Source organism: Hemiscyllium ocellatum, chromosome 23, assembly GCF_020745735.1.
Source record: "Hemiscyllium ocellatum isolate sHemOce1 chromosome 23, sHemOce1.pat.X.cur, whole genome shotgun sequence".
Taxonomy (NCBI): Eukaryota; Metazoa; Chordata; class Chondrichthyes; order Orectolobiformes; family Hemiscylliidae; genus Hemiscyllium; species Hemiscyllium ocellatum.
Window position 1 is genome coordinate 7895646 of NC_083423.1, and position 288358 is coordinate 8184003.

Below are 288358 nucleotides of genomic sequence, written 5' to 3' on the forward strand. Positions count from 1 at the left end.
AGAGATATCTAACGAGTCAGATTGGTAACTGAACTGCGATGGGTGGAGGCGGGATTAAAGTGAAGTATAGTATACTCCTCCAGACTCACTCATGACATTTCCAAAGTAGTCACAAGAGATAGGACTCACTATGTATCAGAAAGTGCTGGAGAAATTCCATAGGTTTGGCTGTACCTATGGAGAGAGAAATAGAGTAAAAGAGTAAACATTTCAAGTCCAGTATGACTTAAGAAGTCTTTTTTATATTCACTCATGGATCATGGGCATGTTTGGCTGGACCAGTCCCTAGTTGCCCCTTGAGAAGGTGGGGGTGAGCTGCCTTCTTGAACTACTGCATTCCACCCGCTGTGGGGTGACCCACAATGCCCTTAGGGAGGGAATTCCAGGATTTTGACCCAGTGACACGGTAAGTCTCAAAACATTAATTCTGTTTCTCTCTGTTTTTATTTCAGACTTCCAGCATCCACGGTATTATAGATGGGTTCAGTATGTCTCTCAGGTCAACTTCCCAAAGTGGCCCGTCAACCCAGTTCAGTATTGAAAGAATTGTCATTTTTCAGATGATGAATTAAATGCAGCCCTGTCTACCTCTATGGGAAGCTCAGCTAGACATTGATGGTGATGTAGAGGGAAGAGAGGGGAGAGATAGCCCTGCATCTTGGCTGTCCTTCCTCCCTCAACCAACCACGACAAAGGGAAAACAAAATCATTCAGCTCACTTCAATCTGTAGTTTCTTGCAACCCACTTCATTTTATGTGGAAAGTTTGCAGTAATGGCAAGGAGCTATGTAAATTCACACCTTGCTGAATATTAAAATGCTATGAGCCTCTCCTCGTAAAAAAAGATTAAAACAAATTGAAGTTTTTTAAGGCAGGGGTAGATGGATTATTGATGACCAAAGAGACGAAAGGCTAACAGATGGATCAGGAATGTAGAGTTGAGGCTCAAATCAGATCAGTCATGATCTTACTTAATGGTAGGAAGGCTGGAAGGGCAGAGTGGCCTTCTCTTATGGCTTGTTCATGTGTAGGGAAATGTGCTTAGTCAAAAAGAAAGAGGAGGCCTATGGAAGGATTAGGAAACTAAAAACTGACAGGGTTCCTGAAGAACACAAAGACAGCAGGAATTAAACTCAAACAAGGAATTAGGAGGGTTAAAAGGGCCCATGAAATATCCAGGGAAAGCTGCATTCAGGAAAATTCGAAGGTGTTTGAAATGTACATGAGGAACAAGAGGGTAGCTAGGGAAAGGGTAGATCCAGTTAAGGATAAAGGAGGGAATTTATGCATGGAGCTGGAGGAAGCGGGTGAAATCATTAATCAATACTCAGCATTGGCATTCACACAGAGAAGGACATGGTGGATGGTGAATCTAGAGAGGTATGTTGATATTCTGGGGCATATTGACATTAAAAAAAAGGAGGTGCTGGGTGTTTTGAAAAGAGATGTCCCCAGGACCAATTGGGATCCATCCAGAATGCCAAGGGAAGCAGGTGAAGAAACTGCTGTGGTCTTGTACGACATCTTTTTATCTTCCTTAGTCTCAGAAGAGGGTCCAAAGGACTGGAGAGTAGCCAATACTGTTTCTTTTTTAAAGATGGTAAGAATAATCTGGGAAATTAAAGGCCAGTGAGTCTTAAATCAGTGATTGGGAAATAATTAGAGGAGATTGTTAGGAATAGGAGTTACTCCCATTTGTGGGGGGACGATTGTGTCTCACAAACGTGCTTGTGGTTTTTGAGGAAGTGGCAAAGGTGACTGAGGGCAGGGGAGTGGATGGTGTCTGTATGGACTTTAAGGAGGTTAAAAGTGTGTTGCTGGAAAAGCGCAGCAGTTCAGGCAGCATCAAAGGAACAGGAGAATCGACGTTTCGGGCATAAGCCCTTCTTCAGGAATGAGGAGGGTGTGCCAAGCAGGCTAAGATAAAAGGTAGGGAGGAGAGACTTGGGGTCGGGCGTTGGGAACACGATAGCTGGAAGGAGGTTAAGGTGAGGGTGATAGGCCGGAGAGGGGATGGGGGCGGAGAGGTCGGGAAGAAGATTGCAGGTCAAGAAGGCGGTGCTGAGTCTGAGGGTTGGGACTGAGAAAAGGTGGGGGTAGGGGAAATGCGAAAGCTGGAGAAATCTGCATTCATCCCTTGTGGTTGGAGGGTTCCGAGGCGGGAGATGAGGTGCTCTTCCTCCAGGCATCTTTAACAAGACTTTGACAATGTCCCGCATGACAGGCTGATACAATGGGTGAAGTCACATGGGATCTGTGGTGAGTTGGTAAGTTAGATATCGAACTAGCTTAGTCACAGAAGACAGAGGGTAGCAGTGGAAGGGTGTTTTTCAGATTGGAGATCTATAACCAGGGGGCTGGGGTGGGGGTGGGGTTCACCCTGTCCATAAAAAATTCAGAGGAAAATGTGGGTGACCTGGTTAGTAACTTTGCGGATGACACAAAGATTGGGGGCTCTGCAGATAGAAAGGAGGATTGTCAGAGGATACAGCAGGACATAGATAGGCTGGGAACTTGGGTGGAGAAATGGCAAATGGAGTTTAATCTGGACAAATGTGAGGTGATACAGTTTGGAAGATCTAATGCAGGAGTGAAGTGTACAGTAAATGGCAGAACCCTTCGTAGCATCAACATTCAGAGGGATCTGGGTGTACAGATCCATAGTTCTTTAAAAGTGACAACACAAGCGGATAAGGTGGTCAAGAAGGTATATAGCATGCATGCCTTCATCAGACAGGGCACAGAGTATAAAAATTGGCAAGTTGTGTTGTAGCTGTATCGAACTTTAGTGAGGCCACATTTGGAATATTGTGTACAGTCCTGGTTGCCACTCTACCTGAAGAATGTGGAGACTTTGGAGAGAGTATAGAAACAGTTTAACAGAATATTCCCTGGTTTGGAGGGCATTAGCTGTGAGGAGAGATTGGACAAACTTGGTTTGTTTCATTTGAATGTCAATGGATAAAGGGTGACCTGATAGAAGCTTACTAAATTATGAGAGGCGTGGCTAGAATGAATAGTCAGACTCTCTGTTCCAGGTTAGAAATGTCAATTACGAAGGTGCATAGGTTTAAGGTAAAAGTGGGTGGGTCTAAAGGAGATTTGAGAGGCAGTTTTGTTTTCACACAGAGGGTGGTAGTGCCTGGAATGCACAGCCAGAGGAAGTGGTGGAGATGGTGGTAGCTATAATAGCAAAATTTAAGAGGCATCTTGACAGATATATGAATGGACAGGGGATATAGGGATACGGACAGTTTAGAGGCAAAAGGTATTTAGAAAGGCATTGTGTGTCAGCATGGTCTTGGTGGGCTGGAGAGCCTATTGCTTTCCTGTTTTGTTATTTGTTCTTAGTAATGGTTCTCTCAGATGGTTGTGGGTTCACACTCCAGTCTAGAAACCTGATCACAGCAATCCAGACAGACACTGAAGTGCAGTGTTGACCGCTACACTGTCAGCATTACCGCCTTTCATAAAAACATGCAGAGCAGGAGTAGGCCCTTCAGCCCTTCAAGCCTGTTCTGTCATTCAATATGAGCATGGCTGGCCAGTTTCCTATTCCCACTTTCTCCCCATACCCTTTAATCCCTTTATGCTTATGAACTCGGATGAGACATGGCTGTTTGTGAGATCTTGCTGTGCATAAATTGGCTACTGATTTTCCTACATGGCAACACTACCCCTTCACCATGGCTCCATTCAAGATGTCCTCAGTTGGTTAGAAAGTGCTTTGCGGTGTCCTGAGATGACAAAAGACATGATATAAACATAAGCATCCTTTTCTCCTGCTTTCAATCACACAGTGGCTCAGTGGTTAACACTGTTGCTTCACCGCACAAGGAACCCAGCCTCGGCTGACTGTCTGTGTGGAGTTTGCACATTCTCCCTGTGTCTCTGTAGGTTGCCTCCCACTGTCCAAAGATGTGGAGGTCAGGGGGATGGGCCAGGATAATTTGCCACATACTGTTCAGGGATGTGTAGCTAGATTAGCCATGGGGAGTACAGGGATGCTCTTCGGACAGTCAGCATGGATTCAATGGGCCAAATTGCCTGCCCTCACATTGTAGGGACTCTAAGGTATTCAATGTTCAGGAACTCTCTGTCCTTTACACAAATACATGTAACTGTATTGTGGAACACAAATAGCAGAGAGTCAAGCAAAATTAATTCCTACAGATGACGTAGTTGATGTTCATTGTACTGATCTTATTTTCTCTACAGTGATAAAGAGTCTATGGGCAAGTTTAAGAAAGGTATCCATATGGAACTATCCATGATAAATATATATGTATATAAACCTATCACTTGTGTTTTTTCACACTCTGCCTTCCTGATTGCAATGGGTTACAAAATATCAAAACGTAACACAACTGTGGAGAATGGAGCATGTTCCTGAAAAATGAAAGAAAAATCAATTCAAGACATTATAGAGCAAGTCAAGCTCATGAATATGTACCACAAGGAATAAAGATCATTACAGTATGCCTCATCATGACAGTATTCAAACCATCATATCAATATTACACAAACGTGTGCTATTTATATTGCTCATGTTTTACAGCTTTTAAAGTTCAATGGATAGATTTTTAATAGGACCTTGATACAAATTCACTTTATTAGCCATACACATTTCTATCAACCTTTGATGTCAACTTGGATAAAGAACTGAATTATTAATAGTTGAGAGGATTGTTTATCTTGGAAGTATCATTTTTGACATGTATCCAAAATATTAAAAATATGATTAGGAGTGAGTATATCAAGCATTATGGCAATATGATTAAAATGATCAGAGTGGCAGAACAGAAAGGAAAGGCACAATTCTTATGAAGATAATTTAGGAATAAAATCAACCTTCCTAAACTGGCCTCAGCCTACAGAAGGATAAAAGAAATATCTTAGTTTTTTAATTCATTTAGGAGTTGTGGGGATCATTTGCCAGGCCAATATTTATTGCCCATCCCTAATTGTTAAGAGTCAACCATATTATTAGTGAGACTGGAGTTACAATTAGGCCAGACCAGGTCAGGATGACAGATTTCTTTCCTTAAAAGGCATTAATGAACTCAATGAGTTTTTTCAACAATCAGTGTCTTCATTAGACTCTTAATTCCAGACTTTTTTAAAAATTGAGTTTAAATTCCACTGTCTGCCATTACAGGATTCAATCCCAGGTTCCACAATATTACCTGGGTCTTGGAATTAATAGACTAGCGATAATATCACTCGGCCATTAACTCCCCATTCCCTTTGCAATTACAATTTGATGTTATTAAACATCGTGCAATCATCATTAAAATTTAGAAATATCATTTGCTTAAAGATGAAATGTTTTATAAAACATCATTTTTCTCCAAAGTGCTTTGTTTCTAGTCTCTTTTATCTGAAGAAGGATCCCTGCACCCGGAAAATGTTGTCTTTGTTTCTTTCTCCATGGATGTGGTTAGACCTGCTGAGCTTTTCCAGCAGCCTCTGTGTTTGTTTCAGTGCCACACTTTATCACCTCTGACTCTCCAACATCTGCAGTCCCCTCTTTCTCCGACAATCAGTTCTGCTATAACACAGTACTTCCATTTTCATGCAACCCCGTGTTATAAGAAAATAGTGTAACAGCAGCACCATTTAAACTAATGGGGCCAGAATCACGTTATAAGCAATACACATTTTAAGACTTTCTGCTATAGAAACAGTGTCTCCAATTCATCAATCATGTTATAGTGAATTTGCATTAACAAGTCGTGCATTATAGCATAATGACCTGAATTTAGTTTAAAACCGTGTTTATCTTGTTATGCGAGAACAAACCAACAGTCTTCCAAGTCCACCAAGCTGTATGTCACTAGTGTTACAGTGCTTCAATTCAACCATCTATCTGAACTAATTATCTTTCAAACCAATCTTTGATTTGCCTCCAGTATGTCGATCCTGAGCGACAGACACGGGATGTGATTCCCTAGGTACGTCTTATTTGAAACCAAAATATTTCCTGATTTCAAGTCCACACGGATACTTCACTTGGTCACAGAGAACATCTGACATAATTGTGCCACCTGAGTTTAATGCCATTGTACGTTTGGCTAAAGGCTCAAAGTAGAGTAAAAAAGAAAAGACGTAGAAATGTAATCTACAAAATGGCAAAGGCATGTTGGAAAGATATCCTAAAATTGAAAGATATCTTAAAAGTCTTCCTGAATATTGAGCAAAAGAAGATGCTAAAATGAATGAAATAAAATCAAACGGTTCCAAAAAATAAGCACTGACTGAAATTTAAAAAAAGTTACAAGTTTAAAGGCTTACTGTTTTGGGGGACAATGACATTGGATTGATAGTCCATTAGCCCACCCCTAATACATAATTCAAATTTCAGCACAGCAACTGGGTCATTTAAATCCAATCAATTAAATTAGAAGCTCACTTCAGCAATTGGAATGAGTAGAGTATTTATAGGATGAATGAACTGAATGAGTTGAACTTCTTCTTCATTTATAATTGTTGATCTCGTGTACCCAAATTTCTGATGATAATACTGTTGGATTACCTTTACTTCCTTTCTTCAAATTTTCTGACAGAGCATTTATGAATCATTGATCACTCAAGCTTTTAAGCTCTGGTTTATTAATGTGCCTTTGGGAAGGAAGTCTATCATCCTTTCCATTTCTAGGACTTGAGGTGATTCCAGTTCCACAGCAGAATGGTTGCCTTGCCTTCCTGATGAAGGGCTCAAAACGTCGATCCTCCTGCTTCTCAAATGCTACCTGACCGGCTGTGCTTTTCCAGTACCACACTCTTCATCTACTTTGCTGAGCTGAATGACCAACAAGCCATTCAATTGCATTCGAAGAGATTGTTCACCAGCACATTCTCAGGGATAATTAGAGATGAGCAATACATTTTGGCCAAGCTACAGGTGTCCACATTCCTGAGAATGAATCATAAAGAAATATAATCTTTTTTTCACTCCCTGCTGGGAAGAGAGACAGAACAGTTCAGTAAATGCCTCCCTTTTTGTGTAAACCTCCTATTGGCTGATTGTCTCACAGAATAAGGTCCTCGTCCTGTGCACTTAGCAGGGGCTTTGGTTCGCTCAGTTGGCTGGACGGCCAGTGTATGATACAGAGTGATGCCAACAGCCTGGGTTCAATTTCTGCACCAGTTGAGGTAATCACAACCTTCTCAACCTCTTCCCCTTCTACCTGAGATGTGGTGACCCTCATGTTAAACCCCCACCAGCTATCTCACTTTCACCAATGAGAGATCTTTGTAGGAGTATGGTGACATTACCATGACATTATTTTGAAATTGTGTCCTGTATCCTTGCTCGTCCTAAGTCCCATTCACTTATCACCTCAATCCTAGCTCCCCTACATTAGCTGACTGCCAAGAATATCCTTGATGCTGAGATTCTCATTCTTGCTTTCCAGTCCTTCCGTGGTCTAGTCCTTCCCTACCTCAGTAAAGCAGTTTAAGAGGATCATGCAGGAGTTTGGAGAGAGAGCAGGAGACAGAGTCAGCAAGAGAGTAAGTTTTCCATATTTGGTAACGGAAACAAACCTTCAAAGTTTTCCCTAATCAATTGAGGGGGATACAAGTTCCTTCCCTGTAGGAAAATGCCAAGCCCCCAGTCAACTCTCGTACAAGTGAAAGAATCCCCAGACATTTCCCCCAAAACCTTGCACTGAAATAGAATGAATTGAAAGTGTGAATAAACAAAAAGAAAATGTTTGAGTTAATATTATTATATATTTAAGAATACATTTACTTAAACATTTGGTTATTGGTTTATCATGCATTAAAAGTGTAATATATGGTATAGTTGTGTTACAATCACCGTTGACAGCAATAACTTTTAACATGAGAAATGAATTTCCCTGCAGCAAGTGATGGAAATCATTGAACAATGAAATTTCACATTTAATCAAATTTGAAACCAGCTTAAATGATCAATGATTTATAAATGCTCTGTCAGAAAATTTGAAGAAAGGAAGTAAAGTTAATCCAACAGTATTATCATCAGAAAACTGGGTACTCAAGATCAACAATTGTAAACAATAGGAAGACAATTCAACTCATTCAGTTCATTCATCCTATTAATCCCCAAGGTTTCCCATTGCAGCATTTAATTACTTTTTTTAAGACTCCCTACAGTGTGGAATAGGCCCTTCAGCCCAACCAGTCCACACCGACCCTCCGAAGAGTAACCCACCCAGACCCATTTCCCTCTGACTAATGCACCTAACACTATGGACAATTTAGCGTGGCCAATTCACCTGACCTTCACATCTTTGGACTGTGGGAGGAAACCCACGCAGACATGGGGAGAATGTGCAAACTCCACACAGTCACCCGAGACTGGAATCGAACCTGGGACCTCAGAGATTTTGTCCCTCCACCAATTCTACATAGAGATTCATTCTATGTTTTGTTGACTGGTGCATTATGAACCCAGCTAATGTTATTTCTGGACTGGTTAGATCCCAGACTGAAATCTGCCTTGATAGATCATATCTTGTTTTATATTTTAGTTTTGAAAAGTTGGTCTTTCATTCAGACACAAACATACCAACACTGCAGATTTGGGTTTAACAATAAATCTAAGTTTTTATTAATGCAAAAGGATTGAAGATGAAGTTGAATACAACAAACTATTTTCATATATTGCAAATTTTAACGCTACAAACCACACAGTAAAATACTATCCCATTAATCCCCAAAACTCTCTTTTATAGTACCTTCACCATAGGGAATTCCCTTCTCTATCCTACATAGTGTTTGATTTAGCTGTGATTTCAATTCCCAGTCATGAACCTGATTGCCTCTTCCTTGATTCATCACATAACTCAGCCTAGACTTTCTCAGCTTCATCCAATCATCACAGAGTTTTAAACGAACACTTCTGGTTTGGAACTTTTAGACTGAACTCCTTAGACTGAGGTAATACATTTCATAAGATTCCTATACTTCCTCCCTTTCTTTTGGAGCAACTGTTTTGCATTTCCAGTTTTGTGAAAACTGCTGCAAAACTGACCAACTATGACTCAAAAACCTTTATTTCTGAAGCTATGGATGTTTGCCCCCTAATTTTAAAAGACCAATCCCTGAAGTTCTGAACTGAACCTTTTGCAATTATTGCCAGCAAAACCAAATTAAGAAGGCTGATAAAAAGGGGCAGGGGAATATTAGACTGAGGAGCAACAGGAGGTAGTTGCTCTTCACCAGGAACCTAATTCATCTGGTCTGGTTGTCATTTCAGCTTCACTTTCTTGTCTGCCCACCATGATCCTTGACTCCCTCGTTTATCAAAAATCCATCTATCTCAGCCTTGAATAAACTCATTGACCCAGCTTCCAGTATTTACTGACAAAGGGAATTGTACAGATGAACAAGCCTCAGAAAACAAAATCTTTTCATCCCCATCCAGCAAAGGGTTGACATCGTCTTGATAAGCAAATGGACTCCTTCTGTGCCCCATCATCCTGTCGAACTTGAGTAAGACATATTTAGGAAAATATCAATAACCTGTTTTAGACAGTGAGTAACCAAGTAGAGGAATAATCTAAGGGACAATTAAGTGTTATGATAATGGAACTATTGGTTTTCCTCAGCAGCTCACTTAAGATAGACCAAATACGGGAGCTCATTTGCTCATGTTTTGTGACCTTGTGGAAGTAATTGTTGTGAAAGTTATTGCAAATCAATAGCTTTTTATAAATAAGCAAATACATCAGATCAATTTGTCCGTCAATGATGCGATGCAGTGTTTAGTATTTTTTTATAGCAACACCAACTGGAATGAGTAAAATATAAACCACAATCTCGATTCTCTCTAATTGATCTGTAATTTTCCCACTGAAAACTTTTCATTAATTCCTGAGCACATCCCTGATACCAATTTGAGGTAAACTGCCACAATAAGTAAATATTCCCTGCAATGCTTTTTTGTTAATGTTTAGTTTTAGTATTAAGTGGCTGAATGACTCACAAAGACTGCACATGACATCAACATAAAAGAGACTTCAGAGATTGAAATGTTGTTATCATCAGAAAAATATAAAAGTGGACACAGTCATCCTACTGCAGTGTAGATGCATTTAGCCTTTGAATGTCTCTTTAGGGACATTAAGTCCAGGACATAAACGGTGTTTGCTTTTAACGATTTGAAGGGATTCCATTTTTTTGCTGTAAGTTACAACACTGATTTTGTACAATTTCCAATATAAACATTACCAACATGTTTTTGAGAGCTGCTGGATTTTACTCAAAGTAAATTACGGATACCCGTCCCTGCTTTGTCAGAAACAAAGCACAGTATTCCTTCCTATCCCAGCATCAATGTTGGATCTACCATGCATCAGCTTTTCTAGATTGCCTTTTCTTTGGGCCAAGGCAGCCAAGTGCAAACACAATCAAGATGTTGAAAATGAAGAAAAATTTAGCTCGAGAAAATACTGTAAAGAGAAATTCTCTCCGATGGCTGAAACAAACAAATTTGAAGTGATCGAGAAAAGAATTAGGTGACAAGGAGTTAGAATTTGGAATGCGCTGTTAAAGTGCTGGATCCAGTCTCAATAGTGGATGTCAGACAGTTTAAAAAAATCCCGAATATCCCCTTGAAGGAGAACAAACATCACAGGAATATGGGGAAATAAGTAGAAGAATGGGAATATTTGGATTTTGCTCCAAACCAGCTACAAGGAATAGATTGTGGTATTTGGGATCGCTGTCAGCAAACCTCTACTTTTTAAAAATATTATTAATTTTACATTATTGTCTTTGATTCAGGCCTCATTGGTTTATACTGGTAGAGAAACAACCACGAGTCAGTCTTCATGAGAAGCTCTTGCAATAACAAGATGTCATTTCAATGCAGCTATATAGAACTTTAGTTACGTCACATTTGGAATATCACACACAGTTCTGGTTGCTACATTACCAGAAGGATGTGGAGGCTTTGGACAGGGTACAGAAATAGAGGAATGACTTAGTCCTGACAAAGGGCTCTTGTCTGAAACATCGACTTTCCTGCTCTTGACCTGCTATGCTTTTCCAGCACCACTCTAATCTTGTCTCTAATCTCCATCATCTGCAGTACCCACTTCCGCCTAGGGATACAGAAATAGTTTACCAGGATGTTGCCTTGTTTGCAAACTCTTAGCTATGTGGAGAGGTTGGACAAATGTGGGTTGTTTTCACTTGAATATTGAAGAATGAGGGTCAATCTGATAGAAATTTACAAGATTATGAGAGGTATGGATAGAATGGATAGTTGGAGTCTTTTTTTTCCCCAGGTTACAAATGTCAGTTACTAGAGGCCATAGGTTTAATGTAAAAGGGGGTAAATTTAAAGGAGATGTGAGAGGCAAGTATTTTATACAGAGGATGGTAAGTGCCTGGAATGTGCTGCCAGAGGAGATGGTGGAGGCAGATACAATAGCAACATTTAAAAGGCAACTTGACAGAATAGGATTCTGGGTAATCCAAAATGGAGAACAGGAAAAATTTCTGGCTGTAACAGGTTGCTTCTTTTCTGAGGTATTTTAAGTGTCGGAGGTGATTTCCTCAAATTCCAGGTGCAGCAATTACTGTCTTATATGCTGTTGCATTGTTTCGGAATTTTGGAGAGAAAAAAAAGTCAAAACAACAGCACTTTTAAATGGGAGAGGAACAGACAAAGGCCACACATGGTCTGTGCAGGAGACAGAGAAAGGAACCCACACTGCGAACTGACACATAGTGAACCTGCACAGTTACTGCCTTTGCTGTTTGAATTCATGTATTGCTGGACATCGGAGTGTGTCTCGGAAAATTAATAAACAGTGAAATTCAAAACAAATCCTGGAGGAGCCTGTTTGGGAGAGGTCGCAGCACAGAAACAGTTAAGTGAATATTTTTAAGTGTAGCCTTACTGTAAGAGTGCAGCAGTGAGTAGAGTGGGTTCTTTCTTTATATGTTTTATTGAGATACGTCTCTTGATTAAACTTAAAGATATAAGCCATAAGTGTTGTTTGCCTGGAGCAGTGTTTTGTACAGGAATAAGACATTGCTATTTTCTGTGTCTGTAGATTTAAAGAAGCAAAAATGTTCTTTATTAGAGTGATAGGCTCCTCTTGTCAGATGTGGGAGTTTAGGAGAGTTTACTTGTTACTGTGGATTATATCTGCAATAAATGCCACGGGTTGCAAATCCTATCAGATTGAATGGATCTGTTGGAGAGGTAGTTAGAGGCAATGAGGAAGTTACAAGAGCAAGGGGATGTGATGGATATCAGTTATAGGAAGGGATAAAAGTCACAGATATAGTCAGATAGATAGGTTAACTCCAGGAAAGATAAGAGAGGTAGGCAGGTAGTGCAGGAGTCTTCTGTAGTTATCCCCATTTCAAACAAGTATGCTGTTTTGGAAAATGTAGGGGGTGATGGATTTTCACGGGAATGTAGCACAAACAGCCAAGTTTCTGGTATCGAGACTGACTCTAATGCAATGAGGGGTATGTCAGGATCCAAGAGATTGATTGTGTTAGGGGACTCTCTAGGCCGAGGCACAGACAGACGTTTCTGTGGCCAGCAGCTAAAAAGTAGAATGGTGTGTTGCCTCCCTGGTGTCAGGATCAAGGATGTCTCAGTGAGGGTTCAGAATGTTCTCAAGGGGGAGAGGAACCAGCATGAGGTCATTGTACACATTGGAACCAATGACATAGGAAAGCAAAAGGAGGAGATTCTGAAGGGAGAATGTAAAGAGTTAGGCAGGAATTTAAAAAGGAGATCCACGAGAGTAGTAATATGTGGATTACTCCCGGTGCTGTGAGTTAGTGAGGGTAGGAATCAGAGGATAGAGCAGATGAATACATGACTGAGGAGCTGGTGTATGGGAGAAGGATTCACATTTTTGGATCATTGGAATCTCTTCTGGGGTAGAAGTGACCTGTACAAGAAGGACGGTTTGCACCCAGAAGGGGACTAATATACTGGTAGAGAGATTTGCTACGGCTGCTCAGGAGGATTTAAACTAGTAAGGAGGGGAGGTGGGACCAAGCAAGATAGTGAGGAAAGAGATCGATCTGAGACTGGCACAGTTGGGAAAGTGAATGAGTCAAACAGTCAGGGCAGGCAGGGACAATGTAGGACTGATAAATTAAACTGCATTTATTTCAATGCAAGGGGCCTAACAGGGAAAGCAGATGAACTCAGGGCATGGTTTGGAACATGGAACTGGGATATCACAGCAATTCCTGATACATGGCTCAGGGATGGACAGGACTTGCAGCTCAATGTTTCTGTATACAAATGCTACAGGAATGATAGAAAGGGGGCAAGATAGGAGGGGGAGTGGCGATTTTGATAAAGGGAACATTACAGCTGTGCTAAGGGAGGTTATTCCTGGAAATACATCCAGGGAAGTTATTTAAGTGGAACTGAGAAATAAGAAAGGGATGATCACCTTATTGGGATTTTATTATAGACCCCCAAATAAATTGAGAAACAAATTTGGAAGGAGATCTCAGTTATCTAGAAGAATTATGGTAGGGGATATGGTAGGGAATTAGGGTAGGAGATCTCAGTTATCTAGTGTGGTTATGGTAGGGGATTTTAACTTTCCAAACATAAACTGGGATTGCCATAGTGTTAAGGGTTTAGATGGAGAGGAATTTGTTAAGTGTGTATAAGACAATCTTTTGATTCAATATGTGGATGTCCCTGTTAGTGCAAAACTTGACCTACTCTTGGGAAATAAGGCAGGGCAGGTGACTGAGGTGTCAGTGGGGGAGCACTTTGGGGCCAGTGACCATAATTCTATTAGTTTTAAAATAGTGATGGAAAAGGATAGACCAATCTAACAGTTGGAGTTCCAAATTGGAGGAAGGCTAATCTTGATGGTATTAGGCAAGAACTTTCAAAAGCCGATTGGGGGCAAATGTTTGCAGGCAAAGGGACGGCTGGAAAATCAGAAGCCTTCAGAAATGAGATAACGCAAGTCCATCGACAGTATATTCCAGTTAGGGTGAAAGGAAAGACTGGTAGGTGTAGGGAATGCTGGATGACTAAAGAAATTGAGAAAAAGAAGGAAGCATGTGTCAGGTATAGACACGCTAAATCGAATTAATTCTTAGAAGAGTATAAAGGCAGTAGGAATATACTTAAGAGGGAAATCAGGAGGGCAAAAAGGGGACATGAGATAGCTTTGGCAAATAGAGTTAAGGAGAATCCAAAGGGTTTTTATACATTAATTAAAGAACAAAAGGGTAACTAGGGAGAGAATAGAGCCCCTCAAAGATCAGCAAGACTGCCTTTGTGTGGAACCGCAGGAGATGGGGGAGATACTAAATGAATATTTTGCATTAGTGTAAACTGTGGAAAAGGACACGGAAGATATCGACTGTAGGGAAATAGATGGTGACATCTTGAAAAATGTCCATATTACAGAGGAGGAAGTGCTGGATGTCTTGAAACACATAAAGGTGGATAAATCCCCAGGACCTGACCTGGTGTACCCTAGAACTCTGTGGGAAGCTGGGGAATTGATTGCTGGGCCTCTTGCTGAGATATTTGTATCATCGATAGTCACAGATGAGGTGCCAGAAGACTAGAGTTTGGCTAATGTGGTGCCACTGTTTAAGAAGGGCGGTAAGGACTAGCCAGGGAACTATAGACAAATGAGTCTGACGTCGGTGGTGGGCAAATTTTTGGAGGGAATCCTGAGGGACAGAATATACATGTATTTAGAAAGGCAAGGACTGATTCGGGATAGTCAACATGGCTTTGTGTGCGGGAAATCATGGCTCACAAAATTGATTGAGTTTTTTGAAGTAGTAACAAAGAGGATTGATGAAGGCAGAGTGATAGACGTGATCTATATGGACTTCAGTAAGATGTTTGACAAGGTTCCCCATGTGAGGCTGGTTAGGAAGGCTAGATCTCAGGGAATACAGGGAGAATGAGCCATTTGGATACAGAACTGGCCCAAAGGTGGAAAACAGAGGGTGGTGGTGGAGGGTTGTTTTTCACACTGGAGGCCGGTGACCAGTGGAGTGCCACAAGAATCGGTGCTGGGTCCACTGATTTTTCATCATTTATATAAATGATTTGGATGTAAGCATAAGAGGTATAGTTAGTAAGTTGCAGATGACACCAAAACCGGAGGTGTAGTGGACAGCAAATAAGGTTCTCTCAGATTACAACGAGCTCTGATTACAATCAGATGGGCTAACAGGCTGAGAAGTGGCGGATGGAGTTTAGTTTAGATAAATGAGAGGTGTTGTATTTTGGGAAAGCAAATCTTAGCAGGACTTACACACTTAATGGTAAAAGGTCCTAAGGAGTGCAGCTGAACAAAGAGACCTTGTACTGCAGGTTCATAGTTCCTTGAAAGTGGAGTCACAGGTAGATAGGATAGTGAAGGTGGCATTTGGTATGCTTTCCTTTATTGTTCATAGTATTGAGTACAGGAGTTGGGAGGTCATGTTGTGGCTGCACAGGACATTGGTTAGGCCACTTTTGGAACATTGCATGCAATTCTGGTCTCCTTCCTATCGGAAGGATGTTGTGAAACTTGAAAAGGTTCAGCAAAGATTTACAAGGATGTTGCCAGGGTTGGAGGATTTGAGCTAGAAGGAGAGGTTGAATAGGCTCGGGCTGTTTTACCTGTAGCATTGGAGGCTGATGGTGACCTTATAGAGGTTTACAAAATCATGAAGGGCATTGATAGGATAAATAGACAAAGTCTCTTCCCTGGGGTGGGGGAGTCCAGACTAAAGGGCATAGGTTTAGGGTGAGAGGGGAAAGATATAAAAGGGACCTAAGGAACAACGTTTTCACACAGAGGGTGGTATGTGTATAGAATGAGCTGCCAGAGGAAATGGTGGAGCCTGATATAATTACAACATTTAAAAGACATCTGGATGGGTATATGAATAGGAAGGGTTTGGAGGGATAAGGGCTGGGTACTGGCAGGTGGAACTAGATTGGGTTGGGATATCTGATTGGCATGATCGAGTTGGATCAAAGGGGGTATCTCTGTGCTGTACATCTCTTTGATTCTAATAGATAGGGAATAGAGGGATACAAAGAAGATAGAGGCAAAAAAAGATTTTTAGAAAGGCATTATGTGTTTGCACAGACTTGGTGGACCAAAGGTGGACCGTTCTGTTCTTTGTCCTTTACTGTAGTATAGCAATTAGATGCAAGTTAAATTTGTTCATTGGGAACTGTGATACAGTGGTAGTGTCCGTACCTCTGAGTCAAAAGTCCTGGGTTTAACTTTCACCTTCTCCAGACATATCTAAATAGGTTGTTTAAAAATATCTACATTAGTTCATGAAACATTGTCACTCAGGCTATGAGGAGGGCTGTGGATGTGGGTGTTCATGGCAAGAAAACATACGATGCTCAGCCTTTTGCCCACTCACACTAATAATGTCATCAGAGCGCACAGACCTTAACACAGCCTCGAACATTTGAATTATTACCACACACTCCATCAATGGACCAAGTTTCCCCCTTCTGTTCTCACGCATTTTATTATTCTACAATCCCATATTTCTGTAGTCCTAGTCAGAACCTGTACTCTGTTCTAAGGTCTGACTACTCTCAGTCCTTGAACTGTACTTCGAACCTATCCTGTATGAGGGACTACATTCCACCTGATCTCCTCCGCCCCCACCCCCACCCACCCCCACCCCCACCCCCACCCCCCAATTTCCAAACTCCATTTACTCCCTCAGTTATTGTCATGCTGCTGGGAAACCTTTGCAGCTCAGCACCTCTGCTCCTCATTTCTCAATTGAAACAAATGTTTGTACCAAGATTATAAGCCTTGCCCTGGAGAGCTGTTTCTAGCCGGTGTGCTCTGTATGCATGCATTTATGCAAGACATCCATTTTGTTGTAGCTATGCCTGTTACTAGATAATTCAACGCTGCCCATATCTCATCAGAATTGTGTGTCCAGATCTCAATCGATTCCTGTTTCGGTGGGTATGACTTTGCCAGGTGCACCACATATGTGCAGAATTTACACAGAAACCCACAATATCAGACAAATGATTCATACACATGGAAACTGTTGCTTTTCACACAAAGCAAATTATGTCATTCATGGTTAAATTTAAGATCAAATATTTTTTGGAATCAGTCAAAAGAGGGTCAGGCCAATGAACATCCACAAAGTGAATGAGTTAAGTTAAATCTGATTGTGAATGGCACTTTGAATATAAACTGTAAAGGGTGATTCCTTGGTTCAGGTCTGTAAGTTTTAATGTAATTAGCGAAGAACTAAATGCAGTGAACAGATAGAGGAGGCATTGAATTCAAAAAAGGTCATTTGGCCAATTTTGTCTGTCTTAGCCCTTTGCTGGATCAATGAACATATTCATTCTAATTCTCCAGTCTCCCCAAAGCCTTGTATCCAATTTTCCTTACAAGGAAAAACCAATCCATCAACACAGAGAAAAATTACATTGAGTTAGATCAACCATGTTCCAGTTATGTCAGTTCAACAGGCTGATCAGCCTACTTATGCTTCTATTTCCTATATACCTACATCTTTGCTTGAAACATTAGCTGTGGCAACAATACTTTAACAATGTGCTGAGTGAAAAGAGTTTTCTTGATGCCTGTCCTCATTATTTTAGTGAACTAGCTAAATTGGTATGATCCAACTTCGTACATGCCTTTTCATACTTTCAATCACATGGTTCATTTAACCAGGGATCTTTAGTGCAGATTAAGGAGAAAGCAAGTATAAAATTAACAAAGAAAAAAAATTGGGAAATCTTTTCTACCAGATTTGTGGAATTCACTCTCAGTTACAGTGGTTAATGCTACATAGATGAATGGCTGTGTAAAAGGAGCTATAAGATTGTTAGATACAGAATGACGATAAATAAAAAGGTAAGTTAACAACGTTACATGCAGTGTTACATCACAGCCTGTTGGCCATTTGTTTATCCAACATGCTTTCTTTGGACGTTACCATCAAAATGTGTTTGACTTAATACATTGAAAAATTCTGTTGTATTTCACAACAGCCCAACTTCTGACTTATCTGTGTCTCTCCCATTCCAAAGTTGCATGCTCTGGCAGGAACTGTCCTATAACAGGAGAGAGAGAGAAAGAAAGAGAAAGAGAACAGCAGGTCAGGCAGCATCCAAGGAGCAGCCCTTCCAGATGAAGGGCTTACACCTGAAATGTTGATTCTCCTGTTCCTCTAATGTTGCGTGACCAGCTGTGCTTTTCCAGGGCCACACTTTTCAACGCTAACTCTCCAGCATCTGCAGTCCTCACTTTCTCCTGATGTTCGCAAATGCACACCCACAACTGTATTCAGATAAAGAAGTGCTATCTTTGAGGGAGAGAGTGGTGGGCTATTATTTGGGCTGGCTGCAGACCAATGTTGAACACTTGGTACAAGGAGAGCATGTGGTGCTTTTTCAGCCTGAGACTGTAATAAACATGAGGAGCAGGAGTAGTCTACATGAGCTGCACCATCATTCAATAAGAGCATAGCTGGTCTAATTACCCTACATTCCCAATCTTCCTGGAAGAATCCTAATCCACATATTTAAAGAGTTATCTGTGTTTTGCTTCTCACCCAGTGTTGGAATTGTATCAGGCAGACTTTAGATACCAAACAGGGGAAGAAAATGTCCTCTACCATTTTCAGCTGCAGGTTTTTTCAAGCGTGAAGCAGGCAGCTAACAGCTGAAAATAACCCTTGATATCTCTGTGGTTAAAGCAGCTTGCTCTATTAATCATTTAAAGGTTAGGTCCTGATTGATGAGGGAACTGTAGAAGAGTAACTTATTATGAAATCTATTTCATTATCTCAAAAACATACAGTTACTAAGAAAACAAGACAAAATAGAAATCAGTTTACAGACAATTAAATATAGCATTGATGAAGACAATATTGTACAACTAATGTGGTGGTGTGGAGTCTGTGTTAAAAAAAGCTATGCAGGGAGCTGGATTGGACTGTTAAAGGAGCTACCTACATAAAAATGACCATACTTAGCAGTTTAGAGAATTGTACTGAGATATTCTGTGAAAATTGTGCTGCAAATGAAAGTTCTTTAATTTTAATATTAACCCAAATATAGTTATGTTTCAAAATCAAAATGTGAACTGAATAAATGCTTTGCATGGTCATTCTGAGACACTCTCTGATATCCCATTACAGGTGCTCCCCAATTTAAAAACTTCTGAACACTCATATGTACGAACAAAATCTCATTAATATTAATTTTAAAGGTCCAACAAGCAAACATTTTCTTGTACATATGAGCAGCTATTTTATATCCTATTGTACTCTGACTTGCTCACAAATCAAACACATTTAAGAACGGAACCCATTCAAAAGCCGGAAACTGCCTGTATTATAGGATGGGTTTGTTAGCAAAATTGCTTCATTAGTAAAATAATTTTTGTGGTAGTTTCTAAGATTAACACAACTGAGAGTGCATTGGAAGACTGAAGTCACGGCTCCCACACTGCTTAGGGAGATGGCTCAGTCACCCATGACTGAATTCATTAGCTCATTGATGTCATAGATAGGAGAACAATGTACATGATCCTAAGGACAGAAAAAAATTAATCACTAAATTATAGGTTTTGTGACGGCATGGTAGGGCTCCTACCTTGAAGTCAGGGTTCACCACCAGTCTGCCCTGGAAGTAGGTCATAAAATCACTTAACAGATTGATTAAAAATAACTAGGTCCCTATCCTCGACTTTGGTAGGAAAGAATTACAAATGATATGATTAAATTTTAGTTCAGTCCATTTATAGTTTTGGATGTAATACTCAATTAAACTTGCAGTCTTAACTTGTAATGAGATAACAATCATAGCACATACAATTGCTCAAATTCATTGAAAATGCATATTTGCATCTCAGTTTTAAAGTTATAAAATATTAATTTCAATGAGGGATTGACGGAAAAAATGAAAGCTTAACACTATCTCATTTGTTTCAATTTTTATTAAGACATCTTGCAACATAAAAAGGGTGATGTTAAAACCAAAATATAGCTCTGAATAAAGGTTTTATTTATTTACATGAAAACGTATATACAGAATACGCTCTTCAACTTGTTGGGCCAGTCACTTCATTGTGCAGACAAGCAGAAAACAAATCAAGGAACATAGCGAAACAGCATTTCAAACAAGAAAATTCAAATTAGTTTGCACGCTAAAAGAATATCTGCTTTGAGCTCAGTACCAATTGTAAGGAAGCAAGATATGCAAATTCAGGACTCTAAATTTTCTATTCCAACTTATTTCAATACTTACGTTAATAAGCCCAGCATTGCAACAACGTTGGTTAGAAAATTCAGACTTCCATCCCAGAAGCAACAACAGAATAGTATTCAAGGAATGCATCACAAGGATTTTACTAATTAGTTCCTTCCCTCAAAATGCATTCACTTCAGTTAAAAAAAAACTTATATTTGTAGGTGATACATAAATAAGACGGTTGTTCAAAACAAACACCGTTTCTCAGTGATGAACAGTATCACTTTCAGTTACAATCTCCAAGTGATAAATATTTTGATGACCCAATAGCATTGTTCAAGCCAAAACCATTTTTTTGGCATAAAAGAACATTGAACAACCCAGTACTTCCTGGTGAATTTCTGAGGTATGAAAAAGTACGGAGGCTGCAACTGATCATATAGCCTGTAATCTACCCAAGATAATTTAACAGAAAGTTGTCAGCAACATGTGTCCTAATACACAGCATACATGCATTGAAAGGGGTGGGAGAAGGGCTGCCTGTTAACTATTCAGGTCAAAAATCAAACAACACCCAGTCCAACTCTGGCATTTCCACATCATTGTAACTACTTATTTGGTCACTGCTAATTTGAAGACCCTAGCGCACGGCACTAACTGCACAAATAATCAAGATAAAATGTATTAGTTTTAATCTAAGCTTAAAGAGTGATTGGACAATTTAAACATGAATTTGCATCTTTATATTAAAACTGTTCCCTCATACAAATGCTGCATATTTTGTTTTGCACACCTCGATTGCCTTTGAGACCTTTATTGTTCCGTGCCAAAAAAACATAGCTAACCTGACATAAAACCACATTACTAACAATTGGCATTGTTTCAGAAAAGACTCTATCACACCACTACAACTGCATGTTGCAGTTCGAGTAATGACTTACATCTCAGTTTACTAAGTTTCTTGTTTTTACATCTATGCATTGATAATTTTTGTAATCATCAAATTGCAAAAATAGCCAGTGTTTGTGCTTACTTGTGAATAGTTAAATTTTTGTGCCCTTGGTTCTGTCAGTTGGTTTCGTTAGAAAGAGAACATTAATACTTCCCATTTACAAATAATCTTAAATTCCAACCAGCTGAATATACACATTAGTAATAAAAGGTGTCTTAGAAAACACAAATGAGCCCATTCATAGCTTAGAAACTGGGCCTGAAAGAGTAACTGTAGTAATTCTTTGGTGTTTTATTTGTTTTTTTTAGAAAAAGATAGTATCCACTATACTGGTATACAAGGAATCACTACTGAAAAGTACACAACATTTTCTATAATATATCACAATCTTTTGACAAGTTTTTGAAACAGATTTACTGAAAGTACAATCAACTAAATGTAATAGCATCAAAATAGGTCAGTTTTTTTTTCTGGGTTTCTTAGCTGTACAAACATTAGATTCTGGCAAAGAAACTAATGTATTTTAATGAACTAAACAATCTTCAGAAAACATATACATGATACTTAAAGGCTGTAACGTCAATAGCGCAGGGTTAATTCTTCAAAATATATACAAAATTTATAAACAATGAATTGTTTAACAAAGCAATATATTGTCCTTCAGAAATTAAGCAGCAACAGCAATATTTATTACAGTTTTATTAAGCATAACATGCAAGATAACCAATTACAATGCACAGCTCCACATATTACCTCAGTGTCATCTGCACATCATTCTACTGATCTGGGAAAAAACACTGATATATGTACTCTGTTTAAAAAATACAACAACAGAACACCATATACACATTAAAATGGAATGTGCAATTCTCCTACCCCAAATACAGAAGTAAGATAAACAAAATGCAATAATTGCTCTGCAGCAACATGTACATCAAAACCTTTAATACCAATGGGGTGAAATTCAACTTTGGTAGGGCATAAATTGGGTAGTATTTGATTGGACAGCCATAATACACTTGCCTACTTACTCTTTCCATTTGATGTAATGGAAAACTCGTGATCCACTGCCACCCATTTCATGTTCTCACTGAAGTTGAATTTAATCAAATCTTCCGAGTCTTCCAAGTGTTCCAAATATTCCTGAATATAGCTTGCATAGTGGTGTTGACTTTAACCTCGTGAAACTCCAGCTAATTAATTTGCTGATAGTAATTGACGTAATGATTTCGGATATTTTCCTATTCTGATATAGAAAAACATTGTGGCAGAATGCTATCACTGAGCTGAATGACAACAGAGGAAAGTCAGACATTACACTTTATATTAGTAAGGAATAAAGTCATTTGATTTTTATCCTGTTTCAATTTACAGTAACAATACTCTTTCTTAGTATCGGTTTTGTTAAATACAGATAAAAATCACTTTGCCAGCTTTTTAACCGTGTTTACACCTTCAATATAGTGAATAGGGCCCATTTCACATAATTCCCGAGGAATCCAACATCACATCTCCAGACAATCTTACTAATGTCATTCTAATACAGGCACAAGGTTTGCTGAGGCACTTCTATAGGCAAATAGCAGTCCCAATAGATGTGATACCAGCAGGCAACAGAGAGCTTTACAGCTATGAAATTGCTTATGGTCTTAATAAAATTATTGTACACACTGAGACAAGGAATATATTAAAGTACAAAGTTCCATTGCTACTGACTCCTTAATAATAGCTCCCTTCTGTACAGCTGTTTCATGTATTTTCAATGTGAATTCTTCCGTAAGAAAATGTACATTTTAAAATTAAATATTGCAAAGACTGCAGTTTGATAGCTATAGAGATCATTGCTAAAGTTTGTTTCAATGTTATTAAGAATCAAGCTGAATAGTTTAAAGCCTTTTCTCCATATTTTGCCTTGAATTTTTTTAAACAAAGCAAACTTAAAAAGCATGTTCACTTCCAAACATTTTTGTTTCTGTACATTCAGACAAAGTAATCGGGGTAAGCATCATCTGTACTCAAAGCCATATCTAGGCGTGACTGGTTTACTGAACACTAAGACACCAACTTTTTATTAGTGTAGGATAATAAAATTTGTCAGAGATTGCAAAAATGAGTTCATTATAAAAGTAAAGTACTGTTTAATAAACGTAAATTTTTATATGTGGGAAACAACAAAGAACTGATCTCACGCTATTTTAATTATAATATTATGTTTTAGAAATAGAAAACATATTTGTCACTCAAAGCTCCTCACAAAAGATTTTATTATAAGTGAATAAAATGACTGGTTACTAGTACTCCCCACATATGCTTTTATTTTTATATTTTAATATCCAGAAAGACAGTAATAAGGAAGTTTAACATTAGATTTTCAAAATTGTACTTCTAAAGAATTCACACAGAAAATGCATGTGTAATGTGATTTTACTACATAAAAAGTGTCTGGTACCACGAAACAGAATTTAATGTTTAAAGATTCGGTTTTTCATTCTTTTGTTCCTCACTTTGTTGTCCTCTTGAACTTTTTAACCCAAAGATTTGTTTCCACGTCACTGAAAGGGAAGCAATAGGTCACACTGAATTTCTGCAATTTATGGCAAGTCTGCATGAGACACACTGGAACATGGGGCCACCTCTCTCCAGTCTGCCAATTAATATCTTCAAATCAACCATATAGTTGCTCACTTTAAAATGAACTAGTAAGGTTCCTGCACTGATTTACACAGAAACACCAAATGCATCTTTGAATGCACACAATTATGTGTACATTGTAAATGGCATACATAGAGAATTGGATGAGCAGATTACCTAAAATATCTAGTAACATTGACTCTTAATTAACTTTTATGACAGCAAATATCTTTGATTAGAAAGAATTATGGTTCAACATTGCACACTTCAATAATCTGCCACTGCTGCACTTAGGTAAGAGGTGTCAAGTGCCTTCAATATTAAATGGTGGAGAAATTTGAAGTCTAGAATTTCTTTTTAAAATTGAGTTCTTATGGAACTGCAAAAGTGTAGTTTGCACAATAGCTGTCATTGTTAAAAAAAAATCCTTTTTAATTTTTTTTGTATGAGAAAAAGATTTGGAAAACAGATTGCTGGAAGAAAAATAATGTCTGAACATTCGATGCATAAAATGCATCACAATTTAATTATAATAAATTATGAATTAGTCTACAGAGTAAATACGTTCCAAACATTTCAGATTCGCTGCACTCTAAATGGCAACTCTCAGTATGAAGCATGGATATATTGTGACAATATCTTCAGGAGCTTAATAACATTTAATGTGCAGATGAAATGATCAAATCTAGATACTCTGGAAAGCACATTTTTAAATTGGGGTTTTTAGTCCATTAAAGGATGATGTAAAATTGTAGCTGTCTTGCATCAATTTTGATATTCTACTGTGCTATGTTGACTCACTAGATTATGATGCATGTTGGTACGAAATAGTTAGGTGTAAGAAAATATGACAATGCTCTTCACAAAGCTTGTTTCAGTTCCCAAAAAAGTCCCATCATTAGCAAGTATGATCTCTCTAATAAGTAGCTTTAAAATAAACATTGCTGTAAATTGTCCAGAACCTGTGGTGTTCCACCAAAATATGATTCAAAAATTCAATCAAATGATTTAATTCATCCCAAATGTCTACCACAAAACAGATTTTCTCTTTTAGATGTAGGAGTTGAAAGTAATTTTGTGAAATTTGTTTGACAGCATATATTTTTAAAAAATCACTGCAGTGTCATTTGAAAACAACTCAACACCTGTACATTGCAGTGTAGTCACTTAAAAAGTTGTCAGTATTCAACTTTCAAACAGTTGAAATGAGAATGGTAGATCACAATGTCCTCCTCAAACCCGGCTTTCCTTCCTTTATGTAAAATCATGTACAACTTTTCAATTTTCTTTGGGATAATTTATATTGTGCCAGTATTGGAACCTCATCATTTTAAGATAATATTCATTCAAAGCATTCCTGCAGGGAAGTGTTACACTCAATTCTGGTTTATAATATTCTGTTCCAGCTAATTGAAGATAGTGCTGATCTATTTAAACTTCAGGGAGCCTGAACTGAAGTATTTTTTTGGGCTGCAAATGGCCACAGGTTTAAAGAAATCTGCACAATAATGGGCAGCACAATTACTTTGTCATGCTGTCTTGTTCCCAATTCTAAATTAAACAGCACAGTATCACGGTAGTTAAACATTCTCCTTATAATTCATGATAACATTCAAAAATCAACTGGCAAAATATAAAACACAACCAAATCAAAATGAACTGGAGTATTGTATGGAAAGATTGTTCAACTGACAAGCACAGCACATTGATGGACTGTTGTCAGAAGTATATTCAGTACCTCCAGGCCCAGGCTTGTTTATTCTCTGTTGATTCCAATGTGAACGTGCTATCAATCTTAAGATAATCAGGGCTTCAAGCATGAAGATTCAGCAAATCTCAAAAGCCTTTTAAATGACAAATCTTCACATTTATAGCTGCTGTTATCATTTTGTAATCCTTATTTACATTTCTCTTTTCCATCCAAATCTGAAGTAGTCCACATGTGATTGTGTTTTCATGACTTGCCCATCAGTGTTTGATTCTGTTCAAATATGCGTAGCATCCATCTTGACGTAAAAGGGGCCCTTTTGCAGCTATATTAACAACTTACTTCATTTTGATCATATCACTCAATGTGAGCAGCAAATAAAGACTCACTAAGTTTACTTCACAGCATTTCCCTAGCTGGCAAGTTATCAGACGAATATCTGTCCATTGCGTCAAAGCTGAACACCTTGGTCCAGTGCTCATTTTGGAACAATTCTGGGCAAAATATGTTAAAATGAATCACGACAAATTAAGTCAGTTAGCATACTGTGCATAGAAAGCAATTTTCACTCTTTCAATGTGATGACATAATTTGATAGCAGGGCCGAGTTTAAGCTCCATACATTCCTGGACTGTTGGCAGTGTCAACAGTAGTAGTGCTTGGCCATCAATGTCCTGTGGGATAGATAAAAATAAATAAATACTTCAATAATCCTCTGAAGGAAGAATATTGAAGCTGGTAAACAGCAAAACAATTCATCAGCCAAGCCTTTTGCTGTAAACTTACAATAAATTTTATTCTTAATCCATTTTATTTACACTTGGAAATATTGGCCAACATCTCTAACCAACCAGGAAATATATTCTGCATCATGAACAGAACCCCCACACTGAAAAATAACATATTGAACTTCCCTCCTGGATTCTATCCAGCGAATAAGAATTTTAGTTCTGAAAAAGGCATAGTAATCCCTATTTGATTGTATTTGCATTGGTTAATGTGATATTTTAGTCATCATGCTGCTGTCATATAAAATAACTAGATTAACTTACCTTGCTTTATCTGATAGTACAGCACATATGATTACAGCCAGAGAATCAATGTATATTTATTTTGGCTCGCTCTTACATTTTTGAAAGTAAGTTTATGCTGGTTCTGTGAACACCGCATTGTCATACTTGAAAAACAGAACATGATGTGCTACTAAACAAACATAGAGACTTCCTAAAATCACCTCTCTGCCAGAAACAGAGGATGGGGTGATGCAAGCTTAGGTTTCTGGTTACTATAACAAGAACAGAAGGGAAATTATTGATGCACGACACTTCTGGGAACTAGATTTTATTGATTTACACATATTGTAAAGATGTTTCAGATCAAGAGTTAGTTAAACAAGATCAACATTTAAATCAAGTGAATGCATCGAAAAAATATGTGGTAAGTGCTTTATTAGCGCTATTCAGCTTGCTGTCCAATGTTAAAAGAAAACACATGTTCTGTCATTAACAGGAATAGAAAACCTCTCAATGTTAGAATGTTAAAGCCTATTAAACCTTGTTAATGATCCATCGTTAACTGATGCCATTTTAAATTGTAAGACAGGTAAACCACCATTTAATGCATCTTTTAATGAAAAAAACGTTTTAAGTATCAGCATCATAGAATGATAACAATTTGGTGCTCAGGGAGGCTATTCTGCCCATTGAGTCTATGCCAGTGATTCAGGCTAATCCCACTTTCCAGTTCTTGGTCCATAGCTGGTTACATCATTTCAAGTCCATATTTGAATACTTTGAATGCAATAAAAATGACTCCCACTAACATGTTTTCAGCTAGTGAATTCCACACTCACCATAGTTTGGGTGACCCAAAAAAATCTCTTAACTCCCTCATATCATTATTCTAAACCTATGCCCCCTGGTTACTGACTGTCGTGTTAGGGGATGGAGATACTTTCTTCACTTATCATAATACTGTTCACATCAATAAAATGTTCCCCCAGCCTTCACTACTCCAAATATCTCCAGCTTATCTAATGTTTCCTTGTCTCCAGACTGAATTCCATTTGCTATTTTCTTCCAATTTGATCAGTCCATTAATATAGTACTGCAATCAAATCTTCCTTTCTCATTATCAACTAAAAATATCATTTTAGTATCTTTTCCAAATTTCTTAATCACATATTTAAATTTATTGATACACGACAATAAAAAGCAAGGGACGTCATACTGAGCCTTGTAGACTCCCACTGAAATCAACCTCCAGTAAAACACTTATTGACCATTGCCCTTTACTTCCCGTCACAGAATTTTGGATTTAGACATGTACTTTTCCTTGGGTCCCATGAATTTTTACTTTTTTGACCAGGTAGATATTTGGGTATATGTCAAAACGCTTGCTAAAATTCATGGAGGTGACAAATGTGCTTCATCAACCAGGAGAAAGTGAGGACTGCAGATGCTGGAGATCAGAGCTGAAAATGTGTTGTTGGAAAAGCGCAGCAGGTCAGGCAGCATCCAAGGAGCAGGAGAATCGACGTTTTGGGCATGAAGGGCTCACGCCCGAAACGTCGATTCTCCTGCTCCTTGGATGCTGCCTGACCTGCTGCGCTTTTCCAATAACACATTTTCAGCTCTAATCTTCATCAACCCTCCATGTTACCTCACAAAATTCAGTGAAGTGAATTAAACATGACCTGCCTAGTAAATCCATGCTGGTCTTCCTTGATTAATCCATGCGATAGGATTTGGTTTAGAGTTCTGAACTGGTGATTGATGCAATCCCTCAGATTGTTTTTTCAATATTTTCACCATTGCCTAAAAATGGATATAGAGTCATAGAGATGTACAGCACGAAACAGACCCTTTGGCCCAACTCATCCATTTCAACAGATATCCTAAATTAATCTAGTCCCATTTGCCAGCACTTGGCCCATATCCCTCTAAACTCTTCCTATTCATATACCCATCCAGATGCCTTTTAAATGTCGTAATTGTACCAGCCTCCACCACCTCCTCTGGCAGCTCATTCCATGAACACATCAGGTTGTGCGTGTAAAAGTTGTCCCTTAGGTTCCTTTTACAAGAGTTGTTGCAGTTTCAGTATACAACTCCAATTATACATACATTTATGACATTCGTTGGATATCTGAAAATTAACTGTGGCACTTCCTCATGATTGCAGTTTCCCCCCAGAATTTATTGCAATTTACTTCTCAAAGTACTCAATGACAGTACCAATATTCAGGAGAGATGCTTCTACTATGCCAACGTACCACTGAACTTGCCACTGAAGATGCAATAACTGAGGGTTTTCACCCAGTCAGAATGCACAGTAGACAATTATGAAAGTGTGGTATAACTCATGTGCTGGGCTCCTTTAAACTATCAACATCACTTGCCGATGTCATGTGTCAAGTTCATCAACAGCAACTTAAACTTGCCTTCTCTACTGTCCTTCAAGTTTCAGGTTTTCTCTCAGCAATTCTCACTCAGCATTACAAGTGCTGCATAGTGAGAATACAATTTTTTTATTTCTTTTTCCAAAAAATGGGAGATTAAATCTGCTTTCAACAGAAGTACAAAGGATGCTACTTAGTGGAATAATGTATATAAAGTATATTCCTGTTCCTCTTTAGATACTCATATATGAAAATTATGACCAACGTTTGCTGGGTTCCATTTGATCTGTGCCACTCATCACAAAGCAATTTTAAATACAGGTAAATTCGTGGATGGAGACTTATTCATAGTCCTAACAACTTGTACTGATCACATTCTATTGATAAGAACGAAAATCATTTGATAGTGTAGAAGTACAGTGCTTTAACACGGAGTTAATAAAGCTCTGTATTAAAGCTCTCCCCCATGAACATTGTGAAGGTCTCTTGTAATGACCATTAGAACTTTAATTTATTTTTATTTGGTCTGTCCAAACAGCATAACTGTTGATAAAATCCATTTTGTTTCTAACAATGGTGAACAGAGCAGGAATATTTTTTAAAAAATGTATTCATGACATGTGGGCATCACTGGCTAGACTAGCATTTTTGTCCATCGCTAATTGCCTGGAGGGCAGTTAAGAGTGAACCACATTGCAGTGGAGCTGGAGTCACAGGTAGGCAAGACCACATAAGGATGGCAGATTCCTTTTGCCTAAAACACACTAGTGAGCCAGATGGGTCTTTAATAATAATTGACAATGGATACATGGTTTCCAATAGACGAGCTCTCTGATTATTCCTGATTCCATGACTTTCCACGGTCAGTTTCAAATCCACATCCTCAGAACATTACCTTGGGGCTTTGGATTATTAGTTCAAGGACAGTGCCAGTAAGCTACTGGCTCTTTCTGACCAGTTATTTAATTCTGATTTTTGAGTGATTTTGAGTGAGTAATGGTTTGATCAACAAATCTGAGAGCAATAATTATATTTATACTTTAACTGTCATTTGCAGAAACAGATTCTGCCTGTTATTTTACTAAATAGCTTTAATGATGTTGGAACACTGCAAATGTAAATAGTCTCTTTACACCTAATGATCACATTTCAGAATGAAGTTTTCAGTGGATTAAATGATCATCCAGGCTATATTAACTTTCACAGTTACAACATGTTTATGACAGATTTACTCAGAGAAATCAAGGACTGTGGTAAACAATAACAGCTTTCTAAAAACGTCACACCTGGCACATCCTTGGAAAACAAATCTTTAGATGGACTCTTTCAGGTTGATTTTAATTTCGGAAGACGCAGGTGTAACAGATTAAAGGCAGATGATGGAGATATAAAGTTAAAATCACACAACACAGGTTACAGTCCAACAGGTTTAATTGGAAGCACACTAGCTTTTAGAGAGATGCTCCTTCATCAGGTGATAGTGGAGGGCTCGATCGTAACACAGAATTTATAGCAAAATATTTGCAGTGTGATGTAACTGAAATTATACATTGAAAAATTGATTGTCTGTTAAGCCTTTCATCTGTTAGAATACAGTGATAGTTTTTTTTGTGGGGTGAATTTGTACTTGCAGAGATACATTGCACTTTGCGCAAAAACTGCATACATTCATGTAGAACTCTGAGCTCAAAAACTGCATGCATTTATGCAAAACTCTGTTATCTCACTTTTTAGGTTAGAATCAAACTAAATATCAGGTCATAGGCAGAGAACACAGGGGGCTAACACCTTCAACATATTGTCTAGCTATCACCATGTTAACAGCTAATCCGAGAATGCAACTTAAAAAAAAAAGTTTTGTGATTTACACATGAAAGAAGTGAAACTATCATTGCATTCTAACAGATGAAAGGCTTAACAGACAATCAATTTTTCAATGTATAATTTCAGTTACATCACACTGCAAGTTTTTGCTATAAATTCTGTATTATGATCGAGCCCTCCACTATCACCTGATGAAGGAGCATCGTTCCGAAAGCTAGTGTGCTTCCAATTAAACCTGTTGGACTATAACCTGGTGTTGTGAGATTTTTAAACTTTGTACACCCCAGTTCAACACCGGCATCTCCAAATGATGGAGATATAGGAATTGTTAGACAAACAAGCCAAGGTCTGTCTAGTTCACTCTCTGCCTTTCTGGTAATTGTACTGTACAGAGATATTAAAACTATTGGCTAATGATAACAATCAATCAGAAGTCTAAAATGGATCTAGAAAGGCAGTGAATAACTGTTGGAACTGTAATTACCATTTTCTCTTATGCATGCCACTCATTTACCACATCATGACTCAAATTACAGACATCCTAAAATGTTATCTTATGACAGAATCACTCAAATTAGAATTAGATAACATTTCCATCGAACTATTTCCACCATCTCCCATGAGATGTGTACCATATATTGACCATTTGGCCACTGAAATACTGGGCTGACATTTCCTGGTATTGGTCAGGAAAATAGGATAAAGCCATATCAATGGCTTCTTGACACATTCCCAATGGGATGTTTTCCCAGGGTAGATGGGTAGTGGATCCAATTACTATGAGGAAGACCCCAATTAGGTCCAATTTTACAGAATTTCTGGGATGTGGAGTGACTCTTCCTCATGTTGCTGATGCTACAGGCTGAGAGAAAGCCACAGGGGCTGGAGGCTGCATGCTCCAAATGGGGCTATGGGTAGGTACTAACAATTGTGCTAAAGACTTGTGTTCTAGAATTTGCAGCTCCCAAACCAAGCTATACCAGTACACCTACAACACTGGCATCTACAAACAATGTAGAAAATTGCCTAGGTTTGTCCTGTACACAAAAAGCAGCTCAAATCCAATCCAGTCAATTACCATCCCATCAGTCTACTCTCCATCATCAGTAAAGTGATGGACAGTATCATCAACAGGGCTGTCAAGCAGCACCTGCTCAGTAGCGCCCAGTTTGATTTCGCCAAGGCCTCTTTGTCTTGGTCTCACTACAGCCTTGATCTCAGCGTGATCAAAAAGAACAGAATTTCCGAGGTGAGGTGCGAATGACATTCCTTGATACCAAGGCTGAATTTGACTCAGCGTGGCATCAAGGAGTCCTAGCAAAACTCAAATCAAATAGAATAGAAGGCCAAATGCTCTGCTGGTTGGAAGCATACCTGATGCATAGGAAAATGGTTGTGGTTGTTGAAGGTCAGTCATTGCAGCTCCAGGCCATCCCTGCAAGAGTCCCTGAGAATAGCGTTGATGGTGCATCCATGTTCAGCTGCTTCATCAATGACCTTCCTTCTGTAGTAGGTCAGAAGTGGGGATGTTTGCCAATGGTTGCCCAATGTTCTGACTCTTCAGAAATCAAATCAGTCCATGTTCAAATGTTACATGATCTGGATAATATCCAGGCTAGGGCTCACAAGTAGCAAGTAGCATTTGTGCCACACAAATGCCAGGCAGTGACCATTTCAAGTAAAAGACAAACTAATCACTGTCTCTTGACATTCAATGGTATTACTATCACTGAATATCCAGCAAACAACATCCAGTCATACCATTGACCAGAAGCTCAATTGTTCACACGATATGAATATAGTGGCTACAAAGGTACGTTATTGGCCAGGAATCCTGCAGTGAGTAATTTACCTTCCGACTCCTCAAATCCTGAACACGATCTCCAAAGCACAAGTCAGGAGTGTGATAGAATATACCCAACTTGTCTGGACCGGTGTAACTCCCATGACACTCAGAAGTTTGACATCATTCAAAGACAAAGAAGCCTAAATGATTGGTACCACATCATAAGCATCCATTCCCTCCACTACCCATGCTCAGTAGCAGCAGTCTGTATTACCTACAAAAGGCATTGCGAAAATTCACCAAGAATCCTCAGATAGCACCTTCCAAACCCTTGCCTGGTTCCATCTTGGAGTTGAAAAATGTGACACTGGAAAAGCACAGCAGGTCAGGCAGCAGAAGAGTTGATGTTTTGAGCTTAAGCTCTTCATCAGGCCCAACCCTAGCCCATCATTCCTGATGAAGGATTTATGTCTGAAATGTCGATTCTCCTGCCCCTCAGATACTGCCTGACCTGCTATGCGTTTCCAGCACCACACATTTTGACTGACTCTCCAGCATTTGCATTCCTCACTTTCTCCATCTAGAAGGACAAGGGCAGCAGATACATGGAGACACCATCAACTGCAGGTTTGCCTCCAGGTCACTCACCACTTGGCTTGGAAATATATCACCATTCCTTCAGTGTCACTGGGTCAAAATTCTGGACTCTCCTCCCTAAGAAGGTAGTGGGTCTAGCTACAGCATAATGGACTCCACCAGTTCAAGAAGGCAACTCACCACTACCTTCTCAACAACAACTAGGGATGGCCAATAAATGCTGGCCTAGCCAGCAATACCCGTGCCCCATGAACAAATTTTAAAAAGATGGCAAATTAACAGGGTGCCTGCTGGAAGCTTGTACTATTGGTACTACTACTGATAAGTTCAGGGCCAGGACTCTAATTTAGGCCCAAGGCTCATGGGAAGATCCAGCCTATTACTTCTGCAGGTTAGGTACAAACTTATTTTGCTTAAAGTGCAGGACGTACAATTAGTCGGGAGGAGACTGGTCAATAATTTTCAAAGCTTAAAAAAACTGACTAGCTGACTATCTTCTTTCTTTATTGAAGCCTTCCAACAGCACTCTCCTGCATTCAATTTGACTAATGCCCCCTATCTTGGCCTTCATTGTTCTGGCTTATTATTTCAATCCATAACTAATAAGATCAAAGAGTAAATTGTTGGTCCCATTGCTCAGTATCATCCCAAATGCCCTGTTAACCTTGTCCTCTTCAATATCAGCTCTAACAGCCAACAGTTTGTGGTGCAAAGATTATGAGTTGAAGAGCAAGGAAATAAGTCTAACAAGAAAAATGTTGCAAGACTTCCCATGCCAGAACATTCTCTGTCACTATAATATTGGCTTATGTTTTTAAAGCAAGCAATTCTAGCTACATCACTACCCAACAATATAGAACAAGACAAAACAAAAACACAGAATGTTTCGCTAAAATGCAGTTAATTAATTCTCGAAGTAATTCCAGAGTAAAGGGTGCATTACACACTATTTTCAACCTGGTACAGTTACCAACTGTAGAACATATTAGTAGTTGTTTGACTATGTTTTCATTACACTATTGCCCTTTACAGATGCTTGTTTTTGCTTCATGTTTTTTAAATACAAATTATAACAAAAATGTACGTCTTTTTCTACACTTGCACTGATTTCATTAAAGTTTAGATTAAAAGTTGTCATTAACTAAATAACTAAAAACATTTCCACAAAAGCATTGAGCAACAAATGCTGACTGAAGAAACAGTGCTTATCAAATATACAAGCTATTTCATTTTAATAGTTTTGAAAGAAAATTTATAGTAACTTCATTCCTGACAAACAAACAAAAAGTCCTCAAATAGTACACCCAAAAATCAAAATTCAAGAGACTGTTGTGGTTGTGTTCGCCGAGCTGGAAGTTTTTGCTGCAAACATTTCGTTCCCTGGCTAGGGAACATCATCAGTGCTATTGGAGCCTCCTGTGAAGCGCTGCTTTGATGTTTCTTCCGGTATTTATAGTGGTTTGTTCTTGCCGCTTCCGGGTGTCAGTTTCAGCTGTAGTAGTTTGTATGTGGGGTCCAGGTCGATGTGTCTGTTGATGGATGTTCTTGCCGCTTCTGGGTGTCAGTTTCAGCTGTAGTGGTTTGTATATGGGATCCAGGTCCATGTGTCTGTTAATGGAGTTTGTGGATGAATGCCATGCCTCTAGGAATTCCCTGGCTGTTCTCTGTCTGGCTTGTCCTATGATGGTAGTGTTTTCCCAGTCAAATTCATGTTGCTGGTTGTCTGAGTGTATGGCTACTAGGGATAGCTGGTCGTGTCGTTTTGTGGCTAGCTGATGTTCATGGATGCGGATTGTTAGCTGTCTTCCTGTTTGTCCTATATAGTGTTTTGTGCAGTCCTTGCATGGTATTTTGTAAACTACGTTAGTTTGGCTCGTGCTGGCTATTGGGTCCTTTGTTCTAGTGAGTTGTTGTCTGAGTGTGGAAGTTGGCTTGTGTGCTGTTATGAGTCCTAAGGGTCGCAGTAGTCTGGCTGTCAGTTCTGAGACGCTCCTGACGTATGGTAGTGTGGCTAGTCCTTTTGGTTGTGGCATGTCCTCGTTCCGTGGTCTATCTCTTAGGCATCTGGTGATAAAGTTGCGTGGGTATCCGTTTTTGGCGAATACCTTGTATAGGTGTTCCTCTTCCTCTTTTCGCAGTTCTGGTGTACTGCAGTGTGTTGTGGCTCTTTTGAATAGTGTCCTGATGCAGCTTCGTTTGTGTGTGTTGGGGTGGTTACTTTCATAGTTTAGGACTTGGTCTGTGTGTGTTGGTTTCCTGTGTACCCTTGTGGTGAATTCTCCGTTGGGTGTTCTCTCTACTAACACGTCTAGGAATGGGAGTTGGCTATCCATTTCCTCTTCTCTAGACTACAGACTTTATTCAAGAGACTGTACAACTAAGTGAAAACTGTAATGAATCTAAAAACATATCACATGCACAGGGGATTACCAAATAGACAGAGAAATTACTTTATTTACTTTGAGTGTGTAATTTAAATTAGTAACTGTTTAATGAAGCATAACTACACATGGCTCTTTTCCCCAAATCAGTTGAGAAACTGTCATACATGAAAAAAGTGTACTGGTTAGTAGGAAACCTCAGAGTGGAATAAAACACAATGATGTGCTGTGCCTTAACCATGACAATGACATACTTGTAAATGATAACCACCTGAAAATTCCTCTACATTTATTAGAGCCACAACTCAAAACCAGAGTAACAAAGTGATTAGCCTTTATATTGTTCAGCATGGAAATATCACTAATCTACAAGCCTGAGCAGGATTTTTAAATAAATATATTAAGTCCTATTGAGACTCTCTCTCAATGAATTCAAGTACGAATGATGCAGTTCATGCTAAATCCAAGAAATATATGTCAGCTTCTCGAAGAAATGTGAAAATTGTCTGAGAAGGGTGTGTAATTGGTGAGAAAATATTTATTATTTACAAAAAACATTCTTGCATGGTAAAAATAATTCACAGAAGTTTACATGTTAAGTGAATGTAAAATGATTAAACACAATTATCCACTGATTATAATCTCTTAATTTCCAAGGAGGAAAAATGTTCTTTCCATTATTAGCAGAAATCATTTTGGTCTGTGAAATTATTATGTACAGGTCATTGTGTGTGATTTGTACTGTAAGTTTAAAGCCAAGCAAAGCATTCTCTGGTGATTTAAATCATTTTTCTCCAGCATTTTCCAGGGAGTAAATGCACATTTTATATTCTGGCTTTAAAAAAAAAATCCATATCTCAAAGCTATCATGACACTGCACATCACTAGCCATGAATTTCCAACATAAAATATCGGTATGTGATTTCATGGTGTAGCTTTCTCTTGCACAGTATGAACACAAGTGAGAATACAGTTTCCACTTTGGGTGTAATTATTAATCCAGACTCAAATTGTTTAATTTTGATAAGGGTTTTTCTCCCCCAACTATCAGGTGTAACTGACTTACAAATTGCTAAACCACCATTAACCGACACAATCAGGCATCATTTTGAAATGTAATTATCAAAAAATTAATTTTTGAGGGTGGAAACTTGATGTGATTTGATTTTTCACAACTGAAAATGGGTTTTACAACAAAAATTAAGTAATTTAACCAAAACAGAAATTGCTGGAGAAGCTCAGCAGGATTGGCATCATCTACAAAAGGTAAAGCACAGCTAATGTTTCGAATCCAATGACCCCGGAGGAGTTTAAAGGAGGGTCACTGGACTCAAAATGTTAACTCTGCCTCTTGCCGCAGCTGCCAGAACTGCTGAGTTTTTCCAGCAATTTTTCTTTGTTTCAGATCTTCAGCATCCACACAGTTCTTTGCTTTAAGCATCTTCACAAGGCTGTCTAGTCTACTACATGAGTAACTTGACTTTAAGTAACTATAAAATTACCGACTTGCCACGTATATTAGCCGGTTTGCTACCTACAGTAGCAGGATTTCTTTAGTAAATTAAGAAAAGGAACTTTGAAAACATACATAATAAAGTATCCTTGCACTTAAAAGAACAGGTTTAAGTTTTTGAGTGCTTTCAAAGGAGTGTACTACTATAGCTTAAGGGGAAAAGTTGTGAAATTGCCCTAAATGTTTTAGCTGTATGGTAATATCTGACATTCAGTTGACTTAAAAGCTCAGAGAGTAAAAATATATAGTCCGTTACATGCCTCCCTCCTTAATGATGCACCATTTTAAATGTGTTTTATTGCTGTATGTGTACATCACATTTGAAAATTTAAAGAAAACTAGAATAATTTAGCCTCCCCTATTCCTTATGTAAGAATTAAACAAATTATTGTAAATTTCCTCTCAAATTCTTAAACTATTTCAGCGAGATCAATAATGTTCTTGATAATGTGTCAGGTAGTGCACTTCTTTCCAATAAAGTGAACAACTTCACATTAAATGGTTGAATTAATAAGCTCCATTGAATTAAACGCATATTTTGAGACTTAAATGTCTTTACAAAAGCTAAAGGATTATGGTCAATGTATTTTAGTTCTTCCTTGCAACCATGATGAACACAGACTTCAAAATGTTGAAGATCTTATAATAATGGTGGCCAATGTTTGCACATGTATTAGGATTGCCTTCAGCTTTTCAATGCTGATTAGTATTCTGCTGACCAGACTACCTTTGTCTGTTTTCACAGCAAATCCGTTGAGGATACAGATATTGTGCTGAAGTTAGGCACAAATTTCCAATAAAACTCTCACTCCCAGAAATCTCATGATTTTCCATTTAGTTCTAGACACAGAGCTTCCAATCAGAGCCATCACAGAGTCATACAGCTGTACAGCATGGAAACAGACTCTTCAGTCCAAACCATCCATGCCTACCAGATTTGTCAGCACTTGGCCCATATCACTCTAACCCCTTTCTATTCATATACCCATCTAGATGCCTGTTAAGTGTTTTAAATTGTACCAGCCTCCACCACTTCCTCTGGCAGTTTGTTCTATACCACCCTCTGCCCCTCAGGTCCCTTTTAAATCCTTCCCCTCTCACCTTAAATCTGTGCAGACTAATTTTGGACTCCCCTAACACGGATAAAAAAAGACTTTGGCTATTGATCCTATCTATGTCCCTCATAATTTTATAAACTTCTATAAAGATCATCCCTCAGCCTCTAATGCTCCAGGGAAAACAGCTCTAGCCTTTTCAGCTGCTCCCTATAGCTCAACCCTCCAATCCTGGCAACATCTTGCAAATCTTTTCTGAACCCTTTCAAGTTTCACAACATCTCTTCTACAGCAAGGAGATCAGAATTGAATGCAGTATTCTAAAAGTGGCCTAACCAATGTCCTGTACAGCCACAACATGACATCCTAACTCCTATACTCAATGCACTGACTAATGAAGACAAGTGTGCCAAATGCCGCCTTCACCACCCTGTTGACGTACCACTCCACTTTCAAAGGAACTATGCATCTGTTTCCCTAGGTGTCTCTGTTCGGTAATATTCCCAGTCCTTACCATTAACTACGCATGTCTTGCCCTGATTTGCCTTACCAAGATGCAATCTCACATTTATCTAAGTTAAACTCCATCTGCCACTCCTTTGCCCATTGGCCCTACTAATCAAGATCTCTTTGTAATCTTTCTTCACTATCCATTACACCGCCAATTTTGAAGACAACTGCAAACTTACTAACCATACCTCCTATATTCACATCCAAATTATTTATGTAAATGATGAAAAGATCCAGCACCAATCCATCATTTGCTGTTCTTGGCAAGACTTACCTAAGACACATCATAGGGAGTGGGCAAGTTATCATAAATTATTTGAATTGACTCTTAGCAAGATTTTTAAGCAAGCCAGCTAATGCTTGAATAAGTCTTATATTACATGTTCTTCCCAGATGTTAAAATACTTAATTATTATATCATCTAAATAATACAGTTAGGTATTTTAGCTACAACTTGATTCATAAGTCTTTGGATTGTAGCTGGAATATTCACTTCAACCTGATCAGCATTTCTTGATGATGAATACAACAGGTGGATACTTCTGAATATTTTATCTTCCATCTTATATAAGGATAAGTAATGGTTGTCATTAACATAGCAGTCAGAAAGGGAATAGGGAAATCCTTGGGATTACATCTGTGGTAAGCAAGATACTGGAAAGGATTCTGAGAGATAGGATTTATGACTATTTTGGAAAAACATAGGTTGATTAAAGATAGTCAGCATGGCTTTGAGAGGGGTAGGTCATGCCTCACAAGCCTTATTGAGTTCTTTGAGGATGTGATGAGACAAGTTGACGAAGGTCAAGCAATGAATGTGGTGTATATGGATTTCAGTAAGGCGTTTCTCCACAGTAGACGCATTCAGAAAGTTAGGAGGTATGCAATACAGGGAAATTTGGCTATTTGGATACAGATTTGGCTGGCCGAAAGAAGACATTGAGTAATAATGGATGGAAGGTATTCCACCTGAAGGTTGGTGACCAGTGGTGTTCTGCAGGGATCTGTTTTTGGGTCTCTGCTCTTTGTAGTTTTTATAAATGATTTTGATGAAGAAGTGGAAGGGTGGGTTAGTAAGTTTCCAATGATACAAAGGTTGGTAGTGTTACAGATAGTGCTGGGGACTGTTGCAGGCTACAACAAGACATTAACAGGATGCAGAACTGGGCTGAGAAGTGGCAGATGGAGTTCAACCAGAATAAATGTGAAGTGATTTATTTTGAAGGTCAAATTTGACTGCTGAATATAGGGTTAGAATTCTTGGCTGTGTGGAGGAACAGCAGAATCTTGGGGCCCATGTACATAGATCCCTCAAAGTTACCACCCAAGTTGATAGGTCTGTTAAGAAGGGTTATGGTGTTTTGGCTTTCATTAACAGGGGGATTGAGTTTAAGAACCATGAAGTTTCGTTGCAACTCTATAAAATTTGGTTAGACCACACTTGGAATATTGTGTCCAGTTCTGGTTGCTTCATTCTAGGAAGGATGTAGATGCTTTAGAAAGAGTGCAGAGGAGATTTACCAGGATGCTGCCTGGATTTGATGGCTTGTCTTATGAAGAAAGGTTGAGTGAGCTAGGGTTTTTCACATTGGAGAGAAGGAAGAGAGAGAAGTGACTTGATAGAGATGTACAAGGTAATGAGAGGTGGAGATAACCAGAGATTTCTCCCCAGGGCACAAATGGTTGTCATGGTGGGGGGGTAACAATTTTAAGGTGATTGGAGGAAGGTATAGGGGAGATGTCAGAGGTAGAGAATGGTGGGTGCGTGGAATTTAGATTAGACTTACAGTGTGGAAACAGGCCCTTCGGCCCAACAAGTCCACACCGACCCGCCGAAGCGCAACCCACCCATACCCCTACATTTACCCCTTACCTAACACTATGGGCAATTTAGCTTGGCCAATTCACCTGACCCACACATCTTTGTGACTGTGGGAGGAAACCAGAGCACCCGGAGGAAACCCACGCAGACACGGGGAGAACGTGCAAACTCCACACAGTCAGTCGCCTGAGTCGGGAATTGAACCCGGGTCTACAGGCGCTGTGAGGCAGCAGTGCTAACCACTGTGCCACCGTGCCGCCCCAGAATGCACTGCCAGCGTTGGCAGTAAAGTCAGAGACATTAAGGACATTTAAGCGACTGCTGGACAAGCATATGGATGGCAGTAAATTGGGGGGTGTGTAAGTTAGGTTGATCTTAGACTAAGATAAATGCTCAGCACAACATCGTGGGCTGAAGGGCCTATACTGTGCGGTACTATTCTATGTTCTACAAGTTTTTTTTACCGTTACAAGAGAAACTGCTCAAGAATCTGGAACGGGTTAAGTGACAAAAGATCCATTTCTGCTGATTCTATCCTTCAATTTAAAACACAAATGCTCTGATCTCAGAGATAGTTCATGCATGGATTATAAACAACAGCTCTAATGCAGAATTTTCTATTTGGCAATATTGGCAAATATTAATCAAAGTATTTTCTTTTTAAGAGGTATGCTATAATATGGAATCTTACAATATCTATAATATGAAATCCTGGAGAAGTGAGAAGTGAACAAAAACATCTCAACATTGGGAACAGCTAGCTGCACTTTTCCAACACAGATTGCCTTGCAGTTTAGTGTGATGCCAGGCAGTTTACCATGTTGGTCAGTGATTATTATTCTGTTGTACACAGCACATTTCTGCTCAATCTCACACCCATGCCATGGACCGGCTTACTCAGGAAACACATAGCCACTTGCTTGCAGCTTACGCAATGTCACGGAGTCTAAGAGGATTGCCAGTGAAGTCAAGAGAGACACCCGTCAATCAGTCAGAGGGACCTGAGGGGTTTGGACACAGTCATGCAGCTGTTCTGATGGTCTGGGTCAGGAGCATTGCCTCATGGTTGAGATGAGGAGAACGTTGGGCACCCCCATTACTCTCTTGTCAGTTCTTTTCCTTTGGATGATGAGAAAGGGAGGAATATAGTGAGGTGAAAATGGGTTGCACAGCCATTCATGCTGAAGCAGGTAAAGGAAAAGAGGTAAGGTGTCTTGAGCCATTAAATAAGCAGGCAGAGGCCATGTAGGTTTTGTAATGTGAGGGATAAAGTGGGTGAGAGGGACTGAGGCAAGATGTTGTAGGCATTAGTACGATTGGTAGAGCAAGAGCCTTGGTGGGAGGTAGTAGGAGAAGTGAAGTAGGTTTGAATTAGTAGAGTGAATATGGTGACACAACCTGGTGGAGCAGAGACGTTCACTGACTTTCTTCCTACCTTGCTGGGCTTTCTTCCAGATGGCTGAGATTGTAATGAGCTTCGGCCAGACTGACTTCTTCTGGTGGTGTGGCCTCCTCTGGCAGTCCTGGGGCAAGAGGACGTCTTTCCTCTACAAAACCCAAACCCCTCTTGTCCCAATTTCTTTTTGGTTTCCATATCTGGGGCAAACGGCATAAACCATGCAGGGTGACTCTGGACTGATAGTGCTTGACTGGATGTATAATGACCTTCTAAAAAGAGGCATCCATGCCAGGCCTCCTCAGATGTCTCAGACGTGGCTAATACTTCTGGCAATGGACTGTGGGCTAACAAGGGCATCACAGGGGCTTGGTAGGTTGTCAATTAGATGAGTTGGGAAAATCGCATTAGAAAAGCACTAGACCTGACAGAAAATATCCCTCTATATGACAATTGATGATACTGATATTGAGTCAACATACAATGAAATTAAGCTCTAGGTATCAAAACGTTGAACCACATGGTTTTAGTTATGTTGAATGCTGAAAGCAAAATTGCTTTTAATACACTTTTTAGAAACAAGTTTGCATGGGGCACTAAATATCACACAAGCATACTTCATTTGTTTTGGGACAGGTAGAAGGATGGAACATATTATTCCTGTAAAATATTACCATGAAAATCAGAAAAAATGCAGCACAAATCAGAAAGTATAGCAATATTATCCCGAATGTCAAAATTGCAGGCATCACAAACAAAAAAAAACTAACTATTGTTTCTTGATTCGCATTCATAAAAGTTTTCATTTCCTCATGTTATTTTCTATGACAAATTATTTAATAAATACAATAATTTTGCACTAATTTCCTTAGTGTCTTGAATTGTGAAAAGTATCCATTTGTAAAATTACCTGGTCCTGAAATATTTTTGCAAGAGGTGCACAGTCTGTGGACTTAATAAATCTGACAACTTCAGCCACTGACCATTCCAATGGATTACTCTCTAGCACAAGTTTATCTTCTTCGTTTTGTCTAATTTCCTATAGTGGATACAAAACAAATTAATTAATTATCACACTAAAATTAAAAAAAAAATAAGCTAATGGGAGGCTGACAGCATCCGCAGGACTATACATCCTTGGAATGCTTGAATTATTCATCTCAAGAGGGGGGGAGACATTTTAAATAATGCTGTGTTGTATACACCCTTTTCAATGATCATATTTGTATGCAATCTGTTACAGCAAGGAGGTAAGTGACAAAGAATAGTTTGAAGGATTGATACAATGGAAGTAATGAGCAGTTTCATTTATAATAAGTTAACTAGATAATCAATTGAAATATTTCCCTTTCTCAGGCGTTCCTAAAATAATGTGAATTCAGTGATTTTTATATTTGATCACCTGAGAAGAAACAATTTGTTCCTGTCTTTTAAATTACTAAATTTTTAGTTCACATCTTTATCTGAGCTCTACACTATCACCGTCTTCCTCAACCTCTCCACTGTCTTTTAAAGTGTCAGATTGCTTGACGTTTTCTTAATTCATTCATGGGACATGGGTGTTATTGGCTAGGCTGGCATTTATTAACCATTGTGAATTGCCGTCAAAAAGGTAATGGAGAACTGGCTTATGGAGTCATACAGCATGGAAACATATCCTTCAGCCCACTTCCAGGGCCCCACCATTAACTGTGTAATTCCTGTCCTAGTTTCCCTTATCAATTCTTGAATTGTTATAATCTATTTACTAACAAAGGAGGAGTTCCAGGATTTGTACCCAGCAACATTAAAGGAACAACAAAGTCTTTGCAAGTTAGGATGTTGAGTGCCTTGGAGAGGATTTTGCAGGTAGTTCGGTCTTGATGTTTTATATCATATGGCCTGGGTTTGGCAAGTGTGATCTAAGGAGCCCTGGTGAAATTTTGCAGTATGTCCTGTAGATGGTATACATTACTGCTACTGAGTGCCAGTGGTGAAGGGACTTATTGTTTGTGGATGTGGAGTCAAATAAGCATGTTTCTTTGACCTAGATGGTGTCAAGCTTCTTGCATTGTCACAACGCTAGTCCTTTTTGTTTCTAAAAGCTGTTCCTTAGGTCAAGGAGACTCTGTCCTTGATTTTTTTTTCAGCGGGGTAATAAACTGTGCCAGGCTCTTATCAGTCTGGTTTGATACAGAGATGACAGGGATTTTGAGCGGCCTTTTGTTCTTTTAGTAAACAGATGAGACTTCAGGCCAAACTGACATGTTTTGGAAGTGACCTGTATAATTAAAGGGGAGCGGTCAGCTCTCTAGCTGAGCTGAGCAGTTTTAGTTCAGTCTTGAAATGGTTAGAAGTTCAACAGGGAGCTGTGTGGAAAATCTCTCTCTCTTTTCTGCCCCTCAACTTCAAGCTGTGAGCATATGTTCCATTTACACTGGTTTTTAAAGGGAGTTTGCTTATTGGGACTGTTATGTATATTTGGAACAGCATTATTAAGTCTAGTTGGATAGGTTGAGTTCTGTCAGGTTCTTTATTGGAGTTTCATTCTGTAATTTTGTGAATAAACCTATGTCTGTTTTAAAATCTAGTAGTCAACCTAGCTATTTTACTCTGGGTAATTTTCACTGTACACTTACCAAAACAAATTGCAAAGTTATGGACTAGGGCTGCCAGCATAAGAATATTTTGAGTGGTCTGATTTAGTCCATAAGAGCATGTTATTGGAGTTGAATTCATCCGGCAAGCCAGGATTCAGGTGGTGAGTTGCTCACTCAGGTTTCCAAACCTCAGTCCTGTCCTTGTGATCACAGTATTTATAAAGTAGTCCAGTTCAGCTTCTGGTTAATGGTAACACCCTTTATGCTGATTGTGGGGGATTCAGCAATAATAAGGCCATTGAATGTCAATAGGCAATGGTAAGATTCTCTATTGTTGAGGATGATCATTGCCTTGCAATTGTGTGAAATGAGTGTTACTTGTTATTTGTCAGTCCAAACTTGAATATTGTCAAGATCTTGCTGCATTTAGGCATGGATGCCTTCAATATCTGAAGAATCACATATGGTGTTAAACACTGTACAATCATCAACACTCCACTTCTGAACTTATGATGGAGGGAATGTCACTTATGAAACAGATGCAAGTGGTTGGGCATACGACACTTCTACATTGATGTCCAGGAACCAATATGAATGATCTCAAACAATCACAACTATCTTCCTTTGTGCTGGGAAGGACACCAACAGGCTTTCAGTTTTTTTCCCCAATTCCATTAACACTAGCTTTGGAAGGACTCCTTGATATCACACTTGGTCAAATGTGCCACATCTGGCCTTCATGACAAATGTAGTCACTCTCATTTCACCTATGGAGTTCAGCTTTTTTGTCCATGTTTGAATCAAGGCTGTAATGTGGTCAGGAGCTAGGTGGCCATGATAGAACCCAAAGTGAGATTCACTGAACAGGTTATAACAAAGTAAATGCTGCTTGAGAGCATTATTAGTGACCCCTTCCATCACTTTACTGATGATAGGATTAGAATGATGGGGCAGAAATTGCCTGGTTTGGATTTATCCTCTATTTGGACAGACCTGGGCACTTTCCACATTGATGGGTACAGTATTGTTGAAGCATGGGAAAAGCTTAGTTAGGAATGTTGCAAGCTCGACAGCAGATTATCAGGACTTTTGCAGTACCCACTGCCTTCCGCCATTTTTTGAATCAATGTGGATTGATTCAAACTGGCAGACAACTGGCATCTCTGATGCTGGAGAACTCCACAGGAGACCATGATGGATCATCCACTCAACAAATCTGGCTGAATATTGTTGCAAATGCTTCAAGTCTCATCTTTCTGCACGGATGTTCTGGGCGTCCCTAGCCAGAATGGGATATTTGTGGAGCCTGGACTGGATGTAGCAGGACTGCAAACTTAGATCTGATCCATTGGCTGTGAACTGCCCATGACTTGCTGCTTATGCTGATGGTCACACAGGTATTCCTGCATTATAGCTTCACCAGACTGATATCATATTCTTAGGTATGCCTGATGCTGCATGCCCTCCTGCATTCTTCATTGAAACAGGGTTGATCATTGATTTGATGGTGCTGACAGAGGGGGAGATATGCTTGGTCATGAGGTTGCAGGTAGTGTTTGAATATAATTCTGCTGCTGGCACACAGCATCTCATGTATGCCCAGCCTTGAGTTTCTAGATCTGTCTGAAATCTATCCCATTCAGCACAGTGGTAGTGTCACACAGCACAATGGAGAACATCTACACAAGTGCTATGAAGTGGTCACTCCCACTTATACTATTACAACTGATATATTGGTGAGGATGACAATGTTTCTTCATCTTGTCAATTTCCTCAATACCTACTGCAGTTCCAGACAAGTAGCAATGTCTTTTAGGACTTGACGATCTTAGTAAGCAGTATGCTACTAAGTAATTGTTGGTGGTGGACATTGAAATCTTCTACTGAGAGTACATTATACACCTTCACCACCTTCAGTAACCTTCTCCAAATGGTGTTCAGCTTGGAGCATTGCTGATTTTTAAGCTGAGGGCAGCTGTACATGGTAACCATATGGAGGTTTCCTTGCCCATACTTGAATTGATATGAGGCATTATGAAGTCTGCAGTCAATGTTGAGGACTCTCAGGGCAAATCCCTCCTGACTGCATATCACTGAGCTGCCACTTTTGGGAGTCTATCCTCCTTGAGGAACATGATATGCTCAAGGATAGCAGTGGCAGTGTCTGGGATGTTGTCTATAAGCAAACATTTCACGAATATGACTACATCAGGCTGACTAGTCAGCGAGAAGCTGGGTTTGCAACTGTCATTTACAATCTCGAGGTTGATTCAGATGGTCTGTCCAATTTCGTTCATTTGAGACTTTTTACAGTTTGATACAAATGAGTGGCTTGCTAGGTCTTGTCAGAGGCAGTTAATGGTCGGCTGCATTAGTATCAGTCTGGAGTCAAATGTAGGTCAGAACAGGACAACAGATTTCATTCCCTCAAGGATATTCATGAACCAGATGGATTTTTTTACAACAATCAACAGTGATTTCATGGGCATTATCTTTTTAATTCCAGATTTTTAAGAAATCCAAATTTGCTCATTTGCCATGATGGAATTCAAATCTATATCCCTTGTGCACTACTTGGGTCTCTGGGTTATTATTCCATTGACAATACCACTGCCCTGTTGACTCGCAAGTGAAATTCAGTACCATTTAAGCAAACATTTCCTCTAAAAAAAAATCAGGAAGATTGATATTATTTTGTTTGACTTTGCCTCACTTTCCTGTCCCCAACAAATTCTGCCATTTATTCTCCAGCGACTGACTACATCCCTCACATTTGGTAAATGTACAGAGCTGGCTCATTCTTCTTGTAATCTGGGGGCCATATTTAAGTCCTAGGTAAACTTACAACTGCACATCCATACTAAGATCAGCCTCCCTCTCCTCATTTAAGAAGCTCCTTAAACTCATCTCTTCACTTAAACCTTTGGTTATAATCCTTAAGAACACCTTACGTGGCTCAATGTCAAATTTGTCCAATAACATTTCTGTGAAGCACCTTAGGATTTTTACAATGTTACAAATACTGTATAAATACAGGTTGTTATTTTATTAGAAATAGATTCAACATGAAAATATTAAGTAACTACAGTTCACTGAACACATGGTGTAATTTACCTTCGGTGCTGAACATTTGAGTGAATCATATTTGTCATCCTCTGAAAGTGACAATGTCCGCACCCTTCTCTTTAGCTTTGCCCTGTCTACTTTGTGAGGCCGGGGTAGTTCTGATGTTGATCTCAATCGCCGTAATCGTTTTGGTTTGACATCAGGCAATTCAGAAGATGTATCCGTTTGATCATCGCGCTGCTCAGAGCTTGTTCCGTCACTTCCAGTTTCATCTTCTATCATATCTTGTCCATCTTCCTTCTCCTCTCCATTTTCCTGGAGTTATTTTCGGATAAATACAAAATGTGAACATGAAATTAATTAGATATTTTTGCCAAGGTTTAGAATAGTCGTTATTCATTGCCTTCAAACTTAAACCTAGCCTAAGGTACAATAAAAATAGACGTATTCATGTATATAATCCATTAAAGCATTTGTTCTAACCTTATATGCCCCCACAACCCTCTCCTCCTGCATCTCATTCCTGTAAATATTAACATGGTCTCTGACTTAATTTTCAAGCCTGACAATGTGCAAAATGTTTCTCTTGCTCTCTGCCCTTTGACAAAGTCCCTCATGGTACACGAATACAAAAGATGAACTGGCAAGATGGATACAGAACTGGCTTAGTCATAGGAGATAGAGGGTAGTGGTGGAAAGATGCTTTTAGGAATGGAGAGTTGAGACTAGTGTGGTTCCACAAGGTTCAATAATGGGACCTCTGCTGTTTGTGATCTAAATAAATGGTTTGGAAGAAAATGTGGCTGGTCAAACTAGTTAAGTTTGGGGAACGATACAAAGATTGGTGAGTTGTGGATAGTGAGGAGGATTGTCAGAGGATACGGCAGGTTATACATCAATTGGAGGCTTGGGCAGGAAAATGGCAAGTGGCGTTTAATCCAGACAAATGTGAGGTGATGTATTTTGGAAGGTCAAGTACAGGTGAAAATTATACAGTGAATGGCCGAGGAATCTGGGTGTGCAGGTCCACAGATCATTGAAGGTGGCAGTCAGGCAGATAAAGTAGTAAAAGATATCTAGGGCATGCTTGCCTTCATTATAATTGTACAAATATAAGTATAAAAGAAAACAAACCACAATTTTACACACCAAGCAAGTGCTAAATCATGCCAATTCTTTGTGCTCAGATAAAAGCGAAATACTTCTGATGCTGGAAATCTAAAACAGAAAATACTGAAGAAATTCAGCACATTTAGCAGCATCTGTGGAAGCAGCAACAAAGTTAACATTTCAAATCAAATATGACTCTTCTTCAGAATGTTCAGTTCTACAACTTTGAAGAGGAACAGTTTCAATTCTCCAGCATTTTCTGTATTTATTTGAGGGTCGTGCAGTTACCGCATTTATTCCTGATGAAGGGCTTTAGCCTGAAACATCGATTTTCCTGCTCCTGACCTGCTGTGCTTTTCCAGCACCATGCTAATCTAGACTCTAGTTTCCAGCATCTGCAGTCCTTGTTTTTACCACATTCAGTCAGCTACCTGCAATTGTCTTTATAAATAAAATGTAGCTGATACCTGTGGAGCACAATCCACTGACGTGGATGAGCGCTTTTTCTTTTGGACAAAACACGACCTACGCTTTTTCCTGCGTTTAGCGGGTTTTTTGTTGTTGTTTTCTAAGGGGTTATATCCAACAGGAGGCCTGATGATTTTCTTCTTTTTTCCATAGTAATAAGCTAGGACAAAAATGCATCAAAATCAACATGAACATGCGAACAATGAACAATGAACAAAAGTAGGCCACTTGGCTTTAAGTTTGCTCCACCATTCAATATGATTTGATTTTAACTTCAACCCTACATTTCTGTAAATCACTGATAATCTTTCAGTCTCTTGATAATCAAGAATGTATCCATCTCTGCCTTAAAAACACTTAAAGATCCCTCATCCGCTGTTTTTTGAGGAAGGGAATTCCAAAAGGCTGACAGCCCTTACAGTATAAATGTTTCCTAATTTCTAATGGGCAACCCCTTATTTTTAAACTGCAACCCCTAGTTCTGGCTTCTCCCACAGGAAACATCCTTTCAACATCCACCCTCAGGATTTTGTATATTTCAACTAAGGCACTTCTGACGTTTCTGCACTCTGAAGGATACAGGCCCAGCCTATCCGGCCTTTCCTCATAAGACAATCCACTCATTCAGCTATTAGTCTATGGACCTTCTCTGAACTGAAGCAAAACCTCCCTGCAATTCAATTGCCCTCACAATAAAATATTACATTAGCTTTCCTGATTACTCCCTGTACTTGCTTACTAATCTTCTGCAATTCATGCATTATGATACCCAGATTACTCCACACCATACAGCTCTGAAACATCTCAGCGTTTAGATCATATGTTCTTTTTTATTCTATCAACTAGACAATTTTCCACTTTCCATATTGTACTCCATTTGACAGATCATTGCCCACTCACAACTTTATCTATTTGTAGGTTCCTTATGTCCTTTTCACAACTCACTTTCCTACCTATGTTTGCCTCATCTGCAAATTAGCTTCTATACCTTTGGTCCCTTCATCCAAACCATTTATATAGATTGTAAAGAGTAGAGGCATCAGCACTGACTTCTATAATACACCCTCATGAAATCCTGCCAACCATTTATTCCCACTCTCTGCTTTGTGTCAGCCAGCCAATCTTGTATCCATGCCAACATATTACCCGTTACATCATGACATTTTAGTTTCTGCAATAACCTTTGCTCTGGAAATCTAAGTACAATACATCCATGGGTTCCTCTTTATCTACAGTACAAGTTACTTCTTCAAAGAACTCTAATAACTAATTAAATATGATTTCCATTTGATAAAGCTATGTTGACTCTGCCTGATCAAGATTACCCTTACCTTATCCAAGTGTTCTGCCATAATGGGATTAATAATTGCTTCCAAATGCACACAAACTCATCATTGTCCATTAGTAATAAATATGAAGGTCAAATAATTCATTCCTATGATGTTAGATAAGCTTTAACTGAAGACATTGACTTTTTAGTTTAATTGTGAAAAACATTGGTCAGGTCAGTGATGAATTGGTGATCTCATTAATATTGATGTGTCACTTTAAAAACTTGACAAATTGATTTAAATGACCATTCATATGATTATATCCGTTAAAACTTTATGCTAGTTTATACCTACCTCCTCATTATGTTATGTTTAGAATATTTTTTGAACATTTATCCTGAAGATACATTTCTTAAATATCCAAGCTACTCGTTAAAATGAAAAACATATTGGTTCCAATCCTTTACTTGTACAGGAACTGATAAATATAGCACCAACAGATGTAAAAAATAGTTAGGTAGTATCCCAATACTAATCCAAAGCAGCTGTATTAAAAGCACAAGAGTTGAGCAACTCAGAAGCTGAAAAAGCAAATTGTTCCCAAATCACTCTTAACAGTTCTCTGTAATCAATCCCAAGATGTACAGAACACCCTGTTCTGATTGCCTCTCCTTCGTTCAAATTCTTGCCTTATTTCAAAGTCCTGGATGAGAGAAAGAACTCTGTGGCCCAAGTGGATACAAATTACATTTTAATAAGACTGAAAGCTTGTCTTAACATTCTGTAGATAGCATTACAGGAATTGTAAAATAATATTTTACAAGGGCAGCAAAGGCTTTATCTTTTTGATTTGGGCATTGGTAGATTCAAAACAAATAATACTTTGCTTATATACTTATGTACTGTACTTATATAGCTATGCCAACGCACAAATAAGCTGTTTACTAATAACAGAATTTGACTTAACAGCTTACTATTTCCAGCTCATGAATTTAAGACTGCTAGTTTGCCTAGTTATAATACTTACTGTATTTCGTTTTTGTGTGAACAGAGCAGTTCTCAGGACATTTCTCAGTAACCATGAGCGGTCCAAACAAGTTTGGGCAGCATTCTAGCTTCATGCAAGTCCTTCTGCAGAAATCTGCAACCCGATCTGCTGTCCTTACAATTTTCATAATTGCCCTGTATGTTTTCCCTTTGTACCTTAGAATAAAATGATAAAAACAATCCAATTGAAACAATTTAATAAGTACTTAAAAAGTACAGCTGAAGTTAGACTATTTTGCTCCGCTCATTTTATTTATTAGATAATTGCTTAAATTGTTTAAAAACAGGCACCACGTGAATCTGAAGTTGACAACCCACATTCTAGTTTTAACTGTGCAACCAGAAATAGTTATTTTTGGACCTTTTCTTGAAAATTGAGTTTAAGGATAAATCAGAAAATTTAAGGTCTGTTATGATTAGTACAATTTGAACTCCAGTCGCTGACTAAATTTATTCAATGGGCTGCTAAGACACATAGATCTATGGTTCCACACATGCAGTTTGCGTCTGTATAGAATTAGAATACCTCAATCAAAACAGCAATAGGGATGCTACAATTGTCTTAGCAAGGAAAGAGTGAATCAGAGTCTTTCCTTCCAATGGCTGTCCAGCAATCCTATCATTAACAGTTAATAGAAAAATGCCTATTTCGTTAGACAATGAAAAATACAGTTGAAGACTTTGCCTCAAATTGCTTTTTTTACTTGAAAGATTAAAGCAAAGCTTCTGTGATAATAGACTAATAACAATGTTAAAATAATCCTCTAAATAAAATATCACCAGCAAAATATCACCTTTAGAAGAAAAACATTTACTATAAATAAAATTCAGGATTTTCCATTCATGTTCATATAGGAATAAATTGATAGATTTCTTAATCTTGCACCATGCTATTCTTTGCAATCATTTCTTTTCATTTAAGGATAATATTTTTATTCCAAATTTTGATATCTTGTATTCAAAATCCTCTTCATGAACGAACAGTATTCAGCAGTTTTACATTTTACATGACTTTGAATTATAATGATTTATCATTATAATCATTATCAAAATATTCAAGACAAAAGTACATTTGCTACACATGTACATTAGAACTCAGTTGACTGAACACCATAACATGCTTCAATAAATGTGAACAATGCATTCAACTGCAAGAGCAACAGTCCTTTGTCAGTCTAAAAAGTACTAAAGAAACTCATACCAACAAGCTGAAAGCTAAAGAAGGAATTTATATCAATAATGCAGCAAATTGGTCTGTAGTAAAGGAATTTTAATGTTTGTTGCTGAGATTATAGGTGGCAACAATATGGACTTATAGAGAACTTTCAATAAAGAGAATTTGTTCACAGGACTTCACGAATGTGCATGGTAAAATTGGATGCTGATTCACGTGAAGAGATATTGAGAGGGATGGTCAAAATCTTGGTCAATGTGCATTTTAAGGAGGACTGTAAAAGAGAGGAAGAGATGGATGGTGAGGCTTTCAGTAACCACGTCCTTGTCTGAAATCAGGACTTTTAATTGGGCACAGAGTACCGGGCAGTAAGGGATCAAAGTATCACCCGTGGAATGGCTTGTGAAGCAGTGTGATGCCAACAGTATGGGTTCAATTCCAATCACTGGCAGAGGATACCATGAAGAACTCTCCTTCTCGAACTCTCCCCTTGCCTGAGATAAAATTGCCATCAGTCGTTCCTCTTTAATGAGAGAGCAGCCCAATGGTCTGGCAACTTGGTCAGTGACAAAGTTGACAGGGTTTTCTCGGTGACATTTGCAGGGATAGTAAAACTGTTCCATCTCCATTTAATTCCTGAACCACAACTAAATTAGGTTCAGGAATAAAGTGTATCAAATTGACTCATTAAAGAGCCTAATCGACAGGCAGGACTTCCATATCATTCCTGATGAAGGGCTTTTGCCCGAAACGTAGATTTTCCTGCTCCTCGGATGCTGCCTGACCTGCTGGGTTCTTTCAACCCTACTCTAATCTTGACTCTAATCTCCAGCACTGCTGTACCCACTTTTGCCTAGGGCTTCCATATCAGTCTCTTTCACTCCGACTTAACTGGGAGGGTTGGGGGAGGGGGGGGGATGCTTTGGCCATAGGACCACCACCATGATGAAATGGGCCCACCTGCAGTATTTCCCACCAAGTGCTGGATTAAATTCAGCACAACGTTTCAGCATTGATACTTAATATCTATTTATTGCCTTTCAGCATAAGAAATTCTATATATGTGGAAATTGTTGATCACTATCTGGCTTTAAGGAACAACGTGACTGTTTCAGAGATCCATGCCATAAAGCAAACACCTCTGGCAGGAAACTAGTCAATATTCAAAATGCATGCTGAAGAAAAGGATATGCTGAGAGCTTTGTGGAACAGTGTGTCACAAAGCTGGTTTCTTTTTTCTAAAAGCTGTTCCTTTTCTCAAGAATACGGTGTCCTTGGATTTTTTTCAGAGGGGTAATAAACCGCTATCAGTGCCAGTTAGTTTGGTTTGGTACAGAGAATAAAGGGTATTGAAAGGCTTTTTTGTTTATGTGTAGACAGATGAGACTTCAGGCCACAGTGGTCATGTTTCGGAAGTGACCTGTGTAATGAAGGGGGAGTGGTCAGCTCTCTAGCTGAGCAGTTTAGTTCAGTCCAGAACAAGTTGGGAGGTTTAGCAGTGGACGTGTGAACAGGTTCTCTCTCTTTCTGCCCTTCTAACTTCAACCTGTAAGCACCTGTTCCATTAATTATATTGTTTTTCAAGAGTGTTTGCTTATTGGGACTGTTGTGTATATTCGGAACAGCAGAATTAGATCTAGTTTGGATGGACTGAGTTCTGTAGGGGTTCTTTATTCTGTTCTTTGTACTTCATTGTGAAATTTTGTGAATAAATTTCTGCCTGTTTTAAAATCTAAAAGTCAACCTAGCTCGCTTACTCCAAATAATTTTCACTGTACACTTACTGAAACAAATTGCAAAGTTATGGTCTGGGTTGCTTGCTCGGGAATGTTTTGAGTGTTATGGACTAGGCCAGACCAAGACAAAGTGGGTAGGGACCATATAAAGAATGCTACATTCACTTGAAAGCTAAAATAAATTACCTTTTTAAAAAATGATCTATTTATGTCCTTTAGCTGTTTTTATTTCTACTCACTTAATTTAATCACGACAACTTAACTTGATTAGTCATTGTATTTATTGCATCAAAACAAAAAAGCTCAACTATTCTATGTTTCTAGTCTTTTACATGCTAATTATGCTTTTACTTATGAAAAAAGCTTTCAAAGTAATTGCCTTCAGCAGTTCAACATGAATATTAACATACTCTACACAAATAGAAAATCAGTTGTTTTAATTTTTCTTTTATGAGCAAGCCAAAAGCTTATAGTTTCAAACAGGTAGCACTTAAAAGTATAAAACCTTGTATTGTACTTTGTATGCTTTTGGCAGCTAATTCTACATTCACATTGTAGTCAGAACAAATAAAATAAGAGCATTTTCTGTGATCAAACATCATATTATAAAACTTAATAATGCAAAGTATAAACTCTATAAATTTCCAACAATACATCTCGATATAAAACAAATCTGATTAAAGAATATATATGAACATTAACCTTAATGAGGTGCTAATGCAGTCTCGAGAGTTGTTTTACCAAAATCGGTCAACTATTTTAAGAAAAAAATGCTAATTATACAGAAATTATGCTTTTTCAGTGAATTTCACAAGTAAAAGCCCAAAATTAGGGGTGGGGAACCTGCAGCCTTAAGGCCTCATGCAACCTTCTAGGCCATTGTGTGTGGCCTTTTGAATGAATACAAATTTTGCAGAACAAATCTTTTATTTTTTGTTAATTTATTTTTACCTTTATTATTTTTATTTTAATCTTAAAATGAATCTATTTAAAATACCAGAGAGTAAACGAAAATTCAACAAAATAATCCTCACAAACTGACCGCCACAATTAAACAATTGGTAAGTCATAAGGGCTATTTCGACACCTGCTACGCTCATGATTTAGTTATAATGCGACTCTAGAAGTACATAGTAGTTAGATTTTTACAAAATAATGTGAATTTTGAAGAATGTATAATTGAAGTTTCTTGGATGCGGCCTTATTAGATTACAACTAACACAATGTGGCCTTCCAACATGAAAAGGTTCCCCACCTCTGCCCAAAACCCTTGACTATAGTTCACCACTCATTAACACATCAACAGTAATTACGTTAACATCCACCAACTAACACCTGTGATAGGGTTAGGGTTAGAATAAATGATCACAATTAACATTAAATGGTAATTATTTCTCTCCACGGATGCTGCCTGACCTGCTGAATACTTCCAACACTTTCTACCTTTATTCAAGATTTTCAGCAACCCTGTTCCTTTAGACAAATGCAAGAGGACTGTAAATACCTTTTGTAATAACTCAGCAATTTCAAAGACACAGTTTCATTGAATTTATATATCAGGGATGCAGCCTATTTTTCAGTGTAACTGCCAGGGATGTCTGATTGTCCCTTCTTCCATTGCCTACTGACATTCCACATTCAGTGTCAATGTATTGTATATTTTTAAAAATATTATTTGTATGCACTGTGTGTGTTTTAAAGAACTAGCTTCAACTAATATTCGCGTATTTTCCTATTGTATAAAGTTAAATGCACTTCTTGAAGATTACTTGTGATTAAAAGGCAACTCGTAACTTGCTATTTTTATCATTTCACAGCATGCGCACTGACAGTTCCAATACAATACTCAATAACTATAAAGCAACTGCGTAAGAGTACAGAACACCTGTTCCACAATGTGTGTATCATACTTCTGTAACAGGAAGTACTCAGGAAACTGCTGCTTTCTTCTTTCAGTTGAAAGAATTAAGCTGATAAACATCAAAAATTGTGATTTATTAAGGTGCATAACAGTACGTGTGGTTGACTGAAAAACAAGCGTGTTATCTTTTGCAATTCACAGCTTGTACATAGTATGAGTTATTTGCTCAATATTATTCAGTAACTTACTTATTCTGAAACCAACTAGTCACATCTTCATGTAAGCAAGGATCCACTTACTTGGCTTTCAGTGTCTCTTCCTGACAGTTCCATTCTGGGTCATCTTCAAGCTGCAACTCCCGTAGCACACGGCCTGGTTTGTAGGCTGCATTAATCAATAGAGTAAGAACCTATTTTAAAGGCAACAAAAAGTACAAAGATCAATTCTAATGCTAATGATCTTAAAACTTAAAATCAAATTATCAAGGTTTTATTTTGTCTGAATATTTCAATTATGTGAGAAATTGATTACTTGAAATTCTTCTTTTATGCATCTGGTGACAATGCTAAAAGATTGGCTTTCTACAAGACACTTTAATGAGGCTTCTCTTAGCAGGTCATATCCTAAGTCCTGCTTGATGTTAATGGTCTAGAAGTCAGGAACAGCAACTTGTACTAGTTCAGAACTCTTCTCAACATTCATTTGGATGAGTTCAAAGTATCAAATAATAAATTAAATTGAAATAATTAAGTTGAAAAGACAGACTGTATTAGCTTAAATAGATTTGTAACATACAGAATTACATCCATAGTAAATTATGACCTTAGTGCACTCATGGTTTTTCATGTTTCAGGAGTGTCTTTGAATTTTTTTTTAAACCAAATGTGGTTGCTCCTGTAAATAATGTTGCACAAAGTTCCAAAATGTGACATATTTGCCAAATGGAGATTCTTCCTTAATTTTCTTTTTGTGCATGCTGTTTATAAAATTGAAACTAACAATAGCATGTTTTGTAAACAAGAAGGTATTAAAAAACATTATGATTTTTTAAATAGTTGCATCTCAAGGCAATTAATTCATTCATTTTTGACCAACCTTTGGTGACTGGCTAATAACTCAAATATCCAGGAGGAAAATTATTAATTTTGAATTACAATCAATTTAATAGAATTTCAGACCCAAAGTTCAATGAATTTCGTTGCCAGTTCAAAAGAACAGTAATTCTCTTGCTCCCTCTCAAGGCTGAATTTTCAAATGTCTGTGGAATCAAAACAACCTGTGGGTGTGATTCGAAAACTGCAGTCCTGGAGGTTGTTTTGCAATCATGATGCCTCTGAGATTGTGCCAAATTTTCAAGGAGCAGGTGGAGAGAGGGAACACAAAACCTGCTTGTCACCATATTACTGGCCAATACACTATGAGTTATGATAGAGACCATTCACCCCATCAAATTCATGTTTGATTTCCTTTGAGTAATCCAGTCAATCCCATTAACATGGTCTATTCACACAGTCTGGAAAATTCATTTAAGGTGCTAAACAAGCATCTGAAAAGGTACATGCAGTTTGGAACACGAGTTACAATTTTTATTTTGGTGAACCTGAATAACCTGGTGCATGTTAGCGGTCAGCTGTTGGGTTAATTGCAGGAAGGTTTGAAATGTAATTTGTGTGTGTTAAAAATGGAAATTTGATGGGCCAACTGGCATCAGGTCCAGTGCTATAATTTGAATTTGTTCAAATAGCCACTTTACTTTGCTTCCACTTCCTGGCCTTGTTATGAGTCGCCTGCTCTATTCAGCAAGGTAGCAGTAACCTCCATCACGGTAGCTCTCTGCCTTAGGTACTGATGGCAGGCAGGCAGCTCCTCCCTCCTGAAAGCTCCTGGGCATTTCTATTTGAATGATGGGCTCACCTCCTGGCCAATTAGATCACTTGCATTTAAAAATTACATAGCAAGAGGTCATGGCTGAACAAAAGGGATAGAACCTGGATTCCTTCCAAGTGGCAGGTTCCTTCTCATGCATAAGCTTTCCTTTTTTATTCCTCTTCATTCTATCTATACTACTCGGGCTTTAATTGTAATTCATGGTCTTTCATTGCCAAGCGTACTAATTTACTACAGTTAACATTAGAGTTATTACACGTGTTTAATTTGGAGGGTAGAATTTCAATAAGTCATGAAGTTCTAAATTTGGAACCAATGGACATTTTGGCTTTCTCTAGAAAATATTAGCCCTCAATTTTGAAGTATTCTTGTTAGTTAAGTAACTGGTTTTCATGTTTTGATCCAGCCTACCTCCTTCAGAACAAGCACACATTTTCCAGGTCCAACTGATTGAGGAAGTTCTGCTATTCGTCCTTTGTTGAGATATGGACCTGAGAAACAGCGATGATTGAAATATATTTTGGAACAGCAGTACTTGCCATTGGTAGTACCTACATAAAGAAAGAAAATAAACTTTTCCATGATTTGGGTTTTGTTATGATTAGCTATATTAAAATTGAAGAGACCTAACCATAACACAAACCTGTAATGTAAGACAAAAGAAGTAAACAATAAAATAAATGAAAGCTAGTGTTTACAATCTAAATAAAGATACACTTATCTTTGTTTGAAAACGTGCAAATATACAACTGATCAACAGAGAAAAGCAAAAATAAAAGTCCTGATTTTGATTTGGGAATGGAATATGACCGAGTGTAGAGAACAGCTGCAGTAAACTGTCTTGGGCTCAAACTAATTTGGCCCAAACGACATCAACTTCCAGGCCTCTTCAGAGGGGAGATTTAATTTACTGTCTAAAACTGGCAGACTGGCAGCTGGCTAGCAGGCAGGAGCTCTTCCTGCTTCACAAAGTGGGCGGCACGGTGGCACTGCTGCCTCACAGCGCCTGAAGACCCGGGTTCAATTCCCGACTCAGGCGACTGACTGTGTGGAGTTTGCACATTCTCCCCGTGTCTGCGTGGGTTTCCTCCGGGTGCTCCGGTTTCCTCCCACAGTCCAAAGATGTGCGGGTCAGGTGAATTGGCCATGCTAAATTGCCCGTAGTGTTAGGTAAGGGGTAAATATAAGGGTATGGGTATGGGTGGGTTGCGCTTCAGCGGGTCGGTGTGGACTTGTTGGGCCGAAGGGCCTGTTTCCACACTGTAAGTAATCTAATCTAAAGTGCCTGCGCTTCCCCGGTCCCCAACGCCTTATTTTCACTATGGACATCCAGTCCCTGTACACCTCCATCCCCCATCACGAAGGACTCAAAGCCCTCCGCTTCTTCCTTTCCCGCCGCACCAACCAGTACCCTTCCACTGACACCCTCCTTCGACTGACTGAACTGGTCCTCACCCTGAATAACTTCTCTTTTCAATCCTCCCACTTCCTCTAAACCAAAGGAGTTGCCATGGGCACCCGCATGGGCCCCAGCTATGCCTGCCTCTTCGTAGGATATGTGGAATAGTCCATCTTCCGCAACTACACTGGCACCACCCCCCACCTTTTCCTCCGCTACATTGATGACTGTATCGGCGCTGCCTCGTGCTCCCACGAGGAGGTTGAACAGTTCATCAACTTTACTAACACCTTCCATCCCGACCTGAAATTCACCTGGACTGTCTCAGACTCCTCCCTCCCCTTCCTATACCTTTCCATTTCTATCTCGGGCGACCGACTCAACACAGACATCTATTATAAACCGACTGACTCCCACAGCTACCTGGACTACACCTCCTCCCACCCTGCCCTCTGTAAAAACGCCATCCCATATTCCCAATTCCTTCGTCTCTGCCGCATCTGCTCCCAGGTGGACCAATTCCAACACCGCACAGCCCAGATGGCCTCCTTCTTCAAGGACCGCAGATTCCCCCCAGACGTGATCGACGATGCCCTCCACCGCATCTCCTCCACTTCCCGCTCCTCCGCCCTTGAGCCCCGCTCCTCCAACCGCCACCAAGACAGAACCCCACTGGTTCTCACCTACCACCCCACCAACCTCCGCATACAACGTATCATCCGCCGCCATTTCCGCCACCTCCAAACGGACCCCACCACCAAGGATATATTTCCCTCCCCTCCCCTATCAGCGTTCCGCAAGGACCACTCCCTTCGTGACTCCCTAGTCAGATCCACACCCCCCACCAACCCAACCTCCACCCCCGGCACCTTCCCCTGCAACCGCAGGAAATGTAAAACTTGCGCCCACACCTCCACACTCACTTCCCTCCAAGGCCCCAAGGGATCCTTCCATATCCGCCACAAGTTCACCTGTACCTCCACACACATCATCTATTGCATCCGCTGCACCCGATGTGGCCTCCTCTATATTGGTGAGACAGGCCGCTTACTTGCGGAACGCTTCAGAGAACACCTCAGGGACGCCCGAACCAACCAACCCAATCACCCCGTGGCTCAACACTTCAACTCTCCCTCCCACTCCACCGAGGACATGCAGGTCCTTGGACTCCTCCACCGGCAGAACACAACAACACGAAAGCTGGAGGAGGAGCGCCTCATCTTCCGCCTGGGAACCCTCCAACCACAAGGTATGAATTCAGATTTCTCCAGTTTCCTCATTTCCCCTCCCCCCACCTTGTCTCAGTCGGTTCCCTCAACTCAGCACCCTCCTAACCTGCAATCCTCTTCCTGACCTCTCCACCCCCACCCCACTCCGGCCTATCACCCTCACCTTGACCTCCTTCCACCTATCCCACCTCCATCGCCCCTCCCCCTAGTCCCTCCTCCCTACCTTTTATCTTAGCCTGCTTGGCTCTCTCTCTTATTCCTGATGAAGGGCTTATGCTCGAAACATCGAATTCTCTATTCCTGAGATGCTGCCTGGCCTGCTGTGCTTTGACCAGCAACACATTTGCAGCTGTGATCTCCAGCATCTGCAGACCTCATTTTTTACACTAAAAAAAAAATTGACTTGCTTCAGCCTCTTCCACTCAACCCCTCTTTAGGGGCTGTATATGAAAACCATAACTGACTCTCCTATGCAAGTGCTCTATGAGAGTAAAGTCAAGCACAATGCCAACATCAGAGCCCAACCTGCAGCTTTGAAGGACCTGGCAGTACCAAAGGGTGCCTGTCTCACACTTATGAGGATCATGTAAACATCTTAGACAGTGGAATTATTGCTGGTGAGAACAATGCATTATTTTTATTGCCTGTCCTCTGGCTTACAACTGGTAACTGCGTTAGGATTGCATAATCAGTTTGACGAGCAACACAGCTAGGGACATATAAACACTCAAGAGTTAATACTGGAGGTAGTCTCAATCTAACCTACCTAGCAAGCAATTCGTCATAGAAGATCATTATTGAATTCCTACAGCATGGAAACAGGACTTTTGGGCCAATACGTCCACGCTGACCCTCTGGTGAGTAACCCACCCAGACCCATTCGCCTATTACTCTACATTTTTTTAATCTCTAACTAATACACCTACCTGAACATTAGGGCAATTTAGAATGGCCAATCCACCTAACCTGCACATCTTTGGACTGGGGGAGGAAACCGGAGACCTGGAGGAAACTCACGCAGACGCACACAGAATGAACAAACTCCACACAGACAATCACCTGAGAATGGAATCGAAGCCAGGTCCCTGGCGCTGTGAGACATCAGTGCTAACCACTGAGCCACCATGCCGCTCAATTGAAAGGATGAAATTGGCAATTTAACTTATAGTACACCAATGATCCCGGCCTAGCATAATTGCATTTAAGATGACCTGATAAGATAATATTTTTCAGTCTTTTTCAGTAAGTTCACATTTACTTTTAACAAATTTGTAATCATATTTGATTTTCCTACCAACTGCTTTACTTTGAAATTTCTGGGGTTGCCTTATTATAGTCAACTTTTTTATCTCTAGATTGTTGAACATGAACTTTCCTAATTTGTCCTCAGTTGTAAGCTTACAGCATTGGTGTGGATATTTCATTGTTGGGGTGTAATTGAGACCTGCCCTATCTGTTAGGAATGAGATCAGGCAGAATGTAAAACTGATGTTTGACCTGAAACTGCCCAGTTCCCACTGGACAAGTTAGATTAAAATTAGCCCTTTAATCACTCCAACCAACTTCGATTCTTATGCAATCAGACCACTGGATGTTATTTATTCAAATCCTTTAATTAGTAACTTACCAGCTTCTGTTGTGATCGGGCAAGACTCATGAGGGACCGGTTCCACAGGTATGGCATGAAGTCTGTCATTAAAAACAAAACAAGTAAAGTTCAGAACTGCAAGTTTGGAAGTATTGCTACAGCCCAAGAATAAAACAAGTTATACTGTTTATTAGCGTTGAAAATGTGTTGCTGAAAAAGCGCAGCAGGTCAGACAGCATCCAGGGAACAGGGGATTCGATGTTTCTGGCATAAGCCTTTCTTTCTTCATTCCTGAAGAAGGGCTTATGCCCGAAACATCGAATCTCCTGTTCCCTGGATGCTGCCTGACCTGCTGCGCTTTTTCAGCAACACATTTTCAGCTCTGATCTCCAGCATCTGCAGACCTCACTTTCTCCAATCCTGTTTATTAGATCAGACTAGATATTGTGCGGTGACTTACTGAGCATATTGATCTAATGCAATCGGTTTCCTACTGGGTGGGTTAGCCTAAAATTACAATATATTCCTCAACCAAATGATATCTAAAGATGTTGTGTTTGTTCCAAAAATTTAGTACAAGCTTAAAATTCAAATCTAACATAAAATCTACAAATGTGGCATGTCAGAATCCAAAATGTACAACACATCGCAATCATGAAACTACCCAAACTCAACTCAGACTTTTACTCAAACTATCCAAAAACTAATCTCTCTATCACAAACCTTTACATACAGCTTATTCTTAACTGAGTTGCTATACACTGAGTGAATTGTTACACTGGCAAATTCTGCCAGTCTGAACCAAATAGTAATTGCTTTTGATTAATTCAATAAACTGAGTTATTTTCTTGGTATTGAACGGTCATCTTTATATTTCCAAATTTAAGTTCATTACAGATCAATCAGCCAAATGGTTGCTTAGGGATAGTGTGGTGTTGCACAGCTTGATGGCCTTCTCATGGAGTTCTTCTCAAATAATTGTTGGGGAAGCATAAAACAGCTTCCTTATTATATTATGAGGACATCAGAAAGCAAGACTCCTCAGCAGTTTATTATTTTTGGTAGTTGTTTTCATTACAGATCTACGAGTATACTTCTTGCAATTTCTTTTAATCCAGGGATTTGGAGGATTATTATGTTGAAAATTTATACAGATTTACATCAGTTATGACTTCCAAAAATACTGCCTTTAAACCCTGCTTTTTCAAAAAATCTTTTTCTTAAGATTGTCTTTCTAAATTTTAACACTTATGCATTCTAAAAAAAAAACTGGGACATTTGGCACTGCTCATATAGCTAGACTGGGCAGTAAAAGATAAATAGATTCCTCTATTCTTCACTACAGTGCTAACTGCTTTCTATAGTCTTTAGCCTTTCTATTTTGTAATGTTTTCTTTCACCTCAGTAAATCAATTTCTTTATTCCTCCCATGAGCCAAAGCATCTCTCTAATATTCACTTAATTTACATGTGAACCTAAACGAGGATTGCCACTGGTAATTTGAACCATCAGTCTAACTTAATGCACGTTCTCACCTGATGTACACAGTTTCCAAACTAGTTCTCAAAAGGCCATAAGATATTAGAGTAGAAACAGGCCATGCAGCTTTTGAGTCTGCTCGACCATTCAATCTAATAGTCCTGAACTCTACTTTCCTGCCTTTCCTCCCCGATCCCTCAATTCCCTTATTGATTTGAAATCTGTCTCTCACCCCTCACCATACTTAATCACCCAGCCTTAAAAGTTTTATGCGGTGAAGAATTCCACAGATTCACTGCCCTCAGAAGAAATTCTTAATCTCAGTTTTAAACGTGCAAGCCCTTATTCTGAAAATATGCCCTCTGATCCTCTAGTCTCCCACAAGGAGAAATAACCTTTTTAGGGCAAAAGTGAGTACTGCAGATGCTGGAGATTAGAGTCAAGAGTGTGGTGCAGGAAAAGCACAGCAAGTCAGGCAACGTCCAAAGAGCAGGAAAAGCAATGTTTCGGGCAAAAGCCCTTCATCAGGAATGAGGCTGGGAGACTCGGGGGTAGAGAGATAAATAGGAGTAGGACGGGGTTGGAGGGAAGGTAGCTGAGTGCGCAACAGGTGGGTGGAGGTGGGTGTAATGGTGATAGGTCGGAGGGGAGGGTGGTGCAGATAAGTGGGAAGAAAGATGGATAGTTGGGACAGGTTATGAGGACCATACTGAGTTGGAAGGTTGGAGGGGGGCGGGGGGGGGGGGGGGGGGGGGGGCGGGGAAGAGGGAGGAAGGAGAAATGAGGAAACTGGTGAAATCCGCATTGATGCCGTGGGGTTCGAGGGTCCAGAGGTGGAAGATGAGATGGTCTTCCTCCAGCTATCGGGTGGTACGGGAGCGGCAATAGAGGCGGCCCAGGACCTCACCAACTTTTCTGTCATCAGAAAACCTGGCTATAGTATATTCACTTTCCTCAATCAAGTAATTAATATATTATATAATTATGGCTCCAGCACTGATCCCTGTGGCATCCTACTTGTTACAGCTTCCCATCTTGAAGATGACCACCTTTTGCCAACTCTCGGTCTTCAATTAATTAGACAATGCTTTATCTCTGCTAATATACTACTTGATCACCTTGGGCTCTTATGTTATTAATCAGCCTAAAGTGTGGCATCCTGACAGATATACAAGTAGTCAGGGAATAGGGAATACTGCGGAGAAGCAAACGGGTTTTAAGTTTAAAAAGGCGTCACATGTTGGAGCGGGCCTGATGGGCCAAAGGGCCTGTTCGTGTGCTGTACTGTTCTTTGCAGGAAATGTCTTCTGAAAATTCAAATATGTTATTTCCACCGCTTCCCCTTTATCTGTCCTGCTTGCTATCTCCTCAATGAAATTCTGGGCCAATGGGCTGAGAAGTGGCAGATGGAGTTTAATTCAGATAACTGTGGGGTGCTGCATTTTGGGAAAGCAAATCTTAGCAGGACTTATACACTTATTGGTAAGGCCCTATGGAGTGTTGCTGAACAAAGAGACCTTAGAGTGCAGGTACATAGTTGCTTGAAAGTGGAGTCACAGGTAGATAGGATAATGAAGGCAGCGTTTGGTATGCTTTCCTTTATTGGTCAGAGTATTGAGTACAGGAGTTGGGAGGTCATGTTGTGGTTGTAAAGGACATTGGTTAGGCCACTGTTGGAATATTGCATGCAATTCTGGTCTCCTTCCTATCGGAAAGATGTTGTGAAACTTGAAAGGGTTCAGAAAAGATTTAGAAGGATGTTGCCAGGGTTGGAGGATCTGAGCTTCAGGGAGAAGCTGAACAGGCTAGGGCTGTTTTCCTTGGAGCGTCGGAGGCTGAGGACTTACCTTATAGAGGTTTACAAAATTATGAGGGGCACGGATAGGATAAATAGGCAAAGTCTTTTCCCTGGGGTCAGGGAGTCCAGAACTAGAGGGCATAGGTTTAGGGTGAAAGGGGAAAGATATAAAAGAGACCTAAGGGGCAACTTTTTCCTGCAGAGGGTGGTATGTGTATGGAATGAGCTGCCAGAGGATGTGGTGGAGGCTGATCCAAATGCCTCTTAAATGTTGCAATTGTATGGGTATATGAATGGGAAGGGTTTGGAGAGATATGGGCCGGGTGCTGGCAGGTGGGACTAGATTGGGTTGGGATATCTGGTCGGCATGGACAGGTTGGACCGAAGGGTCTGTTTCCATGCTGTACATCTCTATGACTCTATGATTTCCTCTTCATGTCTGACTCTGCTTGATCATAGTTTGCATTTGTAAATGTTCATTATATCCATGATAATTGACTCTAACATTTTCTCAATAGCAGATGATTAGCTAATTAATCTATAGCTACCTGTTTATGACTCCTTCCACTTTTAAATAAGACCTTATGTTGGCAGTTTTCCAACCTTCTGGGACTTTTCCAGAATCTAAGGATGCCTGGAAAATAAGTACTGGTAACTGCCCCCCTTTGTTTGGGGGGGGGGGGGGGAAGAGTGGGGCTCCATTTTCCCCATTCTATGGGCAACTGATGGTACAGGTGGGGGATTATAGGGTGGCTACACCTTGTCTCACCTCTTCACATAAACCCTACCCTGTGAGAATACAAGGAAAAAGACCAAGCTTCCTATTTTGGGATCCTGCGAAGAAAAGATATCGATCAATTATCCTCAGGACCCAAAAAGCTGCCAACTCTTTTGGTGAGCTGAGATGTCACTGTCAAGGCCAGTGTTCGGTTAAGAAACTCTCCATTGTTCACTAGTCAGATCCTATCATATTGATTAGCACTCGTTACAGCAAGCTTTCTTGGTGTCGGTGTGGCAAGATGGTTGACACCCAGCACATCAACACCACACAGTCAAAAAAAAAGGAAAATCTTGGCCAAGGTATCAACAGAACTGATAACGAGAATTTGCCTTTTAGAAAAAACATTGCAGCAAAACATATGACCTGAAATAATTATCTTTCAGACAGTACAAGAGATTTTTGAGAACATGTGGCAATGTTAAAAATGTATGATTTTGAAATAAATTAGATTACACATTAGTGTACCTGGTACCGTTCCAATTAGTCAATGATTATAAAAAAACACTACAAAGCTATCAGACATTTAAATAAAGCAGCAATTTCAATCGCCGGTCGAAATCACCAATTACAAACATGATACAGTTGACAGTGAAGCTTTGTACAGCAACAGACTTCTGATTAGGGCAACAAAGATATTAAAGTCCACTTGATTACAATTCAATTCTTAACTTACTGTTTTTCTGGTTGGACTATTGCAATTTTCTTCTGCTTTGGACCTGTCAATTAATAGAAAGAAAGATCATCCACCGTATATAGACTCAATTCATTGAGTTGCAATATGTTTTACACAACCCACACACAAAACAAGTGATCTACTTCTGGAGAAAAGGAGAAGGACAGTTTGCTTTGAAAGTTCATGTGGGTGAAACTGATCTTCAAGAATAGGGTTACATGGATAGTAATGAAAGAGCAGTTCCATTCATACCCCACCTGTACTGTTTTCCTGCCATGGACATTAACATCCATATGATAGATATTCCATTCTCACAACAAAAGGAATCATACAAATATCATCATCATTAGTCTATATAAGGATGCTTCCTGACATTAGACAATGACAATATCGAGGTCTATTATTTGATTAATTTTATTCACCCTCACTGTCCCTGTGTTGTCAGATTGTTGCCAAATATCCAGACCTGGAAGAGCTGTAATATCGTTGGATTAAATTTCAGAAAGTTTAAAGTCATAGGCCTAGATTTCACTAAGTACAATTGGAAGCCTATTAGAAACGGGAGGCGGGTTTTAATTCTGGCACTATTTAGACTCCACTTACAATACTGTGAACTGGTTTAAAGGAAGTCCTATGGCTGCCTCAGAACATCATCTGGAGTTGACTGGCCTGATTGCAATGATAGCAAGTCCCAGCAATGAAGATCCTAGTTAGCTTTTTCACCTAATGTAGGAACCTAGAGTACCAAACTCTTGACTCGTGCTACTACCTCAATAATGAAAATCCAGACACTGTTCTTCAACTTCTTCAGAAAATCCATTACCTTATCACAGACTTCATGGGCATTTCTCATTTCAGGCTAAATCAGACCGTTCCTAACTCTAAGCAAGAAGCTGTTGACATAAGTTTTTAATTTAATATCTTTGTCATTGCAAAGACTAGGTTATTTTATCCCCATCACACAACAAAATTCATTTTTATCTGTGACTCTTTTGTCTTTCTCCATTGTATAATGTATTACATGCCCCAAGTAGAAAAATCTAGAATTATTCTTATTCTTATGCAGGTCTTGGAAGTTGAAAGCATTTCCAGAATTAACCCCTCTATGTGAAACAAGAACTTTGTTTAGTGGCCTATATTTGGAGACACTGAAAAAAAAATTTTCTTCTCCAAAAATTGGCTGTGCACCTAATTTAAAATGAATTAAAGCATAACTACTAATTGCAGTCTTTGCAAATTAAACACTGCGGTCACTTGTTTTGTCTGTCTGGGCAGTATTTAAAAGGAGGCGAGATGGGTCTCATCTTTCAGCTGGAAAGCTAGCAAGAGCATCATCTTAATTCTTTGCCAAAAGGCATACCAAATCAAGAACCCGAAAAGCAGGAACAGCACCCAACCAGCAGCTGTCAGTTCTTGACCGCCTGGCAGTGCCACAGGGAAGTGGGCAGCTGTTACGGTATTACAAGACGCAGGATTTCTCATGGATCCCGATGCAGGTATTGCTGGGGCAGGAAAGGAACTGGTTGTCCTCAGTCGGCCCGCTTCTGACAATCTTTTGATTATTAAATTTAAATCACGAGGTATCCTGACTGAAATTTATCTGGTTACGGTGGCTCAGTGGTTAGCACTACTGCCTCACAGCACCACGGCCATGGGTTCGATTCCCGCCTCAGGTGACTGTGCAAACTCCACACAGACATTCTCCCCGTGTCTGCGTGGGTTTCCTCCAGGTGGTCCGGTTTTCTCCCACAATCCAAAGATGTGCAGGTCAGGTGAACTGGCCATACTAAATTGCCCATAGTGTTAGGTGCATTAGTCAAGGGTAAATACAGGGTAGGGGAAATGGATCTGGGTGAGTTATTCTTCGGAGAGTCAGTGTGGACTTGTTGGGCCGAAGGGCCTGTTTCCATACTGTAGAGAATCTAATTTAATTAACTTTGCATCAATATTTACACAAAATGAAAAGAAAGGATGAAGAGTGTCTGAAAGACTGACAAGTTAAGTCTTATGAATTTGATGTTACCTTAACAGTATATATTTTCTTGATAGTACTTACAGACTGCACGATATGGCGGGGTCAAAGGGTATCCATTTGCTTCACACCAACCGACTGGAAAAATATCCATTGAGTCGACATCAACAATGTATTCGGGGACAGATCTCTTACAGTCTAGAATAAAGTGGATATACATTAAAAATGTAGCTGCTTAAAAAAAACTACCTGCTGTTATATTATCCTTTGATTAAAAACTTTATTTCATACTATAAAAATATTAGCAGTATTTTTGCTTTTGACATTCACTAATTAAGAGTCTGAGTATGCCTTGAAAAATGTTAGAAACGCTAAGTGAAAAGCCAGTTACATTTAAGTAAATCAGATGATGGAAAGCATTTGTTATCAACTGATATTTTATCGACTGACTTGCAACAGTCCCTCTTCAAAAAAAGAGTGATATTTTCAGGCATCTCCAGTGACAAAGCATAAAATCAAAAGGACGAATGAAAAACGCCAGTCCAAAATCTTTCATTATTTTCTCTTCTGATTTATGCTTGATCTGGAGAAAATGCAACAAGTTATTCCTTTGTACTTTTTGATTATGCTTGTTCCAGCGTGCTTTGGAACTAGAACATTACAGAAGCCTACTGCATAGAAACAGGTTAATTGGACTTTTAGTACTATACTGCAATTTTATCAGAGAACAATCACACAGACCTACTGATTTTTTCATACTTTTCACATTCTCCTTCTTAAATGAATTTAACGTTGAATTTTAACAAGAATTTGTGGACTTTGCTTCAAGAACAGTTAACAGCAGAGAATTCCACATTCTGACCAGCTTGTTAAAGGTGTTTCTTTCAAACATGTATATTTACAATCAATTTAACACAAACTGATCTGCTTCAAATAAATTCAATTTCATTCAATTTGGTAAATTTGGAAATTCCAGTTGAGCACATTGCTTGGTTCGCTAAAAAGCACATACATGAATAAATAACAACGTAGAAGGAAAGAAATAGGAGCTTGGAGAAAATAAAAGAAAATTACAAGAACTGTTTCTGTTTTGCTGAGATGTAGCACCCTCTTTTCTACCCTTGAACAAAATTCACATCCATTCCATTCTTTGATGGAGGTTGCAACACCATCTAAATGTCCCTGTACCTGTCCTGGTAGGAACTGCATCTGTTTCACAGTAGCTGCTTCATTTTGTAACTCTGAACTACATGCTTGGAGATCCACAAACATTCATAACCTACCACGAAGACTTTGAGTAGTTTTGGATCATGCGCAAAGAGCTAGGCTGTTACTGCAACCTATGTTCTATTGTCTTACTTAAGACAAATAGAGCCACGGAGACTTGCCAAAGTCAACTTAGACCGTAAGACATAGGAATGGAAGTAAGGCCATTCAGCCCATCGAGTCCACTCCGCTATTTAATCATGGCTGATGGGCATTTCAACTCCACTTACCCATACTCTCCCCGTAGCCCTTAATTCCTTACGAGATCAAGAATTTATCAATCTCTGCCTGGAAGACACCCAAAGTCCTGGCCTCCACTGGGCTCCGTGGCAATGAACTCCACAGACCCGCCACTCTCAGGTTGAAGAAAGGTCTCCTCATTTCCATTCTAAATTGACCCCTTCTAATTCTAAGGCTGTGCCCATGGGTCCTAGTCTCCTCGCCTAACGGAAACAACTTCCCAGCGTCCATCCTTTCTAAGCTATGCAATATCTTGTAAATATCTATTAGATCGCCCCTCAACCTTCTAAACTCTAATGAATACAATCCCACAATCCTCAGCCGTTCATCGTATGTTAGGCCTACCATTCCAGGGATCATCGTGTGAATCTCCACTGGACACACTCCAGTGCAAGTATGTCCTTCTCGAGGTGTGGGACCCAAAATTAGACACAGTATTCTAAATGGGGCCTAACTAGAGCTTTATAAAGTCTCAGAAGCACATCACTGCTTTTATATTCCAACCCTCTTGAGATAAATGAAAACATTACATTTGCTTTCTTAGTCACGGACTCAACCTGTGTTAACCTTTAGAGAATCTTGGATTAGGATTCCTTTATACTTTGGCCTTATGAATTTTCTCACCGGTTAAAAAAATAGTCCATGTCTGTATTCTTTTTTCCAACGTGCAAGACCTCGCATTTGTTCATGCTGAATTTCATCAGCCATTTCCTGGACCACTCTCCTAAACTGTCTAAATCTTCGTACTATTTGCCTGTCCACCTAACTTCGTATCGTCGGCAAACTTCACTAGTATACCCCCAGTCCCTTCATCCAGATCATTTATATTTAAAGTGAACAGCTATGGCCCCAACACTGAACCCTGCGGGACATCACTTGTCACTGGCTGCCATTCTGAAAAACAACCTTGTATCCCAATTCTCTGCCTTTTGTCAGACAGTCAATTCTCAATTCATGCCAGTAGCTCACCTCAAACACCATATGCCCTCACCTTACTCAGCAGCCTCCTGTGAGGCACCTTATCAAAGGCCTTTTGGAAGTCTAGATAGAGAACATCCACTGGGTTTTCCTGGTCTAACCTACTTGTTACCTCTTCAAAGAATTCTAACAGGTTTGTCAGGTACAACCTCCCCTTACTAAATCTATGCTGCCTTCTTCTAATCCAACCCCGCACTGCCAAGAATTTAGAAACCTCATTCTTAATGATGGATTCTAGAATTTTACCAACAACCGAGGTTAGGCTGATTGACCTATAACTTTCCACCTTATGACTTGATCCCTTCTTGAACAAGGGAGTTACAGCAATGATTTTCCCTGACTCCAGAGACTTTTGAAAGATCACAATCAACGCCTCTGCTATTTCCTCAGCCACCTCCCTCAGAACTCTAGGATGTAGCCCATTGGGGCCAGGAGATTTATCAATTTTTAGACCATTTAGCTTTTCTAGCACCTTCTCTTTTGTAATGACTACTATACTCAACTCTGCCCCCTGACTCTCCTTAATTGTTGGGATATTAGTCCTGATTTCCACTGTGAACATTGACACAAAGTATTTTATTAAGTTCTTCAACTATTTCCTTCTCTCCCAGCACTAGCCTTGCTGCATCAATTTGGAGTGACCCAACGTCTACTTTTGCCTCTCATTTGTTTTTTATGTATTGAAAGAAACTTTTACGAGAATTTCTCATATTACTGGCTAGCCTACCTTCATATTTGATCCTCTCCTTCCTTATTTCACTCTTTGTTATCCTTGGTTTGTTTTTGTAGTCTTCCCAATCTTCTGATTTCCCAGTGCTCTTGGCCACTTTATCGGCTCTCTCTTCTTCTTTGATACATTTCCTGACTTCCTTTGTCAGCTATGGCTGTCTAATCCCTCCCCCTCCCCACCATGGATAATCTTTATTTTCTTTAGGATGAACCTCTGTACTGTGTCTTCAATTACACCCAGAAACTCCTATGCCATTTTTGCTGTCCTGTCTTCCTCGCTAGGCTCTGCTTCCAGTCGATTTTTGTCAGTTCTTCTCACATGCCCCTGTAATTACCTTTACTTAAACTGTAGCACCATTATATCAGATTTTAACTTCTCCCTTTCAAACTGTAGACTGAACTCTACCATATTGTAATCACTGCCTCCGAAGTGTTCCCTTACTTTACGATCTTTTATAAAGTTTGGCTCATTACATCACTTGTACATCTAATAAATGTATCACAGTAAGCATAATTTGCATCTCACACTAAAAAAAATTGATTTTAATAGAACTTTATACTGAAACATGACAGGAATTACAGAAGAAAACGGTGTCATTTTAAAAGGATTTGAAATTTACAATAAATTGAAGTGTAATGGACATGGTCTTGAAACTTATTGGAACTGTGCAGAAAGTTACTGTTGGAGAATCATAACTAATTCTGGCCAGAAATAAAAGTTAAACCAGCTGTGCTGAATGGGTTTGGTCTGAAATTTAGTTTAGTGAGAAATGGCTGAATTCACATTTATTTTTAAAAACAAACCAAAAAAAGGGTAATGACTCAGTTTTCACTTGGATGCTGATTTCCATGAGCAAGATGCAGTTTTAGTTTTCATAGTCTAAGATCCAATGAGAGTTGACTGATTTTGAATTACTGGGCTTGATTGCTGTAATTCTCAAATAAGCAGTTGAGCAGTCAAAGTCTGCCAGTATTATGAGATAGCTATTAGAGCAAAAATCATCACACTTTTTGTTCAGGTTAAATATGAAGTTTCCTTGTCAGAAGGATGTTGTGTTTGAGCAGATGTTTAAATTCGTTTTCCACTGATTTAATGTCAGGAAAAATGTTTACAATATTTATTCACCTCCAGCAATAATAATCACTAAGTGTTAAAGAGTTAAATCCATCCCAGTTACCAAGGCATTAAAAATAAAATCTGTAAATAGTAAGGGAATGCCAACATGACTCTTGCTCATGATATGCAAGTTGAATTTCATTCACATGTCCATCAATATAAATGTTTATGCAATGTGCTCTGAAGATTTATTTTGCTTTATGCTAAAGCATGACATTTTTAAAGTTAAATATGCACTTACATCAAAATTTCTGAAATGGCATTGTACTGGAATCAGAATTGTACAGTACTGAAGAGGGTTTCTGGTCTACTATGGATACACTGTCTACCTTAGTTCTACACTTAATCAACAATATAAAAAGCTATCACAAATATTTCTTGGTATACAGTCCATTAAGGAACAGTTTTTTTGTTTCTGAATTTGTTAAGTAGCTGCATTATAAATACTTCATGGACGTTTAAAAGGCTGGGACATGAATATTGAAAGTTAGTTGACATTTCAACAAGAGAGGAAGCTTACATAAGATGGTGCCTTATTAATGAAGAACGGCATTAATATAACTAAGGTCATCTCTTTCACTATTGTAAAGGTCATGAGGTAGACTCAGATACAAATAAAAAAAATGGGAGTTTTTATAGTTCGCCTACTAGTAATTACACTGTAGGCTGCGATATACAGTAAAAAAAGAAGCTTGTAAGAAAGTTACAATTATAATCTTATGCGACATATTGGCGAGATTACATCTGGATTCCAATTTTGTTCCCCTTATTTAAGAGAGGATATAACTGTATTAGCAGCACTACAGCAAAGGTTCACTGAGTTGTTTCGTACAATGAAAGGGATACATCAGAACTAGGAGCATGAATAGGCAGTTCAACCCATCTAGTCTACACTAGTATTCAATACAATCAGTGTTGATCTCATTTTGGCCTGAACTCCACTTTCCTGCCCACTTCCCATAACCCTTCAACCCATTACTAATTAAAAATTGGTTTATCTCCTCCTTAAATTACTCAATCCACTGTACTCCAGGGTAGGAAGTTCCATAACTGCCCAACCTTTGAGCGAAGTAGTTCCTCCTCATCTCAGTTTTAGGATAAGGGGCATCAGATGGAAAACAATGATCTCTCTCATGAGATTGCCCACAAGAGGAAACATCATCTCGATATCCACTTTAACATTTCCTTTCAATTCCACTCCGGATTTAACTCTTAAATGTTTAATAATTATTATATCTGTCAGTGAACTTTGTCAAATCAGGGTTGCTTCATTTGGAAAGCTTGGTCACATTGAGCCTGTATCCATTGAAGGTGATCTTATTGAAGTATATAAGACCCTGAGAGAACTAGACAGAGTAGATAGCGAAAGGATGTTTCCCTTCATGGGAAATATGTGGGAGAGACTAACTTGAGGACAGAGTTTAAAAAAAAGATTCTCAATTAATGACCAATCAAAACTGCTTCCTGCCACAGCTGGAATTAACTCCGCTCCAGATCGACCGAAGCGAACACGAGTACTGCAGATACTGACGATCAGAGTCAAGATTAGAGTGGTGCTGGGAGTGGTACTGGAAAAGCACAGTTGTTCTTTTCCAGCACCACTCCACTCCAGATTGGCCTGTTAATAGGCAGCCTCTAAGACCTATCAGCTGGGGATGCCACAGTGCCTGATCAAGGATGTGGGCATTCATCAGGGAGGTGCCTGAGAACCAAGCCCCTGTCCTCGCTCCTGGCCCCTCTCCCTGTGACTCCCAAGCCCAGAAACACCGCCTTCCACTCGTGAGTGTGAACATCTCACTAACTTTTGAGCAAGCGAGATCCTTAAAAATATACAGAAGGTTTTAAACACCAGGAGAAGGGAAGCTGACAATGTAGCCAAATACATTTTGATCTTGAAGATCTAAAAACTGCATAGCACAAAAGTTAAGAAACATCAGTGAAGGAATTAATTAGGTAATTATTAGCTACATCTTATTACATATTATATAAAACTACCAGAGAACGATGACAGAATAAAATCTTGCATAACAATATATGCCATTGATTTAAACAATTAAATGCCGGTCCAACTTACAGGATCTCATACTAAAGTACCCACATGTACTCTCAAGCATTCTGGAAAAAGTTAAATGAACCTCTGTAAAACCTAGTTTTCATGATGATTAAATGCTTCTTTCAAATGTTGATTTATAATCATTATCTTTAATAATAACTATTTGTCACTACCAAATTTAATCCTGTAATTTATTTTAAAATCACTATTACAGTAAACTAAGCTGACATTACACTTCCAATGTATTATACACACATAAACCTGAACATTTACTGGATCTAGTGACAGTTAGAAAGTTATGTTGTAGAGTGTCAACTCGTTTGCAAATGTTATTTGATAATTACAGGTTGCCTGACTGGAAGTCAGCTGGTTGACTGCTTTGGTTTTCAGGTAAGGCAGCAGTACACTGAGGCCAGCCACAGGACTAGTTAGGCAAACCTTGATTATTTTGTGCGATGTACATTCTTTGCTTCAAATCGAGTTCTCAGACTTCAAATAACCTCACTTCCCATCTGCCTACTCTTTTCCTAGCTCCCCGCCCCCCTTTCCATTCCTTTGATCAACCCTTCCTTCCAGCTACCAACCAGATTCGTTTTTCCCATCAACCAACCAGGTCGTACCCTCCATCTGCGTTCACCTATCGCTACCTAACCTACCCACTTTATCTGCAGCTTCCCTTACACCCACCCTCAGTCCTGAAGAAGGATTACAGCCAAAATGTTGACTTCTCCATGTCCTGATGCTGCCTGGCTTTCTAAGTTCTTATAGTCTCCTGTTCGTCTACCTCAAATTAAATGCAGCAGGTATCGGAAATGTAGATGGAGACAATTTCCCAGGTATTAATTGTATACATAAATATTGTTCAGGATTTTTACTGTATCACCTAATTGATCATTTTATATTTTTGTAATGCTTATCAATATTCAGTCAGATAATGCCTTAGATTAACTGTATGAATACTTATTGAATTGAAAGCATGAATTCTATCTGCAGACTTCATCAATAACATTAATCTTCTGTGGAGGGTTTTGGAGCGGAATGTATGAAATGAAAGACCATTTGAATCTATTTTGTATTATTTCTATGTTTTTGGCAATCCAAGCTAAAACAAAAATTACTATGTATCTTTTCTATCATTTCTACAATGAAAACAAATTCAGAATCATTCTTTCACATATTAAAAATGGAAAGACATTCCCAATAATAAATGCAGGAGCTATTTTGCCAGGTTTTCTCTGTAGTTGAAAAGGATTTCACATTGATTGACAGCATTAGTATCCCAACATCCAATGTCCAGATTTTGTAGTGACCGTAATTTATTTCAAGGTATTGTTTTCTAATTGTGACTGGAACTTGGCACTTGTTTGAGAAAGGAAATAGTTCTCATTTAATCAGTGTATGATGTAATCTCTATGAGGTATACAAGATCTGAGATTTTAGGAGATCACTTATCCATCTGGAAGATATATGTACTAGCCACAATGATTTACAACATATGAGAAATTGTCAATGTATTTGAAGTTATGGCAAGATGTTTCATTTGAGAAGATAATGAAACATGAATTGTATAAAATGTGTGTGTAATAATAGACATTAAAGGATGGCTCAAGCCATTAACCTCATTATTGGAACACAAAATAAATCATAAGATCAATAACATGCTGTAAACCGCAAGACTAAAGATCAAGTGGATTATAAACAGTTTTCTGATTAGATTAGAGACTTCTCAGGAGCAGCAGATTCCAAAGACCAACAGGTCTGTTATTTGTCCATAATTACTGTGATGCAAGATCTGAACTGATCATTAATGATGAATTGCAAGATGGTAGCACATTAAGAAATTGAGACAGTGTTGTCATACAGAAGAGAAGATTGGGTCCACACCTGTGTGGAAGCCAAGACATCCATGTTCCACCAATTGAATAATTCCCACTCTTTGTTCCACAGCATCTCTCACATTAACCCACTGTTAGCATCATCCACTGCACACCACTTCTAACTAATGGCTGAGACAACTTTTCCCTTTTACTTTGCAGATATCATTGGTATATCCACAACCTCTGGGATGAAGCAACCATCTTTACCCAAAACCACATCTTCAGCTCTGAGAAAGAGTACTCCAAGGCTTCAGAGGATGCATCAGTAAGCCTGTATCCTGCAACAACCCAACAGCGCAGATACTGATACGTACACTGGGCGATTAGATTTGGAATGTTGGGTTCACAAAACTGTGGGCAGCTACCCAAGGAAGAAAAGCCCCAAACTGCTCACAATGGGAGGCCAGCCAGAGACCAGACACCTGCTCAGCCCCAGACAGGAGAGGATCCTGTGGTGTCGGCAATCAGGGGCTTTGTCCACTGGCACAGAGAAGAGCAGGAAAAGCAAGCAGAAATACAAGTCGTAATGGTCTTCCAAGCAGAAAGGCCACAGTAGTGCAGCTACACTGTAGAAACCTAGCTGCTTGCCAGGTTGCCTCCAAGGACAGTCATTTCATTCTATTGGCATGCAGGTCAGTGCCAGTGATCACATCCGTTCACATTCTATACGTTTCACTACAACTGTATTTCTACTCCACAAAATCAGTTGCCAGGCATTCTGAAATTCAGGGGCATTTCATCCATGTTGTGATATAGTGGGCAATCATGTTTTTGCTGCTCTTTAATGAATCACTGGAAACTGGTCATTTTGGTTGCCTTTGAGTGATCTCAGTCTTCTGTCATGATACAAGATTAGAATACACAATACTACACAATCTTTCCATAAAGAGGCTACACTAACTAGATTTTGCTCAGAAATCTTCGCTTGATTTAGGGTTTGATTTAGACTATTTGCAAAAAAACACACATTGCACTTTGGTCATATTCTGATAGTCAAAGGAGCCATTCCTACCAATGCTTCTTAAGATCAGGCCAATGGCTGGTCCCTGTCCTTATGGTGCGACTGGTCTTACGCATCATCTTCAGGTCAATTTCTTCTCATTCCACTCTTGCATCAGTTTCTCAATATCACCAAAGTGCAATCATTTGGTGAATATTACAACTTTTAGCTTGAAACAAGCTTCATTCCTAATTTGCTTTGTTGGAAAACGGATTTTGCTTTGGAATTTGCTATCTGCATTCTGCCTTATTTTGGCACATCTCAAATTCCTGTGCAACTTCGTAACACAGCCAATATTGCCTGCTTGATCCCTTGTCCCAAGTTACAAGATACTGGTCAGTTAAGCATGAATTTGTGGAATGTGAAATTGACAATATTGCTAATGCAATTATAGAATATTATGGCTGAAAAGGGGAAGGAGGTTGACCTACACTGAGTAAATGATTTTTGGGACCCAAAAACCCATCTTATCTGCTGGATTGTCTTGTATGCAGTGTCGATGGTGATGCATGATTCTGTCTGCACACTGCTTCATGATCTGTTATGCGAGCATTAACTCAGTTATTTTAAGTTTTCTGCAAGTCAACTATCATTATACAGCTGAAGCTTTATTCTCTGTAAAATTCTGCATAAAAATGCCTCAGGAGCTCTGACAGAAATCTTATTGAAATTAGTTGTGTGTAATACTCAAAATTAGAACATTTCACAATAGTTTTCGCCTTACAGCGTTTTAGAAAGAATCTCAAATTAGTGTGAACTCTCAAAGTGGTCAGCAGGCAGTAATCTGAAAGAGTTTTTTTTACTAAAAGTATATGCAGCATTAAAATAACAAATACTTTTAAGCTATTAAAACAGTAACTGATTCCCTATTACTCCTTATAACAATAAATAAAAACAGTAAACAACACAAACTTCCTTTTATTCCCCTTACCATACGCTTGATTTAGATATGCCTGAACGAGACCTCCTTCTCACAGAAGAAAGCAAAACACCAATGTCTTCATGACAGTTTCAAATTCAAACTCACAACAGGCTTGTCTTTTTTTAAAATATACAATTGAAAAGGAGAGATGAAGTTAAGCAGAAGAACTGCTTCTTCACCTGTTCTACGAAGGTTGACATGACTGAGAAGTTCTAATAATTCACTTGTTTCTAAGTAACATTATCGCTTAAATTCTATTAATTCTATTGATTTTTGTTCATCGTTCTTGGGACGTGGGTGCCACTGGCTAGTCCAACACTTAAGTCATGCCCCAACTGTCCTGTAGAAAATGATGATGAGCTGTCTTCTTGAATCACTATTGTATTTGGGATGAAGGGACAACTATAAGTTGTTAGGGAAGATGTACCAGGATTTTAGGACTTGAGGCATAATCAATACTGGAGACAGCTTGTGCTGCTGGGAATCATTCCCAAGATCCCTGCTCGATCAAATTGACAAAAGCAAAGCTGCTGTGAAGATGCGAGGTACTCCTGTGTTTGGATGAGATCTAAAAACTCAAATGTCCATAGTAACATAGGAAACCGGAGCAGCAATAGGGCATCTGGATTTAAAATCTTTGCCATTCAACTACATCACAGCCAATGTTCTAACTTTTCTAAGAGCATCTGCTCATGCAGTTTGCCACACAGATATGGAATACAGAACAGTACAGCACAGTACAGTACAGGCTCTTTGGCCTTCGATGTTGTGCCAACCTTTTATCCTACTCAAAGTTCAAACTAACCTGCATGCTGTTTATTTTACTATCAACCACGTATTTATCCAAAAGTTACTTAAATGTCCCTAATGTTTCTGACTCTACTACCACTGCTGGCAGTGCATTCCACAAAACCACCAAAACCAGCAATTTACTGAATCACAATGACTTTGAAAATGAGTGGTTCAACTTTAATGAACTGTTCAATGGCTTTGGTCTTTGCATTGTATGCTGAGCACTATTCATGTCCTATATACTTACTGTTGACGTTAAACTTACTGGACTGTAGCTTACTAATTGAGGATTGCATTTTTTTAAAAATGCAGCTTGGAACCATCAAAAGCTCTGGATTGTCCCTATCTAATACCATCACCAAAACATGTTCAGAAAATTGACCTGAAGTTGAAATTGAATTGATATCAACAAAAATCAATTGAATACAAAAGCAAAGCTGAAAAAGACTAGAATGCAGTACCACAATCTTACCTTAAATGTTTGTTTCCTGAACATGCTTGTTATTGTGGACGAGTATGACTTACGTGATTAAAGAATCTGCAACTAAATTTACTGTCTTCACTGGCTGACGTGAACAATGATACACCAATCGAAACATTTTGAAATAGTTTATTTTTCAAAATAATAAATCAGTGCACGAATCTTGGCTTTCATACTATTGGAAATACATTTTACACTAGTGGATTAGGAGGAAAACTGGAAAATACTGAAATGTTTGGACACTTTCTGGATTAAAAGTTAAAAATTAACAAGTTAAGTATCTGCTCCACAACCACCTGATGAAGAAGCTGCACTTAGAAAGCTACTGCCTTAGAAATACACCTGTTGGACTATAACCTGGTGTTGTGTGATTTTTAAGTTTGTCCATCCCAGTCCAACACAGCACCTCCAAATCTGGATTAAAAAATGTTTTTAACAGGAGTTTGAAGGGAACCGTGTGGCTTTTTGGAAATTAGGACAACGGTTTAATGTGACTGGTTACACAAAGTCAAATAACTTTGGAAAAGGATTGTGACAAAGCTTTTGTTGAGATAGTTTATCTGAAGTTTATAGCCTTTGATTACTGAAAAACCTGACTTTGGAAGAGACAATGGTGGGGATGCTGAGCTCATGGTTGCCCAGCAACCCTTTCTGGGTTTGGTTTTCGATTTCACAAACCTCAGAGGTCTAAAAGGTGGAGGAAATAAAATGTCCAAAGCAGCATTATAGCTTTAAGATTTTCTATCCACCTCTCTTGGTTGAAGTACCTCAGAACCTGATAACGTTTCCACACTTCAGTATTTCGATTACCTTGGAAACCCTGAAAAGCTGAACGTGACCACCTAACCATGGATTGAATCCAACATGATTTCCAGCTGAAGTGAAGCCCTGCTTGAAAGATATTCCATTTGTCTACGAGTGTCAGCAGTCCGATTTTGTCAACAAGAGACCTGGTGGACTGAGAGTAGTCTTCAGACCACAGGCCAATAGGAGTGTTTTCCTTTCACGTTTTTAAAAATATCATATAATTTGTTTGTTTTGGATGATAAAGAGAAATAGTTCCAATGCTATATTTTAGAAACAAGGGGCGAGACTGGTAGACAAAAATAATGGTAAGCAACAGTTTATGATAAACTTACCATTTCAAATGCAAAGTGTACAGAAGCCTAGTGAAAGTGTATTTTAGTAATGGAGAAACACTTAGCATTTTTCATGATTGAATCAAATCCTTTGTAGAAGGATGTGACATGTGGAGTAACAGTGCCTTTGTGACCAGTGTTCTCCTCATACTCATAACAATTTATCAAATACAGCATGTCATTGGACAAAGCTACAGATATTTTAACAAGTCTATTTTCCAATCATCTTACCTTCAAGGTGAAGCCACATTAATCGACCTTTTACTTTTGTGATTGAAGCAACGCATATTTCTGCCAGGTTACTAAGGGAGACAGCCTCCAACTTCATATTTTTGGTGAAGCCTCGACTGAGCGAAGTCTGACAAAAGAACAGAAAAGGTAAAAACAATGACCGCAGATGCTGGAAACCAGATTCTGGATTAGTGGTGCTGGAAGAGCACAGCAGTTCAGGCAGCATCCGAGGAGCAGTGAAATCGACGTTTTGGACAAAAGCCCTTCATCAGGAATAAAGGCAGAGAGCCTGAAGTGTGGAGAGATAAACTAGAGGAGGGTGGGGGTGGGGAGAAAGTAGCATAGAGTACAATAGGTGAGTGGGGGAAGAGGATGAAGGTGATAGGTCAGGGAGGAGAGGGTGGAGTGGATAGGTGGAAAAGGAGATGGGCAGGTAGGACAAGTCATGGGGACAGTGCTGAGCTGAAAGTTTGGAACTAGGGTGAGGTGGGGGAAGGGGAAATGAGGAAACTGTTGAAGTCCACATTGATGCCCTGGGGTTGAAGTGTTCTGAGGCGAAAGATGAGGCATTCTTCCTCCAGACATCTGGTGGTGAGGGAGCGGCAGTGAAGGAGGCTCAGGACCTCCATGTCCTTGGCATAGTGGGAGGGGGAGTTGAAAATGTTGGGCCACAGGGGGGAGTGGTTGATTGGTGCGGGTGTCCTGGAGATGTTCCCTAACGCACTCTGCTAGGAGGTGTCTAGTCTCCCCAATGTAGAGGAGACCGCATCGGGAGCAACGGATGCAATAAATAATATTAGTGGATGTGCAGGTAAAGCTTTGACGGATGTGGAAGGTTCCTTTAGGGCCTTGGATAGAAGTGAGGGAAGAGGTGTGGGCACAGGTTTTACAGTTCCTGCGGTGGCATGGGAAAGTGCCAGGATGAGAGAGTGGGTTGTAGGGGGGCGTGGACCTGACCAGGTAGTCACGGAGGGAATGGTCTTTGCAGAAGGCGGAAAGAGATGGGGAGGGAAATATATTCCTGGTGGTGGGGTCTTTTCGGAGGTGGCGGAAATGTCGGCGGATGATTTGGTTTATGCGAAGGTTTGTAGGGTGGAAGGTGAGCACCAGGGGTGTTCTGCCCTTGTTACGGTTGGAGGACTGGGATCTGAGGGCAGAGGTGCGGGATGTGGACGATATGCGTTGGCGGGCATTTTTAACCACGAGGGAAGGGAAATTGCGGTCTCTAAAGAAGGAGGCCATCTGATGTGTTCTATGGTAAACTGGTCCTCCTGGGAGCAGATACGGCAGAGGCGGAGGAATTGGGAATACGGCTTGGCATTTTTGCAAGAGGTAGGGTGGGAAGAGGTGTAATCCAGGTAGCTGTGGGAGTTGGTGAGTTTGTAAAAAATGTCAGTATCAAGGTGGTCGCCATTAATGGAGATGGAAAGGTCCAGGAAGGGAGTCCCTCTCCCACTGCAAGTCCCAGGTCATTTCCTCTGACCTGAAGCTCTTCAACCATGTCATGAAACAAACTCGCTACCACAGCCACATTTGCTTCCTCAGTGCCTGCCTCCGTAACCAACTCATCCCACTGAGACTCCAGACCACCTTTAAACCAGCAGAGTTCAAACCCGAACAGGACAAACAGTACAAGCTACAGATTCAAAAACACCAGCAACGGTTCTCCTTCAAGATCGTCCGCTCCACGCTCGCAGCAATGCGCCAGCACCTAAACCTCTCTACAGTCACCCCTGCCTCAGCTGAGGGCCACACTCTCTCAGAATTGCAAAGGACCCACTCTGTACTACATCCTCAGGAGAATTCATACTCTCAACAAACAGTATTTCAATTCCATCTCAAAAATCAAAAACTGTAAGTACAACAAATTTTAATCTACCCACCTCCATAACCAGTGCTCCTCAAGCATTCCAGCAGATCCCCCTGGCCTCGGAAACTACTCAGACGCCATTAGCCATGCAGCCGATGCAGCTGCCACCCCCATGCTGATTGATGACATCACTTCCGCCCCATCATGGCCACTCCCACAACCACTTCTGCCCCTCAATTCCTCATGCATCACACATGACATCACTTCCGCCCCTCACATCATCGCTGATGCCACACGCTCAGTGACTTCTGTCACCCCTAATGCCCATGGTCACCACTACTTTCGCCCCCACCAGCGCCACTCACCTGCATTCTGCTGACAGGCCCCCCCCCACAGACCCAACTTTGTCACTATTCCCACCCCCCAGAACCCCGAGGGGAACACTAACCCCGATCATGACTCCACCCCCCTTCCCCCCACCACCACACCCACTCCAGTTACAGGTTCCACTCCCACATCCAGCTCCACACCCATACCAGATCCCAGTTCCCAGCCCTGCTGAGTTTTCACCATCCCTCCAGACCTCCCCCTCACTGAGGACAAACAATCAGTCCTCTGCAAAGGACTCACCTTCATCTCCCTCCGTCCACACATCAATGAATTTAATACAAGCCGTGACGCTAAACAATTCTTCCGTCGCCTCCATCTCCGAGTTTACTTTCACAATCCAGCTTCCCGCCCACCTTCCGAGGACCCCTTCGCTCACCTCCAACAGACTGTATCCACCTGGACACCCCGCGCTGGCCTATTACCTGCCCTTGACCTCTTCATTTCCATTGCCGCCGGGACATTAACCGACTCAACCTGTTTACACGCCTCCCTCACTCCAACCTCTCGCCCTCACAACGCACAGCCCTCCAATCCCTCTGCTCCAATCCCAACCTCACCATCAAGCCAGAGGATAAAGGGGGCGCAATGGTAGTCTGGCGCACTGGCCTCTACACCGCTGAAGCCAAACGCCAACTCGAGGACACCTCTTCCTACTGCCCCCTCGACCATGACTCCACCCCCCATCACCAAACCATCATCTCCCAGACCATACAGAACCTCATCACCTCAGGAGATCTCCCACCCACAGCTTCCAACCTCATAGTCCGGGAACCCCGCACTGCCCGGTTCTACCTCCTTCCCAAGATCCACAAGCATGACCACCCTGGCCGACCTATTGTCTCAGCATGCTCCTGCCCCACTGAACTCATCTCTATCTACCTCGACATTGTCCTATCCCCCCAGAGTCCAGCAACTCCTCACATACATTCAAGACATCACCCACGCCCTCCACTTCCTCCAACACTTCCGATTCCCCGGCCCCCAACGCCTCATCTTCACCATGGATATTCAATCCCTCTACACCTCCATCCGCCATGACCAGGGCCTCCAAGCCCTCTGTTTTTCCCTCTCCAGACATCCCCAACAGTACCCTTCCACCGACACTCTCATTCGTTTGGCCGAACTGGTCCTCACCCTTAACAATTTCTCCTTCAAATCCTCCCACTTACTCCAGACCAAAGGGGTAGCCATGGGCACACGTATGGGCCCCAGATATGCCTGTCTCTTTGTTGGCTACATAGAACAGTTGATCTTCCGTAATTACACCGGCACCATTCTGCACTCTTCCTCCGCTACATTGATGACTGCATTGGCGCCACCTCGTGCTCCCGCGAGGAGGTTGAGCAATTCATCAACTTCACCAACACATTCCACCCTGATCTTAAATTTACCTGGACCATCTCTGACACCTCCCTCCCCTTCCTGGACCTCTCCATCTTCATTAATGACGACCACCTTGACACTGACATTTTTTTTTACAAACCCACCGACTCCCACAGCTACCTGGATTACACCTCTTCCCACCCTACCTCTTGCAAAAATGCCAAGCTGTATTCCCAATTCCTCCGCCTCCGCCGTATCTGCTCCCAGGAGGACCAGTTCCACCACAGAACACACCAGATGACCTCCTTCTTTAGAGACCGCAATTTCCCTTCCCACGTAATTAAAGATGCCCTCCAACGAATCTCGTCCACATCCCGCACATCCGCCCTCAGACTCCAGCCCTCCAACTGTAACAAGGACAGACGCGCCTGGTGCTCACCATCCACCCTACCAATCTTCGCACAAACCAAATCATCCGCCGACATTTCCGCCACCTCCAAAAAGACCCCACCATCAAGGATATATTTCCCTCCCCACCCCTTTCCGCCTTCCGCAAAGACCGTTCCCTCCGTGATTACCTGGTCAGGTCCACGCCCCCCTACAACCCATCCTCCCATCCTGGCACCTTCCCCTGCCACTGCAGGAACTGTAAAACCTGCGCCAACACCTCTTCCCCCACCTCTATCCAAGGCCCTAAAGGAGCCTTCCACATCCATCAAAATTTTACCTGCACATCCCCTAATATCATTTATTCTATCCGTTGCACCCGATGTGGTCTCCTCTACATTGGAGAGACTGGGCGCCTCCTAGCAGAGCGCTTTAGGGAACATCTCCAGGACACCCACACCAATCATGCACACCGCCCCGTGGCTCAATATTTCAACTCCCCCTCCCACTCTGCCGAGGACATGGAGGTCCTGGGCCTCCTTCACCGCCGCTCCCTCACCACCAGACGCCTGGAGGAAGAATGCCTCGTCTTTCGCCTCGGAACACTTCAACCCCAGGGCATCAATGTGGTCTTCAACAGTTTCCTCATTTCCCCTTCCTCCACCTCAACCTAGTTCCAAACTTCCAACTCAGTACTGTCCCCATGACTTGTCCGGACTTGTCCTACCTGCCTATCTCCTTTTCCACCTATCCACTCCATCCTCTCCTCCCTGACCTATCACCTTCATCCCCTCCCCCACCCACCTATTGTACTCTATGCTACTTTCTCCCCACCCCACCCTCCTCTAGCTTATCTCTCCACATTTCAGGCTCTCTGCCTTTATTCCTGATGAAGGGCTTTTGCCCAAAACGTCGATTTCGCTGCTCCTTGGATCTTGCCTGAACTGCTGTGCTCTTCCCGCACCACTAATCCAGAAAAAGAACAGAAAACACTATTCAAGGACATTTTGCACTATTAGGAGATATTTTCCCTCGAATGCATACAGACTAGACCAAGACAATTCCAGAGATGAAAGTCAGAGCAGAAACTTTGCAATTCCAGCTTGCCACTTGTTCCTCTCATCCTCACCAATGTCTCGTCTCACTCTATGGGCAGTACCTGCATGCACCTCCCATTCACCAGGACCTCCAGCTATATGTTGGAAATGCAGCGTTCCAATTTCCTGCTGCCTGACATACCTGAGACAATTGACAGAACACATGAAAAGGCAGCTCAGCACAGCCAGCATCTGACCAAGTAGATGGCTGAGCTTCAAAAAATGGCACTACTAAAATCATGGAAGTTTCTGGCATGATGAGTACCTCTGCCTCTTGCAAGTGGAAGGATACAACAAGTAACGAGATGTAGGGGTACTGTGCATAGCTCATGAGGGTTGTTTGGGAAGACAGCATGAGAAACCTCGTTTAAGCTCATGGACAGAAACCATCCATAAAATCTGCCAAAATTGATGCTTAGGATTGTAGCGTGGAAGCAGACCACTCAGCCCATTGGGTCCATATTGACTCAGCAAAGGAAATCCCAGGCAGACCCAGACCCCATACCCTCCATCCCTGTAACCCAGTATTCCCCATAGCTAAACCACCTAGCCTGCACTATGGGCAATTTAGCATGGCCAATTCAGCTAACTGGCACATATGTGGGAGGAAATCAGCGCACCCGGAGAAAACCAACACAGTCACAGGAAGTATACGCAAAGTCCATACAGACAGTCGCCCCACAGTGGAACTGAATGCACATCCCTGGTACTGTGAGGTAGCAATGTTAACCAATAAGTCACCATGCCACCCTACTTAGAGTCCTGGTAAATTTCAGCCCACAGTCTTTTGCAGCCAAATATTCTCATGTTATAACAAGGTTGTGTGCTATTATGAATGTTCTGAAACTGTGCAAAAGCAGTGTGATAATCATCACAGCCAAAATTCAATAGCTTTGTCGCAGAGCCTTATAATTAGGTGCTGTGTGAATTCTTAATGTAATCAGGTTTTGAAAAGATGCTCAAAATGTGATTAAATTAAGAATGCTCTTTAATCAGAGGATTGGGAAGGAAACCAAAATAATTCCGCAGAAAGATACATAAATGAAGAGTTTAATGATATTTAATTAAACAGTCAAAGATTTCATGAGGCCAGAAACATTGCATATAATCAATATTCAGTCCTTAAAGTGAGGCAACTTGATTATTTTTCAAAAGGTTAAACCTGTCCTAATAAAAGTCTGAGGGTATTAAAACTGTTCTGAAACATTCAAGATAAAGTTTCATTATAATTATACCAGTAATGGAATTCAAGTATCACATGAACTGGTTAGAACCAAGTTAATTTTATAACATATGATTATTCATTAGTTTGCTATCTTCCTTAATGCTAAAGTTAAACAGATTTTGTCTATGTCAAGGCTGTCAGCAAGACCAATGCATAGAAAATCAGTTTAAATCACTTCTCCACAATTTCAAGATTTTCACTTCTAGCTTTCAACCCACTTGCACTGAAACCCAAGTGGCAAAATTGAAGGCTGTTAATCCAGCAAACATACTCGAGCTACTAGGCAATAAGTCTTATGAACAATTGCAGATTTTTACTACTAATTTGCCACCATTTCAGATATAATAAAAAGGATCAGGGCAGACCCATTCAAAAGGGCAGAGTCTGTTTCCTAAATCAAATGTTACAAAGACATTTATCATCCTGGTACAGTAAATGCATACTGTAAGTGCAGTTTTCTAAAAAACTTCTAATGGAGCACAAAACAAACCATTTGCGCACCTTTAATGGTTTTATCAGTGTTGTGCCTGAAGTTAAGCTACAAAAAAATCTATATCAGAGCAAAACTTAGAGTCTTAGCATATAATTGCATTAAATGACTTAGTAACCTTTTGTTGCGTATCCAGTGGGAAACTGAACAGTGTGTTGCACTGTGTTCAAAAAGGCATGCAATTAATAAAATACATCTTTGTAGCAGTGCCTTTGAGCTGGTTAATGTATACTGAAAATATTTAAATAAACACAATAGATAAAATGTTAAAATTTTAACATAGAATATAAATGCTGCTTTAAACACAAAAAAAATGCACTTGAAATATAGTGTCAAGCTAATTAATTGCCAACAAATTGAAAGTAAATCTTTCTAAAGGCACTTATATATTCATGCCCAGCCAGAAGAATGATACTGAACTGGGGTTTCGTGGCCTCTGAACACACTCTGCCACAGGTCAGCCCTGAATGTATAGGAGTCAATTTGTGTTTTAAAAAAATAGAATTTCCACCTGAAAATCAGCTTCATTGAGAGACTTGGCTTCCAATTGCGCAGGGAGCCAATATGATGGGGAGATAAAAGAAGACACATCAGCAACATATTCAAGTATCCATTTAACCTTGTGAATTGAAAATTCCTGGAAATACGTTTACTTAGCTGCACTATTCACCCCAAGTATGATTTAATTTTTCTGGCCTGGCTGAGTTAACATTCAGAACAAATGTGTAAGGTACACGAGTATGCATTGTATGGAAATGAAACATACCAACAGAAAGACAGTGACCAAAATATTATAAAATATCATTTGGCTAGATAGTCGAGTTGTCACAACTTGTTACCAAAGACATTCCCAAGAATTTGTGATGATTCCCCCTATGCTCTGTCCCTAAAGGTTGTCCAGTTTCTCATTCACTTTTCAGCACAGTATTTCATACTGTTTGATCTCAGCTGGGGCCAAATTTATCAACTGCTGAAATCTTCCAACAATATTGAATTATTACAAATCATAGGTTAATCCTGTGATCTTTCAATAGCTGATAACCTGCCTTCCTGGCTGTCAAAACAGTTCCTGTGTCTCATCCATTCCTAAAGGATCCATTTCTGGTTTCTATGCTTGTATTTTGTGTATCTCCTTTCTCAGACACTTGCAGTAAACAAATAAATTTGCTAATGTGTCCTCCACAATTGTCTATTGCTGGTCTAACTGTACCAGTTAATAGGGATTAGGATTAGGATTTATGATTTACTGCAGGATTGATATTTTAGCAATTTTGTAAGTAGGACCCTAGATATTTGCTCACCTTGCAAGCTTCACAGCACATTGAAGCTTTGCAGTGGGACAATGGATATCTAGTTCAGATCATTTTCTGGGCAACACACATCTTGCAAATGAGCCAAATGCTACCACTTTCAGACCTGAATGTTGCCCACTTTCTCTCAAAATTATACTCAAATGGCGAAGTATCCCAAAAACAAACAGGTTAAGCAAGCAGTTTCACAGTGCCGCATACAATTGCTACTCAAGTGGTATTTTCCTTTAAACAGGATACTACCATCAGCCTAAAAACATGTTCTGCCTGCCAGATATTTGACCAACATCATGTGTTAATTTTATTGCTAGTGTGATTCCTTGTTCCTCCAGCATTTAAGTCAAATAGCATGTTCCAAAGTGTAGATCATACTTGACCAAAAATTGACTGTTGTTAGATGTGATTCCATGATTGGGTAACACTTGCTGAACAATCCTTAGGGCACTAGTAGCTACGTGAAATTGGTTGGCAGTGTAATCAGCTGAACTTATAATATGGTCCATTTATACTTGTTTGAGGTGAGATACATTCCTTTGCCAGGACGTATCCTCTGCAAATAAAAGGAGTATGCTCAAGTCTTGCACCTTTTTGTTTGAATTATTTAGGAGATTGAGGAACCTATAATTCCCAGTTGTCTTAATGGCAAGGTCTCAACTGATTAGAGTCAATTTGCCAGCTAATGAGCCCCCTTTACTCTTGTCGTGTAAATTGCTATGGTTGTTTAAAATTTGATATTCCTGTAATTGTCTCAATTAGTGCAAGTTGAAAGCTTTCAGTAGCATGTCTCAAACTCATACTGTTACCTGCATGTTGCCTGTAGTTTAAATTCAAGAACTCATAGAACAATTTTAGCACTAATTTGGCAAAAAGAAGCCTACAAGATTATATTTACATAATATCTACTTTAGTCAAAAATATTTGATGAGATTAATCTCAGTTACATAAATATTTCCATGACCATATGCCTGAAGCAATGAAATTTTCTCAAGTGAAAGGTTTACCAAACAGCATTAGATATGAAAGTGCAACTTACATTTCTGAAGCAGTACTGAGAAAGTGTCTCTGCCCCACACTGTTTAAGATAATCAGCCCAGTCAAAGTCTAAACCAGGATATCCTGCAATATTACAAGACAAAATATGAGCTAAAAAGACCCACCACATTTTTATTTTCCTTTTTTTCCCTGATTTCGTTCACTAATGTCAGAGCAAACTTTACAGCACTCTTCCGATACCTTTCTATGCCCTTTATTAATAGTAGACTCAGGGTAGTCAGCAATATTGGGCAATTACCATTTAACCCAGATTACCACCGTGCCGCCATAGAGCAATGTTACTGCATTAGTAATTGAGGGCCCAGGCTAATGTTTACATCTCACCATGCCAGCAGGCCATAATTTAAATTCAATTCATAAATGCGGAATACTCCAGCCTCAGCAATGGCAACTATCAATTGTTGTGGGAACTTATTTCATTCAATAAGGTTCTTTAAGAAAGGAAAACTGTCATTATCATCTGATCTGTCTTATTCTTGACTCCAGAATCATACCAAAGTGGTTAACTCTTAACTACCATTGGAATGGCATAGCAAAGGTAATAAAGGGCAAAAAATGTTCAGCTTACTGGTGAAGTCCAAATCCCAAAATAAAAAAAAGAGTAAGGAAGAAAGCTGTGACAGTGTGGAAGGATTGTCTTTTGGGTTCTTGTCAGTTTCTTGGTACCTGACTTATCTAGAAAAATGCATGCCAGTTTCCTCAGTGGCAGAAGCTAGGCTCATCTGAATGTGTAACTCCACAGCATGCTCAGGACCTCACTAGTTGATTTCCAACTGAAGCTTGCCGGATTGAGAAGCTTAACTGGGGATCAGGCGATGAGGGTTGCAGGATCACGTAGATCCCCTCCAAGGGTGACGAAGTTATGGGCTTTGCTGGATCTACATTGGAGAGCGGGGGTGGTGATATTGAAATTGAAGACCTCAAAGGGAAGGCTGTTGGCAAAAGTGGCTGGTGATTCTGACCGGATTCATTCATGCAGATATCACCAGTTCCAAGGTCTGCCATTGTTTTGCCTGGATATAATTACCAGGTTTCACATGCTCAGAAACATGTTCATCATGCTTCAAGTTGGAAGAATTGAACTACAAGGCTCATACTCGTACTAACTAAAGTGTCAACTCATCTGGTTGTACTTGCCCAACTCCCCACCACAGCTAAAGCTGGAAGCGGGCAGGTTGGAAGCAGGCATGGGCTAGGACTCTGATCTTTAAGACTTTAACTCACCATTGACTTAATCCTATGCTTTTATTTTAATTAAAAGTTCCGCCCTAAACTTCAGAATTATGTCAGCTATGGAGTTCAAGTTGGGTAAATGTAAAGTGATTCATTATGGAAGGTTGAATTTTAATGCTGAACATAGGGTAAAGACAGGATTCTTCGCAGTGTGGAGGAATAGTGGGATCTTGGGGTTGATGTACATAATCCCTCAAAAATTGCCACCCACGTTCATAGGGTTGTTACAAAGGCGTATGGTGTTTTGAGATGTTGACTGGAGAGTAGAAGGAAGAGACTTGATGGAGGTGTACAAGGTAATGAGAGGCATAGATAGATAGCTAGAGACTTTTTCCCAGGGCAGAAATGGCTGTCACGAGGGTACATAATTATAAGGTGACGGGAGGAAAGTACAGTGGAGATATCAGAGGTAGGTTTTTTATGCAGAGAGTGATGAGTGTATGGAATGTACTGCCAGCAGTGGTAGTACAGTTAGAGACATCAGGGACATTTAAGCGACTGCTGGACAATCACAAGTAAGTTGAGGGGTGGGGTGGCTTAGGTTGATCTTAGATTAAGATAAATGCTCGGCAGAATATCGTGGGCCAAAGGGCCTGTACCATGCTGTACTGTTTCATGTTCTATAAAGCTAAGTTTGTGAAATTACCCATTTAGTTTCTGATTGCAACCATGTGCAAGGTAGTAAGCAAGAAATTCACAAGTCTGATATAAACTTTGGTCAGTTTAGAAGAACTTCACCGTGAGATCAGACAAATGAACCACGCAAAAACTTTATGCTTTCTGATAGACACTGAACAATCCTACATCAAAAATGGTTCTTCACTATTTAAAAATGAGTTATATGTTAATCCAAGTTTGTTTCCGATAAGTTGCAGTTCAATGGTTCAATAAATTATTAAACTTCATTTTTGTACTTAGTACCTCATTTTGAAAATCATATGCACACTTCATACAATGTCATATGCAAAACAATTGTCTGACTGCACTCTCAGTGAGTAATTTCTTATTCTGAATTCCACATGCTGAGTGCCATTTTCCTGCCATGAACGTAAATGGTTGTAAAAGGATGCATTCAAATTTCTAGTTGGTCCTTCCAAACAAGGCTGTTCATAGGATGACAAAGTTATATGTCTCTAAAGTTAAGGAAAATTTCAAACTAATAACCCTGGGTGACCTGTTAGCAGGTAAGTGTCAGTAAAGGGAGTGTCATTTGTCTATCTTCTTTGAGTTAAGAATAATACATAATGAATGCTTTTCATGATTTCATAAATATGTTTCATAATTCTGAAACTTGTAGAGGAAAATGTTCCCAATTGTAAGATTTTAAATTTAGGTTAAAATGTGATATCAGCACATAACGTAAATTATTATAATACAACTGACTCAAGAAAATTATAAATTCATAAGTTATCAAACTTCCACAGAAGTCTGTAGCCCAGCTTTCATTACTGTTGCTATGCGACAGGCAGGCATGCACAATGTTGAATCACTACAAAATTTAAAGTGAAATGAAAATGATACTTAGAATCTTTTTCAAAGTAAAAAAATTAATTCTTTCTTGTCCAAAAAACTGAATTTTGTTTCTTTATATTTCAAACAGATACAAACCCTTGGGTGGAGTGAGATGGACACCATTTTTAAGGCACCACTGAACAGGAAGGATTCCTGGTGAATCAGCATGGCAAAGCACAGAGTTTTCACGAGCATCTGGCCTCAAATCATCAATTGTGATCATAAAATACTGGTCATTAAAAACCTATAAGAATAAGAACATCACATACATCTAATGTTTTATTTGACATTGTATTAATGTGCTCAAAATTGATTAAAGTTTTCAGAAATAATCACTTGTAATTTTCTTACACACTAACATACATTTAACACAGCTTCAATAACCCATTAAAGTATAGAAAATTAATGCAGGTATCAATTATAATTAAAGGGAACCTTACTATTTATTTTATTTTTAAATAAAAACGCCTAATTATTTAAAAAAAGGCTGACTCCAGAAGTTAGATGTACCTCTTTTGCTAATGTTTTGCAGCAAATATAAAATATTTCCCAAAATGGCTTTCGGAACTTTGAACATGAGTATATCTGAATAATAACTTGAATAGTAACGTATCAAATATTTTTGTTCTCAAATGCATTTCCACAGGATAGTTTAATCTGTCTGACTATGGAGTTTTTTTGTACTCACCTTAGTTACTGTGGCAGGACAGATAGAAAAGGGCTCCCTTGGATCTACTGCCTCTAACTTCATGCCAACTGTGAAGCAATGAGTCCTCAGATCAGGCTGGTCCTGCATTTAAAATAAATTGATAATGAAACCTGGATTTTCTACAGCCCAAAAACAATGGTCTGACTGCAATCTCAGTGAGTAATTTCTGATTCTGAATTCCACATGCTGAATCATATTTCCCTACCATGAACATAAATGGTTCTAAAAGGATGCATTTCACTTTCTAGTTGATCCCTTCAGAACAAGGCTGCTCATAGGATTACAAAGTTGAATGTCTCTGAAGCTGAAGAAAAATTTCACACCTGGGTGGTCTGCTAGCAGGTAACCACAGCACAGGGAGTGCTGACTGACAATCGGTGTAAAACTTTTGCCAGGTTAAACTCGTGCTGGAAGGGAAGCGTCCGTCTTGAGTTCATCCTGTTGCTTGATTGGAGTAAATCTAGCACCGAATGTTTGACCCAAACTGCTTTGTGCCCTTTACACTTGGAGGATCACTCAAGGGTTTGAAAAACAAGCTGAAATTCTGACTAATCTGAACATATTTCTGGACCCTGGGGGAGATCCTCACTTTAAAATTTGAGAACACGCGTGCACTTTTTTTTCCTCTTTCTGACGTGTTTGAAGAAGCAAAAAAAGTAGATACAATTATTAAGGATTTACAAATTAACTCATCTTCCCATGACAAGTACAGATTACACAGGTCTTGATACGAGACTCAAACATCTCTTTTCCTGTTGTTAAATGCACAAGTAGAAAATGGAATTGTGTAGTCTGAACCAAACTCTGAGTAATAGCAGCACAAATTTGTTCCTATCCAAAATGTGATTTCACTAAATTGGCAAGTTGGTGCATTAATTACATGGTATGGAAAATAGATGATGGGAATGTGTCCCCCAGGATGAACAGTTCAGAGATAAAGCTGGGCACAGCTGTCCTCCAGATGAACAGATCACCTTTAAAAAGGGGGATTAGATGCGGAAAAACTGCTTTTGCCACTAGTAATGCTCTTGAAGGTCAAAATCCGTGAAAGCATATCACTCCATACCAACTCTCAACTTTGATTCAAAATGTTTCCTGCAGAAATCATTGCCAAAAGTACAGAAACAATTATTTGTACCGCTTCTTTAGCTTCTCATTAACAATTCTTTGGAGAGAAGTTTTATTTAAAACAGATGAAAATTATAATTACTCTGCACTGATTCAAGTTCCTATTCAATATGACAATGCTGTCAAAGTCAATCAAAAATTAAAATGCATCTTGAAGGAACTTGACAAGTTGAATATATTTTAATTTCAAATGCATCATTTTAGTTTTTTGAATGTTGCATATTTTGGAACAGGATTCCAAATAGAGTTTTATTTTAATTCTAGGACTTAGGATTTCCAGAAGTAGAACCCTATACTTGACTAATAACAGAAGAATACAGTCAGTACATATATAGGTTGGAAATCAACAAATTACGGTCAAGCATTGAGTTAGTTGAAACTCCTATTCTGATATCACTAAAGATGGAGATCTATCATTAGTTGTACTGCTTGCATGGTACAGCTGAATTCACTGCAAGGAACAGGCACTTAAAAGAATTACTGTATAGGTTTATGGTGAAAAAAACCTTGCATTTCTGTATCACTTGAAATGTCGTAAAATATTGGAGTTTCGCTGGATGTTCTCATTTTGAAACTGAGATCCTGATGAGATATTAAGCCACATGATCAAAAGCTTTGTCAAAAAGATGGTTTTTGTATGTAAAGCCTTTCTCCAAAGAAGCTACAATAGTTTTTTTTTCATGAATGCAGTATTAGCTGGAACTGAATTTTACGATATTTTAGCAAAATGTTATTTTCATTGAGTTTCATAGAGGATTTCTCTCCACAATGCTTAGCAAATTTTCACATGTCATCATCCCAAACTCACTTCATTACTTACCGCTCTCATTCAGTGCTAGCTGAATTTTACAGCCACTGTAGATGGAAGAAATCACCATTGCCCAAATAGCCTGAAATAGATTTAAAAATCACACAACCCCAGGTTATAATCCAACAGGTTTAATTGGAAGCGCTAGCTTTCGGAGCACTGCTCCTTCATCAGGTGGTGAAGGAGCAGCACTCCACAAGCTAATGCTTCCAATTAAACCTGTTGGATTATAACCTGGGGTTGTGTGATTTTTAACTTTGTACACCACAGACCAACACCGGCATCTTCATATCATGACTGAAATAGATTGTCATCCTTGATGCTGTTGCTATCTTGGAATCCCGGCCATATCCACGGTCAAGTGTAGGCTGTCCAGAATTGTCCTTCATTAGCAGTATAGTAGCATAGCAACCAGAAATCCATACTGCTTATAGCATTTAGATAGCATGGCTCACACAAATTCTATTCCCTTACCCAATTGCTGTTTAACCACTAGGCACCAAAGCTCACTTGTCCTTAGCCACAATGCACTTTATCACCCTAAGTCACCCCAAAGTCCACTGTAGACCCATGCCTTATCATAGTTCTGTCAGGGACCATTATATACTGGTGAGACTTCAAGCAATGCAAAAATGATCATTTATTTGCAAACATTAAAAACAAATAGAAACCAAACAGAAACTGCATTTTACCTTCAGATTTCAAACAAACTGCTTGCATGTTGAGCAACATAATTTTAGAGGAAATGAGTGATCATTATGCTTAGCTCTCATCTAGTAGAATGCGATATCAATTAAGTCCTGGTTGGCTTATAATACACAACTCTGCTACTCTATCATGCACAAGGTGAAATTTCTCTGCTCTATGTCTTCACCTCACCTCCTCCCAAGACTGCTCCCTCTCTCCTAGTTCTTCAGCACCAATCACATCATCTTGTTGCCTGTTCAAATACTGCAAAACGCAGCATGCTGGGATGATATGGCATAACCTAGTCCAGTTTATATTGTCGGGTCTCACCAGACCAGTCCAAGCAGCAGAAGCACATCTTCCAGAGATCAATAATTTTCTCTGCCATGGCCCTACTTGAATAATGGGCTGCACTGGATTTGCGCTCCACCTCTCAGGATATTGTACAATAGTGTCATCAGTCCAGGTCATAGGTAGCCCATTCCCCTCAGTGACAAATAAAATGCAGCAAAAACACATGACTTAGGATGTTAATATTGGGAATTCTGAACAGTTTCATCCAAAATTGAAGACCTGACAACTCTATTGTTTTTGTTGTAAGGCACTGAACATAATACTGCTGCAAGTCTCTTTTAAAGGTACAAGAATTTTCAATCATAACTTTAACTGTCCAAGTTAAATACTATACTACACAAATCAGGATTGCAAAGAACCTACAAATCATGAATTCATATAAAGAGCAAGGAACTTGAGTAAATTTTATTAGTTCCAGCTGCAAACTGAGATTTAATCTATCCTACTAACCTTGGCATTGGTGCAGCATTGTGAACCAACCATTGTGAGTCAAAGTATCATTTTACAAATTTCTGTCCCTTACTGCGACAACTCACAGTCAAGCAAGTTCCAACTTTCAGTGCTTGTTTACACTGGAATTTCAGTGAGATAGGTAATCTAAGACACTTTGGCATTCAACTAACTTGTATCCTAAACACTTGTTTCCAAGCAGATAATTGGTCTTAAACAAGTACCCCAATGTGTAAATAAATGAACATGCAGACAACCAAAGATGATGTTCATGCTTAGAAGAAATTTATTCTCCCTTACTAAGTTCACTGCATAAATAGATGTGATAGCTTGCCAATCCCAGTTACATCAAGAAATTTATACTAATCAATGGCATATTCCTTACATATATCTTTGCCTCACATCTGCTCTTGTATATGCATTCATTATTATTCAAATAGATGATGATAAGCATCATATTACAAAATATAAAAGTAAAAGCAGCACGGAAACAAACCCTTTGGTCCAACTGGTCCACCGACCCGATATCCTAAACTGATCTGTGTTTATCACCTGGAGAATTGCTCACAATGATTGAGGTTAATATAAATTACACACTAATTGAGATAGTATTATGCTTGGATTTTATAACTCCATAAAGTTCAAATTCAATGCCTTTTCATTTTGCATGTAAACCGTAAATAAGTGGCCTTAATTATTAGTTCGGTTCTTTTCCCGTATCTTTTCAAATCACAAAAGACTTGAAAATAGCAGACAACAGGTAACAGTAGTTCGAACTAAAATATGTGGAGGATTATTTGTAATAGCAAAGGGTCATACAGCTTTGAAACAATATTGGGAGACCGGTGGCTTTGGGCCACAAGAAATCTATGCCTTTGTTAACACAATACTAGGTAAAAGCAATGACTGCAGATGCTGGAAACCAGATTCTGGCTTAGAGTGGTGCTGGAAAAGCACAGCAGTTCAGGCAGCATCTGAGGACCAGGAAACTATCTTACATTACAGATTATCATCTTACATTAACCAATACTCCGCATCTCCTCTTTAAGGATGCGATAGGGGTAGAGTTTAAGTGTGCCAGCACTGACAGCATCACAGTATATGCCCATATAGGCAAGTACCATTGTCTGAGATATAACTTCGGCAATATCAACACTGGTGGCTGGGTAAATATCACAAAGAAGTCACAACTCTTGAAAGGAAGGTCTTTGGAATATTGATTAGGGTCGTAGGTTGTTTCAGGAGTGGGAGAAATCAGGATCTAGTGGCATTTCAGTGCAGAGGTGTAGCATTGGGTCAGAGATTGAAAAGGAAAGCACATATAATTACAAGCTGCAAGACCAGTACTGGCATCTGTCAGAATTGGGATGAATTGATCTTAAAATATTTAAGGCAAATACTGGAATAGAAGGTCCAGGAAATGCTAGTTCTAGAAGATTCGGGAACAGTATGAAAGAGAAAGTTTACAAGACTGATCATAACAGATAGTTGGAAACAAGTGCTCAGTGACTGGGAACCTTGAGAAAGAGGAATAACAAGAATTGAAGAGTTAAATAGTTAAGTTCCAGAACATTCTACAATGGGGGTTTCAAATATCAAGCAGCATTCAAGAAATCACGGATGGAGCCAATGTCTAGTCAAATTTGCAATCAGGAATAGCTAGGAGCTGAATTCAGTGTGGAGTGGGTCTAAGGTTTGACAAAATTCAGGAGAGGAGTGGTTAGGGGTCAGGCAATGTAGAGCCAAAAGAGAATGTAAGCTGACCAGGCAAACCACTTTGTGGCTATTAAGCATCAGTACACCACATTGCCAGGGTGTATACCACATTCTTGGCTTGAAGAGAGATGTATGCGTGAAAGTCACTAACCACAAACTTACTCTAAAATTAATACAGCTGGAATTAATTGAAATATTTTGAACTGAATAACAAGGGCAACATAAATACACATTTAACTGAAAACATATCAACATTCAATTAGATTACGTTCTTTGCAAACTTTCAGAAATAAACCCTCCGGGGAACTGAAGACAAAATGCATTTCTCACAATTATGTGATTATGTAAACAAGCTGCTTTATCTGACTGATGTGTGGGCTTAGATTTGCAGTGGACTTAATGTAGAAGACTTTAAAAGTATTATAGGAAGGTGCAGGTCCTGTATAAAAACTTCAGTATGTTTATTTATGCAATTGATTTTAATTGTACTGTAGACCCAAATATACTAGACAAATATATGGTTCTCTTTATTCAAAATGATTTATAATTCCACTGTATTTGTTGCTCTTAACTGTATTTAATTTCATAATTCATCTCATTATCTAGTGTCAGATACTGTTTGCTGATATTACTACTCTAATTTGAGAGCATGAAAATTAAGTGCACACTATAATTTGAATACAATGTACTTATACAACATTTCTCTATTCACTAAATATTGAAATAGTAGTACAGCAAACTTAATATGGATATACAGAGTGTTTGCATGCTTAGATGAAAATCAACATTCTAGACAATACTACTGTTATTGATAAAATTTACTTATAATCCCCCTTTTACTAAAACAAGAAGCAACACATCATCTCTGGCAAACTCTTAAATGCTAGTGTATCAGCCGCAAGATGAATTTGAACATTAACACGATCGGCAGTGTAAACCTATTCCCATTGAAAGTTTGCTAAAACAACAAATTTCTGCTGGTAAATTCAGCTGACCCAAGCTTTATAAATTAACTAAGGTCAAGTGTCTGCAGCACTGATGTATTTCCAGAACTAAGACCTTTTATTACAAAACATTATATACAATTAACTTGGGCAATATAATTAACCAAGTCACTGTCTTTGTTGTGTTTGCTCAGTCCTTTGGAATGGTTACATTTTTCTAAATAGGACAACCTGTTACATGTATGTTACCTTCAATTTGGCCAAGAATAAATCTGCACGTTATCAAAATTCAAACAAAATAGCTAAATTGTAAGTAACACATTAGAAATTACTTAATACTTATGAAAAGCACGAGCATTGAAATATATATTTCAGGCTTTTAAATTAATTTTAATGAGGTCGTCAAATACAAGCTCTGAATTTGATCGACTCTTGGGACCTTCGGTAGCAATGAATTTATTTCAGCTCTTTAAACTTTTATTGTCATAGAAAATAAATGCTATCAAACCTCAGATAGAACAACAAAAAATCATCATTTGGAGTTACCTGGCTCAGTGGCAGTCCACTCCCCTCTGAGTCCCATTCCAGGACCTTAACTTGAAAGTTCAGGTTGACACTCCAGTACAGTGGTGAGGGAGTGCAGGACTGGCAGAGATGCTGTCTGTCAAATGAGTTGTGAAACACAGACACTATCTTACCCTGATATGAATTGGGAACTTCCCTCAGTACCCTGGCCAATATGTTACTCTCGAACAACATCACAGCCAAAAATTATGACCATTATCACATTGCTGGCTGCGAAAACTTGCTGTGCACACATTGGCTAATCTTTTTCTACACACCAGTGACGACACTACAGAAGTATTGCATTAGCTATAAAGACGTTTGGAACATTAGGTGATATTGAAAAGGTGCCATACAACCGTAAGCCTTTCTTTTCACCAGCTATCAGGAAATCCCATTATTAATTTATACTGGAATCTAGGGATTGGTTAGTTCAGTTGGCTGGATGGCTAGTTTGCAATGCAGAGTAATGCCTATAGTGGGAGTTCAATTTCCACAGTGGCAGGGATTACCTAAAGGACACTCTGTCTCTATCTCTGCTTTCACCTGAGGTGTGGTGACCCATTATCAACCATCCCAGTTTGTTAACAGCGCTATGCTCTTCAAGGACTACAGCAACTTTACTTTTGTTTTATTGGCATTTTTCAAGTACAGGATTTTAAATTCATCCTTGTCACTTCTACAAGTAACATCTTTGAAATTACTCACAAATTCACTTGCAACTACAGATTCGAGGTTAGAATTTTGATGTTGCAATTAATATAAATATCACCAGAAATGCATAAGACAAACTCTGCAGATTCCTATAGAACTCTAGCACTTATACAAAAGAGCCAACCTGTTTCAATACAGTTATGACATTAACATCTCTCTAACATGATTGCTCAGTAGGTCTTGACCACAAAGGATAAACATCACATGGTCAATTATCACTGTCTGTCTCCTCTCTATCAGCAGTAAAATGATGAAAGGAATTTTCAATACAGAGTTCCAGGCCTCTTCACTGCTTGGACCTACACAGAATCATAGAATCCCTAAATTGTGGAAGCAGGCCATTCGGCCCATCAAGTCCTCAGCAACCCTCCCAAGAGCATCCCACCCCTCTACCCTATCCACGTAACCAAGAATTTCCCATGGGTAATCCACCTAGCTTTGGACTGTGGGAGGAAACCAGAGCATCCAGAGGAAACCCATGCAGACATGGGGAGAATGTTCAAACTGCACACAGACAGACAAACAGACAGTCACCAGAGGGTGGAATCAAACCTGGGACCCTGGCACTGTGAGGCAGCAGAGCTGACCACTGAGGTGCTGTGGATACAAGCACACGGAGAGATGAGAATGATTGTCCTCAACACTAAAGCTGCATTCAACCAGATATGGCAGAAAGGAGTTATAACAAAACAGATAAAATTTTGAAAAATTTAGTGCCTTAAGTCATTGCTCACACAAAGGATGATATCTCTAGCAGTCAGATACAAAATAATTGCAGTACCAAAATACTACTGGACGATACCCAAAGAAACGCACACCCAGTCAGATTCAGCTACCACATCAATGAATTGAAGTATCACAATATTTGATTAGCATTAAGGTCTCAATATAAATCATTCAATCAGATGGAGAGACATAAAACAATCCTCAGATCTGAGAGATTTCATGCTCTATCACAGCATTCTCTGTTTACTTCATCATGAGTGTTGTTCTCAACAGTATGTCATACATCTGTTTCCTTTGCTCTTATGCCATGTCCAGATGTTGTTTCTGTAAGTTGAGTAACAATCTGTCAAGATGCTTTAGTGCATATAGTAGTGGCTCAAGGAAAACACTTTGAAGTGGCTTCTGATCGACTCGACGACCACTTGGTCGCTTCCAAGTAAGTATCATGAAAATGTTCATATTCAAAGACAATGGCACGGCACCCTTTTTTGATCTGAGCGTAGCACCATTCTATTTGATTTAATATTTCCATACTTTAGGGAATGTAATCAGAGATGAAACAGATTATTCTTGTTGCTTTAGAGTACTCCAAGTTCTGGCTCACTGGTGTCACACCACAGGGAGACTTCATCACTTACAACATAGCATTTTAGGCCAGCATTGCCAGTACTAATTGCTCCATTTTAGTGAATCCTGATTCTTATCCACCGCCCCAATATCATCGCAAGTCCTTGGCTGTCAATTGACAATAAATGGTTCACAAACATATTTGGCAAAAGTTTTGACAAGTAGTTAACAAATCCAAATCTTTGCACTGTCTTTACATCTATTTACTTCAGTTCTCACTTTCTCCCCCAACATAATTCAGACAGAGATCCTTCACTGTCAGTAAAATGGATGGACTTCAGACACATTTTACTGCAATTTCTAGTTTACTTTTAGATTCAGACAAGTTCCATCTTGAATTTATGTTAGAATTTGATTAGGGTCAGCAATGGTTTGTTTCAGTGTCTTGGCAGCCATGAACTCTCAGATTATCTATTATACACAGATTCTACTGTGGGGAGATCACTATCACATGCCATCTCCATTAATACTCCTCTGGAGTCATGGAAATGCCAAAAAGCGGGCACAAACATCAGTACTTCTGTAAGGGAAACTAGAATGCAGTTAGAAAGTTCCTGCATTTAGTCAGCTTCACTTGCCAGGCACTATCCTTCCCTAAATGGGCAATGAAAATGCATGCCTTTGCAAGTTATGGCAAAATTATAGCCTTGGGAAAGTCAGCTTGCCTAAGAGCTTCATTTAGAATATTTGGATTAATACATGCTCCCAGCTTTCCAGATTTTTTTTCACTTTGACAATATTGTTCATTTGTTCTATAGCATCTACATTTTCTTCTATATTCTGTACTTTTCCAACTCTTCCATCTTGCCCTTCAGTCTGACCATGAGGGCAGGAGGTATTGAATTGGTCTTAAATGTTCTCCTATTTTGAGGTATATCAGAAACCTGCATAAACATTCGTGGAATCTACATTTTTTTTGCAGGCAATGGCATTGTGTGCTACAACACATTGTAAAGTTCTTTTGGCACATTGAGGGTTATCAGTCCAAGGTTTAGATTTGCTCCAGCTGAACTGAACAGTTTTTGTAAGCCTTCAATGATCTGAAACTCCAGATCTTTGTTTTTGTTGCTGCATTATGCTCTCGGAGTAATTTCTTCTCTTAGCAAGAATATGATTTCATCATACAGCCTCAGTCTTACTTCCAAGCATTTCATTTTTGGATTACCATGCTGAGCCACTTCACACTGGTCTGTGAAAGTCATGATGTTCCATGACACATCTGTGTCTGACACAATGGTGACTTGATGTTCTCTTACTGCAGTCATCAGTCCAGTAGTTACAAACCATTTAGCACCTATCAACTTGACTGCACAAGCTGTTGTGTGGTATAGTGATTCATCAGAAAATTCAGTTGATATATCTCCAGTGATCACTTTATTGTGGCTATTACTTCAGTGACTTCCTTGTTGTGGTCCCTTCTAGATATACAATTGTACAAAATGATTTGGCTACATGCACTGCTTTTCCCAGGCTAAAAACACTGTTTTTTTTTCCCTTTGGGCAATGAGGGATGGTCAGTAAAAAGTCACATTTGAACGACCAGTGCCTGTATCATTCATCTTACAGAAGAACCACGGCTGACTCCTGTACAAATATCAAAAGGTTACCTAGACCAGACAATGCCAGGAAGCTGCTAAGTACTCCGCATGTGGCTCAATTCCTGCTATCATATTTTTTGTCAACCACTGGACTCAAATAAGGAATAAGACCATTAATGAAAAGCCTACTAATGCTCTGAATAGGTGTAACCATTACATTAAAGCAGTGCAATATAATCTTTATTTGGAAGTGTCGGCGTTGGACTGGGGTGGACAAAGTTAAAAATCACAACACCAGGTTATAGTCCAACAGGTTTATTTGGAAGCACTAGCTTTCGAAGCATTGGTCCTTCATCAGGTGGTTGTGAAGCAGGATCATAAGACAGAATTTATAGCACAAGATTACAGTGTCATGCAGCTGAAATGATAAACCTAGATTAAGTCTTTCACCTTTTAGAATGAATTTGCATGTTTCAGTTCTTCAATATGTAAATCCCACAACTTCTTTAAAGTCACATTCTCAACATAACTTCAGGTTTTCTAACAAAAGTTGCCATCTCAGCTCAGACAATGCATTAAAGATGTGAGGTTAAAGTTTGTCTCTGTCCCAATCTTGATCCAGACTGGTTCTATTTCTAACACAGGGTTTATAGAATATTGCATGGATTGAGTATAGGTTATGCATTTTTCAGCAAAACAGAACATATCTGCAAATATAATTCTGCAGATACAAATTCACCCCACACACTTATATGTATGTGCATGCAGAAGAGACAGAGTGAGTGTGTGCACGTCAGTGTGTGAGTGTCTGTGGGGCAGAATGGGGGTGGGGGGGGAGGGGGGAGGTGATGTGAGAGACTGTGTTGCATGTGTGTAAACTTGGTAAAGTACGTGACAGTGTGAGATGGGGTATAAATCTGTGAGAGAGTACATGTTTGTGTGTACGAGACAGGGTCTTTATGAGTATGTAAGAATGTGCATGTGCACGTGAGACAGTCAGTAGTGTAGTGCAGTGGGTCACCTGTACTCAAGGTACCTTTGAGGCCATCCCCATGGGTTCCAAACTTGGCTATCATCCTCTGCTCGGCCACTTTGTGTTGTTGCCTGTCCCAAAGTCTACCTTGGAGGATGGTCACCCAGAGGTCTGATGTAGAATATCCTTGACCGCTGAAGTGTTCCCTGACTGGGAGGGAATGCCCCTGTCTGATGGTTGTTGAACTGTGTCCATTCATCCATTGCCGTAGCCTCTGCTTGGTCTCACCAATGTACCATGCCTCAGGGCATCCTTGCCTGCAGCGTATGGGATAGACAGCATTGGCCGAGTCACATGAGTATCTGCCAGGTACAAGGTGGCTGGTGTCCCCATGTGTAATGGTGGTATCCATGACGACACTCTGACAGGTCTTGCAGTGGTTGCCGTGACAGGGTTGTACGGTGTTGTGGTCGATGTTGTCCTGAAGGCTGGGCAGTTTGCTGTGTACAATTATCTGTTTAAGGTTTGGTGGCCGAACAAAGGTGAGAAGTGGAGGCGTAGGACCTTTATGTCACACTACAGGTGATCCCACTGCACTATACACTCATTTACACACATGCATACACACGCACACACTCTTACAAACTCACACATTGATGTCGACCCTCTCGCATACACACACATATACCCCCACATTCTAACCCACACATGCACCCTCTCAGGCTTACACACCAGCACATTCACACACATACTTTACCAAGCTCTCACACACGCAAACATACTCTCTCACATGCATACACTCATTCGGTCTCTCCTCTGTGCACACAAGTAAGTTTTTGGGGTGAATTTGTATCTGTAGTCTATATTATTATATTTGCAGATAAGTTTTATTTTGCTCAAAAAATGCATTACCTACAGTCAACCCATGTAATATTCTATAAATCCCATTTTAGAAATAGAACCAGTCTGGATCAAGATTGGGACAGAGACAAACTTTAACCTTACACCTTTAATGCATTGTCTGAGCTGAGATGGCACCTTTTGTTAGAAAACCTGAATTTATCTTGAGTGTGTGATTTTAAAGAAGTTGTGGGATTTGCATATTAAAGAACCAAAATGAACAAACCCTTTCTAAAAGATGAAAGACTTAATCTAGGTTTATTTTTCCAGCTGCATGACACTGTAATCTTGTGCTATAAATATGTAACTTATGATCCTGCTTCACAACTACCTGATGAAGGAGCAGTGCTTCAACAAGCAGTGCCTCCAAATAAACCTGTTGGACTATAACCTGGCGTTGTGTGATTTTCAACACAATCTTTGACAGACTTGTTTACTTGATCAGGAATTCTGTCAGTAGACTATCTATCCATCCTAGGTAAAAACAATGACTGCAGATGCTGGAAACCAGTATAATGTGGTTTCAGTATTTAAATTCCCAGTTCACCAGGTTACTTTAACAGCGCTGCCATTACATACTCCAACTCTAAGAAAGAAACAGCACAAATCTAGATTCATTTGGATTTTCATCTTTGAGATGAATGATAAACAAGCATTGTGTGATTAACAGATCACTGAGCCAAAGCTATCAAACAAGCAATGTTTTCCCTGGATGCAGCTGTTTCCACAGACTAATGCATATCTAGACAGCCCAGCCAAGAATTCAAAATAAGGCACAATGTTTATTTGCAAAATTTAAAGGAGGTGTCTAGTGTTCGAATTTCTTATTGATAGAATCTTTAAACTGTCTGGTTAACACTTTCATGAGATTTCCATATAAGCAGTAGAGAGAATAGAATGTTCTAAATGAATGACTTTAAAAAATATTTTTCACTTAGCCATTTGTCACTATCAGGTTCTATACAGTTTATTGCAGGACAAAGGGTATATAAGTGCTGTTGCTTGGCACAGCTAAACAAAAGATCCCCTTGTGCAGACAATAGTTCATGACACCTCTTAGGTGCTAGGAAAGAGGAGTCCGACAAACATTGGTCCAATTCAATGAATGATTGCAAGGCACTATAACATGCATATGTCTGCTAGGTCAGGGGTGGTCGTTCACAACTTTAACAAACCTGCACTCTTATCAAACACTTAAAAATTGTACATGCTTGGAATCCAGAAGCAGATCCCATGTACCATTTTCTCATTTCCATAGAAACTCTGATCAATTGAAAATCCAGTCTATGACTGCATTCCGCCATTGTTGCTGGATCAGTGTCACAGGATTCCTATATTATCACAACGCGCTATCATCATGGTGATAGCAGTGATTTAAGAAGACATTTACCAACACACATTCAAAGTTGTTCAGAGAATCACTAACTTTCAATGCTGTCCACAATCCAAGAACAAAACACTCAGTGGAATACAGGGAAATGCATTTACTCTTTCAGGCAATAATAAATATCAAACTGATTGATTTTACCAATGATTATCCCAACATATTGTTTCCACAAACTATGACATTAATTTCATTCAACTTCTTGCACATTTACTGAATGAAGGTGTTATAACAAAGGTAAACAACAAATTAATGTTGATGTAGAGATACATGAAAATATTAAATTTTCAGTCAAGTTTTGAAATACTGTATAAACAAATCAAATGCACTGTTGTGCCAATAAACACCATTAGAAAAAAAAAGGACTGCCAAAATTATTTCTATTAAGATTTGGATGTTTTTGGTTCATTTGAAACTAAATGATTCAAAAACTTTGTTCTAAGTCAACTATATCAGATATAACATTCAAAAATATTGTACATGACAAGTGGTGGAGTGAAGACCCTCATATTGACAGACCATTCAACACTTAAATGCAAATTTTATAAATAGTCTCAATCTTGGATGTTCAGGTCTGTTTTCTAACCTGCCTTTCAAGTCTAAACAAATAGTTATGAAAGCATTATACAATATCTACATATGATACAGTCCACGTGGTTAACATTTTTAAGGCTTCTTAGAAAATCTGAGTGGCAGTGAAAAGACACAGAGAAAAATCAATATTGTCCATTCAGTATCTTTGGTATCTACTTTTTGAGATTACAATCAATATAGAAAAAGTGTAGGAAATGGGCTACCCTGAAAGAGACAACAAGGCTTTTGATTGATTGCATTCCAGAAATGACATGATTTGATGAGTTCTATTTGTCTCATTCAAACCACTGATTTACAATCATTGTAGGTACATTAATTATTCATTTGTCTTCTAAATTATAATTAAAATATTTTTCTAAATCCTTTGTTCTGAGTGAAACCTTTTACAAACTCTTGACATATACAAGAGTTACACTAGACATACACCAGTCTAATTCCAGAAATATTAAGCACATAATCATGTGTTTTAAAAGCGGTTTGGAGTCTAACAATTTGCTTATATCAAAAGACAACACATTAAATTCTTATCAGGGGAGTGTGGGAAGATGGAGATACCACCAAATTTTAACAGCGTGACATTATATTTAATTTTAAATTCAGTTTCCTGTTTGATAGCTAGCTGGCTGCTGGATGTCGCGCTGCTGGATGGTGAGGCCACAGGTCAATGGCTGCAGCACAGGACCTCTGATTATGATTTTGCAGTGGCAGAGGAAGAGGTCAGCCAATCACCAAAAGATTCACCTGAGGGCCTTCAGGCAAGTAGTCTTGCTCCTCTTAGCCCTTAAAAAAAACAAACTCGCTGAATCATATTGTGTCTACCTCCCTGTCGTTACCAAAACCCTGGGTATCCATATGGGTGGCATAATTTCAAATCACTGCCAAAGATCATAGACAATTAATTATAAGTTATTGACTTGCTTTTCAAGATCAGGCCACTCAGAAACTGCAGTTTTAGTCATAATTAAAACAGGCACAGCCATCCAAGTAGCGAGCTAAGGTCAGATGTCACAAATCTAATGATCACCCCTCCCCCCACTTCTCCATCACCACATTTGTTGGGGATTAAAATTACTCCCACTTTACTAATGATTTATTCAATTGATACTTTACATACTTGTAAGATTTCTGTAATCTTATGTAAAGAATCAATTGAAGAAATTCCTTCAGCAAACTCTGTTGCTTTTTACAATCATTTAGAAATAAATAAGGAAAAGTATACAGTAAATGGCAGATAAAAACAATGACTGCAGATGCTGGAAACCAGATTCTGGATCAGTGGTGCTGGAAGAGCACAGCAGTTCAGGCAGCATCCAACGAGCAGCGAAATCGACGTTTCGGGCAAAAGCCCTTCATCAGGAATAAAGGCAGTGAACTGGAAGCATGGAGAGATTCCTGATGAAGGACTTTTGCCCGAAATGTCGATTTCGTTGCTCGTTGGATGCTGCCTGAACTGCTGTGCTCTTCCAGCACCACTGATCCAGTAAATGACAGATGGTTGATGTATAGAAGGATCTTGGGATTCAAATCCATTGCTCCCTGAAAATGGTCTTGCAAGTAGATAGGATGGTAAAGAAGGCATATGGTATGCTTGTCTTTGTTGGTTGGGGGAAAGTGAGGACTGCAGATGCTGAAGATCAGAGTCAAGAGTGTGGTGCTGGAAAAGCACAGCAGGTCAGGCAGCATCCGAGGAGCAGGCGAATCGGATTCGGGGATAAGCCCTTCATCAGGAATGTGGCTTGTAGGCCAGGGGACTGAGAGATAAATGGGACGGGATGGGGTTGGAGGGAGGTGGCTGAGAATGTGACAGGTAGATGAAGGTATGGGAGAACGTGATAGGTCAGAGAGGAGGGTGGAGCGGATAGATGATGGACAGGTCAGGAGAGTGGTGCCGAGTTGGAGGCTTGGGAGTGGGGTAATGTGGGGGGGAAGGGAAAATGAGGAAACTGTTGAAATCCACATTGATGCTGTGTGATTGCAGGGTCTCAGGGCAGAATGCGAAGCGCTTTTCCTACAGGCATTGGGTGGTAAGGTTTTGGTGATGGAGGCAGCTCAGGACCTGCATGTCTTGCGGGCAGGAGGGGGGAGCTGAGAGATAAATGGGGGGGGAGGGTGGGGTTGGGGATAAGGTAGCTGAGAATGCGATTGGTAGATGAAGGTGAGGGAGAAGGTGATAGGCCGGAGAGGAGATTAAGGTTGGGGGATTGTGTCCAAGAAGCGGGATGTCATGTTGCAGCTTTATAAGACTTTGGTTAGGCCACACTTAGGTATTGCATTGAATTCTGGTCGACACATTACAGGAAGTGGATGCTTTAGAGAGGGGGTAGAAGAGGTTTATCAAGATACTGCCTGGATTAAAGGGTATAAGCTATAAGAAAAGGCTAGAAAAAGCAAATTTCTTTAAATTCCCAGTCAGCAAAGTTACATAGGTGGCATCATCTAACTACATTTTGCACTTCAGAATAATCCTAGCTGTTTTAATCTGCTTTAATGAAGTAAACATGAATTATCTTGCAGCATCCCAGACCATTGTTCAAATTCAGACATGGAGTAGGATGTGAGCTTGACTTTATTCACATGGTAAGATGGAAGGTTTCCTCAAGGAATTTGAAGTTTGTGATGTCTCACATGCATTTTCCTAAAATTAGTATGATAGCCTGTTCCACAAACTTCCTCTGCTTTTCTGTTATGTGTTTTCATAACACTCAGACTCTGGATTTTTCTATAATGTTTTGTTAATGTGGAGACATTGTATAAGACAAAATTATAAATGTTTTGTTGGAATTGAGCTTGCTGGAATTGAATACAATTGATTCCTGGAGAAAGCATACTATTTTGCAATACCTGTTTGTGTGAAACTTTATTAATTGCTTGTCAAGAATACAACCAAATTTGCCAAATATCCTTTTCAAAGGACCATGCAAAACTGACTGTTCTCAGTACATCTTGGACTTCTTCATTTCATCAGGTTGAGAGAAAAAACAATTGAATTTTCAGGAGATTGTGACTACTCTTCCCAGATCCTTTTGATTTATTGCAATTCTACGATATCATTTTAGTTCTTTGGTTTCTTGCCAGAGTACATGAAAGGCAGGTTAGAAAAGGATATAGATTGGGAAGCCTGAGCCTCTCTCTTCAGTTGTGGTTCTTGCAGAATGGGGAAGTTCCAAGTTCTACAATAATAGCTTAGTATGCACAATGTTCAAGAGACCTGGTATCACATGAACTGGGATTGTAGGTAAGTGAACTAAACAATAAGCAGAGATCAGAATTGCACGCAATATTCCAAAATTGGCCTAACCAATCAATGTTCTGTACAGCTGCAACATGACCTCCCAACTCCTGTACTCAATACTCTGACCAATAAAGGAAAGCATACCAAATACCTTCTTCACTTTCCTACCTATCTGCAACTCCACTTTCAAGAAGCTATGAAGCTGCACTCCAAGGTCTCTTTGTTCAGCAACATTCCCTAGGACCTTTCCATTAAATGTCTAAGTGCTGCTAAGATTTGCTTTCTCAAAATCAGCATTTATCTAAATTAAACTCCATCTGCCACTTCTCAGCCCATTGGCCCATCTGATCAAGATCCCATTCTAATGTGAGGTAACCCTCTTCATTAGGAGGTTTATAAAATCATGGGTAGGATAAATAGACAAAGTCACTTCCCTGGGATGGGAGAGTCCAGAAATAGAGGGCATAGGTTTAGGGAGAGACGGGAAAGATATAAAAGAGACCTAAGGGGCAACTTTTTCATGCAGTGTGCATGTGTGGAATGAGCTACCAGAAGTAGTAGTGGAGGCCAGTACAATTGCAGCATTTAAAAGGCATCTTTGGACCGAAGTGTCTGTTTCCGTGACTCTAAGTTAATATAGCAGAGCAGGTAATCAATTACCTATTTGTCCTAGAAATTATAAAAGTAGCCCATGAAGTCTTTCGCCTGGAACCCACCTGAGATAGCTTGGAAACTGCATGTTTTATTAACTGCTGTCTCATCTGGTGCTGCCACCTGTAATAATTAATACACACATGTACCCAGATCCTTTGCTCGCGTACCAACTTGAATGCTTTTGTTTTATATTGTAGCCATGCATTCTTCTTACTGAAGTGATTAATTTCACACCTCTTTGTATTAAATTTCATCTGCCATTTGGCCTCCTATTTCACCAACCTGTCTAGTCATAGAGATATACAGCATGGAACAGACCCTTTGGTCCAACTCACCCATGCCACCCAGATATCCTAACTGAATCTAGTCCTATTTGCCAGCACTTGGCCCATATCCCTCTAAACTCTTCCTATTCATATTCCCATCTTGGTAACTTTTAAATCCTGAAATTGTACCACACTCCCACACTTCCTCTGCCAACTCATTCCATACACGCATCACTGTCTGCGTGAAAAGGTTGCCCCTTAGGTTCCTCTATATATCTTTCCCCTCTTACCCTAAGCCTATGCCCTCTAGTTCTGGACTCCTCGACCCCAGGGAAAAGACTTCGTCTGTTTATCCTATCCATGCCCCTCATTATTTTATAAACCTCGATAAGGTCACCCCTCAGCTTCCGACGCTCCATGGAAAACAGCCCTAGCCTATTCAGCCTCTCCCTCAAATCCTCCAACCCTGGTAACATCTCTAAGTCTTTTCTGAACCCTTTCAAGTCCTTCTCAAACTCCTAGTACTGCCAAGAATTGTACAATTGAAAATTTTTGAAGTTGTGGCCTGTTTAGTAGCGAAGTGGAACAAAGAAATAGTGAAAGAACTGAACAGGTGCTTTGCATTAGTTTTTTCCACGGTGGAAGACACCATCAGCATACCAGGCTTCGAGAGAGTCAGGGGCAAAGGTGAGTGTAGTGGCAGTCACTAAAGAGGTGGTGTTGGGAAGCTGAAAAGGTCTGAAGGTGGATAAATCACCAGGACAAAATGGACTATATCCCAGAGTTCAGAAGGAGACAACTGAGGCGATTGTAGAGGTACTGGTTGTGATTTTTCAGGAGTCAGAGAGGATCCTAGAGAACAAGCAAATGCCTAATGTAACAGTCCTGCTTAAGGAGGGGGTGAGGCAGAGGACAGGAAACTATGGCCAGTTGACTTGACCTCAGTCATTGGTAAGATTTTAGAGTCCATTATTAAAGATGGGATTGCAGAGTACTTGAACGTGTATAATAAAATTGGGCTGAATTAACATAGTTTCATTAAGGGGAGGTCACGCTTGACATATCTGTTAGAATTCTTTGAGAAGATAATGAGCAAATCTGACAAAGGAGAGTCATAGACATGGTCTTTTTGGATTCCAGAAAGCTTTTTACAAGATGTAGCACAGGAGGCTGCTAAGTAAGACAAGAGCCTATGCTTTGGGTGAAGGGAATGGTGTAAATAGAGAATTGGCTGACTGGCAGAAAACAGAGAATAAGGACAAAGGGGCCTTTTTAAAGATGACAGCCAGTGACGAGCATGTTCTGCAGCGGTCTGTATTGGGACCACAACTATTCACATTATACATTAAAGATCTGGACAAAAGTAAGATTAGATTAGATTACTTAGTGTGGAAATAGGCCCTTCGGCCCAACAAGTCCACACCGACCCGCTGAAGCGCAACCCACCCGTACCCTACATTTACCCCTTACCTAACACTACGGGCAATTTAGCATGGCCAATTCACCTGACCGGCACATCTTTGGACTGTGGGAGGAAACCGGAGCACCCGGAGGAAACCCACGCAGACACGGGGAGAACGTGCAAACTCCACACAGTCAGTCGCCTGAGTCGGGAATTGAACCCGGGTCTCAGGCGCTGTGAGACAGCAGTGCTAACCACTGTGCCACCGTGCCACCCACTGACAAGTAACTGAGAGCATTGTTGCTAAATTTGCAGATGACAAAAATAGATGGAGGGACAGGTGGTGTTGTAGTAGTAAGGAGCGCAGAAGGACTTAAACACAGAAGATAGGAGCAGGAGGTGGTCATTCAGCAGTTCGAATCTGCTCCTGGTCAGGCTAGGACAGCATTTTATCAAATGCTGTTTGGAACTCCATGTGCATCATATGAACTGCATGACTTTAGCCAATCCTTTGTTATCTGATCAAAAACCATTTATTAAATACTATTTGCCCTTAACAAATCTATGCTTTTATTGAATTAACCCTTTATCTAAGTTATTATTAATTTTGTATTGCATTATTACATCAAAATGGTTCTCCAACTGATTTTAAACTCAACAAAAGGTGTAACATTTGCGATTTTCCAGTCATCTGACATCATTGCTAAGTTTATAGTTAAGATCAGTGCCTCCACAACTTCCATTTCTACTTTCCTCAATATCCTTAGATACATTAATCATGAATGTAGAAATAATCTTGTCATCTGTAATTAAAATAGATACCCAATAGGTTTGTTTCTCAGTGCTTGGGTTCTGTCTTAAAGATGCAACTACAGTGATTTTCTTTAACAATTTGACCTGCAGCTATGCTATAATTGTTGCACAGAGCTTACAGACACAAACATTTTATTCGTCTTTGCAGTTATTACATGGATCATATCTTCTCATACTCTCACACTTGATCATACTCAAGTAGCTTTGTTTGCACATACATTTATATTATACAGTCCTTTCTAAATTTGTTTCCACTTTGATTTTCATCAACTTATGCAGAGATTGAAAAAGTCAATTGATAAATTTTATTAGTTTCTCACCCTAAAACTGAAAAATCATTTCCAAAGAACACACAGGAGAATGACAAAAAGTTCAATTTCCTCAGTTGATCTACAATTTATGCTATAATTAAGTGCACTTAAAAAAAGGCATTTGATTTTGCAATAAACCATCTCAAAATACATTTTACTGTGAGGTGAAAACTGAATGTGTATAATACTCTTAATTTAGGATTAGGCTTTGATTTAAACAGAATTTCCCTCTATCAATTTTCCTCCTTGGAGTGGTCTGAAAGTTCGAGAAATATTTCTGTGACATTAACTATTTTCAAGCAGTGGCTTGTAAATAATTTATTTGAACTTGCACCAAAGTCTGTACTGATTTTTTTCCCTTAAAAACTGTACATTTCTCCATGAATGTTTGAGTACAAAATGTCAAATAAATATTGTGGTGATTTAATATTTTTCATGTTTTTAATCTAAACATGTTTAAGGATCGATAGCTTTCTAACAAATATCTACACTTTCTGAAGTGCTAAGATGGGCTAAAGCATTATTCAAAAGTATAGAAAACACTGGTAAGACTTTGGTACAAAGCAGACATTTGAGAAGATGCAAAACAAATTGATTGACAATACAAGTAGTGAATGTGAATGGCTATAAGTAATGAACTAAATGATTAGAAAAAGGGCCATATTTGCGATGAAAGTGTAACTTACGGATTAATTAGGATTCATAAAGTATTTACATAAAAACATCCAAAGAAGCAGAATTTATTGGGTTATTGCAAATCTATAAACAAAATAGAATTCATCTTTTTGCAGCCACATCTGTCGCAATCATTTGTCAATAATGGGCTTTTCATCATCAATGCTAACATTTTTTCCAGCATCCCACATGTAATTACAGCAAAAACAAAACGAAACCAAAGCTGGCAGAATGCCAATCTAAAAGGGCAGATTGGCAAGATGAATAGATTTTCTGCAAAGGCCTCTTGTTATTACTCATTCCTAAATATGTAAGGCATTAAAAATCCATTCAGAACATAACTGCTGCATGGTGTTCTTTCTCCAACCATACCTACAACATTTACTGCACATTTTCAGAACAGTTAGTCTTTTTCACACATTAAGCATATACTATAAATTTGTACTCAACTTCTTGAAAACTTTACCATCACATGGTTGGTAACATTTATTTATTGCTATCAAAAATATGGCATAATTAGCAACCCCATTCAGATAAAAAAAATCACCAAAGTGGCAGTACAGTACAGGAGTGCTGTTTCCTTTATAAAGTAAGCTTCATTTAAGATTTTCAATAATATTTCCATGAGTATATTCAACGTGTGTCTCAATTAATCAAGATGATGTTAACAAACAAAAAAAAATGTTCAAAATAGAAACACAGGATTCAGCTGCTAATTAATCAATCTATACTCAGTTCATAATGTCATCCGAAGACCTCCCCCACACACGGCACCCTTAATTGATTTGTGTAATTGCCTGTAACGCAATCCCAGCTGTCCATTATTGGACATCTTTTTGGTGCTACTGATACAATAACGTTTTTATGGTCTGACTTTATCTGCGTCTGATCAAAGATTAGCACAGCAGCTGATAAAATGCTTATTCCCATGAGTCCATATGTACATCAAACTTTTAGGTAAGTTTTTGAAGCACTTTAAAAATCTCAGTAAATATTAGAGCTCATCAATTTGCCAAAAAAACGAAAAGAAAGAGTAGGTTTTTCAGTTAATTTCAGCAAGAACAATTCTGAAGAAGGGTCAGTGGACCTGAAATATTAAATGGGATTTCTCTCCACAGATACTGCTAGACCTGCTGACTTTACAGCAATTATCTGTTTTTGATTGTAAGGTGTCTATTATCCGCCCAACCAAACACAGGGTAAACCCTCATGGATAAGAAATAATAGCAGATAATCAAGAGTTTTGATATTTTAGTGCTGCATTGCTCCCAACATAGGAATTAAGGCAAGTAGAACACTAAGAATAACATTATTTCTATTTAGCTAGAAAGAATTACAAAAATATGCAATATTTTGAGGTATGTCATAATCTTGTGAATATTCTGGAGGGTAAGATAGCCTATATAATACTGGTGCCTCTGCAAACTAATTCAAAATAAAGGATTCATGAAAAGCAATCATACCCACTTTCCTTTAGCTTTAAGAGAATTTTTAAAGATCTTCTTATTCTGGTTGGTTTCCTGATGAGTGTGGTTATTTTCATGCCAAGTCTGAACATTGAAACGGTGAAATTAAAATGCATTGTGCATTATTTGACATAATGATAAACCAATTAATATTCCATTTCCTGTCAATTAAAGTTGCAATCCATTACTGGAACAGTTCTAAACAGTCTCTTTACTTATGCATTTCTCTATTAATAAAGTGAATTATGATGTTCTCCAGGTTAACCTCAAAATGTTCATGGGAAATCAACTGCTAAAAATAAAGAAATTACATTTATAATTATATTTAGTCTTTTTTTATTACACTCTATCGGCTGCTGGGAAAATTAGTATACAAACTCAATTCAACTCCAACATTATAAATCTTATACAAGGCACCACTTGGTGGGATGGTGGTTGATATTGTAACAAACTCAACTCACAAAAGGCCATAGCCAGCACACAGGGTCTATTTTTTTAAAGAAAAATCTGGGATGACATAGTATTTACTGCCATTCTAGCTATGCCTTTAAATATCTAAGTCCATAAATCTGGAAAAAAAAACCCTATTACAAATCTATATCAATAACATGGGAAGGTGATTATTTAGTGGTAATTTCATTGAGCTAGTAATCAAGCAACACAGGCTAATGTTCTGGACACATGCATTTAAACCGCATCACTGCAGATGGTGAAATTTGAATTCAATAAAAGTCCGGAATTAAAAGCTGGTCTCATGACAATCATGTGATCACTGTCAATTGTTGTGAAAACCAAATCTGGTTCACTAATATCTTTCGGAAAAGGAAATCTGTTTTCCTTACCTGACCTGGCCCGTGTGTGACTAGTCCCACAGCAGACTCTTAACTGTTCTCTGGGTAATTAGTGATGGGCAATACATGACAGTTAAGCCAGCAAAGCCCATGTTCCACAGATGAATAAATAAAATCTGCAGGTGTTTCCATTACTCTCTTAAGACATCTTAAAAATCCTGTCTCTTCAACAATGTTTTTAGTTATCCCTCCGAGATGTGCTTCACTTCATTGATGCCAATTTTTGATTACAACAACAAAAAAAATCAATTACAACAGTATTGTGGTTAATTCTCACATACACCCACACCCCCTCTCACAGGCTTATACTCCATCACACTCACAGACACAGACTTTACCAAGTGCAAGCACACTGAGACACACACATGCGCGCGCGCACACACACACACACACACAATTCCATTTTCCTTCCCTATAACCTGCTGTTCTTGGATGCTGGCCTTTTGTAATTCGTAGATAAGGACTCCCAAATTCTTACAATCTATAGCTTTCTGTAACCTTTCTCTAGTTAAATAATATTCAGCTCCTCTATTCTTCTTGCCCAACGTACATAATCTTATTTGCCACATTATATTCCATCTACCAAGATTTTACCCTCTCATTTCACCTGTCTATATCCTTTTGCAGCCTCTTTGTTTCATCCTTATCACTTGCCTTCCCACTTTTTGTACCATCTGCTAACCTGGTTATAGTACATTCATTTTCCTCATCCAAGTTATTAATAGATATCATAAGTAATTGTAGCTCCAGCATTGATTCCTGCAACACACACTAGTTTTAGGCTGCTATCTTGAAAATGCCACCCTTATCCCAACTCTCGGTCTTCCATCAGTTAGTCAATTCTTTATCCATGTTACTACGCTACCTTCAACATCATAGCTCTTGTCTTATTAAGTAGCCTAATGTGTGGCAGCTTATTTAACACCTTTGGAAATTACAAATATATTACCTTCACTGTTTTCCCTTTATCCTGTTTGTTTCCTCCTCAAAAGAAGTCTGCTAAATTTCTCCTTCACGATCACAAGGTGTGTAGTGTTCTGTATTTCCAAATTCTCTGCTACTACATCCTTTATAATACACTCTAACATTTTCCCAATAACAGACTTAAACACCTGGCATATCGTTCCCCAATTTTTGTCTTCTTTCCTTTTTAAATAAAGGTGTTACATTAGCACTTTTCCTCTGACCTTTGCTCATTTCTGGAAAATTACTACCAGTGCATTCACCATCTCTGAAGCTACTTCTTCTGATATCTTCAGATGAATCACATCAGGTCGAGAGGATGTACTGATCTTTAGAACCATTATTTACTTACAACATTTTTTCCAGCAATAGATAATTGTATTTATTTTCGGTCCTCTTTTTGCTCTTAGATTATTTAGTAATTTTGCAATAAAATTGTTTTTACTGTGAAAACTGATGCAAAGTATTTATTCAACTTCCCTTCCATTTCTTGGTTCCCCATTATTATTTTCCAAGCATCATTCTCGGAGGACTGATGATCACGGTGTCTTCTCTCTTCCTTTGTATATATTTAAAGAAGCTCTTGCTGTCCATCTTGATGTTACTTGCAAGTTGACTCTCAAAGTTTACTTTCTCCATCTTTATTTATTTTTGGTCAATTTGTTTTGGTTTTTAAAACTTTCCTAATTGTCTGTCTAAAGCTAATCTTTGCCACAGCGTGTTTCTTACTTTCAATTTGGTGCCATCCTTAATTTTTCTGGCGAACCAAGCAAAGTCCCGTCCTTACATTAGCTGGCTTGTGAGAGACTCCAGATACACAACTAGGTGGCTGAGATTTAACAATTCTTCAAAAGAGCCCGAAACATTGAATTTCCTGTTCCTTGGATGCTGCCTGATCTGCTGCGCTTTTCAAGCAACACATTTTCAGCTCCAAAACAGCCTAGCAAACCACACAATTGCATTAAGATGATCAATAAATACAGGCCTTGCCAGCAATGCCAACATTCCACAAATGAATTAGAATAGTATTCTTATAAAAGCAGGGCAACATATTTTCTTCCATAAAGTATCATGGAATCTTTACAGTGTGGAAACAGGCCATTGATTCCAACAGGTCCACTTGACTCTCAAATGGTGATAGTTCAGAAAGGAGGGTGGACCGGATACATGGGAAGGAAGATTGAAAGGTCGGACAGATCATGAGGGGGATGCCAAGTTGAAACTGGGATAAGGTGGGGTGGGGGGGGGAGGAAAAGAGGGGAAATGAGGAAACTGGTGAAATCCACATTGATGCCGTGGGGTTGGAGGGTCCCGAGGCAGAAGGTGAGGCGTTATTCCTCCAGGCATGAGGTGGTTAGGGAGTGGCAAAGGAGGCAGCTCAGGACCTACAAGTTCTTGGCAGAGCGAGAGGGCCATGGGGTGGTGGCACTGGTTGGATGGAAGTCCCAGAGATGTTCTCTGAAGCGTTCTGCGAGTAGATGTCCTGTTTCCCCAATGTAAAGGAGACCACATCGGGAACAATGGATACAGTAACTCATATGTATGGAGATAAAACTCGATGGATGTGGAAGGCTCTTTTAGGGCTTTGGATGGAGGTGAGGGGGGAGGTGTGGGCACAGATTTTGCAATTCCTAAGGTGCCTGGGAAGGTGCCAGGTGGGCATGGTGCTAACAAGGGAGTCACGGAGGGAACAGTCTTTATGGAAAGTGGATAGGGGTGGGGAGGGAAGTATATAGCTGGTGGTGGGGTCCAATATCCAGGCTTGGGCTGACAAGTGGAAAGTAACATTCGCACCACTCAAATGCCAGGCTACGACCATCACCCAATAAGAGAAAATCTAACCACCACCCCTTGACATTCAATGGTGTTACCATCACTGAATCCTCCACTATCAACATCCTGGGAGTTACTGATCAGAAATTCAACTGGACACACCATACAAATGCAGTGGCTACAAGGACAGGTCAGTGTCTAGGAACACTGCGGCGAGTAACTCACTGCCTGACTCCCCAAAGCCTGTCCACCATCTATAAGGCCCAAGTCAGGAGCGTGATGGAATTCTCTCCACTTGCCTGGATGAGGCAACACTCAGGAGCTTAACACCGTCAGGGACAAAGCAGCCCACTTGATTGGCACTGTATCCACTCTCTCTACCACCAACACTCAGTAGCAGCAGTATGAACTGCAGACATTCACCAAAGATCCTTAGACAGCACCTTCTAAACTCAAACATTTCCATCTAGAAGGACAAGAGCAGCAGATATATGAGAACATCACCATTGGTAAGTTCACCTCCAAACCACTCAGCATCCTGACTTGGAAATACATCACCATTTGTTGACTGCTGCTGCGTCAAAATCCTGGAATTCCTTCCCTAAGGGTATTGTGGATCAACCCACAGCACATGGACTGCAGCAGTTCAAGAAGGCAGCTCACCCCCACCTTCTCAAGGGCAACTAGGGACAGGCAACATATGCTGGCCAGCCAGTGACACCCACAGCACACGACATGAACTTTAAAAGAAAGAAACCAGAAGAGATTTCAATAATAAGGTCATCCATCATGGAGAGAGGAAGGAATGTGGTGAGGTAACCAACGGGGATGCAGCTGGCAGGAAGGAAAGAATGGAGGCCTAAACCCTTTATGGAAAAATGCTGCAGCAAGAGACCTAGAGGAGTGAAAGAGGGATGCTATAACCATAGGAGGAAAAGCACGAAGGTAATAAACCAACATTGTACCACCCTCAATGAAATTAGTGAAATTAAGATTGTGGTATTTTCTATAATTCAATAATGATAACACTTCAAAAAAAAAAGTTGGCTTCAAAATGTTTTACCTTAGACAGTGGACCCCCTGCAAATTCACATTTCCATACTTACTGTCACCCTTTTTGAGTGTGGACACTGCAGGAATCAAATTTAGATTTGGCCAAGTCTCAGTGTAATTGATCACATCAGATTGCCACTCCATTTGGATATTATGCGCTCTGCTACCCAAACACCGTACCCCCAGTAAAACCCACTGTTATTCTGAAAAGTATCTTCTGAGTCAGAAAGAAGAGAGTTGAAGCTTCACTTTGGGAACATGATCAAGTAATTTAGACTGACACTATTGGAGGCATCAGTTTTCGGGTGAGAAGTTAAACCAAAGCCTGGTGCACACTCTGATTAGCATTATCTATGGAGAGAAACAGTAAATGTTTCAGGTTACAGGTCACTGACGTGAAACTAACTGTTTCTCCCCACAGATGTTACTGCGTGTCTTGTTGAGGTTGTCTTTCTTTTTCTGTTCTTATTTCAGATTTCCAACATTAGCAGTATTTTGTTTTTGAATGCTTAAAATTGTTATAAAAGTTCTCACTGCCCAATTCACAGCACAATGTTATGCAGTCAATGCAAATGACACTAAAATATACTAATCCTGATACATAAATATGAAATATTTTGTTATTTTCAAATTTGCGGCATTTTCTATAATTCAACAATGATAACACTTCAAAAAACATGGTTGGCTACAAAATGTTTTATCTTCAGACAGTGGACCCTGTGCAAATTCACATTTCCACATTTACTGTCACCTTTTTCAAGTGGGGACATTGCAGGAATCAGTTTCACTCACCATGTACCTATCCATGCTATCTGACCCCATTACGATTGCCTCTGCCTCTCACTTTCTTCCCCAGTTCTATATCTTTCTTGTTAATTTATTCATTGATCCCTCTTAGCCTAAAAAAGTTTTCTGTGATTTATTGATCTATTCAGGTTTTCACTTCAGACACAGATGTAAAGCAGAGCAGCAATGCAGAAAGTAGATAGGAGTATTTCACTGGATAAAGTGCTGCAGCACTGTAGAGTATTTACTAATTGCACTTGTGATGCTATAGCCAGTCTCTTAGTGGATAAAGTGGAATGGAAAATTGGCCACAGTATTGCCAAGTACAGAACTCAACCGCAGCAGCATTTTTTTCTGTGCCACATTACTCAACTCTCATTATTTTGTGGCTGCAAAGTGAGAAATTGTCTTCACATAGAATCCACAGCACAAAAATAGAACTTTTTAAACAGCTGGTTTATACCAGTATTTATACATCAAATAAATCTCTGATGAATGTTTCCAATATTCCTGCCAATGTAAAAAAAAGAAAAATAAACTATCCCTATATTGTACTATCTCCAGAGTGCCTTTTAAGCAGAAACTGGTTGTAGCAGGTCCCAGGACTGTTGCATTGTGGTGTAACCAGCACAAAAAGCTACCTGAAAAAGTTTTATGTTTTATATAAAAAGGAAACATCTGAATGCATAAATTCTAATAGGTTAAAAATGATGTTTAAATTTGAATTCCCACACAAACCTAGCAATTCTTATGGAAAGAATGCACAGGTTTCTCTTGTCAGCATTGATTAGGTAATTAGTTAGCTTACAAGCGATTTGAATTCACCCTCCCATTTCTGATAGACATGTTCAATTTTTTTTCCTCTGTAGACATATTCAACACTATCTAGTTTTCTGCACGCATTATTGTATGGTACTTAAGACTGAATCCAAAATGTCACCTGGCATTGAAGTGAGAATTTAGTTTATTTAATTATATTGGAAGATTTTGAAATTTTAAACAGCAAATCCAAGTGCATTGGTTGACTTTCTGTAAATCTAGAAGACTAAATTAACGATTACCTTAAACACCTCTAGAGGCAATGAGAATTTTTCAGCTTCAGACAGAGCCTTTTCAAGGGCATCTTTCCATTCAGTGTCACTTTTAAGATCCTGGATTTCTGCAAAGGAGCACACAAAATAATTTATATCAACAAGCCACCATAGTCTCCAAGGTTTTTAAGCAGTTATAGATTCTTATGTGAATTCACAGTTGTTAATCCATCAATTTTTTTAAGTGCTGTTCCCAGCTGACACACTTTTAAACTAATATGGATTTCCAAACTTAGATTGCAATTTTTAATGTTAAAATTCAAGATTGATAAATTTCACTGCAATACAGTTAACTTGTGTTTGGTCTTATCGAGTATGAAGTTTTACTGACAAAACGAATCTCAAGTTATACATATTGCCAACTAAGGAAAGTGCAATTCATGAGTCGGTGACAAGTAAAAGCAGGTCACGATTAAATAGTACAACATAAATATTAATGCCAGTTTAATTTGTTATTTTTTTTAAGAAATGCAGCACATTTCTACACTTTAAATTTAATGTTTGAATATGGAGTAACTAGGGGTCAATAAATAGAAATAAATATCACCATCTATAACAGTTTTAAAGTTTTGTGCTCAAATCGCAAGTTCAAAAGGTTTATGAAGGCCTACATCGAGAAAAACAAATTGACATTTCCAAATTTCCTGTAATTAATACATAAAATCTCACTTTTGTAACCTACAATCAATTCAAATGCAGACTGAATATTTAATAAATTGGAAGAGGACCCAACATTTTAAGAAAAGCTCAGTGTCAATTAAAATACAAAATAAATATAAATTCAATTTTGTGTGACATCTTATATTCACGCCTTTGTACAAATCTATGGACGGGAATTTATTGGTGCCACTGTTCCTTCAATCCTGACATTTTGGTCATGAGGGGGAGCACATCTAAAGGAGTGACAAAATGATGTAAAATGCCCAATGTTACTGTACATCTGGTTTTCAGGAGAGAGAGAGAGGGGGGAGATGAGACTTCTTGTGGAGAGGGGTGAAAATCCCATCTCAGCTGGTCATCAGCCAAAGCAGAGGCCTTAAGAGCTCCAGGATTGTTAGCATCCGTGGAAGTGGCGGCCACAGCAAATACTGCAGTGAGGCAAAGACAGGGCTGCTGCGTAATAATTCAGCTCAATGGATAAATCGAAGGTTTCTGAATTTGAAAGTAGAATGGGGGTATGGGAGATAATGGAAACCAGAAGGAAATTCCCCAATGACTTACAGGTCTGCTTTGGAGCAAAAATTCTTCCTGCCACCAGCTAACAGAACAAAACCCAAGGGTTGGACTCTTGTCATTGGCCTCTGCTGGTAAAATCTTAGCGCTGGTGCTAGGAAGATGATTTTAATTGCTCACTTTGGGGTTTTAATTAACTGAGGGCTGCTGAGGACCATAAATTCCAATCCCACAACTGTCCAATGGTTTCAGGGACCTGGAGCAACTTTGTGATGATGTCATGGAGCTGCACCTCACTGAGCATAAAATGGCACACAGTACGGGTAGGATTAGAACATGCTAGATGTGTGATACACAAGAACAACACTGGAAGATACTCAGAGCACATGGACATGAGTATGTGAAAACGATAATTAGTCTTCAATTAATGCAACCACAAAATTAGAGTTTAGTAAACCTATAATTAACAGGTATAGCAGTTTGTAGTATTAATGTACAACAAGCAATGTTTCTTTAAAGTTGAAGCCTGAAAATAGTTCCTGATTTTACCTACACTTCACCCAGTCTACCTTGAATTCAAACTCAATGTGGCATCAAAGTGAATGACAAAAAGATGTGTATGCAATGATAAAAAACAGGAATTGAGATTAGTTGCAAGACATTGTCATAAACCTTTTTTCAAGTAAAAATTGTATTATTACTAATATCCATCATTTCAATTATTATAAATTAGCAACTATACATTAAGAAACTACTTCATTAATGAATAAATTTTCCATAGGATCATGAAGCATTATGCTTCAAGTATTATACTTTTAAAATTAGTTGTAATATCATTATAAACAAATTACTCATAGTATCTAATATATAAATGTCTTCAAAAGGATGCTTAACAATTTCACTTTCAGTTTCTGTTTTCAATTGACACTTTCCGAGTGTGATTCAAAAATATGTTTTACTTGCTTCTGTCATAATTACTATTATTATAATACACCAGTTATTCTCTAACTTCCACAACACATCCACAAATGAAAATTAAAAATGCATTCATCCAGTGCTGTTTACCACTGCTGAAATTCTCAAAGCAGTGTGCAGCTAAAAAGTATTTTTAAAAGCATCACCACCATTGTAATGTCAGGAATAGAGGGTCAGTTAGCTGAATTGCTGGCTTGCGATACAGAGTATCATCAGAGTTTTACCTAACTGATGTTGGGAAATGTAGCAACCAATTTGCACACAGTAAGTTCCCACATATAGCATGGTAATAATGATTAGATACGTTGTTTTTACAATGTTGAGGCTTTCACTTCAGCGAAGATGCCAAAATAATCCCAGTCTTCTTTGAAATACTGCCACAGGATCTTTTCCATCCACCCAGATCAGGCAGATTGAGTTTCAGTTCACCATCTCATTTGAAAGACACCCTCAAGTGTAGGACTCCCTCAGTACTGGAGTTCATATCATGTAGTTATGTCTACAGTACTGTTAGGAAGGGAGCTTACACTTCAAACTATTCTTAACCTATTTGGGATAACTCAAAAATGGAGCATCAAGCCACACTGTAAAAGGTGTTATCCTGTCTGCCCTCTTATGCTTTGGAGCCCACAAAATGGGTGTAAATTTGAAATGCAGCATTCAATATTAACCTGAAAGTGGTGATCTGCAAATCTCATGAGCAATTGGATTGAAACAAAATCATGTTCACCTGGATGAATTCAATTACAAATAGTCAACAAATGTGACTAACAGCGAGAGACTGTTGTAACATTATATGCAAAAAATAATTTAATTAAATTCAACGTAACATTCCAACAAGACATTACCCTCACTTCTTTGGAGTCACTAAGAACTTCCTTTGAAAACTTTACATTGTGTTCCTGCTCAATTCCTATATTTTTTTTAATGTAGTCCTTTGTTAGCATTTGTATATCCATTTGGAGTCCAAAAATGTCAAGAGCAGTATAATTATTTTTAAGAATGTAAAATTCATCGGTCATAGCCAATTAATTAAATAGAATCTAGTGAGGTTCGTGAGGGCTCCAGATACATTATTAGTGGGCGGCACGGTGGCACAGTGGTTAGCACTGCTGCCTCACAGCGCCAGAGACCCGGGTTCAAATCCCGCCTCAGGCGACTGACTGTGTGGAGTTTGCAAGTTCTCCCCTAAAAAGGTGCATAATTTAAGCAGACCATTGTAAGCTGTGTGTCATTTTCAATTTCCACAGGTTTTTCTTTAACAAAGCTTGGAGTTTACTTGTTGCCGATTTCATTTTTGCTTCACACACAAAACATAAGCACTTAACTTCAAGATGCCATTTCTGCTGCTGTTTTGGATGATGGGAAGGAACAACAGCAACAGTTAGAAGACAGCAAGTGCACTCGTCATGGTTGGGGTGACACATTCATAGCATACAAACACATTTCCTGGATATCTGAGGAGCATGTGCTTCTTTTTGGTGACAAACACTTATTTATGTTTCCTCATGCAACATGACCATCTGTTGGCTGGTCAGACTATCATACTGAAGGAGGTGGCTCGAGAAATCGTGGATGCATTGGTGATTATTTTCCAGAGTTCGATAGATTCGGGATCAGTTCCTGCAGATTGGAGGGTGGCTAATGTTGTACCACTTTTTAAGAAAGGTACAAGAGAGAAAGCAGGAAATTATAGACCAGTTAGTCTGACCTCAGTGGTGGGAAAGATGCTGGAGTCTATTATAAAGGATGAAATTAGGACACATCTGGATAGTAGTAACAGGATAGGTCAGAGTCAGCATGGATTTATGAAGGGGAAATCATGCTTGACTAATCTTCTGGAATTTTTTGAGGATATAACTCTGAAGATGGACGAGGGAGATCCAGCAGATGTAGTGTACCTGGACTTGCAGAAAACTTTTGATAAAGTCCCACATAGGAGGTTAGTGAGCAAAATTAGGGCGCATGGTAATGGGGGCAAAGTACTAACATGGATTTAAAGTTGGTTGACTGACAGGAAACAAAGAGAGTAGTGATTAACAGCTCCATTTCGGAATGGCAAGCAGTGACCAGTGGGGTACCGCAGGGATCAGTGCTGGGACCGCAGCTTTTTACAATATATATTAATGATATAGAAGATGGTATTAGTGATAACATTAGCAAATTTGCTGATGATACTAACCTGGGTGGCAGAGTGAAATGTGAGAAGGATGTTAGGAAATTACAGTTTAGGTAAAGGGGCAGTACAATGAGATCTGGGTGTTCTTATACACCAGTCAATGAAGGCAAGCATGCACGTACAACAGATACTGAAGAAGGCTAAGAGCATGCTGGCCTTCATAACAAGAGGGTTTGAGTATAGAAGCAAAGAGGTTCTTCTGCAGCTGTACAGGGCCCTGGTGAGACCACACCTGGAGTATTGTGTACTGATGGGTGAGTGCCGAACCAGAGGACACAGCTTAAAAATACGGGGTAGACCATTTAAGACAGAGATGAGGAGAAACTTCTTCACCAGAGAGTGGTGGCTGTGTGGAATGCTCTGTCCCAGAGGGCAGCGAGGCCCAGTCTCTGGATTCATTTAAGAAAGAGTTGGATAGAGCTCTCAAGGATAGTGGAATCAAGGGTTACAGAGATAAAGCAGGAACAGGATACTGATTAAGGATGATCAGCCATGATCATACTGAATGGTGGTGCAGGCTCGAAGGGCAGAATGGCCTACTCCTGCACCTATTGTCTACTGTCATATTTTGCCAGTGGCTGGCCTAGACACAGTTTTTTTTTACTTCAAAATTTTTTCCAGCTGTTTCAAGGGAAGGTGCATCCAAACAAGTAACTATTACCCTACCTGCTACAGTCACCTACTGACACCAAAAGCCAAAATGAGAACCTCTGGAGCACAGCTCATTTTCTTCCTGCCCTCATGAACCACCAAGGCACCAAAAAATAAGTAATCATCAAGATGAGCTATCAAAGCAAGTGGGACAACCTGGAGGCTCCATGACCAAGATGAAGAATTTAAGAATTCAATCAAGTTAGTCCATATGACGCATTTACATTCTCTTTCCATTTTTAGGGCTATTATTTAAATGTTAGATTACACAAACAACAAACAAACGAAACAGTTGCTTCTAAGTAAATTGATGACTTTACAGTTAGAAAATAGTCAACTCATAAAAACCACTCAGATATTTAAAGCAATTGAGGGATTGTTCAACATACGTGAAAGAATTTCAATTGTTAATCTAAAAGAATAGAGTTGGCACTACCATAAAAATATAAGTAAGCTAACAGAAGCTTTGGAGTTAACCCACTCATATTCACATAGTTAGGAATTACAACATAGTAATGTACAGAATCATAGTTCACAAATGCACTCTTTGCAAAACCTCTAATCTCCTTGAGGCTTCCATTGACATACCTCTTCAACTTATTTTATATACAATTTCTATCAAAATTATTAACATCCTACAATAAACGAAACAAAATATTTCAATCTGAATCAGGGCGACTCTGCAGGTTGGAGTCAAACATAGCACACAAAGATAGTGGTGCTTGTTGATCTGTGGAGGACCTCAGAAGAATATCCTAGGGTCGACCATTTTCAGCTGTAACAAGATCCTACCTTCCATCATAAGATCAGAAGTGGGGATGTGCGCTGATGATTGCTTGATGTTGAGGATCGTTCATGATTTCTCAGACAATGAAGCAGTCCATGTCCAAATGCAGCAAGATCTGGTAATATCCATACAAAGGCTGATAAGCAGCCAGTAGCAGTCACATCACAGTGTCAGGCAACGACCATCACCAGCAGAGAAAATCTCTCCATCGCCAGTTAACATTCCATGGTATTACTTTCATTCAATCCCCCATTATCAACATTCTGTGGTTACCAATGACCAAGAACTGAACTGGACTAGCCATGTAAATACAATGGCCACAAGAGCCAATTAGATACAGGAATCCTTTGGGTGAGAAACTCAGTTCCTAACTCCTCAAAGCCCATCCATCATCTTTTTTCACTGGAGCGTGGGAGGTTAAGGAGTAACCTTATAAAGGTTTATAAAGTCATGAAGGACACAGATTAGGGAAAAGAATCTTGCTTTTCACCTTAAGTGGAGGAGTTCAAAACTAGGGGACATATTTTTCAGGTGAGAGGAGAGGTTTAAAAGGGATTTGTAGGGCAATTTTTTTTCCACACAGCAGGTGGTTCATATGTAGAATGAACTGTCAGAGCAAGTGTTGGATGCAGGGACAGCTACAATATTTAAAGACATTTGATCAGGTACATGAATAGGAAAGGTTTAAGGGAATTCATGCCAAACATGGGCAAGTGGCACTAGATAAGTTTGGGAAAGTTGGTCAGCATGGACAAGTTAACCCAAAAGGTCTGTTTCCATGCTGTATGACTCTATGACTATCTACAAGGCACAAATCAGTAGTGTGATGGAATACTCCCCACTTACCTGAATGAGTGCAGCTCCAACAGCACTCAACAAGATTGACACCACCCAGGGCAAAGCAGACCATTTGATTCCACATCCACAAACATCTAACCCCTCTACAACCGTAATGACTGTATGCCATCTACAAAAATGTGCTGCAATATCTGACAAGGCTACTTCGACAGCATCTTCCTCTTAAGAACTTCAATTGGTCTTTTAATGCAAAGATCATCCTTCCTATTGCTGTTGAACTTTGTGGTGTTGAGAAGCCAATGGGGGGCCCTTGGCATTTCCCTCACCGTGCAGAACCCCTATTCCAACATTTAGCTTGCCCCTAGAGGTCTGGTAAAGTTCAGTCCAGGTGTATAAACTCATGATAATTTCACATGACCGAGACTAAAAGGCACGAATAACAAGTTAAAAGAAAGAATCATAGAATCTCTACAGTGCAGAAACGGGCCCTTTGGCCCAACAAATCCACATCGACCCTCCAAAGAGTAACCCATCCAGACCCACTCCCCATTATCCGATATTTACCCCTGATAAACGCACGTAACCTTCACATCCCTGAACACTACGGGCAATTTAGCATGGCAAAATCACCCAATATGCACATGTTTTTGGATTGCGGGAGGAAACCGGAGCACCCGGAGGAAACCTATGCAGACATGGGGAGCATATGCAAATTCGACACAGATATTTGCCCAAGGCTGGATTGAACCCAGATCCCTGGCACTGTGAGGCAGCAGTGCTAACCACTGAGCCACCATGCCACCCTAAAAGTAGTCTAAATTATTATACACAGATACAAAAAAACCTGCATCCACTCATTTCAGAATCATAAGTGCAGTGCTTTTTTTATATACTTTGATTTTATATTACAGATAATAAATAATTAAATATAAACAGCACAACTTACTAGAATTTGAGAAGCAGTTTCTGCACAGAGGTTTTGCTACATTATAGGCTAGGGAGTTGGAAACATGCAAAGTTGTTGTTACAGCATCCTCATCAGTCAGAGGTTGCAGGTAGAATGGCAAATTTGTAAAAGCAACTTTTATTATAAGCGTAAACAACAGAATTTATAATGGCAAAAGTTAACATTAACATTTATATACTGGAAATTTGCTGATACAAAAATGGTGATGATCAGAAATTAAAAGTAGATGTCTGAAGATGCCTCTCAGACAAACGTTCAGTTTATACCTGGCAAATAGCAGGTAAAAGGAAGGGATTATTTATACTGGCATGTAACAATTTTTTCAATTGATTCTTAAACTGATGCCTACTATGGAAAATATTAGTTTATAAACAACAAATTAAAAGCGTTAGTAGCTTTTCTCAGATTTCATCTGCTGGGAGCTTCCCGCATTGCTGACACATTGGCTTAAGCTGCTGCCACTCTCGGATCTTGGAGGTACACACAACAACAAAAAAAAATGAAAAGGGAAAGTTAGTCTGTTTGCCAAGAACTGAGAGGTGATTCAAGGTTTAGAAGACATACATATAAACCAGCTTCCTTAAATTGAACAAACTCAACTTCTTATAGCACCTGATGCTTTCCAACTCAGATTTAAGATATTCAAAACAATAAACTAACCTTATCATTTTAGCACCTGTTCGATTTGCTGCTAAAATAATCTGTTATTCCCCAATACTGCAATCGCTTAGGTTGAGAAAAATTAACACTCATACAGTATGGAAATAGATTCTTTGGCCTAATTTGTTCATGCTGACCAGGTTTCCAAATCTGAACTAGTCCCATTTGTCTATGATTATCCCATAACCTTCTATACCTTTCCTAGCTATGTACCTGTCCCAAAGTCTTTTAAATGTTTTCAAGGAACTATGTATCTGCACTCCAAGGTCTCTGTTTGACGACACTCCCCATGGCCCAACCATTAAGTTAAGACAACTGGGTTGTCTTACCAAAATGCGACACCTCACATTTATCTAAATCAAACTCTATTTGCCATTCTCAGCCCACTGGCCAGTTCATCAAGATCCTATTGCATTCCACCTTCTTCACTGTCACAGATTGTTTTCAATACAAAGGGCTGCCAGGATAGATGGTTAACCCTCATTCTTTACTCACCTCAGCTATTAAATAGTCAATTGAGTTGTGTTTTTGAGGATTAGGTAATTTCCAAACAGTATTTTTAATGATTTACGAAATAAACAGCTTTATACATCAAACTGTGCTAAAATCAGACCTTTTAAAAGATGAAGTTTGTATTTTGAAACAGATAAAGGTTATACCAGTCACGAGAATGCTTGCTGGCAAGTCAGATACATATAACAGAGCTAAAATCCCATACAAAGCAATAACAATAAACTAAAACTTGAGATCTCACAAATTAATCCAATCAAAAATACATTAACAAAGTAGCTTGGAATTCTAAGGAAGACATCAGCTAGAAATTCTGTAATGCTTAGTTGATCTTCGTGATGCTAGATGCCTTTTTTTTAAGATATATTTTATAGAGCCATAGAGTCCTACAGCACAGAAACAGACCCTTTGGTCCAACTAGTCCATGCCGATTATATCCCCATACTAAACTACTCCCACTTGCCTGCTTTTCTGGAAAAAGGGTTAGATATGCAAATTATCATCTTACATTTTTTTCTATAAAAGGAACTCCAATTTTCCACTAAAAAGTGACCAATTAGCAGAATTATTCATGGATGAACAAAACATGAATATATATCATTAAACAACTGTTATTGGAAAATCTGCAATCCCTGCCACTACTGGGTTGCAACTAATTTTGATATTCAAATACCTTTTGCCCTACCAAATTGAGATGGGGAGACATTGGGAATTAATATTATCTTATTGGCTGGCAGAGAGAATGGAGAGAGCAAATACAAGAAGAATGACTTGGCGAATCATTGTGCCCTCATCTGCACTATAAGATCTTGATTCTGTTACAATAATTGTACAAGTAGAAATTAAGCTTAGTTTATTTGAAGCTTGGAAATGCCAAAGCAGATTGAGCATCATCAAAATGCTCAATTACAGTAACAATTCAAACTCATTACACTCATGTACTTTTCAATCCAAAATTTTAAATATTTGTTTATGTTTTAATTGAAGTATATTACTTGTCTTTTGAGATTTTGGTTTCCTTGCCTAGAGGCCACCATACACATTTAAATGAGTTATGAATTCTCAAGTGAATTATTCAAAAGGGTACAAAATTTTCATCAAGATAGGGAGAAAGACAAACTCGCATTTATAAAATACTTCCTACAACCTATGATATCTTGTTTATAAGCTAGTGAAGCACTTCTAAACTGTCATCACTGGTGTAGTTTTGAAAATGTGGCAGTTCATTTGGACACAGCAAACTCCCAGGGTTGAATTTGGCCAAGTGCCAATTTCAGGGTGTTCCACAGAGGTTTTTTTCTTCTTGAGTTACAATGAGTTATTTCATATAATGAGGTAAGGAATAGAGAATTATGTCCACACTTGACCCAATGGCATCTCTCTCACACACTATCTTATGCTTGGTAGCAGCAGAAGTCATCTCCACTGCCAGGAACTTCTGGGATGTCTTTGTCACCATCATATTTAAAGCCCAGCTGTGAACTAGATTAGATTAGATTACTTACAGTGTGGAAACAGGCCCTTCGGCCCAACAAGTCCACACCGACCCGCCGAAGCGCAACCCACCCATACCTCTACATTTACCCCTTACCTAACACTACGGGCAATTTAGCATGGCCAATTCACCTGACCCGCACATCTTTGGACTGTGGGAGGAAACCGGAGCACCCGGAGGAAACCCACACAGACACGGGGAGAACGTGCAAACTCCACACAGTCATTCGCCTGAGTCGGGAAAATCATGGTCAGCCACAAATAGCCCTTCACAGTGCACATAACGGGAGGGAAATTAAAAAGAAAAACTACTGAGGATATTTCGATGAAATGGATGCAACTTCACTGGAAATGAAAGTTCATATTTGTAAATGCACTTTTACTTTGCATCATTACTTATCTGATCAAACGTTATAGTAACTACAGCCAATAGCAAACAAATCATGAGGGGCATGGATAGGGTGAATAGTCAAGGTCTTTTCTCCCAGGGTGGGGGAGTCCAAAACTAGAATGCATAGGTTTAAATTCAAAGAGGAAAAATTTAAAAGCTACCTAAGGGACAATATTTTCATACAGAGGGTTGCGAGTGTATGAAATGAGCTGCTACAGGAAGTGGTGGAGGCTGGTACAATTACATTTAAAAGGCATGGGTATATGAATAGAAAAGGTGTAGAGGGATATGGGCCAAATGCTGGCAAATAGGATTAGGATATTTTAGGATATCTGGTTGGCATGGATAAATTAGACCAAAGGGTCTGTTTCCATGCTGTACATCTGTCTCAATACAGAGACAGCATGAACAGAGTACCATTTCATGCTTGAACCCTAAAGAATTGCTACTCTATTCCCAATGCTCAGCATAGCATAACATCTTGTCAGAGTTCAATACTGACCACGACCCATCCCTCTAAGCGACTTGGAGAAACAGGCCCAGCTGTGGCCCAATTCCTGACCGATTGTGCAGCTCCCAGATGACTTACCACTAATACCCTGACTGGTTGCACTGGACCTGTAGGGCTGATCCCTGCCTACTTCCCCGACTGTAAGGCATAAGACTCCTGACCTCAATTGCCCTAAAAAGTCCTGGACTGATATCGGACAATGTCCTACCTATTGTGCTAGTACTCCCTGATAGGCAACAGGGCCACTGACTTAACGGAATGCTACTCTCAGACATGGCCCCTAAGCTGAAACACATTCAGTCTGCTTGCCATTTAAGATGCTAACATGTCCTTCATGTGTGAGATTAACTTGGTTTGGTATCATAAAGCCATAAGTTCACCCCCTTAACTGATCACCACTGACAACCATGACTAGCTGCCTGGTTTTACGTCTGCACTAAGAGGGAAAGCAAGATATAAGCACGATGGCTCTTCAAGTTCTGAATAATGCAGCAATGCACAAAGGCAAGGTAAAGCAGGGATGCTGCGAGCATCCAAGTAGCCGTATATTGAGTGAGTGCTAACAGAGCAGGTGACGAGCCCTGAGATGCATCCTGCTCAAATCCAAAAGAAGGGTGTCTGTACTTGTATGCAATGCTGGCAACAGCATTATAGTGCAAAATGTCAAGGAGCTATATTCTAAGATTGTCTAAAATGTGCTGTAGGGATGCAGAAAGACTAGTCCATGCCTACTGTCAACGTTTCTATGGAAGACTGCTAGTGATCACCACCGTAGAGTGTACCCTGAGATGTTGGAGACTGCTGAATAAGATGGAGGCCATGAGGAGCAATCAGCGAGCTGGAGTCACAAAGTACTGCTTTGACTTACAGGCTGGAAACTGTCACCATTTAGTCTTCTTCACTGCAAGGGTGAATAGCAAACTGCATATAAATGAGGCAAGAACAGGATAAGATGTTAAAGCATGTAAATAGGCTTAGAATGATAGAGGCACACAGCCCAACTCGTCCATAATGACCAGGTTTCCTAAACTGAACGAGCTCCCATTTGCCTGCATTTGGCCCACATCCCTCTCAACCTTTGTTTTCCATGCACCCGTCCAAAGGTCTTTTAAATGTTGTATTATACTACCTCAATCACTTCCTCTAGCAGCTTATTTCATATATGCACCACCCTCTGCATAAAAAAAGTTGCCCCTCAGATCCATTTTAAATCTTTCCTCTCTCACCTTAAACCTATGCCCTCTAGTTTTGGACTAGACGGCACAGTCCCAATCTTTCTAAGCCTCTTTTTTCTAACATGAAACTTCTAGTCTTGGTAACATCCTTGTCACATTAATAACATCCTGCCAATAGCAGGGTGACCCGAATTCTATGCAGCACTCCAAATGTGGCCTTACCAATGTCTTGCATGTTCACTGAGCAATGAAGGCAAACATGACACGCCTTCTTCCCCAGTCTGTCTTTGTCAATTTCAAGGAACTATGTACCCACACCTCTAGGTTTCTCTGTTCAGCAATACTCCCCATGGCTTTACCATTAACTATGCAAGTCCTATCCTGGTTTGTCTTAGTAAAATGCAACACCTTGCATATATCTGCATTAATCTCCATCTGCCATTCCTTGGGCCATTGCTCCAGGCGATGAAGTCCCACTGTTCTCTTAGATAACCTTCTTCACTGTCCATTATATTCCCAGTTTTGGTGTCATCCACAATCAATACTTGTTCACAAGGTTCTTGTTAAGCCATTCAAACCTTGGGTGCACCATCAGACTTGTTTTCCTGGTCATCTAGAATCTAATATGTATACATTGCCATATTTTCCAAATGACTTGCTAGTTCCCACATCATTCAGGTTGGGAAAATTCAGCCCTCACAAACAAGGATCTGATTATGATCAGACAAACGGATTTTGTGATTGAAAGAGAAATATTAACCAATGCACCTGGAACAACAGTTCTATTCTTCTTTTTGATTTGGAAGTGTTATTGTTTGACTGGGGTGTACAAAAGTTAAAAATCACACAACACCAGGTTATAGTCCAACAAGTTTAACTGGAAGCACTAGCTTTCGGAATGCCGCTCCTTCATCACCTGATGTTGTGTGATTTTTAACTTTGTACTTTTATTTTGAAAGATAGCTACCCATCAAGGACATCCTTCAGTTTTTGCCCCGTTGCACTAAATCCAGAAAGGATTGTGAAATGCAAAAGAGTGATTCTAGTAAGAGTAAGAGATGAGGAGGTGATAGAGATAGAAGACAAGAGGTAGATAAACAACTACACTGAATCAAAGACAGCTAAGTGTAAGTGACTCATCTGCCACTTAACCTACACAATGCCACAAAAGATCAAGCAAAATTTTCAAATTATAATTTCTCTCTAAAAGGAAAATGCAACAAGGACCTAAACTCCAATTATCTTTGACAAGAAAAACAATTTCAGGTTTGATACCGCAGCACCCAGAGATATCCTTTCTTACAACTTTAACTGACAAATGAGGCAGATCACAAAACTCAGTGCTAACTTCTACCTAATGCCTGGATTGCTGTCCTGATTGAGAATAATGCATAACAACCACTCTGTTATTGATGCACTTGTTCACTTTCCTTTAAATATACAACTACCTTTTGGATTGCTTTCCTTGAGTGATCAGAGAAGAGGAAAAGATTTCATAGTTACTACAATTTTACAGGATGTATGTTGTATAATCCATTACTGCTGCAAATGTGTTGCTGGTCAAAGCACAGCAGGTTAGGCAGCATCTCAGGAATAGAGAATTCGACGTTTCGAGCATAAGCCCTTCATCAGGAATAATCCATTAGTAAAATCAATATGCAACTTATTGATTACTGATGTACGCAATTGTCCCTTGAAGAAATGTTGCATTGTAATCAAATGTTTGGTTGATATGACTTCTGTACAAGGTAATTTGCAATGTGTATGTGCATTTTAATATAATCTAAATTGTTGATTAGATGTGAAAAGAAATGTTAATCAAAATCCATTAGCTGAATCAGCTTTCCATTAATTAATGTCAAATATTTTACCATTTACATTAATTTTACACCTCCAGATATTGCAATATCTACCATCCCACAAGTTCAAAACAATGCAGACTGAGATGCCAGAACACAAATTAGCTTTCCAATTGAAGAAAACAATGTACATTTTTGTTTAAACTGGGAAGGCTCATCATTTGTCTACGGTGCCACTGATCTACTTTTCAGCATATATACACAGGATTTAGTGCTGTGAGGTGCACATTACATGCATAATTCAGCAGCATATTTAATCGACTGAATACTTTCTATACAATCATTCAATTTCTCATTTCCAGACTTGCAATATTCACCTGTGGGTGGATCTAGCTTGCAGCCGTTTTCCTGGCACCATCCCACCGGCCGAAGTCTATAGTCCAGATAAAACAACCACTGGTCATGTTTTTCAATATCATTCAAACCTTCGTAACGCAAGCATAATCTGCCGCCAACATTCTCAATGACACGGACTATCCAGTATTGAAAAGGATTTTGATAATCCTGAAGTTCAATAAGAGATTTTGGGGTAATAAGGTCCACAGCATTCTTCCCTCTTAGTGGCTGTTGAAAATTAAAGAAAATAAAACAAATTTCAGAAAAATGAACTAATCTTTTTATTCTTTCAGTAAAAGGACAGCACAAGATGTTGCATGCACTTATGTACTTTTCTTTTCACTATATTCTGCACTTTATTTCTTACATTTGCAATATGGACTTCAGATAATAGTAAACTGAACAGAAAATACTGAAAATGTAATGTGTTTTCTTTCTATAAGCTTAAAACCAAGTATGCAATGTTTTAAAACATATACACGCTGTTTAGGTCTATTTTATGAACATGTTTCGAAGATTACCCCTTCCAGAAGGTTTGCTGGAGCTGTCCTTGCACCAGTCAAATCTTGAATTAGAAACTCTGTCCAGTCTCCATGTTTCTCACAAATCGCTGCAAAACAAGAAAAATAAAATTCCAGTAAACCAACAAGATTCTTTCCCTCTCAGGAGACTGACATTAAATACTGTTACTTGTTAGTGTATTGTTAACATTTATTAAGCACATGGTAAGCTTTAAATTGTTTCAAGTAGTGGTATAAATATCCAGGTTTCACAGCATTTTGATTAAAGTATCAAGATAGTATAGTTTATTTAATTCCACAAACACAAGCGTAGTAATTACATAGTAGACTTCAAGTGCTGCTGTCACAATAATGACACAATCAGTTCATGGTTAAATAATAGTAAGCTGCTCCATATATTCTGCTATAGATATTAATGACTTGGAACTCAAAAGAGATGGTTTTGAACCACATAGTAAACAATCCTAGTACTTTGGTCAAAAATCATTAAAGTCAGTCACTTCATCACAAACAAAAATATCGAGCTCTGACATATCATTATAGCGTCTAATATTCTAAAGCTCATTGTGTAATAGATCTTTAATCTACATAATGATATTAATGAATTTGGAAACTATCAAGTTAAACTGCCAATGTGCGCTCTCTACTAAAGTCAGGTCGAGGGGTAAGTACCTAATTTAATTCTCTGTTAAATCATACCTAACATTTGAAAAGATTGAATAAAACAGTGGAAAGTTTATCATGAAAAAAACACAATCACAATCTAATCACATTACAGGAAAGAGGCATCAGTACTTGAGATGCTTCACCATTTTCCACCAACTTTCCCACTGACTGTTCCATAATGTTACCAACTTTAGCTACATGGAAAGAAAACAAAGTAGTATCAGCTTAGCACTGATATAAACAAAAAAAATTATGTTGATAAAATTTCTAGACTTTCTTTCAAAATTAATTAAAAATAACACACACACACTTGGCTATCACAGTTATGGATTAAAAACTGACTGACAATAAGCTGCCTACATACTGACTGACAATAAGCTGTGTCATCTTCTGCCTTGGGACGTTCCAACCACAGGGGATCAATGTGGATTTCAGCAGTTTCCTCATTTCCCCTCTCTACTACCTTATCCCAGATCCAAGCTTTGAACTCAGCACCGTCCTCTTGACCTGTCCTATCCATCTTCCTTCCCACCTATCTGCTCCACTCCACTCTCCTCTCCGACCTATCAAACCTGCAGCTACCTTCCTCTCAGCCCCATCCCCTTCCCATTTATCTCTCAGGCCCCTTGGGCCACCCTCTCAGTCTGAAGAGCTTATTCATGAAATGTCAATTCTCCTGCTCTTCGGATGCTACCTGACCGGCTGTGCTTTTCCAGCACCACACTCTTCGACTCTGATCTCCAGCATCCATAGTCCTCACTTTCTTCAGGCTTACACAATAGAGTCTAGATGAAATCCTACTAAATTTCATCAGCAGAGGAAAAACAATTCACAGCAGGTGACTATTTTGAAAGAAATATTATTTTGTCTGAAATATTTATAATGATTAGAGAGCTCTTCATGTCTGTAAACTGAATAACTGACCCATCAGAGGAATGTAAAAAAGACAATGTATATACAGTCACACCTGTGCAGACTTGTATAAATGCAAGTTCTTTTAACCAGGTTGGAGTTTATTAAATTATTTTGACAGCATGAAATATTTGAATCTGCATGGAAAATGAAGTGCACTCTTTTTTTTTGTTCCAGGGCTCATTTGTAGGTTTCCTGCCATTATCTGCTAAGTCTTGGTTAGCACTACATTACTAGTTTTACAGAAGCCAAGGCATGAATACAAAAACATTATTGTTGAGTAGAAATCAAGAAATCAGAATGCACTCCCTGTTCATCCTATGCTCATATCATTTCCATCCAAGCACTTATTTTGAAACACACTACGAAATAATTCCACACAGGCAGTGTCCTTTCACTAAGTCACCCTTTTATTTACCCATGAACAGCCCTTGACTGTACACAGAGATAGGTTATCAATGAGTGTCAGTTATATCTCAGATATGTCAGCCATGACTCCCTGATTGGAACAGATTAACAGCCCCAATCAGGGAACCCTTACTCGATGTAGTCCAACTAGCTGACCTCACCACAATCACTACATCCCTCACCTCCAAGTCCACAGCCATAGACCGATCCTTTCTCTTGGAGAGCCTCCTGGGACATTTTAGCACCAGATCAGGTTTGTCCAATTCGACGTCAGACACATGTGACACGTAATGCACGAGAGTTCACCTCTTACACCAGGAGTGCCTCGGCAGAACTTCATTTTCTTCTGATGGCAAAAATGTCTATTTCTGTCATGTCTCTCTCTGATTCAGAGGACTTGGCAAATATTTGATCAAGGTAGTGAACCCCCATGCTCTGGCAGCATTTCTGACTGTTCTGAGGGGCAGGACACATTTTGTTCCGACATTATTCGAAAATTCACAGTTTTCATTTGGTCTATATGCTTACTCAGGATCGTCACACCCACCCGAACGTTATACATCAAATGGGTAATGACCTTGCATCGATCACGCCTGGTGTATATGGATTTCAGCAAGGCGTTCGATAAGGTTCCCCACAGTAGGTTACTATACAAAATGCGGAGGAATGGGATTGTGGGAGATATAGCAGTTTGGATCAGTAATTGGCTTGCTGAAAGTGGTGGTTGATGGGAAATGTTCATCCTGGAGTCCAGTTACCAGTGGTGTACTGCAAGGATAGGTGTTGGGTCCACTGCTGTTCGTCATTTTTATAAACGACCTGGATGAGGGCATAGAAGGGTGGGTTAGTACATTTGCACACGACACTAAGGTCGGTGGAATTGTGGAAAGTAACGAAAGATGTTGTAGGTTACAGAGAGACATAGATAAGCTGTAGAGCTGGGCTGAGAGGTGGCAAATGGAATTTAATGCGGACAAGTGTGACATGATTCACTTTGGTCGGTGTAACCGGAATGCAAAGCACTGGGGCTAATGGTAAAATTGACTTGGTAGTGTAGATGAGCAGAGAGATCTCGGTGTCCAGGTACACAGATCCTTGAAAGTTTCCACCCAGGTTGACAGGGTTGTTAAGAAGGCATACAGTGTTTTAGCTTTTATTAATAGAGGGATCGAGTTTCAGAACCATAAGGTTATGTTACAGCTGTACAAAAATCTGGTGCGGCCGCACTTGGAGTATTGTGTACTGTTCTGGGCATCGCATTATAAGAAGGATGTGGAAGCTTTGGAAAGGGTGCAGAGTAGATTTACTAGCATGCTGCCTGGTATGGAGGGAAGGTCTTACGAGGAAAGGCTGAGGGACTTGAGGCTGTTTTTGTTGGAGAGAAGATGGTTGAGAGGTGACTTAATAGAGACATATAAGATAATCAGAGGGTTAGATAGGGTGGACAGGGAGAGCCTTTTTCCAAGAATGGTCACGGTGAGCATGAGGGGGCATAGCTTTAAATTGAGGGGTGATAGATACAGGACAGATGTCAGGGGTAGTTTCTTTACTCAGAGAGTAGTAAGGGTATGGAATGCTTTGCTTGCAACGGTAGTAGATTCTCCAGCTTTAAGTACATTTAAGTCATCATTGGACAAGCATATGGACGTACATGGAATAGTGTAGGTTAGATGGGCTTCAGATTGGTATGACAGGTCGGCGCAACATTGAGGGCCGAAGGGCCTGTACTGCGCTGTAATGTTCTATGTTCTTTGCCTCTTACCCATGAGGGGCCGTTTTGGTGATTCTTACACAAAACTTCATTTCCTATATCAAACTCTCCCTCTCATTTGGCAGTGTCTTGAGGCCAGCATTGGAGTTTCTCATGCTGTTTCACCGTCCCCAACAGGTCTGGGGAGACCAGACTGAACCTGGTGCAGAGTCTTCTACCCTTTAGCAACTCTGCTGGTGCTATCCTTTAGTTCATTGGAGTGTGGCCCTGAATTCAAACAAGGACAGCGACGGCTTGGCACCTTGTTTCTTCAATCCAACCTTCAAGGTTTGGACAGATCTTTCTGCAGGTCATTGGACGATAGGTAAAATGGAGCAGTCCTTATATGTTGAATCCCATTCGACTTTTAGAAATAATCAAATTCCCTGCTAGCCTGTTATTTGTGACCAGCATTTCCAGGACTCTTGTATTGAGAAAGATGCACTCAGGTTTTCTATCGTCATCCCAGTGTTTCTCAAATGGACCTGTGCACATTCAACCACTTTAGCGGGTATCGACAATGACGAACATTGAGCCCATGAAAGGACCTATACAGTAAACATGCACCCAAATCAAGGTTTACCCAACCATTCCAATGGAGGTCAGGGAGTTTATAACGGTAATTTTTGTCCTTGACAACACTCTGGGCACTGCCCCACCAATGCAGCTATGTTTGTGTCCAAGCCTGCCTACTAGACATATCTTCTTTTTTGGTGACCCCTGGATAGCCCTGGTGAAATGCAGCCAGTATTTGATGGCAACCTTTGCTCAGGACAATTACTCTTGCTCCTCTTAACAATATGGCACCCTGCACTGTGAGCAGATCTCTCCACATCCAAAATATTTCAATTCCAGTTGAGATGGTCCTTTGGTTTCCTCAATCAATACCATTGTTTCAGTTTGGAAAGGACTGGATCTTTCTATGTCCATTGTCTGATATTGTCAGCTGTGTCTGGGAGCATGTCCGGAAAATTGAATATTTTTACAAACTCTTCCATTGGAGGTACCACCAGTGGTGCATCTGCTAATGGAGGTGGTTCAACGCATCTGCATTTGCTACTCAGCCTCCTGGACGGTGTTCCAAGTTGTAATTATAAGCTCTTAGTTGTAGAGCCCACTTTTAAGTGCAGCCTGAAGTAATGGGCCATATCCTCTTTAAGCAGGGCTTGTGGTCCGTGATCATGATAAGTTTTTGTCTATAAAAGATATTGGTGGAAGTCCCTGGCTCCAGACATGACTGCCAATCCTTCTTTATCTATCTGGGTGTATTTACACTCATCATTAGCCAAAATCCTGGTGCATAAGCTACTGGGCCATTTATGAGCTAATACCATCCCGATATGCTACAGGGAGGTATCGTATGTCAAGCCAGATCTTTTCTGGGATCATAGTCTGCCTACACCTTAGAGATGATGGCTGTTTTTTTACTTCATTTGAAGGCTGAGGCTTGTCTATGAGACCATTTCCAGGCCTGATCAGTTTTTAAAAAGAGGTTGATGCAAAAGGTGTCAGCATAGATGCCAGGTCATGTATAAAATTTCCATAATAATTTACCAGCCCAAGAAATGACCTAAGCTCCTGGACAGACATAGTAACTAGGGCACCTTTGATCACCCTCACTTTATCTTCTAAAGTGTGTAATCTGGTCTTATCCACTCTGTACCCCAAGTCAGTCACTTGGGGGACCTGGGACATATATTTCTCCTTTCTCAGATGAATGCCTGCCTTGAATATACCTTAGGATTATATTCAGATTTCCTTAAGTGCTCCTTATTAGTTTTCCATTATCAGGATGTCATCTATTTGCATAAATGGCAATCGGACGTAAACCTTGCAAAATGTTCTTCCATCGTCCATGATACCCCAAATGGCAGTCTTGTATATTGGTACAAATCCTTATTAGTATTAATTGTAGCATACTTCAAGGAATCCTCATCCAATAGCAATTGCAAGTGAGTCTGGCTTCGTGAAGGACAGTCCTCCTGTCAGCTTTGTTATAAAACCTCTAACCAAGCAATAAATAACCAAGGTATTTATTCAGCTGCAAGAAATGCTTTACGATTTGCTTAAAATCCCCACAAAGGTGAACTGACCCACTGGGCTTCAAAATCAGTTTGACCAGTGCTGCCCATTCTGCAAATTGGACTGGTTTGATTCCTTCATTTTCGAGCCTTCAGATATCTGCCTCTACTTTTGCCCATAAGGCAAGTGCCACTGGGCAAGTTTTGCAGAATCACGGAATTGTTTCCTGGTCAACATGCAAAATGGCTTCCACTCCTCTGATAGTCCCTAGACCTTCCTGGAAGATTTCCAGGTATTTAATTAGTGTTTCATGCAGGCAGCCATTTTCTAATTGAAAAATGTTGCACCAATCTAGGTCAATCTCTCAGTCAATTTCACCCTATTAAGCTTGGGTCCTAACCTTTCATTACAATCACTGGTAACTGAATTTGCTGCTTTTCATTAGAGACCAGAACCAAAGTTGTATCCTTAATCTGTAAAGGATCCCAGTATAGATTCTCAGTACAGCCAAGGTCTTGCACAAACTTAAGGGCTGGAAGTCAGAGCAAATTTCTGCAATCAACCTTCATGAGATCTGGATGACCATTTAACCAGATGTTTGTCTTGACTTATTCTGATTTTGATGTTGCTAAGCAATCTAACTGTTCCTAACCAGATGTAGCTGGACTTTCTAGGGTATGAACTTTCCTGGATACGCTCTTGGTTCTACCTCCTGCCCAAAATCCACAAACCTGAATGCCCCGGCCGACCCATTGTCTCAGCCTGCTCCTGCCCCACCGAACTCATCTCCGCATACCTTGACACGGTTCTGTCCCCTTTAGTCCAAGAACTCCCCACCTACGTTCGGGACACCACCCACGCCCTCCACCTCCTCCAGGATTTTCGCTTCCCCGGTCCCCAACGCCTTATTTTCACGATGGACATCCAGTCCCTGTACACCTCCATCCCCCATCACGAAGGACTCAAAGCCCTCCGCTTCTTCCTTTCCCGCCGCACCAACCAGTACCCTTCCACTGACACCCTCCTTCGACTGACTGAACTGGTCCTCACCCTGAATAACTTCTCTTTTCAATCCTCCCACTTCCTCCAAACTAAAGGAGTTGCCATGGGCACCCGCATGGGCCCCAGCTATGCCTGTCTCTTCGTAGGATATGTGGAACAGTCCATCTTCCACAACTACACTGGCACCACCCCCCACCTTTTCCACCGCTATATTGATGACTGTATCGGCGCTGCCTCGTGCTCCCACGAGGAGGTTGAACAGTTCATCAACTTTACTAACACCTTCCATCCCGACCTGAAATTCACCTGGACTGTCTCAGACTCCTCCCTCCCCTTCCTAGACCTTTCCATTTCTATCTCAGGCGACTGACTCAACACAGACATCTACTATAAACCGACTGACTCCCACAGCTATCTGGACTACACCTCCTCCCACCCTGCCCTCTGTAAAAACTCCATCCCATATTCCCAATTCCTTCGTCTCCGCCGCATCTGCTCCCAGGAGGACCAGTTCCAACACCGCACAGCCCAGATGGCCTCCTTCTTCAAGGACCGCAGATTCCCCCCAAACATGATCGACGATGCCCTCCACCGCATCTCCTCCACTTCCCACTCCTCCGCCCTTGAGCCCCGCTCCTCCAACTGCCACCAAGACAGAACCCCACTGGTTCTCACCTACCACCCCACCAACCTCCGTATACAACGTATCATCCGCCGTCATTTCCGCCACCTCCAAACGGACCCCACCACCAGGGATATATTTTCCTCCCCTCCCCTATCAGCGTTCCGCAAAGACCACTCCCTTCGTGACTCCCTCGTCAGGTCCACACCCCCCACCAACCCAACCTCCACTCCCGGCACCTTCCCCTGCAACCACAGGAAATGTAAAACTTGCGCCCACACCTCCTCTCTCACTTCCCTCCAACGCCCCAAGGGATCCTTCCATATCCGCCACAAGCTCACCTGTACCTCCACACACATCATCTATTGCATCCGCTGCACCCGATGTGGCCTCCTCTATATTGGGGAGACGGGCCGCTTACTTGCGGAACGCTTCAGAGAACACCTCAGGGACGCCCGGACCAACCAACCCAATCACCCCATGGCTCAACACTTTAACTCTCCCTCCCACTCCATCGAGGACATGCAGGTCCTTGGACTCCTCCATCGGCAGAACATAACAACACGACGGTTGGAGGAGGAGCGCCTCATCTTCCGCCTGGGAACCCTCCAACCACAAGGGATGAATTCAGATTTCTCCAGTTTCCTCATTTCCCCTCCCCCCACCTTGTCTCAGTCAGTTCCCTCAACTCAGCACCGCCCTCCTAACCTGCAATCTTCTTCCTGACCTCTCCGCCCCCACCCACTCCGGCCTATCACTCTCACCTTGACCTCCTTCCACCTATCACATCTCCATCGCCCCTCCCCCAAGTCCTTCCTCCCTACCTTTTATCTTAGCCTGCTTGGCACACTCTCCTCATTCCTGATGAAGGGCTTATGCCCGAAACGTCGAATTTCCTATTCCTTGGATGCTGCCTAACCTGCTGTGCTTTAACCAGCAACACATTTTCAACTATGAATTATCTTATTCAATTTAGGTTTAGTAAGACCTTTTTACTCTCTCGGGTCTGCATACTAGTAGCAACTACACAGTGGTTTGCTGGTCATGATCCTGAAGACAATTGTAATCACTTGGCTGATGCTTAACTTTGTTTTGGGGTTTTGCTGTGGGCTGACCTAGAGTCCCTCTGTTCAGGAAACATCCTGAGTGAGGCTATGTAACTGCCTGCACTCAAATGGTGTTCCCTAACTCAGCCAGACTGGTGAGGGTATCCACTTCCATTGGAATACCTTGCAACTCATATGCTCTATGTGCTCCATTGACCAATGATAAAACCAGTTGTAGTGCCTGTTTGAAGTCCAGTTGGGCTAGCAAGTTTTTTTGCACATTTCTGTCATGTCATTAATCCTGCATACCAGATAGTCTCTAAGCATTTTATTAAGGGTTAAATCAAATTCACAGACTTCTGCCAATCATGTTAACCTCGTCAAAAAAACCCAGGAGGGATTTCCCTGGTTCTCGAATTGCTGAGTAAAAGTGACAGAATCTTAGAATTCGAGGTGGCTTATTTCTTAACCGTGTCAGTCAATTTTTGAAAAGGTTCTTGTATTTGGTGCTTCAGGTAACGTTAGGCTCTGAATGACAGAAAAGGCTGCAAGTATCAGAAGAATTACACTTTGTTTCTCGTCTGCCACAATGTTGTTTGCCCAGCAAAAATAACGCATTCTTCCCACATTCTGGGCTCAGTCCTCGACAGCAGGGTCAAACAGGTATGTGTCCAAAAACAAAGGCATGTTGTAAGAAATGCTTACCCCTACTCAAAAATGACTGTAGTGAAAAAGCTTCTTCAGGTTCGTGCTTTATTCTTGTCACCACTGAAATAACCCCACAGAAGCAGGTGTCCCATCACCAAGTTACTTTTCATTTACACGTGAACAATCCTTGACTTTAGTAGTGCTGCATATAGAGCCAGACACCAGAATGGCAGTGACTAGACTAACAGCCCCATTCAGGGAACTCATTCTAGAATGTCCAACTTGTTCAGGTTGCAAACCTCTCATTTTTCAATTCTAGCAATCCAACTTCCATTTCAGATTATAGTTTCAAAAGATATTGTCTGTTACACTAGCTATCTTCAATTGTTTTCTTGGTTGCCCTTGTCCTCTGATATTGTAATTACTCTCTTCAGCAGAAGCAGATTTTACTACCCAAGACTGTACCAAATTTCTTTGTTTCCTCCAAGTTCATCATTCTAACTCAAAGCTCGAGCTTCATTTTTCATAGTCAATTCAGGGTCTATCTTTTATCTGAGCAAGTTCCTAACCTCTTTCCCATTTACCTGAGGCATTGCAAGCTGTATTTATACTGCACGGATGCATTCATGAGCCCATCAAAATGAGCTGGCTCCACAATTTATGACAGAGTCAGTGTCAATACCTGTTGGCAAACTCCTACCCTTGGATGCTGCCTGACCTGCTGTGCTTTAACCAGCAACACATTTTCAGTTGCAAACTCCTACCCTATCTCAGTTCCTTCAATAGAATAACTAACTGAATTTAACTGTACACTTGTTTACTAATAGTTATCAGATGTTTAGGACAGGACTTATTAAACAAAGTAAATGAAAAGAAATTGAGTTTGTTTCAGCATCACAACTGAGTTCCCACCGCTGACAGAAAACATATTCTGGACAATAAAATTGAAATGAACAACAAATTGACGAACCAAAGAATTCTGAAGTTTCCTGGAGATTCCAGTAGTAGATGGATAACAGTTAATTTATTTTCATTTATTAGTCTTTTCAATCCTTGTGGACCATTCTTCAAGAGATAAAAACAGCAAATGACACATTACTATAGTTTTACTAATGATTCTTTATAGTTCTTGCAATTTTCGAGAGAGATTCTAGATGACAAGTACTAGTTTCATCTTAGCTGGGGAAAGCACTTCATACTTTCCAAGAGTGCAAAGTACTGAAACTTTTGGAAAATCAGGAATGTATGGGATTGAACTTCAGATTTATTATTTTAATTCTCATAGATCATGATTTCCAAGTTAACCTGGCTTATATGACAACCTCTTTTTGGGGGGGGGGACAGGAGATATTTCAAAATACATGCTTAGGTCTAAACTTGGTCATATTCACTCCCCCCCCGACCCCACGTTCAGTGAATAAATACTAATGACAAATTACGGCTACCTATGCATTATGAGTTAGCATCAATTTTTCAGCTCAACGATATACATTCAAAGCTATAGTCACTTTATAAGACAGTGCATGAGATCAAGCACACAATACAGGCTATGTTGCCCAAGAAGATGCATATGTATTGAAGACACACACACACAGAGCAGACAGTTGCAAACAATATTCTCCAGTAAACATTATTTTTAAAACTGCAGCCATCTCTGTACATAGTCTCCTTGGATTAACACTGTTTTTACTCCACTGTCCAAAGATAAAAGGCAAGAAAATAATGCGATTTTCAATATGTAATTTTTTTAGAAAGTGAAAGCCAAAAAGGTCAGAAGAAAGAGCTTATTTGCTTTTAAAAACAAAAGCCAAGAGACTTCGGGAGAGAAGCTTTCAAAAAGAAAGAGATATAGAGATTATTTATTGACTTTAATTGCTAGATAGACAGTTTTGAAAAAAAAGGGGCTTAGTGCTGAAGGTTGCCTAGCAACAGCCTCTGGATGTTTTGCTATAGACTTAAGAATTGATTAATTGTGGATAGGCTTACAAGGAACCAATGCTATTAGGCTCTCCTTCTTTCTTAGTTTATATATATTTATACTGGCTTAACCCTAAACTAAAATCAGATTAAGAAATGAAGAATCAGTGAAAGATCAGAGGAATCAATATCCCTCATCTCAAATTCCGAAAACTGAACTGTCCACTTAATTAGAAGAATTACATCTATCTGACCTGCTACCTGAATGTAGGTCTTCCATCAATCTGTAGACGACTGCAACGTGATCTCACCAACAAAAAAACAAAAGGACCTATGGTAAATTACCGTTTTAGTCTGTATCCTTGATCAACAGACATTCCCTATTTTCCACTCATAATTGCTCCGCAGAGTAGTGTGCCTTGTTCTATGTAGGAATGTCTATGTTTTAGGATTAGGGAGAATACAGTTTAACTCTGCATAGTAACTTAGTTGAAAACCAGTTTGACACATGTTTAAAGTATAATTACTTTTCAAATAAACAAATTATTTTTGTCTTTATTGAAGTAAACCTGGTGGGAGTCTCTTTTGTTCTTGTAATAATAAAGTAAAACAAATTGATCATTTTGGTGATTGAATAAGACTTTCACAAATTTGGTATGGCTCATGGAATAGTGGGGCCGATTTCCAGCATACTCCTCCTAGAGTCATATCAAATCTTCAAAAGTTAACTTGCACAATGCAATCTATATACTGATTTCATTGATATATTATTGTCACATGTACAGAGATACAATGAAAAACATTATTTTGTGTGCTGTACAGGCAGGTGGTACCATACAAAGTTCATCAGAGTAGCAGAAGAGTGCAGAATACGGTGTTACAGCTGGAGAGAAAGTGCAGAGAGAGCAAAATTAACATTTGACAGATCCATTCAAAAGTCTGATAACAGCAGGAAGAAGCTGTTGTTGAATCTGTTCATACACATCTTTAAGTTTTTATACCTTCTGTCCGATGAACAGGGTGGAAGAGTGCAAAACTGGGTTGGGAGGGGTCTTTGATGATGTTGCTTGCTTTCCCGAGGCAGTGGGAAGAACAGATGGAGCCAACGGATAGAAGGCTGTGATGCACTGGGCTGTGTTCACAATTTTATGTAGTTTCTCGTGCTCTTGGGAATAGCAGTTGCCATTCCTTACTGTGATACATCCAGATAGGATGCTTTCTATAGTGCGTCTATAAAAATTGGTCAGAGTACTTATGGGATTAGCCAAATTTCCATAGCTTCCTAAGGAAGTAAACACATTGTTATGCTTTCTTGACTTGCATGTCAATATGGGTAAACCAGGACAGATTATTGGTGATTATCACTCCCAGGAACATGATGCTCTCGATGATCTCCACAGCAGCACATCTGATGCAGACAGGGGCGTGCCCTCCACTCTGCTTTGTGAAGTCATTACCAGCTCCTTCATTTTGCTGACGTTGATGGAGAGATTTTTGTCTTTACATCATATCGCTAAGCATTCTATCTCTTTGCTGTATTCTGTCTCGTTGTTGTTTGAAATCTAATCTCCAATGGTAGGATCATCAGCAAACTTATAAATGGAGATGGGTGGAATTTGGCCACACTAGTGTGTCTGTATAAGGAGTAGGAAATTAAGCACAAAGTGTTGAGGATTATTGTGGAGGTGTCTTACCCATTGCAGCCTACGGGTCAGGAAGTTGAGAATCCGCTTACAGAGGAGAGAACCGAGTCCCTAGATCTCAGAGTTTAGAGATGAGTTTGTTTGGAATTATGATGTTGAAGGTGAACTTGTAGTCAATAATTAGGAGCCTGACGAACATATCCTTGTTATCCTGATGTTCCAAGGATGAATGTAGGTCCAGGAAGATGGACTCTGCTATGGACCTTTTATGCCGGTAGGTGAATTACAAAGGATTAAAGTAGGTCAGATCCAAAATAATAAGTGACTATGCTCCATATTAAAATGTATAATGTTAAAAAAAACTCAATTTTCACAATCATATCAAATAATCTTCACAACTGCATAGATTTTTGTCATAAGCCTGTGAACTGGAATTCAACCAGATTAGCTAAGACTATGTTACCAATATGTTCTGCTCAAAGTACTACTGTTCCACTTCTGTCTATCTTGATTTAGATAATGAAGCTTAACACAGACATTTAAATATACTGACAGAGTAAAACGCATTCAGAATCAATTGATGGTTCGTTAGCAAATGCAAAATCATATTTTAAAAGTACTAATTACCTCAGACAAGTTTGCTAATATAAAAGAAATTAGCAATTTAATAATGTTAGTTAACATAATATCTATGAACATCTGTAGGCCATATGTCAGAGAATGATATTTAAGCTTGATCTATAAATTTAAAAACGTTGGAGTCTATTGCAGCTCCTTCTAGAATGCCCTCGCCAAACACAACAGCACATACCAAAAGGAGTTGGCTAGATTGATATACAAAATCAGAACATGAACTAATCTTTTCCAGGAAACACATGAATAATGTCAAATAACACACCTGGCAAGGTAAAATAGCTCCTGTACATTCTTGTCTAGTTACTCCAATCCTGCAATCTTTCCTAATAGGCAGGGACAAAAACATTCTGGATTGTCATGATTTGGAGATGCCAGTGTTGGACTGGGGTGTACAAAGTTAAAAATCACAACACCAGGTTATAGTCCAACAGGTTTAATTGGAAGCATACTAGCTAGTGTGTTTCCATTTAAACCTGTTGGACTATAACATGGTGTTATGTGATTTTTAATTCTGGATTGTGTGCTACATCATAAAGGCCATCAACTATAATAAAAACCAATATCAAAAGTATCCCTGCAAATGCTACAAGAAAAACGCTTTAATATGTACAGTTTTCCAAAAAAGGTTAATGCAACGTATGTGATAAATTAATTGAGAAAGCTACAAAAAAGTTTTCTGGCATGTAGCCATTGAGTTTCATTGTAAATCAAATGCATTAACATGGCCAGTTAACATTGACTATATACACAAAAAGATTTTAGGGCTTTTCAGTCCTAAATCCCACAAAGGACAAATTTCTGCATTCTATAGTTTCCATTAATGTATAATCTCAGCTGCTATCGCTTGATGCATAGCGCCATCTGTCACATGCACAAGAGGAAAAGGAGAGTCTGGACAGGAGCAAATTTTCCAGCTTCAGTATTTTCAAATGAGGAAATCATGGTTACTTAAATGAATTATGTCGAGCTGACTGCATGTCAGAAAGAAAATCCCAGCTACTAATATAATACATTGTTGAAAATTTTAAATGTATACAAAGCAAATTTACAATTGGAATTTTTTCACACAAAATATCCCAAAAGACTCCCATCAACAAATTTAAATCTAGGGAGACTCCAACTTCCTTTATAACAATATGATCACTATATAAATGCAAACGTGGGGCATCTACTTCATGCATATTCTTATATATTATCAGCATTAATTCTGCACAATTTACTGTCAATGAAGAAAACAGAGGTTTGACAGGATAACAACGGTGAATTCAGAGAGGGGCATACCATAAGCATTGGAAAAAAGTAGCAGCACTTAGTTTGGAAGCTGAAGATAGGACAGCAACAACACAATCAAATGCTCCCAAAGTTACTATCATCAGATGAGATATTAGTTTAAATAATTTCTTCCCAATTTGCTTAATTACAAATAATTTTTAACTCTTTTAGGCCATTTATTTTAGGGAAGCATAACTCTGTATTTGATTAATACAAAGTATGACATAGATTTCTACAGGAATTAAGTACTCAAAAGGCAGAATAGCACAACCAAAGCAAACAAAATGATCTCAAGATACTCATGGTATAAGTTCACATAAACTTAAAAAAAGAATTACATAACTCATGATTGTGCACAGATGAATAAAAGCTGCAATTTCTCTCTAGTGGTCAAACAAAGTACTGCATGTAAAAATACAATACGTAAAGTGCACAGATTCTGTGTTACCAAAACGATTAACTATTTATAGAGGCTACATGAAGTAGCACCATGAAGTATTACATTTTTCATTAAAAACTAAAAGGAATATTTATTGAGGTTTTCATGACTTTCCTCTTAAAACACTAAAATTTAAGGTTAAGTTTTCATTTCTGAATTTGTTAGTTCAATTGTAAAACATACACAACGTTTACTGTATTTTGATTCTGACAGGATAAAGTTGGAAACAAAAATCTATTTTAAAAAAGTGGAATAAACTTCTTTATAAATAAGAGTTTAAAAAGCTAAAAATTGTGCTAAAATTTTATAAATCATTAGGCAACTCAGATAGAATTTTGTGCCTAATTCTCTATATAACACATGAGAGAATGCCAAGACAATCCCCGAAGATAATACTCTCTTCCTTCCTGCTATTTTTGAAACTTTTTTTTAAAAAATGGAATGTTACTCACAAGCCAACATTTTATGGCATAGACTTCTGGGTATTACAGTCAATTGAGCTTAAAAAAAAACTCAATTGATTCATCATAATTTACTAGCATATGGTGGGCAGGCACTGATTTTGTTTCTCAAGGTCATTATGTCAATATATCTCAAAGGCATATTGACATACTGTGTCGGTTTCTTTTTCTTTCCTTTAATTTTACTCATTCATGGCATATGGGCATCAAAGGCCCGGGAAGCAATTACTGTGCATCTCTAATTGTCATGGAGGAGCTGATGGTGAGATATGTATATGAACCACTGTAGTCCTTGGTATGTAGATATACCCAGTATTATTAGGAAGAAAATTCCAGGATTTTGGCTCAGTGACAGTGAAAGAACAGTTATGTAGTTCCAAGGCAAGGATGGTGTGTAGCTTGGAAAATAAATCGCATGTAGCAATAATGTTCTATGCATCTGCTGCCCTTGTCCTTCTAGATGGTAGAGATTGCAGGCTTAGAAGGTTCTGCCAAAGCAGTCTTATTGAGATACGACAGCGCATCTTGTAAATGGTATACATTGTGTGGTGAAGGGAGAAAACATTGAAGATGCTGCATTGTGTGTCAGACAAGTAACTGGTTTTGTCCTGGCTGCTGTTTTCCAGGCAAGAGAAGAGTATCCACCACATTCCTGACTTGTGCCACATAGATGGTGACAGGGACAGGGCACACTGGAGCGGGAGTTACCTGATGCAGAATTCCTCACCTCTGTCCTCAGCACCATATCATAGCAAGGATAGAACGGTCACATACTTCACCTAATCTAGGATCAATTGAAGCAATACACACTATTGAGAGAATAGCTTTATGTTACCCCAGATACTGACGCATCCATAAATGTAATATGTATAGAATAAGTAATTGTCATTAACATCTGTTGTATTTTTCAAAACCACAACATCTATGTTCTTATTTAATGTTAATCAGCATAAAACAAGTATTGTTGCATTGGGCTAAAATATTGCTGGAGACAAAACCCTCAGTTTTCAGTACCCATCATCATTTGCATTATGTAGGGGAGTTTAGTATTGGTGAGAAGATGGTCGGCTAGCCACCTAACCTATACTATACGACTACCCCCACTAAAACCACACCCAACAGCTTTGCAACATCCAGTCCATTCTTATTTTTAAATGATTTTTCCTCAATCAATAAAAGCTAATAAATATTTCATAACCTCAAAAGTTCCTTAAACACGTAAATAGATTTGCAATAAGAAAGCACTTTCCTAAGAACGCAGTGAAGATCATTATGATAACTCATAATACTATTGTCCTGAAGTTACAGAAGTAACTTTCTAATCCACAAAGGACACTTCTTGAATGTTTAACGGATCGAAAAAAATACAGCCTTCTGATGGTAAAGGCTCATTTTGACCACTGCATTGGTTACAGCGAACAAAGATTCTTAGCAAGCCCAAGTTTTTTAGTTTAACATAGTTCTGACTTTTTTTAAAACCATAAATTCTATTTCTTTGAAAGCCCATCACTCTTCTAGGCCATGCTTTAAAGACCATAGCAGCTACATTAAAAATTCTCCTCAGGAAGACATTTAAGTAAATCTGCAAGCCGCTGGTTAGCAAACTTCGAACTTACTCTTTCCAAGCAGTATAACACATTTTGACGTCTTCTTGTTATATTCCATTTGCAATGTGGTCAGAGATCACAGAATGAATAATAAATATAACAACAGTCCTCATTCTTGAAAAAATAATTAAATTCAGGCATATTGAGATATAGCAATTTTCACTGTTAACGTGATTAAATTTGCACATATTTAGTTGTTCATTGCATGATGACAGAAAGAGATTAGGTCCAATGTCCAAAATAAGCATTTGCCCAGCAAGAAGCATTAAATTAAAAAGGCTCATCAAGTAGGTGAACCAAAGATCTTGAAAATGCTGTCTGAAACAGTCAATGAACAACTAGTTGTAAAGAGTGATATGTAAAGCTTTGCATCTTCCACCTATTCATTCCAGATGAATGACATACAGCAGGGTATTCAACAGAGATTTGCCATTCAATAACAGAAGCAGCAAGCATCTTAAATGGTCGCTCAGTACTCAGGCACAGATTAGCCTACAAAGCTTCACAATCCCAGTAATTAGGTCCCTTGTCGTTGAATATCTTTGCTACAGTGTGCTGATTGCACCAATGAAGTTCTATTAAAAGTAAATCCATTACAGCAAAGCTGTTGTAGAAGCCTAAGTGATAGATCAAAATGGAACACAATTTTAATTTAAATTTTTACTGTTCTGGACAACCAACTATTCTGTAGACAAATAATGTGCTAATGAAATGCTTGGTACTGCAGAAAGATTCCAACCAGCATAACATTGCTGTTAGCTAAAATGAGAGGAAAAAATAAGTAATCACCTCAACAGAAATTTGGAGATTTTCACACATATGGTTCATTTCAGGAAGCAATATACTTATCAGTGAATTATAGCCCATTATAGCAAGTGGAGCACAATGAATGACAATGAAGTGTCACACACAGCTGGTCCACTTTCTGTCTGCCAGACCCAGCTGGTATTTTGATAATGGGCAAACATTGCCTCATGTTTAAAACCTTTTTATAACTTCCATTTCACTTTACAAATGAAAATAATTAAGAGTAATTTACTCCAGGGAGTAACTTCAGCCATTTTTATTGCTTGTTCTTATTATTCTTATGATAAAAACAAGTTATTATTGATCAGAGCCTCATCACCTCTTGTACCTACGTATTGTCACCTACAGAACGAAGTGAGAAAAAGTAAAATGTGCTTATTTACTTGCCAACAAATTTTTATAAATCACAGACCAGCAATTACATCATAGAAATAGATGCTTAATTCCCATGTATGACATCAGAACACAAAAACTGCCATGCACTTATGGAAACATTTCAAACCCAAACTGGGCATTGCTTTCTAATCATCCCCAAGATAGATGAACAAATTACAGTAACCAATCAAGATTATTAATCAATTCAGAGTAAGATGTGAAACATATCAATTGAAATCTACTTATTAGTAACAACTATCCTACTGCATTGTCGCTGATCTATGTTGACTCAGCTCAATTCAATGCCTCAAATAGTCTCAGCACCACTGGACTGGGAAAAGATATGGCAAGAAACAGCCAGGGTTTGAATCTAATAATAACTGCTTAAAAAGTTAATGTGTGGATATCAAATAACAGTGAATGTGATGCAATCCACAGTTAAACAGCTTACTCTACTAACTCTCCAAGATCAGATACAAAATTAGATGAATCTTTTTCAGAAACTGGAATTTTGGGATACATTAAAAATTTGAGTTGTGACACACAGTTAAATGTGGCTGACACAAGATAAGCCGGTGACTTTAGATCAAAAGGTGACCATGGTCTTCCAGCACTGGGGTGCTTTTGAATCACACTTGGGTCTGTGTGATCCATAGACTAACCGATAGAGACTGAATGCTGTAATCTACAAGTTAATCATTATTATTGTACGAACATCACGGAAATAATGCTGTACATAATACATGATATTTGAAGTAGTGCTTGGAATTAGGTTTTATGCGAAATACTAAATGTGGTTATTCAATGTAACTATTCTCTACGTATAAGCTCAGACAGTGGTCTTTCAACATTCACATTTTAACTTTTGAGCAGTTATCATTAAGTGATCATCAAAAACAGAAATCCTGATTTGATTCACCCTTCTCCAGCCTTGGTTCACAGATCACATGCAGCATTTACACCGCTGCGTTCTGCAACTAAAGCATAGACCATGGATAGAAGCTAGGCTTTTCTGAAGCACATCGGCACTTTCACGTTAAGGTAATGTGACAGCATGCAAGTGGGACTTCTTAGCATTCATTCTCAGCAGACGGCACCAATTTTTCAGTTACACCTGGAATACTGTGAAATTCAGTCTCCTAACTGAAGGAGACATACTTGACAGAAATGGAATGCCACCAGGATTGACTGGCTGTTGAGATGGCAGATTTGTTGTATGAGGTGAAGTTTGGTTGACTGGGCCTATATTTATTGACAATAAGAAGAAAGAGAGAGGATCTCACTGAAACATAAAATTCCAAAGGGCTGGACAGATTGGATGCAGGGATGATGTTTCTCCTGACTGGGCATCCAGAACAAGAGGGCAGGATCCCAAGAGGCTAATAGTGTCAAGTATGGGGTGAAAGCTGGAATAAAGGTGTTGAGGTAAAGGATCAGCCATGATCATGTTTAATAGTGGAGCAGACTCAACGAGCCAAATTGCCTATACCTGCTCCCAAGTTCTACATTTCTACCTCTGTCTACACTGTACTATTCAAGCTTTCAAAACCTCTTGAGTTTTCATTCTAGTTAAGAGATTAAGGGGAAGTTGCATAAGGATTTTGTAAACGATCACTTTTATTCAAAGATGAGCAATTTCACGTTTCTTTTAAATCAAAATCTGCCCATTTTTTGATAATACTTAAGTGATGCAAATGATTCTGAGACTCTAAACCTAAGTACATCTGTAACATTGCTGAGTGAAAAATCAGCTGAATTTGCAACTCAGTTAAATAATGATCTAGGCTGTCAACGCTACCTCAAAATAGATCTAGCCCACAGAATCCCAAGTCCCTACTGCGTCAATCACTGATCTTTGGCGTTTTGAGGTTTTCTGATCAGTGTTTGACAGCACCAAATAGCAGTTTATCACAAACTTTTCTCAAAGAGGTCAGTGCCTATTTTTATCCATTTACAATAATAGTGATATAACTGTGACAACAGCTCATATTTTAGACTCTCATACTTTTCTACATTGTTTGGTATTTAAAAACATTGATTACTTGGTTCGAATATGGGCATAGAAAAGGAGCATTTGCAAAAGTACACGATACTAATGTATCAACAACAATTACTGCTTCACAATTTACTTTCTTCATAGAATACGTTTTCTTCAATGAAGTTATTCAAAATCAAAACACCTTAATTGTAACAAATGTGAACTTATTTCTGTAACTATTACACATAGATAGAAAGGCAGATTTTTTAAAGTTTGAACTTGTTTCTCTATGCCAAAGGTTGGAATTGATTCTTACTTATAAGAAAATATTATAGGACTAAGAGGAAAGAGTTGAGCGATGAAATTAATTGAACAGTTCTACCAGAGATCTGGCACAGGCAAAATAGGCCAAATGATCTCCTGCTGCACTGGATGCTAGAATAAGAGATTTATGGCATAGAAATAATCTGTTATGACTCTTCTGGTTTAAAAGAGCAAACCAGCCTCATACTACTTTCCATCTTTTCATTCACAGTTTTGAAGGTGACAGCATTTGTCTATACCTAAATAGATTTTTGAAAGGTTTCTGTCTCTGCCATACTTTCAGGCAGTGAGTTCTGGACCACTACCACCCTCCAGTTGCAAACATTTCTCAACTCCACTCAAATCATTTTACCAATTATTTTAAATCTATGCCTCTGGTTATTCATTTCTCAGATTCTGATTCTATAATTAAAGCCATCCACTCAAAATTGCTACATTCATTTAAGCTGCCTGTGCAATTTTTTAAGATATATCTCTATTTGATTCCAATATCCAATATTCAATCATTGGATGTGGGCATCGCAGTCTCATTTATTGCCCACCCTAGATACTCTTGAGAAGTATTGGTGAACTACTTTCTTGAATCATTGCAGAACATTTGGTGTTGGTACACTGAGTGCTGTAAGGGACAGAGTTTCTTGATTTTTGACCCAGCAAGACGGAAGGAAAGCTAAAATATTCCGAAGTCAGGATGGATTGGAGGGGAAATGGAAAGTATGTGTTTTACCATGTGTCTGCTACCCTTACCTTTCCAGAGGGTTATGGCCCAGGTTTGGAAGGTGCTGTTTAAAGAGCCTCTGTGAATACTTGCAGTCCCTCCTGTAGATGGTGTACATTGCTGCTATTGTGCATAGGTGGTGGAGAAAGTTAATGTTTGCGGATGCAGTCACTGCTGTGTTCTGATAGTGTCAAACTTCTTGAATGCTGTTGGAGCGCTACTCATCCAAGCAAGTGGGGAATATTTCATTGCACTCCTAACTTGAACCCTGAATGGGGGACAGGCTTTGGATGGTCCACTATCTAGATCTTGGGGGTTCCTATTGACTAAAAACTGAACTAGATGACCAACTGACTCCCACAGCTACCTAGACTACACCTCCTCCCACCCTGCCCTCTGTAAAAACGCCATCCCATATTCCCAATTCCTTCGTCTCCGCCGCATCTGCTCCCAGGAGGACCAGTTCCAATACCGTACAGCCCAGATGGTCTCCTTCTTCAAGGATCACAATTTCCCCCCAGATGTGATCGACAATGCCCTCCACCACATCTCCTCCACTTTCCGCTCTTCCGCCCTTGAGCCCCGCCCCTCCAACCGCCACCAGAACAGAACCCCACTGGTTCTCACCTACCACCCCACCAACCTCCATATGCAGCGTATCATCCACCGTCATTTCCGCCACTTCCAAACGGACCCCAATACCAGGGATATACTTCCCTCCCCTCCCCTATCAGCGTTCCAAAAAGACCACTCCCTCCGTGACTCCCCACTCCCGGCACCTTCCCCTGCAACCGCAAGAAATGCAAACCTTGTGCCCACATCTCCTCCCTTACTTCTCTCCAAGGCCCCAAGGGATCCTTCCATATCCGCCACAAATTCACCTGCACCTCCACACACATCATCTATTGAATCCGCTGCAACCGATGTGGCCTCCTCTATATTCGGGAGACAGGCCACCTACTTGCGGAACGTTTCAGAGAACACCTCTGGGACACCCAGACCAACCAACCCAACCACCCCGTGGCTCAACACTTTAACTTGGACTCCTCCATCGCCAGACCATAACAACACGACGGTTGGAGGAAGAGCGCCTCATCTTCCGCCTAGGAACCCTCCAACCACAAGGGATAAACTCAGATTTCTCCAGTTTCCTCATTTCCCCTCCCCTCACCTTGTCTCAGTCAAATCCCTCGAACTCAGCACCGCCTTCCTAACCTGCAATCTTCTTCCTGACCTCTCTGCGCGCCCCCCCCCCACCCCACTCCGGCCTATCACCCTCACCTTGACCTCCTTCCGCCTATCGCAGCTCCATCGCCCCCCCCCCCCAAGTCCCTCCTCCCTACCTTTTATCTTAGCCTGCTGGACACACTTTCCTCATTCCTGAAAAAGGGCTTATGCCCGAAACATCAAATCTCCTGTTCCTTGGATGCAGCCTGACCTGCTGTGCTTTTCCAGCAACACATTTTCAGAACCATACAAATACCATGGCTATGAGAATAGGTTGAAAGTAAGGTGTCATGCAGCATGTAACTCAACTCTTGTGGGGGATTCAGTGATTTTAATGACATTTAATGTCCAAGTGGCCTGGTTGGATTCTCTCATTTTAGAATCGATGGCTGGCTCTTATTCTTATGGTGCAAATTTTACATGCTGCTCAAAAACCTGTCACTTTTTGACATGTTCTACCTTTGCTCTGTACAGGACAACGTTGGAGAGATTATCTAGAGAAGGGGAGATCAGGGTACACCCCTGTGTAGAACTCTCAGGAAAGTGTGAGAGAGCGAGAGCACGAGAATTTGGAGGCTATGCCTGGGCTCCTATCAATGTCCATGACTGTTCTCGGCAGCATTTCAGTAAGCAGAGTTCATTTTTAATCATTGTAAGCAAAAGATTCATTCAATCAATCAGTGTTGAAACACCTCTTTGATGTAATGTTTTATCGGGACCTTGAGATCTTCTTTGGATAATCCAAAATTCGGATAATTGATATTTGGATAATCAAGGTTCCTCCATATTGTCCAGGAATTACTTTATTTGAACATGGAGTAATTCAATATCTGAAGAGTTGTGAATAATGCTTAAAATCATGCAATCATCACTGAATATACCTATTTTGGAATGTTATTATGGAGGGAAGGTCCTTGATGAAGCAGCTGAAGGAGGTTGGGCATAGGAAATTACCAAGGAAAACTCCAGCAAAGATGTCCTTTAGCAAGAGATAACTAACCTCTACCAATTACACCCATCCTTCTTTGTGGATCCAGTTTTGCTCGCTGAGCTGGAAGGTTCATTTCCAGATGTTTAGTCTCCCTATCAGGTAACATCTTCAGTGGGCCTCCATGCGAAGCACTGTTGCTAAGTCCTGCTTTCTGTTTATACGTTTGGGGTCTAACGTGATGTGTTTGTTGATAGAGTTCCATATACCACCCCTGAGAAAAAGAACAGGAAATGACATCACCACAGGAAATGATGTCACCAACCCAAAGAAAGCCAAACATAAGCAGAAAGCAGGAATTATCAACAGTGCTTCACCCGAAGGCCTACTGAAGATGTTAGGATGAAGAAACGTCAGGAAATGAACCTTCCAGCTGAGCAAGCAAAACTACATCCAGAACCTCAAGCTGAGCTACAAATCTTCTCAAAGCTCACCATCCTCCTTTGTGCTAGGTAGGATTCCAACAAGCAAAAGTTTTCCCCTGAATCCCACTGACTCTAGTTTTGCTACCACACTTTAATGCTACACTTGCTCAAATGCAGTCTTTTCATCAAAGGCAGTTATTCTCACCTCAACTCTGAAGTTCAACTTTTGTGTGTTTGAACCTCGGATATGGTATGATAAGGTTGCAATTGAGTGGTCCTGGTGAAACCCCAACTGACAGTCAGTGAGCAGGCTATTGCTAAACAAGTACTGTTTGATAGCACTATTGATTAGCCTACCATAGATGTAAGATTAGAATTATGGCACTCTAATGAGTCTGCTCCACCACTCGATCATGGCTGATATGTTTCTTAACCACAGTCTCCTGCCTTCTCCAATAACCTGTGATCCCCTTCCCCTTCTGTCTTAAATACACACATTGCCGTAAAAGGCCATGGAGGCCAAGTCAATAAGTTCCACAGATTAATCACCCTCTGGCTGAAGAAATTCATCATATCAGCTCTAAAGGTTGCTTCTTCATTGAGGCTGTGCCCTCGGGTCATAGTCTCCCCTACTAGTGAAAACGTCTTCTCCATGTCCACTCTTTCCAGACCTCTCAGTATTCCTCAATTTCCATCAGATCTTCCCTCATCCTTCTAAATTCAGAGTACAGACCCAGAGACCTCAACTGCTCCTTATAGCATTCTTGTAAACCTGCTCCAATGTCAGCACATCCTTCCTCAAACACATGGCCCAAAACTGCTCTCAATACTTCAAATTGAAATTCTTTACCCAGTCTCAGCAATATGTCTCTGAACTTGTATTTCCCCTTGAAACAAATGCAAACATTGCATTTGCCATCCTAACTGCCAACTGAACTTGCATTTTTACCATAAGGGAATCCTTAACAATACTCAAGTTAGTTTGTGCTTCAGATTTGAAGCCTTTCCCCACTTAGAAAATAATCTATGCCTCTATTCTTCCTATCAAATTGCTTAACTTTACACTTTCTCACACTGTATTCCATCTGCCACTTCTTCGACTACTTTCCTAGCCTGTCCGAGTCCTTCTATAGCCTCCCAGCTTCCCCAACACTACTTGTCCCTTCATCTATCTTTGCACATCTGCAAACTTAGCAACAATGCTCTCAGTTCCTTTGTCCACATAGGAATGTATTGCCTAGAGTTGTGGCTGCAAACTGACCCTGCAAATCTCCAATATAGTCACTGGCTTCTATTCAGAAAAATAAAACCTTTTATCCCTACTTGCTGCCTTCTACCAGTTAGCCAATCCTCTGTCCAATACCTTGCCCTTAACACCATGGTTCTTGACTTATTTTGCAGACTCCTGTGATGCACCATGTCAAAGGCCTTGTGGAAATCCAAATAGATCATGTCCACTGGTTCTCCTTTACCTAACTTACTCATTACCTCCTGAAGAAGGGCTTATGCCTGAAACGTCGAATCTCCTGTTCCTTGGATGCTGTTTGACCTGCTGCGCTTTTCCAGCAACACATTTTCAGCTCTTACTCGTTACCTCCTCAAAGAATGCAAACAGATTTGTCAGGCATAGCCTTCATACGGGATGGGTAGCAAAATATAGTAAAGGCGACTATTATTTGAATGGCTGTAAATTGAGAGATGACAAAAGTTCAATGTGTCCTTGGTTTCCTCATCTACCAGCACTTTATTGATGTTCATAAGAATAGTCTGATGGATCAGTAGCTGGCCAGATTAAATTTATCCCACTTCACATGTACATAGATGGGAAGTATTCCATGTTTGCTAGAGGCTCATCAAGTTCAGAAGCACAGCTCTTCAGTACTTTGTCAAAAGGTTGCTGTCCCCCCACCTTGTCTCAGTTTGAACTCAGATTTCTCCAGTTTCCTCATTTCCCCTCCCCCACCTTGTCTCAGTCAAATCCCTCGAACTCAGCACCGCCTTCCTAACCTACAATCTTCTTCCTGACCTCTCCGCCCCCACCCCCACTCTGGCCTATCACCCTCACCTTGACCTCCTTCCACCTATCGCAGCTCCATCACCCCTCCCCCAAGTACCTCCTCCCTACCTTTATCTTAGCCTGTTGGACACACTTTCCTCATTCCTGAAGAAGGGCTTATGCCCGAAACGTCGAATCTCCTGTTCCTTGGATGCTGACTGACCTGCTGCGCTTTTCCAGCAACACATTTTCAGCTTTGTCAAAAGGTTGTCAGGTCCCACAGACTTTGCTGTTTCTTTATATCATGTGAAATAATTTGAATTTGTTGAAGACTGGCATTCGTGATGCTAAGGACCTCCAGAGGAGGACAAGATAGATCATTCACTCAACACTTCTGGCTGAAAATTGTTACAAATGTTTCAGATTTATTTTTTGCACAAATGTGCTGGGCTCCTATATTATTGACTATGGGACATTTGTGAAGTCTCCTCTAACGTGTTGTTTAATTATCCACCAATATTCACCCCTAATGTGGCAGGTTGAATCTACTGGTTATGAAAAAATGGGGACTACTTCTCCCCAAGAACTCAGTTATATTCATTCCTACCTATGCTATCATGGACAGATGCATCTGCACCACACAGGTTTGCCAGGATGAGGGTAATTCCCTCTTAATGGGTGTCAGCCAATGGAAGAACGTCCAGATTATCTAACTCCTCTGTGGGCCTGAGGGATGAAGTGTCCATTAGGTAGCATAATGCTTACTATTCAGAAAGTTGGCAGAAACAGTCAACACTACTCCACAGCTCTAAGAACCACTAAGAAATGGAGAATGAATATTCAATGACTTCATACGGGATGGGTAGCAAAATATAGTAAAGGCGACTATTATTTGAATGGCTGTAAATTGAGAGATGACAAAAGTTCAATGCGTCCTTGGTTTCCTCATCTACCAGTCGCTGAAAGTAATCATGAGTGCAGCAGCAGTAAAGAAGGCAAACTGTATATTCTTCATAGTGAGATGATTCAGGTACAAGAGCAAGAATGCCTTGCTTCAATTATGTAGGGCATTGATAAAACTACACCTGGAAAACCATCTGCAGTTTTGGCCTCCTTATTGGAGGAAAGACATGCTTCCTATAGAGGGAATGCAGCAAAGGTTTACTAAATTGACTCCTGGGATGGCAGGATTGTATTCACTGGAGTTAAGAAGAATGAGGGGGTTCTCATAGTAACCTCTAAAATTGTAACCGGATTAGACCGGTTAGATACAGAAAAGATGTTCATGATAACCTTTTAGGACTGAGATGAGGAGAAATTTCTTCAGCCAGTGAGTGGTAAACCTGTGGAATTCACCACAGGAAGTGGTTGAGACCGAAACGTTGTGCTTTCAAGAAGTAGGTCGACATAGCTAAAGCAATGAAGGGATACATAAGGAGGGCGGAATTAGGGTATTGAGCTCGATGATGATCATATTGAATGGTGGAGGAGCCAAAAGGGCAGACTCATGTTCCTACCTTCTATATTTCTGTGGGTAAAGAAAGACAAGACTTCGGTGCCAATGCATATTCTCCCCGCTTATTTAGCTATACTCCCCTTCCAAACCCTCCTTATACTTGTTCTCCTTCAGCAGATGCATTTCAGACAACTTTACTTCTGTAAATGAGAACTTCTCAAAGCACTGAAACACTTAACCAGTTTTTCTTTTTTACAAAAAGACATTGCATGCAAGGATTTCTGCTGGTACTCATAGGCAAATCATTTGTTAAAAAGGGACAAGGCACCCTCAATTCTCAACATAACACACATGACTTCATGCAGGGGCATACCATTCAAGAAAAGTTTGCTCATAAGTGGCACCACTGAAGAAAAATTAGGATGGAAGGATCAATACTGAATTTGCTTGAAATTGAGGCATTAGATTAAATAGAAATGTGAATAGGAGAAATCAAACAGGTGAAGATGGAAGTGAGTTGCTAAGAAAAGATTGCTAACAGCTGGATTAAACTCTCAATGCGCAGTTTCAAAGTCACATGATTTCTCACAGCATTGCAATACCTTGACACTCGGTTATTTCATCAAGGGTAAGTGTCACATTGTACACACCTAAACAAGCTCTTCAGGTTTACCACATCTTAAAAGAGAGGAGTCCATGAGGAGGGAAGATGAACCACTTCAATGAACATTTGAGTACTTCAAAATTTATTGCTATTGCGATTCTCTCCAAGTCTGGGCATTGGCACCCATCGGCATGGAGCCATCTTCAAGAAGGAATTTGTTAGATAGTTCAAAAGGGATGACATAGAGAGATTTAAACTTTCTCTCTTGTAAATGCTAGACTACCAGTTGTGTTTTCCTTACTTTAGCAGTCAACTGCTCACTCTGCCATTCCATTTCTATTCCTTCTGGCTGTGGTGACATCCAATTTAACACCTTCCTGGTCAGTAAAATCTGATAATTGAGTTGCTATATGTATAGCAAGGGGATACATTTAGACTCAGAGGGTAACCACACTAGGTATTTCTTCGTCTTCTTTTTCGAAAATCAAGTGGAAGTACCTTTTTTGAAAAAAAAGCCCTGTCACTAGTGCAATGGGAAGAAAAATAAGTAGAAAAATAAGTCAAAGTCCTCAAAGCCCCCAATGTCCAAAGTAAAAAGTTAACAATGCCAATAACCCCTCAATTTCAGCATTATACAGAACACATCCATATTTTCCAAGCAACTTCTATTATGGTGGAAAAGCAATTTGAAGTGAATTCAGGAAACAAGGAGAAAACAGGGCTAACTATGTTTCAGAAACATATTTAGACTTTGTTAAGCAGGTTGTTGGAAGGCCCTCAAAGCTGCTGACTGTTTTTTTGTATTCGTAACTGAAACAAACAAAAATTCTCTCAGCATCCACACTTGAATAAGTTTTATATATACTATTCAACTTCATCAAAAAAACCTGTACTTCCCAACAGCAACCTAAAACAAAAGAGTAGAATGATTACATTGGCAGTATAAAAATTACCAGACATTTTGACAGTCAAGGTGGTATCCCTTTTTCACCCCACCAGAGTACCTTTCCATAGAATTCAGTGGAAATAAGCTGCCAATTGCTTCTTTTGAACTTCCTCACAATATCAATTTCACTGTCTCAAAAGGATGAATCGTTCTATTGGTCCTTTTTCATTTTTTTTAAAATAGCTGCTTCCTTGCCCTCTCTGCTGAAGAAATTCCATGCCAGAAGGGTTTAAAAAAATCCAAATGAAACCTTTTTTTTAAAAAAATAGAGATATACCCTTGCCATGACTGCAATATTTATCTATGAAATATAGACTGCTCCATCTGGTATTCCACTGCACAAATGCAAAGTTGGGCTACAAATCTATCAACATAATCCAACAAATATTTATTCTGCTTCAGAGGTTCAAACAGAATAACTGAAACAGCACCTTAAGGTTCTGCAAGTCAGCATCCATGCTGACACTTATGCTTGTGTTATACTGGAATAATCATGCCAAATTTACATAAACACTGACACAAATCTGGCACAGATAATCTAGCATTGAACAGCTGAATTAAACTCTTACTTAGGACTCTACCAGGACTCAAAAGGAGGCAGCTCACTGCTGGAAAGTGTAATATTTGGAGCAAGCAAACTATAACAGCGTGTGCATTGCTTACTGGTATTTGAAGATTGATCAGTGATTGAATTTTAAGAGGAGAGTCTAGCAAGTCGCATTCTAGAGTACTGCTGTGATCTCTTGCCTGCATTTATTTTAATGGTGACACTTCTGCCTAAGTCAAGAGATTATGGATTCAAGTTTCACTCCACACTCAGTTACCAAATCTCAACAGGAATGCTTCTGCACTGTCCTAGGTGTGCCATATTGTAAGAGGTGTCTTTTGGATCAGATGTTAAACTATTGTTCAGGTCAGTGTAAAAGATTCTTTCATTCTATTTGCTGAAGATCAAGATTTAGCTCTTAGAGTACTGGCCAATATTCATCTCCAAACAAACATCACCAAAACAGATTCACCAGAACACATTCATTGGATTGCTAGTTGTGGGATCTTGCTTAGTGCAATTTGGTTCTCGTGGAAGATTCACATGCTTCTTACATGTTGTGATTTATTTTAGTTGCCAACAATTGTGCAACTTTTATCAATATTTGAGAATAATATTAATAATTTTGCAAAATCCTCAAGCTCCCTTTCTAAATCAGGGCAGTTAGTTAGCTTCTCCTTGATTTTAAAAAAAGCAATAAGAAAAGTAGCACATGCTTTTGTAGTCTGTGTACTGTTATTTGTAATGCCCCTGCTGAACTTTCTTTCTCTGACCCCATTCCCCATCTCAGCTACTCTTAATGCAACATATCTTGGATTATTCAATTTTTAAGTTTTCTTTGCCTTTGTGTTAACCTTTTGGTATAAAATCCATCTTAATTCCATGTTGTTTCCCCTCACAGGTTCAGACACATTTTTTTCCCTTTAAGTTACTAAATAGTCCCATCTTTCCAAATAATAGGCACAAGTTATGTGTGTTACGGCAAATTATCATGACACAACCTATATCATTTACTGAAATTGTGATAAGTGTGTATTAACTGATCTTGCTCATTTGAGTGACAAAAATAGAAATTGCTGGAAAACCTCAGAGTTCTGAGGAAGGGTCACTCAACCCAAAATGTCAACTCTGATCCGCTCTACGGATGCAGTCAGACCAGCTGAATTTCCTTTTTCTCTCTGATTTGCACCATCTGCAGTTCTTTTGGTTTTTATTTGCTCATTTAAGCATCTTATGTACCTGGTAATGAAAAAGGGCAGCTGCTTTTGTTGAGCTTAATTCAAAATTTAAAATGCTTAATACTTTGGATGATGGTGACATATATTCATAAGTGTCTCATCACAGACAGTGTGATGGCTCAACAATTAGACTGCTGCCTCACAAAGTTAAGGGCCTGCATTAGATTCTATCTTTGTGCAACCTCCACATAGGCAGTCGCCCGATCTCCCCATGTCTATGGGAGTTTCTTCCAGGTACTCAGATTTCCTCCAACAATCCAAAGATGTGCAAAGTAGGTGGATTAGCCATGGTAAATATGGGGTTAAAGGGATGGGGTGTGGGGACTGGGGTTGAGTGTGCTGCTCTTCAGTGGCTCTATGGCCAAATGGCCTGCTTCCACATTGTAGGGATTCTAAAAGTTATTAGAACCACAAAAATGTTACCTCTCAATTTCACAAGAATTAACTGTGAGACACTTATCTTAGAACAGTTCCTATTTTCGTTTAGACACTAACTATATCACTGATGTAAAAAAAAAGTGTCCAAGCCCCAAATCATGCAAAACATACAAAGTTCTGAAAATGCCCAAAAAAAATCTGGTAGCACCTGTGAAAAGAGAAACTGAGTTATTGTTTCATTTCAGCATCCTTTCATCTAACGAATATCAACCTGAAAGGTTAGTGTAGTTTTCCTTTTCATAGATAATGCCAGTTCTGAGTATTTCCTATGTGTTCAGATTTCCACCATCCGCAGTATACTTCTTTTGTAGAAATTTTAAATTTTGTTCTCTACACACATACTGTCTGATCTTATGAATTTGTTCAGCATTTCCTAGTTAGGTGTTAAAACTCAATTTGTTTTAAGCATACATTAAATGTTTTCCTCACCAAGGCATCCTATGGCTTCAGCTTTAAACAAGTTGTAATTAAAATATGCTGAGTACTGCGCTACCTGATCTCCACTGGGTGACAGCAGTAAGTGTCAGGACCTCTGAGCCAGGAAATTGAAGAAAATCAAATAGGAGTTCAGCTCTTGATTACTACCAAAGCCTCTGACTATAGTTACATGTGTACGATGGCACCTTTACATTGGAGGACCCTTCATTTTGATGTTTTCCACAGTTGAGTAACCTGATGCCAATCGTTCTACATATGATGTGCATTGAAAGATTGATAACTTTGGTGAGTACTAGATTGCTTTCACATGAAAAGGAGAAAAATGAGGGAAAAAAATAGGATTTGTAATAAACATAACATTAAATAAATCAAACTTCTAGAAATCTAATCTAATCTAAAAAAAATTCTAATCAATTACATAAGCTAATATCAAACTTTCCAAAAGAAACATTTACTGTTGATATCTATATACTGACTATGAATAAGGCATTTGGTATGCTTTCCTTTATTGGTCGGAGTATGGAGTACACGAGTTGGGAGGTCATGTTGCGGCTGTACGAGTTGGTTTGGCCACTGTTGGAGTGTTGCGTGCAATTCTGGTCTCCTTCCTATCGGAAAGATGTTGTGAAACTTGAGGGGGTTCAGAGGAGATTTGCGAGGACGTTGCCAGGGTTAGAGGATTTGAGCTCCAGGGGGAGGCTGAGCAGGCTGGGGGTGTTTTGCCTGGAGCATCGGAGGCTGGGGGGGGGTGACCCTGTAGAGATTTGCAGAGTTGTGGGGGGCATGGATGGGATAAATAGACAAAGTCTTTTCCCCGGGGGTCAGGGAGTCCGGAATTGGGGGGCATAGGTTTGGGGTGAGAGGGGAAAGATATAAAAGAGACCTTTTTCGCGCAGGGGGTGGTGAGCTGCTGGGGAGGGGTGGTGAAGGCTGGTTCAGTTGCATCATTTGAGAGGCATTTGGATGGGTATATGGGTGGGAAGGGTTTGGAGGGATATGGGCCGGGTGCTGGCAAGTGGGACTAGATTGGGTTGGGATGGACAGGTTGGACCGAAGGGTCCGTTTCCATGCTGTACATCTCTATGACTATGACTGTGATCAGCAATGTGATGTCCAAAATTACCCATGGCACTGATCTTGTAAAAAGTTTCCATTTTGTAATTCATGGTGAGGCTTTTGAAATAAATTACCTTTACTGAGAAATAGTTTATTCTTGCCCATTTGAAATATTATTCACAAACTTTATCAGCTCTGCAGTGTATTACAAAATGGAACTGCAGTTTGGTCAGTTACTATTTTGTCAGACTTGAATTTGTAAATGGAAGTGTGTGTAAAGAAATTTTAAAATTTTCTGCATTGCAATGGTGCCTTTGAAAGAAGTGGTGTTGAATGGGCGGCACGGTGGCACAGTGGTTAGCACTGCTGCCTCACAGCGCCTGTAGACCCGGGTTCAATTCCCGACTCAGGCGACTGACTGTGTGGAGTTTGCACGTTCTCCCCGTGTCTGCGTGGGTTTCCTCCGGGTGCTCCGGTTTCCTCCCACAGTCCAAAGATGTGCGGGTCAGGTGAATTGGCCAAGCTAAATTGCCCGTAGTGTTAGGTAAGGGGTAAATGTAGGGGTATGGGTGGGTTGCGCTTCAGCGGGCCGGTGTGGACTTGTTGGGCCGAAGGGCCTGTTTCCACACTGTAAGTCTAAGTCTAAGTCTAAGAATGGTCACAAGCCATGCATGCAGGAATGTTGACTCTATTTCTTTAAAATAATATGCCAGCATATGTTTTGAAGTACATCAAGATGGTATACATGCAGCATTATTGCAAATATTATTTACTTGTCATTTTCTGGTACGTACTTGGAATTATAAGCAGAAGTACAAGACCTGGCCCTTCAAGCCTGCTCTACCATTTGATTTTGGCCACAACTCTACTTTCTTGCTGACCTCCTATACCTTTTCCATTAAGGATCTAACACATGCAATGACCCAGCCTTCACTGCTCTATGGAGAACAGAATTCCACAATCTAATGACTCTCTGCAGAAAAAAAATTCTAATCTGTCTTAAATGGAAGACCCATTTTTAAAATGTGTCCAATTTCTAATCTCTCCTTTTAAAAAAATTTAGTTTTAAGCTCACCAACTTTAGTATCTAAGTGCATGTGTTTCCTGAGATGCTGCCTAACCTGCTGTGCTTTGACCAGCAACACATTTGCAGCTGTGATCTCCAGCATCTGCAGACCTCATTTTTTACTCTTTCCAACAGTCGTCGTGTAATTATGGAGAAGTAGCTTGCTTAGCAGTTTCACAGCAAACACTTAGTATATTTTTTCAGTTAATTGCTTTGAATCTGTAATAGAATATTCCATTCCATCAGATTATTAAAACTTTAAAATGGTGCAGGTTTGAATGTCTTTACATTGAGATTTTTGATTAGAGTACTTGTCAAATGAAGAGAAAGATGATAGAGCTTGTTGTGGTTCTGTTCACCGAGCTGGGAATTTGTGTTGCAGACGTTTCATCCCCTGTCTAGGTGACATCCTCAGTGCTTGGGAGCCTCCTGTGAAGCGCTTCTGTGATGTTTCCTCCGGCATTTATAGTGATTTGTCTCTGCCGCTTCCGGTTGTCAGTTCCAGCTGTCCGCTGCTGTGGCCGGTATATGGGATCCAGGCCAATGTGCTTATTGATTGAATCTGTGGATGAGTGCCATGCCTCTAGGAATTCCCTGGCTGTTCTCTGTTTGGCTTGTCCTATAATAGTAGTGTTGTCCCTGAGGATGTCACCTAGACAGGAGACGAAACGTCTGCAACACAAATTCCCAGCTCGGCGAACAGAACCACAACAATGAGCACCAGAGCTACAAATCCTCTCCCAAACTTTGATAATAGAGCTTTTCATTCAAATATTCATAAAGCAGATTTCACATTTTAACTAGCAGGTTGGCATGAGAGAGATGCAATAAAAACATACTGGGAAATGAAGCTGGTTTTTAAAAGGGCGCCAGTATGACAGTCTGCCAGAAAAAAAGTGGAAACAGGCTAACGGCTGACTGGGAGGATCAGCCACTATACTATGCAGCCCTATTTGCTACAGATGGAAAAACTGTGCATCTTGATCTCCTCTGACCCAGACAAAACAGTTTCCCTCAACTGGCATCTACAGCTATGGTTCGTAGCATCTTGGCAAGTGTGGCCAATTACACTATGCTGCCTGTTGATCACACTAGCATAGTAATAAGATTTAGTTGCTTCCAAGGAGGAATCCAACATAGCCTATTGGTGTTATTGGATTCACTGACCCCCCACACCTTTGGCAATAAAACCCCTCCAGCTGCAGGAATCAGTTGTTAAAGTGAAGTATATTTCCTTCCTGTTTACAAAAATAGATGGTTAGGTATTTCTGAAAGAGTAGCCCTCATTAATGCTAAATGGCTGACCTGGCATGCCACAATTTTTCTCTTCTACTCACTCAATCAGGTAGAGAAGTGTTCCTGATGAGAAACCCACTGGTCAAGTAACTAGTACTGCAAGCAATAAGAATTAGAACAATGGCACAAAAAAAAATCACTAGAATACAAAATACTGAAAGAAATAAAACAAAACAGTAAAATACTTGAAAATTATTGAAATAAAACTTACCTTAACGTTATGGTGTCTTTTGAATGCACATTTGAGTATTTACCATTGTTGTGGAACCAGAGTATTCAACACACACATTAGGAGAGGAAATAATGCATGTCAACATCAGGAAATTGAATCTTGGAATGCCTTAATATTCAAATAACCCAAGACTGGTTTAAGTAGGAACTCTCCATAGTTGATAGAATTTATAGCAGAAAATTACGCAGTCATTAGATTTTTTTAAAAACCAAATTCCAATCCTTTCTCTAATCAGGACTGGCATTTTATGCTGGTGAGTCTGCGGTCTTAAATCAGTCAATCCAGGCTTCATAACCACTGGAAATTAATAGATATACTGATTGTAAATTAATACTTTATTGCTGAATCTCCTGGAAAGATTATATCAAAAACGTAACTCTCTCATTCGTAAGGTTTGGTGCTGTACTCTTTTTGATATGCTTAAGACTACAGTAAAAATAAATCAAAGATCCATTGTCATAGCTCCATTCTTCAGTGGACAGTGGATGATAAAACTCCACAAGATGGTGCTGTCATAAAGATCAGATCAGTTTTCTTTAGTCAATTACGAGGAGACAATGATACAAACCTACAGAAGTTATAATAGGTGCCTGCCAATGCAGTTCAAGTGCCCAAGCCAATTTAAATAATCTAGCAATCAGCATTCATATGCTACCCTAATAACACTGAGCACATGACAAGGGGATTTTAGCTTCTTCCTAATCTCTGGGCAGCGTAGTAGTGTTCCATGATTCGGAGGGAGCAACAGTGCATAACATTTCTAACAATGCATAACATTTCTAACAGTCCCAATTTAGCAGAGTTAAAAATCACACAACATCAGGTTATAGTCCAACAGGTTTAATTGGAAGCACACTAGCTTTCAGAGTGCCACTCCTTCATCAGGTGGCAGTGGAGGACACAATTCTAAGGCACAGAATTTATAGCAAAAATTTACAGTGTGATGTAACTGAAATTATACATTGAAAAATAACCAACACTATTCCAATATCATCCATATGTTTATCCAATGACCATTTAAATGTCTTTAATGATGGCAAGTCCATTACTGTTGCGGAAAAGGCATTCCACACCCCTACTACTCTGGGTAAAGAAAATACCTGTGACATCTGTCCTATATCTATCTATCACCCTTCAATTTAAAGCTACGTCCCCTCATGCTAGCCATCACCATCTGAGGAAAAGGCTCTCACTGTCCACCCTATCTAACCCTCTGATTATCTTGTATGCCTCTATTAAGTTACGTCTCAACCTTCTTCTCTCTAACAAAAACAGCCTCAAATCCCTCAGCTTTTCCTCGTAAGACATTCCTTCCATACCAGGCAACATCCTAGTAAGTTTCCTCAGCACTCTTTCCAAAGCTTCCACATCCTTCTTATAATATGGCAACCAGAACTGTACACAATAATCCAAGTGTGGCTACACCAAAGTTTTGTACAGCTGCAATATGACCTCATGGCTTTTAAACTCAAACCCTCTACCAATAAAAGCTAACACACTGTACACCTTCTTAACAAACCTATCAATGTAGGTGGCAACTTTCAGGGATCTATGCACACATACAGAGATTTCTTTGCTCATCCGCAGTATGAAGAATCTTACCATTAGCCCAGTACTGTACTCTATATTCCTGTTAGTCCTTCCAAAGTGAATCACCTCACACTTTTCCACATTTAACTCCATTTGTCACCTCTCAGTCCAGCTCTGCATCTTATCTATGTCCATCTATAACCTGCAACATCCTTCCACATTGTACACAACTCCACTGACTTTCGTGTCATCTGCAAATTTACTAACCCATCCTCTACACCCTCATCCAGGTCATTTATAAAAATGGCCCAAAACAGATCCTTGTAATACACCACTAGTAACTGAACTTCAGGATGAACACCACCCTCTGTCTGCTTACAGCTAGCTAATTCTGATCCAAACCACTAAATCACCCTTAATCCCATGCCTCTGTATTTTCTGCAATAGCCTACTGTGAGGAACCTTATCAAACACTTTAGTGAAATCCATATTCATCACATCAAGTGCTTTACGCTCATCCACCGGTTTGGTCACCTTCTCAAAGAGTAAAATAAGATTCGTGAGGCAAGACCTATCCTTCACAAAACCGTGTTGACTATCCCTAATCAAATTATTCCTTTCTAGATGCTTATAAAACCTCTTTTATAATCCTTTCCAAAATTTTGCCCACAACCGAAATAAGGCTCATTAGTCTATAATTACCGGTGTCCAATTAAACCTGTTGGACTATAACCTAGTGTTGTGTGATTTTTAACTTTATAATTACTGGGGTTGTTTCTACTTCCCTCCTTGAACAATGGAGCAACATTTGCTATCCTCCAGTCTTCTGACACTATTCCTGTAGACAATGACGACATTAAGATCAAAGCCAAAAGCTCTGCAATCTCCTCTTTAGGTTCCCAGAGATTCCTATCTGGCCCAGGGGACATATCTATTTTCACACTTTCCAGAATTGCTAACATCTCCTCCTTATGAACCTCAGTCCTATCTAGACAACCTGTATCACACCTGTTTCTCAGTATTCACCTTGACAACATTATTTTTCGTCAGTATTCACAAGGAAAAAGACATTCATTTAGCACCTCCCCAATCTCTTTGGACTCCACGCACAACTTTCCACTACCGTCCTTGACTGGCTCTAACCTTATCCTAGTCATTCTTTTACTCCTGACATACCTATAGAAAGCTTTAGGGTCTTCTTTGATCCTACCTGCCAAAGAACAACACCACTGGTGGAGGAGGGGATTGAGAGACTGGAGACAAGGGAAGATAAGGGATACTGGTTGTCAGAAATGGCATATCACGCGGGCGAAAAAGACCTTAGACAGTGGGAACAGAGGATGGTGAGAGTATGCGGGCTGGGGGCGGGGGGGGGGGGAGGAATATCTGCTTAAGCCATCAGGGTTTCCAGTTGAAGTATCTACTTTTCTGTTGTGTATTTCAGCACAGGATACAGATCTCAACGATTAGCAGCTAGGCGATAGCCACTAAATAAAACTGAGACTTAAAGGGGCCACAGTGCTGTTAGCCTTCTTTAGGGCTGCAAGGCAACCACTGATGCTTCAGAGCTCATACCTCCAGAGGTTTAGCTGCCAACCCCACTGGAGTTAGCAACCCACAGTTTGGAAAGCCCTGACATCATAACTTGTCTACAGAGATACCACAAACCATGATGGTAAAAAGGTCTACCCTGCACCATCAGGAATTCCAACAGTTAGCATAATAAATATAACAACTAGCCCTCGATAAGTAACTTTTTTTTAAAAACACATTTTAGATTAGATTAGATTAGATTCCCTACAGCGTGGAAACAGGTCCTTTGGCCCAACAAGTCCACACCAACCTTCCGAGAGTAACCCACCCAGACCCATTTCCCTCTGACTAATGCACCTCGCACTATGGGTAATTTAGCAGGGCCAATTCACCTGACCTACACATCTTTGGACTGTGGGAGGAAACCGAAGCACCCAGAGGAAACCCACACAGACACTGGGAAAATGTCTGTGTAGAGTTTGCAACGTCACCCAAGGCTGAGAATCTAACCTGGGACCCTGGTGCTGTGAGGCAGCAGTGCTATCCTCTGAGCCACCATGCCGCATATTTACAAAATAAATCCTGACAATAATGCCGTGAATCTCTACGATCAGCCACAGAGATCCTCAATCTCTGCTTAGTTAGTGGATTTCAATCAGAAATTGCTTAAAATTAACTTCAGTATTGTGGCTAGGCAAAGAAAAAAAACACTCAATCTTGATGCTACCCATGAAACCTTGCTGCAGGTGGATATACATTAAGTAGAGATCTGAGTTCAAGTGAATCTCCCGAACAGTATAAGAGGTATGAAGCATTCTTAAGAGGGTGATCAGGAGTGCAAAAAGGGGAGAGGAGTTCGACTTGGCATACAAGATTAAGGATAATCCAAAGAGATTCTACAAGGACACTCAAATCAAAAAAGAGCAACTGGGAAAGAATAGGGCCCCTTTAATGATATTAAAACTGTGTCAGTCTTTTCTGTGGAGAAAGAAACGGAGGCTAGGGATTCAGGAAAATAAATAATGCTATCTTGAAAAGAATCCACATTACAGAAGAGGTGGTGCTGGATGTCTTTAAAAAACATAAGTGGATATATCTTCAGGAACTGATCAACTGTAAGCCAGGATGTTGTGGAAAGTTAGGGAAGAAATTGTGATGCCTCTCAGAGATACTTGTATCATCTACAGCCATGGATGAGGTGTCGGAAGGCTAATAAGCCTTTATTTAAGACAGGTTGTAAGGAGAAACCTGGAAACTATTGACCCGAGAGTCTGACAGCTGTGGTGGGTAAGCTGTTGGAGAGGATTCTAAAAGCTAGGACTTACATGCATTTAGAGAGGCAAAAACTGATTAGGGATAGTCAGCGTGCCTTTGTGCAGGAGAAATAGTGTCTCATAAACTTGGTTGAATTATTTTTAAAGGACATAACCAAAAAGATTGATGAGGGCAAAGCAGTCGACATTTTCTACACAAACTTAAATAAAGCCTTTGACAAGGTTCCACACGGTAGACAGATTAGTAAAGTTAGGTAATATGGGATTCAGAGAGAGCTTGCCAATTGGATATAAAATTGGCTTGATAGTAGGAGACAGCAGGTGGTGGTGTTTTTTTTTAAAAAGTGGAGGTCTGTAATCAATGGTGTTCCACATGGATTATCACTTAGATTAGATTAGATTCCCTACAGTGTGGTAACAGGCCCTTTGGTGCAACCACTCCACACCAATCCTCCAATGAGTAACCCACCCAGACCCATTTCTCTCTGACTAATGTACCTAACATTATGGAAACTGGAGCATCCCCACGCAGACACAGGGAGAATGTGCAAACTCCACACAGGCAGTTGTCCAAGGCTAGAATCGAACCTGGGACCCTGGCGCTGTGAGGCAGCAGTGCTAACCACTGAGCCACCGTGCCATCCTAAAGGATTTAGATGAGAATTTAAGAGGCATGGTTAGTAAATTTGTAGGTGACACCAAAATTGGTGGTATAACGGACAGTGAAGAAGGTTATCTAAGATTTCAAAGGGATCTTGATCATTGGCCAAATAGGCTGAGGAGTGGCAGATAGCTTTTAATCTACACAAATGTGAGGCATTTGTATTTTGGTAAAACAAACAAGGGCAGGACTTAAACAGTTAATGGTAGGACCCTGGGTAGTGTTGTCAAACAGAGAGACTAAGGGGTTCAGGTACATAGCTCTTTAACAGGTGCGTCACAGTTAGACATGGAGGTTAATGGCAGTGTTTGGCAGCTTGCCTTCATGGCTCAGTCCATTGAGTATAGGACTTGGGATGTCATGTGAGGCTGTACAGGACACTGGGTGAGGTCACTGAGTATGGTATATAGTTCTGATCACCCCACTATAAGAAGATTATTATTAAATTGGAGAGGGTTCAGAAAAGATTTACCAGAATGCTGCCAAGACTGCAGAGTTTGAGTTATAAGGAGAGGCTGAACAGTCTGGGATATTTTTCAGTGGAGCATAGCAGGTTGGCTGGGTGACCTTCTAGTGATTTATAAAATCACGAGGGGTATAAATAAGGTGAATAGGGTAGGGAGGGTGAACATTAGGAGGCAGATTTTTAAGGTGAGAGAACATTTAAAAGGGACCTGAGGGGCAACATTTTCACACAGAGTGTAGACATATGTGGAATGAACTGCCAGGGGAAGCAGTAGATGACAGGTACAGTTTGAAAGACATTCAGATATTTAAATGAACAGGAAAGGTTTAGAGGGATATGGATCAAATGCAGGCAAGTGGGACTAGTTTAGTTTGGGAAACTTGGTCGGCATGGAAAAATTGGACCGAAGGGTCTGTTTCTGCTATGATTTTGATGTGCGTTGACTATGAGGGGAGAAAAGAATTGGACTTGGGTTGATCTACACTCACCCCTGTTAAGGCTCACAGATGAATTACAACAATTGTCCCAAGTTATTGGAAGTGATATGAGGAGATTTGTGCAGGGAGCCAGTCCACTCACCATAGCAAATCAAGAAAACTGATAATAATGACAGAAAAAACACATTAACATTCAAAGAACAATGTGCAGAGGTATCCCTTAACCTCCTTCCACCTATCGTATTCCCAACGTCCCTCCCCCAAGTCTCTCCTCCCTACCTTTTATCTTAGCCTGCTTGGCACACCCTCCTCATTCCTGAAGAAGGGCTTATGCCCGAAATGTCGATTCTCCTGTTCCTTTGATGCTGCCTGACCTGCTGCGCTTTTCCAGCAACACATTTTTAAGCTAAGGTTTTCAATGACAATGTTAACAAATGTACATTTCAAAGATACAAGCTCTAACTGCCAGAAGTCACAAAATGTATAACCACAAAAAAAAATCTACAATAAATTCTTCAGGAACAGATTATATAATTACATCAAGCCCCCAGGGTTGTGACCTTGAGTTTTCCACCTGTTAAATTTCCACTTCAACAAATGATGAATCAGTACAGTGTCTGTAAAGGCATGCTATGGCCAAATGCATTTTTAAATCTGCACCACTTGACTACTTCAAATTGCAAAAATTTGAAACTTCAACAAGAAGTCTGGATCAACAAATGTACAGTGTTCAGGTAAAATAATGCCCACAAATTATAATTTCTATACAACTCTGTTCAAGCTTTGACAAAGTTGTTTCACAACACAATGTAGATTTCCCAAAAAATGGACACTAATTTGGTATTACTGTAGTTGGTATGATATTTTTAAATAAAACATTCAACAAGTTAAAACAATTTGTCAAGCTGCTTCTTAAATACAATATCTTAACATCGAACCGATATACATATTCATTTCGTGAACTGAAATGTGAAAGTACAAAGCAGCAAGTCATTTAAATGATAGAGTGTATCGACTAGCTGCAAATAAAATTCTATAGGATGGTTAACAGGCTAGGGCTGAGCAAGCAAATAATTATTGCAAAGTGCTCTATACAAAGAGATTACAATTGTTACATAATATTTCATATTCCAAGAGTGTGAATAAATGCATAAAATTCCAATTTATACATCAATCCAATAAAAACAAAATTGCAAATGTGGAAAATCCATTCTACTCAGCTGTATAATGTACATTTTTGCACCACCGAATGTTATAAAGTAATTTTAATGTGATTCCAGTGCACTATAATCATATCTGACTGGCAAGATTTCATATTATCCAGGACATGACAATTTCCTGGCATTCAAATGCCATAGCACTTTACAGAGTGAAAAAGTTCCCCATGAAAGTGGTACGTGAACAACCCAAAGATGAGACATCCTTTCGATTTTTTGTCTCATACCAATAAATGCATGCTAAAGGAGCAGTGTGGGAAAGAAGGATTCCATTTCATAGACACTGGTATTAGCATTAGAATAGGAAGGAACTGTATAATTGAGACAGCTCCACCTGAACCATTCTGGAACTAATGTCCCAGCAGAAAGGCTAAAAGGGTGGTCATAAGGACTTCAAACTAGTAAATGGAAGGGAAGGCTTAGAGGAAGACAATACAGTTTCAATATCAAAGTAACAGGACAAAGAATGAAGAAACAGTCAGAATCCTAATGGCAAAACTATAAGTGCGCTGATTAAATCAGAAGCGAGAAGTAAAACACCATCAGTGTTAAGGAGCAGGTTAGAGTGTATTGCCCAAATAAAAATTCCATATTCAAATGCACAGAGGGTATGGAACAAAATAAGTGAGCTGCAAACCCAAATTGGACTTTATGATAAGTACACATTACTGAACAATAGCTGCCAGATGGTCAGGGCTGGGAGTTAAAAATGCCAAAATTTTACAGAATGGATCGGGAAAAAGGCAGAGATGGCGGCATAACCTTGCTGATTAGAAACAAAATTACTTTGATGGTGGGGGGGGGGGGGGGGAATGTAATGAGGGGAAAGCATTCAGAGGAGATCAAATGGGTAGAATGAGTAAAAGTTGTAAAACTGTAATAGGTAGTATCTCTGGAGGTACTAGATTGTATAAATACGGAAATTAGGCAAATGTACTGCCAAGCCAGGGCAGCAATAATGGGGGTCTTAAACATAGATTGGGAGAGGCAGACAATCCTCTATATGAATAGTTGCGAATTTCTGGAGTGTGACCAGAATCATTTCAGACAGCAATATGTCCTGGATGCAACAACGGAACAAGCAATATTGGATTTAATAAGGAGTAATGAGTCAAATTTAATTAGTAACCCCGTTGCATATGAACATTTATCAAATAGTGATCATAATATAGCATTTGAAAGTAAAAAGCATGAATCAGTTGCAAGAATTTGGCTTTTGGAAAGGTCAACTTTAATGAGATAAGGCAGAGACTGTCCACAGTAAAGTAGGAAAGTTTGTTAATGGGTAAAAGCACTTATTAAGTTTTGAGAAGATTTGTAGTTCAGGTTGAGGTTCTGAATGTAGGTTTGCTCACTGAGCTGGACGGTTCATTTCCAGACATTTCGTCACCCTACTAGGTAACACCTTCAGTGGGTCTCCAGACGAAGCACTGCTGATAATTCCTGCTTTCTATTTATATGTTTGGGTTTCTTTGGGTTGGTGATGTAATTTCCTGTGGGGTCGTAATTTCCTGTTCTTTTTCTCAGGGGGTGGTAGATGGGGTCTAACTCAATGTGTTTGTGATATGTGATACATGAACATTAACTAGCCACAAAACGATATGACCCCCTCTCACTAGCATCCTTACATACAGATAAGGAAGGACACCACTTCAACTGGGACAACACACCCCAGAGGACAAGCCAAAAAGTGACACATACGAGAATTCCTAGAAGCATGGCATTCCACCGGAACTCTATCAATAAACACATGAACTTGGACCCATCTACCACCCCTTCAGAAAGATAAGAAATGGCATCACCACAGGAAATGACATCACCAACCCAAAGAAACCCAAACAAATAAACAGAAAGCAGGTCGTACCACCAGTGCTTTGCCTGGAGGCCCACTGAAGGTGTTACCTAGTAGGATGATGAAACATCTGGAAATGAACCTTCCAGCTCAGTGAGCAAACCTACATCCAGGGTAGTCGGATGTTAAAGAAACACTTAACACAATACAAGATCAGATTATACCCTAGAGGGAAAAGCTCCACTTCAGAGAAAAGCAACCAGGTACAACTAAAAGAAAAGGACATACAAAAATATAAAAAAAACTGCACAGATCCTGCTGAATGGGAAAGATACAAAAACCAGCAAAATAACCACAAAGTTGATAATAAGAGCTACTGTAAAAGATTATGAAGTAAACGTGCTAGGGATATCAAATTCAACAAGAAACAAATGTTGTAATTTTATGGAAATGGTAAAGCAGGTTGTCAGGAACAACGTTGGCACAGTGAAGACTGGAAGTGGGGATACTATCAATGACCAAGGAGAAATGACAGACATGCAGAGTGCTTTGACTTAGTATTTACAGTAGAAAAAGGAGGATAGCTTGTCAGAAGTCCCGAAGAAATTAACTGCCGCTCGGGGTCGGGGACTGAATAAAATTAACACAAGTAAAGCATTCGTATCGAGGGAATTAATGGAATTAAAAAGCGCAACAAAACCAGAGTACCTGGTAGTTTTCATCCAAGGCTGTTGGAAGTAGGGAAGTCTTAACTATAACCTCTCAGGATTCGGAGATGCTGGTGTTGGACTGGGGTGTACAAAGTTAAAAATCACACAACACCAGGTTATAGTCCAACAGGTTTAATTGGAAGCACGAGCTTTTGGCGCAATGTTCCTTCATCAGGTAGTTGTGGAGTATAAGATCATAACACACAGAATTTATCACCACAAAAGTTTAGCAAAAATCTTTTAGAGTTTCCTAAATACAGGAGTCGGTCCTCTCAATTGGAAAGTTGCACATCGCCCTCTTTTTAAGAAAGGCAAAGGAGGAAAACCAGAGAATAACAGACTAGTTAGCCTAACATCTGTGGTGGAGATATTGTTGGGAGTCTATCATCAAGCATGGGGTCACTGAACAATCAAAAATTAAATCAGTTAATCAGGGACAGTCAGCATGGATTTATGGCAGGTAGGTCATGCCTGACCAATCCCAATGAGGCTTTCAGGAAGTGACGGAGGTAGTGGACGGGGAAAGATGTGGATATTATTTGTATGGACGTTCAGAAAGCATTTGATAAAGTCCCACATAAGAGACTGCTAACCAAGGTAGAAGCCCACTGAATTGAAATCACTGATATAAATGGGTAAATAGTAAGTGGCAGGTGATAGAAAGTAGGGATGATGATTAGATACTAAATTGGCTGGATGTAACCAGTGGTTTCCCAAAAAGATCTGTGAGACTCTCAATTATTCGCATTAATTTATTAACAAGTTGGATAATGGCACAGAAAGTCTTACATATAAATTTATTGATGACACAAAGTTAGGCGGCACTGTGGACAGTGTAGGTGACAGCATAAATTATAAAGACATTGATGGACAAGGTGAATGGGCAAAACTGTGGCAGATGGAGTTCAATGTAAGCAAGTGTGTGGTTATCCATTCTGGGCCAAAAAAAGAATGGATCAGGGTACTTTCTAAAATGATACAAAGATAAACACAGTGTATGTCCAAAGATACTTGGGGGTTCAAGTACATAGGAGATAATGAGGACTGCACATTGATCTTAAACGTGCCATGGAAAAAGTCAGAAAATAAATCAAGAAAACAAATGGAATGCTGGCCTCTACTTCCAGAGGACAGAAGTGCAAGAATGTAGAAGTTATGCTGCAGTTACAGAAAACCCTGAAAGACCCCACTTGGAGTAATGTGAATCCTTGGGAAGGGTGTACTGGCCTTGAAGGGAGAACAAGAATGATACCTGGAATCAGGGATTAAGTTCTTAAGAAAAATTATACAAATAAGACCTGCTTTGTTGAGAAATAAGGTAAAGGGGTGATCTGAGGAAATTCCTCAAGATATTAACAGAAAATAAACCAAAAGAAACTATTTCCATGAGTGAGAGAATCTTGAAGTAGGGAGCATAGCCTAAAAATTAGGGCCTGTAGAAGCACTTCTACAACAAATGGTGGTAGATGTTTTTGACACTTGGAACTGTCTTCCATAAATGGCAGCAGATAGGAGATCAGCTGTTAATTTTAAAGTTGGTGACAGGTAGAGTTTTGGAAATCAATTATGAAGGGATATGGGCCAAATGCAGGTATATGCAGTTAGGTCACAGATCAGCCATAATCTCACTGAAAAGCAGAACAGGCTTGAGAGGTTAAAAGGAGAGTGTGGTGCTGGAAAAGCACAGCAGGTCAGGCAGCATCCAAGGAGCTGGAGAGCAGATGATTCGGGCAAAAGCCCTTCATCAGGAATGGGGCTGTGAGCCGAGGGGGTGGTAAGATAAATGAGGGGGGTGGAAGGTAGCTGAGATTGTGATAGGTAGATGGAGGTTGGGGTAATGGTGATAGGTAAGAGGGGAAGATGGAGCTGTGATAGGTGGGAAGAAAGATGGACAGGTCCATGGAGTTGGAGGGTCCAAAGGCAGAAGATGTGGTGTTCTGAATGCCTCATCTTCTGCCTCGGGACCCTTCAACCCCATGACATCAGTGTGGATTTCACCAGTTTCTTTGTGTCCCTTCCCCCCACATCCAACCATATCACCATTACCCTGTCTCCATCTACTTATCACAATCTCAGCTACCTTTCCCTCTAGCCCCACCTCCCCCTCCCATTTATCCCATCACCCCCACGGTTCTCAGCCTCATTCCTGAAAGGTTTTGCCCAAAATATCAATTCTCCTGCTCCTTGGATGCTGCTGACCTGCTACGCTTTTTCCCCGCACCACACTCCCAACTGTAATCTCCTGCATTTGCAGTCCTCACTTTAACCTTGAGGGTTTGAATGGTCTACTCGTATTTCATTGTTGAGACGGTGACATCGAGGCTAGAGTGGGAGTGACAAAAGAAACTTGTACTAGACTCAAGTATTTTGTGGATGCAATTTTTCCTCAACAAAATTCATATCCATCATGATTTTGTACTCATCTCAAATATGAAATATACATCCAAACATTTCACAGAAAATGCTTTCACTATCAGCTCACACAGCACATTTTAAATAAACATTAATCAACATGATTCAAATTTACAAAACAATGGATTTTGGATTGCAACCAAAAGAAAGGACAAAACAAAATGGTTCATCATGCCACCGAGTCTATGGACAATTGGAGATGGATAGCAAATGCTACCTTTGTCAGTGACTTCCGTGTGACACGAAAAGAAAAAAAATGTCCAGATATGGGAGTGGGGTGGAAAAACCCACTAAGATTCACTTGATTTACTGTAGAAAACATACAATTGCATGGAAACTACTTTGGATGCTTACCAGTAATGTCCCACTGCATTAAGTTTGAAGGTCACTAACAAATTGTGTAGGGAATTAAAACCCACGGTTCCAGAAGTCCGAGTTGCTGCTCTTTCACACTATAGTATTGCTGTTATAATGCTTTTGCTCGTTTTAGTCACACAACTACCATGTTTTATAATTTTTACTTGATTTTATCATATGTAATGAACAAATTTAAACTTTGCGCACAGACAAGAAGGGGAAAAAGATATTGCATGACCCGCCAGATTATTCTCCTTGAGCCACATCATAGATACATGAGCTGAATGTAAGTTGACACACAATATCTGAAGTCTGCGCTCTTAACACTCGACAGATGTGGTTTCATAGAGCGGCTGTGAAAGGGTCAGTAAAGTTTATGCGGTGTAACAAAAGTAGCATTTTTGGCTTCCTTCAGGCTACATTACCATGAGTCTATAAACATTCAAAGTTCTGGTTATCTTTTCACATCATAATAGCAACCAACTGGGAGAAAATGAGGTGAAGGTCAATTGATACAACAAAATGGGAGCTTTAAACCCAAACATATAGACATACATAGCATTTAATTTCAATGCCAATTGTAGGAATCAAAATTACTTCTAGTCTCAGCAGGAGTTTCTGGGAGTAATCCAGAAGACACAGCAAAAATTCATCCTGAGGAAGAAGTACGTTAAAAGGGAGGATGAGGCAATATGGTTGACCAGGGAAGTCAGGGGTGTCATAAAGTGAGGCAGTGTGGGAAGCCAGAGGATTGGGTAGGCCACAAAGACCAACAGAGGGCAAAGAAGAAAGAAATAAGGAGGGAGAAGATGAAACATGAGGGTAAGCTGGCCAAAAATATTTAAAATAAAGATTGCAAGAGCTTCCTTCAACAGATAAAAGGACAAAACAGAGACAAAGGTGGACACTAGGCTGTTGGAAAATGACGTTGGAGTAGTAGTAATGGGGAACAAAGAAATGGCTAAGGAACTGAGTAAGTATTTTGCATCTTCATGGTGAAAGATACAAATAATATCCCAAAACTTCAAGAGACTTGGGGGATAAAGACGAGTATGGTGGCCATCACCAAGGAGAGGATGCCAGAAAAACTGAAAGTTCTGAAAGTGGATAAATCAGAGTCATAGAGATGTACAGCATGGAAACAGACCCTTCGGTCCAACCAATCCATGCTGACCAGATATCCCAACCCAATCTAGTTCCACCTACCAGCACCTGGCCCATATCCCTCCGAATCCTTCCTATTCATATACCCAACCAAATGCCTCTTAAATGTTGCAATTGTACCAGCCTCCAACACTTCCTCTGGCAGCTCATTCCATGCACGTATCATCCTCTGTGTGAAAACTTTGCCCCTTAGGTCCCTTTTACATCTTTCCCCTCTCACCCTAAACCTATGCCCTCTAGTTCTGGACTCCCCCACCCCAGGGAAAAGACTTTGCCTATTTATCCTATCCATGACCCTCATAATTTTGTAAACCTCTATAAGGTCACCCCTCAGCCTCCGATACTCCAAGGAAAACAGCCTCAGCCTGTTCAGCTTCTCCTCATAGCTCAAAACCTCCACCCCTGGCAACATCCTTGCAAATCTTTTCTGAACCCTTTCAAGTTTCACAACATCTTTCCAATAGGTAGGAGACCAGAATTGCACACAATATTCCAACAGTGGTCTAACTAATGACCTGTACAACCTCAACATGACGTCCCAACTCCTGTATTCAATACTGTGCCCAAAAAAAAAAGCATACCAAACGCCTTCTTCACTATGCCACTTCTCAGCCCATTGGCCCATTGGCCCATCTGGTCCAGATCCTGTTGTAATCTGAGGTAACCTTCTTCGCTGTCCACTACACCTCCAATTTTGATGTCATCTGCAAACTTATTAACTGTACCTCTTATGCTTACATCCAAATCATTTACGTAAATAACAAAAAACAAAGGACCTAGCACCGATCTTTGTGGCACTCCACTGGTCACAGGCCTCCAGTCTGAAAGAAAACCCTCCACCACCACCCTCTGTCATCTACCTTTGAGCCATCAGCCTTTATTCCGTGAGATCTAACCTTGCTAACCAGTCTCCCATGGGGAACCTTGTCGAACGCCTTACTGAAGTCCATATAGATCACATCCACCACTCTACCCTCATCAATCCTCTTTGTCACTTCCTCAAAAAACTCAATCAAGGTTTGTTTTCAGACGTTTAGTCACCATACTAGGTAACATAATCAGTGAGCCTCCAGTGAAGCACTGGTGGTATGGCCTGCTTTTTATTTAAGTGTTTAGATTTCCTTGGGTTGGTGATGTCATTTCCTGTTTTTTTCTCAGGGGGTGATAAATAGGATCCAACTCCATGTGTTTGTTGATAAGAGTTCCAGTTGGAATGCCATGCATCTAGGAATTCTCATGTATCTCGCTGTTTGGCTTGTCCTTGGAAGGATGCGTTGTCCCAGTTGAATGGTGTCCTTCCTCATCTGTATGTAAAGATGCTAGTGAGAATGGGTCATGTCTTTTTGTGGATAGTTGATGTTCATGTATCCTGGTGGCTAGTTTTCAGCCTGTTTGTCCAATGAAGTGATTGTAACATTGGCTGTCTAGCAAAAGAGAGTGGAAATAAAAGGGTCCTTCTCAGGATGGAAGTTGGTGACTAGTGGTGTTCCACAAGGGTCACTGTTGGGACTACAACTTTTCACTTTGTACATTAATTATCTGGATGAAGAAACGGAGGGCAATCTGACTAGGATTTCAGACTATACAAAGATAGGTGGAGGGGCAGTTAGAATTGAGGAGGTGGGGAGGTTGCAGAAAGACTTAGGTTGGGAGAGTAGGCAAAGAAGTGGCAGACGAAATACAAATGTGGTAAAGTGTGAGGTCATGCACTGTGTAGGAAGAATAGAGGCACAGACTACTTTCTAAATGGAGAGAAAATTTACAAATCTGAAATGCGAAGGGTTGTGGGAGCCCTAGTCCAGATTTCTTTTGAGGTAAACTTGCAAGTTGTGTCAAGAGTTAGGAAGGCAAATACAATGTTGTCATTCATTTCGAGGGGACTAGAGTATGAAATCAGGGATATAGGTCTGAGGCTTTGTAAAGTTCTGGTCAGACCACATTTGGAGTACTGTGAGCAATTTTGGGCCCTATACCTCAGGAAGGACGTATTGGCCCTGAAGCAGGTCCAGAGGAGATTCATGAGAACAATGCCAGGAATAAAAGGCTTAATATAGGAGGGATGTTTGAGGACTCTGGGACTGTACTCGGAGTTTTGAAAGATAAAGGGGAACCTGATTGAAAAACTTACAGAATACTGAACAGCCTGGGCAGAGTGGATGTTGGGAAAATGTTTCCATTGGCAGGAAAGACAAGGACCCAAGGGCATAGCTTGAGGGTAAAGGGAAGACGCTTTATATCAGAGATAAGGAGAAACTTCTACAGCCAGAGTGGTGAATCTGTGGAATTCACTGCCACAAAAGGCTGTGGAGGTCAGGTCATTGAGTATATAGAGAGGGAGAAAGTGAGGATTGCAGATGCTGGAGATCATAGTTAAGAGTTTGGCGCATCGAACTCCACACCACTGAAACCAGGTGCCAACTCACAAAAACCTCCTCCTACTGCCCCCTTGACCATGACTCACCTCCCAACACCAAACCATCATCTCCCAGACCATCCACAACCTCATCACTTCTGGGGATCTCCCATTCACAGCCTCCAACCTCATTGTCAGAGAACCCTGCACCGCCCGATTCTACCTCCTACCGAAGATTCACAAACCTGACTTCCCAGTCAACCTATTGTCTCTGCCTGCTCCTGTCCCACTGAACTCATCTCGGCATACCTTAACACCATCTTGTCCCCCTTAGTCCAGAAACTTCCCACCTACAGTTGGGGCACCACCCATGCGCTTCAACTCCAAGATTTTCATTTCCCCTGCCCCCAACCCTCATTTTCACCATGGACATCCAGGTCCTGTACACATCCATCTGCCACGACACAGGTCTCCAAACCATCCATTTCTTCCTCTCATGCTATCTCAACCAGTACCCTTCCAATGACACCCTCATCTGCCTGGCTGAACTGGTCCTCACCCTCAACAACTTCTCCTTCCAATCCTCCTACTTCCTCCAAATCAAAAGGGTAGCCATGGGCACCCACATGAGACACAGCTATGCCTGCCTGTTTGTCAGATATATGAAACAATCCATCTTCCGCAGCAATACCGACACCACCCACTAACTGTTCCTCTGCTACATCAATGACTGTATCGGCACTACCTCATGGTTCCATGAGGAGGTTGAACAGTTCATCAACTTCACCAACACCTTTCACCACAACCTCAATTTCACTTGGACCATCTCAGATAGGCCTTCCCCTTCCTGGTCCTCTCCATCTCCAGTGACTGACATCAACTAAAAGCCCACCGACTCCTCCAGCTACCTGGACTACCCTCCTCCCACCCTACCTTCTTATCTGTTCCCAGGATGACCCATTCCACCTTAGAAAATCCCAGATGGCTTCCTTCTTCCAAGATCGCAATTTCCCGTCCCATGTAGCCAACGATGGCCTCAAGCACATCTCCTCCACTTCCCTTGAACCCCACCCCTCCCAATGCAGCAAGGCAGAACCCCCCCCCGATCCTCGCCTTCCACACACCAACCTCTGCATATAATCGCATCATCCTCCGCCACCTACAAACAGACTCCATCTCCAGCTACATTTTTCCCTCCCCACCCCGATCAGCATTCCAGAGAGAGACCATTCCCTCCATGACTCTCTTAACAGATCCACGCCCCCCCACCAACCCACACCCCATTCCTGGCACCTTCCCCTGCCACTGCAGGAAGTGCAAAACCACTCCCCTCACTTCCATCCAAGGCCCCAAAAGATCCTTCCACAGACAGAAATTTACCTGTATCTCCAATGTCATCTATTGTATTCGTTGCACCCAGTGTGGTCTCCTTTACATTGGGGAGACAGGACACCTACTTGTAGATCATTTCAGAGAATGTTTTTGGGACATCCGCACCCACCACACCCACGCTCCATGGCTGAACACTTCAACTCCCCCTCCCATTCTGTCAAGGACATGCAGGTCCTGGGCTGCCTCCACCGCCAAACCCTTACCACCCGCCGCCTGGAGGAAAAAACACTTCATTCTGCCTTGGGACCTTGCAACCACACAGGATCAATGTGGATTTCAACGGTTTCCTCATTTCCCCTCCCCCAAGCCTCCAATTCAGCACTGCCACCCTGACATGTCCATCACCTTTCCCATCTATTCACTCCACCTCCTCTCCGACCTATCACCTTCATCTTCCTATCGCATTCTCAACTACATTCCCCCAATCCCATCTCCCTCCAATTTATCTCTCAGCTCCACCCCCACCACCCAGCCCAAGCCTCATTCTTGATGAAGGGCTTATGCCCGAAACATCGATTCTCCTCGGATGCTGCCTGACCTGCTGTGCTTTTCCAGCATCACATTCAACTATATTTAAAAACAGTGAGACAGATAAGCTATTGATTGCCAATGGAGTCAAAGGTTACAGGGAGAAAGTAGGAAAATGGGATTGAAAAAAAACCTTATCAGCTATGATTGAATAATGAAGCAAATTTGATGGGTTGAATGGTGCATTACAGTCTTAATGTTTCTTTTCCAGCAATAAACTGATCACATTCAAATGTTATGGCCTTTAACAATTAACAGTATAGTTGCCCATTTTATAGACCTCAACCTATGGATTTTTTTACCAATGTTCTCTCTGCCACAACCCAAACACGTGAAGTTCTTCGTCATTGTGTTATCTTTGAATTGGATCTCACCATTTCATTAAATAGATTTTAACACTATTTTTAACAAAACCAAACATTTCACAGTCAAGGTAGCTCTCCTTTAATGCGCATTGATTAAATGTGATTTTGCTGTAATGAGATTTGTGGATTGCATTTTTTTATATATAAAGCAAACTCCTGTGCGATTCTATTCCCAGCGCTAGATGAAAAGCAAAACCCAATCTCAGGATCCTCTGCCTGCAAAATGCGAATTCAGTGTGTTCAGCTAAAACACAAATGTAATCATCTCTGCAAGCTTTGAAACTGAGAATTATAGTCTACATTTAGAAGGAACTTTATTTCAACCCAGGGGCGCATCTCGAGGAGGACTGGACTTCCGTATTGGCATCATGTGGTCAGTTGGCTTGCGCGCCTTCTGGTGAAGTGATTCGTGAAAAGTACACAGTGATTTTAGTGCTAAAGTGATAAAGTTACTGTACTATTTCATTAAAATATACAATTTAAAGATTTACTTAGCCTATCAAAAGCTATAGCACAGTCTAACTACTATTTTTGTTTCAATTTTTACTAATATTTTTGGTGGTTCACCTCCAACCCTGTTTTTCCCAAAGGCCCCATAATTTATATTACTCAATTTTCTACAACTCCATGTTGCACAGGAACGCAAATACCACCTTATTGGAAAACTACCCATATACCACAACAATACAATAAGAATATCTATTCATTTCTACCTAGAAACATTTTATGAACGATTCAGAATTCAGTTCACAATTTTAACTACAAGTTACAGATTTTTAAAATCAACCATGCATTATTATAGTAATAATACAATTATTTCAGTGTATTATTTATAAAGATTCTGATTGTAATATTTATTGTTCTACGTAGATGTTCAGTATTAATACTGTGCAGCCGTGTTAAACTTAATGTTCTTTTATTTACTTTGCAAAATATGTGCAGTATTGGAAATGAATTGGAAAATTTGGCATTATAACTAAATATTAGTATGGTGGCTGCTAGTGTATTGAAACCAACCAGACCTCATGCCAATTAGATAGTGTTCTATTTTCATTGTCTTTGTTGAATTCAACAGCTGTGCTGCATCAGATCATCAATCCAATTGGATTTTAACTTGCTGTATTTTGATTTGTGCGCCTATAGAAACCCATAGTCAATAACTCCACCCATCTGAAGGATCTATTGCATATATTGTTTAGATCTACAATTACTGCACAGACCTAAAAATACAATGAAGAGATTACATGTGCATTAAGGTTTAGCACTATGATTTACTAGGTGTGCAGAGGACACAACTGCCAAAATTAGTCTGTCAGTTCACCAACGAAACTTGGGATCTCTTTAAGACATTGCCACATCAATTTTTGAAATAGCACATTTTAAAATATAATAAAGTTCCAAATCTATTGAACCATCTGTAAATTCCAATATTAAGAGTCCCTGCAAAACATTAAAAGCAAACTATGTTTTTCAAAGCAAGAGTGAAGTAAGTAGTCTTTACAGAATCATAGAATGTCTATTGTGTGGAAGCAGGCCACTTGCCAATATGTCCACACCAACCAAAGAGCATCCCACCCACACCCACCTCCTACCATGTCCCTATAACTCTGCAGTTTTCCCATGGCTAATTTACCTAGCCTGCACACTTCCGGACACTATGGGTGATTTAGAATGGCCAATCCACCTAACCTGCACATCTTTGGACTGTGGGAAAATAAATACACACCCGGAGGAAACCCATGCAGACACGGGGAGAATATGCAAACAGTCAGCTGAGGATGGAATCCATGGCACTGTGAAGCAGTACTGCTAAATACTGAACCATCATTATTAGCTTTATGTCACGTTAATAATTTCATTTTGTTATCATTAGGCTTAAGCATACAGTATCAAATACAAAATTCACCTAATATGATTAGCAAAACTTTACATACTGCATCTCCTCCCTAAAGATGTCTGTTGTAAACAATGTTGGTACTTACGAGTCATAAAATATTTGGAGTGGAGCATCATGGATTATGACAGCATATATTCAGCCAAAGAGCTTCAGTTAAGTGTCAGTACCATAATTTTCTAAAATTCCAGAATCCAAGGCCAATTTAATAAGATGTATATCATGGCTAGGCTTCACTACTTTAAGGTTTCAGATCAATATTTAACAGAACAAAGTAACTAAAGAGAAGAACAGTCAACTGAAAACATTTTGTCATAAAATAACTGCCTTAAGTAGGTTACCCACCCAAAAGTAGCAATATTCAAATAAGCAGTCATGTATGGTATTGGATCTCCAACTGTACATTTTAACTCACATCTAATTGGAGAAATCAATGCTGAATCAGATCAGAAGTCAGCTTTACGTATTACGTCATGGTTACGTTTCTCACAAAACATAGAAAATGTAGGCTGCACAAGCTCTTGGCAACCCTTTCCCCATACCTAACTGCTTGGCAATTGTGGGTAGTAACTAGACTAACTACATGACAAGGGCCAGTAATCAAGATTTTAGATCGTAAGATGCTGTGTTACATCCAAGTGAGGTGCAAAATCAATGTCCCTGTTTTAACCTCCTCAGTGCAAAAACTTTAGATAATGTTTAGCACATAGCCACATCACACTCCAATTAAAACATGACTTGTTATTTTAAAAGTAAGAAGCCAATTACAAGGTTTGCTTGAATGAAGAAAGAGGAATGATATTACTGACTAACCCTAAGAAAAGCAATAAAAGAATTCAGTAAACAATACAAAAGGTAAACATTTGAGAGCTAGGAAAGCCTCTAGCACAAAAAGATCAAGAATAAGCAGGTTCCAAAACATCCTTTGAAACCTTCAGATGGTAGGTTTGACCTGAGACCCATGGTTGTTTAACTAATGAATGTATCCTGATCTGTCAGGAAATTTGTAGATATCTTGGAGTTCATTGTGGAGGGAGGAACAATGGGAGAGAGAGTGCAACAGCACAAGCAAGATAGACAGCCTGATGGGTAGAGAGTAGGGTCAATGTCGCAAGTCTGGGGAGTCAGTGGACCCAAAGCATTAACTCTGCTTCCCCTTCCCACACCCCATCCCCACAACAGATTTACCAGATCTGCTGAGTTCCAGATTCCCAGCATCCACAATTCTTTGCTTTATCTCAAGACTAGAGAGTGGCTAATACCTGTGCCTTTATTTAGAAAAGCTGCAAACAGAAGTCTGGGAACTATAGAACAATTAGTCTGACTTCAATGGTGGGTAAGTTGTTGGGTGGAAATCTGAAAGACAGGATTTGCATACATTTGGAGAGGCAAGGACTGACTAGGGATAGTCAACATGCCAAATGCATGATAAATAATGTCTCAGAAACTTGACTGAATTTTTCAGAGGACGTGACCAAGGTGGTAAGTAACGACAGTGTGTTAGACGTTCTTGACATTGACTTTATCGAAGCCCTTGTCAAGGTTCCACATGGTAAACGGGTTATAATATTATATCACATGGGATCCAGAAAGAGCTTGCCAATTGGATACAAAATTGGCTTGATGATAGAAGACAAGGAGGTTGGTGGTGATGGGTTACTTCTCTGAGTGGAGGCCCATGACCAGCGTGGCAGTATGTCATTGGATTCAGTATTGGGCCCACTGTTCTTTGTAATTTTACAAATGATTTGGATGAGAATATAAGAAGCACAGTTAGTAAATTTGGAGATCACACCAAAATTGGTGGTTATAGTGGACGTGAGGTTTCAAAAGGGATCTTGATTAATTGGGCTCATGGGCCAAGGAGTGACAGATGGAGTTTAAATTTAGATAAATGCAAGGTAATGCATTTTTGTAAGAAACAAGGGTAGGACTTACAGTTAATGGTCAGGCCCTGGGAAACATTGCTGAACAGAGACACCTAGAGGTTCAGAACAAAGTTCCTTCAAAGTGGCGTCCCAGGTAAACAGGGTGATGAACACAGCTTTTGCCTTCTTGGGACAGTGCATGGAATATAGGAATTGGGATGTCATGTTGAGGCTGTATAGGACATTGGTGAGGCCACTTTTCAAGTACTACTTTTTGTTCTGGTTGCCCAGCTGTAGGAGGGATATTACTAAATTGGAAAGGGTGCGGAAGAGATTTACAAGATTGTTACCAGGATTGGAAGGTTCGAGTTATTAAGGGGAGGCTGGACAGTCTGGATCTTTTCTCCCTGGAGCGCAGATTTTAAAAAAAGGGAACTTGGTAATTGGGCGAATGGGCTGAGGAGTGACAAATGGAGTTTTATTTGGATAAATAACAGGTATTGCATTTTAGTAAAGCAAACAAGGGTAGGACTTATACAGTTAATGGTACAGTACAGTAAAAGCCCACCTGATGAAGGGCTTTTGCCCAAAATGTTGATTTTCCTGCTCCTTGGATGCTGCCTGACCTGCTGAACTTTTCCAACACCACATGCTTGACTTTATACAGTTAATGTTAGTGCACCAGGTAGCGTTGTCAGACAGAGAGACAAAGGGTTCAGGTATGTAGTCTTTTTTTAAAAAAAAGTTTGTCACAAGCAGACAGGGTGGTTAAGGCACATTTAGCATGCTTGCCTGCAGTGCTCAGTCCATTGAGTATAGGACTTGGGACATCATGTTGAGGTTATACAGGATGTTGGTAAGGCCACTTTTAGAGTACTGAGTATAGTTCTAGTTACCCTGCTATAGGAAAGATATTATTAAATTGGAGAAGGTTCAGAAAATATTTACCAGTATGTTGCCAGGACTAGAGGGTTTCAGTTATAAGGAGAGGCTGGATAGACTGGGACATTTTTACTAGAGTGTAGCAGATTGACAGGTGGCCTTACAGAAGTTTATAAAATCATGAGGGGCATGGATAAGGTGAATAGCAAGAATTTTTCCCAAGGGGAGGGGAATTAAAATTATGCCCACTAGTTTTGAAAGTGAGAGAAGAAAAATGTAAAGGTAAACTGAGGGGCAACTTTTTCAGAGGGTGGTTTCTACGTGGAAATGAACTGCTGGAGAAAATGGTAGATGTAGGTACAGTTATAATATTTAAAGGGTATTTGGACAGGTACATGAATAGGAAATGTTTATAACAGTACAGGCCAAATGCAGGCAATTGGGACAAGCTTAGCTTGGGCTGCATGGATGAGTTGGAGCAAAAGGGTCTGTTTCCATGCTGTATGACTCTATGATTAAATTGCTGCTGAAATAGTAGATTTCCAGCATCTGCAGTTTTCTGTTTTTATATAGCTGTGGAACAGTTTAAAATTAGAGGAGTCACCCTCATAAGGTACAAAATTCTCTCTCTGAGGACTGAGTGTCTTTTGAAGTCTTTCCCAAACAGTGACAGAGGAAGGATCATTGAATATTTTTAAAGGCAAGGGTTAGAATGGTTTCCTCAATAGGCAAATGTCTAAGGGCATTGGGATAGGCAGGAAAGTGAAGTTGAGACCACAAACAGACCAGCTATGAAAGTGCAGCACGCTCCAAGGGGGATGAGTGGCTATGACCTTCTCTTAATTTGTATGTTCATGTGTCAGTCTGATTCAGCGAGACAGAGTGGCTGAGGAACATGGCAGAATCAACAGCAAGGGTGCAGAATTTGTTGTAGGGATGAAAATAAAAGAGACTCTGGACTCAATGCCTCAATGCCAATCTGGGCACAAATTCCATTTGTTTTAAAGGACATTTCTTTTCGACTCAAGTTTTCTGTCAAACTCACTCGCATACAGAGTATAAACTCTTACATGAATGGCAAGCATTCTAGAGTGTAATTTCTTAAAACGTTTTGCACTAAATCAGCAATATACTTGTCATTAGTAATTTTATTAATAAAGTTCATAATTGGTATATCAGAAAAAATGTAACAAGTAATCTATACGAAACATTTACGAGGTACATTGGAAATAGTCAGTTTCTTAGGAAGCTGGAAAAGAAAGTTTTTAAGACCTATCAATATTCTAAAAAAACCACAAAGACAAGCAAGGAGCACAATTAGCAGCATATTGCAACTGTCATTATATCTGAGCAAGGAGGTGGGATAGGGCAATGAGGTCAACTATAATGGAAGCATAAGGGAGAATGAAGACAAGATACTGTACCATTGTGCTGTCCAAGATGATGTTATTCACACCAATGACAAAAGCAATGCTAATGAAACTAAATATCTCCAGCTTATACAGACTCAGCTTTCAGCCTATCTGAAAGCCTAAAATGATAACTAACCTCGTAGCCTTTGACAAAGCCTCAAAGCTCCCAATCATGTAAGGGGATCAACATGATCACTGAGCCAAGGTCTCACAGAAAGACCAAAATGGTATGCTTTGATTTGTAGTTAACTGCTGCAAGAATACAACCTGGTCTAGCTATATTTTCATAATGTTGATCATGAAGTTTTAAAGCACGATTCACCATAATGCCCAGACCCATAATTCACAATGGCATCAATTATTTTGCCGTACAGTCTATAGAGCTTACGGTGAAGTTGTAGGTTAAAAGTCTACAATACAATGCTGCACTTCAAATACATGTTCAATACCCAAAAACAAATTATCATCTTTTTAAAAAAAGATATTACTTTCTTGGAACAGGATCAATACAGTTTGAAAGACATTCATCATTTCAGTTCACCAAGCACATTGGTCTTAAGTGGACAGATTTCAGATAAGGATTAATGATACCATCTTAGTAACTGGTGAGCAAGCCCCATTACATAACACGAAAAAACTTGAGATGAGTCATTACATCTAAAAAGAAACAAAACAAAAATGAAATGATTCACTGGGATAAACAGGGATAGAAGTGCATTGATTTGTCACTCAATACAAAATCCTTAAAACAAAACTCATTTTTGCATGGACAACATCAACAACGGTAGAATTATTTCCATTGCACTTAATTACTAAATGATATGAATATAAAATGTGTAATTTTACTTCTCAGAATGCCTAAAACATTCTTTTCAAAGGTGTAAACCTTTCAAAATGATAGAGGTAACCTACGTCTATAGCAAGACCATCCTATGGGCAACTGCAGGTTAAATTCAAACCCACGTAATGTTAGCTAACATTTTCTTCCAAAAATGCTTTTCATTTGGCTCTGATAAAGCAGAAAGGTTCACACAATTAGCTATGCAAAAACATGACTGAGCTTTATGAAAATCATGTCTCCTTGAAAAGTGAGAAAGAACTTTCCATGAGAAATAACTACATTGCCTGGAAACAGGATATTAATTTTAAAAAAAGAAATTCCACAACTTTGTGTTAAATCCATTCCAACAGCTTTAGAAGAGTAACAAAAATATCAAACTATGTTTAAAATGGGCAAATGATAAGTGGTACACTACAAAATTGATGCTGATAGAATCTGAGATTCTAACAGTGAAAAATCACTCAAAAAGAATAACTACACCCTTCAAACTAAAAAGAAGCCCACAAACTCTTTCGATTTATACTCAAAATGGGTAGCAAGCAATTTTTCATTATAAAACAATTCCAGAAATAATGTAAGGAAGCAAAATTTCAAAACTGGACTTGGCCATTAAAAACGCTGAATAGGAAACTCAGGTTTTTTTAGCTCAGTCTGAGTTGCACTGAATATTTTTTGGAGGGTTTTATACCATAATGCCAAGCACATTTTCTCATCATACCTTATAAACTCACCTCATTAACTACTTACCTGACCCATCTGGCATTAGTCATATATTATTCCAGCCCTACCATACCACATGCCATTTCCAGAACAATTCACCACTCAGCAGATATTCACGAAAGCAGAAACATTCCTTGCAGCTGCGCTATCTTTAAAGCCACTATGCACCTGGATGAACATTGACATTCTGAAACTGCCCTCTTTATTGGCAGACAGAATTCAAAGATGATGGAGAAGGGGAAAATGACACTGATTTGGAGACACTGGTCAAAGGAATGGTGCAAATGAGAAAGCACTTCCCAGAGAACCAGCAGAGGAGATCACGTCACCAGACTCTGGCAGCCTGGTCAGAGATCAGAGTCAAAATGTGCCGAAAAACACAGCCAATCAGGCATCATCTGAGGAGCAGTAGAGTTGATGTTTTGAACATAAGCTTTTCATCAGGAATGTGATCTCTTTCTCCCTAGTCAGAAATCATTACCTGGGCCAATGCCAACTCCACAGTGCGGAAAGATGACAAGCAGTGACAGAAGGTCAAAGAACTTGGCCATTTGCTACAATAAATGCCACACAGTCTTTTCTCTCCCACCTCTCACTTCATCCATCTTGCCACTGTACCCATCCCACAACAACACTCATGTTCTACCATTCACATTACTGCTTGCAACATTTTCCCCTCACTTTCTCTCTCCCTTCATACCAACCACTCAGCACATCCTTGTTGCTGCCTACCTTGGAACTCGTTAACATGTGTCAAGCACCTGCACTAGCAGTAACCGTCAGGTCATCCACTTTCATTTCACTCAATTTCTCTCATCACAGAAGAAGAAAGCCAATAACAGTGCAGAAAGCCTGTATGGTTGGGCGGTTATGAAATATTAGGCTCCACACTCCATACGAGGAGCTCTTACAAGGAGATGACTGGGAAAACTCCTATGGGGATGCTCAAATATCCATATCCCACCAGCCAATTAAGAACCACTCTTCATTCCACTGTCACTCATATCAATCCCATTGCTGGTGTCATCCATTTCACTCCATTTCTAAACATTGGCAGTTACAACTTTTCCCTCTTTATTACTGGGATATCCAGGACCTCAGGAAAGAAATAGCCACCTCTGCCCAAAACCACCTACTCAACTCATGGTGAAACGCCAGCTCCTTTAGAAGTCAACTCTTTGACCAGTGAGGGTGAGTCCATCAAGGTGTAGAATCAACAAAGTTGCCTCCTACATCTCCCCACCACCTCAGAAACAGACATCTCTTTGGGAATATTAGACTGAAGAAATATGGCACCACAATCCGGTCAGCATCTTACTGCAACAGTTCCATAGCTGGCCAAAGAAGTAACACCCTAGGCCACTTACATCTGGAGGCTTGTTGGAGATCAGGATGGAAAGGATCTGGTTTTGTTCGCAATGAGGGATCTTGTCCATATGCACAGGGCGCATTGGAACATAGCTGTACATGCAGTGCGTTTGCTGCATAAGCTGTAAGGACATGGTGCAGCTGTGAAAGTGACATAGCACAATGCTGTACAGCAAGATGTACTCCCCTATGACTGAATACTGCTGACCAGAAAGGCAAGCTGTCTGGTTTTCTAGATGCAATAACTGGTATGGCAAGGCAAGGATAGTGCTAGCATGCAAGCAGGTGCTAAGTGAGGAAGTAAGCAGCCCTGGGATACAGCCTGATTCAAACCTTCAGCTGAGTCCTTCAATACAAAATGCCCATTGCCTCAGGTTCTCAATGTTTGCTGCCAGCATGCCCTGCAATACTAGTCTGTGTTTCTAGAGCTCCCTGCTAATGAATCTAAGAGGTGCCGTGATGGTCTTAAGGAGTTGGCAAATGCGGCTGCCACTGTCTGCGATGAGGGGTGTGACTGGTGCCTGTAGATTTTATCCTGAGATGGCGCTTGGTCCTAATGAACATGGAGGACCTTCGAAGCAAGCTATGAGTGGATTTTGACAGATATCTGCTCAGTTTTCCACACTGAATTTTGTTGGCATCTATCTTGTTTGACATGTTTGGTGGGACAGAAAGCTGAATATCAATTTGGCAAGTTTGGCAATTAACAAGGTGTTAAACAAACAATAATGCCTCTTTACTGGCAACTTACTGCTGCTTAACAAAAACACAAAGCGAGTTTTGTTTTGCTAAGCACAGAGATAGAGCAAGACCAGCAATGCAGACTTCTTGTCCCATCCTGCCACAAAATTTTGCTTCAGCCCACATCCCCCAGGACCCTATAAAGATTAGATTCATTGTGTACAAAATCATAAATAATACAAGGAGCTGTGAAACCATCCAAAATAATTGTCAGAACTGTCAAGTGAATATGTAATGGCCTTACAATACCAAGTGGGATCTCAGAACATATTCAGTAAATAACTCAATTCATCACATTTAAAACTCCTAAAGATCCATATTTTGTTCCATTAGCTTCAACATCTTCCATTTTGCCACTTAATCCCTCCTATATTCTGACATATCACAAACTTTCCTTTTTGTTTTCCTTCCTTTCTCTATACTAATATAAGATCTATTACATCACTAACTTCTTCCAGTTCTATTAAAAGGCCATCAACTGAAACTGTTAATTGAATAGACCTTTTCTTATTTGCAGAATATGGAGGAGTCCAAAGACCTGGATATGGAATCTCTACCCATTTACAATAGATCCCAATTTGGTGGCAAGGGAAAGGAGGGCAGATCATGAATCACAGACAGGAAACTCAAACTCAGGCAGGGCATTTTAAAATACTGAACTCAAAGAGATCTACTTTTTCGCTTTTCTAAAACTCTAAAGCCACAAATCCCGAATCTATGGAGTAGATGTAAACGCTTGTGACGGATGGATATGTTTAAGTGTAACGATCTAAAATTTTCAAATCTTCATCTCTTTAAAATATGGAATAAAAACAGCTGTAGCTGCCAGGTGTGATTAAGAGAAAAAGTATAGGTTGACTGGTGTAGGACAGAAAACAAATTTCTATGTGTTAGTGCACAGAAATTAGAAGGAGTAGGCCATTCAGTCCTTCGAGCCTATGCCCCCATTCAATTTGATCACGGCTGATCATCTATCTTAATGCCATATTCTCACTATCACCTTGTATGCCTTGATGTCTTTTAAATCAAAAAAAAAGTATGTATCTCTTTCTTGGATATATTCTGTGATTTGACCTCCACAGCCTTCAAATGGTACAGAATTCCACAGTTTCACTATCGTCCGAGTTAAGATAGGTTTTCATTATCTTGGTCCTAAATGACTGACACAATGTATCTGGAGACTAGAACCAGGGGACACCATCTCTCTAACCAAGGAAAATATCCAAATATCCTCCTCACGGCTAGTCTGTCCAGCCCTGTTAGCATTTTGTATGTTTCAATCAGATCACCTCTTATCTTTCTTAACTCTGACTCAAATCGGGCCTGCATTCACTGTTCTTTCCTTATAGGACTACTAACTGTGGTATCAGCCTTATGAACCGCTGCTGCACTTCCTCTCAGGCAAATATGTCATTTTAGGTAGGGAGACCAAGTCTACATACAATAGTCCTGGTGAGGTCCTATCAAGGCCCTGTACAACTCTACTAAGATACCGCTACTTCTGAACTCAATTCCTCTTGCAAAATTCCATTTACCTTGCAAAATAGTTGCTGAAACTGCCTCATCAACAAATGTAAAAGAACCAGATCTCTCTGTATATCCTCACTCCCCACTATAGCATCATTTAAATGAAACTCTGTATCTCACCAAAGCATATAACTTCATATTTAGTCATGTATTGCATCTGCTATGTATTTGTCCACTGACTCAATTTGCCTAAAATCAGCTTGAAGCTTCCTTGCATCATCCTCACAACACTGCTCAATTTTACGTCATTAATGAACGTGAAAATGTTGCATTTGATTCCCTCATCCAGGTAGTTTAATCGTGAATAGCTGGGGCCTAAGCATTGATCCTTGTGTGCCCTACTAGTCACTACCCACCACTTGGATAAATATACATTTATTCTCCATGCTGTTTCCTGTCTGTCAGTCAATAAGTTCTTGATCCATGCCAATATATTACCCTCTGGTCCATTTACTTTAACTCTGCCTATTAGCCTTTTATGAGGGACCTTCTTAAAGCTTTCTTAAAATCCAAATACGGCACATTCACTGGTCCTCTAAGTTACATCCTCAAGAAACTCCAGTAGAATTGTGAAACATGATTTACTTTTCCTAAACCCATTCTGGCTTTGTCCAATCCTATTAATACTTCTCAAATACACTGATATTACATCTGTTAAAATAGATTCTTGCTTTTTCTTCACTACTGAAGTGAGGCTAAATAGTTTTCAATTCTGATTTTTTTAATTCTCCACCTCCTTTTTAAAATAATGGGGGTACATTTGCCACTTTCCAAACTGTAGGAACTGCACCAGAGTCTGGAAGATGACCACCAATGCATCCAATACTTCCAGGGCCACATTTTGTTTTAGTACTCTGGGATGCAGATTACCAGTCCCTAAGGATTTGTCAGTCGTCAACTCAATTAATTTCCCCAGCAGCATTTTCTTCCTAATACTGATTCCTGCAATTTTGCCCTCGTACTAGAGTGTTAGTTCCTTAAAGTGTTTGAGGTTATTTGTGCCCCCTTTTCTAAAGTCAGAGCCAAACTATGTGTGCAATTATTCTGTCATTTCTTTATGATTTTCCCCAGCTTATGTAGACTCTTACGTTTGTCTTTTGTCATCTTTTTCTCTTCACATAATCTATGTAAGCTTTGATGGTCAGTTTCTGTGTTACCTGCAATTTTACACTCATTTTCTCCAACTTGATTAATTTTTTTGTTATCTTTTGCCAAATTCTAAAATGCTCCCAATCCTCAGGCTTACCATTTGTTCCTGGCAATTTTACATGTCTCCTCTTTGGATCAAATACTATTCTCAATTTCTTTTGTGAACCATGGTTTTGTCCTTTATTTTAGTGTCAGACAAGAAAGAATAATTCTGAAGATATTCTATTCTGAGTAAGGGTCGGTGGACATGAAACGTTAACTGTGCTTCTGTCACTTCTGGTATTTTACATGATATTGGTCAAAACTCACTTCCACAACCACATCACATTCCTCAGGGACTGCCTCAGACTAAGGCTCACCCCACATGGATTCCAACTGAAGTTTCATCCTTTGCGTTTTGAATCCACTCAAGATCACAAGTATCTCTGATGTACAATGCTCCTCAGACAGCAGTTCTTACTACATTCAGAGATCCACACTCAGTGCCATGCATCGTCATACGCACATTCTCAACCTCTGTCCATTAGCACTGCCTCATGCTCACTCGGAGCTGCCCTGTTGTCCCCAGTTCCACCCCAACTCATTCGATGTTCTAGCAAGAAACATTTTCTTTTCCTTTCAGGTATGAAGGATTGCAAGATGCAACACTTAGAGATACCCATGCCCCTCTGGAAAGTTCCTCCCCTCCCCTCTCACTCCATCCCCTCTAACCTTTTCCTGACAGTCTCTTTCCTAGTTCCCATTCTTGGTAACCCTACAGCTATGTCTCTGTAATTGCTAATATTATATAACTGTTTACATCTATTTACTTATACTGCTAATTCATCTACTTTATTGAAAATGCTCCATATGTAAAGACACAAAGTCTTTAAACTTGTCTTTTTAACCTTGTTAGTCATCAACGCTCTATTTTACATTCTGTCTCTTTTTTTTAGCCCCGGCTTTTTCTGAGTCACTTTTGCTTCTAACATTTCTCTTTTGTTTCTATTCTTCTTTCTCCTTTCTCTAATTGCCTGCTCAGATTTTCATTCCCCTGCTTGTCTAGTTTAGCTATCTCAATACATTTCTTTGTTGATATTTCCCAAGGGCTGTTATTATAACAGAGAACATTATGAATGCTTGACGGTGTTTCAAAAGCTTTAAATAGTAATTAATTATCGCAGTAGTGTTGCTAAGTTCACATATTGATTCTCAGTTTCAAGACTATGAGATTAACTGCTTTTGACATAGTTCAAGAATAGAGCTTTGTTTTAGTACAGCTTAAACACAACGGTCTTTAAAACACTGAGTTGATTTCATGATCGGCAGTGTTTTTTTTCAGTGTTAATTGTACATTAGTGAGAGCTCACTTTAATTTGTTAGTTGTTTTTTCCCATCCCAGTACAAATGCTAAAACCTATCAATCATGAATATGGAGTGACTGGCTATGGAGATTTCATAAGAGTTATCAGGTGTCATGCTAGTTGTTATAGACCAGGCAAGACCCCCTCAAAATACTTTAAAGGTAGCCTACACCCTAACTTTTTCTTATTTTAAAGATAGATGTGAAGTAGATATTCTAGGTGTGAGGCAGCTGGTCAAATCAGTCAGCTTTATTCAAAACATTCATTTAAACACTATATTTGAAACATGAACAAAAGGAAACAGAATTACGAATAACTTCATGATTGGAAAACTTAACTGATTCGATACAGTAACTTACCTAAGGAGCCAATTCCTGTAACATCACAAACACACTCCTTGGCAAAAGGGAAACCCAAACACAGGTTCTTACAGGCAGGAGAGATTTCAGAAAGAAAAGCCAATCAAGAAACATCTGCTGAAGCATGGAAATGTTTCTTGCTGCAGCAGCTTCTGCTACAGATAAACCAGCAGCTTCTCTCTTTTGCATCTAAACTGCATTACAAAAAATCTGAACTGGGAGAATTGGCTACTCCCCTGCCATTGTTAAAATAGACATTGCAGAACCTCCACCTTTATTAACTCTTGAAAAAAAAACCCAAGGACAACATAACTTTGTTAAAGTGACAGCATCATGGCATGGTAGAAAGTGAGTGGGAGTGGGCAAGAATTCGCATGGAGGTGGGTTGACACTAAAAGGCTACAAATCAGCCAAACAGCCTTTCATACAATTGGGCAGAAGTCCAAGAGAACCAAGGAAACTGTCAACACAGCTCAGCATCACACTCTCTCTAACACACACAACACTGAGTGTCCTTTGAATCAAAGAGAGTCTGCTAAAGGAAATTTCCCCACTCAAATGACTTGCCATAGCAGTGAATATTCAGTCCCATGATGTTTTTCTCCGCTTTACAAATACTGCCTAACTTGCTGAATATTTCCAAAATGTTCAGCTTTTATCACAAACCATGGTGGCATAGATTCATTGCTTATTTTCTGTCATGTGTCTCCTTCTTTAAAAAAAAAGGAGGGAAGATATTTATAAAGTGATAAAAATTCAAATCCATCTCGAATATGGCAATTCATAGACCACCTCTCCCACACATTCTGGAGAACATGGACATAAGTAAATTTCCTGACTGACCAGCAAGTGCTAATGGTCTCACTGTGCTTTTGGAATTTCTCTATGCAATGATCATCATACAGAACTTTTTTTTTAAAAAAAATTGTAAATACAACATTATTTCACTGCTCACGCAATTAAAGCAGTTTGATCAGCTCACCTGAAGGAAAGAGAGGGCATATCTAATACAATATGCATCAACAGCAGGGTTTCAGAAATTTATGTTAGCTAATCAACAAGAAAATATTGCTACCATAGTCTGCAATGCAGAGTCTTCAGAATTTGATTAGCAAGGCTCTCATCCCAGTATTAAAATCTTTATCACGTGAAACTGGTTATCCATCTTGTTTTGATTTTAATTACTATTCCAAGGGAAACTTGTCTTGTAAACATTATAGCCAGAAGCATAACACAGATGAAATTTATGACAATAATGTAATTCAGAGGGAGGAAAAATTTCAATGCATTAAAATTGTGTTAATACAGCATCTAGCAAGTTCACACATGCAATATTTTCCCTGAAATTTCTGTTCATCTCTGTTTAGCATAGTCAGGTGTTTCATTACTGCATTTAATATTCTTGAAAACTTAGACCAAAAGTACAATAGTACTAGTTGACACTTTTTTAAAATATGCCTTTCAGAAATGCACTTCATATTACAACAGTGGCAGAAGAAAAGCTGCATTACATTTTACTTAAACTGCTGACTCTAAAATACAATGAATTCAATTAATCATTGCATAAATACAGGCAAACCCAAAGCAAGCAAAAAAAAAGTAAAAAGAAAATGAAATTTTAGAATGTGGAATGCATTTTTTAAAATTTCCTCATATTACATCAGCTAATCTATAAAAATCAGCTAAAAGCTGCATGGCACTAGACCTGCTCTGTGGATTTCACTGCTGGTGGTCTGTTCTGGACTCTAAGTGACCCTTGACCATACTCAACCAACATTTGCCCAAACTCCCAATGCCCAAAACACCATACTGAAATCCAAAGTCTAGCACAGTCAGAGCTGCCAGATTTGACAGAATTTACTTGCATTGATAAATACAATCTATATTTGTGCTCATGATGGTGACACTATTTCACCACAAGCCCTCATAAGAACTCCTGGTGGTTAAGTGACTAGAGTTAGAAACTCACTCACTGCTCCAGGAGTGATGCTTCAACTATCTAGACACCCCTGCCTCACACAAATCCTGCAGGTCAACTTTGCAGCAAGGGACATCAGGTTCCTTCAATTGTCAGCATTGAATGCTAAACATCAACATCAAGATCAGTTTTTCTCAGAATTGTTATGCTGCAGAAGGAAGCCAATCACCCATCATGTCACTTGCTCCCTCAATGAGCATTATGGCTTCACTGCATTCTCATGTCTTTTCTCCACATAACCCTATTGTTAAAATATGAATAATTTTCTTCTCATGTTTTATTCACTGAACATCCAAGAACAGTCACTGTTTTGTGCCATTAATTGCAATGATTTCTTATAATGCATTAAAATTCTTCAACCCTACCTTCAGGAGGTCTCAGTGACTTTTTATTTTGTGAACACCATCCAACAGGGTGTAAATCAGCAGTCATGACATCACACCAAAAATCTGCCCTGCGATCATCTCCATATCCACTGTAGCGCAGGAGTAAAAGCTGACCACATGTGGTAATGATTGTTGCTACCCAATAGGTGTCAGGATTATTTTTATTAGCAACTTCCAACTTCATCCCTGGCTGGAAACTACTCTGGAGGCTGACCTCAACCTGCATTAAAACAAAATGCCAATCATTTAGTAAGTTAATCATAACTAGTTATGTTCAGATTCAGTTTATGGCAGGCAATGGCTAAACACAATCACCCATAAAAATACTGCATAATAATATGAATAGAAACAAATCTTTTCATCCAGAAGAACAATGCCAACATTTATTATCTATCCAAACCTTCTCTCACCCTTCATCATAAGCTTCTATCAATACATACTCCTTTCTCTGGCATGTACTGATCAAGCTTAACCAAAAAGAGGAAGATTTTTCTCTCAGGGTTGCGTGTCTTTGTAACTCCTTGCCACAGACAGCTGTGGGGACAGAATCTTAGGTTGAGGGGCCAGAGGAAAGAGGGGAGGATTCTTGATCAGTCAGGGAATCAAGGGTCGTAGGGAAACAGCAGGAAAGTGGATGTGAGAAGTGTCATATCAGGCATGATCTTATCGAATGGTAAAGCAAGCTCAAAGGGGCAGAATAGTTCCAATTTCTTACGGTCTTTATCCTAAATGCATCAATGCTACTCATCCAAACCAGTCCCTGTAGTACTTAGTTCCATATCCTTATCATCGCCTAAAGAAAGTTTCTTCTGAATTTCTTAAGGGTAATCACACTATCATACTTCAAGGCACTAATTCTTGGCTCACCCACAAGTCATCTTTTGTATGTTGATCTTATTAACTTTTTTGATTATCTTAAAGCACCTCTACCAGGTCACCCCAAATCTTCTCTTTTCTGGTTCAGCTCCAGTCTGTTCAATCTTTCCCAATATGTAACCTCACAGTTATGGAATCACTTGAATAACTTTGTTTTGCACCTTCTATAATATTTCTATGTTCTTTTTATAATACGGAAATGAAAAGTGTTCAAACCACTAAGGTCTGATCTAACCAAGACCTGTGTAAATTTAAACTGAAAAGGACTGCAGATGCTATAAATCAGAAACAAAAATAAAAATTGCTGGAAAAGCTCAGCAGGTCTGGCAGCATCTGTGGAAAGAATTCAGAGTTAAATGTTTCAAGTCAAGTGACGCTTCATCAGAACTCCTGCTTATCAAAGGCTTTTAGTAATCTGAACAAATTACATTTGTGTCTTCACACTTGTTTATCATTTGCACTGTAGGGAATGGAATGGAATGGAATAATTCAATAGGGTTTGTAAAGCATTTTGAGGCCAAACAAAGAGATCCAAAAACAAAGATTTTATATTGGAGTTTAACCTTAATTAAGATGGTGACTTAATAATTTTTTTATGTAGTTGTTGTGCAAGCCACATATGGCAACACCTTTTGATCTTACATCATATTACAATGTACTCATTAGGCTCTAGATAAGCCTGAGCAATCAATATGGGGCCACAGGCACCCAGAACATGGTCCATGAGACTTTCACAAAAAGATTATATATAAAGTATTAGCACTATTTCCACAACAAAAATCTACAGTTCCATAGAACGTGACACTGCATTTGAACACGAAACAGACAAACTTTTTAAATTTTCAAAGTACAATTAATCACAATTTTCAAATTAAATTAAAATTGAGCATGCACTACTCTGCTTTTAAATTTTTAATGGAATGGGAGCTTGATTAATAAGGCCAAGATTTTTGTCCATTGTTAATTTCCCGAGAGCAGGTTGTGGTAAACTGTCTTCTTAAATCACTGTAGTCCATGCAGTGCAGGTAAATCCTGCTGTTAGAAGCTGTTAGAAAGGGAGTTCAAGATTTTTGACCCAGCAACAGTGAAGAAATAGTAATACAGTTCAAGTCAGGCTGTTACAAAGCTTGGAGGGGAACTTTAAAGTGATATTGATGAAACCTTAGTGAGTGGATGTGTACCAGTTGGATGGAGTGAACATTTAAGGTAAAGGATGGGTTGCCAACAGACAGCTGCTTTGTCTAGGATGCTGGGACAGCTTGGAGTGTAACAAATAGCACTTCAATAGCTGCTGCCAGTTGGTATTATGCCTCCAGTGCTCAGACTAAGTAAAAATATTGACCAGTTTTAAATGCAAACTCAGAATTTGCTCATATACACATACAACGCTTGGTGCTGTTGTACTGGGCGACATTAGCCACTCACTCTGATCTAATTTTACAGCTCTTACATCTTAGAACTGCAGAGCTATTGCATTGGAAAGTTAAGATAGATAATGTAGCAAGTTATAGTTGTGACTTTCTGGCATTCTCTCGGTTAACTGAACTGCAGGCTGCTGCTGTTTCCACTTCAACACTGGAAGACCTCCTATTGGGCCTACAGCTTCGAGATCCTGCCTGTTCTGTTTGGACAATGAGTTTGGCCATTAATTATGACCCAATTTGATTGTAAAATTCAGTCCCTATTATCTACGACAATCAAATAATTTATTTTGGCTCTGTAGATACTATATACATCGAAAGTATCTGGAAATTTTCCAACATATCAGAAAAACACGCAAAGCATATTTGTTAAAAAGACCAAAAAGACAAACTCAATATATTGTTGGAGTGGATTTCATCTGCATGACATCCTGTTGTTTGGTTTAATTTTATTCTCCATTTTAACAGTCTTTAATAGACCCACAAAAAAACTATTTACACAAAAGTGAATATATTTAGTTTACTTTGCTATTGCTTAATTTTTGATTAGTAGGGTGTACATAGCACTTTAAGTGTCACTTACTAAAAATAGCTCAATTAATCTCTGATAATATACTTTAAGGCAGTGATTCATTTAATTAAATAGCTCTGGCGCAAACCCACAAGACTGAAGCTTCCACAATTATCCACAACCAAAAAGGCTACCTTGAACACTCTACCAATAATTTCATTTCAGCTGATAAATACATTTTAACAAATACATTAAATGGTGTGTAAAGTTTATAACTACAACCAACAAGTTCACAAGGGAAATGCCATGTCGGTGGGAGAGTAGTTGAATATACATTATACAATTTATGACTTTACATTATTACAAGTAGAATGTTGTTTTCAGCAGATTACTAGAAAATTAAATGCACACACTACATTAACCTTTAGACACAGAACCATAAATAATGTTGACTGTATTTTTAATTAAATCATAGCACAAAGGTACATCAATTTAGGTTTTTATTTAAAACATATTTGAGTAACTGCTGCTGTTCCACCATAAAAGATAAGCATACTGTATAGTATAGAACAATCTATCTTTAAAAGGTTATTAATTATAAACTACAGATTGGGGGCAACACTATATTGAGCATTAATTTCATTATATTTCGAGAACCGACATACATACATGTTTGAATGAGTTGTGGGGTGCAGGACTTGCACCAGTTTCTTCAAGATAATCATCCCAGTTGAAGTCAAGGTCCTCACCTCCAGAGCATGCATCTGTTTAAAACAAGATGAAGATGATGAGTAAGTTTACCTTATTTAAACTGAGGTACCACACACAGTTACCTTTCAACACATTTTTCTACCCTATGGGCCGTATTTGAAAAAGTCCACTTATCAAAAGCAAAATTCTCTAAAGATCATAATGTTAAGATATTGAGTATTAGAACTGTTGTGAAAAGGGGTTTGATGATTTTCATGAATTTCAAATCATTTGACTCTGCAACTGACTGGAACTCTGAGTCAAGTACTAAAATCAGCAATATTTGTACATATTGTTGACTATAAAACTGAGTTTGAGGTGATGCAGAAAAAACTTGCAACTAGACTGAAAGAAAGTGCAAGGAGAAAGAGTTATGAGCAAGGAGTGAACTTTATATAATTTACAGTTAGAAAACAAGGATCTCATTAAACACAGCTTATTTAAACACAGATATTATCTACCAAAAATGGTGAAAGAAGCAATCATTTAAAACATAATTATGTGTCACAATGGCATAGGTAATACACTAGTAGAATGACCTTTCCTTTAATCTCACTTTAATGGCCCGGATATTGCAATCAGCAGCAAAGCGTAATGCTCACAAAAGACCTTCAAGAACTCCACTCAAAGATCTCGTGATCGTGGTAGACAAGCTACCCCTCCCCTGAATGCAGTTGAAGTAAATGGCATGTCCTGTAATTGTAATGATGTTAACAAATCATACTGAAGTATTCACACACAGCAAACAGAAGTAAAAAAAAAACTGAAAACTTTTACTTTCAATGCAAAATTTCAGATAGCAAAATAAATGACAACTGGATTAAGAGAGAATGTGAATTAAAGATAAATGAACTTTTGAAAAATCAACTTTGTGCTTTTGTCAGAATGAAGAAACTTGGCATTTCTCAATGAATTAGTCTCATTAAAAAGTTACAAAGTGTAAACTTCTTAAAGCTTTTACAGTTATATCTCCATCATTTCAAAAGATTTCTTACTGATTGCAGTCAAAGTGCACCCCTAGAGAACAGTAGAACCACCTTCAGCAATGTCAGATTTCTGCACTCATCTGCACACAGACTCAGAGTCATTGAGATGTACAGCATGGAAACAGACCCTACGTGGTCCAACCTGTCCATGCCGACCAGATATCCCAACCCAATCTAGTCCCACCTGCCAGCACCCGGTCCATATCCCTCCAACCGCCTCTTAAATGTTGCAATTGGACCAGCCTCCACCACATCCTCTGGCAGCTCATTCCAGACACGTACCACCCTCTGCGTGAAAACGTTGCCCCTTAGGTCTCTTTTATATCTTTCCACTCTCACCCTAAACCTATGCCCTCTAGTTCTGGACTCCCCAAACCCAGGGAAAAGACTTTGCCTATTTATCCTATTCATGCCCCTCAATTTTGTAAACCTCTACAAGGTCACCCCTCAGCCTCCGACGCTCCACGGAAAACAGCCCTACCTGTTCAGCCGCTCCCTGTAGCTCAGATCCTCCAACCCTGGTAACATCCTTGTAAGTCTTTTCTGAACTCTTTCAAGTTTCACAACATCTTTCCAATAGGAAGGAGACCAGAATTGCACACAATATTCCAACAGTGGCCTAATCAACGTCCTATACAGCCTCAACATGACCTCCCAACTCCTGTACTCAATACTCTGACCAATAAAAGGAAAGCATACCACACGCCACCTTCACTATCCTATCTACCTGCGACTCCACTTTCAAGGAGCTATGAACCTGCACTCCCAGGTGTCTTTGTTCAGCAACACTCCCTAGGACCTTACCATTAACTGTATAAGTCCTGCTTTCCCAAAATGCAGCACCTCATATTTATCTGAATTAAACTCCATCTGCCACTTCTCAACCCATTGGCCCATCTGGTCCAGATCCTGTTGTAATCTGAGGTACCCCTCTTCGCTGTCCACTACACCTCCAATTTTGGGGTCATCTGCAAACTTACTAACTGTACCTCTTATGCTCGCATCTAAATCATTTATGTAAATGACAAAACGTGGAGGGCCCAGCGCTGATCCTTGTGGCACTCCACTGGTCACAGGCCTCCAGTCTGAAAAACAACCCTCCACCACCACCCTCTGTCTTCTACCTTTGAGCCAGTTCTGTATCCAAATGGCTAGTTCTCCCTGTATTCCATGAGATCTAACCTTGCTAATCAGTCTCCCATGGAGAACCTTGTTGAACGCCTTACTGAAGTCCATGTAGATCACATCTATTGCTCTGCCCTCACCAATCTTCTTTGTTACTTCTTCAAAGAACTCAATCAAGTTTGTGAAACATGATTTCCCACGCACAAAGCCATGTTGACTATCCCGAATCAGTTGTTGCCTTTCCAAATACATGTACATCCTGTCCCTCAGGATTCCCTCGAACAACTTGCCCATCACTGAGGTCAGGTTCACCGGTCTATAGTTCCCTGGTTTGTCTTTACTGCCCTTCTTAAACAGTGGCATTACGTTTGCCAACCTCCAGTCTTCCGGCACCTCACTTGTGACTATCGACGATACAAATATCTCAGCAAGAAGCCAAGCAATCACTTCTCTAGCTTTCCACAGAGTTCTAGGGTACACCTGATCAGGTCCTGGGGATTTATCCATCTTTAACCATTTGAAGACATCCAGCACTCCCTCCTCTGTAATCTGGACATTTTGCAAGATGTCACCATCTATTTCCCTACAGTCTATATCTTCCATATCCTTTTCCACAGTAAATACTGATGCAAAATATTCTTTTAGTATCTCCCCCATTTTCTGTGACTCCACACAAAGGCCGCCTTGCTGATCTTTGAGAGGCCCTATTCACTCCCTAGTTACCCTTTTGTGCTTAATATATTTGTAAAAACCCTTTGGATTCTCCTTAATTTTATTTGCCAAAGTTATCTCATGTCCCCGTTTTGCCCTCCTGATTTCCCTCTTAAGCATACTCCTACATGCAGACTTCTAACAATACTGTGAATTCCAGTAATGTAATGACAGCAAACACTAGCAGTTTTGCTACTACTACTACAGCAAAGTCATGACCATTATGTTCTCCTTCTACAACAATATATATTCATATAACACTTAAGTGTAAGAAAGCATCCACCCATGGCAAGTTACACATTCTTTCCCTGCTTATTAAACCAAAGCATCACAATTATCCAAAATTATATTACTCCTAATTATTTTCAGTAACATGATCCTATGTTTCTTTTTGCAGAGAGTAAACTATTCACATGGTCCTTTAGAAACAAAATATCACATTTTAAATGCATTGATACCAATTTTTCTTCTAATTGTACTTTGGGAAATTATCATTCCGGGTTGTATTTTGTTGTTGCTCAAAAGTAAGGCTAATTATGCTTAACATGTCCATGTTAAGGTAATTTCAGGTGTGGTGGAGATACGCTGTCAAATTCTATCTGAAAATTACTGTCAAGTGCACCACTCCAGCTTAACATTGTGCAAATGCCTCAGTGCCTGCCTCATTGATTTGCATTGGATGGTATGAAGTTGCTCTGTTTGTACCAGATGTATGAACTAATCTCATCGCATTTGTTGTGATGAATTTAACATTGTAAGTTTTGTTTTAAAGATGTTATCATTAGTTATAAGTAACAAATTTCTGGGTTAATTCTTTAAGGCATTAAAAAGTTTATAAAAATAAAAAATTTTGTTTTATGAACAAAAGCTAAACATTTTACTTTCCCTATTGTTTTTCCATTTTCTTTCCCTTTCTATTTCTTTTTTCCCTACCTAATTTGCTATTGAAACTCTGACCTTTATTTCCTACTTAATCCCCTCATTGTTTATTTCTCCCCACATTCAGCCTGCTAACTGGGGAATCACAGCCAAGTAGTGAGCAAGTAAGTCTAACTCACATTGCCTTAATACAGCAAAATCTGATCTATTGTAGTTCAGCATTTTAGAACAATATTCACCACAAAATATGTATGGACTTCCAAAAATCACAGAATGAAAGTCAATCAAATAAAACTATTCTTAAATAGAAAATTGCTGGAGAGTTTGAAGGGTCACAGGGCCCGAAATGTTAACTTTGCTTTCTCTCCACTGTTGCTACCAGACCATCTGAGCGTATCCAGCAGTTTCTAGTTTCTCCACCACCACCCACCATCCCTCACCCCCACTTCCAGCATCTGAAGTTCTTTATTTTATTTAACTAACGATGTGGAGATGTCGGTATTGGACTGGGGTGAACAAAAGGGGTGCTACCCCTTCATAAGGTAATGAAACAGCAGTGCTCTGAAAGCTTGAAATTTCAAATAAACCTGTTAGACTACAAACTGGGAGTCGAGGGAGTTCTGATTTTTTTATTTAAAATAAAAAACTGTTCTTTCAGTATATCCTTTTAACCTATTCAGAATGTACCAATAGAATAGAAACAATGAACATGAAGGATATTGCAGTTTGTGACCTGGCCATGCACATTCAGGTGCAAATAGGCCACAAGCAAATTTAATGCTACTTCCTTATTTGCATTACTCTTCATGTAGGTCCAGTGGGTTACACTGGATTATATTGTTTCAAAATGTACAATAAACCAACAACCACTGTCCCCAACCCCCATCAAGGCCTCACAGCACAGCAGAATACCATAGTAGCCACAGCAATGGTTGCACTCTCCACAAAAACAACATGGCAGACGTAGCCTCTATCAAGTTTTACGTTCTTGAAAGAAGTATTCATTATGATATGCCCTCCCTCTCTCCCCTAATGCACAAAGGTAACTCCACCTCAAATTACAGGGCTGCCAACGTATCATTTATTTCTGCTGGCCCTCCAGCCTTAGAGTAAGAGGCACTGCCTTATTCATGTAGATAAGAAAGGGCAAGAATATTTCACAAGCAAGAGAGGCTGGTAATGCCTTCTACTTTGGTTTATTGTCCTTTTTTAAAAAGTGCTGCTGAGAAGTTTGTTTTAGAAAAATTAAAAAAAGGTGCCATAAAAAAATTTTTCAGCTATCCACCTTGAAGAAATTCCACTCTTCTCTCCAACAGGATTTCTATTTTAATCTTGCACAGTCACTGCTTTCTATCTCCCTCCTTACATTTGAGAATAGGTTTGCTTACTTAAAATAAAATCACTTTCATAACCATATTTCCTTCCCTTCCACAGGTGATTGTCATTGGCTTTGCCTTAAATTGATGAAGATCCATCCCTTAGTTTGCGAACCCAATCAGGATTAGAGGTATTTCTGAGACGTATAACTCTCATCAGACAGCTGCGCCTGTCACAACCTGAGATCCACACTCAGTGCCATATGACATCACATGCACAAGGTCAAGCTTTCTATCCTTCAGCTCTGCCTCACACGATCTCGAAGCTGCCCAGTCCCAAGTTCTATTTTATTCATCGTCTCGGAGTCATAATTATACAGTAGTGCAGCACAGAAATAGACCCTTCAGTCCAACTCGTCCACGCTGACCATATTTCCTAAATAAATCTAGTCTCATTTGCCAACATTTGGTCCATATCTCTCTAACCCATCCTATTCATATACACATCCAGATGCCTTTTAAATGTTGTAACTGTACTAGCCTTCATCACTTCCTCTAGCAGCTCGTTCCATACATGCATCATCCTCTGTTTAAAAAAAAGGTTCCTTTTAAATCTTTCCCCTCTCATCTTCAACCAATGCCCTTCAATTCTGAACTCCCCCACCCAGAGGAAAAGACCTTGGCTACTCATGCGTCTCATGATTTTATAAACTTCCATAAAAGGTCACCCCTCAGACTCCGATGCTCCAAGAAAAATAGCCCCAGCCTTTTCAGCCTGTCCAATAGCTCAAAACTCCAACTCTGGCAACATCTTTATAAATCTTTTCTGAACCCTTTCAAGTTTTACAATATCTTTCCTAAAGCAGGGAGACCAGAATTGCACAAAGTATTCCAAAAGTGGCCCAACCAATGTCCTGTACAGTTGCAAAATGAACTTCCAACTCCTATACTCAATGCACTAACCAATAAAGGCAAGCATACTAAATGCCATCTTCACTATACTGCAACTTTACTTTCAAGGAACTATGAGCCTTCACTCCAAGATCGTTTTGTTCAACACTTCCCAGGACCTTACCATTAAGGTACACAAGTTCTGCCCTGGTTTGCTATTCGTAAATGCAGCACCTCATGTTAAGGACAAAGTCAGACACCCACAAAACATTTAAAGAAAGTAGCCCAGACTCTAACTTTGCTAGTTGTTTTAAGCAGGTGTGACGTGGACATTACAGGAGTGATATAGTTTTAAACAAAACAGGATTTATTTGCAAGATTATCGAATGAAATACAAACAGAACAGAACAGAACACAACACAAAATATCTTAACCTGTCCAAAAACCAAACACATTACCATAACCTAATGATGCTGTTCCAAATACTTGTAACAATCCCCATAAACACCTCTTTGCAAAAACAAAGGAAAAAAATCCAACAAAGGTTCTTACAGGAGATATGTCAAAGAGGATCAGTATGGGCCTGCTTCTTTGGGTCCAGCAGCTTCACAACTGACTGCCTGCTAAAACCAAACCAAACCAGAGAAAAGCTGAGCTGGGAGAACTGGCCACTCCCCTTTCATTGTACAAAAAGTGTTTTTTTTAATGAAAAGCCTTTTGCCTGAAACAGTATCTGTTAACTATAATCAAACTAGCCCTAAAACCATTGAAACCTACACATCCTGGAGTCTCTGAGTTTACAAACCCTCGTGAAAAAAAACCAAGGACAACAAAACTTGTTAAAGGAGCAGAATCGTCACACTCACACTTACCTTAATTAAACTCCACCTACCACTCATTGGCCTATTCGCCTATCTGATCAAGATCCCATTGTACTCAAAGTTAACCTTCTTCACTTTCCACTACAGCTTCAATTTTTGTGTCATCTGCAAATTTACTAACCGTACCTTCTGTGCTCACATCCAAATCATTTATATAAATGACAAAAAGCACTGGACCCAGTACCACCTTTTTGCATTTTAAGACATCCAGCACCTCCTCCTCTGTAATGTGGACATTTTCAAGATTTGGCACTCTGCTGGTCACAGGCCTCCAGACTGAAAAGCAACCCACGCTCTGTCTTCGACTTTTGAGCTAGCTGTGTCCAAATGGCTAGTTCTCCTTGTATTCCATGCGAGCTAACCTTGTTAAGAAGTCTCCCATGAAGAACCTTGTTGCATGTCTTACTGAAGTCCATATAAATCAAATCCACCACTCTGCCTTCGTCAATCCTCTTCATTATTTCTTCAAAAAATTCAATCAATCAACTTCCTAAGACACGATTTCTCAAACACAAAGCTATGATGACTATCCCTAATCAGTCCTTACCTTTCCAAATACATGTGAATCCTGTCTCTCAGGATCCTCTCCAACAAGGGGCAGCACGGTAGCTCAGTGGTTAGCATTGCTGCCTTACAGCGCTAGGGACACGGGTTCAATTCCCACCTCAGGAAACTGCCTGTGTGGAGTTTGCACATTCTCCCATTGTCTGCATTGGTTTCTGCCGGGTGCTCCGATTTCCTCCCACAGTCCAAAGATGTGCAGGTTAGGTGAATTGGCCATGCTAAGTTGCTCATAGTGTTAGGTGCACTAGTCAGGGTAAACGTAGGGGAATGGGTCTGGGTGGGATGCTCTTCAGAGGTGCAGTGTGAACTTGCTGGGCTGAAGGGCCTGTTTCCATATTGTGAGGAATTCTAATATAATCTAATCTAAACTTGCCCATCACTGATGTCAGACTCACTAGTGGATACATTCCTGGCTTTTCCTTACCACCATTCTTAAATGGTGGCACATATTAGCGAGTCTCCAGTGTTCTGGCACCTTGCCTGTGACTGTTAATGATATGAGTATTTAGCCCTACTGCCACACCAGGCCTCGGCTTGCAAATTGCCCCATGCTCACTCTACCGCGATCTGGGACTCAGCCCACTCAGGCTCCAGCCGTGAGGCATTTCCCTTCATCTCACCTCCATTTTCCAAGTAGAGTAGGGTAGTTTAAGAAGTTAAAAGGGGGTCAGGGACAGGGAAGAAAAAATTGCAAAAAGAGGGAAGAAAGATGAAAGAAAAAAGGAAAAAGGAACTGACGAACAGAAGAGTTCCAGCTGAAGTATATTACTCTGCCACCATCTTGATCAGGTCCCAGGACTTATCCACCTTTTTGCATTTTAAGACATCCAGCACCTCCTCCTCTGTAATGTGGACATTTTCAAGAGATTTGGCTCTCTCTTTCCCCAAGTTCTCTATCTTCCATATCCCTCTTCACAATAAACACTGATGCAAAAAAAAACTCAGCAACTATTTCCCCCGTCTCTTGCAGCCTTGCTGATCTTCAGAGGGAGCTATTCTCTTCCTTGTTACTCTTTTGTCCTTAATATGTTTGTAGAATCTCTTGTGAGATAAACAAGAAATCTTTTCTCTTCCATTCAGGTGATAAGGAACGCAAGCTCTAAACACTCAAGTGTACAGATGCCCCTCTAGATCATTCTTCCTTTCCACTTCTCTCTAACTCGATCCCTTCATTACTCCCACTGTTTGCCCTGTATTCACCAGTTCTGAAGAAGACTCAGAATATTAACTTTTTCTCTCTCTGCAGATGTTGTCAGACCTATTGGGTTTCTCCAGCATTGCCTTTGTACCATATAAATTCGAATTTCAAAGTTAAATGGGTTCAAATTTGTTTACTAAAATATTATTGCTGATATTAATTTAATATTGCTCTAAAACTTTTGTCATGTAAATAGCTATTTTTGAATTCAGGAATTTATTTTCTTCTCCTGTTGCTTTGAATAGAGCAAGATTTACATTCATCACTTTATAACAATTTAGTGTCATTTTACTCTTTATGCAAAGGTTGAGTACCTCCAAACATATATTTATTCAAAAAAGCCACACTGAGGGGCCTTGGTTCCCTCCCACCCCCAAAAGTTAGATTTTTCTGTTACAAAATTTGTTGGTTGTAGCAAAAAAAAATTCAATAATGTACTAGCACTGACAAGAGTTGATTATAGACTTATTACAAATTATCACTAGTTTATCTGTTAAAAAGTAACTAATAACGTAGCTGTTTAATTTTATTTTCAATTAGTGTACACATAGCCTCAGATTTTATAAATATTATATTACAATTAGAAACAGAAGCTATCTTGTACCTTTGGAACTAATTTTAGCTCCAGCTAAAATTAAGTGAACATCATATCCTGCTTGCTCGAAACGTCGAATTCTCTATTCCTGAGATGCTGCCTGGCCTGCTGTGCTTTGACCAGCAACACATTTGCAGCTGATCCTGGGAGGCGGCAGGTAGAAATATTAAATTGTTATTTGAGAAGGTAAGGAGGAAAGATACCATCCAAAGTTGATGGACTGCTAGTTAAACTGAGACTGGAATCCAATGATATTCACATCTGTATGAATCACAGAATACTGCTTTGGAGATCACGCAAACTGAATAAACCCACGCTCTACATAAAATCAGAACTATAAACCAACTGAATGCCAAATGTTTTTTGTAGCACAAGTTTAAAATGATAGTGAACAATGGCACTGACTTGAAGATCAACTGCCTCTACCTTTGTGTCTTTATCAGCAAATTGACACTGCATTGAACATTTTCCATATAAGCAGGTTGAACAATTCAAACTGACAGGACAAAAACAAGGTTAAAAGCAAATGTCAACAGCTCAATTTCAATTTCTCCCCTTGTAAATAATATTTGCTAGTTAAGAAAGCAACACATCAGACACTAAACTTTAAAAAATATTTTGAAGTTCTGGTTATTTTCGTAAAAAGAAATTTACACCATTTCATATGCCCAATTTTTAAAATTTATTCAATCACGTGACAAGGGCATTGCTGGCTAGGCAACATTTACTGTCCATCTCCAGTTGCCCACAGGATTGTTAAGAGTCAACCATATTTAGAGAGAGTCTGGAGTCCACATGTAGGCCAGACCAGGTACGAATAGCAGTTTGCATCCCAAAAGAACATTAGTGAACCAGATGGATTTTTCCTACAGTTGACAATGTATTCATGATCATCATTTTTAAATAGAATTCAAATTCCACCATCTGCTGTGGCAGGATTCAAACCAAAGTCACCAGGTCATTACCTGGGTTTCTGGATTAGCAGTCCAGCAATAAGACCACAAGCCCACCTCCCCACCAAATACTAGTTGAACTAAAGTGTTTTCATACTGCAATATAGATAAACGAAGCAAAAAGATTTCCATTAAAAAGTTACAGCATAGTGACAATAACCCATTGTGCTACAACATAAATAAACCAACATAATTCATTAACCTGGATGTGTTTCTTTACGTCATAAGTGTTCAACCAACATCCAAGGTGGACATCATAGAATGGATCAGGTTAACAGCCCCGATCAGGGAGCCCTGGCTGACAGATATAAACAGAGGTGTCAGAGCCTCTGCTCACTCAGAGAGCTGGACCAATGTCAAGTACTTCAGTGGAGTTATTTTAACCAAGAAATACTGGCTAAAAGCTTACTATTCTGACAGAAATCAAATAAATTTGGATATCAGCTGAGAATCACATTTCTGATCCTTTCTTGGTAAGTACATGCAAAACAAAAATGCTGCCTCCTATTCTTGGTCAGGACTACGTTGAGGAAAAGAGCACTACTGAAATGTTTAAAAGTTCTCATAATTCAGTCCTTGTTTGGAAAAATAAAAGAATGCAATCAATAGAATTATGCAACATACACAGGATAATGAATTGCAAGTCTGTATTACCTGATCATTTTTTGTACTGAAGTCATTGGATACATACTCGTGTACTTTCAAATGTGTGCAAATAAGGCACTAAGCTAGACTCTACTACTCTTCCCAACTTTAAGGATGACCTTTTTGCTGCTTTTAAAAGAGACTATTATTTCTTTTCTCTCTCTAAAATGTCATTTCTTTTCTATAGCGCGTGAATATATGTACAGGTTCACTTTCAGTCCTTCTGAACTATTTTTCTTATCAGGTCAATGACCCACAAAGAATGTTAATATAATGTATATGCAATCACATGCATTTTGTATCAATCTCCCCACCCTCACATACAGTAAAATAAAGACTTGTGACATGCTATGACAATAACACTGCACTGATAAGCTCTGATTTTGTCCTCTTGTGTCATGGCATACTTCAGCTTTGTCTGCTAAATATCATTGCACTTTCCAAAACCCAATTAACATGCTGTTGGAACAGAAAGTGATTTAGAAAGTGCTTTATGAGGTAACACCCATGAAATCATAGAGCAATACAAATAGAGACAGGCAGCATTTGCAGAGAAAACATTTCTTTACAATCAGAGGTTTTTGAAAGCTTGACCATTTTCCACCACATCCTCAAACAAACTGTATTATTCTTCAAATGTAAACCATCAGAAGAAAACAAAACTGCCTTTACTTATATGTTTCCACCTAACTCTAAAACCTTTCAAATGGTAATCACATTTAAATCTTTCTTGTTCAAGTGTTTTGTTGGCTTTTTAATTAACATACAAACACCAAACTTGTACCTGAGTCATATTGCTCTCCATTTACATTGGTTGGACTTTGAGTCTTCTCTAAAAACAAAGTTGTTGATTCTTGCATACTTAAAAATGAGGCTTTTCTCCTTTCTGGCTCCAATGCCAAAAAAGTCTGTTGGAAGTATTCAAACCATTTCCTCTGGTTTAGTTCATACCACTCAAATTGTTTCTGCAAATGAAAAGGCAAAGTAGTATGAACACTGTTTTAAAAAAAAATCATGTTCATATACACCAAATAGCAGCTGATGGCAAAATACCCACAAATGTAATCTCTCCACTTTAAACATGCATTGTTTCTGATTAACCAATTTTATTGCATCTGTCTGCAGGTGTAATACCAATATCTGTCAGGCTTAATTAAAACTTGAAATCATTCAAATCAAAATTCTATCAGGAATATAGCACAAAGCTGACTGCGAATTAGCTAGGACAAATTTCAAAGTGACGCATTTACACATGTTGCAAGTGACTGTGACTTGTCCATTCCATCTTCTCTGCTTGGAAAGACGGAAATTCTGAACTTCTTCTAATTTATTTCCAAGGTTTGTACCTAGATACTGTACCCAAGATGGCATGAAGGTCTGTAATGCCGGCCATTTATAACTTATGCCTAAGATTTGCACCTAGGTACATTTGTACCTACAATGATGCCAAAAGCAGCAACTTTGCAAACTTTTCACTATAATTATGTGAGCACATGACAATAAGCCTAATTCTATTCAATAAAATTCTGTTGATTTTTCCCTTCAAAGTGAACTACTGTTTTGAGAAAACTTTGAAAGTTTGGGTTTTCCTGGTGGTTCCCCAGTAGTACCCAATTACAACGAGCTTATTTGGGGAAAGAATGGAGTTCTCCTTAGTATGAAGAGGGGAACAATCATAATTTATTTTTAAATGTTGAGCAGAAGGAAACTGTAGCATTGATCAGCTCTCATCCTCCTCCCTGTCAACATTGAGAGGAAGCCTAGGAAAACAGTGTATATGCATGATTTCCAGTTAAACTTCATCGTGGAGTCCATCTTGGCAATAGTACTAAAATACAGTATTACCCTTTGTTGTGACACTCTTGACTTCATAAAATTGATGGAATGTAATATTTTCCATTTAGCAATCTGTGAAACTCAAAGCATACATAGGCCCAATCCAATCAAGTACAACAGCATCTTTTGTAAACAAATCATGAAATGTCAGTGGCAGGGGATATCAATAAGGTCTACTAAGGTATTTAGTTTAAGAAGTTAGATAACCAAGGAGTGCGAGATAGGAAATAAAAACAAGAATTGCTAGTCAGAGCAACATTAGTTGAGAGAAAGTGAATTAACACAAGTCAAGATGACCTTTCAGCAGCAATGAAAGGTCATCGACTTGCGTTGACTCTGTTCCCTCCAAGGATACTGCCTGACCTGCTGAGTATCTCCAGCATTTATTGTTATTTCTAGCATCTGTAGATTTGTAGTATCTACAGCATTTTTGTTGGTATGTGAGGCAGGAATAGAAAAACTCATCTGAAAATTTGAAATCTTCACAGTTTATCATCTCAGCAAACCCTCTGAAGACGCAGAATCGTGATTGGATGAAACTGCAGCCTAGAACAGCTGTTTGATGGAATAATGAACAATTTTGGGCTTTTGAGTGCCTTATTAAGTGATAGCAGTGCAGATACTTCAAAGCAGAGGGCGAAGTGCATTGGTTACCTAGAATTAGTGCAAATTACTATAGAGCTCTGGACAAAGGTTTGACACAAATCTCAAAGTTCTTTCTTGGGGAGGTGGGAGAGAAATAGGCACTCCTGAATATCATCCCAGGGAGATCTACCTTTCCAATAGCTAAATTATATTTTCTATTTTCTTGGAGGCACCTATGAAATGTCACTCAAGCAAAACGGAAAAAAGTAAACAAACAGGAATGTAGTATTAATAATTGTAAGAAAGTAAAAACAAAGTCCTAAACGTCTATGTTTCCCTTCCTACTCTTTCCTTACCCGGGGCTGTGTCAACTGCTGTTCTGAATGCAAATGAATATTAGTTTACAAAGCTGAAAGCTCGATCGTCATGTATTTTTAATTGCTTCAGCGTGAGTTAAGTATCAGTGAACACATTAAATCAGCAACCTACACTGGGCCGACTCTCACCATTCAACTGCCGAGAGCGGTCATTTGATTGAGATTGCCTGTTTGATCATTTTCCAATGATGCAGAAGACGGAAAGACGTGGCCAGGAGTATCAGAGTCCTGACGTTGGGACGAGATATCGGTTCCCACCCCCGGATTCGCCGGTAGCAAGGCCTATACAGCAGCCTCACAGATGGGTGGACTGTTGGAGAATGGCAGGTGGGAGTGTACATGGAGCCTGAAGGGGAACCTGAGGCAGGTCAGCACCTCGCTGCGTTGGAGCAGAAACCATACTGCAGCGAATACCGCCCTGCCGCCAGCATCATAACGGAGGCCCCAATATTTGCCCCGCATAAATTCCTTATTGTGAATCGGCTGACCACGAAAAGCTCAGTGCCTCTTGAAATTTTCCCCACACAGTTCCCCGCTATTTTCTTTTAACCGCCGCCCCAGACCCACGAAGCTGTGGCAATGGAGCCCAACATTCAATGGAACAACATTTTCCTCCCAGCTTGGTGCCATCTGTAACAACAAAGCAGCTAACGTTCAACTTCACGAAGATTCCTGACATCAAACGTCTCCAGTCCAACGACAGTGACTCTTATGGTAACATTCCCATTCTCGCAATTAACATTCACTGGCAATCCTGAATTGGGAGCGGAATCTTCAATGTTGAAAGCTTCAAGCTCGCTTAGAAAAGCTTAACTTCCGCTGCCAAAAATCAAAACTAGCAACAATTTCATTAATTACATCAAAATTTGTTAAAAATCCATGGGCTTTCAGGTATACGGTATCCTCAAATATCCAACAGAAGTGAGATCAGTTATCGTAAATGTTAAAGCTAGCAATAGAACGTTCGAGCCATATTATTGATAGTAGCGTGTTGCGGATGTCATTATAATAGACTCAAACTTAAGTCAACCATTATATAAAAATACAAATGATTGAACCAAGTGCAAATATAATTCAGGTTATGCAGGATGCCTAGTAATTACATATTTAAAAGTATTCTTAATTAAAAAGTTATTCTATATTACTTCCAAGATTTAGTACTGAAATACTTAATTGTGTATATAAAATATTAATTATTTAAATGTTTTCGAATAAATTTACAATTAAATTCATAAATAAAATGTTGGGTTTTCTTTAATCTCATGAACCATGTACTATGCCCAGTCAAAAAGGGGAATGGTAGATGATTAACAAAACTGCTAAAACAGACACCAGGAGTGGCCCAGGGTAATCTCTTTGGCCTTGTTAGCATCCCTTTGATTCTTTAAGCTGAAAAAAGTATCACAAAATATACACATTCCCCATATCGCCATTTAGCAGAACACACTAAAAAGGTGCCAAACCATCTTTCATATGAACACATTCTTAACTACTTTTATATTGTTCAGAAAATTTGCCTTCCACTGAGTTATTATTTTCTGTCTCAATTTCACAATAAAATGTATTACTTAATACTATTAGCAGATAACAATCAATTCAGAAATAAGACTGTTCTTACCCCTAATTTTCTGCAATTATTTTTCCTTGCTGCTCTGAAGGTGATTAACATTTTCTTCAGGCATAGTTTCCCCAATTTGTAGTTGTGCTCAGGTATCTAACCTAAAGGTACAGTGGCAGTATGGCAGGCAGTTGGATCAGAGACCAAGTTCTGTCCAAACAACCACCAGCACACATTTCTGTAGAGTTCATATGGATGCCCAGTACAAGCAGAAGGGCTGAGCTAAACCCAGCTCAAAGATTCAAAGGAGAAGTTAACAAGGCCAAAAATCATCACCCTGGACCACTCCTGATGGTGGCTTTGTTAATCATCCACCATTCCCCTTTTCTAGTGAATGAAGTGCTTGATTCAAAGGATTTAAGAAATTAGAGAGAATATGTATTTAATAATTAAATCTAGCATTAAATTTATAAGTTTTTGAAAAGTTTATATCAGTATTTCAACTATAGTGCATTTTGGGATTAATATATAACTTCAGTTAGGAATAGTTTTAAATATCGAAGAAAACTCAAGTCAACTGTAATGTCCCATCTCAGTTAAGTTAACTCAGTGCAGGAAAGGAATCAAACCTGGACTTAGTCTGGTCAATATGGTTCAGCTGAAAAACCTCACTAAAATCACTGGAAATAGTGAACATTAAGAACAAAAATATAGCGTTTTGTACGTGACTCAGTAAAGGTATTCTTATAATAGGAATATAATCAATGGTTATGAGGACAGTTTGGGAAAATTAGAGACAAACTCCTGAGATCAAAGGTTAGGAAATAACTTGAGGTTTTCAAGATGAGAGCTTTCAAAAGAGAACAATATTTCCTCTAAGTGGGTCAACAACAAGTCATAGATACAAAAGCATTGTGGAAGATCAAGGAATTGCTGAGAATTCTTTTCACTTAGAGGCCTGTTGGGATTTGGAATATGCTACCTGGCAGATATTGATTCCACAAATAATCTTAGAAGGGTACGTAACTGAAGATGAAGTACTTACATGATTGTGAACAACAGGTGGAATGTGGGACTAACAGCAGCTGCTGTGTCAAAGAGCATCCTTCTATGCTACAAGTTTCTACACTCACTTCTGATTAACAACATACAGCTAAACTCTCCCTTCCAGCTTGAATATCTACTCCAAGGAAATAACACTTGATTAGTTTTTAAAAAACTTGTATTTTTTTTAAACAAAAAAAAAGCTTCAGAATCTCCCATAACTTATTCATTGAATCTTTTGTTCCACCAATGCTATCAGAATAGGGATCATCCTTAGCTGTATCAATACTAGGGTAGCTTTCAAACTTTGTTTGATAGCAGCACCATGACAAAATAAATCCTTCTCATGTCTCCCCTGTATTAAAGTTGAGAATGCCCTCTTCCCTCCCCCTCCCCCCTTTAAAAAGAAGCCATACAGTAGTATGCTAATTTTGGGAAGGGCAGGAAGAATTTGTTGAGCAAATGAACATATTATACTAAAATTGTAACAGGGTATTATGAGGTATATGAACAGATTGGTGAAACTGACCTCCCCATTAGGTGCACTACCAACTGAGTCAGGCAGTTGAGTCTATAACCCCAATATAGAATTTAATGATTTAAAGCTGATACCCTGGTGTAGTACTGGGGGTGCTACATTCTCATAGGTGCAGTCTTTTGATTGAGGCATTAAAACAATATTCTGTCTATGCCCTCAGGTGGATATAAGTGATTCCCCAATGTAGTATCAGAGGAGTTAGTTTTGGTGTCCCAGTTAATATCACAGAAACATTATCTCATCATTATCATGTTGCACTTTGTGGATGCATGCTTGCAAAAATTAGCTGGCCTGTTTCTTATATTACAGAAGTGACGATGCTTCAACGGTACCTAATTGGGTGTGCAAACAATGACAGGGTGGTAGTGTCAGGAGATGAGTAACCCAAATGTTCTAGTGGTCACAGGCCATGACAGCTGGTGGAAGTTAAAATTAAATTAATTAAGTCGGGAAATGAAAAGTGAATTGATGGATTTTATTTTACAATGATGCCATTCAGGGAAGGAAATCAATTCACGTAGATATGCCTTCATATCCACAACATTTTGTTTCTTAAAGACTCCTGATATGCCAATAATATTCAATTTAAGGACAATTAGGGATGGGCCAGCAAGAAACACCCTCCATCCCAATGCAAGAACACCAATGATAGTCATGTATAAAAGACATAGGGAAAATGTCAATCTCTTTTTCTGAATTAGAATAATGGACCCAGCTTCCCCATCCCTCTTGTACTGTCAGACGTTTTAAGAGGGCAGCAAAAGAGCTGAGCACCGATTGTGATAAAACAAAGAACTGCGGGTGCTGATGATTTGAAACGAAAACACTGAGGTGCCATTGGAAAAGGTAACTCTCTCCACAGATGCTAACCTGCAGAGTTGCTGGGGGTCGTTCTTTTTGCGGAAGGGATTATCGGCGTTAAGTGTTTGAGAAGGTGAGCATTTGCAATCGGGTCCATTCACCTCAGGGGGAAAGACGACAAGGTGGTGGTAGTGAGGAGTGAAAGCAAAATGTAGATAAGCAGCCAACACCCCCCCGGGAAGACAGCAACCACCTCGTTCGCCGTCCAGCTCCGAATGACCAACTGTCAACGCGAGCGCGAGACCCCGACCGGCACGTGACCCTGGCCGACCAGCGCGCAGGCGCCAAGCGGACCCTCCCCACCTCCCAATCAGCCTCTCGGGCCGCTCCCTCCCTCCCCGCCCCCTCCCACCCCCAAATAGCTGAGCGCTCATTGGCCGCTCCGGAATCATTCATAGAAATTGCCCGCTCGCCACGTACGAGGAACGCCACGTGCCCTCCCAGGGCCGGCGCCTCGATCTCCACAGGTTGGCACAGCCCAGCCCTTGCAGCCTCCCTCCTAACAGGTTTTATTGGAGCCGTCGTATTGTTTTGCGACTTGAATATAATTCTCTCCACCACCCCCCGCGTCCACCTCACATCAATTGCAATGCTGCTTCGTGCATCCCTCCCATTAGATTTGCCAAAGCCACACTGTCCAACCCGCGCATATGATCCAATAACAGGGGTAAAGCCGTGAATAAAATAGTTACAATATATGAAAATGCTCATTCATTGTAATATGTATTATTTATTTATGCAAATATAGCACTAGCCCTTTTCCTTATAAATAAGGCAGCTACAATAGTTGATACTTTGAAAAGCAAACAATTTCCTGTGTACTTATAACCCGACAGCAATGGACCGTCCCCCTCAAGAGTTTCAGGCAGATAGATTTCACGCTAGCATATATACTGGATTACTGTGATGTGAACACAGTGATCACATCAGCCACACTTTGCATTCCAATTATAATTGTCACCTGAGCCCTCAAAGTGACACCATAAGTCCTTATTTTTTCAAACTAAGCTTGTTGCGCGCTTTTGTATTCAGATTTGCATCTCTGTAAAAATCAGACTAAACCTGCAGCAAAAAGTTTTTTTTTGAATTACCCAAGGTGCAAAACGAACACCTGAAACTATGCTGTAATCACATTGTATAATTTATCACTGCAGATTTCCCCAAGTTTTGTCTCAACTTTCAGTATTACTGAGCAACAAACATCGACTTGCTGTGGTCAGTAATGTATTTAAAACATTATATAAACATCAGTTTTCCTTTCAAACATACATACATTCTAAAAACTGTGCTTTTGTAATAGTTAAATGAAATATTCTATATATGAAGAGGTAGTAGGTCCAGTGCAACCTAACTTGTGTATTTATGCCTTCTCTGCTCAGCATTGTCCACATTAAGGACATCAGAAATACTATCAGTAGTAAGGAGATAGATATTTGGGTGAGATTATATGTGTGTCCATTTAAAATATGTAATATCTGGCTGTACATAATTCAAATAATAGTCAAGTTACACCGAGGTAGCTGATATGTTTGAATTATTTGTTGTTTTATTGAATGAAGAGCAGTTAGTTTCTCTACTTGTGTTTGATCCTCAGTCTGCTTTTCATAAAATACAACCTGGAATTATGCTACTGTAACACCAGTAGATTGGCTTCTTCATAAAATTATTTGAATGGAAGTTATTTCTGCAATAACTTAATGCTCACATCATTCCACGCATCGTCTTTTTGGGTGATTTTAAACTGGAGCATTATTAAGCAGAAGGAAAGTGAGTCACAAGGGAATATCACTGGCAGGTAACTGCACACTATCCACAGTTATTTACTTACATATCTAGGAAAATACAGAGATGAAATATCTCCACCTCTTTTTGAAAAACGTTACTAAAAATTAGGACAAGGAAGTAATTCATTCATGGGAGGGCAGTGTCACTGACTAGACTAGCACTTATTACCCATCTCTAATAGCCCAGAAGACAAGTAAGAGGCAAAAACATTGCTGAGGGTCTGGAGTCATATGTAGGCCAGCCATGATGAGGATGGACAATAGACAATAGATGCAGGAGTAGGCCGTTCTGCCCTTTGAGCCTGCACCACCATTCAATATGATCATGGTTGATCATCCTTAAATCAGTATCCTGTTCCTGCCTTATCTCCGTAACCCTTGATTCCACTATCCTTGAGAGCTCTATCCAACTCTTTCTTAAAATGAATCCAGAGACTGGGCCTCCACTGCCCTCTGGGACAGAGCATTCCACACAGTCACCACTCTCTAGGTAAGAAGTTTCTCCTCATCTCTGTCCTAAATGGTCTACCCCATATTTTTAAGCTGTGTCCTCTGGTTCGGCACTCACCCATCAGCAGAAACATGTTTCCTGCCTCCAGAGTGTCCAATCCTTTAATAATCTTATATGTCTCAATCAGATCCCCTCTCAGTCTTCTAAACTCAAGGGTATACAAGCCCTGTCGCTCCAGTCTTTCAGCATAAGGTAGTCCCGCCATTCCAGGAATTGACCTCATGAACCTATGCTGCACAATCTCAATAGCCAGAATGTCTTTCCTCAAATTTGGAGACCAGAACTGCACACAGTACACCAGGTGCGGTCTCACCAAGGCCCTGTACAGCTGCAGAAGAACCTCTTTGCTTCTATACTCAATCCCTTTTGTTATGAAGGCCAGCATGCTATTAGCCTTCTTCAGTACCTGCTGTACCTGCATGCTTACCTTCATTGACTGGTGTACAAGAACACCCAGATCTCTTTGTACTGCCCCTTTACCTAAACTGATTCCATTTAGGTAGTAATCTGCCTTCCTATTCTTGCCAAAGTGGATAACCATACATTTACCCACATTAAACTGCATCTGCCATGCATCTGACCACTCACCTAACCTGTCCAGGTCACCCTGTAATCTCCTAACATCTTCCTCACATTTCACCCTGCCACCCAGCTTTGTATCATCAGCAAATTTGCTAATGTTATTACTAATATCATCTTCTATATCATTAACATATATTGTAAAAAGCTGCGGTCCCAGCACTGATCCCTGCTGTACCCCACTGGTCACTGCCTGCCATTCCGAAATGGAGCCGTTTATCACTATTCTTCCCTAAAGTGAACCAGATGAGTTTTTCTGATAATCAACAATGGATTCATGATTCTTAATTCCAGACTTTTACTGAATTTCTTTGTAAGTCACCAATTTTCCACTATTCACAAATCTGTAGCAAATATGATCTGAAATAAAGAAGTTTCAGCTCCATGGTTTGGTGCTTTTAGTGTGTTTCACAATTTCATGGTGGATCGACTCAAACAACCCTAATTCCATAAATCCGGAAAAGGAACGTGATGAGATTTAACCTGAATGCAAAACTTTCTCCTGTAAATGTGAAAGATAAAATCTGTGTTCACTATGCTTTGGCTATAAAGGTCTAGCTCATTAACTCATCCAACATACTATCACTATAACTTGCTGCTAATTTTCGATTCAAATTATCTTGACTTTTTTTGAGATACAAGGAAACAAGTTTGTCGATATGAGAGACATCTTGTGGGCTTTTAGGCTTCAACAGAAACAGGAACTTAGATTATTTAATATCCACTATATTATTGGTTTAAAGTTACTGTAATTCTTTGTTGAGCTTCATTCCCATCCTGTGCAAGCATCATATGGATCCAACTGTCTTTGAAAAAAGCAACATGCAAAAACTGAATGGCAGGAAAAAAATCAGCTGATTCATCAGGATTGGCCTAGAGAAGATAGTTGCTGTATGAAACCCTTTGTGTTAATCACCAAGCTTTATTTTGAAAACCTCAGGAGGGAGAAGCTAACTTTCAGAATTCTGAAAAATTTATGTTGAAGTATTCATTCTCAGTAAGAAGGTAAACGCTTATGGAAAAGTGGAATGTTAAATGCAACATGACACTAATGGTTTAGATATAAACCCAGTTTATATAAATAGCAAGTAACACTGCTTCTTCATAAGATTGAGAAACCATTTTAGAAAATAGTTTGCTATAAATTATTTATGCACATTTAACTTTTAAGCCACAGTAACATGAAAAGTGCTAGCCTAAAGTAGTAAACTTAGAGTATCTGTATTAATTGTTTTTAAAGAACGCTTTATGTAACTTAATTGAAGATTTTAGGATTAAGGGATTTAGAATTAAGTCATCCAGAATAAGTGAGTTTATGATAGTGAACTGATTTTTTTTGAGATTATTGTATGTGGCTTGTTCAATTTGTAAGTGGTTTGTTCTAGAAACAAAATGAACCAGCAATTTTCCCAAGTATTGATCAAGTGGGACAAAGCCTTCCACTTCCCACTGATGGTTGTGTGATTTCAGTTACTGCTGTCATTGCTAAAGGAATATTGCCACTTTACCTGGTTTATGCAGACAGGTCCTACACCTGATAACCTTCTCACTTTCCAGGTCGTGTCCAGTCACAATGTCACGATTTGCTATTGGCTTTTGAAAAACAAAAAGGTACCACATTTGGTAACATGTGCTCTTGTCAGTACAGTAAATAAATAATTCCTAAAGGGCTATGGGGACAAAATAGCAACCTCCCTCGTCATTTCAAGAAAGGAACAAATGAAATAACATTACGGATGGGTTATCCTGATCACACTCACCGATAAAACTTTAACTTCACGGTCTGCTCGCAAGTAACCTGCGTTCAAAAATGCCGCTGCTGCTTGATAAGCCGCGTGCTGCCTTTAGGACCCTGTAGAAGAGTGAGGCAGTGACAAGAGCTACACATTCCCCAGCTTAGCATATCCATATGGCGCCAAACAACGATCGTTTGCCGCTAAAGAGACCGAACCTCTTTTTATATCAGGGGCAAGGGTTACATCTTGATTTGCAATTACAGCCCTAACGCGGAGATTAAGAACAATCGCTTTAAATGCACACACAGAGAGAGAGAGAGGAGTAAACGCCTTGAAGCTTGTGTATCCGATCAGCAGAAGTGAAGTCTTGCCATGCGCGCTTGACAGAATATCGGCATATTGATTCTTCCGCAAAAGCTAAAAATGGACCTCATCGGAGGTTATTTGCATCAAACTAATCCACTCTCGGGGGGCGGGGGGCTCTGGCCGTTAATTCCACCCGTGTTGGAAACAGCGTGCAGCACCCCTCCAAACCTCAAACCTTAATGCTCGCATTTCTTTTCAAACCCACTGATAAAGGCATTGTGGGTTAGTGAAACCCCCTCCCATCACAACCCCTTCCTCCTCCTCCTCTCACCCCTCACCGCGTTATTTCTCAAAGTCAGCACTGTCTATTCATTTCTCTATTGTCACTGGCTTAAAAGATAATTTCTCAATGTAATTTCTCACCACTAGCGGGGTCATATGGACCCTCTACCCATTGCAATATTCCACCTGGTCCGGGCGATAAAGCAATTTGCCAAGCTGTCTCTAATGTGCATGAGTAATGAAGGAGAAGGGGGGGAGAAACGCAGGAAGTCCCTTTTTCTCACTCAGAAACTCTACTGCAGTATCCTCCCTACCACTATACACTGTTCCCCCAGAGTAAATGGGAAACTAAAAGTCGACACCCGCCTCTTTAGAAACCAGCTCTCTCCTCCTCTACGCCCATAACCTCTCGGATCGCATACTGTACATAGACATCAATATCAGATGCAATCTAGAACGCCAACAAGTGGTTTAAGAGGAAAATAAAGCACAATAAGCAATTGCAACACACGGTGCACCTAATTTGCATCGCATCTTTTGCTATATATCATCATTAACCCTCATCGCCAATATACTTTTCCGCATGAATACCAACCGTCGATTTTTTGGGGGCGACTAAATGACATAACGCCAGTTTTTTCAACAGAATTCGTTCTAATTTCACCACCGAGAGACGTTGGATAACAGGCCCTTTAATACAGAAACGTACCTTGGTGTTTTGCCAGCTTAGTTCTGTACTCAGAAAAGTCTTCCAGGGGAAAAAACTTCGCCAGAAAAGCGACCACTTAATTGACCACTTAATTCACTAAAGGACCTGCCTGTACACCAAAACACACCGGACAGAAGTCGGGGGTGAAGACGGTTTGGTTTTTTCCCGTGAAAAAAGCCTTAATTTTTTCACTTTAAAAAAAAACACCTTTCCCCGCCATATTGAAATTGGCAAGGTTGTTCAATATTTATACTGTACAGGCAGTTACGTAACTTGCAAGGGGGAATACTGCCAAACACCGAGCGACAAAAAAAAAACAATAGTGCAGGAAATACAAAATATCTTATTTAAAAACTAACAAGGCGCATAGGCTATAACAAGGCGGCATGACAAGGTAGGTCAGCTTAGCAAAACCGAAAGGAGGTTACCAGCTTTCAGACGAGCTGAAAAAATGACAAGATATCATTTTTTTTGGAAGCAGAAAGCATACAATGGCAGATTTAACACAGGCACGGGGAGACAGAGAGAAACAGACAGCGTTTATAATAAGTCAAACTCTTTAGCATTTCGGGGACAAATACCTACATCCCCCTCCCCCCCAAGAGAGGAAAAAAAACCTCAGATAATCTCGGGGATATTAGTAAATGTCTCCCTCCCTTCTTCCCCGCGTGTTGAACAAGTAATCAGAAATAAAAGGAAAATGCAGAGAAAGAGAGAGAGAGACGCAAGCACTTTGCACAACTTGCTTTCACCGTCATTTTTTTTTGCCAAAACAAGCTCCAGAGATCATTAGCGAGAGAGAGAGAAAAAAAGATCCTGCAGTTTTACAATGGAGCGGAAAAAACGACGCTGTGAGGCAGTCTGACTACCCAGAGGCACACATCAATGAACGGCGGCTGACTAACTTACCGGCAGCAAGTTATTTCTCCCAGAGTAGCAATGTTAGCTGGTCTATTTCAGTGACCAGTTTCTGGAGCAGATCTCTTTTCTAAGCCTCATTCCAATATGGCATCCTCCCGGCGCGCATGCGTTACCAATTATTTTCCTGCCAACTCCTTTTCTGACCTTTACAGCAGTTGCAATTTTTTTTTATTTAGGGGGTGCTGGGGAAAACTGATTCGGAACCAATTGTAGATCAATTCGTGGGTATGCTGCTCCAACTTTGCCTCGCCTGCCTGACTTGACTTAAGACACACACACACACACACACAGATACAGACACACACACACACACTCACAAACACATATATATAATAATCGAAAACCTCCCTAATCTTCTGATTGGCATCATTATCCGGGCCTCACATCTATCACAAATACATTTCGATCTGGCCCCGCTATTAAGCTGACATCTTTGCTCTTGTTTTTCCGCCTGTTTTCCTTTCGAGAAGATGTTTTTTTTAAAATTTTTAAAAATAAAATGAACAAAGTTCGGCAGCCAATTGCAGTGGTGTGCCTGCGAACAAAAAATATCTAACTGGAAGGAGTTTACCCCACGTCAAACCCTGTGCTGCTCCTCAACTCAGTAATTGTGAAACTGCTACATCCTAGGAAACTTAAAACTCGTTTTATTTTAAAAAAAAACATAATGCGAGCCGATGAGAATGTTGTATTTTCTCCCTTTTCTATAGCTGACTGCGGGTTTGTGTGCATATAGATTTTAAAATGCGAGTGATTTGCTGATATTTTACCAGGCTCCCCACTCCTCCATAGAAACATGAACATGTTTCTCGCCGCAATATATATAGTGATGCCTTCCTTCCTTCATATCTACTTCACACACAATGAATTTGGGTGCTAGTAATGGCGTTTCTTTGTGGTACATTTCTCTTGCTGTTGCGCACTAATATGACCGACCCAACCGCAAGCATCAGCAGAAAGCTTAAGTTTCACAATGAAGATTTTAAAACGCTGACAATCAAAATCTCGCCAACATCGCCAGTGTGGCCTCACCTATTCTCCCTTCCCACACACACACACACACACACCGCCACCAACAGAACGGTAGCAGTTTGAGAGCAGATGGATCGCCGGTACTTTTTTTTCTATTTTTTTTTGCAAACTGTCACTTCCTTAAATGTCACGATTGCGGCTGTTGAACTTTGTCGATACACCTGTGACTGCTACACCTTCTCAATGTTCCCGACTGCACAGGTACAAGGTGTGGTGAGCCACACATCACACTGTCTTCGCTAAACCTGACAGGCAATGAGAGGGAAGGGCACAAGTTTTTAAACCCCCAAAAAAACAAATCGAGAAAAAAAAACAACAAACATCTCTGCGTGCGCCAGTTTCCTTGTAAATTTCAGTTAAAATCACAGCATCCCATCACAGTCAACTTGCGTAATGTTGTTTTTCCCGTATCCAGGATTGACTAATGTGCACTTATGGAATCCTTATCATTTGGGAAATTGAAAAGTAACCTGTTGGGACTCGGTTACGAATCAATGTGAAACAAAAACCCCTCCCACCCACAATGTACAGATTCTCCTGCTCTCCCATCGTCTCACCCGGTCATCCAACAGTCTTGGATTCAGAGACCCCGGGCAAGAGGGTAAATCCCAAAACAACAGTTGGACCCAGAAAGAGTTTCAACCAACAGTCGTTCGCGGGCACAAAAAAAAGCATCGTAAAAGCGTTTAAACATTGTAGGGTGAGCTCCTCTAAACAGCGACTGTAATTGGAAGATTTATGGCAACTTAAAAGTTGGAATGTTGATGTTATTGTACGAAAGGTAGAATACGCGTACATGAGTGTATGTGTATGTGTGTGTTTCTCTCATCAGTGTCCTACTGATATATGTCTAGCAATTCATGAAGCAACGGAGGAGACAGTTTTCCACCTGCAACGCTCCTCAGGTGCGCTGTTCAGAGACTGCTGCGTTCCTTTCAAACCTCCGCCTCTGATCGCCCCTTTCAAAACACAACCCACAAAAACATCTTTTTTTCCCAAAATCCACCGCCCGGTCCTGTTATCACCTTGGGACCCGAAACTTCCCCGGTCACATGCCAAGGGGAACACTCATTTTCCAAACACCATGTTTGTGAAAGAATTCTCTGAGTTTCAGCCCCCTTCCCCACCCCCACCCCCACACCACCCTTCACTTGGACGATTATGGAAACGAATACTTCCCCTGGAGGGTCCAAACTTGAAAAGATAGTTACAACCGTCTTAGTCGTTCGCACAATCTACAATGTAACCCAGTTACAATTTAGTCTTCACTCTGAACAAGATGCTGCTGCGACACTTGATACTGCTCACATTTCTACATGTTAATAGAATTAGATTGTTTTCTCGCCTGTTCCCCACACACACACACACATATAATCTACAAATCGAGATGTCAACAATTTAAAGTGACCATGTAAATCAGAATAATTTATTGACCGGGCTGACGATTTCACAATCCTCAGACCCTCAGCATAAAACCCATCAGGCACGGACTTGTTCTGAAACGGAAACTACGCCAAATTGACAGCACAGTCCACAAAGTTACCAAACCAAAACAACCTGACATTTACAAGCTGGGAGTCACCCGTCAGCGGGGGAGAAGGAAGGTGGCTAAGTTTGTGATGGGGAGGGGAACATCCAATCCAAAAGATTCTCTGATGGGGGTGGCAGTGAAAAATACTGTTAACCAGCAGCACATGGTGCCGAAGTAAAAGTCCTTTGCATTTTAAAGGCTGAGCAATTAATGAAGATTTGTTTTTTGTGATGTGTATTTTTTCATTCCTCAACAAAGTTTACTCAGATTTATTCACCAGGCGAGAGAATTTATTCTTCAGCCCCAGGCTTGGTCGTTACTGCCACCTACTGACTGATAGGCGTTGCTGCATGCGCTCCCTCTGAACGGGAACTGAGGGATGTCAGCTAACTTAATAATGGGAAGCTCTCAAATTGGGCTCCGTCCAGCAGACAGCGTTGTGAATTGCAGCTTTAATTTCTATTAACCTCGAGGAAGGAGTAGTTCTTGTTTTAGATCTTGATTGTTGCACATGGTCCTTATTTTTAAAAAAAAATGAAGGGGGGGGAGAAATGAAGGGGTTAAAGTTATTTTCTTACCCCTTCCCCAAAAATAGAATATGTGCCGTTTGGGTAAAATAAGCTTAAACGTCCTAAACAGCAAAATCACACCGTGTTTACAACTATTTCTATGGATAGATGGGTAAAGACGGGGTCTATTAACTGGTTTTAAATCTATATTTTAAAGCCTTCGTTTAACTCAAGATAAAACAATTCAACAAGATTACGTTTTGAAGCGAGAAATCATTGTGTTTTTAGAATGATTGTTGAACCGAGAGAATCGCCCTAAACAGGAACTACGAGTTAATAATACCATTCGAATAGCTCGAAGTTAAGAGCCGCAATGGCCCCTTAATACTTCCGAGTCAAACAATATCATTACTAATTCGCAGAGAATCTCTGACTTTCCGAGCGCTGGTGGGATTTCCCGAAGGATGGCACGGAGTTTTGTTGGAAATTCTCACATAAAATGTTCAGGCTCTGCCTCAAGCGTCCAGGCACAGATCAGCTTAATATTTTTCTCCCCAACAAAGAGTGTCCAATAATTGGCGCACCGCGGGCAAATAACGTGTGCTGTTCTTTCACAACGACCGGTGACCCTCACTACTGTTTGTCATTTTATCAATGTACCGTGCTTGACTACCGGAGGGGGGGGGTGGAATGCATGGTTTTCCTATGGAGCCAACTGTAACCATGTGTTGGCCATTGAGTAGATCAAACACGAGTACAAGGATTTCATCCAACAACTGTACAACGCATCTGCAAATAAGGTCTAAGATTGTGTAAAATAGCTGCATTGTAATATTTGTCGTATTTCGTTGTAGGTGCGTTTACCTTGTATCTCTATAAAGCCAAATATTTATAAATAAGAAATGGTTTAATTTATTAATCAGATCTTGCAATATACATGGAACAGAAATGGAACATTGAACAAATCGGAAATGGCAAAATGTCCAATCCTTAGTAAATCTTATTTCCAAAGTCTTTCCTTGTTATTTGATGATTTTGCTGAACCTGGGCTATGTCCAGGTAAATAATGTGAATTTTGCAACCAGAAGATTCGATCCTAGTCTATATTCTTCTGGTTGCAATATTCTTTAACCAGAGATGGAAATAACATTACATGGGAAAGTTCAAAATTACACTGGGCTTGGAGAACATAATTCAGGTAGCTCAGTCAGAAATCAAAGCAATTACTGTACCCATTTGCACAGCATATCAGACCACTAGACATTTCACCTTTAAATTTCTAATTTCTCCAGCCTAACTCTACATTTTACTAAGGCCCCTAGACAAGAATTCCTGCTGTGTTTTGCTTAATCTGTATAATTTAAAGTTTTCTTTTCTTAATCTGTATAACTTTAATTACAGACAGATTTTCATACAAGTTCAACATAACTAGTGTAGTCTCTTCCATATTAAATGGAGTAGGACCTCTAACTCTTTGAAGGATGGAGAATCAAGGGTCATTATCTTAATAGCAGAGACTGAGGTGACTGGCAACCTAGGTACAGGGTTTGTCATTGTTCTGGCCCACCTGCCTACTTGGAGAGAAACTATATATAAAAAAAGAACAAAATTATGAATGAACAAAACACTTTGAATTTAATGACTCCACCCTTTCCAATAAATTGTGTACCATTCATTTTCTTACAGGCTGTGCTCCACTGATTCAAACTCCTGTACCAGATACAGTTCAATATCTACGATAAAGCTCTCCCTGGACTCATCCTCAATCAACCTCAATATTAATAAACTTCAGAATATCAATACATGGATATATTTACATTGGAAATGTAACACTTCAGCTATATGCTGACATAACATTAATATTGCAGAGTAAGTACAGAGCCAGGATCTAACCTAGCAGTGGCATGAAGCAAACTGAGTATTTCTGAATTCTAAGCCAGGTGTAAAAACTGCAGTACATGAACACCCACAAGCACTAGTTCTCTCCTCTGGACAGCAGAATGTATGCTTCAGTTCGGTGGGAGCTAACCAGTGTAAACAGGATACTGGCTAGTTGAATCAGCAAGGCAAGCTAACAGTCCCAGCCTATGCACAGAACTTTATAAATTCCATTATACTATCCTAACATGTTGCATTTTTGAAATGAAAAAAAGAATTTGCATTCACATCCTTTGATCCATAAGGTGTAGGAATTTTGTGCAGATTTTGTCTGATCATTTGCCATTTGTTTAGCCACAATTTTGTATTTGAGTGACCCTTTGGCACCAACATACAACCAACAGGAACCTCTTTATTTCATGCCAGTTGATTGGACTTTTAATTGATTTATTTCATTTTGTTTATTCTATTAAGTTTGATTGGAATGTGTCAATTCTTCAAAAGGAAATATTTGATGTTATGAAAATGCAGGTGAGGTACAATTGATGTTGTAATCAGTTAATGCTATAAGTTGCCTGATTTTAAGTAAATGATGCTCTTTCACTCTCTTTTTAAAACCAGTTTCGTTGGGTTACCCATCCCTGCAACTTATATACTTGCAGTTCTTTAAGGGGAGCACAAAGCTACAATTACACTGGCTTTTCCAAAAAATTCATAAAGTCATGGAATCATATGTTAAATAAGGAGGCTATTTGACAGAAGCATTTGCTATTTGCAGAAGAATCTGACCTGTCATTTCCCTATCCCCTCAAGTGTTCATTTAAAACCATTCTTCATCATTCTTTCAACCACCTTCTAAGCATTCATAGAATCCCTACAGGATGGAAATAGGCCATTTAGCCCAACAAGCCAACATCAACCCTCCGAAGAGCAATCTACCCAGATCCATTCCCTTACCCTGTTGTTCTACATTTCTCCCGACTAATGCACCTAACCTACACATCCCTGAACACTAAGAGCAATTTAGCACGGCCAATTCACGTAATCTGCATGCCTTTGGACTGTGGGAGGAAACCTGAGCTCCTGGAGAAAGCCCACGCAGACAGGGGGAGTATGTGGAAATTCCACACAGACAATCAGCCAAGGCTGGAATCAAACCCGGGTTTGTGGTGCTGTGAGGCACCTTGCCACCACATTCATTGCAGAATAAAGTTTATCCTCATATCCATCCTGCATTTCTTGCCCAAATTTTAAACTGGTGTCCCCTACTCCCAGTCAATCAGATAATGGAAATAACTTTGCTTTGCCTTCCTTATCTAAACCTGTCATTATCTTGTGCATTTCTTTCAAATTTCTTTTCCCCCAAACAGAATAACCCTTAAGTCTTCAACTTAACCTCATAAATAAAATTCCTCATCACTGGAACCATTAGTGAACTTATCATTTCATACATTGATTTGATAGTTTGCTTACTTTGTTACTGCTTTAAATTATTTTGAATTAATGACCAAATCTTAATCTTCAAATAGTTTTGTTCTGACAAAATCACTCACCTGTATCCAAATGGAGTTGGATTTAGTCGAAATTAATAGACCCAGGGGCTTTCTCAGAAGTGAATTTTGGATCCATTTGTTGTCTAATCTGCTTTGTGTTGTATCAACATTCATAACTATAATTTTCTCACATACAATTAATTCACATTCCCTTTCCCATCCATTATTTTCTTCAGATTCTCTACAGTTGTCAACTAATCACATTGAGTATATTTTTGTTAGACTTTTTTAATGAGATAATTAAGTATAAGTGTTTCCTGCTTTATCCAAAAATTGAGAAAAATAGGTAACAGAAGGAAATGTTATAAATTGCTGAAAATGCCCACAGTCATGTCATTTACAGAAATTGCAAACAGTAAGAAACCTAAAACAACAACAAGTTACATTGAAATAGTGCTTTTAGTACCAAGGCAATTCACTGAAGAATAATCAAACAGAATTTGATAGTAGCCACTGTAGGAGATATCAAGGCAGGTAAGAAGAAGTTTTGTCACAGTTGGTACATTTTGAGGAGTTTTTTTTTAGATGGATAGACATGTAAATAGCTGACTAGATTTCAGATGAATGTCAGAGCTTAGGATCTCATCAGCTATAGGAATAACCAGCAGTCATGGACTAATAAAAATTTCGAAAGCTAAAGATGTCAGAATTGAAGAAGTAGCTTTGTTATCTCAGAGGACTGTGGAGCTGGATGAGGTTACAGAGATAGAGAGAATTGTGATCATGGTGACCTGCAAGTTCAGCTATTCACTTCATCTCCAGCAGAGTTTTTTTTTCTGCTCGTTGTTACTGATTTATAGTTTCAAGCTAATGTAGATAATTATATTCCCCTTATTTCCACAAGTCTTAGCTATGCTTTCAATGAAAGAGCTCTCATTCTGCAGATTTGTGAGGTTCAATTTGTTGCCTCTGTCATGATCCTTGTGGACATTGATAACTTTTTAAAAAGAAGATATGACTTTCCCAGAAACTGACAGAAATTATTATTCAGTAAGATTTCATGTTTAAGACTTGTGTTGTATGACAAGTTAAAGACCAAACATTATTTAAACATTGCTAGAAGGAGACGAGAAGTTGAAACATCATCTTATACTCATCAGAATTAGTATGTAAGAAACTTGATAAAAGAGACATCATTTTATTAAAATATCTTTGACCAAGTCTCTTCCTTGCATCCTAGTTCTGATGACTACAAGACAAAAAGCTTTAACTTCCATTCTTGGTCTATTTAGCATATTTAAGTTCTACATTACCAAACTGTTTGCTCTGCTTTAACATCAGCATTAAATTAGTGGAAATTCCACAGAAATAACACAAGTAGATGTTTATGCTGTTTTTAGGGGATTCCAGCAATGATATGGTGGAAGCTTGGGGAAATTCCCATAGAATTCCAACCTTATTTTCTAGACATTCCCTACATCTTGGAGCCAACATTTCAATGTTAAAGGTAGAAAGAAAAACAAAATGTGATGAAGATCTTCATTCAGACTAATTTACATTACAGCTTGGGTCCTGGGAAACAAAAGCAAAGGTCACTGTTGACTTTATAGAGTGAGCCACTTATGTTCAGGAGCAGTAGTGAAAATGTGCCACTTGAACCAAACCAACTGCACTACAAGATAAGTGTTGCAACTTGAAATATACTGCTTGGCATCTTAGTAAGAACAGTGCCAGTATTAACATGTGACCATTTATTTGTCATTGTAGAACTGCAGCCACAGATCGGAAATGTGCAAGATTAGTTCAATGTCACTTCTAAGGAAAAAACTTGTTGCCAAAATTGCATTCAGGGCAAGCAGTTGGAAACAACAGTGAATATTTTCTGTTAATAAAAACTGAAACACTGCCACACTTGGTTGTAACATTCAATGGTTACGGACAATATAGCAGCAATGTGTTAGTGTTGCACAAGGTACAATCAAGGTGAAGAAAAGAACAACTTTGGATATGAGTATTCACTATTTTGTTTAAGTCCAATTGCTATTAACTTGTGCATGTAACATGACTTTGAATTGTGATGCAGATGTATACTTGTCACGTACCTAAGTACACTGAAAAGTTTTATTTTGCAAGACGTACAGGCAGAACATAGCAAAAAAGACCATGCAGATCATAGGGTGCTTAGACAGATTGAGGTATACAAGGTTATGAATGCATAGGAGATGCACAAAAGCAAGGTTAACATTTGGTTTGAAATTAGAGATGCCTGATCAGCAGTCTAATAACAGCAGAAATGAAGCTATTCATAGTATTGAAGGATAGAAACAAATGTTCACACACATAGGTGGAACTAAGCTTTGAAATCAGGCACAATGTACAATACCTTGCATTTAGTCTTTTTAATATGGTAAAGTGTTCCAAGGTGAATAATGTCATAATATTTACAATTCAGATGCATCCCAGTTATATAATCCTCTGAAGAGCAACTGAAAATCAACATGCTTGCAGTGCGTTTGTGTCATTTGCTGTAGGAATGCAAGTATAACATGGATCATCAAAGGAAAACAGATATAGGAAGGGCAGTTTTTGGTATATCTATATGATTAAAATAAATTAAAGACAATTAGGGAAAGATCAATTAAAAAGGCCTATTCAACACAGATCTCTAAAAGACAAGTTGCAAATGGAACTAATCTTGTGCATTCTTTCCAAGAAATAACAGGAAAGGAAAAGAAATGTAGTCAATGTAGTTGAGATGGATTTTCAAAAACCAATTGACAAAATGTAACGTGAGAAACTTCTCGCAAGACGAATGGCACCTAGAATTATGGAAATGAGAACACCGACTGGTAGGGTCGAAAAGATATGTTTCTAGCCAGAATTTTATGCTGGTTGGTATTTGAGAAAGGGTTCAGTTGAGCCATTCTTAATTACCAATATTTTGGAATTGATGCAGGATATTAAAATTTCTGGTTGACATCAAACTAAGAAAATGGCAAATTGTGCAGAACAAGGTACTTGGTTAGCAGGACGGACAGATTTTCCGCCAATGTTTTGGATTTGTGAGCCTAACGGGGAGTCTAAGGTATTGGCAACATGTATTGGGAAACCATTTGCACGTAAGCATGATTTCCTATTCTTTGATGAGAAAGATTCCAGCGGCAGTCTCCAAATATGTGGCCTCATTGGCAGCATTCCATTCAGAAAACACACCTCTATAAAATCAGCCATTGTACAGCCTTGTTTTAATTTCTATATAATTTCTCTGATAATCTCAGCTGCTACAGTCAGCCTGTAAAAATATAGCATTTTAAGATTTTTCCACAAGATATTCTTCATTGACCTTCAAATATGTGAAAGAATTTTGCATTTCTGAGCCAATATGATTAAATTGCAAATTTGAATTTAGTTTCATTTGTGAAATTTTAATACATTTACTGTTTCCTGATCTGTAATGATATTCCAATCTGTCTTCTTTTTAAGGATGAAATCAGTATTTGAATTGATCACATACATTAGCCATGCATGAACATAGGAGCTGGAGTAGGCCATTCAGCCCTTCAAACTTGCTCCATTGTCCAGATCATGATTGACTACATGTCACTCTGCTATAATACACGTTCTATTAACATGAATTGCCTATAATGCGATTGACAAATTGTGGACACTGTTTGAATAACACAAACTTTCTACTGAACAGGTATAGTGACTTTCTATTAGCGATCTTCTAAAGCGGGATTTTCTTTTGCGGTTTTCCATAGCATCGCGTGAGGTTGTAAAGGAACACAATTGTGGCTTTATAGCAGAATGACCTGTATCTAGCTCAGTGCCATCTCCTCACCCCTTGATGTTTTGATTCAAATTGATTTGATTTGATTGAATTTATTATTGCCACATGTGCAGTGAAAAGTTTTGGTTTGCGTGCAGTACAGGTAGATCATACCATACAAAGTACGTCAGGGTAATAGAACAGAGCGAGGAATACAGTGTTACAGCTGCAGAGAAGATGCACAAAGAGTGAAGTCAACATTAAGTTTGAAATTTGAGAGGTCTGTTCAGAAGTTTAATACAAGCTGGGATGATTTGGAGATGCCGGTGTTGAAATGGGGTGTACAAAGTTAAAAATCACTCAACACCAGGTTATAGTCCAACAGGTTTAATTGGAAGCACTAGATTTTGGAGTGCTGTTCCACAACCACCTGTTGAAGGAGCAGTGCTCGGAAAGCTAGTGCTTCCAATTAAACCTGTTGGACTATAACCTGGTGTTGAGTGATTTTTAACTTTGAACAGCGGGGAAGAAACTGTTCTTGAAACTATTGGTTCATGTTTTAAGCTTTTGTATCTTCTGCCCTACAGAAGAGGTTGTAACCGGGGTGGGGGGAGTCTTTGATGATGCTGGCTGCCTTCCTGAGGCAGCGAGAAATATAGATGGAGTCTAATGGATGGACCACAGCACCACAGTCTCAAAAGCAGTTGCTGTATCAAGCCATAATGCATCTGGATAGAGTGCTTTCTGTGATGCATCTGTAAAAATTACTAAGAGTCTTTATGGACATGCAGAATTTCCTTAGTTTGCTGACAAAGTATAGGTGTTAATGTGCTTTCTCGACCATCACATCAACATGGGTTAGTGGGTGGAATTAGTATTTGGAAATGATAAATCTCTGTGTTATGATTCAACAGTAGATTGGGTGGGATGTAACAAAAAGTCTATGGGTTAAGTACTATATATACTTATGAATAGGTCACTTTTTGAAGACTGTTTTCTAAACTGAAATTAAGGGATTGACTCACCACGAAGTATTGTTCATGAGGGGATGAATTTCATGCTTGGCATGAGTCAAAAAATGGACAAACAAGAGCTAGATTTCTATATCAAATAATAACCAACAAAAGGAAAAGGAATTATGACCATTATTGAATATTTATCTACAAAACAATTGTCTCCATTCTGCCTGCTGCAGTAGAAAAGGACAGTCTTACTGTACCCCAGTTACCCGTACTGTAAAGTACATGTTGGTCTACAAATATGTAGAAAAGCTAATAAGCATACCAGCAGGTGGTCATCTACCAGGGTAATGGCATGCACAGGTCAAATATATGTATGTAAAATTACATAGATAAACATATACAGTATATTATATAGTTATCAACATTTAATTTAATGATTTGCAAATCACATTGCGTGTAACATGTGATGACGCAGGTATTGCAATTGAATCTAAATTGTGCAAATCATGCCCTTTAAGGGTGCATATATGATCAGGAAGAGACCCAAAAAAGAACTAAAGTTGACTTATACATGAGGAATATGAGAAATATCCGATCTTTTGGCCAAAATAAGGGGTCAACCTATACATGTGATCGGCATACACATGAGTATATACAGTAATTCAAATTAACATGTTTATTGGCAGTAAAATATATAGAGAGCAGCAATGAAATATATTGAGTGGTAAGTTAATATATTCAGCAGTAAGTATATGTTAAGCAGTAGATAAACATATATTGTAGGAAATATATGAAGTTGCAACTGTATATTGACAATGAATCTCATGCCCTTCCACCATCTGGGACCTTACTTTATGATGGTCAGTCTGAAGAACTTGGGAGGCCTGGGACTGTTCTTGATCCCAGTCCAAGATGAAGTCCGACAGCACGTAACACATGGGTTGAGTTGGTAATAAGTCTCACTGTCTTCTTATAGTTAGAAATCATGGATCGAGATGAAGTCCACTGAATGGGATGAAGTCCCTGATGTTAGTACTATTCTGAATCTAAGATTACATTCTGTATCATTATTTCATGGCACTTTCAGTACTTTTCTAGACATTGCATTATACAGAAAAACATCTCCAGGTGGCTCTGTGTGATGGCCCAGCAGGACAATTCTCACAGTTTAGTGTCATGTGTTCATCTCTCAGTCAAAACAGGCTGTTTTTTTTTCACATTAGGCCTGTTTACCATGTACTTTTCATCTTTATTTTAATTATTCATTGTCATGCCCAATTAAGCCTTACCAACTAACCCTTAATGATATGATCTAAACATGTTATTTTTGATCTTACCACAACAGCCTGTCATGAACATATTCAGTGACTGAGCTTCCACAGACCCCACGGGTGAGAATTCCAATGATTCACCAACCTCTCAGTGAAGAAATTTCCCTTTATCTGAGCATTAAATGGCCTCCCCATTATTTTCGGAATATGTCCATGGACCATCACTACACTATCCCTGCCTCATCTCCTCCCAGCTAAAGGAAATGTCATTCCTCCATTTGCCCCATCTAGCCCTTTATACATTTTGTAAGTTTCATTCAGCTGTATAACAAATGTCTTTGAAGCCCTCTTGTTAACATCAGCCACAATTTACATTTCTCATGTTTATTACACTTTCTCATCCTCAATTCAGCTGTGCCTAACTTTATTTTATGTTGATATTGATTCCTCGCTATTTCTAATTTATCTTACGTTACATTTCTTTGACATCTCAATTTCACATTGTACTCTATTTTTTATGCTACTTTACTCTTTTCTGACATAATATATTCTCTTTCTAAATCACATAAAATAGCTTTTAAGGATCCACATTCTCTGGTTTTGATTTCTATTCAATCCTCCAGACAGCTCTTCTCATCAACCCCTCTGGACAGAACATCAATTAATTGGAACTTCTGAAATGATAACAAATATAAAACTAGGACATTACAATCTTCAAATGAAAATGAATATCACTTTTTGCAAGGACAGGAAAAAAGGCCATTCAATTTAGCAATCCTATCCCTTTCATAAACTAATTTTACTTCTTTACTTCCTCTTTCATGAGTGGAGGTGGTGATGTAGTGATTCTGGAATTAGAGGTGTTCAGAAGGTTGGGCAGTTTTTGTTTAAGAAAGTAGAGTCTTCAAAGGACTCAAGATTAAGAATAGAGTTCATAGAATTTTTCACAGGTTACTTGCTCTGGCTAGGAATTCAAATCCAACATAGCAGATGGTGTTACATGAAATCATTTTTTTTTAAAACTCTGAAATAAAAAAGCTAGTCTCATGGTGATCATGTAACCACCAGTGAACTCATCTGATTCATTAATGTCCTATAGTGAAAAAGATCTGCTGTCCTTAGCTGCTTAGGCTGACATGTGACTCCAGACCCACAGTGATGTGATTGATTCTTAACCAGTTTTTGGGTAATTAAGATTAGGCAATAAACATAGTGATACTCACATTGGAAGGAATGAATTTTTAAAAATATTTTCCCACTCCAGAGAGACATCAGATTCTCTTGAAATCAATTATTTTGCCTGCTTCCTTTGAATTTCCTGGTAAATTACTCAGCTACTCCAATTTGTTTTTGCTATGAAATCTCAGTTCTCCATATTTCATATTTTTAAAGTGTTTCCAGGTATGTTAAATTCTTAGATTTGTGAACAATTAATCTGTGAGAATTCCAGGAATACTATTCCTAATCTTGAGACCTTTGAAGACAGTTCTTTCTGAAACAAAACCTGCCCAACCTTATTAACTTTTCTAACTCCAGAATCGCTTTTCACTGTGAAAAACTATTCTTTGCAGATCCTACCTGGCAGTCGATTGTTTGCAGACCCTACCTGATAGTGTATTGTTTTCTGAACCACCTGTTCTGAATAGACAATGCTTGCTGAACCACATTACTGTATATAATTCCATTATTAACTGTTAATACAACCAGTTTTACAAACAAAGTGTTTACTTCAGATTTGTTGACCAAAAATGCCAAAGAAATTCTAAGTAAGCCGCACAACGTTTAATAAATTGCTATGATCAAATCCTGAAATTTGTGTTTTGCATTGTCTGTGACAAAAGCTGAAAACATTATCATCTGGAGTGCATTCAGATTACACTGAGGTTTTAGGCGAAACCATCCCATGAAATGAAAGTTCCCTATTTTGAACAAGAAAAAAAAAATTCAAGTAATTTTGTAACTCCACTAACAGGTTAGCAAAAAGCATATAAAAGTAATAACAGAGTTCCAACTCCAGATTAGAGTCTTGTACAAGGTGATTCTGCTGAAACAGCCAACTGAAATCATCAACTTGGCCACACGTAAATATGGGCCTCACCCTGGTTTTATGTGCAAATGCTTTCCAGATTAAACCACTTTATTGTAGCATCAGCAAATTTTTTTTTTCTCTGCAGACAAGTTGAATGCGACATTTGCAAAGGGCTGCAGATGAGGCCAAAGTATTATTGGTATCTGATTGTAGGAACATAGAAATAGGACATTCAATTCCTCAAGGCTGTTTTGCCATTTAGTCAGATCATAGTTGAATTGTAGTTGATTCCACCCATCTACCTAACAAAAATCTATGAATATGTTTTAAAATTTTCAAGTGAAAAGTTCCAGATTTCTATTTCTCTCCCTGATAATAAGTGCTTCATACATTCCTGAATTACATTTTGTATGTAATTGTATAGCCATGTACTGCATTCCCCACAAGAAGAAATAGTTGATTTACTTTATCTAGGCAGTCTTCTACTACAGTGGGTAATATCTCTGCTTTGGAGCCAAAAGCTGTGGATTAAAGCCCCACCCCAGGGACTGATGGCCAAGAAAGGTGTGCTCATAATGTGGCCAAACAGGTTGGGTATCAATTTGTAAATCTTTCAGCAGAAGAGGGTAAGCAAGAAAATAAATGGAGTAAGAGACAAACATATTATTGCATTCTTAATTAACTAAAGCTTAAAGGTGTAATCCTCTTTAATCTTCTCAGTCTAAAATGCCGATTCTCCACTCATTCTGTAATACCAGCTGTTTAATCGAATGAAGCCCTGCTCCTGATAACTGACTACCTTTCATTCAATATTGTTTGGTCCTCAAACCTGACTTTGCTAATTAATTTCTTCACTGTTCCATTCACTACACTGTTTAGTGCAGTTAATTTATCCTACAAGGTTCAGAAAGCCTGTCAACAGTTTTGAGTTTGAAATAAATATAAGGCAATTAAAAAAAAAGTCTGCTCTGTTTCTTATCTTCAAATCATAACCATATCCAAAATATATAAAGTGCAATAATCTTAGGTGTGGAAGGAATAACCTGTTTAATTATGCAATTACCAGTGCTGACATATTGGTCCAAAGGTTGCATTAAAAAAGTCAGTGAGGTTATAGTAATTTGTGTAGAAATTTCACAGCAAGGGCAGATGTGTGATTAAATGCAGAAATCTTTTGATTGCTGCCAGAGATACACCCTTTGTAATCTTGTTCAAATGCATCTAGAAGTGTAAAATAACTGCACTGGCTAGGATGGTAAATACAGAGTAAACTTGACGTTTGTTTCAAGTTTAAATGCCTACTTACCGATGTTGTAAATGTTCAATCAACCTCTCTGACACTGAAAATTAACTATTTTATGTGTGGAATATAATTTCTTCAATTGGTTTTAAACTGGTGATTTAAAAATATTTGCATTTTTGTTTTACTTTTTCCTTCTATCTCATTTTTTCTCTCAATCCAATCTTTCCTTCCTTTTAGTCTCTTTCCACGCCCAACTTGACTGTGAATTAGAGTCGTAGAGATGTACAGCACAGAAACAGACCCTTCAGTCCAACTCGTGCATGCCGACCAGATATCCCAACCTAATCTTGTCCCATTTGCCAGCACTTGGCCCATGTCCTTCCAAACTCTTCCTATTCATATGCCCATCCAGATGACTTTTAAATGTTGCAATCGTACTAGCCTCCACCACTTCCCGGCAGCTCATTCCTTACACGTACCATCCTCTGTGTGAAAAAGTTGCCCCTTAGGTTTCTTTTATATCTTTCCTCTCTCACCCTAAGCCTATGCCCTCTAGTTCTGGACTCCGCTACCCCAGGGAAAAGACTTTGCCTATTTATCCTATCCATGCCCCTCTTAATTTTATAAACCTCCTCAGCCTCCGACGTTTGAGGCCTCCAGCCTATTCAGCCTCTCCCTGGAGCTCAAATTCTCCAGCCCTGGCAACATCCTTGTAAATATTTTCTGAACCCTTTCAAGTTTCACAACATCCTTCCGCTAGGTCCTTTGCTTTTATTGAAGTTGCCTGGTATCTGTCTGATTTCCTTGTCAAGATGTGTCAATGTCCATCTTGTTTGACACATTTGGTGTAAGAAGGAGCTGTCTACTGATGAGGTGAGTTGAACTAGAATGACATTTCTGCTTGGGAACTCTGCAACCTTCTGCGCTCAATATCAAGTTCAATAATTTTAGGACCTTCCTAAAATCTTCTCTAAAGAGCATCTTCTCCCAGCGCTTTACCCCCTCCCCAACATACCAGGCCCTGCCATCAAATGGATTGCTACCTCTCACAACCTATTGTTAACCAATAACTCTCCACATTAGCAGCTTCTTCCAAGCTGACCTTTACCAGTCCTTTGTCTGCCCAATTCTATCTGAGCTCCACCTTCACCTATTGGTTACTATTTCTCCCACACCCCCACCCCCATGTCCACCATCTTTTTCCTAGCTACAATGAGTTATGAAGGAGGGTCACTGGACCTGAAACATAACCTCTGCTTTCTCTTCACAGAAACTGCCAAATGTGCCGAATTTTTCCAGAAATTTCATTAGGTTCCCATCAGAAAATATTCAATTGATGATACAGTTGGAGAATGCATGATTTGGAGATGTCGGCGTTGGACTGGGGTGTACAAAGTTAAAAATCACACAACACCAGGTTATAATCCAACAGGTTTAATTGGAAGCACAAGCTTTCGCAGCGTCACTTCTACTCCCATCTTATGAAGGACCGACACTCCGAAAGCTAGTGTGCTTCCAATTAAACCTGTTGGACTATAACGTGGCGTTGTGTGATTTTTAACATTGGAGAAAGCAATCATTTAAAAATGAATTTCATTGGTTTGTGAAATGGTAACAATCAGACATCATTTTCGAATTACTGAAAGCATAAAGCAGGAAAATAGAAAAATGCTTTTTCAGTCAAAGGATTATTTTGGCATGAAATGCCTTACCAAGTGAGGTCAAGTAAATTGTAGAACTATTGAGAATAAGGCCATATGGCCCAGTGGATCTATATTGGGTTATGATGGGGAAATCCAAGAGAAATCTCTCTGCCCCAATCTTTTCCTGTCACTTGGGAAGTTCTGTTTCAAACATTAACAAATATTAAATTAAAAGATGCAATGTGCATTGCCACAGCTACTCACTCTGGCAGAATATTTTATGCTCCGACAACTCTCTAATATAGAAATTTCCTCCGACCTCTTTCTTTACTCTCTTCGTCACATGTGATGAGTCCTTATCACTGATTTACCAATCAGAGGGAATAGCTTTTCCCTGTTAATGTGACATTTATGAGAAAGTTAAATAAACAGTCAAAGCTGAACAAGGTTAAGCGGGACAAACATAAAACTAGGAAAAAACATTCGGGACGATATAACGCAAATGTTGAGTGAAACATACACATAAAAAATGGACTGACAATGATGCATCTCTCACTGAAATATATACTATTACCAATAGTCAAACAAGAACATGCTTATACACAGACTAATTTCACCATCAGGAGTTGAATTGGATTATATGACATTCATATGAGTGGAGGTAAGAAATAACAAAAGGAAGAAAACTCTGGTGGGAGTAATCACGAATGGGTTAGTTTATAGATTTCTTAACTGTAGTTAAACTGCAGGACAGAGAATAAATCAAGAGGTAATGAGGTTGCAGTGATTTAAACCAGATGAATCTCATTGACCATAAGATTACTGATTGGGGTTGTTAACCATGACCAATCAGAGACCTCTGGCTGACAGATATAAACAGAGAATTAAGAAAAAAAAAAAAAATAAACAGAGAATTCCACCCGGGTGTTTTCCTATCTTCCTGGTGGTGGAAATTGAATAAAGATTTGTGCACTTTGTGTCTCTCACTGTGTCTCACACCTGCTCGCGCACACCATGGGTACTGGGGAAAAAATAAGCACTACCACAGTTAGGCGGTAATGTGGGGGTTAAAAAAGAAAAAAAAAGAAAAAAAGAAGATAAAAATTAACAGAGAATTCAGAGGATCTCCTCACTCCAGAACTGACTCTGAGCTGACTGGTAACAGCCAATGTGCACATGTAAACAAAGAGTGACTTGGTGATGGGATACCAGCCTCTATGCAGTTATTTCAGAGGACATTAAAAAAAAGAGAGTAAATTATTTATGGGTGAGTTTAATCTTGATGTAGATTGGGAAAATCAATTGTAGCCACAAGGAAGAAATCACTAAGTATATTTGGGAGGACAGTTTCCTTCAGCAATATTTGTAAATCCAAATGGGGATCAGACTATTTTGTATCAGGTAATGTGTGATGATGTAGGTTTAGTCAATGATCAAAGGTTAAAACATCCCTGAGAAAACAATGACCTTAATGTGGTAGAAATTAACATTCTGCGTGAGATTGCGAAACAGGGGTCAAGATCAGTTATGCTGAACTTAATTGGGAATATTTATATATAAGAGAATGAGGGCCATGTTAGCTGGAGTGAAATGGAAAGGATAGTTACCAGAAAAGACCGTATTTAAGAAAATAATTAATGACTCCAAACAAATTTTAAAAAATAACAGACCAACTATGGTTGACCAGTGAGTTAAGAATACTATTAAACTGAAAGATTTGAAGGTGGCAAAGATTAGTGGTAAATATCAGGTTGAAAAAATTTTAAAAACCAACAGAAGATGACCAATAAATAATAATTTTTTTTTTGAAAAAAACCTTGACGGTAAACCAACAAGTAATACTAACATGTTCAGCAATTCTTATGGAGTCATGGAGATGTACAGCATGGAAACAGCTCCTTGGTCCAATTATCCATGCTGACTAGATGTCCTAAATTAATCTAGTCCCATTTGTCAGCATTTGGCCCATATCCCTCTAAACCCTTCCTCTTCATGTTCCCAATGCCTTTTAATGTTGTAATTGTACAAACCTCCACCACTTCCTCTAGCAGCTCTACCACCATCTGCATGCAAAGGTTGCCCCTCAGGTCCCTTTTAAATCTTTCTCCTCTCACTTTTAACCTATGCTCTCTAGTTTTGGATTTCTTGACCCTGGGAAAAAGACCTTGGCTATTTACCCTATCCAAGCCCCTCATGATTTCATCAGTCTTCATTAGGCTACCTCTCACATTCTGATGCTCCAGGGAAAATAGCTTCTCCTATAGCTCAAACCCTCCTCCCCATCAACGTCCTTGTAAATCTTTTCTGAACCCTTTCAAGTTTAACATCATCTTTCCTATGACAGAGAGAGCAGAATTGAATGCAGTAATCCAAAAGTGGCCTAACGATGCCACAACATGACATCCTAATACTATACTCAATGCATAGATCAATAAAGACAAGCACAACAAATGCCCTTTCTACCTGCGACTCTACTTTCAGGGAACTATGAACCTTCACTCGTAGGTCTCATTGTTTGGCAACACTCCCCAAGACCTTACCGTTAACTGTATAATTCCTGCACATATTTAGAACATAGAACATAGAACATAGAAAAATACAGCGCAGTACAGGCCCTTTGGCCCTCGATGTTGCGCCGACCAAAGTCTACCTAGCCTACACTAGCCCAATAACCTCCATATGCTTATCCAATGCCCGCTTAAATGACCATAAAGAGGGAGAGTTCACCACTGCTACTGGCAGGGCATTCCATGAACTCACAACCCGCTGAGTAAAGAAATTGACCGTAGCAAAATGCAACATTTCATGCTTATCTTAATTAAGCTCTATCTTCCACTTCTCTTTCTATTGGCCCATCTGATTAAGAGCCCGTTGTGCTCTGAGATAACCTTCCTCACTGTCCACTACACCACCAATTTTGGTGTCACCTGCAAACTTTCTAACCATTCCTCCTATTTTCACATTTAAATCATTTAGATAAATGACAAAAAGCAGTGGATCCAGCACTGATCCTTGCAGCATCCCGCTTGTCACAGGCCTCCAGTCTGAAAAACTAGCCTCCATCACCTCACTCTTCTTTAAATATATAAGAAGGAAGAGAAAAGCCAAAGTAAACATGGACCTGCCAGAGAACGAGACTGCAGAAATAATAATGAGGAACCATGAAATGGCATAGGAGTTGAATAAATACTTGCAGCAGTTTTCATAGTAGAAAGCACTAATAACATTTCAAAAATACTAACTACTCCAGGGCCAAAACCGGGAAAGGAAATCAACCCAGTAATTATTATTGTAGAACCAAAAACAGGAGACCTAATAGGCTAAATGATTATTAGGCCCCATGTCTGATGGGTTTCATTCTCGGATACCAAAGGGAGTAGCCACAGAGATAGTGGATGCACTAGTAATCTTCCACGAGTCCTTGGATTTTGAACATGTCCCAGAGACTTGGAAAACTGCCAGTGTAAAATGCTGATTCAAAAAGGAAAGGAGACAATAACAGGAAATAAAAGGCTAATTAGCTTAACAGTTATTAGAAAACAATTTGTCTATTATACAGGATTAAATAACAGAGCAGTTAGAGATATATCATCAAGCAGAATCAGCATGGCTTCTCCACAACATTCCAAGACTTAGTAAGTTCAGAGACCATCATTATGGACCAGACCAAACCCTCTTAAAATATATTCAGAAGATTGTGTAGATCCTAACTTTTTCTTATTTCTAAGGTAAGTGTAAGGTGTTGCATTCCAACTTGTAAAAAATATCAGATTTGAAGCCAACCACATTTTATTGATACACTATAATTAAAATATAAGAAAAGAAAAAGAAATTAGAAGAACATAACTCCACTGGACAACATAACAGAACAATAGATCATTTAACTACTAAACAGTAACTGTTCCAATATGGTAACATCCCATAATCACACACTTGACAAAAGGCAAAATTCCATAAAATAAATTTCTCACAAGTAATTTTCCAATCCAAGAAGAAAAATATCAAGAGAAAACATTGAGACAGAGAGTCACAGGGAGAAAGTATTGCAGCTTCTAAATCTGGCTTCAAGACCCAGCAACTGCTGAAAACTAAAAGTCCAAAAATCCTAGTTCTTTGTGAGCTTGACCCCACCCATTCAGGCTCCTTCTATTGTTCCAACTTTTTTTTTAAAAAATGGTCCCGCAGGTTGTTGACTTTATTGGCTTTGGAGCAGACTGCACTTCTGTCACAACCTTCCTTCTTAAAAGAAAGGAAAAAGTACACCTCTTAAAACTGTAGTATCATCATACCATGGTATAGAGTTGTTGTATAAGCATGGTTAATGAATAAAAAATGGCAAGTTGGGATAGGGGAGTATTTTTAGGATGGCAACCTACAACTAGTGGAGGGATGCAGGGATTAGTGTTAGAACAACAATATTTGGGTGTGGGAAGTTGAATATATTCTTACGTTGTCTGCACACATCAGGTTTGAAGATATTTTCTTCTGAGGAAAGATTGAGTAGGTTGAGCTGTTACTCACTGGATTTTAGAAGAATGAGAGAAGACTTTATTTAAACATATAAAATTCTTAGGGGACTTGACAAGATGGATGCTGAGATTCTCTCCTCCTCATGAGAGAGTTTAAGACCAGACAGTATAATCTCAGTGTAATAACTTGCACAGGTAGGACAGAGATGAGGATCTCTCAGGTGGTCGTGAATCAGTGCCATTCATTACTGCAGAGAGCTGTAGAGGTTAGGTCATGAAGCCTTTATTGAAGGCTGAGAGAGGCAAATTTTTAATCAGTAAGGGAATCAAAAATGGAAAAAGGCAGGAAAGTGGAGCTGAGGATTGTCAGTTCGTCCATGATCTCAATTAATGGTGGAACTAGGTTGAGTGGTCTGTTTCTGCTCCATGTCTCATGGCTTTACAAATGAAATCCTGAAGGAGGCTGACATCATTCCTTAAAAATAACGCCTGGAATGGTGGACAATATTTCTTGCAGCCAATGTTCACTCCCTTTTGATCATTTTGGGTGCTGAAAAGGGGTCTTCCAGAATTTTATTTACCCTGTATTAGAGTATTCTCATTCCTTTTAAATGTCTCCCTGGAGATTACATAGTTTCTGGTGGACAGGACGCATTGAGGAACATGGTAGTTACTTGCAGCTTGACCCAATGGAGCACTCTCAATAGACCAGTTGGTCTTTTCTTTCTGTCTATTTTTTTTGTGCTCATATCAACTTGCCTTTCAGAAGTCACTTCACAAAGGTTTATGACGAACTTGAGTAATCTGTTTTATTTTTGTAAAATCTGTTAGGCTTTGGTCAAACAACCAATGTTAACAGTTTTAAGGAGTTGCTGAGCCAAATAATTACAATAAGATGAATTTATGCACACAACAAAATTTGTCAGCTTGTGGCTTACTGATAATTTCAGTTCACATTTCATCCCATCGATTGGTTCAGTTGAGTTCAAGCAAGTTCCCTAAATGACGTTGTCAACAGTCAATGTTTAATAATTTCATGAACAAAATAAGCTAAAATATTTTCCATAAATTCTCAGGTAGAAGCTACAGGTTTGCTTTCCAATAAAAGAAATGTTGATAATTAGTACAACACACAGTAAACACATCGTGATTCAAATACAGTTATGAGCTAAAAGCTGCATTTTAAGACAACTGTTTCCATCCGTCTGATTTTCAAACAGAGTTCCTGAGGGCATGGAACAAAGAGATTTTAAAAATTTAGTAAGTGTAGACGAAAATGTTTTGTAAGAAGCTGATTGCTACTAATTTGGTGAGAGAAGCAAACCTGTCAGTTCATCTGTTTGCACCCTGCCCCTGCTGATCATTTCAGACCCAAATCACAGCCTCTGCCATAAAGCAATCCTCTTCCATCATAGTTAGGTTCCTGCTGTCATATATTTCATCATAGCTCAATAATGCCAAGAGTCATTCCTTGTGAAAATTGAAAAGTGCATTCTGCATCCTTATTCGAACACAGCAGCATATTCCCCTGAAACATACATAGCTTGCCAGCTGATGCATAAACCTTTGTCACCTTTAACATTGCTCTTTCCATTAGAACCTCTTTTTTGTATTGTATCACTGTTACTGCAGGCATTTTTTCCTTTGCTTCTAAGCTGCAAAACCATTATTTTTAGTATATATTTATTATATTATCTGTTATATTATATATGCATACTCTGATATGTTATATTATTTATGAATATATCACATATGAAGGATATATGTTATAAGTTTCCTTGCTGAGCTGGTAGGTTTGTTCTCAGATGTTTTTTCACCATGCTAGGTAGCATCATTGGTGACGCACTGGTGTTCTGTCCCGCTTTCTATTTATGATTCTTGGTCTGTTATGGTGGGTGATATCATTCCCGGTTCTTTTTCTGAAAGGTTGGTAAATGGGATCCAAATTGATGTGTTTGTTGATGGATTTCTGGTTTGAATGCCAGGCCTCTAGGAATTCCCGTGCATGTCTTTGTTTAGCCTGTCCCAGGATGGATGTGATGTCCCAGTCGAAGTTATGTCCTTCTTCATCTGTATGTAAGGATATTAATGATAGTGGGTCATGACTTTTGGTGACTAGTTGGTGCTTGCGTATCCTGATGGCTAGTTTCCTGCCAGTCTGTCCAATGTAATGTTTGTTGCAGTCCTTGTAGGGTATTTTGTAAATGACGTTCATTTCGCTGGCTGTTGAAACACATTGAAACTAGCCACCAGGATATAGGTGCACCAATTAGCCACCAAAGGACATTACCCACATCACGAGTATCCTTACATACAGACGAAGAGGGACACCAGTTTAACGAGGACAACACGTCCATCCTGGGACAGGCTAAACAGAGACATGCATGGGAATTCCTAAAGGCCTGGCCTTTCCTCAAACTTGAAATCCAAGAACAAACATATCAATTTGGATCCCATTTACCAACCTCTCAGAAAAGAACCGGAAATGATATCAAACACCACAACAGACCAAGACACATAAATAGAAAGCAGGACAGAACACCAGCGCTTCAATGGAGGCTCACTGATGATGTTACCAAGCATGGTGATGACATGTCTGAGAACAAATCTACCAGCTCAGGGAGTAAACTTATAACCTGAACTTCAACCTGAGCTACAAATCTTCTCAAAAATCGCAATTAAGGATATATATTTCTGTTATCATATTTTGCATTAAAATATTACATTGCTATGGAGTTATTTTGCCAGAAAAACATCAAGATTCATGTCATTCTCTAATTTAATTACCTATTAATGATGCCTGAGAAGTGATCATCTTGCCTCTCTCCAGGCAGTCTTTCTTCTGTAATGTACAAGGTTTGATTATCCCAACTTGGTGCCACTTCACTAATAATTATTGATTTGTCTCATATAATCGATCAATCACCTCAGTCAATCACCTGGATTACTCAGCAATTAATAAAAAGGCGTGTTTTTAGTTTCACTGCCTGACTCGTCCTTTGGAAAACAAATTTCATGCTCATTAGATAACTGATTTGATTTCATTCCATTATATTGGTAGGATGAAAACTGGTGGATAATTCAATACATGAGCAATCTGCTGTGTCAGATTATCACTAGGGAGTGAAAGTGAACATTTACTTCATGGCAATATTGGCATAAACAGTATTTCTCAGAGAGATCAATGTGTATTTCTTCAGAGTATGCAATGAAGGAAATAAGGTAGCTTGTTTTGCCAGTTTGTTGAAATAAAAGATTATTGAGTGTAATAGTCTGCTTGGAACATTTATTGGAATTAATTTGTTTGTAGTTTAAGACAGTGGATGAAATAGAGAGGGACAACTTAAAGAAAGTTACCTTAATTTTGCAGTTCATGTCACTCACCAATTATTTCAAAATGTTAATGTTATATCTTTTGGAGGCTGTTATGGTAATGGGAAAATTTGAACCATCAATTTCCAAAGTCAGTCATCTGAATTTAATACCAGAGTCCTATCATGGACTAAAGGATGTGTCACCGGACCTGAAATGTTAACTGATTCGCCTTCAGTGATGCTGCCAGACTGAGCTTTTCCAGGAACTTCTGTTTTTGTTCAGGATGGTTTGTTGCCTCCTCCCCAGACTGTTTACAGACTGTTCTCTGATTAACAACCCCAAACAAACCCTCATAATACACTAGGTGGGCAGACACCAAGTAGATGATTGGTGTAAATAAATGATTATGGGGCAGTTGTACTCATTTGCAAGCCAAATGACCAGTATAATATGCTGCTCATACCATCATACCTTTAATGAGGACAGGTGGAATGGACATCCTGTTTTTTGCACTCAGGCAAGAAGGAAGGGAGGTTGTGAGCCATGATAAATCAAAAGCACGTCCCTCCCCCATAAATAATCACTCTTCATTCCTTCCATTCCCCCTGAGCCCCAACCTCACACCTTAGCCCCTCATTTCCCACCTTGGGAATTCAGTTCCTTGTCCACCCTGAAATTCTGGGACTTGCCTTCCCTTACAGCCGTCCACCTTCTTTGTGCTGTTGTGCAGTGCCCAGTCAGAGGCTTGGCACTGATGGATTGATCACCAATCAATGGGAGGATTTCTGACTCTCATCCACCACAGACAATCTAGCTATCAAGGCCTATACTAGTGGAAACTTCAAGAACTGCATATCAGCCTTCCTTCTGAAAAAGGATGTTCTTGCTACAAATGAGTGCTGAGAATGTTTGCCAGAATGAATCCTGGCGTGGAGGGACTGACATATGAGGAGATTATGAATTGTTTAGGGATTATAGTCTGTGAAGCTCAGAAGACTGGGGATGTGGGAGGAGTCTGATAGAATACTACAAAATTCTCGCAGGAGTTGACTGGGAGGAAGGATGTTCCTGATGGTCACAGAGCCCAGAATCAGGACCCGCAGTCTAACAATATGGGGTAAATCATTTGAAACTGAGATGAGGAGCAATGTCTTCACCCTGAGAGTGGTGAGCCTGTGGAATTCTCCACAATGGAAAACAATCAATCAAAAACATAGTATGATTTCACAAAGGAGTTAGGTATAGAGCTTGGGGCTAAAAAGATCGGTTATCAAGTTGAAGGTGTGTACTGTACCTTTAAGAGAGAGTGAATACTGATCTGAACTGAGAGATTACAAGCACCTGTGTATATTACTCAATGGCAGGCCCAGAGTGTACTGGAAAATTGAAAATATGCAACATTTGGCTGTGAAATGGATAACTGAGTTTTGGCTGCAGTTTTGACAACAATTAAAATTTACTCAGTTTAAATTCTGCCCCAAGATACTAAAACCCAATCGAGTTTGAATTTATTGTTTTGCCAACATCGAACCAATGAGAAGATCCGATGTTGGGGATACAAAAATGCAGACATTTTGAAAATGGAGAGAGAGCAATTGCCATCAAGATAGATCCGAGAAATTAGGAAACACACTCTATCAAAGGTACCTTGTCATATGAAATATACTCACAGTAAAAAGAAAGAAGATGACTCAGGGAATTCAGCAGGTGGAAGAGCGAAGTCACAGAAGATGACAGTGGCTGATGGTTTTGAAATTAATTTGATGTAATTTTACTAAGTGTTTTGTTGGAACAGCATATTGTTATAGAATTGGAGGCAGGTAATAAGCAGTTAAGAAAAAGGGGGGCTTAGAGTTGTGAACAGTTGTTTAATGTTCACTTTCAGTGTTAATAAATAAACTGATGTTATTTTCTTTAAGTAGTGGAATTTGGGAGTTCTCTGTCACTCATATTTTAACAGATTATGAGGCAAGGTGAGCTTTTCTGGGTGCAGAAATTAGCAGAAGGGTTCAGCTCCATGTCATAAGAGTTGGATCACTGAGTTGGATGACCAGCCAAGATCATAATGAATGGTGGAGCAGGCTTGAAGAGCCAAATGGTCTACAGCCACTCCTATTTTCTTTGCTATCAGACTTTGGCACACAGCTAACACTATTGGGCTAGAGTCTTAGAGACGTACAGTATGGAAACAGACCCTTCAGTCCAACTTGTCCATGTTGACTAGACCTTCTAAATTAATCTAGTCCCATTTGCCAGCATTTGGCCCATATTCCTCTGAACCCTCCTGTGCAGAATGTGACAGATCACTGGATTTGAGTGGTAAATTTATATTTAATTCTGATATGAAGTTGTAGGATGAAATCTTGCACTTTGATTCTGCCATATTAAAGGAACATTGGAATTGCTTATGGTTTTCTACCTATTAACACAGGGAACCCGGTCCTTATTGAGACAGATATCTGGAAGTTTGTTAACAACTAATTATATAATACAACACGTCAGACTTATATTTACAGTCTAGGTTATATGCTTGCGTAGATGGTAAGATGGAGAGCTCTTGTACTGGAGCATCATGTGTTGTGATGTAATCTAACTGCCTTAAGGTATGATGCCTTTCTGAAATCTGTTTGAACTAATGGGTGCTAAGTTCATAACAGCATGGAAGTGTTGTCTTGCTATGATGCAAACTTTGCATAGGCAAGTGACAAAAGAGAAGGCACCTTTAAGCAATGTACAAAATTGCACCAACAATTGACCTAGCCACAACTATCGTTATATTCACTATTGAACTCTTTAATCCAAATTTGCTGAAAATCCAGTCAATTACTTTTCTTGGACACAGCAGTGAGGAGTATTTCTTAACCTGCTTTGAAATTCTGTTTACATCAAGAGAACATTATGTTGATATGAGTATGAGCAAGCAACTCCTTTTGCAAGTACTTCCTGGGAGAAATGCACGAGACCAACCTTTCAATATCACCCTTATGCTTCCATGTATTAAACAAAAATAAGCAGAGCCCAATCAGAAAAGTTGTTGCATCCAAAAAATTTCATCACTTCAATTGTAAATCATTTTTCTCAGCAGTGACATAAAAGCTAATGAAAACACAAAAGAACAAGGATATGCATTCTCAGTAATGTCGTGTCAAAACAACACACTGCCTCTATTTTGACAGTGAGTTGCTAGTAAGGCAGCTGAACTGGCAATATTTTCCATTTTATTAAAACAGTTATTTCAAAGCGCAGGTTAGTCTATTCCCGGCAGCCGAAAATTCCCTTTGTCCTGATGATTCAGTGATAGGTTCTAGCCTGCCCACCATTGGATCTCTGATATAATTCCTGATCCACAAAGTATACCATCTTTTTGAAAAATTGAGAGAGAAAGAAAGAAAAAAGAGAAGGAAAGAAAATAATGTATCACTGCAATATTTAACATTTGTGTTAAAATCCATGCTCAATTTCACAAAAAAGTACTCACATCTTGGGAAAATTTCAGATCTCAAACATTCTGTATTTCTTTTTATTCATATGATTTGATTCATTTTCATTTCTCTCTTCGAATTATTGACTGGCTTTTATTTTGCTCTTGGCTGAGTTATTGTCCCACTTGATATTTTCTTGCCTTTTCACCCTGTCCGCCATGCTCTGTCACCGCTTTCCATGGATTGTCCACTTCCATTCCTATGGTTACTCATTAGTCAGATAACCTGATTGGAACAATCCCCTTGTTCTGCATCATATTCCATGGTATATTTTGAGCAGGTACAGAATGCACTGAGACTGACAGCCAGCCCCATTAGATACTGACATAGCCTCACATGACCAGCATATTCAATGAAGCCTTTAGCGTTCACTCCTACAGTATTGGAAAAAGTGTTGTTTGTCTGATGTATACAGCTATTTGTGGTTAGAATGGTATTAATAATAAAAATGTAACTGGTTGTGAAAAATTCTGCTGCCTTAAAGAAAATTGCATTTGGATGAAAGGATTAGCTTTTTACACATGTGGATGCTCTTAAGCCGAGCTTGCCAGCACAGTGTATGGCAAATTTTTGCAATTTCCAATTGTTTACCATAGGTTCTGGTACAGACTCACATCCATTTTAGTGTAGTCACCCAAGATCTCAGAGCGCTGATGTGCAAGTAGCCAATAAAATAGAAGTATCCACATTCCACATTTGCTACAGCATGGAAGCGGATCACAAATTTGTGACATTTTACTAGAAAGGTGAGGAGGAAGATTCTCATGTGTGAAGTAAGAGCAAAAATAGCTGAGAGTTCAAGGACACCTCATCTGAAAACGTGGATTCAGTTTTCAATTAGAATTTTAATCAGAGCTAACACATCAGATTAGAAAATATATTACTTGAAAGACCAACGCAGATAGGGAAAGAGAGATCAACAGAGTAGATAAGAAAAGAAGAGCATAGAAGTAAAGACCATAAGGAAAAGGATGTAGATAAATTTCTCTAGGTTATACTTTAGCGGGATATGTTTTGACATGGCAATGCTGTTGCAAATCACCTGGCACACAGTAATTTAAATACAATGTAGGAACAAATTACTGCAGATGCTGGAATCTGTGCTGAAAACAAAAAGAAAACAAGCCAATATTTCGAATCCAGATGATTCTTCAGGTTCCTTGAGTTATCAGGTACCTTCATCAGGCTCTGCTGAAGAGTCAGCTGGACTCGAAATGTTAGCTTATTCTCGATTCATGGATGCTGCCTGACCCACTGTGATTTCCAGCACTTTTTGTTTTCAACACAAAGTCATTGATAGGAAGTAGGTCCAGTTCCAGGAGCAAGTGAACCTCAAAGCGTAAGAATTTCTGCATTGCTGCAGTTTTCATTCACGGCTGTTAATGTCACACAAATATCTTCCAACTGGATCGTCTTGAGGATTGCTTTGGATTGATTTTTGTCTTGTTTCTCCCCTCTGACCTTACTGCCAGGGGTTCAGAGTTCCTGATAGCATCATTCTTGGGAGCAATGGAATAGTCAATACTCTCTACCACAGCAAGGTGACAATCCATAGAAAGCGGTGACAGAGGATTTTTTTAGAACATTTTTTTTTGAATCCCTACAATGTGGAAACAGGCCCTTTGGCCCAACAAATCCACACTGACCCTCCAAACAGAAACTCACCCAGACCCATTCTCCTACATTTACACCTGACTAATGCACCTTACCTACACATCCCTGAACACGACAGGCAATTTAGCATGGGCAATTCATCTAACTCGCTATCTTTGGATTGTGGGAGGAAACTGAAGCATCCGGAGAAAACCCATGCAGACACAGGGAGAATGTGCAAACTCCACACAGACAATCACCTGAGGGTGGAATCAAACCCAAGGCCCTGGCAATGGGAGGCAGTAATGCTAACCACTGAGCCACCATGCCACCCCAAGGGTAGACAGAGTGAACAGGGTGAAAAGGCAAGCAAATATCAGGTGGGCTAATAACTCAATCAAGAGTAAATAGGAGCTGGTCAGTAACTCACAGAGGGAGAAGAAAGTGAATCAAATCACATGAATAAAAAGAAATGCAGAAATGCTTGATATCTGAAATTTTCCTAAAATGCGTGTAGCTTTTGGCAAAATTGAGCATGGATTTAACACAAATGTAAAAATACTGCAGATACTGGAAATCTAGAACAGATCTAAAGCATAGAAATTCCAGTATAGAGTCTTGGAGTCTTAGAGATGTACAGCACGAAAACAGACCCTTCAGTCCAACCGTCCATGCCGCCAGATATCCCAACCCAATCTAGTCCCACCTGCCAGCACCCGGCTCATATCCCTCCAAACCCTTCGAATTCATATACCCATCCAGATGCCTTTTAAATATTGCAATTGTACCAGCCTCCACCACTTCCTCTGGCAGCTCATTCCATACACGTACTACCCTCTGTGTGAAAACGTTGCCCCTTAGGTCTCTTTTATATCAAGCACATTTTGTTTTTGTATGATTACAGAATTTGCTTTTGTTCTTGCACTCTGCAGCCCGCTAATTTCATGCCTGTTATTACTTAGTGAGGGTGACTGAATCGTCATACATTTCCATGAAGTAGCAATGCTCATGAGCAACATATCAAAGGAAATTGCAGGCCTGCAGCTCATGATTTTTCACCCTTTTAAGTCTTAATTGACTACTACATGAATGCTTTCTCTTTCTCTCTCTCTTACACACACACACTATTTGGGACACCAACATATTACTAAAGAATCACACTCTTTCATTGTCAGTATGTAAATTGTACTCTGCAAAAGTTATCTTGAATCATGCATTGGGCGTGCAGGTTTGTTAAACTTGCTTAGTTGAAATACAGCAGGAAAATCTTTGATGCCAGCTGATTCAGACCAGCACATCTTTCTCTGTTGTTACTAACATTGGTTGATGACTGTTCTCTGCGTCTTCGATACACCGACAATCCTATTCCTTGGACAGTAGAGACACAACTTCACACCTACATGGGGAAATTGGGTAGTCTTGGAATTGGAAATAGATTTGTGAATATTCATATCAAACAGCTGTGTTCCTTCTGTTTAAACATTTTGTCAGCAACCTAGCTCTTTAAAATTTGCACTCGTGGCATTATGCAGTGAGATGTTAATTTTTAAATAACTTTAAAACACACAATCTGATGAAAGTCAGCACGAGCAAACGCAGCCCCAGTGCCAGTACGAGGTTTTGCCAGGTTAGATGCAATAAACAATTAAATAGTGCCTTAATAATTAAATAGCATGCCTTTGCTGAAGCTTCAGCAGTCCAATAAAATTAAATTATTATTTAGTGTCATTATTTTTGATCTTTGAAGAAGACTTGAGACATCAACGCTGATTCTCTCTCTGCAGATATTGCCAGACCTGCTGAGTTTCCCCAGCATTTTCTGTATCTACTTACCCTTTTGAGACTATCTAAATTTAAGATCTTTATTGTGAACAGACATAGCGGTCCAAGCACGGGTTTAAAACCAATCCCAGAAGGTATAGAACTTTCCCAAATTGCACCAGAACAATTCACTCTGGTGTGCAGCAGGAAAGTGGGAAATTGACTCACTGCAAAGATGTGTCTAAAGGCTAATCCTTCATCAAACCACAGGCAACAATTGATAAGCACATCGCAAAATGTGGCCAACTGCACTATTTATTTGCATCAAGCAAACAGCAATCAAGTTTTCAAAATGTTGTGAGTCTCTCAAGTCATCCGGAAGCCCTATCAACGAACATGCTGGGTTGATGCTAGAGGTGGTGATTGAGGAGGGAAGGTGATGAGGGTGATTCACGCAATTCATGCTCCCTCAAGCGCCCCACAAGCCCCACCCACACCCCCAAACTCAAAGGCCGGTACCCCGACAGCAAGTCACCCTTTATTTACACATGGAGAGTCCTTGATACTGATCCAGCTCCCTCAAAGCCAGCTCTCAGAGTGAACAGAACCTCAGATACTCCTGTTGGTTTTTTTTATATAAAAGGATTGTGATCAATTAGGCCAGTGCTCTGGGGAGTGGGAGATGGTGAAATAACTCCACAGGGGCCAGTATCCAATTGCCAAGTTACCCTTTATTTACATGTAGAAAGCCCTTTACACTGACCCAGCTCCCTCAAAGCCAGCTCTCAGAGTGAACAGAACCTCAGATACTCCTGTTTATATCTGTCAGCCAGGGCTCTCCAACTGGACCAGGTTAACAGTCCCAATCAGGAACTCATATTCTGTGAGGTCCACCTGGCTGACCTCATTACAATCACTACATCAGGCTTGGATGGTTTATCTGGCCCAGCGGATTCTTAAGGCCTAATTTTAAAGATGGCAGTGTATCCAATTATATCATAGGAATCCATACAACATTTTAACCCACTGTAGCCCACATAATCTCCAATCCAGGAGAAACTAGTGGCAGTTGGGCAGAGGTGATCAATCATATAAGGATGTCTTAAAAAAACATTCCTGTCAACACCTCACCCTACTTCCATGGGTTCCCTATCCCCATCCCCGACTGCAAACATCCCATTGAATATTTAGGTTGCCATAGACTATGACCAAGGAGACTTGTAGTGGCCTCACAAATTGTTCCTCTGGCCCTGTGAAGTAGCCCTAGAGACCAGTATCCCATCACCATTTCACACTTTATTTACAAATGAACAGTCCTTGACTGTAGTACAGAGTCAAGCACCAGAGTATCAACATCTATGTCAACCAGGCCTCCCTGATTGGACCAGATTAATCGCCTCAGTCAGGGAGCTCATGTTTTATGAGGTGCAGCTGGCTGACCATGTCCCAATCACTACAACATGTATCTCTCCCCCTCCACCCCCTTTAATGTTGACTTTTATCTGTTTGGCAGTGAATGTTTTTTCCCACTGTGTTCACGTGGTTGGGTACATGTTGGAGCATGTAAAGAGAGCTGGGAGCTTAAGTTTCCTAACATCGAGTTCTCTGGAGAGGGGTGGGGTCTGAATGGCATCTGCCTCCATAGCACTGATTTATACTTGAAATTGACCACTACTGAGTCATCTGGGGGCTTGGTTTGCCCATTTGGCGGGGCAGCTGGTTTGTGATGAAGAGTTATGCCAACAGTGTCCGCTTGATACTAGTACCAGGTTCAGGTCACCACGAAGACCCATCCTTCTCAACCTTGCCTGAAGCTAGTGACCTTCTGTTTACACACATCCCAGTCATCTCTCTCTCTCTGTCTCTCTCTCTCTAATGACAAAATAGTACTCTGGGCTATGGTATCTTTACCTGTGTCATGTCAATTGGTAAATAATAAGATCGGACGTAGGTTAATTTTTAGTCATTATGTAGAGTAAATGCTTTGAAATTCAACATCCCATCACAAAAGTAGATATGACACTTCAACTCTGGCCTTTACCTGCAGTAATCTCCCCAATTCTTTCATCAGTCCTGCAATGAGCTTCTGCCTGTACTAATTCAACCAAAACATGGTGAATATTCAGCACCTTTTCATTTCAGGTTTTTTTTTCTCTGTGCATGTAATAATGGCCATCTGTTCACAGCTAAAAATGTAACCGAGTTAAGACACATACAACTTCAAAACTTCTAAACCAATTTTAGTCAACGGTAAATAGTGTGATATAAACATCTGGGTGCAAAGATAATAAATCATGTCTCCAAAGCAATTAATACTTGTTTTTAAATAAATAATAAACAGCGAGACACAAACAAAATATAGAAGTAACCTCTAAGAATTCATAACAGGAAGGAAGAAAAATCTAAGAATACCTAGAATGGAATATACAATTCTCTTTCATGATTTCTCTTTGTTTGAAGGCTATCATGCTTTTTATGTTACATACAGTTCAACAGTCCTCTTAAAACTCATGATTTTCAGCTTTATCTTTGCTTGTGTTACTATTTATAACTTAATGCTCGCATCAAAGAAAGAAAGACATTTATTTAATATTCACAGATGGCATAAGAGACCAGGTGTTAGTTGGAAAGCAACTAATAACAGGGCTCAGTAGTCATCATATGGAATTATATGGTTAGTGGTATTTCAAATTATATGCATTCAAAGGGAAATGTGAACACGTATTTACCATTTTTGTCTTGTAGAAGTAGGCACAAAATAGGCCAATGAAAATTTGATTCACACAAGCCTCATCATTTGTTCTAGTTAATACCTCCTACATGAAAATGTGTTTCCTTAGGTATTTGGTCAGGGAAACAGTCCCCAATTTAAACACAAATCAATGGTATCACACTGAGGTTCAATGTAGCTTGCAGGCCCAATTAATCCTAGAAGTATAGTGGTTCTTATAAAAGACAAGCAGTGCATTGTATAATATGAAGGAATCCTGAATTATCTCAATCCCATTACCTCTACCTGTAGCAAATAAGACTGGGGCAGTCCTGCCACGGTGGATATTCCGAGCCACACCAGATGATGTTTGACAGAGTTGATCACCAAAACAGTAAGTGTGGCTCGGCCGTCAAAGAAATTAAATGAACCAATTCATGTTAGGAACACAGGAACTTAAGAGACAGAAAAAGATCTCAAAATATGAGGAGGTTTGCTTTCACAGTCTGGGTAACATTATGATCCCAGTGGATGGACAAGTCAGATCCTAGATGAAGCCTGGCTCCACTGACTTTTGCTTTGTTTAGTTGGTTAACATGATGTTTAATCATTGGAACATATACATATAAGACTGTGGGTGTCCATTAATAACAGTACAGAAATTTATTACAGTACATCAAAGAAATTAAAAATCAGCCTTTTCAAATATAGAAGACAGTTAGAATGATCTCACAAAACAAAATTTCAAACAGTTTTCTAAAACTATCCATTACAGAGATTTAATCTAGTGAAACTACACCCATTATTGCAACTCCTTGGCATTTCATTTAGCTGCTTGTTTCCCAACTCTTTCCTGTGATCTGTGATCACTCTTTTCTCAATCAACTGATTCTTCACAAATCTGACAACCCAAGCTTTCTCAGTCCTAATAACCTGTTGATTTCTAATCAAGTTCTCCTGGCTTGAAGGTTTCAAAAAATAAGTATTTCTGCTGAAGATACTTCTTCCCCAAACTGTCCTGAATCTTTCTTCTGCAAAAGAAATGAAATGTTCATCTCAACTGAACATTGAATGAAATAAAAACAATTTGCTCAAACAAGACTCTTCTTATCTAAAATAAATTTGCATTATGTGTTTACTCTACCTGTCATAGATCTAACAATATAAACACCTGTCTATTTGTACAACAGGGGTTCAATCTGCTGTCTGACAAAATGTTGGAATTAAATCACTGTTCCAATGAGACTCTCTGACCTTGTGTTTCTTAAAAAGAAGTAACAACAATCACCTAACAACTATTTTGAAATACAATTGAATATATATAAATGATATGGCTCTCATCACAATAGTCACCTGACAGAATAGATTACTTACACATCCATCATGCATCACATCGATTTCATGTAATTCACTCCATCAGATGAATGCCTGAAGAAGGGCTTATGCTCGAAACGTCGATTCTTCTGTTCCTTTGATGCTGCCTGACCTGTTGCGCTTTTCCAGTAACACATTTTTAAGCTCTGATCTCCAGCATCTGCAGTCCTCACTTTCTCTGGCCAATAAAGATGACAATCTATTGTCACATTTTCAAAAAGAAGTTCCGCAAAAAGTGGGCATGTAGGAAAAGCGCAAGAATATAGAATCCCTACAGTATGGAAACAGGCCCTTCGGCCCAACAAGTCCACACCAACCCTCTGGAGAGCAACCCACCCAGACCTATTCCTCTATCCTACTACTCTACATTTACTCCTGACTAATGCACCCAACCTACACATCCCTGAACACTACAGGCAATTTAGCATGGCCAATCCATCTGACCTACACAACTTTGGACTGTGAGAGCAAACTGGAGCACCCAGAGGAAACCCACACAGGCACAGGCAGAATGTGCAAATCCCACACAAAATAGTCACCCAATGCTGGAATTGAATCCAGGTCCCTGGTGCTGTGAGGCAGCAGTGCTAACCACTGAGCCACTGTGCTGCCCACAAGCTGAAACTTTAGATAGGGATTGGGGTAATGATGACTCTGAGAAGTCATTTTCCCTGACTGGGGGAGTCTTGAACACAAAAATACAGTTTCAGGATAACAGGACAAAACCTAGTACTAAGATGAAGGAAAACTTATTTGTTGATACGTCTTTGGAAATCTTTATGCAGAGGACTGTAGACTTTCCATTGTTGATGATGCTTAACATCAAGATCAATAGATTTTTGATCTCTCAGAGAATGAATATCAAGGGGAGCCAAGTTGAAGAAGACGACGAGTCATGATCATATGGCAGAGCAGGTTCAAGGAGCCTACTGCTGTCCCTATTTTATATATTCTCATATAATCAGTCATAGTCGTGAGTAAGGCAAAAGCCTTATCACAGTGGATTCTTACTCCTGATCACTTTCATTGACTTGTGAAAGATATGTAAATGTCTAAATGTCTGCACTTGTGCAAGTAATTATTATTTTCATCCATGGAATGTTGGCATCATTGATGAGGTCAGCGTTTATTGCCTGGCTGCTTTTGTAGCGAGTGCCATTAGGTGGAGCACCTGCACAAAATCACAATCCATTTTCCACCAGTGAAATAGTTCACAATCTGGAGTTCATTACTCAACAGCTGGCTGCATTTGTCACAACTCCCAATCGAAAACAGCTTTGTCCTGAAGTCAACTAAGGGCTTAACTCCAAATTGGTATGACAATTTATGCTAAATGGTACAAATGAACAGTTATTGTCATTGATGAATGATTACTTTAAGTGGGATCAGTAAGTACCAATGGGACCACTGCAATGGGCGCAAATGCATGACTTGTTAAAATCTGCTGTTGTTTGTCTTATATTTGATATTGTAACTGCTCAACCCACTGCATCAATGTGGTGTTGTTCCTCTGAAGGCAGCACAACTTTTCAGTTATGATGGTTTGTAGCTAAAAAAATGTTACAGAAGTTAGTGTTCTTCAATAAGAAAATTCATAACAGCCATGGAGTCATTTTCATAAAAGCACAAAATAGTGTTTGTGAAGATCTTCGAATGGTGATCTGCACTGGGAACAGACACTCTGTTATTGTCCAGCCTTAGTTGTCCTTCAGAAAATGCGATGAGATGCTTTCTTGAATTGCTGCAGTCCATTGGTGCAATTAAATTGGGAAGTTCCCGGATTTTGACATTGCAGGAGTTGAATGTAGTTTCAAACCAAGATAGTGGGTTGCTGTTAGGATAGGAAATTGCAGGCCATGTTGTTTCCATGTGTCTGTTGCCTTTGTCCTTCAAGGTGATAGAGGACATGAATTTGCAAGATGCAGTCATGCAACTTTGTGTAGTTAGAGTCACAAAGTCATAGAGATGTACGGCACAGAAACAGATTCTTTGGTCCAACTCATCCATGCCAACCAGATATCCTAACTTAATCTAGTCATGCTTGCCAGCATTTGGCCCATAATTTCTATTCCTATTCATATACCCATCCAGACGCTTTTTAAATGCTATAATTGTACGAGTCTCTACCACTTCCTCTGGCAGCTCATTCCATACAAGCATCACGTTCTGTGTGAAAAAGTTGCCTCTTAGGTCTCTTTTAATTTTTTTTCACTCTCACCCTACACCTATGCCCTCTATTCTGGACTCCACAATCCCAGGGAAAAGACCTTGTTTATTTACCCTATCCATTCCCCACATGATTTTATAAGCCTCGGTAAGGTCACCCCTTAGCCTCCAATCCTCCAGAGGAAACAGTCCCAGCCTATTCAACCTCTCCTTACAGCCCAAACCCTCCAACCCTGGCAACATCCTAGTTATTCTTTTCTGAACCCTTTCAAGTTTCACAACATCATTCTGACAGAAGGGAGACCAGAATTGCACACAATATTCTAAAAATGGCCTAATCAATGTCGTGTACGCCGCAACATGACCTCCCAACTCCTATACTCAATACTCTGACCAATAAAGGAAAGCATACCAATTGTCTTCTTCACTATCCTATCTATCTTCAACTCTACTTTCAAGGAATTATGAAGCTACACTCCAAGGGGTCTTTGTTCAGCAACACTCCTTAGGAACTTAGCACAAAGTGTCATAAGTCCTGCCCTGATTTACCTTTCCAAAATGCAGCACCTCACATTTATCTAAATTAAACTCCATCTGCGACTTCTCAGCCCATTGGCCCATCTGGTCAAGATCCAATTGTACTCTGGGGTAACCTTCTTCACTGTTCATTACACCTCCAATTTTGGTGTCATCTGCAAACTTTATATAAATTACAAAAAGCAGTGGACCCAGCACCAATCCTTGTGGCACATCATCAGTCACAGGCCTTCAGTCTGAAAGGCAACCTTCCACCACCACCTTCTACCTTCTACCTTCAAGCCAGTTCTGTATCCAAATGGCTAGTTCCCCCTGTATTCTATGAGATCTAACCTTGCTAACCAGTCTCCCATGGGGATCCTTGTCGAACACTTTACTGATGACCATGTAGATTACGTCTGCTCTGCTCTCATTAATCCTCTTCGATACTTCTTCAAAAAACTCAATCAAGTTTGTGAGACATGATTTCCCATACACAAAGCCATGTTGACTATCCTTGCCTTTCCAAATACATGTATATCCTGTCCCTCAGGATTCCTTCCAACAACTTGCCCACCACCGACGTCAGACTCACCGGTCTATAGTTCCTTGGCATGTCCTTACCGCCCTTCTTAAACAGTGGCACCACGTTTGCCAACCTCCAGTCTTCCAGCACCTCACCTGTGACTATCGATGTTACAAATATCTCAGTAAAGGGCCCAGCAATCACTTCCCTAGCTTCCCACAGAGTTCTAGGGTACACCTGATCAAGTCCTAGGAATTAATCCACCTTTATGCATTTTAAAACATCTAGCACTTCCTCCTCTGTAATATAGACATTTTTAAGTTATCACCATCTATTTCCCTACATCTATATCTTCCATGTCCTTCTCCACAGAAAACATTGATGCAAAATACTTAATTAGTATCTCCCTCATCTCCTGCAGCTCCACACAAAGGCTGCTTTGCTGATCTTTGAGGGGCCCTATTCTCTCCCTAGTTACTCTTTTGTCCTGAATGTATTTATAAAAACGCTTTGGATTCTCCTTAACTCTATTTGCCAAAGCTATTTCATGTCCCCTTTTTGCCCTCCTGATTTCCCTCTTAAGTATATTCCTACTGCCTTAATACTCTTCTAAGAATTCACTTGGTCTCTGCTGTCTATACCTGACGTATGCTTCCTTCTTTTTCTTGACTAAAACCAAAGTTTCTGTAGTCATCCAGAATTCCCTACACCTATCAGCCTTGCCTTTCACCCTAACAGGAATATACTATCTCTGGACTCTTGGCATGTCATTTGTGAAGGCTTCCCATTTTCCAGCCATGCCTTTACCTGCAAGCATCTGCCCCAATCAACTTTTGAAAGTTTTTGCCTAATACCATCAAAATTGGCCTTCTTCCAATTTAGAACTTCAATTTTTCGATCCGGTCTCTCCTTTTCCATCACTCAATTAATATTAATAGAAGTATCGTCTCTGACCACAAAATGTTCCCCCGCTGGCACTTCAGTCACCTGTTCTGCCTTATTTCTCAAGAGTAGGTCAAGTTTTGCACCTTCTCACAGGTACATCTACATACTGAGTGTGAAACTTTTCTTGTACATACTTAACAAATTCCTCTCCATCTAAATCCTTAACACTATGGCAGTCCCAGTCTATGTTTGGAAAATTAAAATCTGTTTCGGTATTTCTTGCAGGTGGTGCACACAGCTGCCATTGTGAGTTGGTTTTGGAGGGAATGAATATTGAAGATGCCGAACAAGGATGATGGGTAAGGTGCCAGTCAGGTGTCCTGGATGAAGTCGAGTGACTTGAGAGTTGTTGAAGCTGCACTCACCCTGGCCAATAGGGAGTTCCACAGTACTCCTGACTTAGACCTTTCAGGTAATGGACAGAATTTTGTGAGACAGAAAGTGAAGTACTGATTGCTGGATTCCTAGCCTTTGACACTCTCCTGTAGTAACCATATTTATGTGAATGTTTCAGTTCAGTTTCTGGTCAACTGTAAGCCACAAAATGTTGATAGTAGGGTATTTAATGATGGCAATACTACATAATGTCAAGGGACAATGGCTAGATTCTCTCTTATTGGAGATAGTTATTGTCTGACTCTTGCATAGTGTGAATGTTACTTGCCTCTTTTCAGTCCAACCCTGGACATTGTCTAAGTCTTGCTGCATTTATTTGGCTATGGACTGCTTCAGTGTCTGAGGAGTCAAGAAGCATGCTGAACATTGTACAATCATTGGTAAAGATTCTATTTCTGACTTTATGATGGAGAGAAGGTCACTGATGAATCAGCTGAAGATGGTTGGGCCGCAGACACTACCCTGAGGAACTCTTGCAGAGGTATCTTGAAGCTGAGATGACTGATTCTCAAGAACCACAACCACCTTCCTTTGTGCCAGACATGATTCCAACTGGCATTAAGATCCCCACCACCACCAACAACCAAGTCTATTTGAATGCAGTTTTAGTGGACTCTTTAATGATACAATCGGTCAAATGTGGCTTTAATAATATGGTAGGTACCTTTACCTCCCATCTTGAATTCAATTTGTTTATCCAAATTTGTTACAAGGTAGAATTAAGGTCAGATGCTGATCAGTCCTGACAAAACCAAAATTGAGCAGGTTATTGTTGAACATTTGTGGCTAGACAGCTCTGTCGATGACACCTTCCATCACTTTGCTAATGATTGAGAGTTGACTGATGGGGTGGTGTTTGTCTGGGCTGGATTTTTCCTGCTTTTGTTGTGCACAGGGCACACCTGGGCAATGTTCTGCATTGCTGTGTACATGTCAGTGTTGCAACTGTGTTGAAATAGCACAGGAGCACATAGGTTCTATAGCACAAGTCTTCTGCACTATAGCTAGAACCTTCAGCCTCATAGCCTGTGCTGTATCCAATACCGCCAACCATTTCTTGATATCATGTGAAGTGAACTGGATTTGCTGAAGATTTGCATTTGTATTTCTGGGAACCTGAGGAAGAGGCTGAGATGGATCATCTGGCTGAGGAGTGACCTTATGGAAGTTGATAAAATCATGAGGGGCATAGCGAAGTTGGATAGCCAAGGTCTTTTCCCCAGGGTAGGGGAGTCCAAAACTAGAGGGTGTATGTTTAAGGTGAGAGGAGAAAGATTTCAAATGAATCGATTTTCATGCAGAGGGTGAGCTGTCAGAGGAGGTGGTGGAGGCTAGTACAATTACAACATTTAAAAGACATTTAGATAGGTACATGGATAGGAAAGGTTTAGAGGGATGTAGGCCAAATGCAGGCTAATGGGACTAGGTCAGTTTATGAAACTTGGTCAGCATGGATGAGTTGGACAACACAGTCTGTTTCTGTGCTGCGTGACTGAATGAATGTGTGCAAACGTCTGTGAAAGAAACTAGAAAATATCTAAGTACCGTGAATTAGAATTAGAATGAACTTTTATTGTCATGTTTACTGGCACAGGAATACTGGAGTACAACGAAAAGTTTACAATGATAGTAGTGTTAAAATAATTATGAGATAAAGTAGTAGAATGGGGCAAGTGCATTCATAGAGTCATAGAGACGTACAGCACAGAAACAGACCCTACGGTCCAACCTGTCCATGCTGACCAGATATCCCAACCCAATCTAGTCATGGTGGAAAGTATTTGAAATAATTTGGAAGTCAGGTAATTATGCCAGAAAAAAGCCTGAAGAGACAGTCAAGAGATAGTTGGATCTAATATGGGAACTTTGGAGTAATTAGAACAGGAAGAGATTTGCAGCCCCTTGAGAATATAACTATTCACAGTTGGCCTGAATCACGAATTATTTAGCTAGTTTTGTCCCATATTCTTTGATACCTTCACTAACAAAAAGCTGTCTATCTGTTGATCTCCACCAGCCATAGCCCTACCAGGGAGAGAAAGTTCCAAATTTTCCACTACCATGAGTGTGGAAGAAGTGGCAACTCCAACTGATGGCTGTTTGGCTCCCCAAAGTCCAGTTTTCAATCTTGAATGTTGAGATATTAAGCTAATACAAGACATTGCAACATTCAACCAAGAGTGTTTATTTTTTCCCCAAATGTAGATGGGAATAAAATTTAACTTTGGGAAAAGAAAGCACCATGTGATTTTTTTTCTGTCTTCTGCTCTTAAAGACCGAGCTTCTGTTTGACCAACATCACACGTTACATCATAATGACAAATACAGAAGGAACATGATAGGACAACATCCCATACTCTGAAATGTATTGTCTAGTTTATAGTACAAATTGCCTGTGAGAACAAAAACAGATTTTCCAGTAACATTTACCTGTAGCACTCAATGCACCAATGCCTTATTGTTATTGATTTGTTTTACCTAATTTCACTTCATAGAACATAGAACATAGAAGGATACAGCGCAGTACAGGCCCTTCGGCCCTCGATGTTGCGCCGACCGAATCCTACCTAACCTATACTAGCCCAATAACTTCCAAATGCCTATCCAATGCCCGCTTAAATGACCATAAAGAAGGAGAGTTCACCACTGATACGGGCAGGGCATTCCATGAACTCACAACCCGCTGTGTGAAGAATCTACCCCTAACATCTGTCCTATACCTACCACCCCTTAATTTAAAGCTATGTCCCCTAGTAACACCTGACTCCATTAGCGGTAAAAGATTCTTAGTATCTACCCTATCTAAACCCCTAATCATCTTATACACTTCTATCAGATCTCCCCTAAACCTTCTCTTCTCCAATGAGAACAGCCCCAAGTGCCTCAGCCTTTCCTCATAAGATTTTCCTACCATTCCAGGCAACATCCTGGTAAACCTCCTCTGCACTCGTTCTAAAGCTTCCACATCCTTCCTATAGTATGGCGACCAAAACTGCACACAATACTCCAGATGAGGCCTCACCAGAGTCTTATACAACTGCAACATGACCTCAGGACTCCGGAACTCAATTCCTCTGCCAATAAAGCCCAGTACACCATATGCCTTCCTCACAGCACTATTTACCTGGGTGGCAACTTTCAGAGATCTGTGTACATAGACACCAAGATCCCTCTGCTCATCCACACTACCAAGTAGCCTACCATTAGCCCAGTAATCCATCATCTTGTTATTCCTACCAAAGTGAACGACTTCGCACTTAGCTACATTGAATTCCATTTGCCACATTTCCGCCCAGCTCTGCAACTTATCTATATCCCGCTGTAACCTACCACTTCCTTCCTCACTATCCACAACTCCACCGACTTTTGTGTCATCCGCAAACTTGCTTACCCAGCTTTCAAGTCCTTCCTCTAGATCATTTATAAAGATAACAAAAAGCAATGGTCCCAAAACAGATCCTTGTGGTACACCGCTAGTAACTGCGCTCCAAGATGAACATAATCCATCAACTACTACCCTCTGTCTCCTTCCAGCCAGCCAATTCCTAATCCAAACCTCTAATGTATCCTCAATGCCATACCTCCGAAGTTTTAGCATTAGCCTACCATGGGGAACCTTATCGAACGCCTTACTAAAATCCATATACACAACATCTACTGCTTTACCCTCATCCACTTCCTTAGTCACCTTCTCAAAGAACTCAATAAGGTTTGTGAGGCACGACCTGCCCTTCACAAAACCATGCTGGCTATCCCTGATCACGTTATTCCTACCCAGATGTTCATAAATCTTATCCCTTACCATTCTCTCTAAGACTTTGCCCACCACTGAAGTCAGACTCACTGGCCTATAGTTACTAGGGCTATCCCTACTCCCTTTCTTGAACAATGGGACCACATTCGCTATCCTCCAGTCCTCTGGTACTATTCCCGTTGACAACGACGACATAAAAATCCAGGCCAATGGCTCTGCTATCTCCTCCCTAGCTTCCCATAGGATCCTGGGGTAAATGCCATCAGGCCCAGGAGACTTATCTATATTCATCCTTTCCAATATTCCCAAAACCTCTTCCCTGCATATTTCCAGGGCATCCATTCTAATTATTTGTGATTCCATATTCACATCAGCAACAGTGTCCTGTTCCTGAGTGAATACTGATGAAAAGTACTGATTTAATGTCTCTCCAATCTCCTCCGCCTCCACACACAACTTCCCACTACTATCCTTGACTGGACCGATACCTACCCTAGTCATCCTTTTATTCTTGACATACCTATAGAAAGCCTTTGGGTTTTCCCTAATCCTACCAGCTAAAGACTTTTCATGTCCCCTTCTCGCTTCTCTTAGCTCCCTCTTTAGCTCCTTCCTGGCTACCTTATAACTCTCAATCGCCCCAACTGAACCTTCACGCCTCATCTTTACATATGCCGCCTTCTTCCCTTTCACAAGGGACTCCAATTCCACGGCTGCCTCACAAGGCCCTTTACACCATGCCTGACTGGTACATACCTATCAAGGATACGCAGTAGCTGCTCCTTGAACAATCCCCACATCTCATTAGTGTTCTTCTCTTGAAGCCTGTTTTTCCAATCCACTTCCTACTCTTCCTAATCTTCTCTTCAGGATAAGGTACCACTGTTCACTCAAGCACTACATATTTCAGCATTTAGATGGCCTCTTACCTGCACCTCTCTCCTCAATTCACTAGCACTTAAGCTTTAGTCCCAGCCCCAGGAGAAGTTCGGTTTTATTCAAACGCTATGACCTGCCTCTTGGTGTTTGCATGCCTGGCTCTACTCAGCACTCATTTATTATACCACAGGACAGCCTCTCCCTCCAAAACCCTCCCAACCTCCAACTCCTGCCCAATGCTGCGACACCACTGTACCCCTCAATAATGCTGGCCTGTATCTTGAAACATCAGGATGCCACTTCTTTCACCCCCATACAGCGATGATACTTCCCATACAGCTTTATTAGAAAAAAATTACAACTTACCCTTGCACCGGTTAGGCCATAACCATCCAGTCTTTCCAAAATCCTTCTACTCCTCCTAAAGCTCAAACCTGCTACTTACGTTCCCTACCATCATTCTGTCCATCTTCAAAAAGGGAATTAGGATAAAAATCAGGAATTAGGATTTTGAAAGTAAAAAAAGGGCATGTAAATAAATGCAGACATTCAATCAAATCAAGGTCACCATTTTAAAATTTCCATGCTGACAGTCATATCATGGAGTTGGCACTGGTATCACTCCCACATAGGAGTGCTTGACACCTCATGTGTCCAAATAGAGCATGATATTGTCATGGGATTCCCCACTGGGCCCAGCACTCACAAATAACATTGTGTTCCGTGAAAAATGTCTTCAATGGAACGACCTCTAACTTTCTACTCATTGCACATCTTTGCTGTGGTAATACATTTGTTATTTTGGAATCCACAGCTGGATGAAAGAATTTTCTTACATGTCCTAATGTGTTCAATCCTACACTCAAATTCATGTTTGAAATGGAACGCAGTCGAATGATTTCCCTTGCCTCAAAGTCCAAGTTGAGAAACTGGCCAGTGGGGTCATCTACTGCCGACCTTTGCTTGGTGGGATTCCTAGTTTCACATTCTATGATTGGCTTGATAAGCAGCTTCATAATAAGCCCCAAACCATTTGTTCACCATACAAACCAAAAGTAAATAAAGGCACAAAGCCATACTGATGGATAATGGGCACCCTGATGAAATTACTTCTCTAAAAACTCATGGGAGGCCTAGAAGAGTACCCAGTCTACTTCAGATTATCTGTTAAGGGTAAGGCATCTAAAACAAAAAGTGTGAGCAATACACTGTTACTATGCAGTAGCAATGCAAGAGGGTGTTTGCCACTAACAGGATGTTGCTGTCAAGCCACAAAGGCAATCTGCTTGAGCCATGTGCTATATGAAATTGGGTGCCAGTGTGCCAGGCATTTAGGACATACATCCAGAAACATTAGCAGATTGTTCCAAATAGCATATCCTTTCAGCTGCTCACAAGCAAGGTATTAAATCTTTATCCAACCAGCCCAGGGTTGCAACTGTCATAACCATGTTCTAAAAATAAATGTAATTTTGCAATTGGACATTTACTGGAAGGTGCAAGGAACTATGCTGTCAAATTTAGGACTTTCAGTCAGTACACAGTGTGGTGTATTTGTATGGACAAGAGTGTATATATATGTTCTTCTTTGCAGAGAGAACATGTATACACCCATTTCAACTCAACAAAATAGGTGACAGCCATTTGCAGGTTAATTTCTCTGGGAAATGTCCTTATCAATTAGAGTCAATTGGTCTAGTCAAATATTTAACAAAACCAGCCTTTTACCAGTCAATCAGCACTAATGGGTACACTTGCCATGTCAATGCCTCTATCAGAGTTCACCTGCCAACTAAATTAGTACTCTCCTCTCATCCAGTAAATAGGTTGGTTTTGCTCTTGAATTGGTATTCTCACAAATTGTTCTGACAAATGCAAGTCAAAAAGTTTTGACAAAATGTGCCTTTTTTCAGCAAAAATGTATAGTATGCTCACAATACTCAGAACAAATCAAGATCTCCGACAGAACAAATTATTGGCATTTGTACGTTACTTCAAAAAAAGTCTTCTGACACAGTGTTCCAATCTCTAGACCAGAAACTCCAGGTTTGAGTCTCACTCTATGGTCAAAGGAGGATATGTTCAGAATCAGGCCAAACTGGTCAAACATCAACCTGCAAATCCTTCCAACACATGCTAATGACAGGTTGCAAGAATGGGAGAGATTCATGGTCAGCCATGGTGAAAGGAACATTAGAGACTATGCCATTATTATCCATTGCTCCAGATTGCAGCATGCTTGTTGCTACATTAACTCATACTTAACTCACGTGAAATATAGCACATCACCATATTAGAGAAACATTCAACATCTAATTTATTATTGAAATAGTTTATAAGTGTAAATAAAGTGATGAAGGGCTTATGCCCGAAACGTCGAATTTCCTATTCCTTGGATGCTGCCTAACCTGCTGTGCTTTAACCAGCAACACATTTTCAGCTATAAGTGTAAATACACAGGCTTCACAGCAGTTGGAATCATCCAGCACAGAATGAGGCAATTAAGCCCCTCATGATATGCCAACCTAAAGAAAGAGCTTTCAAGTTCACCTTGCTTACCTGCTCGTCTGCAAAGCAGTGCAAGTTCTTCTTCCCCTCTTTTCAAACATAGGTACATTCTTGAAAGTTATTGAAGGACAGGACATAATGTTTTTATATAAATGCAATTTTCTTACATCTTTGTCCTTCATTGTTGACCTATTGACCATCTGTCAATGGAAGTAGTTTACCCTCAACATCATCAAAATTTCTCAATTCTGAATAGCACTGAAGAGCAACTCTAACTTATACAACAGGTGAAAAATGAACAAGATTGGATCAGCTCACTCAAGCAACTGTCAGTAAGTTGCATCAGATCATTTAATTCCAAGAAAGGTCTGACTTTGGTTAAATACACCATTAGCAATAAAACCACCAAGCAATTTTCAGTAATCCAAATCTGACTCAGCAGAACTTTCCCAGTTGTGAAACCACTTCTTCAGAAGAAGATTTGTACAGATCTTTCGAGAAATTGCTGATTATATATTTAAATGTTAAGAGACAATGATTAGATCTTTTTAACAAAAAAAAACAAATCTCTGTGTATGGATGGGATCTGCTTGCTGCGTTTAATTCAAGTATAAATATCGCTAGAGTTTCAGAAAGGGCTCTATTTCAAAGGTAACTAATCAAACTGAACTCACTCCCTCTTTATGCTGGCTCAAATTTTGTAGCAAACTGGTTCCAATATAATTTAGCAAAACGAAAGTAGAGAATAAAGCAATATATCATTCCCTCAGGACTTACTGCATGTAATGACCGATTTGTTTTCAACTTCTTCAGTGGATGCAAGTTCCTTGCCCTTACCTTTAAACAGGTGGATTAAACAGTACAACAGGAAGGATCTAAATTTAAAGGTATCATAAGCCTCTTATTTTCAATCAAAGTGTGTTTTTACTGTAACATTTGAATGACAGGAACAAAACATGACAACATTTGATTAAAAAATGATACAATAACACATCTCAGTCCAAACTCCGATTTGAAAGCCCTGGATTGTAGTCACTGTTTTACCATGTGGTTTGTGTCTAACTGGATTTAGTCTCCTAAAATAATGATGGAGTCCACAGAATTTCCTGCAAGAACTATATATACACAAAACAAAACTCCAAAGCTCGTTCCCTTTCAGATCTCGACTTAATCAAGTGACTCATTATCACACTGCATTCTTCTGATGTTAATCCCTTGACTCTACAGTTGCTGTTGTGCTTTCAGAAATTCAGCAATCTGTTTGCACACAGCAAAATCCAACATTCCAAAAAACCTACAATCTACCTGATAATGATTAATCACATTTCATCCTAAGAAACTTACCTCTGACTAAGTGGTGCTCTCTTAGTAGTTCATTTTGAGTGCCAACATAAATTATGTATTCATGCCTTGGGAACAGAACTTGAACCCACACAGGCTTGGTGGTGGTGATCCATTCCAACTGACAGGTGAATGTCTTACTTACTATGTAAAAGATGCCACATACATTTTTAAACTGTGTGAAGTTTCTGCCGATAAAATATTACAGTCCCAACACCAAATTCTGTTCATAAATGACAGACTCAATCCCACTCCCTCTCCCTGACAACAGCTCTTGGTGTCACACTGGATCCCCAAGATGAACACCCAACTTCATATTCATGCCATCACTAAGAACATCTATTTCCAATTCTAAAATCACCCAGTGTCACTCTTAGTACAGGCCATACAATGTCAGAACATTTGTTCACATCTGTTATCTCCAGTTAGGATTATTCTGGTACTCCTGATTGGCTTCCCACCTAACATCTGTAAACTGGAGTTCATCAAAAACTGTCATCTGTGTCTTCACACTCACTCCCATTCCTCACATTTGTCCTTGTTCATCTCCTATTAGTTCCCACTTAAACAATGCCTTGACTTTAAAACTTCTCTATCTTGTTTTTAAACCCTTCATGACTTTGTAGATTTCCAACCTGTTCTAAACCCTCAAATTTTATTTTGTTCTGTGTGGACCTCAGATCCACAGGTGGCAGTGACTTCAGAAACCAGAATAGAGTGCTGGGAACAACAATGGCTCACATGGACCCTCAGAATGGCTGTGCAGTCACATGGCTTAGAGGGAACATTGCTCACAATGCTCAGATATTGGTGCTGCTCAAATTGTGGACTGAATCCATAACTTTAATTATTCTGTCATTGGTGACCATATCGTCAAGCTGTCTCAGCCCTACTCACCACACTTTTCAACTTTTACATATTCATTCAGTCCTCCATCATTGACTAATCTTTTAGTGATCTGGACCAATATCATTCATGGCAAGCAGTTGTTTCCATTTTTAATTTGAATGAAGCAAGGAATCACAATCACAGTCAGTGAACTACAGAAAAGGGGAATATGAAAGAAAATGAAGTCCTCTATTGAGTTGTTCACAGATGGTTCATAGCTTGAAGTACAGCCACTATTAATGTACTTCAGTTTTGTTCAGAGTACCCAGACAAGCACTTACCTCCCTCTGTTTCTATCGATTGACCTGCTGGTTCTATTGATCAACGTTGTGACTGGCCTAGAGTCTTAGAGATGTACAGCACAGAAACAGACCCTTTGTCCAATTCGTTCATGCCAACCAGATATTCCAACCCAATCTAGTCCCACCTGACAGCACCCGGCCCATATCCCTCCAAACCCTTCCTATTCATATACCCATCCAGATGCCTCTTCAATGTTGCAATTGTATTAGCCTCCACCACTTCCTCTGGCAGCTCATTCGACACATGCACCACCATCTGTGTGGAAATGTTGCCCCTTAGGTCTCTTTTATATCTTTCCCCTCTCACCCTAAACCTATGCCCTCTAGTTCTGGACTCCCCCACCCCAGGGAAAAAAATCTTTGTCTATTTATCCAATCCATACTCCTCATGATTTTATAAACTTCCATAAGGTCACCTCTCAGCCTCTGACCCTCCAGGGTAAACAGCCTATTCAACCTCTCCCTATAGCTAAAATGCTCCAACCCTGGCAACATCCTTGTAAATCGTTTCTGAATCCTTTCAAATTTCACAACATCCTTCCAATAGGAAGGAGACCAGAATTGCACACAATATTCCAGCAGTGGCCTAACCAAATCCTGTACAGCAGCCACATGACCTTGTCAAAGAGTCTTTATTCATGGAACCTCAGAGTCATTGAAACCAGAGTGGGCATGAGGAATCTTTTGAGTGTTAACTTTAAATGACCCTCGTCATGTCCTGCATGACAGGTTGCACCAACCAAGTATACCCGGTGTGGCTTGGTGAGACCCCAGACATCCAGCAGTCTGTTGGAACACCTGAGTCTCAGATAAACAATTGTTTCATCGACAATCCTGGTGCTCTGACCTCTTCTGTCAATTGAAAAATGTTTATTTATATAGGTCATGAGGTTTCAAGTGCTTGCAATTTCAGCTTTTGATACTTAAAAGGAGCATGGAATGGTGGTTACTTTTATTGGTTTGTAGGAAGTGGAAAATATTGAATGAACAATTTTCCTTAATTTTTTCCTACATCCTGTTGTCATAATGAGTTTCATTGTTTCAATGAAGTGCACTGTGGATGAATGGGCACAGAGTGCCTTAGCCTGTGTTGAAGAAAACTCTCAAGACTCGGACCTTGTGAATTAATTAATTCATTACACGATATATCGTGGGGAATTCACCGTCCTAACTGTGGCTCGGTGTTATTCCGAAGTACATCAGATTAGATTACTTACAGTGTGTAAACAGGCCCTTAGGCCCAACAAGTCCACAACGACCCACCGAAGCACAACCCACCCATACGCCTACATTTACCCCTTATCTAACAGTACGGGCAATTTAGCATGGCCAATTCACCTGATCCACGCATCTTTGGGCTGTGGGAGGAAACCCACACAGACACGGGGAGAACGTGCAAACTCCACACAGTCAGTCACCTGAGGCAGGAATTGAACCCAGGTCTCTGGTGCTCTAAGGCAGCAGTGCTAACCACTGTGCCACCGTGCCGCCCAATTTTTTTTTTACTTTTTTTTTACAAAGCTGATTTGACTTTTATCCAGAATATTAACACCAATAACATAGCTGTCAATACATCAACTGAGACAGACGCCAATGAACATGGTTCAGTCCTGGGTGTGAGTAGCAGCAAAATC

At 39.6% G+C, this 288358-nt stretch overlaps 1 protein-coding gene across 2 annotated transcripts; it reads right to left on the reverse strand.

Moving 5' to 3' along the window:
- Window positions 1-21573: 21573 nt before the first annotated feature.
- Window positions 21574-236512, reverse strand: sfmbt2 (Scm like with four mbt domains 2). Of its 2 annotated transcripts, XM_060842635.1 has the most exons (23): window positions 236428-236512; window positions 234246-234337; window positions 233994-234078; window positions 223597-223777; window positions 211988-212082; window positions 208490-208730; window positions 138706-138794; window positions 138166-138412; window positions 123689-123786; window positions 94255-94356; window positions 93663-93810; window positions 90802-90884; window positions 81737-81863; window positions 68996-69109; window positions 66940-66982; window positions 62248-62309; window positions 58404-58543; window positions 56405-56514; window positions 51315-51490; window positions 49016-49176; window positions 47487-47753; window positions 42704-42832; window positions 21574-26183 (listed from the first exon to the last, which is right to left on the reverse strand). In XM_060842635.1, the coding sequence occupies exons 4-23, from the start codon at window positions 223670-223672 to the stop codon at window positions 26043-26045; spliced, it is 2649 nt and encodes an 882-aa protein (XP_060698618.1). In that variant the 5' UTR covers window positions 223673-223777; window positions 233994-234078; window positions 234246-234337; window positions 236428-236512; the 3' UTR covers window positions 21574-26042. The 2 variants fall into 2 exon arrangements, with proteins under 2 accessions (XP_060698618.1, XP_060698619.1); XM_060842636.1 differs by lacking the exon at window positions 233994-234078.
- Window positions 236513-288358: the final 51846 nt, after the last annotated feature.

Coding starts and splice junctions, on each gene's coding strand:
- sfmbt2 (XM_060842636.1), bottom strand. CDS start 223,672: ATGCAAGAATCAACAACTTTGTTTTTAGAGAAGACTCAAAGTCCAACC. Junction 123,787..138,165: donor CAAGCTAGATCCACCCACAG/GTGAATATTGCA, acceptor GCTCCTTTGCAG/AAATCCAGGATCTTAAAAGT. Junction 51,491..56,404: donor GAAGAGACACTGAAAGCCAA/GTAAGTGGATCC, acceptor TTTTATTCTAAG/GTACAAAGGGAAAACATACA.